Source organism: Candoia aspera, chromosome 5 (genome assembly GCF_035149785.1).
Source record: "Candoia aspera isolate rCanAsp1 chromosome 5, rCanAsp1.hap2, whole genome shotgun sequence".
Lineage (NCBI taxonomy): Eukaryota > Metazoa > Chordata > Lepidosauria > Squamata > Boidae > Candoia > Candoia aspera.
The window spans coordinates 85,134,666-85,388,963 of NC_086157.1; the positions used below are offsets into that span (position 1 = coordinate 85,134,666).

Consider the following 254,298-nt stretch of genomic DNA (forward strand, 5'->3'; position numbering starts at 1 on the left):
CTATTGGAAAACATTCTAGCTTATCTTGCAGAAAAGATGTTTGAACCCTTTGATCATTTTAGTTGCCCTTAATTGCATTTGGTTGAACATACCATAATGGCTTGGTTCACAGCCATCTAAGCTGTGAATCATGGTTTACAAATCGCAGGGGCTATACTTCATACCAAGCTAAAACCACCATTATCATTTCGTGCAACATGCAAATACAGGTAGTATGCTAACTGGTAAGTCAGACGCTGTAATGAAGGTCTGCTGACAAAACAGCCTGCTTTGAGCATCCTTAAATATTTTCCGGTGACAGTGCCCCCAAACCAAAAGAATGGAGACTTTATACCATTGTGCCTATACACTGTTCACATTTCAAAGTAAAAACTGAGCCCAAACCTCATAATATCCTGGGCAAACTGAACCAAAGCAGGATGTTGTTTTTCCCCTGGGTGTCATGCATTCTCCATTGCCATCTCCTGAAAGACAGCAGCATCTACTGTCCTCGTGGTCTCGGGCTACTGTCTGCCTACCCACCAACAATGAACAGCAGCTCCTCCCTCCTGACCATAAAAGCAAACGGCATGCTACCGGCAGCTGATCAGAGCACTTTCTTCCTTTTCCACTGATCTCTTCTCTCTGGATCTTGCATGCTCAAGGTAAGAAATCTCTGGCTCTCTCTTTCAATCTCTCTCAGATCCTTCAATTACATGCCAAGGGTGGCACAGCACCAGTCCTGAACTGCTGCTACTTTTTGAGGTACTATTCAGTTGACGGGTCTTTTCCAATGGCAAGTAGCAAGCTGTTATTTTAACAATGAAAGAGGATTGCTTAAATTACTGGAAAATATGTAACATCTGTGGCTACAAAAGGCTGTTTTTCCTTTCAGTAGTAATGAAAAAAGGGGAAAAAAACTGAAATTGTTATTTAACATTTTAAATAGTTTAACAAGAGCAAGAAGAAGAAAAAAGAGTAAAAGCCATGAAATATATGTACCATAAAGGAGACTAAACTTTTTTTTTCCCCTTAACATCAGAAAAGGCCTTACTGATTGTCTTGTGAATACTTCACTGTAACATTTGGAAAGAACAACTTTCTGCATTTTATTGTTTTACAGGAGAGCAGGCTTGGTCTGCTGGCTCACCCAAAGCACACTAATCAGATAGAGGTTTGACAGTGGGAGAAAGTTTGTTGAACTGAGCATCCTGAGCATGTGTTCTAAAAGCAGTATATGGCTTTTGAAAATCGAGAATGTTGTACATGTTACCCCTGGGATCTTCCCCTCTCTTTCTTGAGTCTTATATTGTAGAATAAGGTACTAACCACAATACTGTTGTTTATAAATGACAGCCTCAATATTAAGAGTGCTGGCATAAAATCAGAGACATTAAAAGCAGAAGATATTGGAAGACGTTTTTAAAATATACAACTCTGCCTTCTATTTACAAGAATGCATCCAATGGCATTTTTCTGCCAATGCTTTCAATCAATTTCTCCCATGGCATTTAACCACAAAGTCCACTTTTTAAAGGAAGGCAAATCCTAATCCAGGAATGCCTGCATAATGTTCTGAAATACAAGCAACCAGGAATTAATTTAGTACAATAAGTCACTGTTAACTGTGGTGCTGCATTGCTTGATATATATCGTTTTGCACTAAGACAAATCTATGTCATTCATTTCTGTGAAATGCTTTGTTCTTAACAACAAACATTAAATGTTTATTAACAGTTATTAACATAAATGTTGCATTTATACATTGAATTATATTTATTAATATTCAATATGTGTAAATGCAACAACATAGCCTTACACTAAGTGGGATGCCACAAACTTATTATTACTTTAACCAGTGTTTGATAACGTAAACATTTTTTAACAGTAAGTATCTGAAATTATATCTCAATAGTAGCAGGAAAGAGGTCAAACCAGAAGTTACATAAATGTCTGATGTCTCTGAAATTGCTATTAAAGTAGGGAACATTTTGCAAAGCCTTGTGCTTTTTTAAGAAAGTTGGATGAAGAAAATCTGATCCCTTTGTTAAAAACCAAATGCTGCATGTAATTTTTGGATGAGGAAAGCCTTGTATGTTTTGCACTCAACCAGCATTTTAGAAGTCCTTTGCTAATATCATTTATCAAATTTTAGTTATTAATACCACCCACTCATCCATCTACAATACTTAAGAAGCTGTAATTTAAGGAATGTACTGTCTGAGGAATTCAGATTAAAATAAGATTCTAGTGTGAAATTCCATTTATCATGCAAGTTTTTCTTAACCAAATACTTCTGAAAATGTAAGTCAACTATTATTCCAGATGAAACACTTCACAAAATGTACTTAGAATAACTGCATGTGTCAAAATGAAAGGCTGCTGTTAAATAAATTAGGAATTAAATAATAATAATAATAATAATAATAATAATAATTTCAGCTATTCAGCATAGTACTAACAGTCCTGCAGATTATTCTTCCATCCCTTAAAACAGATCACAAATTCCATCAAGTGATAATACTAATTAGAGAAAAGTACAATTGAGCTATAAAAATGGTACAATATCTCAGTATTTAGGAGACCCGTTAGCAAAGTCAGCTGCAGTTCTGAAACTCTTTCCTGTTTATCTACAATAAATAGTAATCAACCAAATGTGCAAAAATAGCGCATCCAGCTACAACAAAACCAAAGAACAGTGGTGCATATGGCTTTAGTAATTTCTAAGAATATTGGGCTGTCCTAAAAGCTAAGTTTTGTCTTGATAGAATATTCTTCTACTTGTACAAACCATGGCTCTTAGCTTTTTCCACAGATGCTGCTAACTTTCACCCTTCCTATATATTGCATTCTTTTCTGCTCTGGAGGTGCTTTAACTTGGAAAAAGGACTTAACGGGTAGATGGAATGGATCAGAGATGAGCACCTTGGTTTGTTCAAGAGGAAGGACGTTCTCTTATTCTGTTGTCCTACGCTCCTAAACTGAAACAAAATGTTAGTGCCTCATATTTCAGACATCCGCCTAAAGGCAGTCTCTGTTCAAATCCTGTCTTATCTCTCATGTTCTCCAGATATGATAATAGGATATATTGATAGTTCTCTATTTTTTGTAAGAATTCATTAGAGAAAAGTTAGTATTTTATTTTATTTCAGTGTGCCTTATGAACTGTTAGCTGAAATTGGAAGGATGATGCCAACGGCCAAATTAATAGCAAAATTGCAGATTTCTTACTTGTTATGTGCCCTCTTGTGTTCTAGCATAAGGTTCTGAATAAGAATGGGAATGCTACTTCCAGATGGAAAGCCAAGTATCAGAAAAGTAATAAATGAAGTGTGCGGTAGTTTAAAAAGGACATGGTTGTTAATTTTTCTCAGTGGTTATTCCAATCTTTGATTCATGTTAATATAAATTAACTACTGTAAGCAAAAATTATTTCAGCTTCATTGATAAAAAATGATTCGGCTTGCCCAGGGCTTCATTCATATATAACACTATCTAAGCTATCTAAAATGAGAGCCAGTTTGGTGTAGTGGTTAAGGCATCAGGCTAGAAACTGGGAGACTGTAAATTCTAATCCCACCTTAGACACAAAGTCAGATGTGTGACCTTGGGCCAGTCATTTTGTCTCAGCCCTAGGAAGGAGGCAATGGCAAACCACTTCTGAAAAACCTTGCCAAGAAAACTGCAGGGACTTGTCCAGGCAGTCTCTGAGAATTGGACACAATTGAACAGATAAAAAAACAACTATGATTTAGCAACACATTGAGTGATGGGCTCATTGGCTTTTGTTCTCCTTTGGAATAGCCTCAAGAGGATCAGATGCTTCCATGGCTGTTTTTTTAAATGACTTCAGTTTATTTTTCTGTCCGAATCTAGAAAAAGATTGTGAATCTATCTATGCGTTATTGAAGCAAACTGGTGTATGAAGTTGGCTTGTTTTCTTAAACCATAATTAAGGTTAGCCACAACTGAGGGTTCAAATGAAATGATAAATTCTGGTTGGTTAACAGAATTAAATGCTTCTGGATCTCCTTGCAGCAATAGCAGATAAGAAGGTATCTGGGTTCGACGTGAGCATGGAATTATAATTTGTTATATCATACTGAATCAAGCTACATACCTTTATTATCTAGACATGAATGTACTCTGGTCATATTTTTCACCAATGGAGGATTAACTTGGGGGTCCTCCTGGACTCATGACTCCTGCTCGAAGAGCAGGTGGCAGTCGTGGCCAGGAGGGCCTTTGCACAACTCCGTGTTGTGCGCCGGTTACGCCCTTTCCTGGACCGGGAGGCCCTTCGAACAGTCACTCATGCCCTGGTCATTTCCCATATAGACTACTGTAATGCGCTCTACATGGGACTACCTTTGAAGAGTATCTGGAAGCTTCAGCTGGTTCAGAATGCAGCCGCGCAGACAGTCTTGGGCATTCCAAGGTTTGCACACATAACACCTTTGTTGCGTGAGCTGCACTGGGTCCCAGTTTGCTTCCAGGTCCAATTCAAGGTGTTGGTTATTACCTTTAAAGCCCTACATGGCATGGGGCCAGGATATCTGAGGGACTGTCTCATCCCTATTACATCGACCTGCCCCACCCGGTCATGCAGGGAGGGCATGTTACGGACCCCGTCTATAAAAGAATTTCATCTAGCGGGGTCTCGGAAGTGTGCCTTCTCTGCTGTAGCTCTGCCCTTTGGAACATCCTCCCTGCAGAGGTGAGACAGGCCTGCTCACTCCTGGACTTCCGAAAAAGACTGAAGACCTGTTTTTTTCAGCAGGCTTGGAATGGGAGGGGGAATAGTTATACCTGGGGATGGCTAGCACCCTAAGTGATCTGAGGGGCCTGTTACACTCACGGACTGATTAAAATCTTTTGCCATTTCGATTTTATTATATTTTTATTTTATTGTATTGTTGTATTGAAATGGTTTTAACTGCATTTTATTGTAAACCACCCAGAGTCCCCCATGAGGTGGAGATGGGTGGTGAATAAATGTATAAATAAATTTATAAAAGTAAAAGTAAATAAAAAAATTAATGAGTAAGACTTGCAAGGGGCGGGGTTCTGAATGATTGTAGTAAGGAATATTCCCCTAGGTAAGATGGATGATTTATTGCTTTTAGTCAGGTTTGCTTTCCTAAATTAATTTCTTCTTCAGGGACACTTGTCTGAAGAATTCTTTGATTGTGGCTTTACTTTCTTAACCTGGCAGTTGTCCAACAGGAGGGCTTTAGAATGAAGTTAACTTACCAGCAGGTCCTTCTTATTTAGGTAATTGGCAGTTTAACAGGCAAGATCAAAATCTTCTTTGGCCAAATACTACTGTTACAGCAACAATTCCCTTCTCAACAATTTCTGTTCCTTATCCAAGCCTGCATTCTTTTCAAGCCCACAGTTCACCCTTATAATGCTTTTATAAATCAATTGACTAGAGTACATGTGTGCTTTTTAAATCAACTGATTCCTTGGCTGTATCACACCATAGTCTTCCATGTCATCTGTTCACATGGCTTCATCAATCTTACTGTGAGTTTCATAGTTCAATTAAAATTTGAACTGGATTCTTCCCAGTCCCAATATTTTAACTGTTAGATTATAGTTTACTATAGCATTGGGCAATTAATTTTTTTAGTTACAATTATGCAATGTTGTACAAAAGTAATTCATTAAATTCAGTAATTCATTAAAGGTTGTTGCTTGCCTATAATGCATGTTTATTAATATCATTTTCCTGAAAGCATTAGGTGAAGACAGAATGTTGCTTAACACTGCCTAAATTCTGTTCACCTACAAGAGGAATCTGATATTTTGGATTCTATATTTTACATATAGAAGAGTTTTACCAGATACCCTCCATATATTTTGGTCTTCAACTCCCAGAATTCTTAGCCAGCCATTTAAGGGGTATTTCCATGACATCTGGGATAAATCACCAGTGAATTAGAAATTTTTTAAAGGATAGGAAGACATTTTAGATGTGACTTCCCACTGATTTTTCAGTGGTATATTAAACTGAAAAGAAAAAGGCAATGTTCTCCAACCCATCAGAAATCTCAGTCATATATATATTTAGTGACACTATTGCATTATATCACGACAGCTAAGAATAGTAAGGAATTTCATGCCCGGGCCTGACTTATATCATTCTTTTTTTTTTAATTGTAACTTGAAAACCACTTGTCATCTTTAAATCCTTAATGGCTTTACAGTTGTTCCAACAGCTATATACAACTTCTTGTGCTGGTGAGACTTTTGATGCTGCAGAAAAATTCCACCTAGAAATTCAATAAATTTCCAGAATCTGAGATTGTGTGGTTTGTCTCTGGATTTGTGGATGGAATATGTGCATGGCAGAATTAAAACATAATACAAAGTTATAATGAATTTTTGGGGATATGCAAATTCATCCCAAGAAAGAGACCTTTTATTTTGTTTTGGGTAGTTTTTTTTTTCAAAGATGCCACAATTTGAAACTATGATTTGTTGTTTTTAAGTCTGACTTGGGATCTAATTTATCCATGGGTTAGTCCAAGTTTTATGCTTTCTCCATTCCTTTTAATACTGGCAGATGAAGTGGAAAAACAAACTAGGAATTGGGTAAATAAGTCATGATTACGTTGCTTCTCTGCAAGATTGACTGGCTTATTCTCTTTTTTTGGCTGAGCATTATCTATGAATGCAGTCTGTGTGTGTTAACGGAACATACCATTCTATAATATCAGTAAACAGTCATTTCATTTTCAGGACGGTTGGAATCACTTTCAACATTAATTTTTAATATATACTGCTTTGACTTGACATCCCCAACCCATCCGTCAAAAACAGTTCCAGTGACCTCAGCTGACACATATGTATGAAGTTCTTCACATGTTTGTGTCTGTGAAGTACAATATACCACTGCCATTCACCAATGAGCGGAGGGCTCTAGAAAGAATAATACTGGAGTACAGGCCTCTGCCTAAACTTGGTCCACGTGGAGTTGGCCTGATTCATCACTATTAGATCTCCAGAACAACAAAATGGGCATTGTGAGTAATTACTTCATCTTAAGACCTTCCTTTCCTAGCTAATGATAAATAGCTAGGAAAGGAATGATCATGATAAATATGATGGAAGCAAGTTCAATAAGGTAGGAGAAGGAATCAGTGAACCTGTATTCTGAGGCACAAAGGGCATAAAGCAAGAAGTGGTCTTGAAAATTCATATTCCTATCAATTTATTTTTAAATAGGATTTTCTCACTTTAGAGAATGGTAAACATTCACACACTGGACACAAAAATGTATGTATTCTTGCAAATAGCCTGGGGCACCCCTCCTTCGGTACCCCCTCCTTCAGATTTCTCAAAATCTTTTGAGATTCTGCATAAAATCTCATGAGATTTCAAACAAAATGGCCTATATCTCTTGAGATGTTGGCATTCTTTGTGAGTTCTTGAAGAAAGTTTATTTATTTATTTAATTTTTATCCCACCTTTATTATTTTTATAAATAACTCAAGGTGGTGAACATACCTAATACTCCCTCCTCCTATTTTCCCCACAAAGCAACCCTGTTAAGAGTTAAGATGAAGTGTGTGAGGGAGTGACTGAGTGAGTGACTAAGTGATTTCACAACCTGGGAGAAAAAGTCATGTCCTAAATACTTTCTGAATTGTTTTTTTGGAAGTTGTTTGCCATTGCCTGCTTCCTAGGGCTGACAAAGAGTGACTGGCCCAAGGTCCCCCAGCTGGCTTTGCGCCTAAGGCAGGACTAGAACTCACAGTCTCCTGGTTTCTAGTCTGATGCCTTAACCACTACATCAAACTGGTTCTCAATATGGAATATGAAGACAGAAACGTTCCATCCAAGAATAACTGGATAAATATGAGCTACTTTGGCTCGGATACAGTATTTATTAATTCATTCCTTAGATAACTATTCGGTCTTTCCTCTAGGAGCACCCCCTCTTCTATTTCCCCACCCACGTAACCTACCTGTAACAGACTGGCTGAAAGAAAGTGACTATCTGAAAGTTTAGACCCAAGAGTGTAATGTTTGCTCATTTTGGGGCTATAGATGCAGAAAATATACACACATGTATAAACAACACAGATATCAAATCCTGTTTTCCTCTTATACTTTCCTCACTGCGATCTTCAGCAAAGTGGCTAGGAGGGAGGACAAAATAATATAGCTTTCCCTCAAGTTAAGTAAGAGGAAGGAGAAAATCTAGTCATTTGCCATATGGTGATCACTTTCAGAATCACTGCTTTTCTACCACTAACCAGCAGTGGGAAAATTATAATCTGCTTCCTGGTGACCAGCTGATCATTCTGATCTGTTGGCTGGTGGGAATGTGGCTACATATTTTGCAGCTGAAGGCCACTTTTAGCATTTGCTATGGCTTTAAATGCCTGGTTTCATGTGACCAGGGACACATCACCATGTGTATCAGGCATGATTATTTCCTTAGTCTTCCCAGCCTAAATGCTTATAGGAAACTTGTGGGCATTGATTTAAGTTAAAAAGTGGAAATAGTTATTGGAACATCGCTCATTTTTCTGCCTCTGAACCTTGCCATTGTTGGCAGATTTGAAGCCTCAGACCAGGTGCCTGAAAATAGCTACTTCTTTTAGGGGTTCTCCATGTATGATGTGTCCATTACCTACTTCCTCCCCCCAACATTATGCAAATATCCATGCAATAATAATGATTATGCATCATATAAATTCATTTTTAAAGTTTATATTTAAGGTGTCTGCAATATGAATAGAAATGCATAGTGGCTGGAACACATGTGCAATGTTCAGCTGGCTTTCTTTTACAATCCAATCCATCCTGACTTTCATAAATTGCCAGAACAAAATATGTCTTAGTGTCATAGCTTAAAAGGAGAAAAACTCTGTTGCTGCTCATTTCTAAAGAACTGAACGGATTTGCGTGTGATTCATCTTGAAGGGCGAAGGTGACTTTGTTCACAGGATTGATACAGGGTCCGCTTTAGCAAACAAATGAACTATTATCAATCCACAGGGAAATGCAGGTCCATGTTTTCCCATCTTAAGATACCATTTTATAATCTGCTTTGTTTACACACACCACATCGCATCAACTACTGCTGAGTAATAGTAGGCATTAAGAGATAATACTCTTTTTGCCATGTTTGGTATTAATGAATTGCTCATGTTAGTTGTGTTTGAACTTGGTGCAGTTGTATTCCAGACAACAATTAAAATCAACAAATGTAGGATTTTATATCTTGTTTGATAGCTGAAAACAAATAACAGAAAATAGACATTGCTGGGTGGTATACAAATTGAACTATCTATATCTCACAATATCATTTCTTTGTGGGTTTCTTAGTTTCTTGAGAATTGGAGTATGCAAACTGGACCAGGGACATAGTGCAGCCTGAGAAAACTTTTTATCTAGAGCCTTTCCAGGAGTACCTGCCAAAGTGATGATTAACGTGATAGAAAGGGAAATAAACAAAGGCAAGGGATTTAATTTTAATCCAAATTAAATCACATGTAGATTCTATCATGACTCTGCATACTTTTTCAACTGTGCCACTGAAAAGCTTCATGCAATTTTTGGCTCAAAAACATGCATTCCTGATTTAGAAATTTGGGGGCCTGCCTCTGGTTTGATTTGTACTCAGGGCAAATTACAACAGTGTAATGACATAGACAATTCCATATACCCTTATGGATGGAGGTGCTAAGGAATATGCTTCCTTTTGCCAGAGTGCGCTAAAATTACAGAACTAATGTTCATGGTGGTGAGAGAAGAGAAGCAAGGTATCTGCAACCATTCCTTATCTGGCCAATGGAGAGCTCTATGTTGCTCTCACGTGTGCTCGAACAGATTTTTATTTTTACTTCGCCAACATGTAAAAAATCTACCTAAAAACCAAAATAAATGTGTTCCCTAATTCTCTGGATTTGTAGGTCGACTGTTATTCTCATAACTATTCTTCTGGGGATTGCTTTTGCACTGTGTGTGTGTGTGTGTGTGTGTGAGTGTGTATGTCAGAGAAGCCAACTGGTAGGCATTCAGAAGCCTTATATTTCTCTTATTATTTAAGCCTAGTTTGGTAGCCAATCTTAAACCTTAGTTTAACTAAGAATTCCCTTCTCCATTTGAAAGCTTTGATGATGTGCTGATAATGGTGTGTCTTGAAATAATTATTAGCTGAAGATGTTCCCAAAGCATATGATCTTTAGGGCTGTTTTAAGCCAATGAGTCAATTTTTTTTTTTTGCAGCAAGTCAAAACAAAATGTCTTTCAAATAAATGTCTAAACAGAACAACACATTTTATACATGCTTGAAAATGCTTCAATGGGATGTTTTATCTCCATTATTTCTGAAATGTTAGGGTTTGATACTGAAGGGAAACACCCACAAACTCTTAGATCAATTCTTTTCAGCTGAATTCATTTATTAGAATGGAAAATATATTTCTTACCCGCACATACAAGGCAAGTGTTGGCCACAAAGCATTTAATAGATGAACAGTTATGATTCGTAGCTGCCAATTCTTCAGTAGAAGATGAATTCCTGTGAGGTTTGAGCCTGCTTCTGACTCCGAAAACAAAACTTATTCGGAGTCAGAAGGGGAAAACGAAACCTATCAGCAAGGTCTTGAAGGATCTAAACCAGGAAGTGACTCAGCAGAGTGGGAGAAATCGCAGGAGAGGATTGAACAAACTCTGGAGGGAAATTTGAAGCCTCCAATCAGTGCTCGAGAGAGGAGAGCAAAGAAGTGCGCAAAAGAAAAAGAAGCGTGATTGGCTGGTAAGGGAAAATGGCGCAAAAGGGAGCAAATAAAAAGGCAGGGACGCCAAGAGCAAGCTGCCGGAGACATCCACTCCTTTGAGCTCACAGCACCTGCAGGAGAATCCTTACCAGCGTCGGAAGCCTTGCCTGTAGCCAGCGTGGAACCAGCGCCAGTGCCTTCTGCCTTTGCGGAACAGCCTCCTGCTCAGGTCACTCCAGTAGAGCCTCTCTCCACCGTTCCTGTTGAGCACAGTCTCGCGTTCAGCTCCAAGCCTCGTTGCTTTGCTTCAATGTGATCTGGGTGTGCCTCCAGCTCTCAGCCTTGCCTGAACGCTCCAGTCCAGTCCAGCCTTGCCTCCAGATCCCAGTCTTGTCTAAGTGCTCCAGCCCAGTCTAGCCTTGTCTCCAGGTTCAAGCCTTGTCTCAACACTCCAGTCCAGTCCAGCTTTGTCTCCAGAACCGAGCCTTGCCCAGACACTCCAGTCCAGTCCAGCCTCATCTCCAGATCCAAGTCTTGCCCAGATACTCCAGCCCAGCCTTGTCTAGCTTCTGTATGCCAGCCTGATCCAGCCTGCGTGCTAGGACACCAATCCGAGTGTCCAGCCTCTCCTTTGCCATGCACCCTAGCTCCTTCCAGCCTTGAAGCTTCAATCAGAGAATTGGCCAAGTTCTGCCTTGCTGCCTTTCCTCAGTCTGACTCTGCAGTGTTGCCTGGGTGTCCTTTGCCACCTGGGTGGACTTGATTGAATTACATGCCCTAATCTATTGCAAGAACTTGCTACTGTAAATAGTTTATTCAATAAAGAATTTTATTAGTAACCCTGCCTGGCCACCTCATAGTCTGAACAGGACAGTTCCCAGCTGGTATTCAAAGCAATGGAATTCTCCTAAAATTTGGTGAAAGCCAAATACTATCTTTTATATATATATATTTTATTAAAGATTTTTTAAAAGGGAAGATAAAAACTAATACAAACTAATATAAAGTAAGAAAAAGAAAATAAAGAAATCAAAGAGAAAGCTAAAAGTGCATAAAAGGAAAAAAAGTAAAAGACAAATAGAAAAGAGGGGGGAAAAGATACAAAGAAGTAGTTTCCAATCTTCTTTACAGCAGTTATAAGTACAATTTACCTCTTGCTCTATGATTACAACATAATTCTCTTCTTTCTATAATCTATCCTGTCTAATCATCAAAACCATAAATCATAAGTTCATTTTTTTTCCGTTTTGTGCAAAACGTCTATAAGGGGTTTCCAGGCAGCAATAAACATAGATATTTTCTTTTATCTGATCAAAGAAGTCAATTTAGGCATCTCGGCAAATTCCATCATCTTCATCAACCATTCCTCCATTGTGGGTAGTGCCAAATCTTTCCATCGTTGTGCATACGATAATCTTGCTGCAGGTATCATGTATAAAAACAAAGTTCCATGACTTCTTTCCAACTGTTTGTCCATCACTCCCAAAAGAAAAACCTATGGTCTCAATTGTATATTAATTTTTAAAATCCTTTGAATCAGTGTGTGTATTTGAATCCAAAATTTTCTAGCTTTTTTACACGTCCAACAAACATGACAAAATGTCTTTTCTTGTTCACATTTCCAACATAAATTTCAAGTGCCTTTATACATTCTAGACAAATTTTATGGTGACATACAGTATACCAATGGTACATCATTTTATAAAAATCCTCTTAAGATTATAACATAGTGTAAATTTCAGTCCTTTCAACCACATATTTTCCCATTGTTACATCTGAATATTGTAACCAGATTTTTAGCCCACTTTATCATATATTCTTTCACTTCTTCTGTTTCAAATTTCAATACAAGTTTATACATTTTAGTTCATCATTTGTACATAATTCCTTTTCCAAGTCAGTCTTAGAATAGTCAATACCATAAATTATTTTGTCTGCTTTGAATCTTTCTGATAACTGTAAACAGGAAAACCATTGACAGCTATATCCCTCTGCCACCAGTTCTTCTCCTGATTTTATTTTACATTGCCCTTGACAAAATTCTAGTATCTCATGATAAGTTAGCCATTTGTGTTTGCATATTATTTCTCATCTAGAAGATGCTTCTTGTGCTGACAGCCACAGAGGGTTTGACAGCACAGCCTGGGTTTGAATCTATTCCATATTCTCAATATGGCACATCTAACATAATGATTTTTAAAATCCACATTAATTTTACTTTATTGTATCATAACTATCCATGCCACCCAAATCTCAGGTTGTGTCCTTCTAACTCCAAGAGCCTTCTGTTTCTCAGCAGCACCCACTCTTTCATCCAAACCAAACAGGAAGCTGCAAAATACAATTTCAAATCAGATAAGCTCAATCCGTCCTCTTTGCTTTGCTTCTTGTATCACCTTATATTTAACTCGTGTTTTTTTCTCCTGCCACCCAAATTTAGATATATCCTTCTGCCACTGTTTAAATGGTGTGTCAATTGCCAAAACAGGTATTGTCTGAAACAAAAATATCATTCCAGGCAAAAGATTCATTTATATCACAGAAATTCTTCACAGCAATGACAATTGTAATTTCTCCCATCTTAACATGTCTTTTTCAACTTCATTCCATGTCTTAACATAGTTATTTCAAAATAATATACAGTTCATATCTGTTGTAGTAATACCCAGATATTGTACCTTCTTCTCAATCTTAAAACTTGTTTTATTCATCAATTCTATTTGATCTATTTTCATATTTTTAGTTAACATCTTCTTCTGTTTATTGATCCTGAAACCTGCTAATGCATCAAATTCTTTTAATTTGCCCATTAATGGTTCAATTACCTTTAAAGGAGATTCTAAAACCAACACAAAGTCATCTGCAAAAACTCTTAATTTATAAATTTATTTTTAAATCTTTACTTCCACAATCCTCTCATCTTGTCTTATAACTCCATTCAGTATTTCAAGAACCATAATAAACAAGAGAGGAGATGTGGGTATCCCTGTCTTGTTCCTTTTTGTACTCACAGGGTTTTGTCAGATCTCCATTAACAATTATTTGTGCTTTCTGTGAAGTTTAAATTGATCTTATCCATTTTATAAAGTTATCTCTAAAATTCCTATCTTTGGAAACCTTGAACAAGAAAGCCCAATTCAAGTTGTCAAAGGCCTTCTCCACATCTAAAAAAACCAATGCAGCTTGTTTTTCATTATGTTGCTCCAAGTATTCCAAAATGTCCAACACATTTCTAACATTGTCCTGTAACTGTCTTTTAGATAAAAACCCACATTGATCCTCATGAATAAATTCATGCAAAATTATTTTCAGTCTATCAGAATCATTGTGAACAAAAAAGCCAAATACTATCAAGGAGGAAGAGTTTTTAAATTTTTATTTTACAACAATCCCTCAGCATCCATCATCTGAGGAAACTACTGTACCTCACTCTGCCTAATGGCAACTCTAGCCTTGGTTTTTATATGCCAAGTGTTTCCTGACATGTTTTTTGTGGAATATACCAGTTAGTTGGTCCATTTAAAGGTTTCACTTCATTCATTGTGATTCATGTCTTTTTGAAAACAAGAGAATTCACAACAATTTATTCTTTTTAAGCAAGAATTCTGTGCTTATTATACATGTGTTAGTAGCTTGTGTTTTGTAGTGGACCTTTGTTTTTCCAGACCTGTTTAAGTCATATGAACCCTGAACTTTTAAATAGTTTAACTTCTGTGGTTTCTATCAAAGAACTGGGTGTATATTTTCAGCAATATAGGAATAATCTATTACAGGTTGCTTGTCCCATCAGTCCCAGGTATAACCTGAAAGTCAAATGACAACTAATTCAACCTAATCCTCCTCTTTGTCTTTCACTATTTCTGAAGATCTGGACCAATGAAATGTTAGATTTCATTATCAAATTAGATTCTGTCCTAAATAAATAAACACACACACAGAGACACACACCCACACAAACACCTAATATATATAACAACATGATAGCTTGTTATATATATTAACTTTGGATATTTGCCCTAATTTTTGTGCATATGTCCTAATTTTTGTGCATAATTGCTTGGTTCAAATGAAGATCATTAATTCAGAAAGTCTTGTGATGCTACTGAAATTCCTTGCTAGACAGTTAAACTGCAGAGCCAAACCATTGCTCTGAAAATTAATATGGGGTAAAAAAAAGAAGGAGAATGGTTAGGTCATAGTTATCTTTAACTGAAAGTGAGTGAGGTTGTTACTGTTTGGAGACATAGCAATTCAGCTGCATTGAAGCCATGGCATGAAAAATTCTTTAAATCTCCTACAAGATTATTTAGTTATATTTCCCAACAACAAGCAATGGAGAATGATGTTAAATGACTCTCCATTGTTTGTTCTGTCACCAACAGAAATGAGTTCTTCTGTTGGTGACATGTTTTCCAGTCATGTCTCCATTATTGTCTGGGTGGCCAAAAGCTTGTAATCCCAACCAACTAAGTAGTTGTTGACTGTTCTTTTTATGCCTTTGTGAATCATTCTTTACAAGGTCTTGCCTACAACAGTACAGAGGTAATCAAACAACTTCTCCTTTGACAGAGGATTTCTGGAGTTCAGAAGCATTCAGCTAACTTGTCAGGCCCTGCCTACCTTGTAACCAAAGCAACCTTCTGTTAATAGTACAGTATTCATACCACTGAGCTTGTTCACCACCTCCAGGAAGCCAGTATAAAATGATTTATTATATCACTTGCTACAAATTTGTTTCTACTATGCCGTTTGTTAACATTTTCAACCCATTTTTTGTTGTTGTTTATTTGTTCAGTCACTTCTGACTCTTCATGACTTCATGGACCAGCCCATGCCAGAGCTTCCTGTCCATTGTCGCCACCCCCAGCTCCCCCAGGGACAAGTCCGTCACCTCTATAATATCATCCATCCATCCATCTTGCCCTTGGTTGGCCCCTCTTCCTTTTGCCTTCCACTTTCCCCAGCATCAGCATGTTCTCCAGGGTGTCCTGTCTTCTCATTGTGTGGCCAAAGTATTTCAGTTTTGCCTTTAATATCATTCCCTCAAGTGAGCAGTCTGGCTTTATTTCCTGGAGGATGGACTGGTTTGATCTTCTTGCAGTCCAAGGCACTCTCAGAATTTTCCTCCAACACCACAGTTCCAAAGCATCGATCTTCCTTCTCTCAGCGTTCCTTATGGTCCAGCTCTCACAGCCATATGTTACTATGGGAACACCATTGCTTTAACTATATGGACCTTTGTTGTCAGTGTGATGTCTCTGCTTTAACTATTTTATCAAGATTTGTCATTGCTCTTCTCCCAAGGATTAAATGTCTTCTGATTTCCTGACTGCAGTCAGCATCTGCAGTAATCTTTGCACCTAGAAATACAAAGTCTTTCACTGCTTCTACATTTCAACCCATATATATATGAAAAAATTCCCTTCTCACCGCTATGGGTGGTATGTTTCTTCCTCAACCTCAGGTCCTCTACCAGAGGCCTGGTAGTTTGAGGGTTCTGCACAGTATCTTAGCTGTTCCTGGCACTGCACTCTTCTGGACAGAGTTCCAATGCTGTTCCTGGGATCTGTTGAAGCCACTCTCCCAGCTTGGGAGTCACAGCCCCAAGTGCCCCTACCACCACTGGGACCACTTTGGCCTTCACTTTCCACATCCTCTCTAATTCCTCCTTCAGTATCATGTCTTATTCCTTGGACCTTATATTCTGATGCCTCTGTTGGCAGCTTTAGTACATTGCATAGACGATTGTAACAAATAGCATATACTGACTCCCTGAACAACTGATCTACAGTTCAGGATTATAAGTAAAGAACCAGCAGACACATGAAGTGGTACAATCCTTTCTCCAACAGAGAATCTGTTGTACCAGTTCTCTGCTTCTGTTTAGGAGTTAAAAACATACTGAATGAGGAGATGATGATGTTGATGATGATGATGTTGTTGTTGATGATGATGATGATGATGATGATATCAGATTATGATATCAAATTATGATGAAAGAGATTTTTTTGGACCATATTTATAGATGTACAGTTCATTCAACATAGAGACAGGCAGAGGGATGCCTATCAGCAAATACATCTCTTAGTGTTGACCAGCATCTGTGTCCCAAACTTTTTATTGTTTAAAAATCATTTTTAAAAGGGAATTAGCTTCTGCAAAACAAGAAGAGTTATCTTTATTCTACATTACATAGCCCTATGTAGGCTATGTAATGTAGTTTAGTTTAGAAAACAAAAATCGTCACTGTACCCCATTATTTATTTGAATGTTTGCTAACTTGTATGGATAAAAAAGCATCATGGGCATGGGAGACAAAGATGGCACTGATACATTAATTAATTTAATTAATAATAATTCCTTCAAACAGATAAAATCACAATACCTGAGTCATTGTAGCCACTATAATTTTTGAGGACCACTGAGCACTTGGGTTAATAGAACCATTTTTAATTCTTTATGTATATTAAATAATGTTGCCAGCTAGATTTGAATTTACAGGCCAGATACATAAAAAGTGAAACACAAAAGAAGAAAATTAGAATTAATAAGAAGAGTGGATTAATGAAAATCCAGTAAATTTACAGGGATGGAGAGATTCCTTCTGCAACTACTGTGGTGAGCCAAAAGGGTAGGGTGAAAATTGCATGCAATCAAAGGGGTTGTTTTCATTGGGCGAGCTTTATAGCCCTTCAACCTCTCCCCCCTCCCCCCTCCCCGAGTTGTGTAGTTTAGGCAGACAGGGAAGTTTACATATTAATGAGGATTAAGCTAAGACAAAAGAGGGAAATAATTACCTAATTGGGATTAGAGCAGGAAGTTTGTTACCTCAAAACTTACAAGAATAAATAGGAAGAACTAGCTTGTCTAAGCAGCCTTTCTTCCAGGTGTTAATTTAAAAATGTGGGTCAATCACAGGATAACCAGTAATTAATGGTGTTCATTCATCAAATTCAACTTCCATCTAGTATCTCTGAGTTATCTGAATTCCTTTCCTTTGTCTTGATAGCATAATGGAATCCTAATCTCCTTGATTTACTGAGTCGCTGAAAAGTTTTTCCTATTAAAAATAATAAAAATGTTTAGCTAGTTTTAGCTCAGATTCCTTCTTGGTTAGTTTTTATTGATTAAGCTTAAGATGACATACTTTGGCCTTTACTCCCATCAGTTATCTCAGTCTAAGTGTTTTCAATCATATTCTACTGAAACAAAAAACTCTTTCACTGCCACAAATTTGATTCAAAACTTTTGTTCTTCTGTTCTCATAATCTTGAATTTATGTCAGCACTCCAGTTCCATATGATGTTATGTTCAGATAGAAGGAAGGAACCTGGCTTTTTGCCTCAGCTGCAGAATAAGCAAAAGGTATTCAGTGGTCAGTGTTTTGGATGGAACTCAGGAGAGTGTCACTGAAATAAATAAGCCAATGTTGGTCTTAAATCTCACATGCCACAGAAGACCTGGATAGATTCTGGAAGTAGATCTATCTCAATGTATTTAAAAATGTATATCAAGGTTAGACGTCAGAAAAATGACAAAGCAATGAAAGCAGCTCATATTGCCAGTTCTTTTAATGAAAGGATGGGAAACATATGGCCTTCCAGATGTTGCTAAATTGCTATTCAGCACCACCACCCCCAGCCAGCATGGCCAATGGGAAGATATGCTAGGAAGTATAGTTCAGCAACATCTGGAGAACCATCAAATCCCCACCCGTGCTTTAACTTCACTGCATTGCCTCGGTGGCATATCTTCACATCTTGGCAAAAGATGGATCCAAAATTAGGCTTATTTGTTTCCTAAATCTTCATCCTTGCTAAGGAATTTAAAGCTTTAATGTTAAGTATCAATTTGCCAAGCTTGCCTTGGACACCCTGGACCACAAATCTTTCAGTCCACCCACATCTATTATTTAGAGGAGTTTCAAGTAGAAGAACTTATATTGAAAATGTTATAAGCAACATTAACAGTGGCTGTTTGAGACGGGTTTTTGGCTACATTTATTTCTACTCTACTTTAGAACAGTTAAACAGCCAACCCTGTTCACTGGCATCCAATTCTTATAAAGCATATTCTTTAAAAGAGGAAAGAAGTAACTCATTGCTCATTTCCACTTGGCCAAGGGGTAAAATTTATCATTGTAGCATTCTCATTGTTTGTTGCAGAAAATGTTAATTTGAACTTTTAGGAATAAGTCTTTCACATTTTAGCTGTTCCAGAAATACTATTACTTGTCATTGTTGGAAATAAAAGCCCAAGCAATATTTTAACGTAAGTTTTCCAAAACAGCTCAGGCCAAAGCTAATTCTTTGATTTTTCATAAGTAATAAATTGTATCTGTAGCTTCAAAGAGGCCCCGGCGTCAATCCCAAAAAGAAATACTCAGGCTATCAAAGTACTTTAAGTTCTTTGTTAAATGTTCCAGCTTTGCCCAGCCTTGCTGAAAAATATACAAGAAAGTTTCCTCCACCCTCAAAGCAGGCTGTGGATTCCCTGAGGACATACAAGCCATAGTCAGAGGAGGTGTGAACTTTCCCAGGCCATTCCTAGGGTGAACTTTAATCAGGACACGTGGCGTATTGCCAGGCCAGCATTGCTGTACCCAATGCCAACGTGAAGGCGGGAGGGAGAAGTTCTCCACTGCTTATGCTGTCAGCATAACTGCTGGGAGGAGGCTCATTATTTGTAAAAAGTCAACAGATACACTTTGGCAAGGATAGAAAATCTACAGCTCCTGAGCCCCCCGTTTTACAGCCTTCAAGCACTCTTTCCCATTTCTGTTTTTCCCATACCTTGGGGTAGAAAACAGAGTGAAAACTGGACTGTAGGCCTATCACATTTCTTTTTTAAAAAGATCCCCCCCAACCCAGCCTTGCCTGCATATGTGGTATATCCTCACCCACTTTACAATCTGAGCCCCTCAAAAACTGCAGCTCTTGCTCACCAAAAGCTTGGTCATCTGCAGAAATATAACACTGCTGTTTTCTCATGACAAGGATTAGTTGAGTTTCAGATAGGATCAAAATGTTTTGATCCTATCTGAAACTCCAACCAATCCTTGTCATGAGAATTTAAGTGTAAGATTATTTAGACTAGAATGGGAAGATATATTTATATTAGATGGTTGATAGCTACAATTAGATTGGGGGGGGGGGGTTTCCAAAGGTAGTGGTGCAAATTGAATAAGGCTATATCTCACCAGGATTTTCTCCTTTTTATTTATTTGTTTAAAGGCTACATCATCATACTAAGATTTTCTCCTTTTTAAATGCATTCTTGGAGGCTGGGGGAGTAGTACTTTCTTTGTTCTAGAGCTTATATGTGTAACATTAGAGCTTTGCTTATACTACAGTTTTCCTATGTTGTAATATCTCTCACATGAAACATGCATCTGCATAACTAACCTGTCTTCCCCTCCCTTCTCCCCAGCTCATCCCAGTTTAAACCCTACATCAGTTTAGTCACTCCATGCATCTGATGAAGTGGGCTGCAGCTCATGGCAGCTTATGTCTTTTTAATAAAATGTGTTACTTGGAAAAAGGTGGTACTGTGGGTATAATGTAAACCAGTGTGTTGAGCTGGGTTTGATTTCATTGAAATCTCAATTCAAGGTTGGTCCCTGAAATGTTTGTGTATCTAGGTAAAACCCTGTGTCTTCAAAAAGCAAAACACACACACACAATGTTGAGACAGATGGGCCCAAGCATTTATATGGTTGCAGACAGTAATTGCCCATGGTCACCAGCCGGCTTGTCTTCTACACTCATATAGATAAACATTTGTATAACTAAAGTATATAAATGGGAAGCTTTCATACCTCCCCCACTTAGACCCCATTGCCATACCTTTAAAAAAGTGATTAGTGGGTACAGCTAAAGTTTATTTGGAATAGGGCTACTAGATCTGGCCTGCAGAATTCCAGATGTCCAGCAGATGAGAGCAGAGAGATATAGAGAATTCTATATCATTGCTTGCTTCTATCTAGTGGTCATCTGGATTTTTGCAGCACAGACCTGATTGTCCTATTAGAAAGTATATTGGGAAGCTAGAAAGAATGGCAGGGAGCAAGCTCAATAGTTTGCCTTCTGGGAAATAAAAGTTTTCTGATGTGTGCCTCTACTACCAGAGAGAACTTTGTTCATGAAAGGAACTGGTCCTAAAAGACTTGGCTGAGAAGTATGAAAAACTACAGGCTTCACAAACACAAATGTAATCAGTTAAATCTTAGTGTCTTAAGACTAAGCCTATGCTTCTCCCCCGGAAATAAGTGGAAAAGCTAGGCATGGGCAAAAAGAAAACTGCCAAATAAGTGCAGATTTCTGAGTCAGCCAAGGAAAAGCTCTGGTGCATGTAGGTAAGCCAAACATGATGACTAAAAGCATTGTGTTATTTCAAGTTGCTTCTGTCTGTTCCTTTTTGTAGTCAGTATCCTAGCAATAGACCAGGCTTCCCCAAGCACATCTGGTGTCTTCCAGATGTGCTGGATAGCTATGATGTCTGGGAATTCTGGGATATAGAGTTGAACACATCTGGAAGGCACCAAGCTGAGAAAGGCTTTAATAAAATATAAATTTTGTACTACAAGGAATTGGTCTGTTTGGATGGTCTAAAACCATGATTCATGCTTTGCCAATTTTTTCATCCCCTCTAAAATTCAGGTGCTTTCATTTATGTGGACTTTAAAAACAGGTAGGGAACTATTCATAGATTGGCTTTCTTCATGATTCCTTTTGAGGGTGAGGATAGTGCTTCTAGTTCTCAGTCTAAAAAGAATTTGTGACAGGATGCATTGCTGGCCTGCATACTTACTTAGTTTACAAAAGACAGACTAATATTTGAAGGAATGCCCAGTTTATATTCACTTTAAAGTTAAGAACTATGAAAACACAGAGCAAGGCCTTCAAGCTGTCCATTAGTCATCAACATCAATTGGACAGTAAATTGAGTAGGTGTGCAGGTCCCCAGATTGTAATTTTCAAACTGTTCAAATGTACATTTCTATTTAAATTTTCATAATTTGTACTGTATGAAATTTTTATATAAGCCAGTGCCTTCTTTTATCTTCTTTTATAATTTGTATTCCTCCCTCCCTCTGTCCCTCCCTCCCTTCTGCTATCCATAAACAAAACTTCTTAGCTGCATGGTATGTCTTATTTTGTGTTCTTATTGGCTGGAATAATTCAGAGAAGGAGAGTAGCTGAGAGACACATTTCTGAAGCAACAGCAGAAATGAAACCATCTTCAGCAAATCACAGCAGCACTCTTTACCTCTGGTGACAAAGGTTTTGGGATAGCATTTCAAGCTGTCCCATTCATATCCTTTTGATTCAGAAAATATACAGTATACATATAGATCTTTCATATAACCTTACTAATGCATTTTTTTTCTGCAGGAAGACCAGGATTTGAATCATTGCTCACGTAATAATTTCATCATTTCCAACCTAATAGTTTGCAGTGTGGGATTGCATGAAATGAAGGGATTGTTAGAAGGAATTCTTACCAGGGTTTGTCCCAAGCCGGGAATGAAAAGACGCAGACAGTTGCTGGAACAGAGGTTGAAAGTTTATTTTCTCAAGAGCATGTACAGAGTACAAAGTATGCTGGTTGTAAGGTGGCCACATGTGTATCTTCTCACCAGCCCTTATATAGGGATGTGGCCCTTGATGGAAGAGGAGGTGAGAAGTGTTGCTTGATTCTCACCTATTTGTTAGTTTCAGGGATCTCTCTCTCTCGGGTCTTCTGAATGAGCCTTAAAGAACAAAAGCATTCTGTCCCCTGCTATCTCTGCCAGATCGTGGGTTCTGTCTGACAGGTTTTAGATTCTTTGATTGTTTGATATTCTAAAAGGAGGCCCTCATGCTAAGATGTTTGTTGTCTTTCTACCTTTCCTGTGCTGATCAGTTTATGGAAGCAGGAAGCATCTCTCAGCACAGGTTTCAAGGAGAAGGAGAAACGGGGGGGTGGGGGTGGGGAAGGGGGCTGTCTTAAATTATTCTAGCAGGATCAAGAATTGAGTACAGAACACCAAACTTCTGTGTAAAAAATCAGGTTAAACATATGGTTAAAAAAGTAGCAGACAGGGTAAAAGGCAATGACACTTTATTTTAAATTCCAGAATTGGGAGACATTCCAGCCTCTCCCTTGCTACACCTTCATTCTTCACAGCATTTTGATACCCTTTTTGTTTAGTTTTTTAAACTTCTTGTATAGGTAAGCCTTGAAGACAATGGGACAACACATACAAGGAAAGGAAATCATGAACACAATGGCAGAAGGAGCATCTTGGAGGGCTTTGGTGGTCGGGAGGTGGAGCTATAATCAGGGACAGGGCTAAATAAGAGGATTCACAGTACAGGCCTTACTGAGTCATAGGCACCTAGCAACAGTCCTGAGGAGTGTAAACAGGAAGAATTTCAAACAATGTATGTTTGCAGTCAGGTCAATCTCAATAGCTCTATTTGAAAGACATGATCTCTTCAGCAGTGAGGGGAAAGATCAAGTAATTCTAAGGATGCAGTGGAAAAACAGTGGAAGAACAGGGAGGGAAATTCAAGAATAGGGGAACAAGAAGGAAGAAAATACTGTATGCAGGCAGACTTCTCCTTTTCTAAAATCAAAGACGGTGATAGATAAAACAAGAAGAAATGAGAAGAGACTTTTTTTTTCTTACAGCTACAATAGCAGGAATAAAATGAAACAAAATGTAACAGAGTAAGAAGATACATAAATATAAAATTAACATAACACATATAATAAATAAATAGGCCATATCTATGAAGGGCCTTCTAATATTATTGCTTAAACAACATGAAAAAAATAATTATTAGCATGCTGAGATTTTCTTTATTTATCCCAGTTTTAGGATAAGATATGATGTGAAGCACAGGCATTTAAATTAGGATAGTCATTGCAGGTAGTATAATCTGTTTCAACAATGACTACATCTAAGATTCCCAAATACCATAACAAATTCTGGAAACAGCAAATCAACATATTAAAAAGTTAAATATTCATGTCCAGTGCAGACATAGATGTAAGTTGTCTGTCTATCTATTAGGGCCGAGTTAAGTAAAAAATGCTGAAACTGACAGATGATAAGAAAGACATTGGCATTCCTATTAAACTCTATTTTTCATACAATTTCATTTCCCAAATATTTTATGGTAGCTTGTAAATGAATGTAGCCACTTTCATGGAAGACAGCCATTGAGCACAATGAAATTACTTGTTTGTGCAATAAGTCTTTATGTTACTGTTATTGAAAAGCAAAAGTAAAGAAAGATTTTTTCTTTATGTTTAGTTGTCTGCTTTCTAGAAGAATTTTGCTAGGTGGAGCCACAGATGCATTCCTGGATGCTGTAACTGGAATCAAATCAAAGCCAGCTTTTTTATGGTCATAGACCAGCATAGATGCTGTGACTGAGTGGATAAATCAGTGTCAGTGAACATCCTTGTTGGATGATGAGGTCACTGGTGGTACACGTTGCACCAATCACCTTTCCTGCTCCATTGTTCTTCCTAAGCTAAAAGATGGGATGCAGTTGCAGTTAGCTGGCTCCAGCGGTAAGCAAAATGTGAAACTAGATGGACCGGAAGGATCCAACAGAAATATTATGCTTCTGCAATATTGATGGTTGGTTCTAGGATAGGAGCAGCAAAGATAAATGGAATTTGCTAGTACATCTCAGGATAATTTGCTTGAGATCAGCATAAGTATTCTTACGTCTAGCTATTTAACAATTACAATAAGACTTTTGCTATGGATTTTTTATATTCAGTTCTGGTACCAGAACATTTTGGGGAATGAGTTTAAGTATTAAATTAAGTTGGGGATGAGTTTTAGTATTAGCCAGATATTTCTTGAGCTTTGACTATTTCTATTTGATTTCTAATCTATCTGAATAGGCAGTATTAGCCATGAAAAGTTTTGTCACTTGACGATGTAGTTTTATTAGTGTATCCAGTTGCCACTTAGATACACTTTATGGAATGCAACTGAGCTTCTTATACAGACTCAAAGCACTGTCATTCTTGACTCATTAAAAAAGAAAGATAAGCTTTGCAGTATTTCCTATTCCTTTTTTATTAGTCTATGACTAATAAAGTCATTTATTAGTCATTTATAGACACAAAGTATCTTGGATGCGTAATTTCTGCATGGTGAAGAAACACACACCCGTGTATCTCTGTAATAACAGCTATTACAACATTTCAAAGTACTTTAGAGTGGCTGAATTTATTGTACTTCCTTTTCTGTATGGATGTATAGCATGGCTTTTTAATTCCTTAAAAACTGCGAAGAGCATCAATGCTGCATGTAAATCAATATAGGAGTAATGTTGCTACAGTTGCAATATCTCTTACAGAAGTGTCATGCAACAAATGGGACATTATTTGGGTATCTGCATGTATGTGTGTTCCTAGGAATGGGGCGCCATACATAGAAACTTCTACAGACCACCACTAGCCGTTGACACAACAGGCTATAAAAACTTCAGTTTTCAGTAGATGCAACACTTCCAAACTCAAGAAAGCTGAATTCGCCCCTTCAGCAAAGTCATAATGTGGTTTGTTTGGCTTTGATATATCAAGCCATCAATGATAGTTTGTAAACCATATTGTTTGAATTTATCTTATGTTGGTTAGCTTTAAAACCATGATTAAGAAAACTGTAGCATAATGCAGTCTGAGAGCTCAGTCACAGATATTCATCAACATACACACTGGGAGCTGAGGCTCAAATTTCAAAATGGTGAGATTCCCCTGAAATTATTTTCTGACCTTAATCTCCAAAGCGGTATTTTCAGTTCTAGTCTCTATAGTTGGATTATAATGCTGAACCTGCCTGCATATTGTATGTAGCGAAGTATCTAGGCCACTTTAGCTTGTTCACTGCCTGGCTGCTCAGTCATACCAAAACTGTTAAATTTACCAATGCACAAATCATTTAAAAAGTGATGCAATTACATCTGAGTAAATGTGTTTACAAATCAGTTCCCAGAGTAAGATGGAGATTGGCTGGCTATATTACCCTACAAATTCAGCTGGACCTTGTCTTATCACAGCTTTGGACAGCTAAGTTTATTCTGCGGTTTTGCAATGAAAAATTAAACTCAAGTCAGAAACACAGCTGCCTTGCCAGAATAATTGTGCATGTATCTAGAAATTGGAGAGAGTTTCTTCACTCCTTCATCAGGATGCATTAACATGAAAGCAGTTGAGTTATTTCAATGAATGCTAAGCATTCCCATGTTCTGCAGCAAGCATTCCCATTTTCCAGCATTTTTAAAAAACGTTATTTCATGCTAGATGGGTGGTTTTCCCACATTCTACCTTGGGAACACTTTCCTTTGAATTGTGTCAGCATAGCACTTCCATGCATCACAAACAATATTTTCAAGGCATCTGCTCAAGTCACTGCTGAGCACTGTTTGGCATTGTCCAAACAATTGTGTCTCATTTTTATATAAATGGAAAAACGTGTGCTCCTAGAGCAGAGGTTCACTAAATCTGAGGCCTTAGGGCTGCGTGTTGCCCCTAAAAAACTTGTTTGTGTCCTCAGTTGTTATCATACTGTACTTTTTAATAAAAGAAAGGGAAATTATCAAATGTATGACTGGGCTATATTTTTAATTTAAATTTAAATGTAAATGAAATTGCATTTGTTATAATTGGAGCTCCACTTCTTTTAATGTTCCAAGTGTGGGTCTTGTTAATATGTTTTCTAGTACAGATTAAGGTTACTATGGTAACTAATCATTTTGGCTGGGTGAAGAGGTTGAATTTAATTGTCCCCTTTTCACATGTTAATGGTTGCATTGCCTAAGGCAGGAACTTGCCTGAACTTGTTTTAGTTTCAGTTTCCCTTCTGTGTAGGCATGTAGAGAGTTAAGCAGCTCTCACTGAGAGCCTGTAAATATGTTTGCTTTCTGTAAATAAAGTTATTTTTATAGAAATGCCTGGTGTGTGACTTTTCTGATCTCTCCTGGGCCAAAGGCTTTCCTAGCAATCTGCTAACAGGTCTTGGAATATTAAATGGTTCACATGTGGCACATGACTGATAAAAACTGTGCAATCTTATCCTAGAACATATGTACCGTCCTGTGACTGGAAAGTTTGGTTGTAGTGGCTGGGCTGCTTCTACCATGAGGCAGAGAGAAATAAATATGTCAGACAACAGATGCTATGGATAGGCAATAGCAATGAAGAGGCAGCCATCTGTGACAAGTGGCTTGTCTTATGTTCCTTAATTTAGCTTATAGCTCTATACCATCGCTATAATAGCCATATAATATGATGTAAGATTCAATATCTTCAGCAAAGGATCGTTACCTTGCCATGGTGCTGGAGCTTGAGCACCTCAATGATGCCATGAGCTAAACCGTGAAGGGCCACCCAAGACGGGAAGGCCATGACAGAGAGGTCAGACTAAATGCGATCCCTGGGGAAGGTAATGGCAACCCACCCCAGTATTCTGCCGGGAAAACTAAATGGATCAGTACAACCAGAGATATGTCGGTATACCATTGGAAGATGAGACCCCCAGGTCGGAAGATGGTCAAAGTGCTACTGGGGAGGAACAGAGGATGAGTTCAACTAGCCCCAGATGTGATGACGCAGCTAGCTCAAAGCCGAAAGGACAGCTAGCGGCCGACGGTGCTGGTGGTGAACGGTGAATCCGATGTTCTAAGGATCAACACACCATTGGGACCTGGAATGTAAGATCTATGAGCCAGGGCAAATTGGATGTGGTTATTGGTGAGATATCAAGATTAAAGATAGACATTTTGGGCATCAGTGAACTGAAATGGTCTGGAATGGGCCACTTCACATCAAATGACCACCAGATCTACTACTGTGGACAAGAGGACCACAGAAGAAATGGAGTAGCCTTCCTAATTAATAGTAAAGTGGCTAAAGCAGTGCTTGGATACAATCAAAAAATGATAGAATGATCTCAATTCGAATTCAGGGCAAGCCATCTAACATCACAGTGATCCAAATATACGCCCCAACCACAGATGCTGAAGAAGCTGAAGTAGAGCAGTTCTATGAGGATCTGCAGCACCTACTGGACAACACGCCTAAAAGAGATGTTATTTTCATCACAGGAGACTGGAATGCTAAGGTGGGCAGTCAAATGACACCTGGAATTACAGGTAAGCATGGCCTGGGAGAACAAAACGAAGCAGGACATAGGCTGATAGAATTTTGCCAAGACAACTTACTCTGCATAACAAATACTCTCTTCCAACAACCTAAGAGATGGCTTTATACATGGACTTCCCCAGATGGACAACACCGAAATCAGATTGACTACATCCTTTGCAGCCAAAGGTGGTGGACATCTGTACAGTCAGTAAAAACAAGGCCTGGAGCTGACTGTAGTTCAGATCACGAACTTCTTCTTGCACAATTTAGGATCAGACTAAAGAGATTAGGGAACACCCACAGATCAGCTAGATATGAGCTCACTAATATTCCTAAGGAATATGCAGTGGAGGTGAAGAATAGATTTAAGGGACTGGACTTAGTAGATAGGGTCCTGGAAGAACTCTGGACAGAAGTTCGCAACATTGTTCAGGAGGCGGCAACAAAATACATCCCAAAGAAAGAGAAAACCAAGAGAAGCTCTGGCGTGGGCTGGTCCATGAAGTCACGAAGAGTTGGAAGCGACTAAAGAAATAAACAACAACAATGAGAACCATTACACTGGGTGGGCTTAGGAATTTTAAAAATGCTTTTTGTCACTGAACACATCTCTACTGTCATCATCAGATTACATTTTTCATAAAATTAGAACCTGGCTTAAACCCAAAATGTAATTTATTGCTTAAGTGTTGCTACCGGACTTAAAGAAGTGGTCATGCTGTCTTCTTTTACTGAAGACAAAACATGTGTTATTAGGAATAAGCACAGCCAGCATACTATTAGGAACAAAGGAAATTCCACAAAAGAACAGAGGAGTTATACATTTTGTCTGATATCCTGGATCTGGCCGAAACCTGAATTTAATGCTTTTACAAATTCTCTCCTTACTTGCTTTATCTTCCATCCAGCTTGGGTTCAAATCAAATTGCTTAAAGTCTCTACTTTGTAAGATTTATGTTCATAGGAACTTTCCTGAAATTGATGGAAAAATGTTGTCATCTTCATAAAATGAGGAGGAAATATATCAAGTATGCACATTTCTTTTCAGAATAGAGTATGATGAATTGCTAATTTAGATTTTTGTTTTTCAAATCTGGTTTGCTTTCTGGCATTTGGATCTGATTGCGGGATAACTTGGGTCATATCAGTAAATACATAAATGTCTTTCCCTGTTATTTAGCTGTCTTATTTAGTTTTACATTTAGTTTGTTAAGTAGATGTTAGAAATTTCCAGCAACAGCTAGACAGTTATTTCAAACTTAGTGATCTAAATCACCATTAGATACATGGTCTTACTACACAACTATGTGTAGGGATAATATCTAAAAAAAAAAACAGATGCCCAAACTGCACATTAGGCCCAATGTGTTACCAAGTTCTCACGTAACAGTAAGATGTCAACCTTAAGATTTGATTTCAGTAGGATTTTTTGAATATAGGCCATATTCAAATATTACACGAATGTACTAATAACTAGCTGACGGAATAAGCATAAGCAATGAGAATAAAAGTGGGCAGAGCCACATCTTTTTTCACGTTCCCACCACCATCTTCTCTTTTTCCCCTTTCTTCCTCATCAAGTATGTTGTCAGGGGAGAGAGAGCTGTTTTTTCTGGAATTTGGCCAAGGATTATGGATTGTGTTCCTGGTATATAGTCTACTTCGATGTTCTGGATAATGAATTTTCACTTTCCTCTATAAGCATGATGATAGAGTAGTCAAAAGAGATGCAGAAAAATGTGGATTGAAAAATATAGTTCATTGATCACCCCAAATACTGGAATGACTTTTAAAGTCTAATATATTTATGAATAAAATATTTTTTATTCATGTGAGATTTTTTAAGCATTTAACATTGTATTTTAATCAGACTTAAAGCATTATAAAAGAAACAGTGTACAAGTTCCTCAACATCAATCCTCAGGAAATAGATCTAACTTTACTATGGTCATGTACGGTCAAGATGATGCAGTGGGGTCTTGGTTGGAAATACAATTGCTAAGAAAAGCTAGACCTGGAATTTCTGTATGTTGCATATCCATTAATGGTGCACAGTCTCTGTCAGAAAGACAAATATGAAAGTGTTTGTGCTACCACTTTCCTACCATGCTGTGACAAAACATTGTTCCCAATAATTTTATGATTCAAATTTTAGGCATCCAAAGTCTCATGCACAAAATTCCACTCATAGAAAAGGGCAAAGAGCACTTCCTGACAACAAGGGTTTCTGTTTGCAAACCCTTCCAAATACATCTTAAAGCCCAGGAACCAGGCTCATGCTCATGCTCATTGGGCATATCCACACTGCATTCTTCAGTTACTCTTGTCCTAGGTTCATGCCATCTTGTCTTTAAGCCTGTTTAGAGAATCCTGTCTGGATTAGGACACTTTGGCAACAATTTGCAAGATATTCAGTCCGGGCAGCAGACTACTATGTTCTCCCATTGGATACTTCCTTTGCTCCCTCCAATTTACTGTGAATGGATCTTACTTGTGGCAGAAGAGAGAGAGAGAGAGAGACAGAGAGAGAGGAGCACACAAAGTTGAACACATATACACAAAGTTAAAGCTACAAAAAGTACTTATATGCAGGTGCAACAACTTTTGTTGTTTATTCGTTTAGTCGCTTCCGACTCTTCGTGACTTCATGGACCAGCCCACGCCAGAGCTTCCTGTCGGTCGTCAACACCCCCAGCTCCCCCAGGGACGAGTCCGTCACCTCTAGAATATCATCCATCCATCTTGCCCTTGGTCGGCCCCTCTTCCTTTTGCCTTCCACTCTCCCTAGCATCAGCATCTTCTCCAGGGTGTTCTGTCTTCTCATTATGTGGCCAAAGTATTTCAGTTTGGCCTTTAATATCATTCCCTCAAGTGAGCAGTCTGGCTTTATTTCCTGGAGGATGGACTGGTTGGATCTTCTTGCAGTCCAAGGCACTCTCAGAATTTCCTCCAACACCACAGTTCAAAAGCATCGATCTTCCTTCGCTCAGCCTTCCTTATGGTCCAGCTCTCGCAGCCATATGTTACTACAGGGAACACCATTGCTTTAACTATGTGGGCCTTTGTTGTCAGTGTGATGTCTCTGCTCTTAACTATTTTATCGAGATTTGTCATTGCTCTTCTCCCCAGGATTAAGCGTCAACAACTAATTTAAAATAAAAAATCTTTTCTTACTGTCTTGTTGATCCCTAATAACTTCTAGAGCTATCATTACCATGAATGTTATAATAGCATAATTGTTATAACACTTGGTTTGTAAAGAGAAGGTTGATAGTTTTAAATCTGGCAAAACCTTTTTTTTAAAGTTACTATTACTGAAGGAAGGAAGTGTTGAAAGTGTTAGCCTGTCATTCATTACATTGTTGAAAGACTTAAATGTGCCCCAACCATGCTGAATCTGGACTTCTTTGAAAGTCAGTATGCTGTACTGTAGCAGAAGGCCAAGGGACCGGTAAGTCAGACTCTTCACCAAGACAGTGTAAACCACCCTCCTAGTGGCTTTAGAAGAATGTTTTTCAGCAGTGTAAACCATCCTCCTTTAGGAGAATGCTTTCGTGCATCACAGCAACAAAACTGAATGCAAAGACATTTGTAAGACTCCAACTATGGTGTTATATGACCATGATACCTTGTTAGACCAAAACCATAATTTGGAAGAGCCTAACTTTAAACAATTCCTTCTAGCTTTACCACACTGGAACATTGTCTTTCCCTCCACCATGGGCTCCAGGTGATTGGTACAGAATAGCAAAGGGGTCTGCAGACAACAGGAGACTCACCAAAGATTTTCTTTCACTCACTTCATTTTATGGAATCTTTTACTGGTTCCATTATCCTAGTACCAATAAGACACCTTTAGAACTAATTTATGGCGTAACGTTTTTTTTCTTTGCAGATTAGGCTAAACACATAAACATGTATACCAGGTTTCCCCTCCTTGGTTGCCTCCAGATGTGTAGTCCATGAATTGAAATTCCAGGAATTGTAGTCTAACACATGAAAGGACACCAAGTTGAGAAAAGCTGTTGTGATTAACCCTAGCAGTCTAGTTTTCAAGTTTTCAAGTTTTAGTCTTTTATGGATCAGAGTTTGCATCTCTAAGGAAAATAAGATTTACACCATTCCTACAAATAAGTTTATGTGCTTTTCCTTTTTTTCCCCAACATTAACATCCCATTGACCTCAACCCAGTGTGCCTCAATCTCAGCAACTTTAAACTGTGTGAACTTCAACTTCCAGAATTCCCCAGCCAGCCCTGCTGGCTGAGGAATTCTGGGAGTTGAAGTACATACAGCTTAAAGTTGCTGAGGTTGAGAAACACTGAACCAACCACTTACACAGACTTATGCTCCAAGTTTCTCATAACCAATTTATTGTTTGATGACAAGTAGTAGTTTAGCTTTGAATTTTAAGTTTTTGGAAATATAAGCATGAAAAAGTGTTTCAAGGAGAAGATTGAGCATTTTGGATGTATTCATTTTGCTTATACAAAAAGAAAAGATTCATATACAGGTATTTGTTAAGGCTCGGTATGGTTTGTAATAAACTGCCATAAATTTAAATATATTTAAATTATATTCTTCCAGCACTCATTCATATTGTGGAATATTTTTCCAGAATGTTGGACTTTGTAAAACAAGAACAGTCCTGTAATAGCACAACTGTAATGACTGTATTACTCAATCTGCCATCAAATTTGATTCATACGTACTTATAGTAGAAATCTCTTTAATGGAGTGAAAAACAGTGAAAAAGCTGCAAATGAAAGTTCCTGCATTTTCCCCAAGTAAAACAGCCCAATAAATTCAACCCCCCTCCCCTTCTCAGGCATGCAGCCCCCTTCTTAGTGCCAGTCAGTTCAGCTCCATTCAGATGTCTCCAACGGCTCAGCAGCTTGATCTTGGATACCAGAGACAGTCCAAACAAGATGCTTTCACACTCCTGGCATGTTTCCCCTCCCAATTCTGCTGACTCGCAAGTCCCAAAGTCCCAACACGTGTTCACTCCATTCATGCATGCAAGTCCAATCAGATGTTCTGGGAACGTTTGATCAGGGAGCACGACAACAACAATTAAATAGGCGTGACTCTGCTTCATTGATTTTTTTTTTAAATGTACTACCTTACTCATTTATGGATTCTAACCAAGCTATTGGAGATTGCAAATTGATGAGGCTGCTAGGAATTCTATTAGGGATCTCATCTGAAAGAGATGACAAAAAATAGAAAAAAAGAGTGCTGCTGAGGAAATAGTGAATATAGCCTGACACAGGAATGAACAAAGGGAAGATCTGGATTCTATTAGAAGATCACTGGGTGATTGGCAGTAGATTGTGAAGAATTTCTGGCTCCCAACTGCTTAACAATATCAGCAAGAAAGTAATTCTCCCTTCAGCATAAATTAAACTGCAGAAATGAAAAGCATTAGATAAGAAGAAATAGGGTTTCATGTGAAGTAGGAATTGCTCAGTTCCTAGTTTTCAACATCCTGCCTTAAGTTTTGTTAGATTTTTTTTTCAAAGAACAAAATATGCATATCATAAAAAATAAAACTGGTTATAAATATTACATTTACACAACTACATACATGAAAGCATTGAGGTTCCCAAAGTTGCTAGACAGCAATTGTAATTGTAATAAATTTGGTGACTCTTCTGGAAATATCTGGAGACCTATCAACTGAGAGCAAGACAACTGAGAATGAATTAGGTGAGGCGTGACTAGGTTAGTTGCCTTGGTGTATTGAAGGGGTAGCAGAAAAGCCTCCAACACAGGCAGAGTTTTTCCTGTTCGGGAATGTTATTAAATTTGCCTTCTAACAAAGAGGATGGCAAAATGTTATAGTGAATAAAAGTAATCACTGTTCCATGAAACAGATAAGGAATATTTGCTAAGTACTTTGCATGGGACAATGACCTCCCATGCTCATTACATGCATGAATGGTGCCTTACTTAAGTTGTCCTGGCCCTTTGTTTCCATTTGGACCAAGTTCTCTCAAGGCCAGATTACGTCTTAGTGGGCTAATGGCACATCATACTGTATATCTGTAGATCAAAAGTTTAGATTTCAGGAAGGACTTACAGAGAATGCTGACAATTTTCTTGCTCTCGCAGTCAAGCTAGCAGGTGGCTTTTTTCTGGTTAATAAAGCCTTTTATTTTATTTTCGTACATCATCTTTTGGCATCCAACCATGCCCTCTGCACTGATTAGTTATTATTCCTTGGTGTTCATCCTCTTCTGGTCTTCAGCTTCCTTGGACTCTGTTCATCAGCTTTGGTTAGCAGTTCAAACACTGTCCAGTCCAAGTCAGGATGACCAGTTGTCACATTTCTTTCCCAAAACCATCAATGCATACTCAATAGCCATTTCTGTCTGCTCCATTTTAGTTATCAGCCATTTTCTCCAAAATTTCAGTTCCAGTACTTTTATTTCCTTTATTTTCTTAAAGAAAGAAAAATGGTTTGAGGGACAGCCTGGAAATTTGTATCGTAGACAAAGCAACTCAAGAAAATATAAATTGCTCAAAAGGTCTCTTCCTTCTCCTCTGAAAAAAGACTAGAATGGAAGAGCCAATAAAGAGCATTTATCTGCCACCACTGCTGCAAATAAGAATCTTAATGTAAGTATATAATTGAATTAAGACCACACATTGCAGGTTTTTGTTGTTATGCCATTGTTTATGCAACCACAGTGAGTGTGGGGGCAGGACAAATACAGAGGAACAGCTGTGAAAGTTACCATTATCTCCAATTCCAGTTTTGAGGAATTCTGCTTATTAAAACCCAAAGACAAGGAAGAGAAATGCAGTGAAAGCAAACATGCAGAATAATTCAAAAATGGAATTGGGATGCAGGCTACTTATCTATGTACACCAAGATTTGGCATAACATCTGCAGAGGTGTTTTTAAGAAAGCTTGACTTGTATGCACTTTTTCATAACTTAATTGTACTTCCATTATTCCTGGAAGTTTTTCCTGAATGTTGTACATACCATCATTTGAAGAATGAGGAGATGAATTGCTCTGAAGTTGAACTTGGCACTCACATGCTTTCTGTTCCTCATATTTCTTGTTAGGTTCTATGATCTTATCACAATACTACATTGCAATTTTTTTTGTAGTTCTGAATACTATTTTGTGTAGGCAGTTAAAAAAAAAAGGACACCATACATCCTGACTTTCTCCAATTTGGTTTGAAATCAAGTGTTTAAAGAACAATTGAAAACATATTTTTGCAACTGTGCAGAAACAGACAGGCAGGGAAGCCAGGGAAATATTTTCAGAGCTGCATTCTTTGTGAAATTTCAAAAAAAAAAAAAAAGAAGAAGTAATATCACACCCAAACTTTAAAAAACAAACATTAATTCTTCCCAACTAATATAAAGTAAAGAACTGAACGGCACAAATGACTTGCCCCTTCCCTGCTGGCTTTCAGTAAACTACAGAAAATGAAATGTTCTTAACTTAAACATAACACCATTTTGTTCTTATTGTTATTGTTGTGTGTTGCTTTTCTGTCTTCGTTGGGGGTTTTGTGATGTCATTATTTGTTTTGATCATGTTATGAATGTTTTAATTATTGTTATATTGTATACCCTGCAAGCCACCATGAGTTATTAGAAGAGGGAGGCAGGCAGGCAGGCAGGCAGGCAGGCAGGCAGTCTAGGGAAGTTATACAAAGGATTCTGTCTGAATAAGTTATGCCTGCAATCAAGTGGGTCTTGCAGTGTGTAGCACCTTCTATCACTGGAAATTGGATTCCGTTACAGACAACTATTTTATTTTTTAAAGAATACCATCAGATTTTCATCCAGACTTGGGATGGCCTGCAGTAACTGTGAACTCTTATTTTATGTATTTATTATTTAAATTTATATCACCGCCCATCTCCCCCAACAGGGGACTCTGGGTGGTTTACAATAAAAACAATAATAAAAACATATAAACCTAACTTACAATCTAAAAACATAAATAAGATAATAAGTATAAAATCCAAGACGGGATGGAATCACAATCAATAGGGGGTGCTATGGCGCCACCCACCCCCAGGTGGAGCTGTTACCCTCCCCATCCCAAGCAAGGCGGCAGAACCAGGTCTTCAATTTCTTCCGGAAGGACAGGAGTGAGGAAACTCATCTCAACTCCAGGGGCAAGATATTCCAAAGGGTGGGCACCACTGCCAAGAAGGCCGACCTCCTGGACCCTGCTAGATGAAATTCCTTTGCCGATGGGGTCCGTAGCATGCCCTCTCTTCCTGACCAGGTGGGGCAGGTTGATTTTATGGGGATGAGATGGTCCCTCAGGTAGCCTGGCCCCATGCCATGTAGAGCTTTAAAGGTGATAACCAACACCTTGAATTGGACCCGGAAGCAAACTGGTACCCAATGCAGCTCACATAACAGTGGTGTCACGTGTGCCAATTATTCCTCTAAGGTCCCCTCTGTTGTGCTACTTTTAAGTACCAGGAGGGAGGGAGGGAGGCAGGCAGGCAGGCAGGCAAAATCCTATGTCAGTCCTGACTATAAATGTTATATAGTTTCACCAGGAGACTTGGCATAATCAAATGAACAGAATGAAAGAGAGAAACTGACTCTGGAAGAGCAACCTGTGAATCATTTGAATTTTTCCTGGAAAACTTGGTTTAAACTTATAATAACATTTTACTGTCATTTAATTTTTTATTTTTCATTTTTGTCAACATTTCTGGAAAGGTGAGTGGAATGTAGGTATATGAAGGAAAGAACTGAAAAATATCATTCGCCCTATAATATTCTCAACTCCAAATATTCAGTGCCAGAACTGGCAGTTCAGACTTTACAAGATATGCTTAGAAATCCACTTTTCCTCCTTTTTCATATATATATTTGGTGCCTGAAAATTCATTGTCATCTTTTATCAGCCTCTTTAAAACCTTATGGACAAGAAGTCAGTTGAACATTTGATAGAGATAGAGTTGATATGCTCAAGATTCATAAAATACATTCAAAAGTCCCCAAGTTTCCAATAGATTCCACTGGAAAAATCTGTATGTGTTGTATTTTAAATTTTAATGGTATATAATTCCGTGTTTTCTTCAGTATTCTTACTTCCTTCAGTTTAGCTTCACATCAGTCTCAGATTAAACAGAGATCTGGGACTGAGACTGGGCCAAGGAGCTTTATGGCTGAAAAGGATTTGAACTGATGTTCCTTCGTCTGAGCCTAACACTCTATCCAATATATCACTGTTCCCTAACTCTGTTCTACCAAAAAATACTGTACTGAGGTGTGAATTTTGCACATTTTCTTCCAATACTTGCTTCTTGAGATTGGGAACAGAAGTTCTGGAATATGTACTATTGTAGTAAGCCATTCCAAAATGTTCAGCAGCACAGTAACAGCATAGCTAGCCAATAGGGTGTTACTGTTTTTGCAAAAAAAAAAAAAAAATGGAAATATTTATGCTCAGTGGCATACAAGAAACACACTGCCATGATACTGATCTTCATTATGAATGTTTTTTATTAGAGAGATGGAGAAATCCAGAACTATATTACTGTTAAAATACTATGTGGGTAATATACTGTACCTCACAAAGTTCCCATTAAAATGAAAACATTTCCCATTTGCATAGATCAAGATTAGAACCTGATTAGGATGCAGTTGCTGTATTCCAAACTGAGTTAAAATAATTGCAAGGAACTGCTGCTGGGTTGATTATTTGCTGAATTGAGAGGCGCTATTTTTAATTAGGTACCCAAGAAAAAGAGGATAATTATATATACATAGTTTTGTTCCAGTAGAGACAAAAGTTTGAGGAAATCCTGGCTGGAATCCTGCCATTCATTCACTGTATTCTATATTTAACAAAAAGTACATGTGAAAATAGAACCAACTCTATTAAGAGTGTCTAGAGACAGATTCTTATAGTCCAAAAGGACAAGTAACACTCTTTACGGATATTGCATGGTTGTAGAAAGTATGCATCTCTGAGCCATCTGTCCTCACCACGAAGAACGGAAAAGAAGTAAGGAATTATTCAGAGTATCAGTCTTCCAATCAGGAAAAAGCAGATAAAAGACAAAGGGAGGAGCAAAGAAGTCCATTGCTTGCTGATTTTACTCCTAATAATCTTAGCAGTTAATATGATAAAAGGTACAAAGGATCCATGGTTCTGAAACTGTACCCTCAATATCCAATTCCTACGTTACAGTATAACTTGAATGATCAGAAGTCATGATGTTTGGATGCAGCCACTAAATTTTACCCTGTGTATCAATTTCATCTTTTTCCTCTATGCATTAAAACTATGAATATGGATGGTTTGTCACCTTTAGAAAATCTGGGTTTTGTACATTTATATTTTTTTAAAAAGTAGATTTCACTCACAGCCAAAAAATGCAAGACATCCTAGAGTACTTCCAAGCTGTATTGTTGCAATTAGCTTTCATCTTCTGTTTCTTTTCTTTAAAATTCACCCATATAGAATGTCTGTTTGGTCTTGCTGTCTTGTGGTTCATGTTTCTGATTTGGCATGGAAATACACAGCAAAAAGATTTGGAAGCATCCTGGGAAAGTGTTAAATTATTCCTATGGGCTATATAGGCTTATTTGTACTTCGGAAGTTGGGCAGCTCAACTGCGTCTAGGTCTGCCCAAGTCCTTTTTCTCGCAGACAGATAATTCCACAAGAAGGAATTTTACATGCAAGTGTAGTTCACTGTGTTTAAACATTTCTAAAGTGGGGAGGGCACTGGCCCACTCTAAACTGAAATTAGAACACAAGCCTTATAGTTTGCTCTACCAAAAAATTACACTGGTGTTATATCCAGGCTCATTTCCCAAAATCTAAACTATACAGAGACCCTAATGGCATTTATTAATAATCTCACTACTCAGAAGTGTATAACACAGCATGTGAACACAAAAAAATAATTTCCTTTAGTTTTTCTCTTTCTTCTTTCTTCAAAGACCAATCTCTGCAGGACCAGATGTTTAGTTTTATTTTGTTTAGAAATCCAGAACATCATGATGGCTTTTCCTTTGTTTGCTTAAAAACTGATAATTATGCTAAAAAAAGAGTCTTCCCATAGTCAATGGAGCAGAGTTATACAGTAAGTTATCTACATAATTATATATTAGCATATGCCAATTTTTTTCAAACCTGTTGCTTTCAGATAAGTTGGGCTATAACTCTAGAAATGTATTTCTAAAACAGTATTTCCCCAAACCATTAAAGTTGTTCCTTCAGCTGATCCTAAGATCCAAGAGAACATTTTTGTAGGTTTTGGGTGCATTGAGTTTCACCAACCTAACAAATGCCGTTGTTTCAGGGAATAGTGGTAGAGTTTTTCTCAGACATTATTTTGAAATAATTAGAGGAAAATAGCACTAGATTTTTGAATGAAACTTCACAGAAAATAGGAGATTTTAACAGAAAGGTCATTGAAGATTCTGTGTGTCATATATGTCTGGAATGTTGATCTTTAATATTCAGTTCAATCAACACCAACTGATTAACTATGTTGTCATACACAAATTCATACATCTCATAATTGATAATAGACCAATAAAGAGTATTGTTAAAATATAGTTTATTTCAAGAAGGAAGGGAGGGAGGGAGGGAGGGAGGGAGGGAGGAAGGGCAGGCTGTCATGAGTACTGATGGTGAGCAGGAAGGGGCCTCTATCCAGGGGGGAAAACGCATGCGTAGTACTGAGGAGTTGAGCAGCCATTCAAAGAGACACAGATCAGATCCGCCTTAACCTTTGGGGTTTATCTGTCTGGGTTTTTCCCACGCTTCTTCAGTTCGTTAGGATTTTCTGTCTAATGTAGCAGTAATAAAGCACTAGAGACCTATTCCTTGTCTCAGCGTGGTTCCTGACTGTTAGGACATCGGCAAGCATAATGAGAAGTTTAAGAATTACTGTTCTAGAAATTCCCAGTCAGCAAAGCCTTATCTGGAAGGCACCAGGATGGAAGTATGGGATATTGGTTTGTCTTTGCTCTTAGATGCATCTAAGCTGAATCTGTTACTTGACCAACATTCTTTTTTGGGGGAAGGGTTGTTCTTGTTCAGAATTCCTTATGGAGTTAATTGTAACTTACTTCAAAGTGCATATATCAGCAGTTCAAAGTCTTTGAGCTTGGAACCTACAACATTTTTAAAAAATAAAACTATCACACTGGATACCATACTCTAAGTTGTTTGAAGCTGGATGTCTATCCATCACTAGAAATGATTATTTTTTCTAGGCCATCAAATCTTAGTCCCTCTCAGTGCCAGAATCCAAAGCATTCCCACTAGATACTAGCCTCTGCTTGAACACATCTAGGGAAGGGGAGCTGACCCACTCCCTAGTATTTAGTTCTTCTATTGGGATATTTTTCCTAAAATTCAGCCAGGCCATTAGTCTCTGCCTTGGTTTTTTTTTTTTTTTATCGTATGGCATAGCAGTTCGGTGTTCATGCTGCTTTTTCTTGCTGAGAAATCCTTGTGAGGGTCTTCTGCCTTGTACTTTGAGATGATAGATAGATAGATAGATAGATAGATAGATAGATAGATAGATAGATAGATAGATAGATAGATAGATAGGTAACAGATATCAGCCCTTCAGCTACTTGAAAAATGTTACAAGACACACAAAACACCCATTTCCCTTCATCTCTCTTCATGGGACTTACAGAGATATGTATTTACTGAGCACTCCAATTATTAAATGCTTTTATTGGAGATAAAATAAAACCAAAGCAGTAATAACATTTTTATCAAGCATGCTGGATAGAAATTATGGGAGTTGCAGTCCAGTACATCTGGAAAGCATCAGATTTAAGAAAGCTAGGGCAGAGTTTCCAACTGGGGAAATTCAAATTGTCACTCAGCCATGAACCTTCCTAGCTGATTGTCAACTAGTCACCATCCTTCAGCTATCCTTCAGTTTAGCCTATCTCCCAAGGTGGTTGGGATGATGAAACAGGGAGAATGGAGAATAATGCCCAAAGCTCCCTTGGGGTGGGGGGAGGTAATATGTTAAATGAACTCACCACTCTTGGAGTTGGTGCAAATTACAGCTATATTAAGAACATTAAACTCAAACTTTGGCATCATTCTAGGCAGAAGGAAAATAGATTCCTTCTCATCTTCCTTTCCCTTTCCTAGCTCCATGCACAAGGCAGTGAAAAGAGGTCTCCCTGTTCCCACAGCTGCCCTCCCCACCTCCTCCCCTTTTTATGGAATTTGTTTTTAGACAGAGCCATGACAAATTCCTAGTCATTTTCTTCTCAGAAATCTGTCCAGGAGAAATTGTTAGTGAGGTCAGATTTGCTCATGACCTGTGTGGCTGAAAGATGGAAAAGGCACATGAGATCATCTCACCTCCCTGCCAGAGAGACATTGTTCCTTGCAGTACGTTTTCTAGTGCTCAATTTTATAAGTCCTAAGGAATGGGAGAGATTCTCACTTCCTTTGGTAGACCATTCCACAGCCTAACCCCAGCCAGGGACTTTCCCTGGCATTTGGTCTAATATTTCATTTGGATCACCCTTTAGTACATCCACTGATAAATGACATCCTCTTCTTTCCATTCAAATGTACTTTATTAAATAGTATTACAGCCATACATATAAATGACCACAAATGGATCTACCAATACCTCAGTCTGTCAGTTAAATCCTAGGTGGCCATGAAAAAATAAGCAAAAAATTCTAATTTCAACATTACATTGTAAACATGGCTGAAGGAATCTCATTTTTTGTGTATGTGCGTAGGTCCTTTTTCTATCATCATTGAACATTTCCATCAATGGCAATTGAATACAAAACCAGCATGTATAAATAATAACAATGATACTTATCTTCAGTCATTGTGGGGGAGATGGGCAGTGATAAAAATACGATAAATAAAATAAAAATAAAAATAAAATAAATTGTCTTATAGCACTTTAGAATTGATACAGTTCCCAAATTCTCTCAGGAATTCCTCTACCTTAATCTCAGGAAGGTGCACAAGCTGAGAGTATAACTTGAGTCATAATTCATTCAGTGCAAAAAGTGTGTTATGTAATATTAAACAGATGACTGGCTATTAGAGCTAACCTAAATCACATGCAAATTGTGTGTTGACTTCTTCCAGCTTCTGATTTTATTTACTTATTTATTTTATTTTATTTTATCTAATTTTTATCACCGCCCATCTCCCCCCACAAGGAGGGACTCTGTGCGGTTTTGTTGTTTATTCGTTTAGTCGCTTCCGACTCTTCGTGACTTCATGGACCAGCCCACGCCAGAGCTTCCTGTCAGTCATCAACACCCCCAGCTCCCCCAGGGATGAGTCCATCACCTCTAGAATATCATCCATCCACCTTGCCCTTGGTCGGCCCCTCTTCCTTTTGCCCTCCACTCTCCCTAGCATCAGCATCTTCTCCAGGGTGTCCTGTCTTCTCATTATGTGGCCAAAGTATTTCAGTTTTGCCTTTAATATCGTTCCCTCAAGTGAGCAGTTTGGCTTTATTTCCTGGAGTATGGACTGGTTTGATCTTCTTGCAGTCCAAGGCACTCTCAGAATTTTCCTCCAACACCACAGTTCAAAAGCATCTATCTTCCTTCTCTCAGCCTTCCTTATGGTCCAGCTCTCACAGCCACATGTTACTATGGGGAACACCATTGCTTTAACTATGCGGACCTTTGTTGTCAGTGTGATGTCTCTGCTCTTAACTATTTTATCGAGATTTGTCATTGCTCTTCTCCCAAGGATTAAGCGTCTTCTGATTTCCTGACTGCAGTCAGCATCTGCAGTAATCTTTGCACCTAGAAATACGAAGTCTTTCACTGCTTCTACATTTTCTCCCTCTATTTGCCAGTTATCAATCAAGCTGGTTGCCATAATCTTGGTTTTTTTGAGGTTTAGTTGCAAGCCAGCTTTTGCACTTTCTTCTTTCACCTTCATCATAAGGCTCCTCAGTTCCTCTTCACTTTCAGCCATCAAAGTGGTATCATCTGCATATCTGAGATTGTTAATGTTTCCTCCAGCGATTTTAACTCCAGCCTTGGATTACTCAAGCCCAGCATGTCGCATGATGTGTTCTGTGTACAAGTTGAATAGGTAGGGTGAGAGTATACAGCCCTGCCGTACTCCTTTCCCAATCTTAAACCAGTCCGTTGTTCCGTGGTCTGTTCTTACTGTTGCTAATTGGTCGTTATACAGATCCTTCAGGAGGCAGACAAGATGACTTGGTATCCCCATACCACTAAGAACTTGCCACAATTTGTTATGGTCCACACAGTCAAAGGCTTTAGAATAGTCAATAAAACAGAAATAGATGTATTTCTGAAACTCCCTGCCTTTTTCCATTATCCAGCCGATATTGGCAATTTGGTCTCTAGTTCCTCTGCCTTTTCTAAACCCAGCTTGTACATCTGGCAATTCTCACTCCATGAGTTGCTGAAGTCTACCTTGCAGGATCTTGAGCATTACCTTACTGGCATGTGAAATGAGTGCCACTGTTCGATAGTTTGAACATTCTTTAGTGTTCCCCTTTTTTGGTATGGGGATATAAGTTGATTTTTTCCAATCTGATGGCCATTCTTGTGTTTTCCAAATTTGCTGGCATATAGCATGCATTACCTTGACAGCATCATCTCACGAGATTTTGAACAGTTCAGCTGGGATGCCGTCGTCTCCTGCTGCCTTGTTATTAGCAATGCTTCTTAAGGCCCATTCAACCTCACTCTTCAGGATGTCTGGCTTTAGCTCACTGACCATACCGTCAAAGCTATCCCCGATATTTTTATCCTTCCTATACAGGTCTTCCGTATATTCTTGCCACCTTTTCTTGATCTCTTCTTCTTCTGTTAGGTCCTTGCCATCTTTGTTTTTGATCATACCCATTTTGGCCTGGAATTTACCTCCAATGTTTCTAATTTTCTGGAAGAGGTCTCTTGTCCTTCCTATTCTATTGTCTTCTTCCACTTCCACGCATTGCTTGTTTAAAAATAATTCCTTATCTCTTCTGGCTAACCTCTGGAATTTTGCATTTAATTGGGCATATCTCCCCCTATCACTGTTGCCTTTTGCTTTCCTTCTTTCTTGGGCTACTTCTAGTGTCTCAGCAGACAGCCATTTTGCCTTCTTGGTTTTCTCTTTCTTTGGGATGTATTTTGTTGCCGCCTCTTGAACAATGTTGCGGACTTCTGTCCATAGTTCTTCTGGGACCCTATCTACTAAGTCCAGTCCCTTAAATCTGTTCTTCAGCTCCACTGCATATTCCTTAGGAATATTAGTGAGCTCATATCTAGCTGATCTGTGGGTCTTCCCTAATCTCTTTAGTCTGATCCTAAATTGTGCAAGAAGAAGTTCGTGATCTGAACTACAGTCAGCTCCAGGTCTTGTTTTTACCGATTGTATAGATGTCCGCCACCTTTGCAAAGGATGTAGTCAATCTGGTTTCGGTGTTGTCCATCTGGGGAAGTCCGTGTATAAAGCCGTCTCTTAGGTTGCTGGAAAAGAGTGTTTGTTATGCACATTGAGTTGTCTTGGCAAAATTCTATCAGCCTATGTGCTGCTTCGTTTTGTTCGCCCAGGCCATGCTTACCTGTAATTCCAGGTGTCATTTGACTGCCCACCTTAGCATTCCAGTCTCCCATGATGAAAATAGCATCTCTTTTAGGCATGTTGTCCAGTAGGTGCTGCAGATCCTCATAGAACTTCAGCTTCTTCAGCATCTGTGGTTGGGGCGTATATTTGGATCACTGTGATGTTAGATGGCTTGCCCTGAATTCGAACTAAGATCATTCTATCGTTTTTTGGATTGTATCCAAGCACTGCTTTAGCCACTTTACTATTAATTAGGAAGGCTACTCCATTTCTTCTGTGGTCCTCTTGTCCACAGTAGTAGATCTGGTGGTCATTTGATGTGAAGTGGCCCATTCCAGTCCATTTCAGTTCACTGATGCCCAAAATGTCTATCTTTAATCTTGACATCTCACCAATAACCACATCCAATTTGCCCTGGCTCATAGATCTTACATTCCAGGTCCCAATGGTGTGTTGATCCTTAGAACATCAGATTCGCTGTTCACCACCAGCATCGTCGACCATCTTCCGACCTAGGGGTCTCATCTTCCAATGGTATATCGACATATCTCTGGTTGTACTGATCCATTTAGTTTTCATGGCAAGAATACTGGGGTAGGTTGCCATTACCTTCCCCAGGGATCGCATTTAGTCTGACCTCTCCGTCGTGACCTTCCCATCTTGGGTGGCCCTTCACGGTTTAGCTCAAGGCATCATTGAGGTGCTCAAGCTCCAGCATCATGACAAGGTAACGATCCTTTGCTGAAGCTGGGCGGTTTACAACAAAACAAAATTTAAAATTCAATGTCCATATAAATATAAATATATAAATATGAATACAAATAGACAGTTAAATATAATATGTAATAAAATCCTGATGGCTAAGGTTTTATCTCAGTCCATGAATGTAACAGGCCCTTCTAGGGTGCTAGCCATCCCCACAAATGACTGTTGCCCTTCCCACTCCATGCCTGATGACAAAACCAGGTTTTATAAACCCAGAGTGGCCCAACTTGCACATGGAGCAAGAATTCTAATCCTTCCCTTTAATCCCTTTAGCAGAACCTCTATAAATGATAGTTCAGGAGGGAGAAAGTCCTTCCTCACCACTATAACACATGAGATACTTGTGATTTCTAGATTGCCATATTGGTTAATGTGATGGCCATTGTGGCAAATTAGAATAACACCTAAAGTAAATTTCAGTCATTCAGTAGTCCATATGGGCATCTCCCATATGGACTACTGCAATGTGCTACACTTGAAAAGTATCCAGAAGCTGCAGCTGGTGCAAAATACAGCAGCGTGGACAGTTATGGGCGCCTCTAGGGCTGTGCATGTAACACCTCTGCTGCGTGAGCTGCATTGAGTGCCAGTGTGCTTCCAGATCCAATTCAAGGTGTTGGTTATAATCTCTAAAGCCCTTCATGGCATAGGCCCAGGTTACTTGAGGAACCATCTCATCCCAATTACATTGACCTGTCCCACCTGGTCTGACCGGAAGGACATGTTGTGGGCCCTGTTGGTTAAAGAACTCCAACTGGTGGGGTCAAGGAGGAGAGCCTTTTCTTTCATTGCCCCCACCCTGTGGAACACCTTGCCCCCTGAGGTGAGGGCCCTCACTCTTCCAGCCTTCAGGAAGAGCATGAAGACCTGGCTTTGCCAACTAGATCCAAGAGTGATAGGCAGCCCTGGGGGTGGTTGGTGGCTTAAGACATTCTCTCTGCCTTTTAGATTCCCTCTTTTATCTTCTATTTTTTGTACTTTTTCTATTTTTATAATGGTTTTATAATTTTTATTGTAAGCTGCCCAGAGTCACTTTTATAGTGAGATGGGCAGTGTATAAATTTAATAATAAATAAATAAAATAAAAAATAAAACTTAAGAATAGTATGCAATAGCATGTGTGTGTGTATGAAAAATATATCAAACGTTGGCTGAAATAGAAATAATTCCATGGTGAATTACACCAACCAACCCTATAACTTATTTTGCTTCCACTTAATCCCATTTGTCAAAACAGCCTAGTGTAACTAGTGTTCAGCACTTAGGGGCCTTTCCCCACTGCTGTGCTATCTACCTGTCCTACAGCTGGCAGAAAACTATATTGGAGGGAAATTGACTGTCCCTATTCCCATCCTCAATCTGCCTCAGTTGCCTCTGTTTCAGATCACTGCAGCCACCTCCAAAGTGACAAAGCCTAACAGATTTTACACATCTTGAGGTGTTGAATGGTGATGGAATAAAAGGGGTAAATGCCTACTTTAACATAGACAGACATAATGACAACTTATGCCTATTTCACTCAAAGATTAGGGATAAAATGAAGACAAAAAAAGAAAAAAGATGTCAAGATGTTGTTTATGCTGTGATTAGATGCAAATGAGGACATGGTCTAAATCTATTGAACTATAATTCCCATAACTTTTAGCTAGTATAACATAGCTGTTTTCCACACTGGCTGGGAATTATGGAAGTTGCATTCCAGCACATCTGGAGGAGAAAACTAGATGGGGAAGTCAGTCTTCATGCTAGCAGACATTCTCATCTATACTTGTCATGAAGTGGGATACATCTGAATGTTTATGCCATAATAAAGTTATTCATTATTACGATACCACACAGCTGTTTATTATTTCTTCTTATATTTGCCATTAATTCATTTGCTATAATATGATTTTTATGCAACTTTACTGGATGTGCTTTAATTTTTATGAATGTTTTAAAATGAATCATGAATTGTAGTGGATTCCATTTATTCCTGCCATCTATGACATAATGGAGCCTGCTTTAACACACTGAGTTAAAACAAATCCTGACAGCTTAACTACTATGCTGTATCTTACAAAGTAATGCTTTCAAAAACAGTCTTCTTATGGTGATTGACTCTCGATTTTTCAATAACAGGATCTCTTGTCACCTTGTGAAAAATCTCCATCCCTCCCTCTTCAGAAGTCACCAGGAATACTCAGTAAAAATGTAATGATTTTTCAACATAATGTTGATCTTCATTATTATTACTTACAAATGTTATAGCCAAAAAAGTACATTTGTTCTCAGGAATCTGTTTGTATTTGTTTCCTATGAGATATATACAGTACTGTGCAGATCAGTTTTTCAATTGGGAAAGAACCTTAATGGAAACATTACATTTCCACATATGATGATGATGATGATGATGATGATGATGATGATGATGATGATGATTTGCCCCATATAAAATGAATAAGCAATATTGAAATCTCATGGTTTTGAGCAAGACTACCAATATCACATGAAATCTTATCGTTCTCATATGACATCTCACAATATTTTGACATTCTTGTACAAAATGTAATGAAGTGTCAGCATTTGGTAAAGTGTGAAGGCTCCTTCCTGGGAATCTGATGGGCATTCTGGGGTTCAAAGTACAGTGTTGCTAACTCTGTCAAAACAGCAGCTTTGGAAAAATGTGAAGAAAGAGTCATATTGACAGATACCCCATTATTATGTCTGTCTGCAGTGTGGAAGGTTATTAAAATTAAGAAGGGGGTTGTCTCATCTTAGAATTTTCAAACAGTTGCATATTGTGAACTTCAGTCAGACAGTCAGATTACCCATTAACAGTATTCCTCTCCCCTGTCTGCATTTTTCTCCTTCTCAATCAACTTTTCTCACAATTTTAACAAGATGTTTGTTCTCATTGTCAACTAACATTTAGCTATGACATGTTAGGCAGCAAAAACCTACAGATACTTTTTTGTTTTTAATCTATGACATATTTTTTTCCCAAATAGAGCACTTGTCATCATTACATAGATGAAAAAAAAATATCAGCAAAGGAATTTGAGAACTGTTTCCATATAACTGTATCAATCTTACTATATTTAATCCCAAGGATTAAGGAATGATCATGATTAGAAGGCTGGCTGAGAGATGGATGATTTGATTGTCAAAACTTTTACCACTGAACCAGATGGTTATTTAGGCTGGATTCAAACACTGCACTAAACCATAGTATTATTTGTTTGGTTTTCCCTTAGTACATCGTATGAACCCAGCTACTGAAGTCTGTAAATGACTTTTAAGACTTAGCACAAAGTTTGAGTCCAGCCAGTTGTGGTTTATTCAAGAAAAATTGGTTAAACAGTCCATGGCTTGATATTATGTATTAATTCTTGCAGAACTTCATTTCCAGCTAAATGAATTACCATTCTTAATGAGAGATGATAGATAGATAGATAGATAGATAGATAGATAGATAGATAGACAGACAGACAGACAGACAGACAGACAGACAGACAGACAGACAGACAGATAAAACAATGCAATATGATGGTGGCATTAATTCAATTATTTATATTATTTTACAATCTGATTCTATGTAGACTTCCTGAAAGAGAAGTCCCTTCTAATTAAATAGGGTTATTCCCAAGTAATTGTGAATTGTTTTATAATAGGAACAATAGTTAGGCAGAATGAAGTGAGAAGAAATTCCACTGAATTCTATGGAAAATATTTTTGACTCAACACAAATTGAACTGTATAATAGGCACACATACCAGAGATTATATTGTATGGAATTTATAACACATATTTCTGAGCAAACATAAGAAACATTTTGTGATTGCTGGGAATTACTGTTTTAGTGCTATTGTTGTCTCTTGCCAATTTACAACTTTGTGCACTTTCCCTGAGTTCAAAATAGGTTAGTATATATGTTTCAAGATTACAAAAAAGGCTCTTTCTTGCAGTAAAGAAAACCAGAGGTTTTACAGCTTTTAGCCCACCAAAGTTTATACCATTCAAACAGGTTTAAGATGTTACAAGGCTTTTTATTGTTTTGTATTTGTTGTTGTAAGCCACCTCAGGAATTACTGAAATTTAAGGGCAAATTGAAATGGATTAACACTTGATGGCCACAGACAGAGAAAAGTTTAATTATAGTTTTTTGTAATTACAATTACAATTTTATAATTAGGTGATAACTTGGCATTTGTTATATAATCCAGATCATGATATCTACAGAGGCCAACAGAAGTCTGTTTCTTGTTAGACTTTTCCTTCATTCTCCTAAGACATTTAGCTAACATCCTGATGAACTACATTGTTCTTCTGATGTTTTTCTCTCAACAAGATTCTCCTGTCTGTGGGTGGGTGTGTATCCCTCTGTTCCAATGTTTAGACTATGAGTGCCATTGCACCTCTAGCCAAAATAGCAACATTCACACATAAGAAGTCCTGTGATGGGGTAGTATACAAATCCTGTAATAAGTAAATATAATAAAGATGTCAGCAGGCTGGACATAAATGTTACAGAAGATCAAAAGAAAAGAACAAACAAGTCTCCACAGAATGCAACATAGCCCCATAAAAACTGAGCATGTTCAGTGACCCTGGAACGCTATCTGTAGCAGGGAAAGTATAAATGACAGGAGATAGCATGGCCAGAATCCTGAACACCAACCCTGTACACTACAACATTTTGTTCCAGATCCTACTCATGTTTTCTAATTGTTTGCAATAGTAAAATGTAGTTTCCTGGTCTGTTTCTAATCAGCATCACTGAAGGTAGAGGGTAAAATAATCTAATTATCTTGAAAAGGCATATTGCAGAATCAGATTGCAAAGGAGTTCAATCCTCATTCTAGCCAGAGCAAAGCCACATGGGCAGCCAGATGGCTTGTAACATATGTATCCAATTCCAGACCAATGCCAAGAACCACATGGTAGCATATTCTAAAGGAGTGCAATCCACCTTGAGTGTGGGAGGCTTGCGTTTAGCATTCCTTTTCATGCCATAACCTCGCCAAGGCAAGCTGTCTCTTTGCAAAATACTTCCTCTCAGCTATCAATCAGCTGCTTTTGCATTCCAGTTACTCAGTCTCTATTTCCCAGAAGCAAGTCATCAGCAAATGCTTCTCCCAGAATGATGGTGGAAACACTGCTGTCAGTACCGACCAGCTGTTTACTGCCAGAATCACTAAGGTTACCAGGGCCTTATTACATATATTATAAAGTTTAATTAATGGTAAGAGATTAAATCTGTATAATATGCATTTATATCTATTTGTAATATATGTTTAATCACTGAGAAAGAAGACATATTCAGAAAGGTACATTTTCCACTAATCAAAGGAAATTTTTGAGCCAAACTGCACACTCACAAGCTGTCACTTTAGTGGGCCCATGACAACTGCAGCATCCACTACCAATGTTTCCAAGCAAAGCTTGTTGTCACTGTGCAGTCATCTGGTTTTAATATTGATATTTTATATGACATTTAGAAGTTGGTTTGTTGTTGCATTCCACCCCTCATTTAAAAATCGTACTGGTCATACATAGTGCTTTCTTCTCCTATTTTTTTCCACAACAACAGCCCGGTGAAGTAGGTTGAGCTGAGCCAGGCCCCAAATCATTCAGTGAACTTCTGTGGCTGAGGATGGACAGGAACCTGGTTTTCCCCAATCCTAGTCAAACCTTAACCACTGTGCTGCACTGATTCAACATTGTCTTTAGATTGTAACCTGCTGCTATATTTATTTTCTTTTAGATACTGACACACAGACACCATCTCCACAAAAATCCATTAAGGAGGAAAAGGCAGCATAGCTGCACTGTGCCTGATGGAGGTAGGAGCTATCCTCTGGAAACATTCTGTGCCCCAGAAACAGGAGCATCCCTAGGCTATTGTCAAAAAAGTCAAGATGCTGGTCACGATGCTGTTAGGCACATCAAAAACAGGCAGAACTTGGACCTCACTTTCACAGCCATCATCTTGACTTATTTTTATTATATCCTCAGGACATCCCTGCCTAGAAGTATTTGTTTCAGCAATGAAGATTTATCATATATGTGATCTGTAATATATGTGTGCATACCAAGATTCCTCCCCACTTCCACTTTCATTGAAGTCCTAAATTGCTTTTTAACTCGCACTCATATTATTTCACTAAATCTTATCTTAATATCAGGCTTCATTAATAGTCAGTCCAGCAATGCAACTTGAACCTGGAATATCTATCTAATCTATCCATCCATCCTCCCTCCAAGGCTCAACAACTTCACTAAGCTGAAAAAAAAATGTAGAAGAAAGGAGGAGAGAACTAATGCATGAATCCCTGTGCATCACTATGTACACACCTGCTCAGAAGTACACACACTAGTTATTGTCTATCGGTGACTATACAAGCCTGATCCTGCAATCAGTAAGCTTCTGTGGCTGAGAATGGACTAGAACCAGGGTTTCCATTGCTAATTCAGCCCCATAACCACTAGACTGTAGAGGTTCTCTTAAGGGTACTTCAGTACAATGGACTGGGTCTTGCTACAGACTACTTTAGTGAATATAGATGGGCAGTGTAACATCCTCACCTCTATCCTCCAAGAGACAGGAATGTTTGAGGATCTGAGACTGCTACCACCATGCTTTACTTTGTCTAATGACAAGGCCAGTTCTAACCATGTGCCCTGTTAGGGAGGAAAAATGCTCCACCTGATCACAGTTACAGAATGCTGATGGTGGCCTTGTTCACTCAATGATCTCCTGCTATTGAAGCTCAGGGACCGCAACAGTGGAATATGATCAGGAGCTCCCCTTGCTTAAATCTTGCCCCTGCCATGTCCCAGCATCTATGCCAGAGGTAACTGCTTCCCTCTGCCTAAGACCAGCTCTGGTAGGTAGGACCAGCTCTGAAAATGCAGTGTGCTGGGGGATTTTACTTCCCCAAAGATGCTGGATGCTGAAGCCAGTCCTACCTATACAAGACTCATCTGCTTTTGAAAAGTGGCTATGACACAAGGTGTAAACCAGCCATTTCTTTGCTACATTCCATTCTTATGGTGTATTTATTAAGTTAGCTTTAACAAGCCAGGCCAGTTCTTTCATTCTACCTACAGTATGGACAGAATATTACTGAGCTTTACAAGGAAGTCGTAAGAATTTAAAGAGATTAAGAGGGGAAGTTGATTTCTGAATGCCCAGGAATTCTAAATATGGCTATTCTACAAGGGAGTGTATTTTCTGATTAAGGACTGGATTGCAACAAAGCTCTGCTGTTTGTGTTTTGAAGAAAGGTATGCAGCATATTGTAACAAATTTGTCCCTCAAGGTCTGGAAGCCTGAGATATGGAGAAGCGTAACAAGTGGCAAGTCAATTGCAGAAAACTGTTGGCGAGTACATTTCGTAATCTACTGTTAATGTAAAAATTCAATTTTTTAAAAACAATAAACACATAATTCAGTCTTATGCCAATATCATTATACAATTTCAAAGATTTAGTGCTCCCACTGAATTTTTATAGCCTGGGGATTATGAGTAAAATCCAGACAGATTCTGTTTCTGATTTGGAGCTGATCATAAAAATGAAGTAACTATTCAAATGAGTCACATTTTGGAGAAAGACATGCATACAAAATCTACAAAAGTTACATTAAGTCGTGGTGCTTTTTTAAAAATCAAAATCCTATTAGAAACAAGCAGTCTGGTTCCTTTCAAACATGCTCTACATTTTAATCCAAGGACTATATATCCAGTACTATTTGTTTTTCTCTGTGCCAGCCTTTGGGTACCAAAATGACACAGAGAATCCTCAAGATTTATAGAAATATATTAAAATATATATTTCAGAAAAAAATTCCAATAATGTTCCACACAAGGCAGAGCATTCTTAATGGCTACAGAATGTTACCGGGGGATGAGGGGGTGGGGAGGATTGAAAAATTGGAATAAAAAGTCAGAAAATGACCTGGCGGGCTGGCTGGCACTCTGCACAGCAGCTCTGTGTCTACAGATAAACTTTTTCTGCGGGCCCTGCTTGTTCTGTTAATTTCTTATGACTAAAAATCTGAGCTTGTATTTCATGGGCCCTGGAATGCCAACAAATGTTACCAGCTGTAAAACTGACTAGACTGCTGCATCATACCTGGCCGCAAATAAATCTGGCCTAAAGGAATGCACAGCAGCCTATTAATCTTGTCTCTAGCCACTTCCATGGTGTTAGGATTAGGATACAAAGCCATAAACAACTACGGTTTCTCAAGGAAGACCTCCAGGTTACATCAATCCCAAGCAAGAGTGCTTGGCCAGAGAGCTCCTGGTTTTAGTAGCTGTGCAAAGTTGTGCCTTGTCCCAGGGGGACAAAATGACCTCCCATTCTGATGGGTCTTTTTAAAAAACTAGCTTTTTATATATACTGGCTTTTCCCACTTCTTTGTCCCACCAACATTTCTTTTCTATGATTGTTCTAAATCTGTTTCTATTCGGGGATATTTAAGGCACTTCAAGAGTAAGAATAAGTAAGGTGCCATAGAATCTCTCACTCTGCTCCTTACAGGACCTGATCCCAGGTGAGCACAACAAACAAGAATGAGGCTTTTGTTGTAAGGTTGAGCCTGGACCTACCTTAATGCAGGCTTCAGAATTTGCCCTGCCCTGACAGAGAAGGACCTATAATCTAATAATAGAATGCATTTATCACTAAATGGTGCAAAGCCATGGATAATTATGACTGAAAGCTGCCTTTTTTGGAGTTAGCCTATCTAACTATTGTCTACTGTGCTGACAATTTCCAAGGGATTTCCACATTGATTTCAAGAAGCATTTTCCCCAGCACTCCCAAGAAATCCAAAATTGAATCTAGGACCTTCAGTATGCAAAATAATGGCATACCACAGAACTATGGATTTCCCCAGCCACTGCAATTGAAGTACTGTCACTGAGGAAACATTACTCTGGACATGTGGCTAAGCAGTGCCGTTGTTCTAAGGAAGAGTGCGCATGCTTTTGTAAAGGGGGTGGGGGCTAAAAATAATTATTTTAATGCTGAGCATCCAGAAGTCTTTTCTGCAAAAAAACACATTAGGCAAAATGATACAGTGATGGAAAAGCAAACTTTTTTCTGATTATTCTGTAATCAGTTGGGCAGAACAGAAGGCGTGTTTGGTGAGATGAGAAACTGGGCAAAATGAAAGTGTCAGAATCAGCCTCCCCTAGGAATGCCTCATGGGAGGCTTCACATCAAACCACATTCCTTCCGGTATATTTAAGTAAGATACTTAAACACAAGCATAATAATTCCCCCAGTTCGTGTCCTGGTGCATGGTTTAAATATGAACAACTGAAAAGCTAAAGAGGTATTTGCCTGAATGGAAATGAAATGCATTGATATCTCACTTTTCTTCTATTGAGCCCAAAATAGAACATAAAACATTGGGAGGAAAAGCATGTCTCACATCCAGGCATCATTATTTTACAGGATTCATTACTCCATAATATGGTGATGGCTATTATTTTTGTTTTAAAGAAAGATTAGACTCATGGAATATCAAACTATCATTTATCTTTATGTTTTTATTACGGTTCAGAGCAGATGTGTCTGAATTCTGGATGTGGAGAACAATTGTCCTGTGGCCATCAGGATACTTAACTAGACTGTTTAGTCTAAACTATTACAGTATGTCTTATTAAAAATATCATGGTCAAAGCTAACTTCTCATTCTACTTCTTTGAATGCTAGTAGAACTAGACGGAGTTCAACACCGGGTTAAGTTGGAGGTCTTCTATTCTTCCCTGCAGTGGCAGTTTCATGGAGGGGAGGATCCAGAAATGTCTGCAACTGTCACTGACCAAATTATCCAAGAGGTCTTGTGAACCAGTATTTACTACAAATGACCAAAGGTAAAAGGTCTCTTGAAAGATGGAATGGAGAACACGTCTCTTTAAAGTGTGACCACATCCAAGAATAAATGAAGCTAATTAGTATGTTTCCTCACGCAGGTGTCATACCAGTCAGTATACCTATTATTTCCATCAGTATGATCAGTAATTCCTCACTGTCACACCAGAAATGCCAATTATCCCCCAAAGGAAGAGATGTTGGTACTCCATCTCTCAGTTACTGTTTCTCATAATATTCTGGCAGGTTCCGTAGATTTTATTTAATTCTTGATGCTTAATTTGCACATCACATTTCTATAAGGATGCTCAAGTTTATATGCCTCCCAGAGTCTCTGGGAGTCGGGCAGCATATAAATTTAATAAATAAATAAGTTGTAAATGAGAATTAGAATGTAAAATAATTTTTAAAAACAATACAGAGTTTCAGCTTAAAAGGCAAGCAGCTCTTAATTGCTTTAGCCAGTTTAGTCTTGACTCCTTTTTTCAGTGCTAGGTCTGAAATCAGTGCTATTGAAATCAATGCTATTCACTGCTAAATGAATATTTTCCAGATACTCAGTTTAAGATAACCTTGTTATGGCTCAGCCCAAACTCTTCAGTTTTAAGATCCTGCCCTGAAAATACAAGGCAGATAGCACTTGGCTTTCTGCAATTATCGTGTGCTTATCTGAACTCTGTCCTCAAACATTGATACCTGCGTGGCTCGTTGTGTGAGACATAGAAGGATGGAGCAGTAGTCAACCTATGTATTATCGTTCTAATTTGAAGAAGTCCTTCAGTATTTCTCAGCCTTACCTAAAGATGCTGGGGACTTGGCTTAGGCTTTTATATTGCCAAAAAGGTGTTTTCTATTGCTGTATAGGTGGACGAGTGTTATAGATAAATTTCTTGGAGGACAAAAAAAGATGAGATGCATTTCCAGTCTCTGCTGTTTTCCATCTCTTCCTAAAATTATAAAATTGGAAAGGCTATTTCATCATCTTTTGTTCAATGGAAGAATCCAAATTAAATCACTCAAACATATAGCTGTCCAATCACTGCCTGAACAGATTCTGGGAAGGGGAGCCCACTTCCTTTCTGGGTAACTGGATCCACTATCAAACTGCCCTTACTATTGGGAAGGTTTATTTTCTAACGTTAACTCAGAATCCTCCTCCATGTGACTTAATTCCATTATTCTGCACCCTGCATTAACCAGCACTCCAGAACCATAGAGAACAGGCCTTGACCATCTTTTGTCTGACACCCATTCAGTTATTTGAAAAGGGCCGTTATATTCAACCTCAGTTTTCTCAGGCTAAAAGTCCATGCTCAGCTCCTTCAGTCTCTGTTTATAAGCTAGTTTCTCATCTATCTGCATTACCGTCCTTTAAAGTTGTTCCATTTATCTGAATTCTTCTTGAAGTACTATTTCCAGAATTAGGCACAGCACTCAAAGTATAGTCTGACCCAGACAGAATAAAGCGGGTCGATGACTTCCCGTTATTTGGAAACTATACTTCTTTTGATGCAAGCTAAAACTACATTTGCCTTTTTTGCAACCATGTCACATTGATGACTCATATTAAATCTTCCATCAACTACTATTTCAAGATCTTTTTTCACAAGCAATATTGTTAAGCCAGGTATTCAGTAGCATGAAAAAAGTATGGAAATATACCTATTAAAATTAATTTATAGAATCCATTGCCATGCAGTTAATGTGGTGCTGGATATTGAAGTATGTAATTCATGGAATGTGATGCTCTTGTTTGAGTGCAATGTCAAGATTCAAAGATGATAGGTTTCTGTATACTAGAGGCAGGCATGAAGCATGCATAATCCTACTATATACCAGTTATTAGAGAACAACAGTGAGAGAAGGCAACTCAGAGGGATCTTGTTGGTTACTGTGGAAATCAACATTATAATTAGATCTGATCTAGAAGGATTCTTCTTATAAAGTTCCAAAGTTAATCTAATATAAAGTTAAGAATGTTATTGTTACTGACAAGCAAATAAATTAAGAATCACAAGATGTTAATTTAAATCCATTAAACTGAAACCTAGACTGAATTGTGTGTATTTAATTCATGGTCAAGTTACGATAACTCTTTTCAGACATTTGAACTGGTTAGACTGAATACTGATGTGCAAAACTTACACCTCTTTGATTATTTGGGGTTCAAAATATGTACAAAGGTCCTATGAGATTTCAACATAATCTGCCACACAATTGTGTGATTATTGTGTCATACCTCAAGAACAAGTCATCCAGCATCCTTCAGATTCTGTTGAAACAACTGCAAGAATCATTTCCAGAGTTTTTTTTTTAAGTTGATTTGCACAGACTTAAGAACTGAACTCCATCCAGAATAATTCTATTTCCCTATGGGAGCAGCAGTTCAATGCTCTGATTAGTCTCCATTTGTTCTTGAGCTTTACATTTACAAAAGCAGCAAAGGCATTGGGGTTAAGTGTCCCAGTAGCCAGTAAGAGAGCTGCCTTTTACAAAATGAATCCATAGCTCAGTGGGAGGAGTCATTTGAGGACATCCTGCTTGCTCCATTCTCATCTGAAATTCTTTAGGATAGCTTTAGGAAATGAGAAAGCAATATTAGTTGTAAGGGTGTGTACTCAACTAAAGCAGCACATTCTTTGAAGGGCTGCTGTTACATTGCAAAAATCTGGAAGCAGTCAGATAATCACCACCTCGTACTGCCAGAGCCTGGTGGGAGAGGAAATAGCATACCCTTCAGGATGTTGTCCATACTGTAGCTCCGTATTTCACATACACATTTCCCTTCAAAATTGTGTGAAATTTTATACTGACGTACATACCACATTCATAACTTCCTGAAGGCCAGGTGCTGCCATGAACATTTCTGGACATGACCTTTTCACATGTATGTATTAAACAGCTATGTGTGAGAGAGCGTATCACATCCCTTTAATATTTATTTGCTGAAAATCACCCTTGAACCAAAGCTTTAGATTAAAGCTTTGTGTGAATAGAAGGCCATGTTCCAAGTTGCCAATACTGGAAATTTATACCTTCCTTTTTTGCCTGTTAGTCCTGTGCATTAAGTACACCTCTAGGGCATTGTATAGAGTTCTAGCCATCACATTTTTGAAAAAAAGGATAATGTACAGCATGAAAACATGAAGAAAAAAACAAGCAAAATTATTTTGGGGGAAAGAGCAGCTTCCTGTAAGGAAAGGCTAAAGCCAGTGGGGGGTTTAGCTTTGAATGAAAGCTAGTGATAGAGGCATATAAAATTATGCATGGTATAAAAATAATCAAAATATTAGATCAGGTTTATCCATTGAGATGAAAGGGAGAGATCTGAGACTAGTAAAAGGATGCCTTTCTTTACACAATGCCTAGTTTAACTATGGATTTTGTTACCATCTAAATGGTGATTTCTGCAAGCTTGGATGATTTTAAAAAGCAGCTAGATAAATTCATAGGGAACAGGGCACCTAATAGCTATTAGTGTCAATAGTACTCTAAATCATGGGCGTGATCTGTCCGGGCTTTCATGATGTTCCATATATCTTCTGGGCAAAGGAAAACTTTAGGCAAAGAGAACTGCTGCTGTGACATATTTGTGTTAACTTGGATGTGCCTATTACATTATTCCTTAATCTATTATTCTTCCATTTTGAAAAATCTCAGCTTTTATCTAAATGCTGAATGACCTTGCAGAATATTGTATCATTTTGTTCCAGACTGCAGTTACCCAGAATTTCTAAGGAAATGACTGCTACACCCTTGCCCCATTTTCTAAAACTGTAAGAATTTCCAGACATGGCACTACATCTTCTCTGGATGCAAGAATCTCTTTGTGGTGTTTGCTTTATTTACAGCCATGCATAGAGAAGATCATGAGCTCCTCTTAGCAACCTGGTTGTTAAATGTAAGAAGCTTGTTTTCAAAACATGTACATCAGAAATCAAAAGCATAAGATCCCTTCTTCAAAGCAGTGCCCAGGTGGTAGCTAGATTGTTAACTGTCTGGTGTTCTATTCCAAAGTCAGTCTTCTCATTCCCTTGGCACCTCTGATCTGATCTGTAGCACATTTTGTTTCTCAATGTTCTTTGGAAATAGGAATTTATATCTAGCCTTCTGCTATCTAGTGTTTACTTTGGTTGATAGTCTTTAAGGATTTTTTTAATGTGGCTTTTAAAAATGATCTTAGTATTGCCTTATTTTATTAGGCTGAAGCCTCTTTGAGTTGCTAACAACATACTGAAAATAATAACCAAACCCTATACTGTATATTAAAAACAGAACAGGCATATTAGGATAAAATTGCTGCTTATATACACTGTGAAAAATAAAAACTGGCCATATTCTCTCCATAACCTCCACAGATGGAATGGAAAATACTGGAACAAGGCTTTCCAAATCTGTCTTCATAAAGAAACAGCTGACCTACAATTTATTATAAGGATCATTTCTAACTCTTTAATATTACTATTAATATACTCACCTGTTGGTTTACACATGATTTTGAAAAGTACAGGTTAAGCCACTTCATATAATGGCATGAGATAAATGAATTTTTCTCCTATCCTTAAGTGAATAATGCTGTTGACATTATTTTTCTTCTTTTGAGGGGCAGAGAGTCAATTCTTCAGCAGTTGCTATCATTTGCTTCTTGCAAAGTCTGTATAAAGCTGGGGCTGTAAAAAGATCTCTTTGCAAATGGGGAGCTATTTCCCCACAGAAATTGCTTGTCTTCTTCTGAATGCAGTGAGCAAGCCAAACTTTAACTGAGACATTTCCATATTGTCCTGTTACCTGCCTTGCCAGACAATATTTGAACAATTAACCTGAGAAAGAAGCAGTCCCTTACAATGCATAAATCATATTTAGGCAGTCTATTTAGGAGTCAAAATGGTTGGAGCAGCCACAGAAAAAGCTTGCCTCTATGCTGTTATGCTCCAGACCATCTAGGGCAGTGTTTCTCAACCCTGACAACTTGAAGATGTGTGGACTTCAGTTCCCAGAATTCCCCAGCCAGCATGAAGTTGAGAAACAGTGTTCTAGGAAATGGAAATATCCAATAAACCTTCCCATATAGCAGACACAGAGGGTGGTCCTATAAAAACCAATGATCTGAGCATGAAAGATGTATGGAGGATAACTAGCACTTGGAATTATATCCAGAAACCTACTGATAGCCAATACAGGTCCTGCAAGATGGTCATAATTCTGTTAAACCAAGACTGGACCATCAGAATCAGGCAGCCACATTTTGGTCGAGTTGCAATGCAGTTTAAGGCTACCATCCAAGGTGACTTTCTTTTATACAGTCTTCTTCCCCATCCACAACTAAGTCTAAGATATATGCCTGCATCTGTTCCTATTCCTTCATTATACCTCTTGCTTTGCCTATGCTTCTCTCCCCAAAAGTTGGGATGGAAGATATTTGAAACAAAAATTTAAACTTCCCTCTCTGCTTTTTTGTTGTAAGTGCCATATATGGTGAGGTTTTATCTCACAAATAAGTAACTTCAGTGATCCTAAAAAACTGAAACTTGAAATTGCCTATGTAGACCTTTGTTCTAGGACTAATTTCCAGTGTCAGAGGTTAGGTGCCCATTGTTCAGTTATTTATTATATTTTTATAACCTGCCTTTATTTTTCCATCGTGGAAAGTATGCATTTAGCCAAAGAGCTAAACATGCTGAAGGGACAACCATGTTTTGTTCACAGCTCTTTTTCTTTAGCTAGGGTGTTTCCAAAGTTTTCCACAAGGCATCAGAGGGTAAGTATTCAAATGGAAGCCAAGTGTTAAAATGGTATTGAATTTATTTTCTGTAAAGCTCTTCCAAGTGCAAAGGGAGCCAGCTAAGTAAGTCTATATTGACATGTAGGGAAAAAAATGCAACTTCAGTGTGAAGGTCGGATAGGAACAAGTGGTCTCAGAGATGCTTTGTGACTAAAATGAATGTCAGATTCCAAAGTCTAAAGAACAGGAAAACCGAAATGAGCCTTGAGGTCACTCATTTAAAAGATTTCCAAGTCACCTATTTAATAGAACTCTTCTTTGGCTCTGGATTTTTTGAAGAGTTCCACTAGAAATAGGCACCTGGGGAACATTCTGATGAGAAGCCTTCTTTCCTTGACAGCTTTGGATGGTGGCCTAAAGAAGCAAGGAGGGCCGAAAGGGGGACACTTTCTCTCAATTCCAGATCACCATCAGAAGCAAAAATTTATTACCTCTACAGAATCTTTTATTATTTTTTCTGGTTGTTAAATGAAAGAAGCTTGTTTTCAAAACATGTTTTGGGTTTCTAAACATTAACTGCTGTAGGATAAACTCACTGCATGTGTCCTGGGGGAGGTTGCATCATTTAATTTTCAAAAGGGTTATAACATTGCTACAGATGGGTATTCCAGACCATATACATGGGAATCCAAATGGAGAGGGAGGTACACTCATATTCTTGGTATCACATTCTTCTGTTGTTAAACACAGTGAGGATTCAGAGATCTTTTAGCTTGACAAATGTTAGATGGGTCAGAGAAAGCCTTTCCACATCATCGCTATAGTGGTTTGTTGTATCACCCTTAATTTAGCACTGTAATATATATTTCCCTTTAACATAGGTAAAAGAGAAAATACACATTTCAGGTTTGCTGAGGAATAATAAATACCACACAAAGAATACTATATAAGCAAAATTATAGGAAAAAAACTAAAACAAAGCAGGTATAAATAGAAGTGTATCTTCCCAGGCCTGCACTCCAAGTCTTGGGGGCATTACTTGCCATAACTGACCATAGCATTCTATGAAATCATTTACCATAAGGGAGGGAGGGAGGGAGGGAGGAGTATTTGCTTACTATGTATGCAAACAGTTCAGGAACAAGAACCACATGTTAGGAATATAGCTAATACTTATGAGATTCAGAGCTGGCTTTTGCCAGGAGTCTAAGGCAATGGGACTCCGAATAGCATCAGTGGTTGTGTCTGGTTGCCACTTTAGTATCTTACATGCACCAATAGCACTGTGAGAAGTTAAAATGGCAGTTAGAAAGGGAAAATGGGTCAGGCAACAATAGCAGGCCTCACCTGGATAGCAAATGTTGATACCTGCTCAGATGTACATACAATGAAATTTAAGCTAATGAGAAGTCTGTTCTGCTACATGAAGCACGAAGAACTGAATGGGGCAAAGCCCAGTTGGTTATTCAACAAGATATGTTAAAATGCTCCTGTTTTTTTCTTTCTTGCTTCCAAAAGAAAGCTGGTTATTTTTAAAAACTCCCAGGGTTGTTGTCATGCACATCTGCAAAACTATTGTCAGTTCCAGGTTCCCAATATGGTCTGGATCCAAGCTGGATGAGCTTTCTTAGCAAAAGAGCTAAGCCTTGCCAAACCAACTGAGGTGACCTCACGTCCATGGGATTTCATAAAGCAATAAATGGCACAGTATTAAAACTGGGGGGGGGGGGCTCCTTTAGGACACAGTTTATAAATAATAGAGGATAGTGAGAACAAATGAAGAAGAATTTCAAAATACAGTGTGAATCATAGCTGAAGTCTACAAGAGGTAATCTACAGCCTTTCTTAATGACTTTTCCCCTAATGCATGGAGTGCGATACGGAGATACGTTATTTTTGTGTTTTGATGACTTATTGCAGTTTTAATTAAAAAAAAAATCCCAAAGGACATGGAAGTGCAATGGATTTTAGTTATTGAGGTGTACTGGTCAGTGACCGTAATAAAATCAATTGAATTGAATAGTTATTGAGGTAAATTCTAGAAATGTAATCATTTTTCACACGCTATTCATATAGTCAAATTACATTAGAACTCCAGTGGCTGCACTAAGAGGAAAGGCTGTCTCAGAATGTTTCTTTATGGCTATGGAGCACTTTGTGCTGGCTGGGGAATTCTGGGAGCTGAAGTCCACACATCTTAAAGTTGCTGAGGTTGAGAAACACTGCTCTATAGGATGGTTATGCTGGTCTTTAACATGTAATCTAAAGGCACACTGTACAGTGTATATCTCTAATGTATAATTAGGATACCTCTATACTTTTGTGCTAGAGTTCCATAGGGTTTAGGAGATTAGGAGAGATCCTTTTATAAATAGCAGGAACAGGAGAGCAATTCCTACCCTTATTGTCATAGTTGTCATAGCATTGCACAACCCAAGAACAGAGCCACTACAGAACTGAGAAGACATATGCCAAAGAAGTATGAGAAATATGAAAATGCAAAAAATAAGCAATTGAACTAAAAAAATTGCAATTGAAAACAAATAGCATTTTGAATCTATTTTTAATTGCAATGTCTGGTTTGTACTCATGTTGTAGAATCATAGAGTTAGAAGATCCCTTGTAGATCATTAAGTTGGGTCTAATTAGCCAGTTCAGTGCAACCTAGCCTCTGCTTGAATCCAACAACTGAAATGGAAGCACAACCATGCTTGATAACTGACACACTGTTGGACTGAAATTACTATTAGGGAGGATTTTTTGAAAAATATTCAACCATAAAATTTTGAAATTTTACAAAATGATTTGTGGACTGGGGAGTCAAAAAAATACTCTGGAAGAATGGAGTGGCAAATTATTTCCTGATCAGGAAGGCTACATGGAAGTGTCCATGAAATCTCAAGGAGTTGAGCTCAACTCAAAATATACTTTATTTTTATATATACTGTCATTGTAACAGTGGCATTGGCAATGCCATCATAACGGGTGTCAGGGAGTCCATGACACTTCTAGGTGACATTTGTAGAACCCACAGAACCCATATTTTTTAATTTTAAAAAATGACAAACATTTTGTAATTGCAAACTACCTAAGTTTTCAGTATTCAGTATTCCAGATTTCAACATATAAAATCTTGGAGTGAGAGTGTTGAAATTTCACAGATGTTGGCAGTTGTTAAAACCATGCTGTGCAAAATCATGTGATAATACCCAATTGCCTTATAAGGTGGTTGGTCTAACTTGAAAAAAAGACCCTTCCAAGCTACTACAATTAAAGTAACATTCTTTGCAAGGCAAAGGGGCTCTGTCACATTAAATGTCAGGACTACCTATGAGAATCCAAGAATTTGTATGTCATAGAGATAATGAGGACACTTTTATCAAGATCCCTAGATATGGTATCTGCTCTTTCTCTGAACTGCAATTCCTAGAACTCTCTGAGGAAAAAAAGAATTGGCTATAAAACCAGTCTACATCTATATTATGATTAAGTCATTAAATGGTAATTAACCATGCAGTTTAGTTCCACTTGATTTTAACTGATATAATTCCTTTATTAAGTATCTTTCTAAATGCCCCTTATATAGCCAACAAGCATTTAAGTCATTTGAGTAGGTTGTTCAATCCTTTTCTGACTCACTCATAATGAAATTCTTGGAAGTTTTATCAGTGACTTTAGTGGAAAACAGAGGTAGCCCAGTGTATGTTCATATTTCAACAAGTCAATTTATTTTTATTTCTCTTTTCTCATCTTCAAGGTTTGTATTAAGACTATATAGAACAAATGCCACATTTTTCTCCTCATTACTGTATCCTAACATTCAAGAAAAGATTGTACAGCGACAAACGTATAGCTATAGAAAAACAAGATTAAGCAAAGTGTGTTAGGCCCACAGAGATTTTTAACTAAAATCCATTACAATTGCATTTGTTGTATATTTCCATTGCATGCATGCTAAAGTATTTTGTTTTATATGAATATAAATTAGGGCTGTCAGCAGAAAACAGAAAATGATTATAATAAGCAAAAAAATAATAAAAAGATTTATCAGTTAACATTTATTTTTAATTAGGTGTATCTTCTGTTGTTTATATGTAGATATATGTAGAAAATCCTTGCATATTTCAAATAGTAGGTAAAAATAACTTACTGGTGTCCAAGTAAATATTCATCTGAAAGTCCCTCGTTTGGCCCCAAAATTTCCCATTGCCGTTGGTAAACTTTGTAGATATTAATAGTAACTGATCAAAAACTACTTTAAATAACAGTTAGGAAGATTGTGTCTGTGCAGTGCTTTGTATATTTATGTTGCAATTATAAATTTTATATATATAAACGGTATAGATATAGATAGATGTAGACGTAGATGTAGATGTAGATGTAGATACACACACACTCTCTCTCTATTATTGATCATTACCCTAACATTCTCCAAATTTCATTTAGTGACAGGCCCAGCCCAAGAACAACAACAAGTCAGTGCGTTCAAACTCCAGTTCTTTATTGCTCTCACCATACAGAATCTTGCCAGACTAAAGCTGCCCTAACTAACCTAAGGGGAAATAACCAGGGAGAGTCTAGGGTGGGGCCACCCTGAACTTCTTTCCCACCAATGTTGTCCAGACTGTGAGTCCTCTTATCTCCTTGGAATGCGCTCCTTGGAATGCGCTCTTTTCAACTATTTGAATGCTTGTTTGTATGACTTAGTTTTTAATTCCGTGATCATCCTCATTGCTCTTCACTAAACCTGCTCTGGTTTGTCTGAACATCTTACTTCTAAAATATGATGCTCACAACTGAACATAATACTCAAGACGGTCTGACCAGTAAAGAATAAAATTGAATGCTTTAGAAATGATATTTCTGTTAGTACAACCTAAAATGTTATTTGCCTTTTCTTTACCCATATCACACAGACAGTCCACTTTCAGCTTCTTCCAAAATCTTTTTCATGAGTACTGTTATCAAGACAGATATTTTCCCATACTATACCTGTGTACTTGTTTTTTTGTTTGTTGGTTGGTTTCCTATATAAAGAACTTTGCATTTGTTTTTGTGTACCTCTGTTAGCTTCTTCTACTATTTCCCTAGTCATTTCCCATTTAGACTACTGCAATGCGCTCTACATGGGGCTACCCTTGAAGAGTATCCAGAAGCTGCAGCTGGTTCAGAATGCAGCCACATGAGCAGTCTTCAGTGCCCCAAGGATGGCACATGTAACACCTTTGCTGTGGGAGCTGCATTGGATGCCAGTTCGCTTCCAGGTCCAATTCAAGGTGTGGGACCATCTCACCCCCATTACAACAACCCATCCTGCCCAGTCAGGCAGAGAGGGCATGTTATGGACCCTGTCCATGAGAGATTGTCGATTGGTGAGGCCCAGGAAGGGAGCCTTCTCTGCCATGGCCCCTGCCCTATGGAACACCCTTCCCCTAGCGGTGACGCAGGCCCCCACTCTCCCAGCTTTCTGGAAAGAGGTAAAAACCTGGCTCTGCCATCTTGCTTGGGGTGGGAGGCAGGTAATCTACAGTATCCTGAGGGTGGTTAGCTCCCTAAAGGGGCCCCCGTGAATTCATGAATTTAAATTAAGAACTTTTAATATCTCCATCTTGGATTTTATCTTTTACATTTATATTTATATCTAAGAAGTACTGTTTTTATTGTATTTTAATCTGTATTTATTTTTAGTTTTATTGTAAACCACCAAGAGTCACTCTTTGAGTGAGGTGGGCGGTGACGAAATCTGAAATATAACTAACTAACTAAATAAATATCTCCACTTTTTTTCTCATTGAATTTGTTAGTAAATGTGCTTATAGTGTTTTTATTTTTAGGAGTGCCATCTTAGCTCCCTTCCCATTAGCTTGTCTTGCAATAAATCCCATTTATCATTGCTCTAAGGTTAGTAAACTCTTTTATACAGTACCCTTAAAATCATTTTCTCCTAATGTTCTTTCTCCTTCAACAATATCTTCCCCATTGATTAATATCAAGTTGTTTTCCTTCTGACAGTTCAAGAATTTCCTTGAAGGACTAGGCTTGGCTGATCTTGTCTCCCAACAGATGTCTGGTAATTAACATTCCCTGTTCCTACTGCTTTTATCATGCGGTTGCCCAATTTTTCTCTATGACCTCCTGAAGCCAAGTCAAAATGATGGTTCTCCTCATTTCTGATACTGTAATTCGCCAAACAAATCTGGCTAGTGCGAAACTAGACTTGCAACAAAACTTTCTGTTTTCATTTTAAGTAGATAAACATTTTTGCTCTATTCTGTAGAATTTCACTTTAAAAACCATGAGAACTTGGGGTGGGGGGAGGATTATATTCCACAGTCACATTTTTCTTTCTTGAGACACAACTGTGTTTGGATTCTGGGCTAATTAGTATAATACAGGAGAACTCAGATCTGTATAAAATTGTGTATGCTGTTTTCTATGTTATGAGGCAATGTAAATTGAAATACAGCTCAGAAGAATGGAGAAAACTACTTTCAGGTGGTCTGTATATGTATGGTTGACTAATTAATTTCAGATTACTTATTCTTAAACCAAACATGGATTCAATAGACTTTCCAGCAGACTATCCTCTGAAGTAAGACACATATAAATGTTAGAGGCAAGTCCAAGTGTCGGATTTTTTTTTCCAGCATCACTTTACATCTAATGTATTAAAAGCTACATTTACTACTGTATGATTCATAGTACATAATCTAAAACATTAGAATGTTCTGTTCTAATGTTTCAAACATTCTTTAGGTGATTTACTGTGAGTTCTAGCAAGCAAATTCAAATTAAGCAGTCCAGCAACTACTACTGTTGGTTATTTTTTAATTCCCTCCCCCCACCCCCAGAAAAACAGAAATACTTGTGTTTAAATAAAGTAGCTACTGTAATAGATTTGCTGAAATGTTAAGAGCATTACAGGCTCCAGAGGTAGCTCTGGGAAGTAAAATATCACAGAATAATGACAAAAATTCAAGAGTTGGACATAGGAACCATAATCTGTCATGATGATGTGATAAAAGGAAGAACAAAATAATTTTATTAAAATGTCTGTCTGAAGTACACGCATTAAACTGCATTCAGAATTAGTGTAGCACAGCCAGTTTCCACATGCTCATAGCCCCAAACATCCTTTTTGTGGGTCTGATTATTTTCCTCTTAGAGTTTATTAAAGGGCAGAAGGCTATAGCAAACAATTCTACCTTTTTTTTTTTGACACCAGACTGCAGTATTTACACAGTAATACTAAAACTCTTTAGGTTGGGAGATGGCTAACATCTATCTGCTTATTGACCTCATCTTGGACAGCCAGTCCCTAGACACAAAGATGAGTTCAAGGACTGTGCAGATGCAGAGCACATTTGCTTAGGCATAGCAGTGAAATGTCATTAAAATACGAAGTGAAGATGTGGACTAACTCCATTTCCTACATTATTTTATTTTCCTCGTAAACAACTTGTGTCCAGTTTGTGATGTCTCTGTGAAAGGTGAAAGGTCCCCTGTGCAAGCACCGAGTCATGTCTGTCCCTATGGGGATGTCTGACCCTTTGGAAGGATCTTTGGGGAATGTGATGTCTCTAGGTGGCAAATAAAATTGTTTTGCATAGTGTATCTATTTGGGACTGCCAATTGGCCATCCCTGATCTAGACCAGGGTAGAGGATATCAAAAGCTCTACCTGTGTGGTTTAGTAGCTAACCTATCAGGGAGAATCAGTTTCAAGTCTCCACTCAGGAACTATTGTTTAATGCAGGTTTCTCAACCTTGGCAAGTTTAAGATGGGTAAACTTCAACTCCCAGAATTCCCCAGCCAGCAGAGCATTCTGTTTCCTTCTGTATTTGAAAAGGTGTTTGAATGGACATAGTCCAGGATAGTTTATTAGGAATGGATATTGTTTCCGATCATGATATTTCTGTATTGATCCCTGGAATCCTTAGCACTTGGAAGATGTTAAAGGTATCTTAGTAGAGAGGCATAAGCATCTGAAGGAGGAACAAAGATGGTAAGGGAAAAACAGTATATTGTGACCCAAACTCCACCCCTTATAGACTTGTGTGTGACATTGTGACACAAGTAGAAAAGGACTGAGCTTGCATTATAATGTTACAATGCACCTTTTGGTGTCACTGTGGTTAGAAATAGATATCTGTACAGATAGGTTGGAAGTTAAATAGATGTATGAACCTACCCATCCATCATTCTTCAATACACTGTGCCCAACTCAAGAACACAATAGTGTGAAATCAGATTGCATTCTAGAAATGGGTGAGTATTCAAACATGTAGTAAGATACTGCTCTGATTCTTTATCCAAATCCATACAGAGTACAGTGGGCTGAAAAACATGTGGTGATTTGCCATTCATGGCTTTCAGTAGTAAGAAGTGATCTTTGGCAGCATGTTACTGGTAAACATTATATGTAACTTAATGCATATTCCCATGAATTTATGAATATGTGCGGTCCAATGGCTGCAATATCAACTCAAGTGCCAAAGTGTAATAGGAACTTGTCCACAGCAGGCATGTGCTTCCCTCCTTCTCTGTTTCAAACTGCCGTAATTCTTGGCTGCTTAATCATTTATATAACTAATATGCTATATGGAAAGGGTCTCAGCACAAGGGTGGGATTCATTCCCAGGCCACTATAGGTCAGTGCTTTAAAGTTCAACTACGTTAGTTTCCTGTTCCTTACCTGTAGCCAACTTTACGGATACATTTTGGTATGAATTGTATTCCTCTATCCTTGAAGATTACAGTTCCTTGAAGCAAAGCATCCAGTTGTTGGATATGGTTTACCTTTCTCCAAAGATTCTAATTCAGAGCAAGGCTTACACACATCCAAATACCAGGAACTCCCCTTAATTGATCATCTCAAGAATACAATACTTCCTGTAACTTTGGATGCTCTAAGGTTGAAAGAAATTGTGCAGCTATTCTCTCTTTTCATCCTTAGCAGGGTTCTTTTTTTACTTTGCTTTATTTATAGGTAAAAGATAACATGCAAAATAGAGGCAAATCAAATACAACATCACTGTAATATTCTATGAATAAAGTGGAACCATTAAAGAATAAAATCATGGCTGGAATCACCCCAAATGTAGCTTCTGTTATCCTACTTACTTGCCAAAAACAAATGCTGTTGTAAAGATTTTTGGCAATGTATGTTGCTAGTTAAAAGGGTATTCAGGTATTCTTGAACTTAAATTCTTAACATAAAGTTAAAGAACAGTTATCAGATGGAATGTTACATATGAGATTATGTAAAAATAATTCTAGAATTCATTATTTTCTCCACTGGATTTTCAGGATAGAAAAAATCACATTCCACTATTAATAAGCATATCATGTAGTAGATAACATTATCCACATAGAATGGATAGGATGTCAGGAGAAAAGCCTGGCTTCTTACAATGTTGGAATGCTTTAGTTTAAAATGAAAAGGCAAATTGAAGAGTGTACTATAGCATGTAATAGTATGCATATTCCTAGAAGCTATGATTTTGTTTTTAATCTGTAAAATACGATTTGTCAAGGCAGCATCTTGGATTAAAATCTGAGGAATTAAAATATGGACCCTCCTCCTTTGCCAGGCTTCAAAATGAACAAAGATTGCTCTGGCCATTTCAGAGTATCAGTGTCTTCTGGGTGTGGATAATGAGAATGCTTTTTGGCAAACTTAGCTGCTGCCTTATATTTTAAAGTTTAACTATAAGATTTTTTTTTTAGAATGACAGACTTTTAACTTTTAGAAATTCAAAACTGAGTGAAAAATAAAGGAAGAGATTGGTATATGCATGTGGTGTATGTGTGTATTTATATGCATATGTATGTAAATATATAGTACAACACATTAATGGAAACTAATGTTCTGTAAATTCATGCTTTAAGATTCTACAACACAAATGATACAAAAGTGCATAAGTAGGACATAAAATCTCAATCTTTCTCTCTCTCTCTCTCTCTCAGCCCATGCTATGTAATGTAAAATCTTCCTCAAGTCAAGCTCCATTACATGTGATTACATTGATACATCCATGTTGTTTTCTAGCAGGGGCATTTGCCAGCAGTTGTGGGGAGGGTAAACAGGTAAAGATGGCACATGCAAGTAACGAGAGAGGCTTTGATCACATGGCTTTGGCCACCATCTTGATTTTTTTTACCTCCCCTGTGGTGGTTTCCCCTTCAGATGTGAACTAAATCCAACCCTGTCTAGTGCTTGAAGATCAACCATGGTTGGCTAGGTGCTGTCTTTACGAACAGTTTATACAATGATAACACATGAGATTGAAATGTGGAACTACAGGCAATAGCTATCACTATGCAACTATTAGTTTTCAGAATGGATGCTGTTCTAGGTTTCAGTTATTTGCTAGAATTCCCCAGAATTGGATCTTTCCATGCACCCATTCAGTCATGTTGGCTCCTAATATCATGACAACTTGTAACGTAGTGTGTGTTTAAATGCTGAATGCTGAATAAACAATATACAAAAATAAGGTGTGAAAGCTTGAGGCTAACATTACCACTTGTTAGCTCCAGTTATTAAAATGCAAAATTCTTGGTTGCATATGGCAGGAATTGGTTCCACATAAAATCATTGGAGCAAGTAATACTTGGTAAGCAATCAGATACACTTATTCTGCATCTTAGTAATTAGGCTTGGTGAGTAGAACTGAGCTTCATGAACTGAATTAAAAGATTATTTAAATTAATAGCCAACTATTGCAGAAAACTATCAATTTGAAACAGTAAGAATTGCTATTCCAGAATACTGTAAGTAATTGGTTTCTGGGTACAATTCAAGATGCTGGCTATCACCTTTAAAGCTCTACGTGGCACAGGGCCAGCTTATTTGCCAGACCGCCTCTCCCTGAGGGCATCTCCTGGTCCCACCAATTCAGATAGGGTGGGAGTGGCCCAGGGCCCTTCCTTTAAATGTTGCCATATGGTGGGAACTCAGAGACAGCCTTTTCTGTGGCTGCCCCAGCCCTGTGGAACAGCCTCCACCATGAGATTCAGAGGGTCCCCACCCTATTAACTTCCAGAGGGCTGTGAAGACCTGGCCCTTCATCCCAGGCATTGGGTTAGGATGGAAGTGAACCCAGCAAATGCAAACATAAACGTAGAGTCAGAGGGATGTTGTGGTGCTCTGCTGGGATATATGATTTTGTTGTAGGGCTTTGTGGGTTATATTTATTTTGGTTTTATGGAAGCCACCTAGGATTATCATGCATAAGATGTAAGATAGATAGACAGACAGACAGACAGATAAATGCATTCAAAAGAAAGCACAAGAAAAATGGGCAGGATGCCCCAGTGGCATGAGCTACCTGCACAAATAACATTGCAGAATTGTTCCCCTCTCTAGAAAAATTCTAAATGATTAAAGTGATCCAAATCATTACAATAACCCAAACCAGTGCAACAGATGGGTGCTATTATTACCAGCTTGTAATATCTGCAGATCTTAAGCAGTGATTTAAACACTGGCATTCAAATTTTTGCTGTCTAGAAGCTCAGTTTTCATGGAATTATCCATCAAAAATGGGATTGTCCTGCTAACTCTTTATAGCCTGAATGATTTCCAAAATTGTCTGTCAGTGTTCCCATCCCAAGCAAACACTGTTTTCTATCTGTACAAGTTAAATTTAGACAAAGAACCTATTGTATTCTGTTGTGTTAGAAATGGCTCTCTTAATGACAAATATTTGGGAAATCCTTAAACACTTCACTTGCAGACATTTGCTAGCATTCTTTATTTGCCAGATCATTTTATTAATTGTGGATATGACCCAACAGAATCTGAACAGTTTACTAAGCTGTTATGAATGTCACTTTATCTACAAGCTACATAATTGCAGACAGTCCATCTGTTGTTTGTGTCAATTTATTGTGGAATAACTGATGAACGCAGTGTTCTCAGACAGCAATCCTATACTTAATTTGCTAGTATTGTCTCACTGCATGCGGTGGGACATAGTTCTGAGTACTGGCCTACAAAGAACATCCTATTCATACTTGCAGAAATCACTGTGTGTTCATGCTCCTGAAACTGAGAAAGAAAAATTAAATAACAAGAGTGAATATGCCCCTTCTCTTTTATATTTCTATTAGACACTGGCCTATTTCAGAATAATCTCATAAATGCATCTAAAGCTGAATTCAAGAGTAAATTATACCATTTATTGATAGAGATTTCAGCAGTTGAGTTTTTTTTTTAAATCCTAAGGGAAAAATCCCTAGGAAGCAAAAAGCTTATTTTGAATATCTCATATCGTAATAAAGACTGAAGGCATTGCCACACCACTGCTGATTCCACAGTGAAATCCTCACAAATTCCTCACAAAGTAATCTGAAAGCAGCCTATAATCTTCTCTTCTGCTGACCTCAACACAGAGACCCTATTAAGAACATCATGAGTCAGTGTTCCCTCCATCTGACCAATAAGAGAATGTTCTGTCTCACCATGTTTCATTCTTTCAATCAGTGACCTATCCCCAGGCTACCATTAGTCCTGGAGTAACGAAAATCCCCTCAATCCTATTTCGCATAAAAGAAATTTTTGAAAATTGCTAGTAACCTCTGCCCCTGGGAGTGTCTTCAGGAGAAGGTGTAAAATAAATCAAAATAGTAGGCATGATTACATGCGAAAAAAGTTTGGGGCTTCAATCAACACACATAAAAAGGGGTGGGACTTCAATCACATAGTTGTTACTTTCTTTACCCCCTCCCACCATGGTTTCAGTAGAAATTGTATGCATCTCTCTGGCCATTTGCCAAAAGAGAGAGAGAGAGAGAGAGAGAGCTGATGCTAGGAGTAGCCTCCTAAATGCAAGGGACAATTCTGCCTAATTTAAAAGGTGTTTGCAGGCTGTTTAGGTGAAATGATAGCATGTTGGCAATTTTGCATGTGGGCACTTTACTCAATAGCTATAATCATGGTTGCATGATGATATAGTGGCTAGAGGCAGGGAGAAGAGATACTTTCTAAAAAATGCTACAGACTGGCACCAGGAACAGGGTGATATTTTATGGAGGAAGAAGCAGCAATTGCCTTAATCTAGGATCTGGGAAGTGGTGTGAAGGAATTGTCCCTACTGGCATTGAAAAGCCACCACAGTTTAAAAGGGGGAAAGCCAGCTTTGCTCAGACTTCGAATAAGTTAGTACAAAGCCAAAAGTAAATAATCTCAGCTCCTAAAACAAGCCTTCACTGGAAGATCAGACAGGTCATGAGCTGATTTCAAAATCATACAAAGCTTCCTTGTAGAATTACTTTGACCATGCTGAATGGATTGCAAATTACTTCAACTCACATCCCACTGAAACCAACGTGAAAAGTTCAACATGACATACTACTTTCAGTGGGAATCAAGTTTACCAACTTAGTTAACCCAGCCAATTGCTTTTCTAATAAGGAAGCCAGGAGATGCAAGAACATCCCTGTATTTGTTACTCTGTGGTGTTCCTTCATACATAAAAGCCATCATTTGTTTGATGTATTCAATCCTTCAAGTAAGAAGCCAATCTCATGAATCTCACTGGGACTCACTTCTGAGGAGAAATGTTTAAAATCTGTTTATATTATTTGTACACAGTATAATTGGCTTGTGGATGAAGACTGGTTTATCTAGCTGTCTCACCAGCTGCAAAGTGGACAATGACATTAAATCATTATGTTGGAGATTTTTTTAAGCCAACAGACTCAAAATAATGTAGCATTTGTATCTCTGGCTAGGACTGCACAGTGTGATAAACTGTAGTGTAATCTGTTTGGGTTTGGCTTAGAACTTGGGTGTAACAGCTCAGTGTTTTATAAACCATGGGTTATAGCTTAGCACAGTTTTTGACCATAGCCAGTTCTAATTTATTCGATCAACTAATTGTGAAATCAACCAGTATTTCAGCTAATGCAATTTAGGATGTACCAAAGAGAATATTTGTAGCTTAGGGTTGAACTGTGGAGTCCTTGGTGCTCTCTGAGCCTTTCATTGCCAGACTAGGCAACATCTTCAGTGCATCTTTCACACTGAAAATGTTGCCTAGTCTGGCAATGAAACGTCTGCAAGAAAACAAGGCTCAGAGAACACCAAGGGCTCCACAATTTAGGATGTCTCTGTCAAGATTTTTGTTGCTGCTTTATTGTAGGAAAAAAAAACCTAAGAATTTGGAAATGAATGAAATATATGATTTATAATTTTAAATAAGTCTAAATTACTGCCTTAAATACTGTATCTAGGAAAATAGTGGAAACAAGGTGAAGTAAAGAATTAACAAAATAAAATGCTTTGTTCTCTCTGACTGAAGCTAGGACTTTTATATAAGTTATGTGAAATATTAGGCAGGATTCTAATTGTTTAAGTATCAGATGAAATATTTTGCTGGATTAAGAAAACCTCACACACACGTATAACAGTAGCCAATAGATCAGATCTGTGCCTAATTTAAAAGGTCTTTGCAGACTGTTTAGGTGTAATGCATGGTTGTAAGCACTCATACAGTTCTTTCATGAAGTGGTCATATATATTTTGTGGTCAATCCATTGGTTTAAGTTACTTTGAATATTTTTTAAAAAGCTTTGTATTATATTTAGGTCTGAAACAGGCAAAGTTCCATTGGATCTTTATGCTCTGATCTTTCGGTGGGATTCAGAGGGATGCCTCAAAATTTTGTTTTCAGTTTTTTAAACAGAAAATTACCAAAATTAACAGAATAAACAGAATTCTTCAAAAATGGAATGGAAAGAATTTAAAGAGACAGAGAATATGGAAAAAAGATTCAGCCATCTCTGTTCAGCTGGAAATTGTATACTCTAAAGTCTTCTCCATCTAAATTTCATAAGATCTTTGTGTAAATCCTTCAGCACATGTTTCAAACCATTAAAGCAGTCATATATTTTTCTAGGTTTGTACACCTGGTTTAATGTTGGCATGCAGAAAGAGCCAGGAGCCATCTTCAAATGAGCTATACCAGCCTGAAAAAAGATGCATTTGCTTTAATTGTTCAAAAAAACATGCTTCTAACATGCTCCCATGTGTTCTGAAGCACCATTGTAAATAATGTACAACATTATTTTCTATTAATGTTTCATTTTTATATCATCAAAACTTGCCTGCATTTTGTATTTTTAAAGCTTTTGTGCATATTAAAATGTTATTTTGTGTTTGTTTAATGCAAAATACAGCAATTTTTAAAAATGGAGACCATCACAGCATGGACAACATTTGGAAAGCAAATTTCATTTGTTTGTGAAAGTTGCATCCAAAACTAGTCAGAGTTTAAAACAGATAATGGAAGAGATTTGTGTAATGAAAAAAAGGAATAATACCAACTAAGCAGAATGTGTGTGTGTGTTTGTGTGTAATTATGATTATATTAGAAACTAAATACAGGGAAAGTGGCATAGAAAGGTTTCATCATGTTAAGTAGATTTATGAATAGACCCAGTGTAGTAACTGGCAGCTCAGAGGATGAGGAAGAGAAATAGAGATCATAACATCTTTGGGAGATGACGGAGTGAGTGACTGAAAAGATGAGAAATCAACTTACCTGAATGCAATTCCAGCTACAACTGGAAAGCCTGGCCTCACCCACTTGGGTTTGGTCTCCCAGGCCTCTGGTAGAGGACCCAAGTTTGTGGAAGACACATACCACCCATAGGGGTGAGAAGGGAATTTTTAATTTTTTTTATATGGCATGCATACAAAACCATGTTTATTAGGAAGAGTGCTATTCAAAAACATATTTTTCATTTTAAAAAGCCAAATCAAATCAAGTTTATTACAGCCCTAAGGCCAGATACTTTTAAAATGCCAAAAAAGGTTGTATTCCTTTTCATCCATCAGCGTCTGCAGGCAGGGGGTCAAAAGAGGCAAGATGGAAGTTGCAGTAATGTAAATGAAGCCCTATCCTTTTGTATGTGCTTGTGATGTCAATACTGGTTAAAAGGGGGCAGGGCTTTGACTGCACTGCAACAACTGCCATACTGCTATTTTGACACACATACCCATCCACCTGGACGCTGTTGGATGTAAAGGAATAATAAACAATTATATATGACACTGGCATAGGCCACATTTAATTTAATTGTACATTTGTACATTCATAAGAGAACCTAAATATACTATTCAAACTGCAATAGGGGAAATAATTACAACAGTGCACACATCATTTCACACTTATTTGCACAGTTGTAACTACCTTTCTGACAGTTGTCTACTACACTAATTTGAACTATTCTTTAGCTGAGTGAGTCTTTCCTCTGATCATTAAATTGACCTTCAAATATGTTGTGCTCAGAACAGCCACATATTTTTTCTAGGCATGAAACAAAACACAGGCATTTCAAGAGTTTTGATTCAAGATCAGATCCAGCCTCACTGATTTGGAATAGTTGGGCTGTTACTTTGTGGCTTCTGCTTGGGGTGCTTATTTTGCCATCCTGGCCAGTACAGCAGCAGAAGCAGTCAAGTGGGTGGTTGCTCTTGGTTGAGACTAGATGGGATGATGTGAGAATGGAATATTAAATACATGGGTGGTGAGGAGAAGACTGCTTGCAACTGCGGGCCTGCCAGCCTAACCAATAAGTTACTGCTCTTTTTAAAACATTATTTAAAGTAGGAAAATTGAAGTTCATCTGGGTGGTGGGTTGCAGTTGGAATTCCTCTGTGGTTCTTTTATTTTGCAGACAGATAGCCTTGCCTATAAAAGCAAGCAGGTAAATTATGCTAATGATGTTAAAATTGTGGACACAAAGGCTAATCAGGTTGCTAGTGCTGGTGAGAGTTTAAGTGTGGAGAATTACCAGCACAATGTTGAGCTTTTAGAAAAGCACAAAATCTTTATGTTGGATTGTTGAGCTTTGGAAGTATTTTTTTTTCAGGACTTACCACATAGTGTTCATTTCAGTATGCTGTTATCTGATCTTTGTATTTCTTAATAGTTTTTGTTATTTTTTTTCACTTTATATCAGTATTTCAAATAAATAAATAAATAAAATGATTTTAGCAATTTCTGATTGGACATTCTATTGTTTTAAAATTGATCATAATTTTGATTTCTAACTTTCGATTTCTTTTTTTTTAGGTGGTGGAGATAAAAATACCTTTCCTTGCTTATCAGAACCTAACAGAAGAATCCAGACTTCTGAAATCCTAGTGCACTGATCCACATCTCTATCCATTTCCCCAAAGTCCTAAAGTAAGTACAGTATATCCACACTTTAAAATATAAAGCATAAATGTGATTGATTTGAAACTTATGAAGAAATGTACGATGATTTGTACAACTTTCAAATGGGTGATGGTTGACCTGGCAGCAGAACCTAAATGGACCTAGGGAAATTTAACAGACCCAAAGAAATTTGAATGAAACAGGAGTTAATTGCCTCAAAAGGCTTTTATAATCTTCACTCCATTCTCAGAAATATAAAACATGAGAATTAATTCTGCTGTAATTAGATCTCATCAGGAGTTCTGCCCTGGGAATCAGTATTTATGTAAAACTAAATTTACCCAGATAAGAGTAACAAAGGCAAGATGCATGCAGATCTCATTAAGTAATGAAAGATTGAACAAATTGAATACTATTTATCTTGTTACCATGGAGAAGTGAGAATTAATATCAATATGATAAACAGCTTCAAAGTAGCTAAAAATGTTCACATTGCATATAAAGTAAATTGGCAGACTTGAATCAATAGGCTCAAATTATGAGAGAAATTTTGACTAACCTTTGGAAGAAGCTTGGAGTAATGTATGTTGTTAATAGCTGACTTGATTGCTTCAGAAAACAGTATTTTTTCTTTTCTTAGAGTTCTTAAGCAAAGGGTGGATGGCTACCCACCATGGATGGTATAGCATATGATTTAGGCATTAATAAAGAGTTGGACTAAATGACTTTTGACATCTCTTTCAATTTAATGGTTGCATTATTCCATCAGACTAATCAGGACTTCAGGACTTCATCATTAACTCAAAAATTGTTTAAATCTTTTTAAAAAGTTTCTTACACTTATAATTATAAATGGGTGGAAGTGGTATGGCTTTTGCTGAAATGTGTCTATTCATTTACAGTACTAATATCCCTCTTACCTACTTAAGTGTACAGTCTCTTCAGAAAAGCTGCTCCTGATAGCTCAGACCTCTCCAGATCCCAATGGGATATAGCATTGAGAATTGTGGTAAATCAAGACAACTGGCAAAATGAAGGCCCTGATTTGCAAGAGGGGAACTACTTTTAGCCAAGGCAAGGGAAGACAACATGTGAAACAGGGCTGCATACTCTCAAATACAAAACTATCTAATTGATTCAGTCTAGCAAACCAATTGTTATTCTTTTTTCTAATAACTTCATCTGGTCAGACAAGGAGCATGCCCAGATCAACTGCACTTCCAGTGGTCAGCTGCCTGGGTACTTCTGGGCAGCCATCACCCCACACAGAGGAAGTAATAGGTCTTGGCAAGCCCAGGGTGCCTGAAAAGTCCATGGCAGCCAGTACTGCTTTTCTCCTCCTCATTGAAGGTGCAATTGGGCAATTCTGTAGTCTTTGTTACAATGGGCCACAGAGGCTGCTCCCTCTGTTTCTTCTACAGCTTTTTTTAATCCGGCATTCCACAGTCCTCCAGATGCTGTTGCCACCAGCAACTTGGGTCACAGCTGTGCTGTGCCCCTGGATTGCCCAGCCATGTGACTGTAGAGAACCCAGAGGCTATTGCTGTTGCCACTAATACTTGCATTCTGGAAACCACAGCTTTTCCTATCACTCACTTTGGCTACTAGTTTTGCCTAATTTAGTTAATACTGATGCCCAAACCATTTTTGTTACAAAGACACAGCTTATGCCTATTAAACTGTTGCATTTCTGTTGTGAAAATTGGTAGCATAGATTTCCTGCCATTTTGGATGACATACAAACTACAGAAAAACATACCCTAAAATAGGCCTAAAATCTATCTATGTGGTAATTAGGAGTAGAAAACAACTTGATGGCTCATCATCATCATCATCATCATCAAAATAGGCCTAATACATTTAAAAAGCAAAGACACACCCCTGCCCCAGCCCTCACCAGACTTGAAAAAAATATTAATCGTTGCTGTATTGAATGAATGAGCACTGAAAAGCAAGGATGGCTTGCAATGATAGATAAGTATGCAGAGATACAGTCAATAGTGTTGGTGTAACTTTATTTTCTTTTATTTACTATTTGTTACTTGTTTTCTACATATTGCAAAACATTGCTTATTCCAAAAGGGAATAGTGGGATGGATATGTATGTATATATGGGCACAATATTTAGGGGAAAGGGGGAGAAAACAAGGTTCATTAAGCTTCTAAACTATATTGAAAATAATGGATAAGTAGCACTGCATGGATAGGAGCACTTAATTTACCAAAGTTTATTGTTGTTCTATTTTTTCTTTTGTATTTTTTGACATAATAAACTGACAATTTTATAGCTCACTGGCTATTTTGGGAAAGCCACTTCAGTGGGATTTAGAGTTACAGGACATTGCAGGAGGCAGAAGAGAAAGTTATACTGTATAAATATATACAGTATATATGGAACTTATATATTATGGTATACTGTAATATGCTATACTGTATATATTTCCATAACATATATTATGGAAATATATACAGTAAATACAGAACTTATTTCTGTGAAGTTGATTTTTGCTCTCTATCATCTGCAGTCATATGATTAATAAAGTAAAGCTGCCTTTGTTTTCAAATGTAGCTGCAGTATAATAAAATTGCTTCTGATTTAATTGAATGTTGTAAAAATATGGCAATACTTTCATTTTTACAAACACTGTTTAGCTAAATGAGCAAACAAACCATATATGATGCAAGTTTCCTTTTTAAAAAATCAGTTCATGGATTATAGTTTATTTCATGAGCCATGAATTTTGAGATTTAATGAATCATGCTTTTTCTGTAGAACAGAAGAAGCAGTATCATCTTAACAAAACTATAATTACTTTTTTTACTTTTAATTGGAATGTTTTAAACAAGTAGACATTAGCTCATAGTGTCCGTAGTCTTTGTAAACCTATGACTATTGTCTGGTCCTAAGTGAGACTTTTGGAAGAAACATTTATTTTGCTAAGAAAACACTTTTTGTATTCTGTATCAGAAAAAGAGGGAAGAACATGTTGGACAAGAAGCACAGATCATTTTCTTTTCAGATCCATTTCCTGCTTAATTTTATGAAGTCAGGCCTAAATTTAAGTAAATTCAATGTACCTTCCTCCGTTCCCATAGAGAGGAAGGTCCACTATCATTTGTCACCTTTCTGCTGTTCCAAAAATATGCCTCCCACTTCACTATAATCAACAAGACAGGTCTTAGATAATTAAGGCTTTGGTGTTTTATTAGAGATCTCTAAGTTTAATATGAACATGTATTTATAGAAATGTAAATGTGTGTCCTGGTTGAAGAAATGGGAATAAAATACATTGTTTTAATGGGCTGCAAAACCAATTGAACTCCACAATAATTTGGGATATTTTCTTGTGATGAGATTGGTTGAGGGTATTCTATAAACAGACTGACCGTTGGGGTCCAACAGTTACGGGAGTTTGCTAAATTATGAGCATTTGTTTGACTTCATCCAAGGGCATTTCCACATTGCCATAGCTTCCGCTTCCCAATTCCTGAAAAGCTATTTACTTCATTTTTTAGTTTATGCCCACCATAGTTGAGCAGACTCCTGGCAGTTTATAACCTATCTATAAACAACACAATAAAAAGTCCACAGGATACTAAATAAAGAGAAAAAAATCACAAGAGAACACAATAAAACAGCCATAATAAAAGATCAAACAAAATGAAAATAAGCAATCAGCAGTTAATATATAACCAATTACAGAACCAATAAAATAAATGGCAATACGTCACACCCAAAACACTTTCCAGAATAATTCTGTTTTTAATAAATGAGGAAAGTCAAAAACATGGAAACTGATCAAACTTCCAGGAAGAGGCTATTCCAGAGTACAAATGCAGCAACAGAAAAGCATCATCTGAGGGTCAATTAGCAGGTTCTCACAGAACATATGAACCAGGCAGATCAAAACTGGTTAAAGAAGATAGTCCTTCCAAGGCCTAGAATAAGGCACAGGTGCTCATGTTGATCTGTACCAGCCAATAACTTCTCCATAATAGACCGATTGATGCTTCCAGTTGGTCTTCAAAAGCAGCTGCACATAGAGCTCATGGCAATAGCTCAGATGAGTGGTGATGAGGGCAAGATTTTTGCCCTCCAGAAAGCATTGCAAGTGGTGCACCAACCAAAGCTGAACAAAGCCCCCTTGGTCCCAGCTTCAAGCAGTAGCCATGGGTTCAAGAGGACCTCCAAGTCACAGACCTGCTCTTTCAAGTGCAGCATTACTCCATCAAGAGACAGCACCAGAGATTTCATGAATAAACAGCAATTCCATCTTGCTCGAATTCAACTTTAGCCTGTTCTGCTCTTTTCAGGTCCTCACAGCCTCCAGATGCTGGATCAAGACATTGACAATATCTCTTGTGCAGCCCGGGGTAGTGATATATACTGTAATTGGGTATCATCAGCATTATTGATGATATTGAACCCTGAACTGGTAGATCACCTCATTTAGTAATTTCAAGTAGATGTTAAAACAGGGCAGAAAGAACCATCTCCTATGGCACTCCATAAGAGAGCAATCTCTCTTCCCCCACTAATAAACAGCCACTGAGAGAATGAAAAGGATAGCGGGATGAACTTTCCCTATTCAAGTTCTGACAAAGATCATCCCCAAGAGCAACATTCCTGTCTTTGTCCCATGCCAAGGCCTGAACCCTGACTGAAAAGGGTCCTAATAATCGACTTCCCCTAGGGTGTTCTAGAGCTATACCATGGCCACAGTTTTGACAACCTTCCCAACCACAGGAAGTTAGAGATAGGGTGATGGTGGTCCCACACAGAGGGACCCAAGGGAGTGCCTTTTCAGGAAAACACATTCCATGGCCTTCTTCAAGGCAGGTGCAAAGGCCTTTTATGTCCAGATCACTACACATCTGTCCTGAGACAAAAATGATGTCCATTTTGTGGCTGCCTCTATGTGTGGGGCCTGAGATTATTGTGGAGCCCATGAACTCACCCTAAAAAACATAGAATTTGAAGCTGCCCAACAGCAGCTCAAGACCAGATCAAACAGCTCAGGAACACACTCTGCTAGACATCAGGGCAGCCAGTACACTAGCAGATGCCCAGCTTGTCCTTATGGCCCAACTGTACAAATAGGGATTCGTATTCTGTTCTCTCAGGAGTACAGTCCCTGGTTGGAGGTAAGGTATCTTTAAAGATCAATGCCACCCCTTTCCCCAGCCCTGGCACAAAGACTGTTGAAGGAGCTGAATCTCAGGAAGGCAAATCTCAGAGTGGGTGATATTCCTGGCCTCACCCAACCAGGTTTCAGTGATATATGACAGGCCCTTATGGTTATCCACTATTTAACCTTGAGACCATTACATCTTCTCATGTGCCATGGGCAACTCACCCTGACACACAGTACCAGACTATGAATGAACAGGGTCTTATTGCACAAAGGTTGCCACCAATCCTCCCATTAGGACCCAGGTATGAAGCCACTGCAGACTGATTCAGTGAAATAGCAAGTGTGTGACTCATTTTGTCTTGGATCATCTTCAAATCTACCAGTTTACAACAGTGAGAACAAGGAGTGAAAGTCACTACCCCGTCCTATTTGCTGAGATCCTAGAGTAATAAAAATCTGCTGATCTGGCATGTATCATGGAGACTTGATTGGGTGAGGCCAAAGAAATAGAACTGCTTGTACTCCCCCATCAAAAACCGTTTTTTCATGTTGTGGCATTTGTCTAGTCATATGCAAAAAAAAGAGAAAAAAACTGCAGCAGTCTAGATCAGGGACAGGGCAGTTTTCACAGAGGATAAAAAAGAAGTCAAAATGGCAGCCACACAGTTGACGCCACACCCTGTAAGGATTGCCTACCCTAATAGACTCAGACTCACAAGCAGGAACTTAATGATATCTGATTTATTAAAGAATAGTATGCAAATACAGAGAAAGCTGAGAATGAGCAAAAGTGCGCCAAATACAAACTAAAAACCCTCGGCTCAAACGTAATCCCTCCCCTCGCCCTGCCGTTGCAAACTCCCCCCCCACCCACCAGGTGCTGGTAACCGTTTCTGCTGATGTCCTGGGAAAGGGACCTTGAACACACGAAATAACCCAAACACATTCCAAACCAGCTGCTAACATATAGCAATCCCACGAGATGGAATCCTCCTCCCCTCCCAGATGAAACACGCATCAGCCAAATGACATGCAAAACGTTACGATGTACCAGCAACATTGGAATGGTGAACATGACATACCACCCCCGCAAAACACTAAGGAGCAGGTTTCATAGGATAAGCTAGATGAAAGCGTCTAACTAAAACAAGAGAGTGAACATCACGGGCAGACACCCACTCAGGGTGGGGAAAGTGTTTCCATCGAATGAGGTACTGAAGGGTGCCATGAGGTCTGCAAGAATCAAGGACCTCCTTCACCTCAAAATGTTGCTGTCCATCAATCATGATCGGAGCAGGAGGTGGGGGTTGCGGATGCCAATGATCGGAGTGGTTGAGAGGCTTGAGCAAGCTGCAATGGAAAACAGGATGTAAACGCTTTAGATTGGGTGGCAAATCGAGTTTAAACGTGACAGGGTTCACAACTCCCACAATGGGAAAAGGACCAACAAACTTAGGAGCCAACTTCTTTGAGGACTGAGGGGATTTAATGAACTTGGTGGAAAGGTAGACCTTATCACCAACTTTAAAAGCAGGCTCGTCACTTATCAGCATGCAGTTTATAGGCAGATTGGGCATCAGCCAACGCCTGTTGAATTACCGGCCATGAATCAGCCAGGTGAGCAGCCCGATCAGAAGCGGAGGAGGGCTGCGTGGAAGGCTGAGGCAAGTCAGGAATGGGAACAAAGTCCTGGCCAAACACAGTACGGAAAGGGGTGTGCCCCGTGCTCTGATGTACAGCATTATTATAAGCCACCTCAGCAAAAGGCAGCAGATCAACCCAATTGTCCTGCTGATAGTTGACAAATGCCCGCAAAAATTGCTCCAGGGTCAAATTAAGAGCCTCCGTAGATCCGTCAGTCTCCAGATGCGACGCAGTGGACAATGCCTGCTTGGTGCCCACCAGCTTCAAAAATGGCCTCCAAAATTGGGAAATAAACTGTGTTCCATGGTCCGTGATCAAGCGGGAGGGGCTCCCGTGAATCCGGTAGATGTGGACTAGAAAAAGGCAGGCCAATTGCTGCACAGACGGAATGAAAGCACATGGAATAAAATGGGCTTGCTTAGAAAAGTAGTCCTTCACCACCCAAATCACAGTCTTTCTCTGACTAGGAGACCTCCTCCCAAAGACGGGAAGGGCTGGCCACCGGCTGAAGTAGCCCTTGCGGTTTGCCCCCCTTCCGTTTAGACATGGCACAGACAAGACAAGAAGCAACATAACTTTTTACATCACGCCTCAATGTGGGCCACCAGAATTGGCAGCGCACGAGGTGTAAGGTTTTGACAAACCCAAAATGACCAGCCACTTTATCATCATGAGACCTAATCAAAATTTCCCTTCGCAAACTGTCAGGGACATAGAGGCGGTTTTGCTTCCAAGCTAAGCCTCTGTCAAATGTAACATTGTCTCTATTCGCTTGCAACCAAGTATCAGATTTCACCTCTAGCAGAAACTTGTTGCAATTGAGAGGGAATTGGCGTCCTTCCCCCAGCCGGTGAAACTGAAGCTGGGGGCAGCTGCGCATGGGTTTGACTGCGTGTGACAGCTTGCAAACCCAATTGGGGTTCTGTCCACAGTGTACCCACAATGTCAGGTGCCTGGACCGAATCCTGGGGCAGGCGGGAAAGCGCATCAGCCAGGAAGTTTTTCTTGCCCGGAATGAATTTCAACTTAAAGTCAAAGCGACTGAAAAATTGAGCCCAGCGGATCTGCTTAGGACTGAGCTTACGGGGCGTGCTGAGCGCTTCCAAATTTTTATGGTCAGTCCAAACCTCAAAAGGACATTTAGCCCCCTCTAAGAGGTGGCGCCATGCCTCCAAAGCAGCCTTGATTGCAAAAGCTTCTTTGTCCCAAACATGCCACCGCCTTTCCATCTTGGAAAATTTCCGGGACAGATACGCACACAGCTTCAGGCGGTTGTCAGCATCCGCTTGCAGCAAGAGCGCTCCAATTGAGAAATTGGAAGCATCCACTTGAACCACAAAGGGTTTAGTGGGATCAGGGTGTTGAAGAATGGGTTCAGCAGTGAACAGGCTTTTGAGTTTGTCGAAAGCCAACTGGCAGTCAGGTGTCCAATTGAGCAATGCCCCCGGGTTCTTTACCTTGCGTGTGTCCCCCAACTCCTTCGTACATAACAAGTCAGTGAGCGGCAACGCAATTTCAGCAAACCCCTGGATGAATTGGCGGTAATAGTTGGAAAACCCAAGAAAACTTTGGAGCTGCCTGCAGGTGCGCGGGCGCTCCCACCCCAAAATAGCTTGAATCTTCACAGGATCCATCTCAATGCCTTTGTCAGAGATCCTGTACCCCAGGTAGTCAAGCTGAGTCTGATGAAATTCACACTTAGAAAGCTTAGCATAGAGCTCAGCCTTTCTCAGTTTGCTAAGCACCTGTTTCACCAAGCGCTCATGTTCCTCTTCCGTTTCAGCATAAATTAAAACATCATCCAAATAGACCAGTACACCCCTGAACAAATGTTCATGTAACACTTCATTGATCAATTGCATGAACACCCCTGGTGCCCCCGCCAACCCAAAAGGCAAAACTTTATACTGAAAAGAACCCAGTGGACAATTGAAAGCAGTCTTCCATTCATCTCCCTCCCGTATGCGGATGCGGAAATAGGCTTCCCACAAATCCAGCTTAGAGAAGATGTGCTAACATGTCTTTTATTAACGGCAGAGGATATTTGTTTAATATCGAGACCGCATTTAATCCGTGGTAATCTGTACAAAGTCTCAATGTCCCATCCTTCTTCGCTCGAAACAAGACAGGGGCGCCCACTGGCGAATTTGCTGGTTCAATAAAAGCCCTGGCCAAGTTTTTGTCCACAAACTCCCTCAATGCCGCCAGTTCCTTTTGAGTCATGGCATAAATTTTTGGTTTGGGCAGTTGAGCATCGGGGACCAACTCTATCGCACAGTCAGTTTTTCGATGGGGTGGGAGTTGGTCCGCTTCTTTCTCACCAAACACATCCGCAAAGCCTTGATATTGCTCCGGCAAGCCCTCCAGTGGTGTGACAACGAAATGCGGGGTTGCTGCTGCCGCCCTCCCCACTGCAGCCTCCGGAGCATCGTCCTCCCCAGGGGCTTGATAGAAACCATCCCCAAAAGTCAAAGTCCTGTGTACCCAATTTATATAGGGGTTTTGTTGGACCAACCAAGGAATCCCCAGAATGACTAAGGGATGCCCCACAGGCACCACCACAAACGGCAGCCCCTCACGGTGGCTGCCCATTTGCAATGCCACCATGCCCGTGTAATGGGTGACTGGTTTCCCCCCCCCCCCCCGCTGTAGAACCATCCAGCTGGATGAAAATCATGGGACGTTGCAGTGGAAAGCTGGGTAACTCCAAAGCAGCCACCACGTCAGGGTGCATCAAGCAATGCGAACACCCCAAATCGATCAATGCTCAAACTTCAACGGTTCTTGTGCGGGAGCCTAACTTCACTTTCACGTTCAGTGTGGGATAGTTGGCACTCACCGAAACATGTTTGCACCCATCCTCCACCACCTGCCCACAGGCGCTCCTTAGAGCAGGTGGCTGGTGTTTCCCGCCGGCTGGTGTAGATCAGGCTCCCCCTTGCCCCCAAAGTAAGGAACCTCCTCCACTTCAGTTTCAGCCATGGCTGCCTTCATTTTCCTGGGTAAAGAGGGAGATTTCCCCATCAGCTTCCCCGAATGATCATCAGTCTTTCCCTTTGGGCACGCCGCCACTCGGTGACCTTCCTTTCCACATCGGAGGCACTGCCCTTTCACATAGCGGCACTCCCTCTCCTCCTCCCAGGCACGTTGACCGGACTTTCCAGTAGGCGCAGCAGGGCGGGAACCCTTGCTGAGCCTGGAATATCTCATCACCTTCCTGTGAGCAAAGGTTTCATGGGCATGCTCAGCCTTCCCTGCCAACTGTATCCATTCATACAGGGTATCTGGGTCGTCCCTACCGAGCGACCACCTCAGGACCTCCGTGTCCAGATCATCCTTAAAAAGTTCTATTAAGGTAGATTGGGACCAATCCTCAACCTTCCCAGCCAGAGCCTTAAATTCCAGAGCATAGTCTGCCACCGATCGTGGCCCCTGGCTAAGCTCCCTCAGCGCCCGTTTTGCCCTTTCTTTAGCTAACGGGTCTTCAAAGTGTAGCTTCAATGCCCACAGGAATTCTTCGAACTGCTCCAGCTCAGGGGCATCCAATTGACATAACTGCACATACCAATCGGCAGCCCGCCCCTTGAGCTTAGTGGCAATGGCATTAATCTTGGCTCTTTCTGAACGAAAATACGGTTCCCATTCATCCATATAACTCCTTGCATTGGTAAGGAAGAACGATAGCTTAGTTGGATCTCCATCAAATTTAACGGTAAAGTCCTTAACCCCCACTCCGGGCAGTCCCTTCGCCACAGCTGGGTGGTTGGACTTTCTTTTAGCTCCCAGGGATCTCCGCTCTCGAGGAGGGGACCTTGAAATTCTCACCCTCGGCGCCCTTGCCTCCTCTCTGTGCTGGGTCCTACTCCTTTCCTACAAAGAAGGTGGGGGCGAAGAAGGAGACGAATGCTTATTACTAGACTCCTCTCTCCTCCTCTCCCAGGGACCCCAGTCCATTGACATTTCCTGAAACATAAATTCTAGTGACTCCAATTTGGCCTCCACCAGTCTACGGTCAGGAGTTTGGGAATTCTCCTTTCTCTCCTGCCTGACCACAGTTGGGGAACTCAGGTACCGCTGTTTCCAAGATGTTTTGGATGTCCCTGGTAGGGGTCCCTGTGTTTCATCCCAGGTGACCAGTTCGCCTGGCGACTCGCCGGTCGGTTCAGGGGCTCTTTTACCTCCAACCTCCTCTTCTCCCAGGCTGGAGCTCGACACCTCCCAAATTTCTGAGAGTTCCCGAGTAGGAACCCTCTCTGTTCTTATCACCGTGGAGTCAGGTTCCCCCTCACTCGATTCCTCACTTTCCGTGGTTTGGGGATTTGGTTTGCTCATTGCTAGCACTTCTCTCTCACAAAATAAATCTGGAAAGGGGCTAACGGAAAATTTTTTGAGATTCTCAGCTTTATGAAAGGATTGCCTACCCTAATAGACTCAGACTCACAAGCAGGAACTTAATGATATCTGATTTATTAAAGAATAGTATGCAAATACAGAGAAAGCTGAGAATGAGCAAAAGCGCGCCAAATACAAACTAAAAACCCTCGGCTCAAACGTAATCCCTCCCCTCGCCCTGCCATTGCAAACTCCCCCCACCCCCCAGGTGCTGGTAACCATTTCTGCTGATGTCCTGGGAAAGGAACCTTGAACACACAAGATAACCCAAACACATTCCAATCCAGCTGCTAACATATAACAATCCCACGAGATGGAATCCTCCTCCCCTCCCAGACTAAACACGCATCAGCCAAATGACATGCAAAACGTTACGATGTAACGGTAACATTGGAACGGTGAACATGACACACCCTCTTTTTAAAGTGCTTCACATGTGCAACACATACAAGGAGCAGAGATTCAGTTGTGTGGTGGCAATTGCCATCTTGACTAGTCTGACTCTCATCTACCCACCGATGCACCTGAAGGGAGGCCTAGAAAGCCATTAAGCTGCCTTTTCCTTTAAAGATGGTGCTAGGGCAGCTGAAGCCCAGAAGTAATGGTGAGAAAAGAATTACTGCCAATGGGGACATGGATGGTCCAGAAGCTCCACAGGACCATGGCATTTCAAAGAAAAGGCTAGATTGACTTTGGTTTCAGATATACTGAAGTTGAGCCGGAAATAAATCAGCTTAGTGGCATCAAAAGGTGCAAGAGCTGTTTTCAAACTAGTGCAGAATCATTATGTGAAATCTAAGTGTAAAATGTTATTCTTCTCTCCCTCCCTTTCTCTCTCTCCAGTTTTAAAAAAGACAGCTGAATGCATTATTGTATATCTAATGCTGTTTGGATGAAGAGACAGCCACATGACTATGGTAGAAACTTACTGTGTAAATTGATAATTTACACAACTGCAATGAAGTGACTGGTATAATTGACATTGCAAACCACTGTAAAAGAAGAAAAAATTTCAACTTTATACTACAGCAGGCTGGCTGCCATAGAAAAAAATCCACAGGAAACCTTCTGGGGCCTGTTAGGATTTAATAGGGATAAGCTTTGAATCCTCTGAATCAAAATTCCTTCTTCCATAGACACATCTCTGGAATGAGAGAAACGTATCTATTGAAATCAGCCTGCCTTAAGAAATTGAGAACATGGTGTTGATATGAATTTATCCCAAACCCAAAGCTGCTAATGTAAGTTCCATCTTCTAATCTTCCAAAGTTCTGTTAGCGTTTCGGCTTAATATTCTCTGCCAAGTCCATTTGTATCCAATCAAAATTCTGATCTTCAACCAAAAGCAACACTGGATTTGTCTCTGCCAAAAGCAGGAGACTGCTTTTTTGGATTTCCTGCCTCTAAATCCCACCCACTTCCCTCAGAAGCAGACATTGCTATGTTGTGTTTGATAAATAATTACAAGGGATGCGTTAAATCACCCATCTCCAATCTAGCACCTTCCAGATGTGTTGGACAGAAAATCTTATCATTTGTCAAATGATGGCTTAAGAATTATGGGAGCCGAACTCCAACCTGGCCTTGAGGACATAAGGTTGGGAAAGGCAGCAGTGGAAGCTGACAGGCAACGGAAAAGAAGATAGGTAACTTTAATTAGAAAATAAAACTCTCTGAAAGTATTTGCTGTGGCAAAATTGGGACTATTTAACAGTTCTTAAAAGCCTCTTTAAAAAAAACAAACCCTATCATGTGAAAATATTAGTCTAAGTGAAGGATTTAGATTTTCTACTAAAGCAATGAAGTATTTTAAGAATGTGCTTGTATGAGTCTCCATTTCTCCTGTCTGTCCTGGATTCCTTTGCTGCAATCCAGGATAGAACTGGCCCTACTTTACCATTATTAAATGGCTATAAAAAGTTCTTTGTGGGAAAATTGATGTTTTAGAAATTATTGAAACTAGAGGAAAAAGAAATACATTCAAATATGCCACAAATAAAGGACTATGTAATGAGCACTCCTGTTTCAACCACAAAGTGAGGGGAAATATATAAGGGAAACTCAAGGGTACCTGCTCAGCAGTGCTCAGGTTGGTTTTAATTATGGCATAATAAAGACAAGAATTTGTGTGTTTATTTTCAACTGTTAGAGTTTTGTTATGATCTCTGATGCATAGGGGCCATAGCTCGGTGATGGTATATGGTTTGCATGGAGAGGTTCCTGAGTTTAGTGCCCTGTATCTAATAGTTCAAAAGAACAAGTCATAGAAAAGAGTTTTGCATATGAGTGGACAACAATGAATTTCCAAACCAGCTTCATGAAATTACTGCATGCATGTATGTATGTATGTATGTAACAACTTGTATGCCATCTCAGTCATGAAGGTAACTTTAGGTAGGAGTACCCTTGAAGTTGGTTTAGAAACCTCAGTTAATCTCAAGGGATCAGAGGATCAGAGTGAATGTAATCCTGCATGAGACCCTTACAGAACAGTCAACTGTAAATGGCTGATGTCCACAAATCTTCCTCTGTTGTCTGGATTTCCACTTGAGTAAAATCTTATGATGTAGGGCAGAGGATTGTTCCAGGCTGACATTCTTCAGATTTGAATTTGAAAAAATAAGTTTGAAACTTTTAGTCTGTAGGGTGATCTTTGAATGTATGTCAAATTTCCTTTTAGGCTTAATTTATTTCTTAGGCCTAAGTTTCTGTTTGACCCAAGAGTCAAGAGGAATTTAAATTAAGCCTAATCACCTCTTGTAACGTGAAGGAGAAACTTTAGACTAAAAAGGCAGTAATAGTGCAGTGCCTGCCTAGACGGGTGGTAGACACAAATTCCGCTTTCCCTCTGTTACAAACAGAAATGTTCTCCCTTGAGCTTTCACATGAACTTAGAAGTGACAGTTTCAAGAAAAGAGCTCAAAGTTTACTTAAGCAGTTTCTCTCATTCCTCACTTTGTTTGAGAAATGTTGCTAAAGAAGTAATGGCCAAGAAGAGGTCCTGGCTTAGAGCCTGAGTAATGATGCCTAAGTATGCATCATGGGTAGTAAGCAAAGTTCACAGTTTGCAGTGAAAGGTCATCAGGAATTCATGCATTCTTAGCATCCTCCTTCAATCAAGAGGAATGCAGCAGACTTAGTGCCTGATATTTTGAGGTTATTCTATTCCAAAACTCATACAGAATAGAAAGGATAAAGCAGAGGATGCAAGTATTAAAAGTCTTCTTTATATGGTCTGTATCATGGCAGCCAGTCATACAATTATACAGAAACAAACCCGGAGGGACCATTTGCTTTTATGACAGCATCCACTTTATTTAGTCATTTGAAGGGCACTTTGAACGGTTAAAACATGCTTTCCTTCTTTCTTCTTTCTAGCAATCCTTAAAGAGATTGAAACTAACAAATACATTTAGCTTATAGGCATAGTGACATTGCTGCTGTGATTTAGATGAGTTTAAAATGTAAATGTATATATTTTCAGAGAAGGTTTATCAGACTGGATTTCCCAAATGAGGGAATGCAGCTGGGGGAGCAAACTAAAGGGAGACACAAGCCCTTCAATCTGAAAGTGAATTGCTGGACTTTCCTAGGGCTACCAGAACTGGGCTGCAAAAATCTAGACTATTACACAGCAACAAAAAGTTACAGAAATTGTAACTCTCTGCTGCCATCTAGTGGTTCTTTGGATTTTTGTAGTCCTGATTTGGTAGCCCTCGTCTCTCCGGTAAGTGTCGCTGAGAGCATAGGAATGTGTTCTTAATATGTTTAGAAAATATACTGGGGAAAGGTGTTTCTCTTTGTATACTACTTGAGTCCCTGCTACTATGCATGGCAATACCTCCATTGATGCTCACTGGCATTAACAAAACCTACCCAGGTTTAATTTCATTTATTTTTAGATTTTTTTTATTTGAAGGAAAATGGAATGCTGGCAAGCTGCAATCAGAGGACCAGCCTTAAGCATAATGTCTACTTCCAACAATGCCTCTGGATCTCCATTTTGGAAAATGAAATGGTGGGAAGCTGCAGCCTTGTTGGAATTATGTCTAACTGCCAGGAAAAAGAGCTGAAAATGTAGACAGCTTCCTAGGAAGCTGGAGAAGTTGAGCAGTATTACTACTTTTTCATTTGATAAAAGCGGTATTTTGTGATTGGCCATATCTGCCATGATAACCATTTGTGAGAATGCTAATAATACTCTCAAAATTCCAAATTTGCCCCTAGGTGCAAAAAAGTTAGGGACCCCAGGCTTCTATAAGGACCAGTGCAGATGTGAAACATGCAGGGACTTAACAGTTCACCTGGGGCTTAAGACAAGAGTCTGGAGCAATTTTTTCCTCTTGCACTGTCCTTTGGGCAGCCCAGTTTGTGCTCATTGAAGGTACCGTAAGTCTGAATTGATTCAGTATAGGAGGGCTGTTACTTTCAATTTATTTTAAGTAGCACAATTGTTTAACTGCAAGGTCATAAAAATGTCTCGAGATGTTTCTAAAACAGTATACTGGGATGTGATCAGCTGTAAACTTGACATCTGTTTGGAGCATTAACAAAGCTAATCCCCATGCCAAAAAGATGAGGTCATGACGGCACTGCTCGATAGTCATTGCTTTAAAAAATTGTCCTGTGAATTTGCCTTTAGGGTCCTTCCTGCATTACACAATGCTTAAAAGAAAAGAATTCTTTTTTTAAAAAAAGAGAGAACATTCTCTGTATAGAATTCACATTATGTTTCCAGTGTAGCAACTTTGTAGTTTCTAATGTAACCAGGGGAGAATTAAACAGTTATTTATTTGACTTACCCAACTTAGGGTTCTCCAGATGTTTTGGGCTTCAACTCCCAGAATTCTCAGCCACCATGGGAATTGGATCAAGACATCTGGAGGGCACTAGGCTGAGCAAGGCTTCTCTAGGACAATATTGTAGAGGTCATTTCAAGCAGGACTTCTATGTGAAATTAAGTGGACCAGGGCTGCCATCTAGTGATCAGATTTCTGAAATTCAATAAGTAGAAAGCCTGCCAGCAGAATACTCCACCTATTTGTAGTTTCATAACAAATAAACCATCCCGTACCTAACCCAACCTGTATTCCTGTTCTCTTCCTTTTCCCCAAGAAAGACCATTCCTTTCCGTTAAAATCTATAATGTTACTGGAATTGTTACAGCAGTCCGTGCAGATGGTCTATTTCCACCTCCTCACATCTATGTTCGGCATCAGTACTTCATTTCAATTGGAAACTAGGACACTGACATCTACACAGTTCTGTCCCCATTGCCTCTAGAAATTTAATGTGTGTTCATGGACCTTTCAACATCCTAGTGCTTGCGTATGCATTGTTTAGAATGGATTTTTCTTCACACTCTCTCCCATTTATACTACTTGGAAATGCTTCTGCAGTTCAAGCTTAAATAAAATAGTCATATCTAGGCTTCTGTGAAGGGCCACCCAAGACAGGAAGGTCATGACAGAGAGGTCAAACTAAACGCAATCCCTGGGGAAGGTAACAGCAACCCACCCCAGTATTCTTGCCCTGAAAACTAAATGGATCAGTACAACCAGAGATATGTCAGTATACCATCGGAAGATGAGACTCCCAGGTCGGAAGATGGTCAAAATGCTACTGGGGAGGAACAGAGGATGAGTTCAACTAGCCCCAGATGTGATGATGCAGCTAGCTCAAAGCCAAAAGCTAGCAGCTGATGGTGCTGGTGGTGAACGGCGAATCCGATGTTCTCAGGATCAACACACCATTGGGACCTGGAATGCAAGATCTATGAGCCAGGGCAAATTGGATGTGGTTATTGGTGAGATGTCAAGATTAAGGATAGACATTTTGGGCATCAGTGAACTGAAATGGACTGGAATGGGCCACTGCACATCAGATGACCACCAGATCTACTACTGTGGACAAGAGGACCACAGAAGAAATGGAGTAGCCTTCCTAATTAATAGTAAAGTGGCTAAAGAAGTGCTTGGATACAATCCAAAAAACGATAGAATGATCTCAATTCAAATTCAGGGTAAGCCATTTAACATCACAGTGATCCAAATATACACCCCAACCACAGATGCTGAAGAAGCTGAAGTAGTTCAGTTCTATGAGGATCTGCAGAACCTACTGGACAACATGCCAAAAAGAGATGTTATTTTCATTACAGGAGACTGGAATGCTAAGGTGGGTAGTCAAATGACACCTGGAATTACAGGTAAGCATGGCCTGGAAGAACAAAATGAAGCGGGACATGAAGCATTGCTAATAACAAGGCAGCAGGAGATGACAGTATCCCAGCTGAACTGTTTAAAATCTTGCAAGATGATGCTGTCAGGGTGATGCATGCCATATGCCAACAGATTTGGAAAACACAAGAATGGCCATCAGACTGGAAAAAATCAACTTATATCTCCATACCAAAAAATGGAAACACTAAAGAATGCTCAAACTATCAAACAGTGGCATTCATTTCACATGCCAGTAAGGTAATGCTCAAGATCCTGCAAGGTGGACTTCAGCAATTCATGGAGCGAGAATTGCTAGATGTACAAGCTGGTTTTAGAAAAGGCAGAGGAACTCGGGACCAAATTGCCAATATCCTCTGGATAATGGAAAAAGCCAGGGAGTTTCAGAAAAACATCTATTTCTGTTTATTGTCTATTCTAAAGACTTTGACTGTATGGACCATAACAAATTGTGGCAAGTTCTTAGTGGTATGGGGATACCAAGTCATCTTGTCTGTCTCCTGAGGAATCTGTTTAACAACCAAGTAGCAATGGTAAGAACAGACCACAGAAAAATGGACTGGTTTAAGATTGGGAAAGGAGTACAGCAGCATTGTATACTCTCACCCTACCTATTCAACTTGTATGCAGAACACATCATGCAAGGCAGTGACAGACTTTGTATTTCTAGGCGCAAAGATTACTGCAGATGCTGACTGCAGTCAGGAAATCAGAAGACGTTTAATTCTTGGGAGGAGAGCAATAACAAATCTCAATAAAATAGTTAAGAGCAGAGACATCACACTGACAACAAAGGTCAGCATAGTTAAAGCAATGGTATTCCCAGTAGTAACATATGGCTCCAAGAGCTGGACCATAAGGAAGGCTGAGAGAAGGAAGATAGATGCTTTGGAACTGTGGTGTTGGAGGAAAATTCTGAGAGTGCCTTGGACTGCAAGAAGATCAAACCAGTCCATACTCCAGGAAATAAAGCCAGACTGCTCACTTGAGGGAATGATATTAAAGACAAAACTGAAGTACTTGGCCACATAATGAGAAGACAGGATACTCTGGAGAAGATGCTGACCTTGGCCAATCAAGGACAAGATGGATGGAGGACATTCTAGAGGTGTTGGATTCAACCTTGGGGAGCTGGGGGTGGTATCAACCGGCAGTAAGCTCTGGCGTGGCTGATCCATGAAGTCACGAAGAGTTGGAAGCGACTGAATGAATAAACAACAAAAAAAGCTCCAGAATTTCAGATTACCATTAAAAAGCAGGAGCAAATAAGAGTCTTTACTACCTCTATCTCTTTACTACCTCTGTCTCTTTACTACCATCTAATGGTTATCAGCATTTTGGCAGTATGGTTATGGCACCTCCAGGCTTCCAGATTTGCAGCCACTTAGAAAGCCGGCTATATGGAGGATTGTGCCATTGTCCCATGACATGATGATTGCAGCCATTCAGAAGTATTTCTGCATGCAGACTTACTGCTTATAACCCCATGGTTTTAGAAGTGCTCTATCCAGGGGGTTCATTGATATTTTGTAAACAACCTTCCCTCAGTACCACCCATCCTTGAGCAAACTTTCAGAAAATATTTTTTTCTTTGGAAAGCTGCTAGACAAATGTAGTCAAATACATGTAGACAAGTTGCTCTTTTGTGGAAGGGGATGAAGGGACTTTTGCCAATCAACAATATGTGCAACCTCAGAAGCCCTAGAAGTAGGAGTTATGGACAGGGCAAAGAGCACTCAGCTACTCTTCAGCTGGGAAGCCACACAGTTTTGATTGTGGTCAAGTGCATACAACTATTAACAGCCTGACTCAATCCACTTCATAATGGAAGCCTCATTATTGAATGTTATGTCCATGTTTGTAGATACTTTTTTTTTTTTACTTCCCTAGCTAGAGCTAAGAGAGAATAACTGATCCAAAGTCACCCAGCCAAGTTTCTGTGCATAAGGGAGGGCTAGATTTAGATTTAGATTTTCAGGGCAATTTTAAACAACATAAAACAATAATATGACATGGGGACCAATAAACAGGCAAACCATTTAAGTGTCTGTGAAAAAATGTTTCAACTTTAAGCAAGAATGGTTCCCATACATGCAATACATCACACAGAATGGTAAATATAATCACTTATAGCTTGGCTTCTATGGAGGCCTAAATGTCAACAATATTGTAAATTAGCAGATGTATAAAAAGGGGGAAGTTAGAAATTGAATAGTTCTTTTTTTATTTTTTGCTATTTTAATTCTTGCTAAAATTGTTTTTTAATTGCTCATCTTTTTTCCCTTTTATTAACTTGTTTGTGTATGTGTCTGTGTGTGTATCAACAATACAATGGAGATTTTAACACCAAGGAATCAGCTCAGGACCAAAACCTTTATTATACAACAAATACTTTGATGAATACTTTTTTTTTCTAATATTATACTCAACTCTGGATGAAAAAGTCAAGTAATTTTTATGCTTGTAAAACATAACATCCTAAATTATCACTAACATTGATAGAATACTTCTTTCTCCTTTTTCTCTTTCCAATATTCTGTTACCTAAACAATAGAATGTCAATCATTTTCAAATACTATATATCATTGTATTGATACAATGTAACAATAATTATAATGATGTATTTACAACAACATAATAAAAAATAAAAAATGTTTTAACTCACCATAGGGAAAGAAATTGAAATAATCAATGAAATAATTGATGATATGTCATAATTAACTGTTCAGGATTGATTCAAGATTTGCTATTGGCAAATTATATCTGCATCTGCCTGCTGCATCGTGGGACACCGTCTGTCCCTTTTATTCTAGGTTGTGATGAAAAACTGGCAACCCTTCCACTATTTAGAAGTTTCAAATGTAAAAGAAACCTATTCATTCATTCATTCATTCAGAAAAAACTGTGTGATTTGCCACACTGGAATCAATCAAGAATCTATCTAGTACAGAATTCATGGAATCTATTAATGCCCTATTCAATCAAGATAGTTCTTGGTTCAAAAAAAATTGCATTTAAAAATGTGTATATTTAGAAAAGTTTTGTACATAAAAGATGAACATTTGGAAAATTGTTTTTAAAACAAATTAAAAGATAGCAAATAAAACTGAGTTTGAACTAAGCACATTAAAGCAGAGTGGAAGAGATTAAAATGTTGCAGCAGCAACGAATTGGAATAGTATGGGGGGAAAAAAACCTTCATAAGGTAAACCCCAGGGCTAAAAGCACAGCAGAGTATACAATTTTAAAGCCTGGCAAAAGAAAAAAAAAATCTTTGTCCTCAAATGACATCAAAGTAAGAATCAGGTGTACTTCTAAAAGGAGTTTTACTGAAGTGGAACATACATGAGGCATATGCAAAAATTTATATATGAAGTAGTATGGTTTTACAGAATACGTATGTGAAGTGCACCCAGGGAATTGACTAGCCTGACAGTCTGAGGCAGCCTTTCTCAACCTTTTCACCCTGGAGGAGTTCTTGAAATACTTTTCAGGCGTCGAGAAACCCCTGCACATTCAGATTCATATATAGGCCAGAAGTTACAAAATTATTATGTTTGTTTCATGTGTAGCCCTGTATATATGCATTAACAGTGTTCTTGAACTAAAAATAAAGAATGAAACTTAACCTCTTTAATGTGAAGTTGCCCAAATTTGAAATAATTTTTTTAATGAATCATGATCTCCCAGGGAACCCCTACTGACCTCCCGTGGAACCCTAGGGTTCCACGGGAATCCTGGTTGAGAAACCCTGGTCTGGGGTGTCAGCTGTTCAAGAGATCGAAAAAGGGCCTGTGAGCCCTTGTCAGATGCCTCAAAGGGCATTCCAAAAAGCTGCCTTATGCATTAAACAAAGACTGAGGCTTTTTTAATATACCGTGGCTGGGTTCACACATTATGTTATGCTATGGCTTAGTTAACCATGGTTTGTAAAACAAACCACAGGTAGATTCATAAACAGGTCTAAGGTTTAGAGGCTAAGGAACAAATAAAAGGCATTCAGCTTGTAACCTTTTTGACTATGGCTTAAGAAAAGTGTGTTGGGGCCATGCTCCAAAAAGTAAAATGTACACTGCCTAGGGAACAAATGTTTTCCGCATTATGGCTTAGCACACTTTGTTCATTGGGTCTCCATGTGATCATTAGCTCACCACTAGCTGTTTTGTGAATGACTATTTCTGTTCTATGCCAGGACAGGAGCATTGCCAAAGGTAGCAACAGCCTTTTGTTTTCCAGTTTAGGGGGAGCCACTATTTTCTTAGTCTTTGAATGCTCAGTGGCACCAATTATACTTGCCACTAACAAATAAATTCAGTCTGCAAACCCCATCTTAAGACTGAATATGAATTTTAGACCTCACAGTAGTTAACACTCGACCCAATTTTGAGATTTTCTTGCTTCTTCCTCATCCCCTGATTTTTTTTGTAACAAACTTCATGATTTTAAAAAACAAAAACAAAAAACAGAGCATCTTTTTCGGTCACATTGGTGTTCCCAATAGAGGGAATATCGAGCTTTGGATGTTTTGTTTTTTCTGATGGTTCATAATGGCTATGCCAATAGGTAATCAGTAGTAAATATCTACTCCATCTATATCTCATTTTCCTCCTTATAAATAATCATGTCTTGGGTTAATCATATACTGTACCTGACAAAATAGACTGCATCTTGCAAGAAGACTGTCTGTTGTTTAAAAAGACTAGCTTGAAAAAGGCAATATGTTACAGAACATAATCAGATGGCTTATTTTAGTAATTCAGTACAGTATTTATTTATTTTTAAAATGTGCAAAACTTTAAACCTGATCTGAAATCCATAAAGTGAACAAATAATGGTGTTATTTTCAACATTATTTTCATAAAATTTTCAAGGCGGCTCTTGGAATAAACAAGTCAAAAATGGTTTTCCCTTAAGCCAAACCCTTTATTTTTCATTTATATAGCTTGCAAGGCTGGGCTTTGAAAAACCTGGCCCAATAAACAGTACTTCGTCTGAAGTTATTCCCTCCCAAAAATGTGTTTTATGAGAGTTGTTATCCCTTTGAGCTGAGAGAACCTGAAAAGCACGTTTTTGTCATAAGATAGACTAGCTTTTGCTTGGACTGTGGTTTTATTTCCAGGATCTTTGACTCCAGTGGTCCCTATTGTCTGGATGGGGTTGGGGAACAGTAAAAAACCAGTCAAAGGAAAAAGACATGTTGGTTGAACAGAAAATAATGTATATCATGATCAATCTAGCACACAGAACCATCAAACCTCCTCAACAATCCTTTTGTAAACCTTTCCTTTTAGGGAAGGTTTGGCAGGACGGGTTGCTGGTTCGACATTTCTTCCATACAGATGGAACAGTTTCCCCATTTATTTTAGTCATTCTTTCTCTTTTCTCTCCTGTTTAGAACATTCTTGCTAGATTAAACTAAACGCCCTCTCATTTGGCTTTCTTTTTGACAATGGCTTGTGCCCAGTATCCTCCGGTGGGCCCCCTCCTTTCTTGATGAGCTCTGGAGAGGCAACTGGACTGATAGTAGCAATAGACAGATGAGCAAAGTAGGGCTGTTATTGGTTAGATAAGAGGGGATTCAACCTGTTTTGTATGAAGTTGCACTTCTTGCAGGAAGGAGTGATCCTGGATCCACCACTAGCATTAAAGGCTTAAGTGGCTAATAGTGCGATGCACCATTACCAGCTTCAGCCCTTTATGCAGAAGGATAATCAAGCCACGCAGATCCATGCCCAGATGAGCTCTCTCTTACAATGCATCAGTGGACAGTCCATGGTCTCTTTGCATCTGTAGCCCTCAGGTGCTCCTAAGATCATGCCATGGCAGTTCAGTGGCAAATTGCTAAACTTTCCACCATTTTTTTTCTTTTGCAAAAAATCTAAAAGTAAAAAGCCTGTCATAGCTTAATGCGTTTATCAACTCCCATCCTCTAGAATGATCATCATCATCATATAATATCAGATTCCCTGTAGATTTTGGCTGCCCTATAAAAAGAATTATAAATGTGGTCACCCACCCAACCCCCTGCAGAAAAGGTTATCCTTGTATTAATTTGTTGTGTCTGGGACTGTCTCTGAGGTGGCTCCCCAAACCTCAGTGCGGAAGTAGCAGCAAGAGATCTAACTGCAGTGAGGCAGTTATGAATACATGACAACAGTGCTGGGTTACTTACACGGATTTTCTGTTCCCAATTTGCTTCCCTGAATTTCCATCTGCGTTTTTAACCCCTGTGTCTGATGGTTGCGTTAACCTTGTCAACTGCATTTACTTTACAGTGTGACATTGGTGTGTGTTTACCCAACTTTCAGTGTTTTGTTACGATATTGTTGTATGATTATCATGGATTCACCTATGTGCCACTTTCAATTATGCAGCATTACATAAATATAAAAAATGCATTTAATATTCTACCCTGTTCCAAAATGATGACAAGTCAGGGACAATGTGAGAAATTGAAACGGCAGTTGGACTCAGCAAGCTGGTAGGGGTTGGTGATCTGAGCTGAGAATAAGTAAGTAAATGAAATCCAGGATAGGTCAGATGTCAGCAGTTAATCTTTTCCAGGATGCAAAGGGTATTGCATGATGTGGTTTTAGATCTTCCCAGGAAACAACCTGAACACACAAAACCACACCTCATTGCCGAGTGCTTTTCATCACTCCGGGTCCCAGCTTCCTCCTGCTGTGATGGTGACGTTTTGTGCAAAGTGGCCAGTGGCCAATGCCATTATTGACTGAGTAGCAGGGGGCTCAGTTAACTTCCTGAGTGGTTTTGAAGTCATGTCTGGTAATGCCTAAGGGCTGTACCAGTTGACTGAGGATGCTGACTCTAGCCCTGTAGTTAGCTATGTCAATAAATCTGGCTATAGATGTCATTGTTATATGACTCCGCACAATTTAGATGTACATTTATCACATACCCTGGGTTAGGATTTAGAGAAAATTAATTCTTACATGGATCCCTAAGATTCTGAAATAACACAGACTTTTTTCTTTCTCTGTGAATTAGATTTCAGTGGTAGAATTTCATAATAGGTAGCTCCTGTTATTTGACACCAAAATTAGTTTTAGATCTATTAAATGACAGTTTTCCCTATTTGCACCTTATATTTCTTTTGGGCTGGAGGCAGGCCTATCAAAGTAATACACTGGTTTTTATATGCTATGAAAACATGTTGGAAAATATTTATCCTTATCTGTTCTCCCAAGAACATGCTGTGTTACAGAAATCTTACACCAGATTTCCCCAGTTTTATGTCACCAGGTCTGTTAGAAGTCAAGATCTAAGCTAGCTAGGGATCATGGAAATAGTTCACCTCATTTATAAAATGCCATATTGGAGAAAAGTCCATTAGTGTTCGCAGACCACATAAACCCAAACCTCAAAGGCTTCACACATCATGCTAAGGCACACGTTTGTTGATTTTGGGTTTGGGCAACATACTAACTCAGCCAGAGAGTCTCCTGACTCTTCAGTGAAATACTTAGCCTTTATGATATATTAAAATAATTGACTGATTTATGCATAAATAATTACCTCTACCCCCATCCCATGTATGTATGTTCTTTATAAACAATACTATCTGTTCCTTAAAATTCTAAATTAGATAGTATTTAGAAATAGGGCATAATAGCATGTAAAGAGCATTCACCATTTAAGCCACCTCTGTCCTGTAGTCATGCCAATTTGACTCTAAGTTCCAAAAAAATCCTGCTTGGTCTGAAATGCTCTGCTAACAGCTTGCAACACATTCAATCCAAACTGCAGACTACCACATTCTCCCACTGGACAATTTCTCTGCTCTGCTGTGCCTTCCTACCTTTCTCTTCCAATCTCTTTCCTTCCAGTGGTTGGGTCTTCTTGAAGATGATAGACAGACAGACAGACAGACAGACGTGTGTGTGTGTTGCTGTAAACATACACATATATAAATAAGATATATAAAAGCTAAGTTAAATACTGTATATACATATATACATACACACACAAACACATTCATACATACACATACAAAGTTAAAGCATCAAAATGCACATATATTCAGGCCAAACAAGTAGCTTTAACAAAAAATCTTTCTTATTTCTGTATTTATTTCTAATGTTTTCCAAATCTGTACTTATTATGAGTTCTCTAATAGCTTAACTGATCTAACTCCTGTCTTCTAAAAAGAAATTTGCTGGTGTGAAATATGGCATAAATGCTTTAAACAAAATGCTGGGTTTTTTTTCCCTGAACTTCCTACTTTTCTCTTTGCTTTTTTACCCCAAGGACAGTGGTGCACCATTTCACCATTTTTCCAATCGGTTGAAAGCAAGGGATGAAAACCCTTCTACCGTGGGTGTCTAGAAAAAGAGTAAGACAGTGCACTACTGGACTTTTTTGTTTTTCATCACCAAAGGATTTTGTAGCCAGCAAGCCGTACATTATGAAGAGCTAAGGGTATTCAAATCCATAAAAATCAGTGCAGGGGTTTTCAGGCTGTGCTATTTTTTAAGTGCTTATAATTTTGTTCTTTTGTGAAATAATATGTAATTTGTAACATAAAGTTCCCTCAAGTTAAGTTTGACTCCTAGCAATTACATGGACTAGTGGTTTGCCATCGCTTTTCTGCCAGATTCATTAATTCATTATTTTTTTTCTTACATAATCTACAACCCTGAGATTTTCTGGTGATATCCTATTCAACCCTGCTTAGCTTTTCAGGATCAGTCATTATCAGCTAGATGATGCTATGCTGCTGCAATTTTTTTTTTTTTTTTGCTTTTATTAACTGAATACAAAACAAAAAGAAAAAAGCCCCACTGCCATGGTGAAATGTTTTGTTATGTCAATATTGCATATTTCAGACATATCATGGCATGAAGGGGGACAGACATGAAATTACGTTGGTATGATGTTTCTTCCTGGAATGCAGGTCACTGTTGGAATTTGATGTGGAAGCAAATTAGATGGGAGTAGCAGGAATTAACATATTGGTCTTTTCCATCTACTCCTGAAGAATGAGATGGTCTGAGGATTGGATGGCATGGTTTTCTGTGGCACAGTAAAGTTAAGGGTAATGTAGATTTTAAAAAACACTATGTCAGAAGTCCCATATTGAGAATAGGGAATAGATATAAACCCAGCCTGAAAATGCCTTTATGGGCCTCAGCACAAGAAGCATTTCATAGGAAAGAAACAGCAGAAAAAGAGAAATGGTTAACCTTTCAAGAGTTGTTAGAACAAGAACATGGAGAATATGAGATGAAATCAAGAGAACAATTGGCTGCAGAGGGACTTAGTTTTTAATGGTTTTGGTATGCACAGCTAAGAGAAAGATTCGAAGTACTAGATAACAGGACGTTTGGAATTGAAAAACAAAAGACAGAATTTGAAGTTGAATTATGTATAAATGATGAACATGTAAGTGCCAAAATGTATAAACTCTTGCTGCAATATGAAATGGAGGACGAACAAGTGAAAGAGTATATGATAAAATTGGCTAAGAATGTTGGACATAACATATTGTTAGAACAGTTGGAAAACATGTGGTTGAAAGGATTGAAATTGACATTATGTTATAACTTAAAAGAGAATTTCTGTAAAATGATGTACCATTGGTACATGACTCCAGAAAAATTAGTCAGAATATGTAAAGGTACTTCAAATTTATGTTGGAAATGTGGGCAACATGAAGCATCATTTTATCATGCCTAGTGAACTTGCAAAAAAGGCCAGAAAGTCTTGGGTTCAAATATATAAAGTGATACAAATAATTTTAAAGACTTAGATTCAACTGAACCAGAAGTTTTCTTGTTGGGATTGATGGACAGACAACTAGAAAAGAGCCACAGAAGACTATTTTTATATATGATCACTACTGCAAGACTACTGTATGCACAAATAATGGAAGGACTCTGATATACCCACAATGGAGGAATGTTGAAGATGATGAAACTAGCAGAGATGGTAAAATTAAGTTGTTTGCTTAGAAAAAGATCAAGTATTACATTTATTCATGAGTGGAAACCCCTTATGGACTTTTTGCTGAAAAAAGAAAAAAATAAACTTGTGATTTATGGTTTGACGATTAGAAAGGATAGGTTATGGAAGAAGGAAATTATGATGTAACCTTGGAGAGGCTAAAATATAAATGCATTTATAACCACTGTCAAACTGATTAGAAGCCATTTCTTTTCATTTCTTTTCTTTTTTTGTATTTGTATTTGTATTTTCTTTCTTATTCACTATTCTTCTTTATTTTCTTTGTTTCTTTTCTAAACTTTGTAGTGCTTTTATCTTATTAAAATTTTCTTTGATTAAAAAAAAACAGAATGAGATGCCAAAAGCAGTGGGCAATATTCTCAGAGTCTGGACTGAACTATGCCTAGAGTAGGTAGTGGACTAGTCACTTGAATAAGAGAAATACCTATCACAAAATAATGTAGGATGAGTGGTATGCAACAGTGAAGCACAGTTTGTAAAGCTATTAGTTAAATTATGAATCTCTCTAACCCCCCCTCCCCCAAAATTTATCTAGTCTCTAAGAAAGCAGTAAACTGACCAGTGATCTCCTAATAACAAGAATCTTTCTGAGATAGACTTGTTGCTTACAAAAATTCAGTATTTCCTCTTCCATTCCTCAACATGCATATTTAAATCTGGTCTCTTACTGTGTGAATGCCAGATGCTTCCATTTGTATGGGCCCTGAAGCTCTAGATCAGGGTTTCTCAACCAGGGTTCCATGGAACCCTAGGGTTCCTCAAGAGGTCACTAGGGGTTCCCTGGGAAATCACAATTTATTTAAAAAATTATTTCAAATTCAGACAACTTCACATTAAAGAGATAAGTTTCATTCTTTATTTTTAGTTTAAGAACACTGTTAATGCATATATACAGACCTACACATGAAACGAATCTAATAATTTTGTGACTTCTGTCCTGTATTTGAGCCTGAATGTACAGGGGTTCCTCAAGGCCTGAAAAATATTTCAAGGGTTCCTCCAGGGTCAAAAGGTTGAGAAAGGCTGCTCTAGAGGTTCATTGAGGCCTAGAATGAGACTAGAGTATAATTGGAAAATTCAGTTCAAAGCAGCCTACTCTACCTCAGGATCTAGAGTTGGGCTGAATCCAGTGCAAACCTCTGACACCACCCAAAATGCAATAAACTTAGTAATTTTGGTTAAATTATAATATGGGTTAAAATATGGTTTATTCTACTCATGTTATTTTGGCAAAGTAAAGATGCAATTATTAAACCACTCAAAATATATGAAAAACATCTGTGCCTGATTACATTTCAACTTTATTTTCAATTACAAAACAGTAAGACAGCTTGAAAGGAAAACTCAGTTTTGTGTGTGTCACTGGAATTCTTGAAGCCCCATTATCTTCTCATCAGGACAGCAAGAGAAATTCCAAATAAAGGAATCTCAATTATTTATGGTTTGACAACAGTGTTGGTACTTGGCTAATAATGCCCTTTACAAAGCCAAACAGAAATGGTCTGTTCTTCAAGTATGGAGCAGTCTGGTTGCTATTTGCAACTGTACATCTCAATGAATTATGTGAACAAAAGTTTGCTTTCACATTTTCACTCCTACATACTATCCTATGAAGTGTGATCAGCTGCTTATTAAAATATATTCAGACTATTGAAGACCAGCTGAAGACATGTTGATGCCTGAGGCAAAGGACAAAATTGCATCGCTTTTCATTCCACATGCAAGAGTCTATTGTCCATTGAATTAAGAGTTGTCTGATAAATCCAAGTTTTATTAACTTACTCATTTATTATATCTATTTATATAGTGGCCCATCTCATGAATGTCTTTATAGGTGGTAAACAGCATTTTGAATTGCACCCTGAATCTATGGTGTACTTACCAGTGCAGCTCACAGTGCAGTGGTGTAACATAGGCATACTGAGGTGCACCCACAATTACTTGTAGTACCATATTCCACACCAGCTGTAGCTTCCAAGTGGTCTTTGGGCAGCCCCCTGTAAAGCACATTGCAGTAATTCATTTGGGAGATGATCAAGGCATGAGTGATGAATAATGCCTCCCAATCCAATAAAGGGCTCAACTGGTACACAAGACACAAAAGCCCTCCTGGACACAGCTATCACCTGTTCCTCAAATAATATCCAGGAAGTCCAGGAAGACCCCCAAATTGTGCACCAGTTCTGTCTGGGTCACTGAGGCCACAAAGAGAATTAAAGATGGAAAATTTCTAGACCCAGGAAGCTTTAAAACCCAAAGCTTCATGGTCTTGCTAGGGTTGAGTTGAAGCCTGTTTTTCCCCATCCAGACCCAGAGTCCCTGTATAGTTGGGTATCAGTAGTGTATTGATGATACCAAACCCTACGCTGGCAGGTGACCTCATCCAGAGGCTCCATATAGATTCCCAGAGTGGGGAAAGACCAGAACTCTGAGGGACCTCACAAAGAAGCGGATTTGGATCAGATCTCTCCCATCCTGTCAACACTGACTGGACCTGGAGGAAAGAGGAAAACCACCACAATAACATGTCCCCCAATCCCAACCCTCTGACATAGTCCAGAAGGATTCCATGATCTATGGCATCAAAAGCCATTGAGAAATCAAGTAGAGTGAAGATGTGGACACACCACCCCCATCCCTCCTCCACCAGAGGTCATCCACAAGTGTGATCAATGCCATTCAGTCCCATATCCAGGCCTGAAACCTAACTGAAAGGAGTGTATATGGTTTCTTAAGGACATCAGACTACCACCTGTTTAAGTACTGGTGGGACCACCTTTTCTCTCAAGGATGAATTCACTACCACCTGGACCCAATCATACATTGTCTCCCAGTAGGCCTTGGCCAGCCAGGAGGAACATGGGTCTAATATACAGGTTGGCTGAGCCCCAAGGACCCTCTCCATTTCTTTGGTACAAACAGGATCAAAGTAATCCCAAATAACAAAATCAACCTATGATTCCAGGACTGCATAGAACCTGCCATAGGACCTTCCAAGGCAAATCTGAGCTATTTTGTCTGACAGATGCCTAGAATATTCCTCACAATGGCCCTGCAGGTATGACTCACATTCCGACCTACCAAGGAGGGACAAGTCACCCTGCATAGGTCCCCTGGTCAACTCTATGTAATAAAGGTGGAAAAATCCATACACATGAGGTAGTCCTCAATAAAGGCTCTAACCCATTTCCATCACCCATTCATTCCTAATTCTCTCTCTTCATGATTTACTAAAGAGCTTCTACTTATCTCTCACCAAGGTCATTAGCCATCTGTGTCCAACTCTCACAGGAAGAACATGTCAAGCTACTCATATATATTTTGGGGGAGATTGGCGGTAATTAAATCTGAATAATAAATAAATAAATAAAAATAACGGTTCCTTCAATTCATCCTCCTCCTGCTCCTTCTCCTCCTTCTTGTCCTCCTCCTTCTTCTGAAGCCATTTACCATGAAGTCATTCTGATGCTTGCCTCTTCCCTAACAGTCAGCTTGCACTCTTAATTGTCCCATGTCCCTAGCTAATTCCCATCACCCCCACCTTTAACTCTTCACAAAGACAAATGTGTATGAGTAGCTTGACATGCTCTTCACGTAAGGGTTGGACACAGACAGCTAATGACCTTGGTGAGAGATAAGTAGAAGTTCTTTAGTAATTCATGAGGAGAGAGAATTAGGAATGAATGGGTGATGAATGAAGGTAGCTTAAATACAAAAATGAGTGACCTGTACAGTGAGGTACATTGAGTTGCCTTGTTCATTCAGAGAGAACAAAACAAGATCAAATTACAAAGCAAATGTATGAAGAAACAGTGAATAGGATGAGAGGAAGAGGAAAACCAAGAAAGTTATGGTTGGAGGTAGCTGATGAAATCCTGGAAGAGAGCAAGGTGAGAATTTTAAAGAACAAAATGCAATGCATGAATCAGAGTACAATGTGGGGAAAGCCAGTATAGTTCACATAGTTATAAAGTTCTGGGGTGAAAGGTGTCAGAGATGTTCTTGGATTTTCTTTTCTCTATTTTCTTTTGCTTACTGTTTCTTCATTCCCCACCCCCACCCCACAATTAATACAATGTTTCTTACCCTAAAAGTCAATAGTGTGATGGGTATGCATGAATGAGAAAGACGCAAAAAGATATATGTTTAAAATAGTTTAACACAGTTTTTAGAATGAACCTCTTTAAAAAAAATTATAAAGTCCTATCTCTTTCTTCCACTTCCATCCTAAAATCAAATCCAGACAGTAATTTGCATTGGTTTCAAGTTTTTGCAAAACAAAGAAAGATTTAATTAAAACCAATAAATTAAAAATGATGAAAACAAAGCCACAGAGAGATCGGAGATAATAACCATTGTATTTGTAAATACGTAAATTCAAAGAAAAATACAAACATTTAAAATATACATATTAAATACTTATTTACAGAATGGTATTTGTACAAACAAAAGTAATATCTTAGACTGGTAATACAACCAATAAATGGTTACCAGATTTGAGTAAATGTATCTTTTATTGTTAAGAATTTCAGAGCTCCTTATTGGGTTAGTTTTTCAGTCAGAACAATTTCCCACACATTTTATTACCACTTATCTAACAAAGATATATTTTAATTTTCCAGTGTTTTACAGTAATAAACCTGCCAGTTGACAATAAAATAGAATAACTTTCTTACTGTAATGATTGCCTATTCTATTGTACATCAGACTCATAAGCAAGGTTTCAAAGATATCTGATTTATTGAAGAATAGTATGCAGGATCACAAAGAAAGCTGAGAATGATGAAAGCGCGGCAAATTCAAACTAAAAACCCTCGGTGCAAACGAAATCCCTCCCCCCGTAGAATCTTCTCAAGTTCACAATCCCAGGTGCTCCTAACGGTTTCTGATGGTCTGCGGGAAAAGTCCTTGAACAGAGAACATAACCCAAACACATTCCATTCCCCTGATTCCACCTACAGAGCTTGGTACAAGGTCTCACAGCAGCTCCCTCCCAAACATAAACGAGTGTCAGCGCCATGGCATGGGAAACGTTACGATGTATAAACTACATTGAAACAGTGAACATGACACTTACGTGAATTGATTTATGCCTTAGGAAATATGGACAAGAAACCAAAAGCAGGATTCATGGTAAAAAAAAGTGTTGAGTGATTCAAACTTTCTTGCAGATGGCATTATCACCATCATTGTTATTTAGAAAGTTAAATTATTATTATTACCATCATTATTACTATTCTTTAGAAAGTGGGGAAAAGACTTTTAAGTATTTTGGAGTTACATGACAGTAGTCTGCATGCAAGTTCAATATGTTCATAATTGAAAGTATGTTTTTATATTACACTGTATTTTAAAGTTGTGAGCCACTGTGAGTGATACATTTAAAGCATTAGAAGTGTGAGATATACATTATATAGAAGTAAAAAATAATTGGATCAATATTATCCCCATATTGCAAATGGGGCTGGAGGATTGAAACTGAGAAATGCAGACTTGCCTGACTAGACTACTGATCAATTCATAATGCTGTAAAATTGAAACTGGGGACATCCTGCTTCATAGCTTTATTTCTTTGCATGGCATTCTGACATCTGTGCTTCTGCTAATACTAAAATTGCTAATATATTTTAATATTTATGTCATGCAGAATAGAAACAAGATCAATTAGTTCCATAACATTTGGACTGGTGTTACTAGAAAAGGCTGGGATTGAAAGACAGGTTAGGGCAATGTTTCTCAACCTTGGCAACTTTAAGGTGTGTGAACTTCAACTCCCAGAATTCCCCAGCCAGCAAGTCCATCTTAACGTTGCCAAGGTTGAGAAATACTGGGTTAGGGACTGGAAGTATGAAATGACAGTAGGAAACAGAAAGCAAAATACTTAAGGTACTCAGAGATAGGGGTGGGTGACCACCTGAGCTTTGCTCAGGGGCAACAGGTATGGTTTGAAAAGGATGCAAGAGCCACCTTGGTGAGACCCCACTGCTTTGGCAGAATCATCTCCGGCATCTTTTCTGGATGACTTTGAAGCTTAACACCAAATCAAGAGGTCCTAGCAAAAGGTATCCCATAAAGCTGGAGCTAGCCCTGTCTCACCTATCTGAGGGTGCCCAGTTTTTCCATACATCTCCCTCTTGGTATCAGGTAAGATAAAGCATGAGAACACATTAGAGCATCTTTCTATCATCTAATGCTCTCCATATGTGTTAGACTTCAATTCCCTTTATCCCCAGCAAGCTTAGCCTACAGCCTTGCTGTCCGGGGTATTGTTCTGCTATGCATATGGGGGAATCAAACTGAGGGAAGAATGCCTTAGAACAAAGTGAAGAAGAGAGAGAGACATTTTTCAAAAACCTATTCTGTGTTGTCTTCTGCCAAGTGGATCATCACATTTCATTTGCTATTTGAATAGACATAGGTTATTTCAGAACTGGAAGGAGCTTATAGACAATACAGGATTCTGCCTTTGCAATGGAAAAAAAAAAAGAAACCCTTCTTCCAATGAAAATGGTCTGACTGCAGGAGACGTTTTCAAGAGAAATACTGTAAAAACATTTTTCATGGTTTGAACATCGCCCTTGGATTGGGATCTTTGGTTTCTAGGGTGCTATAAAATTAATACAAAGCAAAGAAAATAAGAGATGCAATTGTTTTACATTCCCCCTTGAAAAGGATAATCAAAGTACAGTGAGCTGAAATACTGTACATGGCAGAGACTCAGGCTCAGGATACAAACTTTAAGACGGCTTTACTTTTTGAAGATGGATGGGCCATAAAGCAGCGTGGAGCAAAGGGCTAAGAAAACACATTGTGCATTGCATCAAAGTGAGCAGATGAAAGACCAACAACATGTTTTGCTAGTTTTTAGAAAGCACTGGGAAAGAAAGTATTTTATGGCAAAGTATCAGACCATAAAACCATGGGATTACAGCAGAGAGTCATAAACAAGAGTAATATGAAATGGTTCTAATCTAGCCTCATACTTTAGTATTTAAAGTTTCCTTTCTGTGATAAATTTTGAATACAGGAAATGATCCTTGATAGAATACAAAATGGAAAATGAAAATTCTCCCCAATGTATTTCCAACAGTGGTGAGATGTTTTAGGGGCAGCACAAATAGATTTTTTATATGTAATGCATGAGCTCTGGAAACTTCAGATCTTTCATAAATAAAAGAGAATTTAGTTTCCCTGGTTTTTTGAAAGCACAGTGACATTGACACTGAAGGAAAGAAAACAGTAAGCGATAAGAGAGATTTGTGCAAAGGGAAAAACAAAGTAGAGGTTTTATATAGGTTTTCCTATAAAAGTTAATGTGTGTTAGGACATGCTTTGAAGCTATTTATAGTGCGGTCTACTCTGGGGCTAACCAAATAGGCCGGATGATTTGGGTAAGTATCATGCAGCTAGTTTAGTTACAGAGCACTTGCACTGTGAATCTGCCTTTGCTCCTTGGGTACATTTATTTCACAATTACTATTGATCTGAATATGTTTTAATATGCAAAACCACCCATTACTTGCTAATAAAATATTGAGCATGGAAATAAAATGTACAAACTGCCCCCATTGTCTTTACTGTAGTCTACTTGGTTTGGAAAGAGTTTCAGGTTAGGCACAGATTTTTAAAGGTCTCTGCATGCTTTGGATTGAAAGCAAACATGTGCTTCAGTGCGTCTAATGCGGCAAATGTGGCACCTGCCTGCAACTGTTTAAATCAAGCACATTTTCCCAAGATCATAAGGTAACCATGTGAGCCTGGGAAAAGCTTCTGTTTCTGCTTTCAGGTTGCAGATGGATGCTGTCTTCTTGCCCGACACACTCCAAAATGCTGGTCAGCCCTATTACATTTTTTAAATATATGCTTTTCATGGGCAATCTACTATCATGCTAAAATTGTACTACAGCCACCTGGGTAACAGAAAAATAATTTGTTTAAAAAGGATAATAGCTGAGGATTTAAATATCAAATGCATAATGTGAGATACTATGCTCTTTTCATGAGATATTCTGATTAAACTGTCATTTACCCACATTCCTGGCCACCTGTGCTTGGTAACTCAGGTCTCATTTCAGCTGACTTTAAACTGTTGTCATCTGACGGCTAAAACCAAGGAATGAAAGCTGGGTGTAATGATGGATTTGCACAGTATGTGCTTCTCAGCTATTTTAATACCATATATATGGGCCTCCAAATCCCAAGTTGTTTATTCTTAACTTTCATTCTTATAGGAAAATATGTGCCAAAAATGAATGTAAATTCCTGAGGTTTTAGTGCCTTGCCCATTGTATTTCATTGAAGAATATTATTTGTTTGAAGTAAAACTATTCTGTTTGAAGCTTAGTTATATGGTAAATGGCTGTCACAACTGCAAAACAATATTTCACATAATCAGGTATTGAAATTTGAATGCTGGAGAAAATGTGATTTTCTTGGAAAGGAAGTTTACCTTGAGGGAAGATATTGGGATGTTTGGCAGTTGATAACAATTTCACTTATACACATATTGTTTTTAGAAATGAATATTCTCTGAATAATGAGATTCCAGAATCTTAAGACAAGCACCCCATCTAGTGTACAATTACCAATATTGCATCTTAGTTTCTAGTTTCTGCTGCTTTGGATTGTGAGACGAAGATTCATACTCATTTGTGTGAAGGGCTGGGGGTGGTATATTATCTGTATATTTCACAGGCAGGCCAGTTCAAGTTCAGGGCAAACTATTGTTCCTGCAGAGTTTCACTGACCCTCCTGGCTAGTGCTTGAACAAGATCTCTTTGTGCTTATCTGAGTTCCTGCAGGCAAAATGGGTACTTCTTTAGAAGGTTCTTGGAGACCTAGAATGGATTCACATGCCATGCTTAGTGATTACTTTAAACTATGATATGTTTTCTAATTACAGTTAGCTGGGTTCATACATTGCACTAAGCTATAAACCATAGTTTACAACCATAAAGCCTTGATTAATACAGCATGTTAATGCAAAACTAAGCCAACCACAATGATTTAATACCTTGTGTGAAGCCAGCCTTTCACATAAAAATTGTGATTATAATTTAAAAATAATTCCATGTACACTTTCTCTGAACATTTTTAAAGAAAAAGGGCAAGAGAGTTACACACTAGGAGAGATTAGAAATACAAATACATGAAGCTTCAAAGGAGATTTTCTCAAATATTCCTAATTAAAAACCTGCTCACCAGGAAGGGTGGTTCTACATATAGAAAGCTGTTCATGAATAAGCATATTATGTTATCGCCAAATGGTTAGGGAATAGTCTGAAAGAGCCTCATTGTTTAAAACACACACAATTATGTACTACTAAATAATTTAAATTTACTGGGGATTTAGACAGATTTAGGGGTGAATACAACTAATGGACTTCAGCAAAGGATCGTTACCTTGTCGTGGTGCTGGAGCTTGAGCACCTCAATGATGCCATGAGCTAAACCGCAAAGGGCCACCCAAGACGGGAAGGACATGACAGAGAGGTGAGACTAAATGCGATCCCTGGGGAAGGTAATGGCAACCCACCCCAGTATTCTTGCCATGAAAACTAAATGGATCAGTACAACCAGAGATATGTCGGTATACCATTGGAAGATGAGACCCCCAGGTCGGAAGATGGTCAAAATGCTACTGGGGAGGAACAGAGGATGAGCTCAACTAGCCCCAGACGTGATGACGCAGCTAGCTCAAAGCCGAAAGGACGGCTAGCGGCCGACGGTGCTGGTGGTGAATGGCGAATCCGATGTTCTAAGGATCAACACACCATTGGAATCTGGAATGTAAGATCTATGAGCCAGGGAAAATTGGATGTGGTTATTGGTGAGATGTCAAGGTTAAAGATAGACATTCTGGGCGTCAGTGAACTGAAATGGACTGGAATGGGCCACTTCACATCAAATGACCACCAGATCTACTACTGTGGACAAGAGGACCACAGAAGAAATGGAGTAGCCTTCATAATTAATAGTAAAGTGGCTAAAGCAGTGCTTGGATACAATCCAAAAAACTATAGAATGATCTCAATTCAAATTCAGGGCAAGCCATCTAACATCACAGTGATCCAAATATACGCCCCAACCACAGATGCTGAAGAAGCTGAAGTAGTTCAGTTCTATGAGGATCTGCAGCACCTACTGGACAACACGCCTAAAAGAGATGTTATTTTCATCACAGGAGACTGGAATGCTAAGTTGGGCAGTCAAATGACGCCTGGAATTACAGGTAAGCATGGCCTGGGTGAACAAAACGAAGCAGGACATAGGCTGATAGAATGTTGCCAAGACACCTCACTCTGCATAACAAACACTCTCTTCCAACAACCTAAGAGACGGCTTTATACATGGACTTCACCAGATGGACAACACCGACATCAGATTGACTACAGCCTTTGCAGCCAAAGGTGGCAGACATCTATGCAGTCGGTAAAAACAAGACCTGGAGCTGACTGTAGTTCAGATCATGAACTTCTTATTGCACAATTTAGGATCAGACTCAAGAGATTAGGGAAGACTCACAGATCAGCTAGATATGAGCTCACTAATATTCCTAAGGAATATGCAGTGGAGGTGAAGAACAGATTTAAGGGACTGGACTTAGTAGATAGGGTCCCAGAAGAACTATGGACAGAAGTCCGCAACATTGTTCAGGAGGCGGCAACAAAATACATCCCAAAGAAAGAGAAAACCAAGAAGGCAAAATAGCTGTCTGCTGAGACACTAGAAGTAGCCCAAGAAAGAAGGAAAGCAAAAGGCAACAGTGATAGGGGGAGATATGCCCAATTAAATGCAAAATTCCGGAGGTTAGCCAGAAGAGATAAGGAATTATTTTTAAACAAGCAATGCACGGAAGTGGAAGAAGACAATAGAATAGGAAGGACAAGAAACCTCTTCCAGAAAATTAGAAACATCGGAGGTAAATTCCTGGCAAAAATGGGTATGATCAAAAACAAAGATGGCAAGGACCTAACAGAAGAAGAAGAGATCAAGAAAAGGTGGCAAGAATATATGGAAGACCTGTATAGGAAGGATAACAATATCAGGGATAGCTTTGACAGTGTGGTCAGTGAGCTAGAGCCAGACATCCTGAAGAGTGAGGTTGAATGGGCCTTAAGAAGCATTGCTAATAACAAGGCAGCAGGAGATGACGGCATCCCAGTTGAACTGTTCAAAATCTTGCAAGATGATGTTGTCAAGGTAATGCATGCTATATGCCAGCAAATTTGGAAAACACAAGAATGGCCATCAGATTGGAAAAAATCAACTTATATCCCCATACCAAAAAAGGGAAACACGAATGTTCAAACTATCGAACAGTGGCACTCATTTCACATGCCAGTAAGGTAATGCTCAAGATCCTGCAAGGTAGACTTCAGCAACTCATGGAGCGAGAATTGCCAGATGTACAAGCTGGGTTTAGAAAAGGCAGAGGAACTAGGGACCAAATTGCCAATATCCTCTGGATAATGGAAAAAGCCAGGGAGTTTCAGAAAAACATCTATTTCTGTTTTATTGACTATTCTAAAGCCTTTGACTGTGTGGACCATAACAAATTGTGGCAAGTTCTTAGTGGTATGGGGATACCAAGTCATCTTGTCTGCCTCCTGAGGAATCTGTATAACAACCAAGTAGCAACGGTAAGAACAGACCACGGAACAATGGACTGGTTTAAGATTGGGAAAGGAGTACGGCAGGGCTGTATATTCTCACCCTACCTATTCAACCTGTACGCAGAACACATCATGCGACATGCTGGGCTTGAGGAATCCAAGGCTGGAGTTAAAATCACTGGAAGAAACATTAACAATCTCAGATATGCAGATGATACCACTTTGATGGCTGAAAGCCAAGAGGAACTGAGGAGCCTTATGATGAAGGTGAAAGAAGAAAGTGCAAAAGCTGGCTTGCAGCTAAACCTCACCAAGATTATGGTAACCAGCTTGATTGATAACTGGCAAATAGAGGGAAAAAATGTAGAAGCAGTGAAAGACTTCGTATTTCTAGGTGCGAAGATTACTGCAGATGCTGACTGCAGTCAGGAAATCAGAAGACGTTTAATCCTTGGGAGAAGAGCAATGACAAATCTCGATAAAATAGTTAAGAGCAGAGACATCACACTGACAACAAAGGTCCGCATAGTTAAAGCAATGGTGTTCCCGGTAGTAACATATGGCTGCGAGAGCTGGACCATAAGGAAGGCTGAGAGAAGGAAGATTGATGCTTTGGAACTGTGGTGTTGGAGGAAAATTCTGAGAGTGCCTTGGACTGCAAGAAGATCAAACCAGTCCATCCTCCAGGAAATAAAGCCAGACTGCTCACTTGAGGGAATGATATTAAAGGCCAAACTGAAATACTTTGGCCACGTAATGAGAAGTCAGGACACCCTGGAGAAGATGCTGATGCTAGGGAGAGTGGAGGGCAAAAGGAAGAGGGGCCGACCAAGGGCAAGATGGATGGATGATATTCTAGAGGTGATGGACTCGTCCCTGGGGGAGCTGGGGGTGTTGATGACCGACAGGAAGCTCTGGCGTGGGCTGGTCCATGAAGTCACAAAGAGTCAGAAGCGACTAAACGAATAAACAACACAACTAATGGAATCTTTTTTTTTGCTGAAACACTGCAGCGGAAAAGGATGGGAAGCAAAAGGGTCCTAAAGTGTCTTTGAAGAGTAAGTGAACATTGAAAAGTGTTAAGCAAATACTTAAATTTATGACTGTTATAGAAGGATGGTTTGCAAATCTCTGAATCTTTTCCAAATAGCAGGAATTTGACAGTTTTATTAGGAAAAAAATAAGTCATTGCTGTCTTCTGATTTTGATTAGTTTCAGATAGGAAACTGTGGAATAGAATGAGCATATTATGAGATTCATTCCTGGCATAATCTTTCTTTGGTGGTTTGGCATGTTGGTTTCTTTTTTACTGGAGCCATTGCCAAGTACCATTAAGATCTTATCGATTGTCAGCTTCTGTTATTCGAACAAACTTTTTCACAGCCACATGCTTATTAGATAGGGATGCTTACTTAGGAGCAGACCAGATGTTCAAACATTGTACAGAAAACCATGATGCTGAGAATGTAATAGGCTCCCTCTCTGCATTGTTTTCCCCCATAAACTCTTTCAGAAAACAAAAAGGCGGTACAAAAACATCCACAACCATGTTTGCAGTGGAAACAAAAGTCATATTAATGGGGCTGAGGATGAGTGATATTTATTACATGGGCTGCTTCATGTTTTTTTGTAATAAGGAAGCCCTGTCTGATGATGTGCTAATATTTGCATTCAGATATCATGGTGACACAGTGTCCCTGCTGCAGTGGCATCAAGGTAGTACAGACAAAAATCAGAATAAACTCAGGATATTGTTGGGAAATAAGCCAGGTATTGATCATGAGAAGTTCCATTAAAAAGCTCATCAAAGTCCAGAGACAGTAGCTGTCAAGTAACCCTTGTACTACTCATATGTATAAGACCTGGAGAAAACTGATACATAGGCTATTGGTTGTATAAACTATTTGCAAGAACTAAACAGCTACTCCTAGACGCTTGGTTTAATAAGAAAGGAGCAACCTGTAGGATTACACAGGATGCCACTGAACGTCATGAAACATGGACGGAATCTTTTTATTTCTTATAGGCCAAGGGTACATGAAGGGTAAGAACAGCTCTTTTTCAAAACTATTTAAACAAAATATTCATAAAATAGTTCATGACAATACTATACCCCTTTCTGAGACCATAAAATGAAATATACAGTATATTTCTATAGCATAATGGCAAATATTTGTAGAACCGACTAGATTTCATCAGCTAATAATTATCTTACCATCTCTTCTTTGAAATTTTGGTCCTCTGAGTATCAAAAGAGCATTCCTAATTTGCAAAAATCAATACAGGAATTAGGTGATCAGCTTTAGTCATATCATGAGTAATTCTTTAAAAAAAAAAACCAGCAACATCAGGACTTTAAAGGTATTCAGGCATCTTTCCTACATACACTGCTTGAGCCTAACAGATTTTGTGCTAGAGTTCTAATGCCACATTTAGGCCCCAGCCATGGGCATTCTTGGATAAATAGGGAGAACTCATCCTCGCAAGATGGTCTGTGCCTGTGATCTGGATGATGCTTTTTCTCTTCCCCTGACTCAAATGTGGCCTCTCAGTCATGTAGGGCACCAGACAGGGAATGGCAGCTTCTGAAAGCCCTGGACTCCTCAGGAATACCTTAAGGTTCCTTGAAACTGGTGTTCTCCTGGGATAGCTAAGTGTTGAGAAGAGGCTCCCAATGAAGAATTCTTTAGCACAGAGATGACACAGGGATCCTTAAACAGGGATTCTTCCTGCTATATGCCTAGGCCCCTAAAAGACCCAACAAGGGCAGGCTGCCATTTCTAATTTGTCAGTACATTCATACTTCCTTTTAATTTTATCTTATTTTGTACTTTCTTTTAATGTTTTGTTATATTGCTATGCAAACTTTTCTATGGAGTATCTGTATTTTATAATTTCTATGTATTCGTCCTTTCTTTCTTTTCAAAATAAATACATTTTTTAAAAAATCTTGAAAACTCCCCCTCCCCATTTTTTTTCACCAAAATATCTTCCAAAGCATTGTTGGGAACACAAATTATATTTCCACTGAGAACCACCATTTAAATGTTCTACAGTGTAGTAGAACAATTTGTCCAAAGCAGTATTAGAAATGTAACATAGTGGTTGATATTTGTCTATATGATCCCAAAGCTAAAATCTCATCAGGACTGTAGTTACTGATCATCAGGACTGTAGTTATCAGTACCCATAAGACCTGTAACCAGCCTTGTTTGCTTTGATGGTGAATAACTAAAAGGAGTATTACCAAAAGGAAATGACTTCTTATCAGTGGTTTTTCTTTGGGATAATTTTCATTGTCCAAGATTAGGCTTCCCCTGTTTATTCTTGCTTTTTTTTCTATTCAGAACTATTTATTTGTTGTTGCAGATTATGGCTATGTTGCTAGCACCTACATGGCTAATTATTTACCTTGGGCTACTGAGATCTATCCAAGCTGGTGCTTATTATGGGATCAAGCAGATGCCTCCTCAAGTGCCACAGTACCAACCCCTTGGGCAACAAGTACCTCACATGCCATTGGGTAAAGATGGAGTGCCAATGCAGCACATGGGAAAGGAAGGGCCACACCTACCATATGGAAAAGAATATATACCTCAGTATATAAAAGAAATTCCACTGATCCCCATGCTTGGCAAGGAGAGGATTTCAAAGAAAGAGAAAGGTAATATGGACAAGATGTGAGTTAGGTTGGGCTTACTGACAGTGACTGGACCAAAGTCACCTGGTGAGCTTCCATGCTGAGGGCAGACTTGAAACTTAGTCTCCCTTGCCCTAGCCCAGAACCCTAATTACTGCACTGTAGAGATTGGGAAGGGAAGGCAATTTTCATTTATTGACTATAACTTTGCCTAAATATGTATATTGCAAAATTCAAAAATCTACGTTTGTGAAGAATACTTTGCTGAGTTTGGTTGATTTTTGGGGGTGGGGTGGAGGAGGCAAGACTGTTTGTGTATTTATTCTGAGTCAGCTATAACCTTAAGTTGGCGAGAGAGTTGATGACAACCCCAGAAGCTTAAGCCTTTTTTTTCCTTCAGCTCCCAAACTATTTCTAGTTGTGTCACCAAAAATGGTCAGTTTCCTCACCCCTCCCTAAATGCTAAGTTCACCCTGCCCTGTCCCCAGAATGTTCCCACACCTGCCTTAAGCAGAGTGAGATGGCTGCCTCAGATGGTAGATTCTGGTGTGTAATCCTGGGACAGGCCATTGGCAAGCAAAGCTGTATGTGTGTCCCATAGCCTCAGCAGCTTGTCGCCTTTAGTGCAGTAGAAGAAAGTACCACTTTACCCAGAGCTGAAGTACAGTTTTAGTGAAATACAGAGAGAGGAATGGGAGTGCATCCTGTCCACCCTCATTTTCATATCTATATCTTCCAAATTTGGAGAAGTCACAAAGCGATCCTTTCCAACTAGTCATTTTTCTTTAATTCTCTAGATTTTGCTACAGAAAAGCAAATAAAAATATCAACCTGAATATGGGTATAATTCATTAGGAAAGAAGGAAAAAAACCGCATTTGGGGTCTGCAGCATTGACCATGAAATTGATAATGCTTTCTGAATAATGAATCTATCCTCCCTTTGGACATCAACTATGCTATAAAAATATCCAGCCAATAGATTGATACATCAATTCTGTTTGAAGCATATTGGTGACTTCTAGAGCAGTTGAGATAATAGTTAATATTCCTTTGTTTCTCTTTCTCTCTTATAAAGCAGAAATGCCATTAGCCAGCTTGAGAGGTGAACAGGGTCCTCCTGGGGAGCCTGGACCAAGAGGGCCTCCAGGACCTCCAGGGCTGCCAGGACATGGAGTACCAGGAGCTAAAGGAAAACCAGGACCACAAGGATACCCAGGAATTGGAAAACCAGGCATGCCTGGAATGCCAGGAAAGCCAGGAGCAGTGGGGGCTCCAGGATCAAGAGGGGAAATGGGGCCAAAGGGGGAGATTGGACCTATGGGCATTCCAGGACCCCAAGGACCACCAGGACCTCATGGACTGCCTGGAATAGGAAAACCAGGTGACAGAGGACTACCAGGACAACCAGGAGCAAAGGGTGAGCCAGGAATGAAAGGGCAACCTGGGATACAAGGCGCCCCAGGCCCCAAAGGAGATAAAGGTGTTGGGATTCCAGGATTACCAGGGCTAAAAGGGCCACCTGGTTTACCTGGTCCCCCAGGTCCTGTTGGACTTCCTGGTATAGGCAAACCAGGTATGATAGGGTTTCCAGGCCCTCAGGGAGCTGTTGGAAAGCCAGGACCTCCAGGGGAACCAGGGCCTCAGGGGTTAGCTGGGGCTCCTGGAATTCAAGGTCCTCCTGGTCTTCCAGGTATAGGGAAGCCAGGACAAAATGGAATCCCAGGACCATCAGGCATTCCAGGTGGGAAAGGTGAACAAGGCTTGCCAGGTTTACCAGGACCACCTGGTCCTCCTGGGATTGGGAAGCCAGGTTTCCCTGGTCTTAAAGGTGATCGAGGTATGGGTGGTGCTCCAGGCCCACTGGGGCCAAAGGGTGAAAAAGGTCACATGGGCCCACCTGGCATGGGTGGGCCTCCAGGGGAACCAGGCCAACCAGGCCAACCTGGATTAATGGGCCCCTCAGGTATGATGGGATTCCCAGGTCCAAAAGGAGAAGTTGGAGCTGTTGGGCCTCCAGGACCTATTGGTCCCAAAGGTGACCTTGGTTTGCAGGGTTTCCCAGGGAAACCTGGTTTCCCAGGAGACGTAGGCCCTCCAGGTGTGAGAGGCTTGCCTGGTCCAATTGGACCAAAAGGAGAAGCTGGGCACAAAGGTTTACCAGGTTTGCCTGGTGCTTATGGGCTGATGGGCCCCAAAGGAGAACCTGGAAACCCAGGAGCTCAAGGCCATCAGGGCCCTGCTGGAATCCCAGGTCTTGCAGGACCAAGTGGCCCAATCGGACCTCCTGGACTACCTGGAGCTAAAGGTGAACGGGGTTTGCCAGGCCCACCAGGTTTTCCAGGAATGGGGAAACCTGGCATTGCAGGGATGCCAGGACCCCCTGGAAAACCTGGATCTCTTGGTGCTCCTGGCCAGCCAGGCCTTCAGGGACCTCCAGGACCACCTGGCCCCCCTGGCCCTCCAGGAATAATGCAACCTACACCACCAGATATGGGACAGTATTTGCCTGAAGTGGGGCCAGGCCTTGATGGAATAAAGTCTCCATATGGCTATATGGGGAAGAAAAGCAAAAATGGTGCTGGTGCTGCTGCTGCCGCCGCTGCCGCCACTACCTATGAGATGCCAGCTTTCACAGCTGAGCTCACCACTCCTTTTCCACGGGTGAGGGTTCCTGTGATGTTTGACAAGCTCCTTTATAACGGCAGGCAGAATTATAATCCACAGACTGGTGTCTTTACCTGTGAAATCCCCGGGATCTACTACTTCGCTTACCACATCCACTGCAAAGGGGGAAATGTCTGGGTGGCGTTATTTAAAAACAATGAGCCTTTGATGTACACTTACGACGAATACAAGAAAGGCTTCCTGGACCAAGCTTCCGGAAGTGCTGTTGTCCAGCTCACACACGGTGACAGAGTTTACATCCAGATGCCATCTGAACAGGCAGCCGGACTTTACGCTGGGCAATACGTTCACTCGTCTTTCTCCGGATATTTATTGTATCCAATGTAAACGACACACTCAGACAAAATGAAAGCTCTTTTTCTGTGTTTCCAAATCTATACTATTGAAAGGTGCATTTATTGGGGGTTTTTTGGACCAACATGTACAATATTAAAATAAAATTACCAATTCAAACATTATGTACAGCTTGTTGTAAAGAAAAACTGTTCATAAGCCCAGGGTTAATTGGCTTGCTGCTGTACAATGAATCTTTTCAACGTTTGTCTGCTTTTTTGTATTAAAAGAAATGTCATGTCAGGGTCCACATAAGATGCTTACTGAACACTTGCTTCTAGGGCGAAACTTTCATCTAAAGTGGAAGGTGATAGACAAAGAAACAGAAGAAACAGAAGTTTATTCTAAAATAGTACTATAAAGTTTTTTTTTAAACTGCACTGACTTAAAGAAGACTCAACAATCTTATGCCAAGTTCTCTTAGCCAAAGTTTCTATTTTTATGTGAAGTTTTTTTATCTGCTCATATTGACAACAATAGTAAAAAAGGACAAATCTCAGTGTTAGAAAGCTATTTAATTAATACCAAATTGACTGAAATCCATGACACCAGGTTTTTTTCCCCAGCAAGCAATAGGCCATATTTATAGTTGCAAGAATATTTTTAAGTATCCAGATTGGTTTGTGGAATATTGTACATCAATGACTTAGAGGTAAAAGGGATTGTATACAAACCAAGTAAAGTTAGTACAACACAGATAAACAGTTGGTGGATAGTCACTTTTGCCTTCCAGATTGACTTATGGATCACAGAAAATAAATATAGAAAATGGCAAAGTGCACCTGAAGTCAGGTAAGGTTGTGATATCTGACACACAAACACCCAATGAATGATCCCTTTTCATTTGGGAACCACTCCTGCAGGTTTTGGTCATGAAATGATAGGGTATAGAACAAAGCACTGGTTGTTTGATATGTTCAAAATGGAAGCTGCTTATTCATTGTTCATTTTCCTATGTCGTTTTAACAAATACTGGAAGAGATGGCTAGCAATGGCTGAGAATAGCACAATTCCTTTAGTTTTGCATATGGTGTGATGCATATGGGTTGCATGAAGGCAATGCCATATAATGAAATAACTGTCTTCAATCAAAACATTGTTTATGTTTTTTTCCTAAATGCCTATGTTGGCCTTTAAATGCATGCAGATTAGAGATTCTTATGTATGTGGGAGCAGCAAAATATTGTGGCTATTATTATTTCATCCTGAAGAAGGTCAATCTATCTGGTTGCTAAGAATTAATATCAAATTAATGGAACATTAATAATAATAATAATAATAATAATAATAATAATTTAACTATTTTCAGCCTGCCATTGAAGATAAGTCTTCAAAGAGCAGCTGACTGAATAAAATCCTATATAAGAATAAAACAGCAAAAAAATGAGAATCAACAAATAATCAGCAATTGTAACAACCAGCACTCACAGTTTTAAAGTCTAAATGTCTGAAACCCAAACCAGTCCATTAAGAAATGTACATGAAAGGGTAAAGAGAATACCTCACTCTCCTAAATTCCTAAAAACTTGCAATCATGGATCCTGCATAGCAACCCATCCCAGAAACATACAACTACTGGTGAAAGGCTTTCTCTCTTGTTCTTGTCAATTTAACAGTCCTCAGAGGTTAGCACATGAGAAGGACTTCCATAACTGTTTCCAAGTATTAGTAAGTCCCTGTAGAAAATACTCCTACCATTTCCAGATGAGCTTCTCAGTTAACTCCAATTCTAGAAGAAGGACATAAATGTACCTGATTAGGTCATGCTGAAATCCTGTGGCTCTACTGAACAGTATTTGTATGTATAAGAACTGGAACTGGGATCATCTTGTTGATCAAGAAATTACCATGTGGATTGGTTGTTTAACACGAAAGAACTGCAGGGGACTAAATTCATCCTTGCTTTCTTCTGCTTAACAGAAATGTTGTGACAAGAACTCTATCCAAAGTTCAGCAGTATGTGTAGTACCAGCTGTTTGATCAACAGAGGAACTGCATCTTCAGGGTTGCCCAGATCTCATGCCTTCAGTATTCAAGAAGTACAGGGACCCCTGGGGAGACAACTATAGTTGAGTAGGAATGTCTAATCTCCACTCAGGATTTGACCAAACTAATCTCTCCTCTTTGCTCTAGTTACTTGAAAAGTTATAGGCAAGGAAAACCTTGAAAAGAGAAAAGGAAAATCCCTTTCTGCCATACCTAACAAAACTAACCTTTACCAATGGCAGCCTTGTAACTAAAGCTAGCCCTGCATGAATGCAATACCCATTTGCACACATTGTTCCTCATTCAGATGGGTGGTGTGAGTAGAAGCATCTGTGGTGCAGAGATCAGTTCTAGCTGTATTGGAGTTGAGTTGTTAATGGACTTAGCTACACTAGACCCTTGGACAGTTTATGATTTCTCCTTGACAGGGGTGTTAATTTAATAGGAATAGTAATGTATAAGTTATTTAACATCCATGTGCTTTTTCGGTGTTGTACTGTATATCACATTTTACATCTGTTTTAAACAATCTAACTAGACTAATCCTTATTGTTCGTACATCTTAAATGAAACTTCCATACTTAATTGAAAGAAGACTCTCCCTAACACAGTGGATATATATAGTGGAACTTCCATTATTTAAATCTTGAATTTAATGTATTACAGCACGAACTATTTGAGAACAATGGGCAGTTTAAAGAACCTTAGGTCAGATTGCTAGGATAAAGAAATGAAAGAGATGAAAATAATAATTTTGTATTTAAGTTTTTGTACTGATTGCAAACGATCTTATTAAATAACTTTTTACAATGTTTCAGTATTTTAATTTATTTCAATATTCCAGAGATGCAATATCTGGCTAAAATCTTTAGGGGAAAAAAATAAAATGTCACAACATAGGTCAAGTCTTTGAAATGTGTTACTTGTGGTTTTTCTGTATATTATCCCCTGCACTTACTGGCTGCACTGCTTTGTTGTCACAAAGCTCATTTTGATTGCTCTCCCTGTATACAAATTGCAATCATGTAGGGAAGATTAGGGCTGCATTTATTGACCACAACAACTCTGCCTGGCCCCACACAGTGGAGTGCAAGTTCTGAAGAAAACAATTTACTCAATACATACATTCTTAACAGTACTTTAGGTGCCTAAAATCCCATGCAGGGAGTTTATGCATGTAGAAAAGATGGTCAGCAGGGAATGCAACTGGGAAAAAGGAGGAAGCAGCAGATAATGCTCAGTTTAGAACACACAAACAGGGCAAAAATATTAGTGAATATTTCAACAATTAACAAGGAAAAGATGCCAATTGTTATTGCATCTGCTGTGATAGAAATAGCAAATCAGTTATGCTGGAAAGTGTAGAAAAAGGCACATGTTTCTTCCCATGAAGCACCCATTCAGCAGCATTATTGGCCAACTAGATATGCAAAAAGGGTCCGTTCAAAGGGTTGAAGTGTTCCTACAACACAGTGCATTACTGGATTTGTTAAGGGTTATATCTAGTTATACCTGGCTTAATAAACCAAGTTAAATGACCCGTTTTTGATGTTCCTACAAGTCATTAACCCTTTCATCAAATAGTAAAATGTGTGGTGGGAATAGATCCATAGACTTAGATAGGGATGAATTGAGGACAAATTAATCACACTACCACGCTACTGAAATCAATGGGACGTAGATTAGTCATGACTAATCTTCAATCTTTTTTCAGTGGTAACTATTGCAACTAACTTGCAGTGTATTAAACATGTGAACAATATACAATAATCTGAGAGCAAGACCACACTGTTTTGTTCACTGGATATCTACACCTATCAGGAAGCTTATCCTGCATAGGCTTCATAAGAATGTAAGAATTGTTTTAGATTGGCCCCAAAGCCCAGCATTCTTCAAGCATTCAGGTCAATGTATGAAAAACTGACATTGAGCAAAGAAGGCAGTTAGACTTGTATTCCTCCCAATTGCCATCAATTCAACTGGCAGGTCTGGAATTCTGGCATTTGCTTCATCTGATTGCTTTTCTCCACCCAGGGTTCCTGTTAGTGTGACTAGTTGTATTTACACTGATGCCAACATACAACCTTCCTTCCAATCTGCTAGCTGAACATGTGGAAGTAGGGAGGAGTAAGTTGGCAGAGTCCGTTTTTGTAGGATGCATCTTCCTGAAGAAGGCTTCCATCTAGTTCTGCATTCATCTTTCATCTTAGCCAAAGAAATATTCTTGAGAACTGCCCAAGAAAGTGTCCCTTACAACCTATTGTTCCCGTACTTCAGCAATTGGTATTGGGAGCTATGCTGCCTCCAATAAAGGCATAACAACACATACAGTTATATGAGTTGATAACCTTTTCATCTAAGGTGATCACTACTACTTGTGGTAGTGAATTCTATAGTTTAATTACATATGGGATAAAGAACATTTTATCTGTTCTAAATCTCCCAGTACTGTATATAGTTTCATGGGTCCACTCTTACTTCTCAGAGGGAAAATACATCTTTCAAGCATTTTCACTATCCCACACATCATTTTATACACTTTATTGCTTTGTTTCTCAAACTTAAAAATCTCTGATGTTATTGCATTGAGTGGTTAATAATTTTGATTGACTTTTCCTGCGTTTTTCCAACTCTACAATGCAATCTGTACTCACAATTCCAAGTGTGGTTGCACCTGCTGTTGAATAAAGGTGTACTATCAAAAGCATTATTTTTTATTCCTTTCTTAATGGCCTCTAGTATAAGAATTTTTTTCATAGCAGTTACCCTTCTGTCAGCAGACATCTGTCTATGAGCAGAGCTGGAAATATTCTTGATCCTGGGGATAAAGCCCTACTCCCTGGTTATCATGTAAAACCACCTTCTTGGTCCTAAAGATAAGTCTGCATCCATCCTGTATTGTCAAACATGCCCCTTGTCTTTAAGTCATCTACCTGGAATAACTCTTATATGCAATTTTCAGAAAGGGTCAAGATGGGAACAACACTAGGTTTCAAAATTGCTTTGGCTTTCAGCACATAAATAGGAAGATGTTGTCAAACCTGTGCTGCCAAAATGAGAAAACATGTATGATACTGTATATGGCAAAGATCAGATACTTGAAGATTGTTGACATCTTTTTAGAGGCCTAGATGGGAAAATGACTCATGAGCCTTATTTTCAATGTTATATCTATATAATTATGCATCTTGGAATGGTGACTGAAAGGAAGACATTGGAAGTTCTTCTTAAAGCAAGTAGCATCAGCTTAATACAAGTAGATGAGGCTTTGCATACCGGTCCCTTATTTCATAGCCTGCCTGCATCATCCTTTGCTCTCCCAAATCTCCCCAATTGGCATGCATGAGTGCAGCTCTTTGAATAAGCTGAGCTCATATTTTACCAGGGTCCCAGTCTGTGTGGAGAATTCTACCTGAATTCAAGCAAATGAGAGTACAACTTCCCTTTCAGACTACCAGGCTGGAGGTCAGAGAGATAAGCAGAATGGGAAGGCTAAAGAAATGGAACTCATTTACACTCTAGCCTTTGGGCACACATTCAAGGCATCTAAAAAAAGAGCTACATAATCAACTTAGCAATTTTCTTTTCTAAAAATGTATTCAAACTTTGCATTCCCCCTTACTTCAGTGTTAAACAATCAACTCTGTTAAAACTGCTGCATGTTGAATACCAAAACGTTGTCATTCCCCTTCCCCTGCTTTTAACAGTACTCTGACATACAAAATACAGGCTGGGAAACTTTTTCCATCGTTCTTATTTCCATACCAAAAAAAGCTTTGTAACAAAAGTTTCAGGGAATCAGTTTTCTGTTATTAGGCAAAAGAACAAACCAGTTAAGGGCTAACTATCTTAATAATTGTGATGGAGACATATAAGGTGCAACAGAGGTTCTGAAATTGTGATCCAATCTATGGGCTCAATTTTGAAGGTCCACATAGTAGAAAGATTGCAAAACAACTGAAAATGTCTGTACCATATCTTGCAGTATACTGATGCAATGGAAACTAAGGCCCTCTTGATCTGTGGAAGACAATCTAAAAAGCCACAGCACCTATGATATTCATAAAATGGCATTCACGTAGGCTGTAATGTCTGCTCCCTAAAAATTACCAATTAAAATGATCCTTCCAAGGAGGAAAAAGCTTGAAACTGAATGACCAGCCTTACGTTATTTACTTACTTACTTTTGAGCACACAAAACATTGCTCAAATTGTGCTGAACTGGTACGCTGAGCTCCTCTCAACAGTGGGAGGAGACTTTTAGACCAACCTGTTTTTTCATGTTACAGTATAGTATTTATTATTTTTACATGTAACATAGTAGATCCGGCCTGCAAATGCCAAGATGACCACTAGGTGGCAGGAACACCCTTTTTGAAATAATTATTGTTCAATGAACAGAAATCAATCTTTCGGAGAGGACAAATTCTTCAATTCTTAAAAAGGTAGGCAGAAACAGAAATCTGGTTAGTACACAAAGTAACTTTATTGAAATAGAAGAATCAAATTTTGCTCTGGGCATGGTGATTATTTAATATTCTTGAAGTGAGGAAATGAAAAAGAACGTATTTCATCAGGCATAAATCAGTTGTGAAAAGAAAAATAACTATTTATTACCAAGAGGGGGAAAAATCCAAAGATCTTATTAAAGCTATTTTTCTAACTTAAGATTTACAAAATAGGAGTCAATTTTCATTCTTTTTAAAATTTCTATTTTAAATAGCATGAAATTGCTTTATTTTATTGTGATGAAAATAGCGAGGTATCATTTATTGTTGTATCTTATTAAACATATTTTAAAAATGCTTTTTAAAAAAAATAATAATTTGTGCAAAAACCTGTAATGCTAATTTTAATTTTGTTAATTCAAAACAAAACTGTTTTGATTACTACCAAAACCCACTTTGCTATAATGGCTGTAACCAGAATGAGGATATTTCTTCATAATTACACAAAGAATATCATAATATTATGGGATAGTATGCAATATGTATTCATGTGTGGAATGCTCATTCCTGGTAGCCTATCAATCATATTATTAGCAGTGTAAATGCATTTAAGCTATACTGACCTGCACAGTATTTCAAAAAGGCAATGAACACAAGTATATATTTTAACATATTTATTGTAACAAAAATAAGTCTCTTTCATGTTAAACTACTATTTTACACAAATAATAACAACAAGCTTCAAAAGTTGCCTTCAGATATAAAAACAAAACAGAGTTGAAAGCCATTTAACAGCATAAATGTTATTCCCAACGTATTTTCAGAAAGCAGAAATGGTTACTTTAACTGTTAAGAAAGTTAAGGCGGCTTTGGGGAATACAAACAGCAAATATTTAATGCAACAGAAATTTAATAATTATACTTATTATCTCCAAACTAGAACATCACATTTCAGGATAATCAAAATTAATGTTAGTAAAAAGAAGCCTCATGCTAGTGAGGAGTTCAAGGGTATAAATCTGAACAACTTTTTCCAGTCTCACATATATTCTACTAAATTATCAAATAAATTAAGAAAATGTGAAGCTACTTTCAAAAAGAGTGCAACTAAACCTATATCCTTAGTTCAGTTTTCTGATTGGGCAACGTCAGAAGACTTTAATATGAAAATATCTAGACGATAACAAAAGTTAACCTTTCAAGTAGTACTGCGAGATGATACACAAGATTACAGTTGTATACAGCAATACAGTTAATATAAAATATGGAATGTAGCTGAATCCAAGTGGCACTAGGAAAGAGAGAAGGACCATCTCATGGCCATATCTGAATGTGGGCAGAATTAACTCTTTCACTGTTAAGAAGTGTGTACAAGTGGGAAATGCAGCAAGTCTTGTTTGTGATGCATGATGTACCAGCTGAAATTTCCTTTTCTTAACAATGTTTAGTCTTGTTTTGCATCAATCCTGAGACCAAAGTCCTCTACGTGTAGAATTTACACAGCAGAATGAAAATACAAATAGACCTCAACAAAGCAGGCCTGGTGCAATAGACACTGAGCAGTGCTCTTCTTGAAAGACAAACCCAGTCTATTTAATCAGCTGCCCTAATGATAGCAACCCTTCATTATATACATGTAGCTTTAACGAAGTACAGTATTCATTTGTAAATCTGCAAAGTACCTCTATATCAGGAACAAACATTTATTGTTTTTAACACACTTTCATAGTAATGCCAGGTACAAGTCAGGGTAGAATAAAGATACATTTGGAGTAAGTTTCCATGCATTTCTTTACTTAGTATAAAGAACCTGTTTTGGCCTTAGCCTATCTTGGACAAACATGCTGGAAATCTTATCGATCAATAGGCCAGCAAGGTGACATCCAAATGTGAATGTGCAGCCACCATTATGTTTCCCCCTCCACACACACATTAACACACCTCATTGACTCATTCACACATGTCCATTCTTACATGACAGAGATGCCTCAAAAAAGCCTCCACTGCTACCAATATTTCAAATTAGCCTAATTACTGATTTTCTAAAAGGGATTGGAACACCTCCTCAGCAGCAACTCTATCTCAAAAATATTGTCCAGGCCCCACACAGCAAAGAATCTTTAAAACAGACCACAAAGGAGATACTTGAAAGCCTTGAAAGGAAAAGGAACAGTTATTATGTCCAATCTGGTGCTACTTAAAAATAAAAATTTTCCTGTTGACTGGGACAACAGGTAGGCAAGTGGTTGGAGAGAATCAAAGCCTTTGGAGAGGAGGTTCGGCCTTCTAAAATTGGATTGAGATTCCCTGTGTCTATACTATAGGACCAAAGTTATTCAAATCATTTAAATTATTTATTTTTAATAGGAAAAAAAGGAATCAACCATGTAAAACATAAAACTATATGGTTGTGTGCTGTCAACTAAGTGGCTTTCCAATATTTAGGGCCATAATGTCTGGAATCCCTGAGTCTTGTCCATGCTGATTGGCGTTTATGGGAATTGTAGGTCAATGTATTGAGAACACATCCCACTGTCTACCTCAATATCCCCAGATGTTTCAAAGAAACAAGTCGTCTGTAGTATCTTATTGAGCACAATTAACAAGTTAAGAAATTATGTTTTCTAAAGAAATAAGTATTAAATTAGAGAAGTGAGGGTAAAACTAATGCCAAAGAAACTCAACAATTTAGGAAGATTGTTTTACTAAGAAAAATCTACTGTCATCTTTGATTTAAGAGATTTTGGACCACTTTAATTTGTAAACCAAAGGATATCAAACAATTTTGATGGAAATATCATAGAAGCATAACATTTGCCACTTAAGGTAAGAAAGTCAGATAGGAATTTATTACCCCCTTAGCTTAGATTTTCCCTTAAATACTGATTGTTTCTGAAAAATGAGTATGCCCAGTCCACTCTAGGGATTCCACTTTTACTAGCTCTCTGTTGTGACTTTGACAATAGTCCAACAGCGACCTTAATGTTATAGGCAAAAATTGAGATAGAAGGAAATACAGTATGAGGCAAAAAATGGACTGAAATATTTGGAGTAAACAGTTTTGAAAGCATCCTAAACAAGACTCAAGAGTGACCTTCTACAGTATGCGGTATTTTAAGCAGGGGTGTCCACCAGGGGAGGGTGGGAGGAGGAATAAAACACAGTTTACATTCATGCAATTGCACTGCATATGAAAAAAAGGCTGGGGGAACTTTTATCATATAATTATGGCCACTATCATGACTTTTTTTTATCTTCCCTGCAGATGTCTCTGATTTAAGCATCTATTGCAACATCTTGAACACATATGAATTAATTCAAGACAGTTTTATAATTGCAAGATGCAGGAAACTCAGAGCAGAGTAACTGCTTTAGTTTCACTTTACTGTTCCATCATCTATTATTAACAAAAATACCATTACTCATGAGCCATTTTCTGTATTATATTTATCACTGTTCTGTACTTATCACTGTGTCCCTTTAACCATGCACACATTGCCTTACTGAAATAGTCATTGTTTGCAGTCTCATTTTAAGCAAGATTTTAAAAAAAATGATATGCATTTCCAGCACCCTGTCATGGAGCCCAGGTGTCTCACTATTTTTTTTAGCACTTCATTTTTTTTCACCCATGATTGAAACTGAACTGAACTGAATATAGATAGGACATTCTATATTGTTGTATTAATAACATTTTATCCTGACCTCTAACGTATCTGCAATGTGCCATCATGTGGGAAATGGTAAACAGAAAACTAAGAGGAAATAACAGTTTCTTGTTAAATGTACACTTAGCCAACATTTTTCCATTATTAAATTAACATGCATGTATAACTTGACTGTGATAGTTGCTTCCTGGCAAAATATTAATATTTAAGGCAGAGACATTTTTAGAAGGTATGTGGGATATGGCTTTTTAAAAAATACTTTGGCAATTACTATTAATACTTCAAATATTTTAAAAAATAGTTCCGATAAAAATATCCCTTCAGTCTTACGAAAAGTAGTGATAGTTCTTTAATTTTGTTCTTCTGTGAGACTGATCACAATTTGATGATCTATAAGTTCCTTCAAAAGTCTTTGCTCTGCAACAATGTCATGGTATTCATTCTGCAAAGAACCAAAAGGAAAATACAAAACTCAGAACTAAAGGCATAAAAAGATGTAAATTAAACCCTAAATCAGGACTCCATAGGTTTTTTTTTAACTGGCCTTTGATACCACTGCTCCCACCTTTTAATAAAATGCTTCTGGGTGTTTTTTACAACATGCTTAGTTTTTGTTTTAATCTGATTAGTGAGTGGGGTATGGATGGTCTATGATTAAGCCATAGTTTGTTTCAAATCCCAAACTACAGTTTGAAACCATTTTTTTAATGGTTTACTGGCTGCAACTGTGCTTTAGTGCAGTATATGAACAGGGATGCAGACAGATAAGATCCCTGATTTATTCCTAGTTGGTTTTGGTGCCCTCCCCCCAGCTCTAAATAATCCACAGAACTGCAAGACAAAAACAGCTGAAGAGTCACAATTACCTTGCCTCTCTATGCAACTGAATCCAGCTTGCCTCACATAAATTAAACCATGGCTTAGCAAGTGTAAATGCAATGGCCAGATTCAGCACCTTAATTTGTGCTAACACTATGAAATAACTTGCTCCATAGTTTAATTTATGATAGATGGTTCTATCTCCTAAGCCTCCTTAGGCCTCTCCCAAAGCTGATCTGGGATATGAGATGCGGCCTTGCGGATTATTTCAAGGAAGGAGCGGATATCTAACATCACATCTCCTGCCTTGCAAAAATGCTTTCTGCTACTACAAGCTGCCATTTGATACAACCCAGTGAAAAGGAAATACACTGCAGACATAGAAAAGCTGGTAAGGAAAATAGCGTATTACCTTAATCATCAAAGACATGGTGTCATTACCAAAATAGTGCAAAGAGCTGCCTTGGTCCTGCAGGTTATACTTGAAGCCTGTCACATGAACTTCAGAACATACATCAAAAGCAAATGCAATGGCAATTAACCCTGTTGTAGGATGTTTGGGTTTCTAAAAAAAAAAAAAGGCATATTTGATTTGTGAACAGATTCACACATGCGAAAACCATGTTTGTATTTGGAAGAAGTATGGCAGTCTGTCCGTCTGCCTGTCTATCTGGTGTTGGTTACAGTACACCAAGGACTGGCAATCCTTTGATAGATGGAAATCATATTTCTTGAATTTTGGAGGCTGAGGCCAAAATAGGTAAGGTAACAATACTAAATAGATGGAGGCACATTATGCAGTGGGTTGACTGATTACCTATTTGGGGAGCTGGGGAGGGAGATTAGGTCTTTGCTTTTAATACACTTCAGTCTCTGACACCTACACAACATTTTTCATACAGTTATTTCAAAATGGCAGAAGACTTCAATTTGGTAACTGTGGGCGGGCCTCTGGAGGCTGCAAAAAAGGAGGAGCAAAGTGCTGCAGATCCTCCTCCCCTGTAGTACACAGGAGTAAATGCAGAGTTGTGCCTAAAACAGCTGCTTGTGTGGATGCCTCAGTGAGGTGCCATTGTTGGGTATTTCCCACTTTGGTGATGCCAATTGTTAGGCAGCATAGCTGGGATGCCTCTCAGAGAGGCTGCCTGGGTGCTGAGACCTTTCCCAACCCACCATCTCCTTCAAGTACCCCCAAAGGTTCTCCTGTGTGCTTTGTTGAGATCACTGCTGTCTGGCCTCTTTTGCACACCTGCCTGCCTGGTTATTGTTGCTGCAGTTTCCACTGCTCTTGCGCACCATGAAGGAGTTTGCTTGCTGATCTGTGGAGCGCTGCTGCTATTCTAGGTCCCCACAGTGTGTAACAAACTTTGCGGGATGCTCAGGCATTGCTATACTTCAGCAGCCTGGATACTCAGTGGCCTTTTCCTTTCGTTTCCCTGACCCCTCCGCTGGCTGTGGGCCTCATTCAGCCAGCTTCCCCAGCTTAATCTAATGAGATATGATAGTGAAGAAAAAGAGGGCTGAGGAGGAATGGAAAAAGAGGCACATTTTGGACTTCTGGTGGGGACATGGCGGACTAAGCAACTGTGCCCACAGGCTTAGTGGGCAGAACTGACAACGCGGCAATTTTTTTCAGCCTCAGGCAGGTTTTCCTGCAGCCCAGGAGTGTTCTCTGGATAAAGGAAAACACCCGGAATCACCCCATCTGTCCTCTGGATGGCTGCTTGCAGCCAGAAGATAGCAAACAGCGTTTCATGTTTGACTGGTAAGAGTTAGCAGGGAATTCTTTTTTAAGTTTTGGAATTCGTTTTCCTTCCAAATATAGAGGAGGACTGAGAGTAAACAATTGTCTTCCTATTATTATTTTGATATTAAATCTGAAGATATTAGCATTTTCCTACATGTTGAATCCGCTGATTTAAACCTTCAGCTTTCTGTTTCTACTTTCCGTTGGGAACTGTCTGCTTATCTCACTTTCACTTTGTGTAAACAGACTTCGGAACTTTTCCGTATCTTCGACTTTTGCTGGTTAAGCTCCTAAGAGGTGCCATAATCTATTGCATGAGACATGGAGGAATTTAAAAAGATTTTTTCTGACTTCCATTTTAAACAGATCTTTTCTAACTCCTATCAAGTCTTTATATAAGACATTTAGGACATTGTGGAAAATATGAGCTCTAAAATGGGTCATCTGGTTGGGGATGTAGTGGATGAAACTGAGGAATTCAACAGTGACAGAAATGTTCCTTCTAAGAATGAGATTGGGATTTCTGTTGAGATGCTGGTTGAAGAATGGATAGAGTTGGAGAAATTTAATGGAGAGAGGGATCTGCAAGCAATTAAATAAAACTGTCTTTCTGGTGAAATGCCATGAAAAAGAAGGGGGCATTGTGTATGGGAGATTTTCTGAAGAGAAGTTGGAATTTTTGAGGGGGGCAGTTGGGCTGTTTGATTTTTTCAAGAGAAAAGTTCTATGCACATTGTGAGGATACGTAAATGCTTTGGTTTATTTTGAAGTGGGATAAGGGTTAAAGAATGTTTCTAGATCACTTTTAGGGTTTGACTGATGTTATTTGTTTTTAAGGATATGGGTTAAGATTATTAGGGTATAAAAATGTTTATTTGGATGGTTTTAAAAATTTGATTTAAGGTCATTGTTTTGAATTGCCTTTCTTTTTGGGTTTATCAAGATTATTAAAACCGTTGTATTATTTAGTATAATGGCAGACAATTTATGTGCTTTTTAGTTTGATTTTTATTATAGTAGACAGAAATGTATAGAGTAGTAGTAGGAAGGCAATAAATAAGTGTTATTTGGGGGGGAAGTTGTTTAGGAGGTTTCTATGAATTTTTTTTTCTTTAATATAAGGAGAGGGAATATCTGTACTTAGTGATTTTTATAACATGCTAAAGGGGAATGATTTATAGAAATAATGTGATTTTGGTTTAATATAGAGTAAGAGATTATGGAAATTTTTTGCATATCCTTGCTGTTAAAAGTTGGAAGTCATTATCTTTCTGTAATGTTGAAAAAGGTGTTCTCTTGTGTTTTCACCTTTTTAGTTTTTGTTTTTTTGTAGTTTGTTTTTTTGTAGCTTTTATCTTTGTCTTAAAACTTAATAAAATTATTTTAACATAAAAAATATATATATTCAAATCTCAAATCAGCAGATTATGAAGCCAAGCCCAGTTATTTTTCATTCGCTCAGGACCTTTCCAGGGAAGAATCATATCGTATCATACCTCACCTGGGCCGCAAAAATTGGATGACCACTAGATCTTACCAAAGGATTTGGTTGAATAATCCAGGTTGTCTGGATTTTTTGCAGAATTTTCTTTAATATGTGAGAAAAATGCACTATTTATTATACCAATAGTCCCACTTCTGTGCTCAATTCTGGGACAGTGACACATTGGAACAACTTTAGAAGACGGGTATCAAGATGGAAACCAAATGAGGGTTAACCCATGAGAAATGGTTAAAGGACTTGGGTAGATTAAGCCTACAGAAGAGGCAACTAAGGGCAGATATAGCAATCTTTAGGTATTTCAAGGGTTGTGGCACAAAAAAGGGAATGGGCATTCTCTATTACTTCAGAACTAATATGTAAATTATTAGGACACAGATTCAAGCTAGACTTCAGAAAGAACTTCCTGACTTAGGAGCTATCAACCAGTAGAAGCTTGCCACATGGTAAATCCTACTTTGTTTGGATGTCTTCAAACAGAGGTCAGATGGTCATCTATCAGAAATGCTAGTGGATTCTGCACTAAGCAGGATCTTGAACTAGGTAACCTATTATTCTAAGGATCACAAGCTCACTAATGACTGTGGGAAAGCACTAAGATTATCTGCCTGTTCTAAATGACCTGTAACCATCAGTTATCTTTTTTCTGTCAAGCAGAATAAAGATAACTGAATTTGTTTTAAGAGCTGGTTCAGAAAACTGAGTTCACATAAAGAATATTTTATTGGACAATAAATGGAACTAAAAATGTATGAAGTTGTTACTAAATAAGTATTTGTTAATATCAACCAAATTGATCCCTTTAAAGTTCAGTTCAGTTCTTTTATTCTACAGGAACCTCATTTAAAATGAAAACAATTATGTAAAATACATAAGCCAAATCAACATTTCAAAATACAAATATGCATATACCCTTATATACAACAAACTCCTATTAAAAAGAAAATATTTGAACATTCTTTGTTGCTACATAACATGCTTTCATAAGACTAACAAAAATGGCAGGAAGAACTTAAGTATACATTAACAAACTTTATTCCAATTAATACATTTCAGAAAATTTCTTTCTCAAGAATACTATGAATAATATCTGTTTTTATGTAGGAGGGAAAAATGCATGTTTACTTCTCAGATATAACACATAATTTGACAACACATACTTTAACTACAGCAAAACATTTCATTTTAAACAACAGCAAGGGAAAGCAAGTGATTGCTTTATTCTGACACTTTTCTTTAAACCAGAATTTTTCAAACTGGGTTCTGCAGAACCTAGTCTTCCAGGAGAATTTAGTGGGATTGTGTGGGAGACTATTCACTCAAACACAGCCAATTTTCTATCACTAGAGCTTTTCAGGGATTCTTTTTTTTAAACAGATTTTGCAGCCTGAAAATGTTTGAAACCCCTCTGCTTTAAAGATTAAAAGCTGTGAGTAAGCCAATGAGGTGTAGGAGTCTGAGCATCAACAAGGAATCCAAGGTTAAAATATCCTGAACCAATAACCCACTTTCCTTCAGCTTACCCGATTTCTCAAGGTTAAGAGGAAAGGGGGAAAACAAGATAATGTCTGCTATTCCGAACTTCTGGGAGGAAAAAGCAATACAATATAGAAATATAGTCACTAATGTCATAATTTTGATGTAATAGGAAATCTACAAGAAGCTTGTGATTCAGTATTTCCAATTACAATTTCCTAGCCAGCATTATTTAAATGGTCACAGTAAAATACTTACTTCTCGTTTGGGGAATTTTCTGGGGAAATGAAGCAATTCATATGCTGTTCTTTTAGTAATGAATGGATCAAGGATTCTGATTTGGTCAGGCTTATAAATTATCTTCGCTGGTGGTTTCTTCCAGAAGACATCAGTTCTCTGTGGAACAAAGAGCTTACCTTTAACATGTTAAACCTGTACTTCCATAACACAGAGGCAAATGACTACATGTCTCACTATAAAGGAAGGAAATATCATACTAACTTGTTCTAAAAAAGACGCTGTAGTCATAAAAGTATTTGTTTTCTGCTTCTCATATGTTTGAAAACATACCCCGATTGCATTAAGGAAATGAATGATAAATGAACTTTATAAACGGGATAACAAGTTAGCAAAATGATTTTTCATTAACCATAAGGCAGTGCTGACCAGAAAGGGAATGCTGTATCCTACAAAACTGAGAAAGAATCTCCAGACTTCTCAGAAAAGATGGTGACCTTCCCTAGAAGAGTATCATCTAGGCAATTAAAAGTGTCCTCCTATTTTGGCACAATTATAATTATTACTGGTAGAAATTGTTCAATCCTATTTGATGGACCTATTCCAAAATTCCAGAATGCCCCCATATAATCTAGAATGCTCCAAAGTTAGTTTAACTTAGTGTCTCACTTTAAAGCAACTTTTTGAAAAAGACAGTTCTATTCTTTTGCTTGACGTGAAAAAATATAAATGGCTGTAACTTTCTTGTTTGTCAGAACAGGATGACAGATGAAGCAAGGCATTGGTGTCTGCACGAGGGGATGAGGGCAAGTGACAAAATGTGCATGATAAATCATGACAGAAACCTCATGGCTTACCACCCTTCCTAAATACAGTGGAGAAAGTTGTTGGGGATAAAAATAGAAGTACAAAAAATTATTTCCTTTATATAAAAGTAAGTCAGTCATTAAATCAAGTCAGTTAGTGAGAATTCATGGAGTTTTTAAAATGTCACCACCACGTGTGCCTAAACAGCTTTTGGCAATACATGCCAAGTCTGCATGCCCATCCACTACCAGATTGTGAGGGATAGGGCCTTAATACAGACAGACCTGGTGTTTACCATCAAAAGCCTGAGGCCAAGGCCACTGGCAGCATTCTCATCTGGACCCAGGAATGAGGTGGCCAGGCTAAAAACAGAAACAGCCATCAAATTGGCAGTTTTCCCCTGAATGGGGAAGCCCAGTATCTCCTACAAGCCATTACAATTGGGATATTTCTGCCTCTAAATCCCACTAATTAAACTTAATTAATTGAACCATTAATTAATTAATTAAACCATTAAACTCAGCTGTAGTAACTGCTTCTACACATCAGTTATACAACAGGATGCTTGTGATATGGCACTGCCACTCACAGTGGCATTCCATACAGCCCAATCAATCAACTTCTCCCAATCACTCTTCTACAACCCACCATACCCCATCTAGAAATCCATCTTGGAATGGATACTGGCAGGATGCACCATCTACCAGTGATGCCCCTGCATCTTGTGCTCTCACCACAAGTGGTGGCTCAATTCAGACACTTTTGTCTCTCACAGAAAACTGCTGCTCCCCATCAACTCAAAACCACCCAGGCAATTCCAGTCCTTGAACAACCAGGCCCCCTAGGTCTCTTCTAGCACCAGCCAGGGCACCCCAGCCCAACACTGTGATTCTCCTTTTAAACAGATTTGGGGGCAGGAGGAACCAACCTCACATCTGAACACAGCTTCTCAAAGTCACCTAGGTGAGCAGTCTCCACCACCTGGTCTCATTCTACCCCACCAGACACTAAGAAGAACAGAGCCCTAGCTGCTGTTGGCTCTTCTCTCTTCTTCCTTTGTTCCCATGGCTTTAGTGTGGGCCAAATAAGATCTAAATACATTTCTTCCAATAATACCTTCTAACACCAGGAACATCAAAAGTACCCTAAACACCAGGAATTCAGGGGACCTCATCCATGGGACAAATCCTCTAGAGGCCACCAATCCATTCTGACTTCTCAGGCTCACCCCCTTCTGCTGATTGGGTGAACTCACTAAAATGGGACTTAGCCTCAGGATAGGCCCCCTCAAACTCGAGTCTGATGAATCACCAATCTTCTTCCTTGTTCCTGCTTGCCCTCTAAACCCCCACCATCACTCTGTGAGGCTACTCCTTAAAGAGATATAACACCATTCTGCCAGCTCCAACAAATCCATTCCAGTATCAAAATTATCCTCAGTCCGAATCTTTGGATTTCCAAAAATTTATTTCTAGCAACATTATTTCTAATGTAACTCACAATCTACCACAAAGGGAGTTTATCAATATCTGAAGTAGCCTGCTTCCAATAGAGGCAAGAAAGAGGACTTTTAAGCAGTCTGCTCAAATTTTCTGAAGTCTGTTTATTATTATTAGATTTATATCCTGTCTTTATTTTATTCAACTCAAAGCTGTGTAAATAATATTCCCACTTATTTTTCCCGTAACAACAACTCTGCAAGGTGGGTTGGGTTGGGAGTTAGTGACAGGCCCATAATCCACCCAGCCAGCTGTTTGGCCTAACAGAGGACTAGAACTCATGGTCTCCCAATTTCTAGTCCAGCAACTTACCCACTACACCAAACTGGTTTTTCAAAGTTACTTTGCCTATCAACAAAATCCAGTCATTTTTTTCTTCTTCCCCCCACCTTTTTAAAAATAATACTCTTAAATTGTAAGCGGATTCTTTATAATATTAATTAATTTAGACTACGTGGTTCATCACTATTTGATTTGGAGAAGGGGGAATACCATTACCATTATGAGATTTTTATCCCGCCTTTTTAAAAAAATATTTGGTCAACTCAAGGACACATTATCACTATTATACAGCATACGTTTAACTCAGTGGTTTCCTCTATGCAGACAGTGTGTTTCATTGATGCAGGAAGCTAACTCCAGATGAAAGAAATAACTGAAATGAAAAAATCTGAACTTGCTGGCAAATGTATAGGCATATAGTCACTTTGCATGATTTCTGCTAGTCAAAGGGAAGGTCAAAGATATATTCCATAGTGAAGTACCAAAGAGATCATCCTCACTTAGGACAATTTCCCATGGCTGTACACAGCAGTGTATAACTGTATACTGCATTTAACATAGCTACGTGTTCTTGCAATTTAAGCATAAGAACAAGCCAATCCTGTAATCATGCAATTAACATTCCTAGCCAGTATTCAGCGCAAAGCACTGTGCTGCTGTATGATAAAGAGAAGCAGGAGAAATTCAGACACACACACATCCCACAGAACTTACTGATAAACTGTGGCCACTTAATAAATCTGAAAGCCATTTTAAGTCAGGGGGCTTGAAGACAACAAGAACAGCAGTTGTGTTAGGATCATAGTGAACTGGATCTGAAAACACTGACTCTGGATAGAACAGTCGGAATGTTGTCCTCCTTCCAACATCATCTTCATAGCCTACAACAGGCCCATTATTCATTCTATTGAGGAAAAATATTTTTATTCATGGTTATGAAAAACCCCACTTTTATTTGCTGAAATACAACTTCAAGACAGTGTATTTGGAAGCAGAATTTGCTCTAATATTGGTTATGGCTGCATAGTATGCAGACTTAACCTGGCAATACACAATAGATGCAGTAAGACAACAGATAACATTCGATTTAAGCAATATTAGGTTAGATGCTTTAACTTAGTTGTTGGAATCTTTTGTTGCAATTATTCAGGAGCACCTTCCTTTGGGAGAAATCTGTTGAAGGACACAGGAAAACCCACAATCCCACTCTTATTTCAACATCACCTACTCTCTCTTTCTTTGTCTTCCTGCCAACCAGACTGCTAGAAGAGCGAAAGACTACCTTTGCCAGAAGTCAAAACTGACAACTTGCATAAGGCTTTTGAAATGAAGCAAAAAATTGCATGGAATCAGACTGAAGGATGCATATGACCCGAAGGATACAAGTCACCCATCCTTGATTTAGTTTCTATTTGCTTTCAGAAGAGTCAATGTGCAGATGAAGTTCTTCTGCAGAGGTTTTTCAGAGGTATGTAAACTATTCTGGCTTGCTTACTGGTCCCAAGGCCATTCCCTTTAAAATAGAAAAATATAGATCCAACACCAAATCTATAACCCAAATACATCTTCCTAGGGAAAACATTGCACGAGCTCAGCTATATGGCATCAAATTAAGCAAGTAAATTATTCAGGGAAACTAAACTGTCAGCCCAGTCATAAAACAGCAGAAGGCCAAGGAATGCTGACAGGCTGAAAAAAGATACTAGAAGGTAAACAGAGGTCTAGGAAAGAAGGACAGTATAAGTAACTCCCTTAAAACAAACTATGTTCATGAAATACTGCTTCCTTGTTCTTTCAAAGCCCCTATTGTTTATGTAGTCCTGTCCCATTTTCTCACATCCTATTTGCCTCACTGATCTCTCTAGATATAGGATGTGCTATTTCCAATCAAATGCTTTGCTGTCCAATCAAATATCTTGCTGCTGTACGTATCATATACATATCATATGTATACTCTCATTTACATAAGTCTATAGAGGGACTGTAACCCCTCCTCTCTTTAGGCTTTTCTATTATGCCTCTGGTACTGAAGTCTATCAATAAACCAATCTGGGCTTCAATGTAATTGTACTCTGATCGCCACTTTAAATGTAACCCTGAGAAAAATTCTCCTATGCTATGAAGGAAGAGAATGCTGAAATTTCTACTCTGCTTCGTAAAAGAAAAAAGAGTCATCCTTCTTAAAAATGCAACAAGCACTAATCTAATAATGGAGCAAGCACTAGAGTAATAATATGCAAATGAGCAAACAGTTCAAGAATGGGTATGTATATTCTTCCTAAATATACAGGTAGTCCTCGCTTAATGACTACAACTAGGACCAGCAACTCCACCACTAAGCAACACGGTTATTAAGTGACACATCACATGACTGCGACTTGTGATTTTACTGCCAGCTTCTCCACTGACTCGGCTTGTCAGAAGCCAGCTATGAAGTGTGCAAATGGTAATCATGTGACTGCGGGATGCTGCAATCGCTGTAAATGCCTGCCAGTTGCAAAGCACCCAAATGGTAATCACATGACCACAGGGTCACTGCAATGGTCATAACTGTAAGGACCAGTCGTTAGTTTTTCAGCGCCACTGTAACATCAAACGGTCACTAAACAGGGGAGTCATTAAGCGATGTCTACCTGTAATTTGCTCCTTATCATTTTACCATCACCTTTTTTGTGGAAAAATGGGGACCTCTGCAAACAAATTATTGTACTGCAGATGTAAGGCATTTTATAAAAATGCCTTTAGGGTTAGAGATCTTTCAGCCTAACCTTGTGTGAAGCCCTTAGAAATACATATTATGTTTGAGGCTGGTGCTTTGCTTGCAGTCTTTTAAAAAATTAAAAAATATTAAAAGAACAATAACAAAAGGTGGGGCAAGAAGGAGCAACCTAGGATGTCACCAAACATATATGGATTACATTTAAAAGGAAACATTCTGCTATAGCATAATAAAGCATCAGTTCTTAACCCAGCCATGAATTTATTACACAGCATGACATTACAGGTAGTCCTTGCTTAATGTATAGAACTGGGACCAGCAACTCCATCGCTAAGCAGCATGGTCATTAAGCGAGGCATCAAATGACCGCAACAGGTTTACAACCTCACTTCCACTGAGGTCATTAAGCGAATCACTCAGTCGTTAAGTGAGACATCACATGACTTCAACTTGTGATTTTACTGCTGGCTTCTCCATTGACTCTGCTTGTTGGAAGCTGACTGTGAAGCATACAAATGGCGATCACATGACTGTGGAGATGCTGCGACAGTTGTAAATGCAAGGACCAGTCATAAAGTTACTTTTTCAGAGTCAGCGTAACTTTGGTCACTAAACAGGGCAGTTGTTAAGTGAGGTCTACCTGTATGCATGCCACTATGCCATAACTTCAGTATGCCATTTTCCGCCTCTTTTCCTCATAATTATAGTGGGCCATATAAATACCCACTAATGAAGCTAATGACAGAACACTTGGTTTCACAACCAAAAGTTTGTTTACCTAATTATCACATCATAAGAATCAATTTTCTGACCCAGACTCTTGTTTCGAAGGATTCCTCCATTGCCAACGACGATACATCTTTTACAGGATGGGCTGCTGAATGGTAAGAGTACACCTGATTAAAGCATTACAGGATAAATCTGTCTTTACAAAGAGAAGGGGAAAGTTAAACATAATCCACTTAAAACATTATTAGCATCAGTGTTCAAATCCAGACACCCTGATGATGAGGAAGGAGACAAAGGGATCATCTCTAAATTTTAAGGACAGAAAATCAACCAGTCTGTTGCTGCAGATAAAGTCTATTGGATTTGAAATGGGCTTTTAAGCAGGAGGGAGAGCTCCCCCAAAAAACATCCCTCCTGACAGTTTCTCTCCCACAAGCACAGTTTCTGAAGCTATTTTTCAGTTCATCTACAGCAAAAAGGAAATGGTAAAAAGATAAAGGGCACTTCGTTCGAGCCACACAAGATGTGCAATAACAAGATGATGTGATATCCATTTTATTTCATTTTAGATTTTTGCTTCTCAGTGGATAAAGATGACAAGTAAAAATCTGCTGCTTGTCAAGCTACATTTTCATGTCACTTAATTCAGAGAAAGAGAGGGAGAGAGAAGGAAGATGTATTATATAAGAAAGACCTCCAAAGAAAAGAGGAGTCTATAGCTTCGAAAAGCCCCTACTGGCTTCCTAAGTAGCTTTCAATTATAATCTCATTTAGGTTTCACTGATCACACTATCAACTCAAGAGCTGTCAAAAGTATCAAAACAATTAATTCTTCTGCTCATGAAAGAAATTCCGCAATTAGAACTCTATTAAGAAATACAGAAAGCAGTATTACATCATAAGATGCATCGGTTTTCTCACACACTCTCTAACATCAGATAAAAGATATCATAAATACCCTCACCTGTCATCTTCCTGGAACAGCTCACAGTTTTCCAGTTTTGAAAGTGCTAGTTCAAAATAGAATTCTGTAACACAAACGTTTCATTTAAAAAAAGAACCAGCACTTTATTGTCCCAACAAAATTCAACATAATTGATTTGAGTATAATTTGTTGTTGCTGTTAAGCTAAAGTGCATGCAGAACAGAGCTCTGTGCAAGAATTTTCTTTTGGATTTCTAGAGCTAACAAAAAATAAACCCACTTTAATCCAGGTGCCTGCATGAACATGGCTTGAGAAGGCCTAAGCAACACATTCAACGATCAGGAATGTGATGCTGAGGCAATTCCCTATGTGTCATATAAAAGACCTGTCTAGGAGCAGAATAATCTCTATTTACAAAGATATTTAATTATATTCCTAAATACATAATCACAACTAGACTGAGCTTGTTCTAAACATTTTGTCCCCTTCACAACAAGTTTCATCTGCTGCTCTAATATTTATAGTAAAAACATTTGCTATAGAACTGCAAAAGCTGCCCCAAAGACATGCAAGTTTTCAGCACTGAGGTAACGGTCTTGTTCAGATACATATGACTTTATGCCCAGTATATACAGATAGAGGAAGGCCTTACCCGATATCACAAATGAAGGGAGTACAGGAAATCAGATTCTGGATTTTGTAATTTTACTGCCAAAGCATATCCTTAATTTTATATCATTCTAACTCTAAGCAGCAACTCTTCTGAAAACACTATACCATTTAATAAAAATGAAATGCACATCTTTCTTAATTGAACCTTAACTATATGCTGCTCACTCCAACACTTACCTGCATTCTTTATTCCATAAGGTAGTTCAAACTCATTACTTCCACGGATTGCAGCTATGTCAAAAAAATTAGTTTTGCACAAGAAAGGATAGAAATCATCCAACCTAAAGAGAAGGGAAAAATACCTATTTTTATTTGTGTAGTCATTTTACCCTCTGTTTTTCAGACATCCTATTTCTTACCAATTAAATTGTTCATTTAATATAATTAAACAACCAAAAAGGCAAATAGCAATTGCAATAGATAATTGGCACACATAACATATAAATAAATATACTGAAATAACAATAACAAAATTAAGGTTTTCTGTAAGAACACATACACATTTTTAAAATATTTTTTTATCCTGCCTTTATTATTTTTATAAATAACTCAAGGCAGGGAACATACCTAATACTCCTTCCTCCTCCCATTTTCCCCACAACAACAACCCTGTGAAATGAGTTGGGCTGAAAGAGAGTGACTGGCCCAAAGTCACCCAGCCAGCTTTCATGCCTTAGGCAGGCCTAAAACTCACAAGCTCCTGGTTTCTAGCCTGGAGTCTTAACCACTGGACTAAACTGGCTTTTTTTTAAAGAGCTCTATTTTAAAGAGGTCTATTCCAGAAATATAGGGTGACAGTTGATAAGGCCGTATCTCTGGTATCCACATCCTCTAATGAAACTTCAGAGTAAGATGACAGGGCTCCCTAAGTTGACTGATCTCAGTATAATAAAGCAGTCCCTCACATAGACATTTGAATGTGCATATTTAAAATCCCAGGCCAAAGTTGAAATGTAGTCCTTAAAACAGAAAAAAGAAAGTTGGGGGAAGCCTCCATTGCTAATCAGACAAAAGTCATACCAGTCCATCCTAAGGAAATAGCCTGTATATCAGAGACAAAGACTAACACAAGAGATTTCCATCAGAAATTTACTAAAAACAAGTCAAGATAACTTCAGAAAGGCATTAATTTTATTGTTTAGTTGATTGATTGAGCTGGGGCACCATATGTTGTTACTTCTGTAAAAGAATCTTGGAAAAATTTCCAGTACCCATGGTTCAAAAATCCCAGCATTTCTGGGTAGAACTAAACAGATAGTTGAAAAATCCTACTGAGTCCTGTATGATAGCTTCTCTATGGAGATTCAGGATAACATATTTTCAGTGCCCTCTATCTTCTAATCCTCTCTCCCCAGAAAGAGAGAGTCCAGAAGGACTAATGAAAGGTCTAGGACAGACTTTCTCAATTTTTTGACCCTGGAAATATTTTTTCAGACCTCAGGGAACCCCTGCACATTCAGGCTCAAATATAGGCCAGAAGTTACAAAATTATTATATTTGTTTCATGTAGGCCTGTATATATATATGCATTAACAGTGTTCTTAAACTAAAAATAAAGAATGAAACTTACCTCTTTAATGTCAAGTTGCCTGAATTTGAAATAATTTTTTAAATAAATTGTGATTCCCCCAGGGAACCCCTAGTGACCTCTTGCAGAACCCTAGGGTTCCATGGAACCCTGGTTGAGAAACCCTGGTCTAGGAGAATCAACAGAATCAGCCTTCACGGCGCTGTTCAGGTCAATTGTACAAATTAGGCATTCATTATCTCAGATTTCAAGACAAAGGGACTCATGCATGAAGCAAATGGGATGCCTTACACCTGTAAGCTGCTTGTCCACATCCTCAGGTGTACAATGTGAAATATATCCATAATAATCTAACCAGATGAGCTATTTTATCTCTGACCCTCTGATAACATATATACATCTATACACACTTTTGAATCAGTGTTGACTCATTATGACTGCCTGGACTAGTCTCTGCAGTTATCTTGGCAAGATCAGCAAGAAGGCAATGGCAAGTGGTTTGCCACTGCCTTCTTCCTATGGCTAAGAGAGAGTGACTTGCCCAAGGTCAGCTAGCTGGCTTTGTGCCTAAGGCAGGACTAGAATTCATGGGTTCCTGGTTTCTAGCCTGTACCTTAACCACTACACCAAACTAGCTCTCACAGTTTGGGTACAACTATAAAAAAGCTTTATGTCTATAAACTGAAGATGGACTCTTAGAACATTGTTGTTATATCAATAGTTATTGATATAACTATGTTGTTATATTGTTTGGGAAGTTGGTAACTTCTTGATAAGAAAATAAAAAACTGTTTTAGAGCAGAAACACCCAGTGTACAATGAAATAATTATTTCCCAAACAGTTTCCTAATTGATGCAAAGTAATAGGATACGAAGTCCATGGAGGCTTCAATATATATTAAGTAAATAACTACTACTTAAAGATAAATATATTCATTGAAAATGATGCTAAAATTGTGAACATTTATTTGGTTTTATTCATTAAAAAGTTGCAGTATTATGCCTCATCACAATATACCTTATGTTTGCAACAAGCAAATGTAATAATATATTATGATATGACCATGATAAAATAATATGCACAAAGATTTAGGATTGGGGGTAGAACTCAGAACTCAGACTATATCTGGGCATGTCTGGCTTCTTTAACTATTTAAGGAGTTGACCCAATGTATGCAGTTACCAGTATTGGTGGGTCTTTTTGCAGTGTTAGTCTCTCAGTATTAACACTTTTTTATTTCACAAAATTCAGTTGAAAAATCTTATTTAGAAACATACACTTCATCAGAGTTTTAATATATACCCCCGTACACATACCTAAGGTGACTAAATCAGGCTTCAAAACATCATAATGTTTTTGTCATTGCTTATTTGTCTTTATTAGCCTGCAAGGAACCCACATTTGAAATTACATTTCTAAACAGATGGTTTAGATACACCCTAATCAAGGAACTATTAACTCAGGCAATCAACCAAGCAGCAAACAATAGCCCAATCAACAAACTCCCAAGGAGAGAACCCCCACCAACAGAAGCAGGGCAAGCCACAGTATATAAACTGAGAGCAGGGCCTACTCCCTCTTTGCACTGAAGATGTTGCCTAGTCTGGCAATGAAACGTCTGCAAGAAAACAACAAGGCTCAGAGAGCACCAAGGACTCCACAGTTCAACCCTGAGCTACAAATATTCGCTTCGATCGGTAAACAGATGGTCCGTTCACTTTGAAGAAGAGTAGGCATTTTGTGGAAAAAGACATGTTGTTGTATCACTTATATAACATGGGGTCTCTTTTCCTCTTGAATTAGAATTTCTCCCTTGAAATTGATTCTCTACCACTGATACCATATTCTCTTTCTAGCCTATCAGCATGACTTTTGCTGTTGCTAACAAAACAATGGCAAAATTTGCCTACCAAGTCACCCTTTCCTATTTTTGATTTCACAGTGACTTGGCACATATTTGCACTTTAGGATTTCTTCCCTGCTTAAAAAGAAAAGCCTTTCTCACTTTATATAACCACTCTACAATTATGCACCTTATATTAGATCTGTATCTAATATATTGATTTTCCTATGGAAAATCAAATTCATTTAGAAATGAAACCTCTATAGATATTTCAATACAGTAGTAGCAATACAGACAATGAGATATGACACAACCACTTTAAGTAACATGAAGTAGAAACCCCTATGCCAGGTAATATAACAGAACATGATTTTAAATCAGGCTCAACAGTAAAAGTAGAACATCTGCTTTGTATGCAGAAAGGTTAACATTCAATCTCCCACATCTCCAGGAAAGACAGAAAAGATCTGCTACCTGAAATCCTGAGAGTTCCTACCAGTCAATTTTGATACTAGATGATCAATAGCTTGTCTAGCAGAAAGCTTCCTATGTTATTCATTACAGAAAAGAGCTTCCATTACACTAAATTGAACTTGCACCCATATAAATTCTGTGTGCATGTTGTTTTCCAGTAGCCACTGGCATCTGGGGAGGGGCAAGAGGAGCAGAATGATAAAAGTAAAGTTGTGACACAAATCCCACCCCTTCTGTATAAGCATTATGACACAACACGCATGTATGAAAGGGACAAAGCTCGCTGCATGAAGCTGCAATGATGGGTTCATTCATTCTGATAAAAATAGCAAGTTCCTATGGACAGCCATGCTGGCAGTACATGGCTTTAAAATGCTGCTACTTTTCACAAGTGAAACCAAGCATTCTTTTAGGACAGCATCACTTGAGAAGATTATTAATGCAGAATGCAAGCATGAAGAGTATTCATACATACAGCTCCACAATATAGCTTTTTGCATTTTGGAAGTGCAAAACCAAGTTCCCAGTTACAAAAACAAACTAAAAATACACTCCTACAGGTGAGGAGAGTTTGCTAACATAACATTTGTACTGGTAGAAGTGAGAAATCAAACCTAACAGTAACATATTCAAACCTTATTTCTACTGACAAAAGAGATTCTTGCATCTGTTTCTGCAGAAACTGCACTTAGGATGTTCTCTGTCAATATGAGATTTGTGTAGGTATGGCACAGTTCAGTTGATATTGCTGCATCAACTTTTCTGGATTATAATCTAGACTCTAGAACTTTAAAGTGTTGTGCCTTTGGATTAGTCTTGATTACTGGATAATTGAATCTAAGCTCTCTGACTTGATAATGGTTATTTGTTTACTTATTTATCAAATTTATATAGCCTCCCATCTCACAAAACAAGCAACCCTAGGCAGCGTAGCTCATTATAGTGAGTACCTGATGTCAACCTGGACAATCATTGATAAATATCAAGGGCCCTTTTAGGTTTTGAGCTTGTTCCTTTAGGGGAATGTAACCCTATCACCAACCTAAAGTGTCATCTCCAACACTTTCTTTTCTTACTTACTTCATAAAAGAGGAAATGTTGGTTTTGAAAATGCAAAGTTTTCTGTTCAGAGGGGACAATCTAAAAAAAAGAAAAAGAAAAGAGACTGCATTAAAATAAACTGACAGAAGGTGGTAAAATGACTCCATTTTATTTATATAAGGTCTGTTAGTTAAACCTGCTAACGCTTCTTAGAAATAGGTAATTCCATTGGTAAAATCTAAAGTCATTTGCCAGATACAAACACTACTTGTTTCTCTTAGGTTACCAAGTATGTCTAACAGTGATCCAAGTAGGAAAAAAACCCCATATACTTAGAATTAAAGAATCATCAAGTTGGAAAGGATTTCGGAAGTCATCTATTCCTTGAAATAAGAATAAACCCACTCATAAAGAATAATTTTAAAATCCCAACAGCATCAGATGGGACAAAGGAAAAATACATAAAGCCATGAGTCCACCACTGCATCCTAACATTCACAACATGCCCTCCTCCTGGCCAGATGGGAAAGCCAGGCTTTAAATGCTCTTCTGAAACCAGGGGAAAGAATAGATCCTGGACAGCTTCATCCACTGTCTGCTAAAGCTGCTGCACAACCACTTTCTCTACCACCTTCCCTAAGAAAGGGAGGTTGGATGCTAGATGAAAATTGTCCAGTATGGTGGGATCTAGTGATGACTTCTTGCAGAGGGGGTGAACCAACACCTCTTTAAGAGGCGGAGGAACAACCCCCTCTCTAAAGGAAGAGTTCACCACCACCAGAACACAACTGCATGTCAGGTCCCAGGCAGCCTTAGCTAGCCAGAAGGTTCATGGACCTAAAGGGCAGGCGGTCGAGTTCACAGTCATAAGGACCCTACCCACTTTCTAGGCCTAACAGGTTCAAACAGGGACTTCCCCAAATAACAGGGGAAGACTGTGCCCTAGGCATCTCCACAGGAACTGCATCAAGGCTGGTGTCTAATTGGGAACGAATCCAAGTGATTTTGTCTGATAGATGCCTTGCAAATTCCGCTGCATGGCTGTGTAGGTAAATCTCTGAGTCACCTCTACTCAAGAGGGCTTAGGTTAAACAGGGCCACCAGGGGGCTATTCAGAAACGATAAGGGTGGAGAAGTACTGATGCTTCACTGCCCTTACCACCACAAAGTAGGCCTTAATAGCAGCTCTAACCCTTGTCTGATTGAGTTCATCCTTCATCGACCTCCACCGATGCTCTAGACATCTCCCATTTCATCTCCCTCAACTCTTCCACAACCACGGAGAGTGATGGGATCCACGGGAGGAGAGGTCACATGGGCGTGATCCAATCCAACATCTCAGCCACCCTCTCATTCCAAGTGACAACCAAGGCCTCAGATGGACCGTGCAACAGACCATCAGGAACAACCCCCAGCTCCCTCTGCAACCCATCTGGGACCATCAGTCACTAAGGGTAGACTAACCTAATAGGTCTCACCTCCCTGTGGCAAGGGGTAGAGGCAGAGAATCTCATGGTTACCAGGGCATAACCTGACCATGACAGATGCAATTTTGCACAACTCCATCTTATACATTGGTTGCACCTCAGTACGCTCAGGTAACACTACTACTTTGGGAGCTGTGCCAGCTCTCTAAATGCTTCCAGGTGCAATTCAAGGGGCTGGTTATCACCTATAAAACTCTTCAGGGCACAGGCCTGAGTTATTTGTGGACCTCCTGTTTCTAACTGCCTCTGCTTGTCCTGTAAAAACTGGCAGAACTGGCATGTTCCAGTTCCTTTTATAAAACAATATCATGTGGTGGGACCCAGGAAGCATGCCTTCTCTGTCACAGTGCCTGCCCCATGGAACAACATTCCCTCTGATATTCAGATGGCCCTAACCCCGCTGGCATTCCACAAGGCCCTGAAAACCTGGTTCTTCCTCTGGACATTGGACAGAGTATGGGATAAGCCTGTCTAGAAATAAAGATCATAAATGGAATATGCAATGGCTGGCCTTGGTTACCGTTACTCTGTTTTCCTGCTCTGGACATTTATTGCATTTTGTTTTTAGTTCCTTTTTTTATGCTTCTAAACAATTGTAAACCACCCAGAGTTGCTTTTGTAAGTTGGGTAGCCATATAAATCAAATAACGAATAAAATGTCATTCATCTCTAAAAGGTGCTCCTGTCAAAGCCAGTGACCTACAAGGAGGAGGGGAATCTCTGAACCAGTACTACCTAGGACCTGGTAAACAAATGTAAGAAATTGTGAGACAATGAGGCTGAAGTTGCTGTCTGCATTTGGGAAAAGGAGCTGCAGCAGGGCAGAAATGCTTCTCACCCCCAGTTCACCAAGGCTAAATTCATGGGTTTTTTCCCCAAAGGGCTGTAAAAGTTTACAGCCCCAGAAACTTGAGAGGAGATGGGCTCACTCATTCCCCCACTCAGTTTACTCACAGCATCCACACCAGCATTCAAGCTATCTGACTAATTGAGCCACACGCTGACCCCTAGCCTACAAAAGTATGGGTGTATAGGAGAAAAAGAAGACAACAAGCAGACAAGGAAGTAGGAAGTGACATCTGGAATGTACGACTACTACAGGCAAGCAAGTGAGCTATCAGTCAACTACCAGGACAACAAGCTACGATAAGCAGCCCATTGTGGTGTGATTCCTGCCTAGAGCTTGGCCTGGAGCTTGGTAGCAACAGGAAGAGGAGCAATGACACTGAGGCAGCATCTAATCCCAACAAATGCAAGAACTTTTTGAGGGAGGCAAAGGTTGTATGCCACTTTACAAACTTTAAGACTTTTATTTGTTATAAGGACTAACCATCTAAGACTTATTTACATGGCTACATCAACTTGCAAAGCCTAGGAGGGCAGAGTTAACCCAGAGCAACGGGAAAGGTGCATGCTATAATAAAGTATTTTGTACAGTAATCTTCCATGCTGTGGTGTGTCCAGTCAGTGACAAACAAAGAACCCTCTCAAGAATGCACATGTCTTGGTTAGAACTGTGAAGCTGTATGCTATAAAGAGTATGGGAACATTCTCAAAGGTGGAACTTCAGTGTTGATCTGCACTTGGAAGGGGCTAAACTCCTATGAGTTTTGAAATTTGTCCATTGTTGTGTCATTGAGAAAGGAGCTCCTGTCAGCAGAAGGGACCTAGAGTTATTTTAGCTCCATATCGTTCTTCTTCCTCAAACATTCCTTAACTAGTGTTATGGTTTTTGCATTGATTTATTCAATTAATCATTTTAGCTTTCCTCTCATTTGCATGTTCATTGCCTTCGAGTCCCTGAATCTACTACCCACAATCCACTGTGACAAAACAATGAAGCAATCGGGACAGCTATTATTCTGCATCAAGTTGCATTTCATTTTTGTTCTACCCTTCCAACAGCTTTGCTTGCTAAACATAGCAACTTGCTTTCTAGCTCCTGAATGTCACAGGGACTGCAGAAGTCTTTCACATAATAGTCAGGATAAGGAAAACATGGCGTATCTAGGAAGACACTGACATTACCCCAAGCTTTTGGTGTTCCACAGGTTGCTGTGTAATACAGCATACATCACTCCAGCAACCAGGAAAATCACGAATAAGATCCGTCTCATGGCTGGCATGCCTGAAACACAAGTAAAAATGAGGCTTTTATCTCTAAATGTTAATTGTGGGCATGAGTATAGTAGAAAAGAAATCTCCATTTATACTATTTACCAGTCATTTATTAGATGGTTAAGTCCTTTCTCAGATTTTCAAGCATAAACAAATAATCTCTATCTCTATAGGGATTCCAAATACTATGGGGCTTATTAACTCTCTGATTATGACTATGCTGTGCCATTAATTATACTTACCTAGGAGATTTTGAAGAGCTTAATCAGACACTTTTTTAAAAAGTGTATTTTCCCACATTTTGGGGGGTGGGGAGGGGTGTGACCCTGAACAAACTGTGTATTTTTGACCTGTTGGCTATCAAAGTTTGTAACAATATACTCTTGAAAAACATAGTCCAGTATCTTCTTAGAAACCCCCCCCCCTTGGAATTTGTTTCTAGATTTGCTAAACAGTTATTTTAAATTATTGTCCTTCCCTATCTTCATTGCTTTTGCTGAATGAAATAAACATACCTACAGTACATGCACACACACTATTACAGCATCTTAATAACACAGCTCAGCATATTCTGTTGTTGGGTACAGAATACTATTATATCAAAATGGCTTTCTATCTTGCATAGTTTGCTTGTCCATCACCCTTACAGTCAACCTGTTTCAGATAAACTCACAGAATAAGTCTATCATTTAACATAATTTGAAAGGGGAACTTAATTAAAAGAAGAGTGAATGCTACCTGAAACACAGAAGATCAAGGAAAACAAGGTAATTTCCTTCCTCAAAAGGCCAAAATATACCTACGCAAAGTAACAAAGTTATAACAGGAGGCTTCCTTGACTCAGGCCCTTAGGTTACTGACTAATGAACATCAACAGTTCAACAACAGGATGCCTTAAAAGCATACTATCATATTTCAGATCCACCTGTCCAGGGGCATCTTTTAATACAGATATGCCTTTTCCACATTTCTATTTACTCTACGGATTTAAGCATTCTCTCTTAGAGTTATTTCTTTAAAATGTTAACACTTAGAAAATATCTCAGGATTCAAAGCATCTGGGAGAATCTCAAAAAAGTCAAGATAGCACTGCAATTGTGTGATCAAGATACCACCCCATATGTTGCAGTGTAAAAAAGGGGTGGGCAGCTGCTGTCTTGACTTTTTTTGACCCTCACAAACAGCCCTGTCAGGATCGAATTATAATCACATTCAGCATTTCTATAGCACTCTTGACTATCGAAAGCATTTATATGCATTATTCTAAAGATAAGCAAATCGAATCTAAGAAAAAGGTAAGAATCCTTGCAAAGTAGGTATCATGAGCCAAGTATTTTAAATAATAATTCACATGAAAAGTTCTGGTGAATGATTTACAAAGTCTCACAGTTCTAGCTAGATGGAATAATTGTGTTCAGCTAAAATGTAGGATGATTTTAATAATTTTTTTTAAAAAAATAGCTCAAACTGGTTTGAACGCTCCCTTTGTGCTTTTAAATTTCTGTCATTTATTTATGTGTTGACTCCCAGCAAATCCCTGGACTAGACTCTGCAGTTTTCTTCGCAAGATCATTGGAAGTGGTTTGCCATTGCCTTCTTCCTAGTATTGAGAAAGAGTGACTCAAAGTCACCCAGCTGGTTTTGTGCCTAAGGCAGGGTTAAAACTCACGGTCTCCTGGTTTCTGGCCTGATGCCTTAACCACTACACCAAACTGGCTTTCCTGTTGTTGTTCAATAGTTTTGAAATATATCAACAGTGATAGGGAATCTCAAACTTTCTAACCCTATGCATATAACCCTAAGACTGACCTAGCTTACAGGCATGATCTAACAGACTGGATACAAAAATAAAATAAAGGAAGTGGGGGTGAGGGGAGAGAAGCAAGCATGAGAACCTCTGCTTCTTCTCCTGCTGATGCATGAAAACAAGCAGGTCTGTCTCTTCTTTGCCATAACGATCTTTCCACTAGGCAGAGGATATGGTATCTCAGTTCTCTTTACCTTCCTTATTAATGGCATAACCCAGATGGTGTCTCTCTTCAGCACAAGGGCGTTTGCAGGTGGGGGGACAGTGGTGTCAAAGAAGTCAAATTGGTGGCCACAACTGCCTCAACAAAGACCTGCCCCATTTTTATATGTACTGCTCATGCAACCAATGTAAACGGAAGTGGGGCTCTGAATGTGTGGTCATGGCTATCATCTTCATTTTCCCCCCCACCCTTGCAGATGCCCCTGCTTCAGCAATGCAATGCCAGAACTATTACTGATTATTACTGCAACTTTCAGTGATTGCTGCTATTATTATTGAATTGCATTAAATTATATACATTACTATTCCATTCTGAAAGTGGAAAGGCCCACATACATTCTGAGAAAGCCTGAAAATTCCAAGTGACGTTAACAGCCTATGTGTTTTTGCCTGCCCATTGCAACCTTCCCTTTTCAAAACATTAAATACAGCCATTGGCCACAACCTCTCCCCACCCTCCTCCCCAATCCTAAAGGAAAACAAAGTCCAGAAATAAGGGAGAAGTAGAAATAAAGAATAAAAGACAGAAAGATGGTTTTAAAAAGCCAGTGACGAGCCTCTGATCTGAAAAAGCTGATGACAACTGTTTAACAGGCAGATCACTGATTACAGATACAGATACAATGCTGTGTAAAGTAGAGCTAATATAATGTAATGGTTAGAGCAGATAAAAAGAAGGGAAGATCCTACATATACATGACTTAATGCTCCGGACGGAAATATGGGACTTAAATTGAAATGAAATGAAATGAGCAGTATCATCGTATATATGATGGTGCTTAAAACTTATGTCAAGGAAGCCACAGGGCTAGAACATCTAGAGTATAAGGGCACCTGTCCTGACTAAGCAAGAACCACGCTGAGACAAGGAAGAAGTCTCTAGTGCTTTATTATTGCTATAGTAGATAGAAAATCCTACCAAACTGAAGAAGCGTGGGAAAAACCCAGACAGATAAACCCCCAAAAGTCAAGGCGGGTCTGCTCTGTGTCTCTTTGAATGACAACTCAAAGTCTCTAAACTACGCATGCATTTTTGCCCCTGGATAGTGGCCCCCTCCTGTTCTCCATCAGTATTCATGACACACCTTATACTACAGTATATACATGTAAAATCTTCCATACAAGAGAGATCCTGCTTCATCGTTCATGTGAAAGCATGTGCCCAAAGGGCCCTCTTTCCTATTCTGAGCATTCAGCCAGCAATGAGTATTGATGTCAGGTGTAGCCAAAATCTCCTCTCCTGCACCTTTTGTGCACTGTTAAAAGTGGTCCGTCTCCCTTATTGGTTCTTTGAAGGTCATTCATTCAATCTGAAAACTGAATTATACTGTGCGTGTATACTGTGCAAGATATGTGATAGCAATAATCCACAAAATAAAGATTTCTTCTTTATAAGATTAGTAGTTTTGTTCACACACATAAACACACCTGTTCACAAGCATGCGTACACATCCCAATCAAATGAATCCAGGATATTTTTTTTTCTGTTATGCTTCTGTTTTGTAAAGTTCTTTATCTTGCTAGCACTGAAATGTTTGGTTTTTAGCGACTTAAGATATGCGATAGCAATAATCCATAAAATAAAGCTTCCTTCTTTATAGGAACATTAGTAGTTTTGTTTTACGGATAATCTGCTTTAAAATGATCTCCGCTTTTGTGTCCTATCTTCTTTTCCTGCTGGACTATTTAAACTAACAGTTTTAGTCTACAGTAGTTCAGATGACATGCTCTGAAACATAAACATTAAACAGCCAGTTCTGTTTAAGCAGGAACAAATCAGCAAAATAGACTGTGAACTGATAGCCTCTTACATAAGCAGGAATCAGATTTGGACATATGGTAACTAGTATCGCGTATCACACCAACATGGCCTATATCTTATGTTTTCTTCTTATAGGTTTCTGCTTCTTTGGAGCCTGAAAGTAAATTTAAAAATGAAATGTAAAAGAAAAGGAGCTTCAACATGCCTGCAGGTTTATGTATATGATAGTAAAATAAAAAGATATTTTGAATTCTATAACTATAGGCTTAGTTTATGTAGCCAGTTTTCATCTTCTACACTATTTTTATAGCAAGCAGATTTTTGACATAAAGCTAGTCTACTAGAACAGAATGTACACCCAGCAGTACCAATCATAATTTTTAATCGGAACTATTTTGATCCAACCTTTAGATTTGCACAAGCATAAAGCCATAATTTGATTCAGTTACTATGTATAGTATCTACACAAAATGGACATAACCACTGCATACAACAAATATATTTACCTTCTCCAGCCATGATGAAAATCCGCCATGGAATCATAATAGAAAAGATTGTATTGGGGTGGTGATGGAGTTTGGGAAGAGAAGCTGAATAGTTCAAAAGAAATGGAAAATGCTGTACAGTGGCAATTCCCCATTTCTGCTTTATTACATCATATTTTTTTTAAAAAGATCAGAAAACCAGAACTAGTACAATGTTCAAATTCTGCATTACCCAACCTAGTCGGGTAATGAAATGTCTGCAAGCAAACAACCAAGTTCAGAGAGCACCAAGGACTCCACTGCTGCTGAATGCCAGAAGAATCTTTTGTCACTGACAAGAGTATCCTGAGAGTATATCAGTATACTGCATATACTTCCTTGCTGGTGGGATGAGGATAACCTTATGTTGGCTTGTACAGTAGTCTCTAGATTAGACATCCTAGTGCACACTTATCAGTATGAGCATGCATGGGATAAAACTGGGCTTTGGCTAAGTCAGAGACATATTAAGAAACGCTGTTGAAACTGACTGGTATCGTCCTCACCATTAGCAGGGAATGCTACATGTAGCATATGACAAGACATATGACTAAACCTGGTAATCTAGTCTATACCCACTCTATACTACAAACAAACAAACAAACATCATAACCAAAGTCATGATGGGCAGCTGAGGTCAGTATCTATATCTATAGGCCCATTCTTTGAGCCCAGTATCTATGAGCCTAACCTTTTTGTAAATTAAGAGAAAGGGGAAACACGTAATAAATCTGAATACAGCTGGTCTGAACTTCTGGAGCGGAGTGGAGTTGATGAATGCATGCAGGAAAGTGAACATGTAGCTTTAATTATGAATAAAAAAGCTAATATTTACATCATAAAGTATGAATTGGTGTTATTTGTTACTGTAATATATAAATGTAGTAATCCATAGGTTGGTGATAACTGCATTTTATACCACACTGAAGAGTGATAATGGAAGAACCAGGCATGAGTTCAGGGGAAAACTGTGCAACATTCTGGGTGAATGTGATTCAGGAGAAAAAAATGAATGACAATGATGGTTGTTTGGTGAATAACTGCTTATTAGTCAGTTCATTTCCCTACATAAATAATACAGGCTGTATTCCCAAGGGATGGAAACTTAGTATAGTAGGGCCATTGTTTAAGAAAGGTAGTTGAGTGGATCCTAGAAATGGGTATTTTAACAAAATTTATTCAAAGTTCCTTCCTCAGAAGAATTTGGGCAGAGCAAAATTTTATCTTAGCAGAGAAACAGGCTGGTTTTAGGCAAGGATGTTCAACAATTGATCATTGTTTTATCTTATCTCACCTAATTAAAAAATGCCTTTATGCTGCATTTATTGATTTAAGTGTTTCATTTGATTCCATAAATAGAAATCTTTGGTAAGAGATATTAGTGCTGATCGAAGACTCCTCTATCTTATAAAGACCCTTTATAAAGACAGAAGTTTAATGGTAAGAACAGATGTAAATTACGCATAGACAAGCAAGATCACTACTTTTCAGGGATACGTATTAGCTACAGTTCTTTTTAATTCTGTGTTAAGGATCTTGTGTCCACTGTTAACGGATTTTCATTTCCCTACGTTTTTGGATATAAAAATAAATATTAAGTTGTATGTCAATGATATGATTTTGTTGTCCACATCTCAGGTTAGACAACTGAAAAGGTTTTGTATGTATAATCAAGAGAATGACTTAATAATATGAACTCAAAAGTGGTGGGTTTTGGCAGGAAAAGGAAGTAGTATAAATGGTGTTTAAATTTCCATAAAGTAGAGCAGGATCTTTTCTTTACCTAGGTATAGGCTTTTCATCTGTGGGATCCTGGATCTGTCAGATAAAGAGGAACAAACTGAAAACAAATGCATGTGTTCAAATTTTAAACAGGTTGTTGAATTATAGATATCCCAGTTTACTTAAACCACTTTAAATGGCAAATCTGCTGTCCCTGCTGACCTTTGGTGCTCAAAGATGGGGTTTTATGATTTCTTCATTGTTAACACAGTCTTCAAACAACCACAATGATGCCTGTGTACCTGGACATCACTGGATGGAATGCACAGGAATCAAATTGACTGTATTATCAGTAGAAGGAGATAGAACAGCTCAGTTATAATAATAAAGAGATGACTAGGGGCTGACTGTGGAACAGATCACAAATTGTTCATGTACAAGTTCCAAGTTAAACTAAAATGGAAGAAGAAAGCCAACCAGTTTCCAAAATATGATCTTGAGCATATACACATTTTCAAGAAGAACATCAGGAATCACTCTGAAGGCCTCAATCTCATTGACTGGGAACCCAAAGAACTATAGAGTGAAATCAAAGAAGTTAAAGAGGAATGTAAAAAGAGACTGCCAAAGGAGAAGAAACGAAAGAAAGCAAACTGAGTGTCAGAACAAGCTGTGGAAATTACCAAGAAGAAAATCCAAGGCCAAGAAAGACAAAGATCGCAGGAAGAAACTAAACAAAGAATTTCAGAGAGCTATTAAAATAGACAAGAAGCAATGTAACAACAACATCCGTAAAGACACTGAAGACTGAAACAGATATAGAAAAACAAAGAATGTCTTCCAAAATATCCCTGAACTCAGAAGGAGTTCCAACCTCTAATTGGTTTGCTAAAGAAAGCCAACTGACAAATAGGTACTGATTCAAAGAAAATCAAACAAATATGGAATGAGTATACTGAAATACTGTACTGTAGAGTTGTCAACATCCAAGATACCTTAAAAGATATTCCCTACTTACAAGAGCCTCTATTACTAGAAAATGAAGCTACATAAATACTCCAAACACTAGGGTTCAGGAGTTGATGAAATATCTACAGAAATATAACAAGTGAAAGAAAAAGAATCACTAAAAGTTCTAACCCTTCAGCAAAGAATCGTTACCTTGTCATGGTGCTGGAGCTTGAGCACCTCAATGATGCCATGAGCTAAACCATGAAGGGCCACCCAAGATGGGAAGGTCATGACAGAGAGGTCAGACTAAACATAATCCCTGGGGAAGGTAACAGCTGCAGTCCATGCAGATGGCCTATTTCCACCGCCTCACACCTATGTTCAGCATCAGTACTTCATTTCAGTTGAAACTAGGACACTGACATCTACAAACTTCTGTCCCCATTGCCTCTAGAAGTTTATTGTGTGTTCATGGACCTTTCAACATCCTAGTGTTTGTGTATGCATTGTTTAGAATGGATTTTTCTTCACACTCTCTCCCATTTATACTACTTGGAAAGGCTTCTGCAGTTCAAGCTTAAATAAAATAGTCATATCTAGGCTCCTGTGAAGGGCCACCCAAGACAGGAAGGTCATGACAGAGAGGTCAGACTAAACACAATCCCTCGGGAAGGAAACAGCAACCCACCCCAGTATTCTTGCCCTGAAAACGAAATGGATCAGTACAACCAGAGATATGTCAGTATACCATCAGAAGATGAGACTCCCAGGTCGGAAGATGGTCAAAATGCTACTGGGGAGGAACAGAGGATGAGTTCAACTAGCCCCAGACGTGATGACGCAGCTAGCTCAAAGCCGAAAGGATGGCTAGCAGCCGACGGTGCTGGTGATGAACGGCGAATCTGATGTTCTAAGGATCAACACACCATTGGGACCTGGAATGTAAGATCTATGAGCCAGGGCAAATTGGATGTGGTTATTGGTGAGATGTCAAGATTAAAGATAGACATTTTGGGCATCAGTGAACTGAAATGGACTGGAACGGGCCACTGCACATCAGATGACCACCAGATCTACTACTCTGGACAAGAAGACCACAGAAGAAATGGAGTAGCCTTCACAATTAATAGTAAAGTGGCTAAAGCAATGCTTGGATACAATCCAAAACACGACAGAATGATCTCAATTCGAATTCACGGCAAGCCATCTAACATCACAGTGATCCAAATATACGCCCCAGCCACAGATGCTGAAGAAGCTGAAGTAGAGCAGTTCTATAAGGATCTGCAGCACCTACTGGAAAACACGCCTAAAAGAGACATTATTTTCATCACAGGAGACTGGAATGCTAAGGTGGGCAGTCAGATGACACCTGGAATTACAGGTAAGCATGGCCTGGGAGAACAAAACGAAGCAGGACATAGGTTGATAGAATTTTGCCAAGACAACTCACTCTGCATAACAAACACTCTCTTCCAACAACCTAAGAGACGGCTTTATACATGGACTTCACCAGATGGACAACACCAACATCAGATTGACATCCTTTGCAGCCAAAGGTGGCGGACATCTATACAGTCGGTAAAAACAAGACCCAGAGCTGACTGTAGTACAGATCACGAACTTCTTAATGCACAATTTAGGATCAGACTAAAGAGATTAGGGAAGACCCACAGATCAGCTAGATATGAGCTCACTAATATTCCTAAGGAATATGCAGTGGAGGTGAAGAATAGATTTAAGGGACTGGACTTAGTAGATAGGATCCCGGAAGAACTATGGACAGAAGTTCGCAACATTGTCCAGGTGGCGGCAAAAAATACATCCCAAAGAAAGAGAAAACCAAGAAGGCAAAATAGCTGTCTGCTGAGACACTAGAAGTAGCCCAAGAAAGAAGGAAAGCAAAAGGCAACAGTAATAGGGAGAGATATGCCCAATTAAATGCAAAATTCCAGAGGTTAGCCAGAAGAGATAAGGAATTATTTTTTAACAAGCAATGCGTGGAAGTGGAAGAAGACAATAGAATAGGAAGGACAAGAGACCTCTTCCAGAAAATTAGAAACATTGGAGGTAAATTCCAGGCAAAAATGGGTATGATCAAAAACAAAGATGGCAAGGACCTAAACAGAAGAAGAAGAGATCAAGAAAAGGTGGCAAGAATATACAGAAGACCTGTATAGGAAGGATAACAGTATCGGGGATAGCTTTGATGGTGTGGTCAGTGAGCTAGAGCCAGACATCCTGAAGAGTGAGGTTGAATGGGCTTTAAGAAGCATTGCTAACAACAAGGCAGCAGGAGACAATGGCATCCCAGCTGAATTGTTCAAAACCTTGCAAGATGATGCTGTCAGGGTGATGCTTGCTGTATTCCAGCAAATGTGGAAAACACAAGAATGGCCATCAGACTGGAAAAAATCAACTTATATTCCCATACCAAAAAAGGGAAACACTAAAGAATGCTCAAAGTATCAAACAGTGGCACTCATTTCACATGCCAGTACGGGAATGCTCAAGATCCTGCAAGGCAGACTTCAGCAATTCATGGAGCGAGAATTGCCAGATGTACAAGCTGGGTTTAGAAAAGGCAGAGGAACTAGGGACCAAATTGCCAATATCTGCTGGATAATGGAAAAAGCCAGGGAGTTTCAGAAAAACATCTATTTCTGTTTTATTGACTATTCTAAAGCCTTTGACTGTGTGGACCATAACAAATTGTGGCAAGTTCTTAGTGGTATGGAGATACCAAGTCATCTTGTCTGCCTCCTGAGGAATCTGTATAACGACCAAGTAGCAACGGTAAGAACAGACCACGGAACAACAGACTGGTTTAACATTGGGAAAGGAGTACGGCAGGGTTGTATACTCTCACCCTACCTATTCAACTTGTATGCAGAACACATCATGAGACATGTTGAGCTTGAGGAATCCAAGGCTGGGGTTAAAATCACTGGAAGAAACATTAACAATCCCAGATATGCAGATGATACCACTTTGATGGCTGAAAGCCAAGAGGAACTGAGGAGCCTTATGATGAAGGTGAAAGAAGAAAGTGCAAAAGCTGGCTTGCAGCTAAACCTCAAAAAAACCAAGATTATGGCAACCAGCTTGATTGATAACTGGCAAATAGAGGGAGAAAACAGTGAAAGACTTCATATTTCTAGGTGCAACGATTACTGCAGATGCTGACTGCAGTCAGGAAATCAGAAGACGTTTAATCCTTGGGAGAAGAGCAATGACAAATCTTGATAAAATAGTCAAAAGCAGAGACATCACACTGACAACAAAAGTCCGCATAGTTAAAGCAATGGTATTCCCAGTAGTAACGTATGGCTGCGAGAGCTGGACCATAAGGAAGGCTGAGCGAGGGAAGATAGATGCTTTGGAACTGTGGTGTTGGAGGAAAATTCTGTGAGTGCCTTGGACTGCAAGAAGATCAAACCAGTCCATCCTCCAGGAAATCAAGCCAGACTGCTCACTTGAGGGAATGATATTAAAGGCAAAACTGAAATACTTTGGCCACATAATGAGAAGACAGGACACCCTGGAGAAGATGCTGATGCTAGGGAGAGTGGAGGGCAAAAGGAAGAGGGGCCGACCAAGGGCAAGGTGGATGGATGATATTCTAGAGGTGACGGACTTGTCCCTGGGGGAGCTGGGGGTGTTGACGACTGACAGGAAGCTCTGGCATGGGCTAGTCCGTGAAGTCACGAAGAGTCGGAAGCGACTGAACGAATAAACAACAAAAAAAGTTCTAACCAAGCTATGCCAGCAAATCTGGAGAACGACATAGTGACCAAACAACTGGAAGAGGTGAATTTACATGCCAATCCCAAAGAAATAAGACTTAACAGAATGTGCTGTCCTAACAGTCAGGAATCACGCTGAGATGAGGAATAGGTCTCTAGCGACATAAGACAGAAAATCCTAACAAACTGAAGAAGCGTGGGAAAACCCAGACAGATAAACCCCAAAAGTTAAGGCGGGTCTGATCTGTGTCTCTTTGAATGGCTGTTTAACTCCTCAGTACTACGCATGCGTTTTCCCCCCTGGATAGGGGCCCCCTGCTGCTCGCCATCAGTATTCATGACATGTGCAAATGATTGTATAATATCCTTAATTTTACATGCTAGCAAAATAATGTTTAGGATTATCAAATACAGATTACAGACATACATGAAAAGGGAGTTGCTAGAAGTTTAAGCTGGTTTAAAAAAGGCCAAGAAACACAAAACATTATAATGCACCATGGATAGCTGAGAAAGCTAAATAATATAAAAATGAAATCAATATGTGCCTCATTGATTATAGAAAGATCTTTAATTGTGTTAATCATGTCAAGCTGTAGAATATGCTTAGAAAAATTAAAAAATCCTAGAATACCTCATTATCCTCATACAAAACCTATCAGGAAGCCCCAGTACATATGCAATATGAAGGAACTGACTGGCTCCAGGTTGGCAAAGGAGCGAGACAAGGCTGTATACTCTCCTCTTATTTATTCAACCTGTATGCAGATTATATATTGAGAGATCATATGTTGAAAAAAGATGAACATGGTTTTAAAATTGGAGCAAGAAACTTAAGTAACCTGAGCTATGCTGATGACACCATGCTGATAGCTGAAAATGCAAACAAACAGCAAGTTCTAGTAATTAAAGTCAAGGAGCAGAGTGAAAAAAAATGGGACTAAAAGATTAAATATGAAGACCAAACTAATGACAACAGATACAGCAATAAGTCTTAGAATTGACAAGGAAAATACTGAAGTGGCAGATAGCTTCTGCCCATTAGGATCAACCATCAACAGTAAAAGAATAAGCAGTCAAGAAATATGCCACAGTAGCATTTGGTAGAGCAGCAATTAAATCTTGGAAAACATATTCAGATGCTGCGGTATGTCCATACCTACAAAGATCAGAAGTGCAAGCAATGGAATTCCCTATGACACACTATGGAAGTGAAAGTTGGAAGCAGGACAGAAAGAGTATTTACAATTTTGAAATTTGATATTGGAGAAGACTCTTCAGAATACTGTGGACTGCTAAAACAAACAATGGATGACTGAACAAATCAACCCAGAGTCCTGGCACAAACAACCAGGCTCAAATTATCCTACTTTGGTCACATTATGTGACCTCTCTCTGGAGAAGGCTCTAATGCTAAAAAAGGTAGAAAGAAATAGAAGAGGATTATCAGCAGCAAAGTCAAATAGCAAATGAGTGCACTGTTAGAAGACCTGAAGGACCAGGTTAGCGACAGATCGTCATGCAGAAAATCTATGTGATCACTAAGAATCAACACTGACTCAATGGCACATAATCAATCAATCAAGGACAACAGTTGCTAAGCAGAATAAAGCAGAATTATGGATTACGTTGAACAAACTAAATGCTGGTGCATGCAGTCTGTTCACTATTATTATGTTCTTTCCATAGAAGCACTGAACGTGCCTTGAGAATTATTTCAAAGTCATTAGAGTCAGTTTTCCTTGCTTGTTGTTCCTCTAAGTAGCCGGTATTGCATGCTATAGTTGTTTCATGGCATACAATGTTGGCTTAGCAAGAAGCATCAATCATATGATATTAATCATATCATCAGGTATTCCAAACAGAACATGCTACACAAATTTTTCTCTTCTGTATGAACATGGCCAATAATGTCCCACACCCACACTGCTCATGTCACATTTATTTTTCAAATTTATATAGCTGCCCATCTTTTATATATGACTCTGGGTGGTTTATAAACAATTAAAACAAATATAAAAACAAAAAAGAACAATACAACAATTTAAAAACAAGAAAATATAAAAGCATATAAAAAACCATTATAAAATACATAAAACTCACAGCCCATAATCCCATTCATCAAAACGATCAGTACAACCACTACAATATTTATACATATTCACCCAACTGTGCAAGCACTGTTAAATTTGAACACAGTACTAAGAAAAAAATTAACTACCTCTTCTCCCAAAGATACACAATACAATCCTCTTTTAATCCTCTTTGTATGTAATTATAAGAGCACAATAAGTATGCGCATATGTGTATAAAATATTAGCATATATAAGTATATAAATAAGTCAAGTTTTGTGTTAATCCCATTATCAGCCAAGATATGGTTAAATCACAATTTGTTAATAAAATTCAGATAGTCCTTGCTTAGTGACCACTCATTCAGCAATTGTTCAAAGTTACAACGGTGCTGAAAGAGGAGACTTACAGCTCGTCCTCGATGTTGCAGCTGTTGCAGCATCCCCACAGTCACGTGATCACGATTTGGGTGCTTAGCAATTGGCTCACAATTACAACGGTCGCTATGTCCCATAGTCATGTGATCGCCATTTGCAACCTTCATTGCAGGCTTCTGACAAGCCAAGTCAATGGAGAAGTCAGCAGGAAGTCGCAAGTTGTGGTCACGTGATGTCACACTTAACGACCGCACACAATTCGCTTAACAATTGCAACTGGAACTGCCGTCAATTGCACTTTACAACTGCATCGTTTAGTGGCGGAGTTCCCAGTCCCAATTACAGTTGTTAACTGAGAACTACCTGTACAAAGAAAGGGATGATCTATTATATTTGTGTGGCCATAAAGGTGGATTTGCACCCTAAAAAGAAACACTATGAAATGTCCTTGGATAAACAATACAACAGAAAAATTAATTTAGTTAGCATGTGCAATATAACATGTTGCATTTAATAGAACATTAGTACAGTCATGTTTCAGAATAGCAGAAAATGAATAGGAAAATTGTGTAATTATTGATGCTCAAACTGCAATAGACTAAAAAAAATGACAACATTCAGCTTGTAATAAAGTCATTTCCAAAAACTGATTAAACTTCTACGAGAAACTGATTTAAAAATTCTAGGGGAAGTTTGCTTATAGAGTTGTTACAAAAGGGTTTTTTCCCCAAAGAGGAAGAACAAAGGAAAAAAATCTAACCTACGAAACTGACAACAGTCTTCAGAAAGCACCATTAAAGACCTGAATAACTTCACTGTTTAGAAATGGAAAGGGAATATACGGTGCTGGCACCTATGACAATGCTAGAGGAGACTTAGAGGATTAAAAGAGGAATAGCTTGTGTGAGAAACTGGCAATAGAAAGAAACACGAGATACAATCAGTATACAAAGGTCCAAATAAAAGGAGAAGGTAACTGAAGTTGAAGCAGAGGGTAAAAGGGGACAGTTTTATGGTTTTTGTTTTAAGTCAGAGGGGATATTAACAGATCGTTGGGGTAAAAGACAGTACAAACATCCTGAAATGGAAGGAAACTTCAGTAAAATAAAGATACTGGAAGGAGTCGAAGGCTTTAGTCAAACAAACAGAAAACAAAGTGCTAATACTTCTCTTTCTGGATCTCAAATAGTGAAAATAAATGCAATATTACCTCTTTTACCAGTTTTCTCGTCTTTGAATGAGCAAACTGGATGCCCAGCTCCACGGGACTGTTGAACTGTGTCCAGGCATAAGCCTTCTCTTGCATCACACCACTCCTTCTCTGTCTAACAGCACATTACCACTCATGTATTTCGTTTTTGTTAACTGTTGCAGCCCATCCACACGCATCAGGCAGAATGTGACCCAGACGTTCTACATACATGACCCACATGCCTCAACCGCTTTTCCCTTCCATTGTACTCATGTGCACCCCCTACCTGGAATACAGCAATAATTGTAAGCAAGCATGCAGGGCTTTTGTACACCTGAGTGTGCATTTCTCTTAGGTTTTATTTACATCTCTGCTATGGAATTCCAGTCAAAATCATACTACCCATTTTCCTGTGTTATATAGCCATGAAAACAAAAACCAATTATCATCATGTCAGTATTCTGGTATTTTCTAATACTGGATGAAACTGGCATTATTTAATAACAAGACTCATAAACTCAGATAAAGTAAAACAGTGGTTTCAACATTATATTCTAAGTAGGTTGACAACAGCTTAAAATACGTGTTGATTGCCAATCTCAAGGCACACTAGAGTTATTTTTTTTCTTTAAATGTGCTCATTTGCAGAACTAAAAACAAAAAGAGGTGTTGAACTAGTTCCTAAAATGCATGTTTGAAATTCCTGAATTCCACTGTTTTGCAAAAACATTTTAAAAAGTAAAAGCAGAAGTATGTGAAATACTCATATACCTGCTTGCAATCACTTGGGTGTTTAGGGGAAGGAATGGAAAAGGAGCTGCAAAGATCTTCACTGAAAGTGAACCAGTCCCCCACTGGGAACAATTTGTTTTGAGATACCCAGATCAACTCTTCCTAACCTGATATTGTCCAGCTGTCTGGAATTTCAACTCCCAAATTAATAATTAATGACATCTGGATACCCCATGAATTTGCTGTAATTAATATTGCTAACACTGAACATCAGAAGGTCCACCTGGAAACAACCTCAGCATCTTTATAAAGAAGGCACCAATATAATATCACAACAGTTTTTATGTTAAGGAAGCAACAGAGTTTGCATTTCCCATGGTTGCTTGTTACAGCACTAAAGTTATAGTTTAACCCTGGACTGGGGAGTCTGATTTATTTATTTAAAATGCTTCTATTCCACCTTTTAAGAATAAAAGTCTTCCCAAAGAGAATCACACCAAAATGTATGAAACAAATAAGAAATATAATAAAACATTTACAATCAAGGTTTGATAGTATTTAAATCTAAAGGAACAACAGAAATACATCAAACACCTGCATGGGAATCAGTAATTGTTTTGAAAACAATTAAAAGATGAGCAACATCTAGTACTTATGCAAGCATGAGCTTAATGACAATAAGTAGCCTTGAGGCCTTATCAAACATCTCTCTCAAGAAAGAGGATTCCAGATCTGAGAACTTTTTCTCCCAACCTAAGTATTAGCGGATTCAGAAACAGAACTTCTGTCATCATCCCAACTCCTGAACAAACTAATATAGGTATAGCCACCTATTTTGAAGGTCAGCACAAGCATTTACTTAGAAATTGGAAGAGAACAGGCAGTGCAGCTGTTACAGGACTGGAATACTATGGTCCGTGTACAATTTCCAGCCAGCTACATTCTACTCTACCAGAAGGTACCAAATTATCCTCAGCTCTAGGCAAAGCATATTACAAAAGCCTTGATCTACCCAGGGCATGTGCAACTGAGACAAAGATTGCCAAACCATAGTCTAAACTGGCAAAAAAATTTAGAAACAGCCACCACTGCCATCTACCTTGACAGACAGCACAAAGCCTAAGAGAAAATCTAAGCTGTGGATTTGGCTTTCAAAGAAAGAGCAATTCTGTCCAGAACTATTCAAATGCTTCCAATTTATTCAGCTTCCCCACTTATCTTCCAGCCTGCCTGTTTCAGTATGTCCATTCGCATTCATTTTAGAACAGCCTTTATTTATTTATCAAATTTCGCCACCACCCATCTAGTGACTCATAAAGAAACATTACCTGTTCCTGAGTCCAGGTGATGGTGCTACACTCTGAAAGGTTTTGGTGATTCTGAAGGGTAAGAATGTAGAGAATAAGTGGTGCACCTCAATTCACCAGCCAACCTTTTATATTGTTAAGGGGAAGGAAGACAAAGACTGGAATTCTCACCACCACCACTTACCAGCTTCAGGTACAAGCTCTGAACATTTTCTAAAACTTTTTACTGCAGCTATTGAGTTAAATTCACTGGCACACAAGCATGCCAAATGGGTGGGCAGAACTCTTCGTGAAACATGATACTTTTTGCAAAGTAATTATTTATTCAGAGCCAGTCATATTGCATACTTTGCTTCCATTTATCTATTTAAATTGGACATCCATGGTTGATGCTCATAGTCAATGATTTCATTGGATTTCTAAATTCTGTTTGGAGCAAAAAAACAATGCTCAGTTTCTTCATCTACAGAATGCAGTAGTAGTTTGTGATTTCAGCAGCAGTAGCAAACCACAGCATCTTACTCTTGGCTCCTAAAAGAAAGTCGGAGCAAGTTTCTGCATGTGTGTACTGGTTTATTATGTGGTGTTGGATGGATGGGTGGAGAGAAAGTCTGAGATTAAATTATCCGGTTTATAGAGGAGGAGGAGGGATCAGGAAACAGTGATATCCAAAAGATCTTAAGAAAAAAGCCAGGAACAGATGTAATGGTTTTTTGTATTTTTGTTTGAGTATGTGTGTTTATTTGCTCAGCAAATAATGCTCATGGGAGAAGGGAAAACATACCCTGATTTAAATTTGAGGCAAAGAAATAGCTTTAAACTGCAAGCATAGAGATATGAAAGCTATTTCACTTATGTAAAAAAATATATGCTTTTCTTCCTTTAAATCAAAAGAAAAGTAACTGTGCCTTGTTTAAACTATTTGTAGCAAACAAAAAAACAAAATCAAGGGCTGCCTTTGTGTGTATGGGTCAAAAATGCTTCCCCCAATATTTTATTTGTCTGAAACAAACCTGTATTCCAGTTTTGTTAGGTAAATACTACTAATGCATTATTTTGCTGTCCTTAGAGCTTCTGGAAGAATGGCTAATAGAAAGAAAACCAAAGGAAGGTAGCTCTGCCCCATCAGCACCAGTGAGTGCTAGCTGCTGCTACTCTTAATGATTACTGCTTTGTGACTACAGTATAACCCAGCCAGCAATACAGCCAACGAAGTTTCAGTATACTCTTAGCACTTCCATCCAACAGGAATACTTCACAAACAGTTTCAGCACAAACTATCAAGCTAGAAGTAGACTTGAACGTGAGCTTCTGGCTTCCTAAGATAGTCAACTGCTTTTAGCTGAAGCACATTATTTCAAATGTCAAAGGCTTTATTTATTGGTAATCCCCAAAATCTATTTCCATACAATTCTGCGTTTGTAAAAATGTAACTCACATGTAAAAAAAGTATTTCAAATATTCCAGGAGAAAATTCCATACTGTGGGATAATTACCTACAGAAAAATTCACATACAGTACTGTATTGCAATGAAGAAAGTCTTACCTATATATTTAACTACAATAAATGCAATTAATTATATTTAAATATTGACTGGTGGGTCTGAGTTCATTGAAATCAATAGTATAAAGATGCCTAGCTTCAGTTTATTGATTTTAATGAACTTAAATATAATTTAATCTATACTGAAGTACGACTGTTATGTAATACATCTACTTCATACATGTTTCTGTACTGTCGGTTTACATGTCCAGATACATGACAACTATAATCCTAAAAATTATGCTAACTAGTTTGGGCATATTTCCAGAAGAAATCTTTTTGTGTTTAAGCCTGTTAAACACAAACTTATATGCTCAAGCTTTTCTGAACAAGTAGGTTTTTGTCTCTTTAATAAAAGCTACAGTTCTTGTGTAGTCATACAAGGCTGTCATAAGTTTTTTTTTTTAAATTAAAAAAACATAAGACATGCAAATGATGTGCTGTTACCCAGTCTTGTATTTTCCTTTAAGAACCCAAATAGTTAAAAAAAAAACCCACACAAGATGACAGTGTGTGTCACTGCCATAATTAACAATATTATTTTGAAGGAATGTTCATTCATTCATAGCAGTTATTGTTCTAATACACCCTCTATCACAACTGATTCTTGCACGGTTTGAGCCTTAAAGCTAATCATCTCTCCTACAACAAGAACATCACTTTAAGAGGCCTGCTACTACTATTGGCTGTGTCCTGTACTTAAGATAAAGTATCAAGCTTGACTTCTGATAACTAAATGGACACATCTCTGTAGTTTTATTGGCAAACGGTGAAAGTGGCTTTCCACAATCTTCCGGTTTTTTCAACTTCCCATTCTAGCCACAGCTGATGGCCTCCCTTCCAAGTACTAGCAAAATCTGATCCAGCTGAATTGTTTTTTGAGATAAAGCAAAGTCAGATAGCTGCTGCCCCTTGCCATATCTCCTGTAGTTACAGCTGTCTTAACTGAGAATAGTGGAATATAGAAAATGAATACAATAATAAAATGTCATGGTTTACTAGTGTAGACCAAGTGAGAACTTAAAAAATGCTCTCAGTGTGCACAATTTGCACAATTTATTACACTGGGAAATGTCCCTTCTATACGTGATAAAAGAATCTTTATGTAAGTTTTAAGATTAAAAAAAACTTTTACCTTTGGAGAACAGCAAAAGGGAGATTACAATGTTGTCTTTGGAAAGCTAAGGGGCTAGAAGGATATGAAAGAATATTTTCTGCAGATTGTTTTAAATTGTATTAAAAATAAGATTTTGAAATTAACTGTCAAAATCCTCCCATGGGAATGTTTTGTTGATTGAAAAATAAACATATGATAAGAAGAGACTTTGAAGGTTGGCTAGAGGGAACTAGAGAGAACTAAAGATTACAATTAAATATTGACCTATTATAATGGAGCAATACTTTTGACTATAATCAAAGCTGTTTGGGAACAATGTACACAGGAATTACTCTGAAGATTATCTGATACTACAAAAATGGAATTAACCTAAGTTATAGAAGAGGAAGAGTTTTTATCAAATACAACAGAGATTGATCTGAATGTGGATCTGAAGATGGACTTAAAAACACCAGGCTACAAGAGTGATGAAAAGCCTTGTGTGGTGCAGAGGGGTAAGTGGCAGTATTGCAACCAAAAACTCTCCCCACGAGTTCAATCCCAGAGGAAGCTGGATTCTCGAGTAGCCAGCCCAGGTCGACTCAGCCTTCCATCCTTCCAAGGTAGGTAAAATGAGCTTGCTGGGGAAGGTGACGACTGGGGAAGGCAATGGCAGTCCACCCTGCTATAGTCTGCCAAGAAAACGTCGCGAAAGTGGCATCCCCCCAAAGGGTCAGGCATGACTCCGTGCTTGCACAGGGGACCTTTCACCTTTCACACAAGAGTGATATGGGAAAGGATGCTAATTTGGACATGCAAACTGAGGCTGATTTGAATGTGGAGTTTAAAGAAGGGAACATACAAATAATAAATCAAGTGACTTGGAAAGCTTTTTTATCTCGGATTTACCAAAAGATTATTTTAAATCAATGAAGCTGTTTTTGAGAGAAGACAGAGAGAAATTACTGGAGTTCTTCTCCCTGAAAGCAGACAAAGAGAAAATGATAAGAAATCAACTTGTGGGACAACTTGACAGGATTAAAGAGCTAGCTTTTTAAAAGTAAACAGAAGGTTACAAAGTGAACTTATTTAATTAGGGTTAAAATATTTACATTGTGGTTTCTGGTAGCTATTAATGGGACTTTTTTGACTAGAACTGAATGATGAGGTTTTAAGGATTTACTTATTGGGGAGAGATTTATTTTTTAGAGAGAGTGACAAATTGGATTATAGTGGATCTTTTTAATTAAGATTAAGATACATACATTACCATTTCTGGTAGCTCCTAATAGATTTTTGCTGATTAGGACTGAAATATGAGTTTTTATAATTTGATTACTGATAAAAGATGAGATATGGGAAGAAGAGAGCTTTTTTTCTTCTTTTTTAGTGAAATACTAGAGAAGGTGTTAAGTTCTTGAAATTGTTTATATTTTCCTGGAAAGAGGGGGAGTTATCTTTTATATATCCGCCTTTTTTTTCTCTTTTCTCTCTTTTCGCTTCTTTTAATTTTCTATATTTCTTTGAGTTTGCATTAGTCTGTTATCTTTGTATTTGTAAAATTTTAATAAAATTATTACTAAAAATAACACACTATCATCTTGTGGGATCCAGGAAGCACGCCTTCTCAGTGGCCGCCCCTATTTTACATAATGACCTCCCTCCCAATGCAGTTAGCCCTGACACTGCTGACCTTCAGAAAGACAGTCAAAACCAGACTTTTGGGTCATTTAGTTCTAAAGCCCTAACTGGTTGATGGTATTATTGCTATTTGGACTATTTTATATTTGGTTGTTTGGTGTATATATTGGAGTTCTGTATTTTTGTGGTTAGGTTTTACTGTTTGTTTGTTTTTTGGTCAGCTGCTCAGAGTCACCCTGGCTGAGCTGGGCAGCCACATAAATGTTTTAAAAAGTAAAGTAAACAAGATACCATGATTTTATTGCATTGTGGCTTGGAATATGGATTTTCAACAATAAATCCCACAACTTTGAAGCTGTCTGAATGGGTTATGATGCAGTAGAGAGGAACTCCATCACCAGGGATCACACCTGCTCCGAAGACCATGACAATGCAGGTGGAAAGTTCCACACATACTACCTCATATGGTAATTTCCTAAACGCGGTGTTCCAGAGTGGGACAGATAATGCCGCCCTGTTCCCTTCAGAGGAGCCTGGATTGAGCCCCTCAGCTCTACTACCTTGGAACTGGCATAGCTAATTCCCCCTCCCCATCATTTCAATGCAGAGGAACACTAAAAACGTAACATCTGCCAAGTGAAAAAGTATGATAAATTCTCAGTCCACTTCCTGACTTGATGTCCAGCATGAACTAGCTAGGCTCTGCAACTGGTAGATGTTCTCAGATTTTGTATTCCCCAACAAGTTTAATTTCTGCTTCAAAACAAACAGACCTGATGTCATGAGTAAGGATGGCGAGCAGGGGGCTCCCATCCAGGCTGTAAAGCGCATGCATAGCACTGAGGAATTAGGTGGCCATTCCAAGAGACACAGATCGGGCCCGCCTTAACCTTTGGGGTTCATAGGTCTGGGTTTTTCCCACGCTTCTTCAGTTTGTTAGGATTTTCCTGTTATGTAGCAGCAATAAAACACTAGAGACCTGTTCCTTGTCTCAGCGTGGTTCCTGGCTGTTAGGACACCTGATATGAGCAACTGCATAAACCACAGGCAAGAGTGATTTACGACTTACACAAAATGCCATCTTTATCTCTTCTACAAATAGAATTTCAGTCTCCGAAAGGGTGGATTTTTGCAAAAGCAAAGGTGTGTGCATGCATGGAGGTGGGAAAAGAATAGTCAGGGAACTCTGAACTGTACAATGTGGTAGGCATACATGTGCTGAATTTTACTGGGTTCAAGTTATTACAGAAAAGCAAAGACCCTACTCCACCTCCCCTTTAAATTCACTGCATAAGCTTACCTAGAGGACTTAGGGGAAGAAAATGTTGAACCCAAAAGGAAAAAGACTGTTGCAGTGAGCAAGTGACTAACTGTATTTATCTGAAAGGAAGACTTCGTTTCCTTCCCCAAGACTATTAATTTCTAAAATGGGAGGGTCGTCTTAGATTCGCTGGGGATTGCGCTGCGCCAAATTTACCAAGGAAAACGGGATTATGGGTTTTTTAACCTTTCGACGGCCGGGATGTTGGTGTTTCGAAAGACTGGCTTTTCTAGACAGTTAACGAAGAGCTCCAAGAAGGGAAGACGCCACACCAAGCTCAGATCTTGTTCCATGCCAAAGCCTCAACCCTTGAGCATTTTACAAGACGCGAAGCGGCTTAGCAGCGTATGCTAATAGGAAAGGACATCCTTCCCAGCTGTATGCATGGCCCATAGGAGACTAGCCGAGCTCCGTAATCACGCCGGCGGTTAAATCTGCCTGCAAGAAGGCGCCGGGGACATCTTCCTTGCCTAAGTGCGACGAAGTTAGAGGCGAGGTAAAGTTCACTGCGTCCCAAAGTCGGCGTTCTGGCACTAGGGAAAGAGTGAAGGTGACCGGTAAGGCCCTCAGTATGACTGCACGCCACCCCGAAGGACCTTGATAAGTTAATGGAACTTACGTCTGAGTAAACAAGAGAAGCAGCGCCCCAAACCCGCGCACGCATCTCACCATGCGCCTAGGTAAGTAGATCCACCACACTCCCCCTCCGTGTCCACCGCGTGCTTTGACCGGCAAACGCAGCGCCGCCTAACAAGCCTCGTTGGCTCCCTGGAAGATAACCCTCTGGTCCCTCCGATTAGGCGAGAGGAGTCTTTCGACGCCGAGGTGATTGGCTGGGTTGGAGCGGTCCCAGGAAAGCTGCAAAGGTTTCCTGAGTCGGTGCGGAAGAAGGCTTTAAAACGCCGGCGGGACGCTCCTCCTTTGGGACGTACCACCTATCCTCGCCGTTTGAGCGTCCAGTGGCTCTTACCGTGCCCTGCGGGCTGGGCCAGCTTCGATGCGCGGGGGCTTTACCTTCTGGTCCTTCCACGTTCCAGTAGCCCTGCTTTCGCCGCAGCGGCGGCGGCGGCCTTGCTGCTTCGCTGTGCCGTCCCTTCTCCCGCCCTGCAATTCAGGCCAGTCTACAGGGAAGGGCATAGGACCTCAGCGGACCGGGAGGCCGGAGGAGGGGGCAGGCAGTTTTCGCTTTGAGGAAGGCGTCTGTGAGCCGAGCCTGGAGCCACATGGCCAGAGAGGCAGCAGGAAACTGCAAGAGCAACCGAGGCTCCGCCTGTCGCCGCTGCCAAGACTTTCCCACTTGTTGAGAAGAGAAGAATCTTTCCAGTCGAGGCGACTCCCCTTGCTCGTTTCATGCAGATTTCCACAGCTGGATCAAAAGAGGGGGAGCACGCCTTCAGTAGGAAACACGAGGACGTTCCCTCTGTGCGATCTAGCCGTACCGTGCTATTGCATCACCCCGTAGGTTCCTAGAGTTGGAGGGACGTGAATAGGCGTCTGGCCCACCGCCCTCCTTTCAGGCAATCCTTATTAAGAGCATCATCAGCATAACGGCGGAGCCCTTATTCTTTGGTTTTTACAGAAACTCATTGCTTTATTTGAATCTTATCGACAATGAGATTTAACTGCCCTCCAAAATTATTTAACAATAATAACTATTCTTATCTCAACAACTCTGGGCAGCTCACAACAACCAAATAAAGAATTACAATAAAGTCAATTAAAGATAAAAGATGGCAATGCGATGAAGCAAGGGTCTCACTCTCCCTTGCCAAAGGCCTGGGTGAAGAGCCAGAGGGGGGCCATCCGGACCTTTGGGGGGAGACCTCATCCCAGAGGGCAGGCACTGCTACAGAGAAGGTGCACTTACGGATAGATGACAAATTCAAGGCAAGCACAAATTCTTGGCCACCTTAGTTTAGGATGGCCAATTCTAAGGAGAAAGCATATTAGTTCCTTAGAAGAGGGGTTCTCAGGCTGTGGAGTGGAGTCACCGGTTTAAACAAAAATCTTAGAAGGCTTACAGAATCAAAGTGGGGGTGTTGTCAAAACTCATTCCTACATTGCCTAAGCAAGTCCACAGCAAGATTCAGGAAACAGGGAGAATTAACTTGATAAATATTTATACCACAAATTGTTTCACTTACTATGACAAGCCATTGTGTGGCTTGCTTGGTTTTGGTTTAACAGTGTATTATGCTAAACCCAGCAATTATGGCTTAATTCTACATAAGAGTCAGGCTTCTGTTAGTCTTCCAAGTACCCATTGACAGGTTTTAAATATTAGCCTTCCCCAACTTCCTTCTCTCATGGGGGACTGGGAAGACAGAATTGTAATCCCCCTCATCTGGTAGGTACCAGACTGGGGATGGCTTGCATTTGTGCTGCGTAAAATTGGCACTCCAGGTTCTTCAGCTTTACAGAATGAAGTAATGAATTCCTTGTCTGAAATTCTAACCACAATGCCACACAGTTTTCTTGCAGTAAACCATAGAGTGACTTGTCCACACCAATGACAAATCCAGGAAGTGAATTAAAGTTAAAATATGAGAAAAAATCATGTAAATGGGACAGTATAAGCTGATCACAGAGAATTTTATTTTATGAATGTTTCTCTGATCTCAGAGAATTTTATGAATGTTGTAATTCATGTATTAGCAATATAAAAATTAAGCAAATGGATTTGGATTTATATTCCTTTTGCTATTTATTTGCTTTATATTTGTATTTATTTGCAGCTGAAGCCTATGATCTCCTGCCTTGAATGGGCTGAGTGCAAAACTACAGGCTTATCCTCATATTCTACCAGCTGTGGCATGAAGACATCTTCCTAACCATTTTTTAATGACATGTCCACATCTCATCTCCAGTCCCGGATTCTCCTGCCTTCCGAATTTCGAAAGGAGCTAAATGAGTGAGAGGAGCTGAGGGAGGCATTGCAGACAAACAATTACAATTGCTCATCTTAGGTAAGAGGAGGAAAAGTGGCACTGCCTTTGGGTCTCCCACCCATCTTGCAGCAGGTACTGGCACTAAAGTGAGGTGGCAATTCCCTCTCTGATTTGCAGAGATTGAGAATAAGGATTCAGCCTCCAGAACCAAATTGCCTGCTGAGTTGGGGTAGGACAACGAAGTATCAAAGAGGTTCAGCTTGTAAAAAAGCTTGCTTATCTCCCCATGTTCATTAGTGAAGGTATGCAGAGTTTAGGATACCCCATCCAAAAGTTTGTCAGAAAACACCAACCTCTGCTGATGTCCCAAATAGTCTAAACACTAAACACTTGGCTATTCTGTCTCTTGCCTTCCCTTCTCTCTCACTTGCATGCCTGCCATCCATTTATTGAATCATCCTTCATCAACCAACTTGAGGACTGCGAAATCAGTAAACAGCAGCAGACATAACTAAAGTCATGTTTAGGGTACATAACAGAATAAGCTATAAGCCATTACAACAGCAGATACTTTGCGCAAAATGAAGTACTGGCAGAAAAGGAAATAAGTATTAAGAAGCACAGGCTATACTAGGATTAGAAACAAGCTTTCTTTGTTCAAATTGCTGCTTACACATTTCCCAGAGAAGCAAGTTAAAAATAACTATGTATGAGCAGGGACAATGGAGTTCTTTTCCTAAATCAACCATTATTTCAGCCTATCTCAACCTTTTGACCATGGAAGGACCCTTGAAATATTTTTCAGGCCTTGGGGAACCCCTTGTAATGTTTGCCTACCCTAATAGACTCAGATTCACAAGCAGGAACTTAATGATATCTGTTTTATTAAAGAATAGTATGCAAATACAGAGAGAGCTGAGAATGAGTAAAAGCGCGCCAAATACAAACTAAAAACCCTCGGCTCAAACGTAATCCCTCCCCTCGCCCTGCCGTTGCAAACTCCCCCCCCCCAGGTGCTGGTAACTCTTTCTGCTGATGTCCTGGGAAAGGAACCTTGAACACACGAGATAACCCAAACACATTCCAAACCAGCTGCTAACATATAGCAATCCCACGAGATGGAATCCTCCTCCCCTCCCAGATGAAACACGCATCAGCCAAATGACATGCAAAACGTTATGATGTAACGGTAACATTGGAATGGTGAACATGACATACTGCCCCCGCAAAAACACTAAGGAGCAGGTTTCATAGGATAAGCTAGATGAAAGCGTCTAACTAAAACAGGAGAGTGAACATCACGGGCAGACACCCACTCAGGGTGGGGAAAGTGTTTCCATCGAATGAGGTACTGAAGGGTGCCATGAGGTCTGCAAGAATCAAGGACCTCCTTCACCTCAAAATGTTGCTGTCCGTCAATCATGATCGGAGCAGGAGGTGGGGGTTGCGGATGCCAATGATCGGAGTGGTTGAGAGGCTTGAGCAAGCTGCAATGGAAAACAGGATGTAAACGCTTTAGATTGGGTGGCAAATCGAGTTTAAACGTGACAGGGTTCACAACTCCCACAATGGGAAAAGGACCAACAAACTTAGGAGCCAACTTCTTTGAGGACTGAGGGGATTTAATGAACTTGGTGGAAAGGTAGACCTTATCACCAACTTTAAAAGCAGGCTCGTCACTTATCAGCATGCAGTTTATAGGCAGATTGGGCATCAGCCAATGCCTGTTGAATTACCGGCCATGAATCAGCCAGGTGAGCAGCCCGATCAGAAGCGGAGGAGGGCTGCGTGGAAGGCTGAGGCAAGTCAGGAATGGGAACAAAGTCCTGGCCAAACACAGTACGGAAAGGGGTGTGCCCCGTGCTCTGATGTACAGCATTATTATAAGCCACCTCAGCAAAAGGCAGCAGATCAACCCAATTGTCCTGCTGATAGTTGACAAATGCCCGCAAAAATTGCTCCAGGGTCAAATTAAGAGCCTCCGTAGATCCGTCAGTCTCCAGATGCGACGCAGTGGACAACGTCTGCTTGGTGCCCACCAGCTTCAAAAATGGCCTCCAAAATTGGGAAATAAACTGTGTTCCACGGTCCGTGATCAAGCGGGAGGGGCTCCCGTGAATCCGGTAGATGTGGACTAGAAAAAGGCAGGCCAATTGCTGCACAGACAGAATGAAAGCACATGGATTAAAATGGGCTTGCTTAGAAAAGTAGTCCTTCACCACCCAAATCACAGTCTTTCTCTGACTAGGAGGCAAATCCACAATGAAATCCATGGAAACCTCCTCCCAAAGACGGGAAGGGCTGGCCACCGGCTGAAGTAGCCCTTGCGGTTTGCCCCCCTTCCGTTTAGACATGGCACAGACAAGACAAGAAGCAACATAACTTTTTACATCACGCCTCAATGTGGGCCACCAGAATTGGCGGCGCACGAGGTGTAAGGTTTTGACAAACCCAAAATGACCAGCCACTTTATCATCATGAGACCTAATCAAAATTTCCCTTCGCAAACTGTCAGGGACATAGAGGCGGTTCTGCTCCAAGTGAAGCCTCTGTCAAATGTAACATTGTCTCTATCCGCTTGCAACCAAGTGTCAGATTTCAGCTCTAGCAGAAACTGTTGTTGCAACTGCGAGGGAATTGGCGTTCTTCCCCCAGCCGGTGAAACCGATGCTGGGGGCAGCTGTGCACGAGTCTGACTGCGTGTGACAGCTTGCAACCCCAGTTGGGGTGCTGTCCACACCGTACCCACAATGTCAGGTGCCTGGACAGGCGGGAAAGCGCATCAGCCAGGAAGTTTTTCTTGCCCGGAATGAACTTCAACTTAAAGTCAAAGCAACTGAAAAATTGAGCCCAGCGGATCTGCTTAGGACTGAGCTTACGGGGCGTGCTGAGCGCTTCCAAATTTTTATGGTCAGTCCAAACCTCAAAAGGACATTTAGCCCCCTCTAAGAGGTGGCGCCAAGCCTCCAAAGCAGCCTTGACTGCAAAAGCTTCTTTTTCCCAAACATGCCATCGCCTTTCCGTCTCGGAAAATTTCTGGGACAGATACGCACAGGGCTTCAGGCGGCCAGCAGCATCCGCTTGCAGCAAGAGTGCTCCAATTGAGAAATCGGAAGCATCCACTTGAACCACAAAAGGTCTAGTGGGATCAGGGTGTGGCAGAATGGGTTCAGCAGTGAACAGGCTTTTGAGTTTGTCGAAAGCCAACTGGCAGTCAGGTGTCCAATTGAGCAATGCCCCCAGGTTCTTCACCTTGCGTGTATCCCCCAACCCCTTCGTACGTAACAAATCAGTCAGAGGCAATGCAATTTCTGCGAACCCCTGGATGAATTGGCAGTAATAGTTGGAAAAACCAAGAAAACTTTGGAGCTGCCTGCAGGTACGCGGGCGCTCCCACCCCAAAATAGCTTGAATCTTCGCAGGATCCATTTCAATGCCCTTGTCAGAGATCCTGTACCCCAGGTAGTCAAGCTGAGTGTGATGAAATTTACACTTAGAAAGTTTAGCATAAAGCTCAGCCTTTCTCAGTTTGCTAAGCACCTGTTTCACCAAGCGCTCATGTTCCTCCTCCGTTTCAGTATAAATTAAAACATCATCCAAATAGACCAGTACACCCTTGAACAAATGTTCATGTAACACTTCATTGATCAATTGCATGAACACCCCTGGTGCCCCCGCCAACCCAAAAGGCAAAACTTTATACTGAAAAGAACCCAGAGGACAATTGAAAGCAGTCTTCCACTCATCCCCCTCCTGTATGCGGATGTGGAAATAGGCTTCCCTCAAATCCAGCTTAGAGAAGATTTTCCCCTTAGCCAGATGTGCTAACATGTCTTTTATTATTGGCAGAGGATATTTGTTTAATATCGAGACCGCATTTAATCCGCGGTAATCTGTACAAAGTCTCAATGTCCCATCCTTCTTCGCTCGAAACAAAACGGGGGCGCCCACTGGCGAATTTGCTGGTTCAATAAAACCCCTGGCCAAGTTTTTGTCCACAAACTCCTGCAACGCCGCCAGTTCCTTTTGCATCATGGCATAGATTTTTGGTTTGGGCAGTTGCGCGTCGGGGACCAACTCTATCGCACAGTCAGTTTTCTGATGAGGTGGAAGTTGGTCCGCTTCCTTCTCACTAAACACATCCGCAAAGCTTTGGTATTGCTCCGGCAAGCCCTCCAGTGGGGTGAGAGCGAAATGCGGGGTTGCTGCCGCCGCCCTCCCCACTGCAGCCTGCAGAGCATCATCCTCCCCAGGGGCTTGATAGAAACCATCCCCAAAAGTCAAAGTCCTGTGCACCCAATTTATATATGGGTTTTGTTGGACAAACCAAGGAATCCCCAGAATAACTAAGGGACCCCCCACAGGCGCCACTACAAATGGCGGCCCCTCACGGTGGCTGCCCATTTGCAACGCCACCATGCCCGTGGAATGAGTGACTAGCTTCCCCCCCCCCCCGCCGTAGAACCATCCAGTTGTGTAAAAATCATGGGACGTTTTAGTGGAAAGCTGGGTAACTCCAAAGCAGCCACCACGTCAGGGTGCATCAAGCAACGCGAACACCCTGAATCGATCAATGCCTAAACTTCAACGGTTCTTGTGAGGGAGCCTAGCTTCACTTTCACTGTCAGTGTGGGATAGTTGCCACTCACCGAAATATGGTCGCGCCCCTCCTCCACCACCTGCCCAGAGGCGCTCTTTAAAACAGGTGGCTGGCGTTTCCCGCCGGCTGGAGTGGATCGGGCTCCCCCTCGTCCCCGAAGTAAGGAATCTCCTCCACTTCCGTTTCAGCCATGGCTGCCTTCATTTTCCTGGGTAAAGAGGGAGATTTCCCTGACGACTTTCCTGGATGATCATCGGTCTTTCCCTTTGGGCATGCCGCCGCTCGGTGACCTTCCTTCCCACATCGGAGGCATTGTCCTTTCGCATAGTGGCGCTCTCTCTCCTCTTCCCAGACACGTTGGCCAATCTTTCCAGTGGGTGCAGCAGTGCGGGAACCTTTGCTGAGCCCAGCATATCTCATCACCTTCCAGTGAGCAAAAGTCTCAGGGGGATGCTCAGCCTTCCCTGCCAGCTGTATCCATTCATACGGGTATCTGGGTCGTCCCTGCCAAGTGACCACCTCAGGACCTCCGTATTCAGACCGTCCTTAAAAAGTTCTATTAATATGGATTGGGACCAATCCTCAACCTTCCCAGCCAGAGCCTTAAATTCCAGAGCGTAGTCTGCCACCGATTGTGGCCCCTGGCACAGCTCCCTCAATGCCCGTTTTGCCCTTTCTTTAGCTAACGGGTCTTCAAAGTGTAGTTTCAATGCCCACAGGAATTCTTCGAACTCCTCCAGCTCAGGGGCATCTGATTGACATAATTGCACATACCAATCGGCAGCTCGCCCCTTGAGCTTAGTGGCAATGGCATTAATCTTGGCTCTTTCTGAGCGGAAACACTGTTCCCATTCGTCCATATAACTCCTTGCATTAATAAGGAAGAACGATAGCTTAGTTGGATCTCCATCAAATTTAACGGTAAAGTCCTTAACCCCCACTCCGGGTGGCCCCTTCGCCACAGCTGGTCGGTCGGGCTTCCTCTTAGCTCCCAGGGAGCTCTGCTCACGAGGAGGGGACCTTGAAATTCTCACCCTCGGCGCTCTTCCTCTCTGTGCCAGGTCCTACTCCTTTCCCCCGGGGAAGGTGGGGGCAAAGAAGGAGTCGAATACCTATTACTGGACTCCTCTCTCCTCCTCTCCCGGGGACCCCAGTCCATGGACATTTTACAGAACATAAATTCTAGTGACTCCAATTTGGCCTCCACCAGTTTTATATGATCAGGGGTTTGGGAATCCTCCTTTCCCTCCTGCCTCACCACGGTTGGGGACATCGGGTATTGCTGCTTCCAAGACGTTTTGGACGTCCCTGGTAGGGATCCCTGTGTTTCATCCCAGGTGAGCAGCTCGCCTGGTGACTCACCAGTCGGTTCAGGGGCTCTTTTACCTCCAACCTCCTCTTCTCCTAGGCTGGAGCTCAACCTCTCTCGAACTTCTGAGGGCTCTCGAGGAGGGACTCTCTCCATTCTTATCACTGTGGAATCGGGTTCCCCCTCGCTCGATTCCTTGCTTTCCGTGGTTTGGGGATTTGGTTTGCTCATCGCTAGCACTCCTCCCTCACAAAATAAATCTGGAAAGGGGCTAACGGAAAAATTTTTTGGATTCTCAGCTTTATGTAAGGATTGCCTACCCTAATAGACTCAGACTCACAAGCAGGAACTTAATGATATCTGATTTATTAAAGAATAGTATGCAAATACAGAGAAAGCTGAGAATGAGTAAAAGCGCGCCAAATACAAACTAAAAACCCTCGGCTCAAACGTAATCCCTCCCCTCGCCCTGCCGTTGCAAACCCCCCCACCAGGTGCTGGTAACCGTTTCTGCTGATGTCCTGGGAAAGAAACCTTGAACACACAAGATAACCCAAACACATTCCAAACCAGCTGCTAACATATAACAATCCCACGAGATGGAATCCTCCTCCCCTCCCAGACGAAACACACATCAGCCAAATGACATGCGAAATGTTACGATGTACCAGCAACATTGGAACGGTGAACATGACACCCCTGCACATTCAGGCTCAAATATAGGCCACGAGTTAACAAAATTATTAGATTTGTTTCATGTGTAGGCCTGTATATATACATTAACAGTGTTCTTAAACTAAAAATAAAGAATGAAACTTACCTCTTTAATGAGAAGTTGCCCAAATTTGAAATAACTTTTTAAACAAACTGTGATCTCCTAGGGAACCCGTAGTGACCTCTCACAGAACGCTGTCTGAGAAACCCTGCATTATTTGTTACTAATAAGGTAAGTAAGAAGGTGATGTATCTGATGAATTTGATAAAGTGCTTGTTTGCCTGCCACTTTTTTTTTTTTTAAGAGAACACCCTTTAGCAAAGATCAATAAAACTTCAAAGCACTCTTTACAGTAGTTGTTGCAAAACAGGTTGTATTGCCTATAACTTGGCATCAGGGAAGAAAGTTTTTCCTATACCAGTGATGGGAAAGGGAGAGGGGTTTGACAAACAACCACAACTGAACAGCTAAGCTCTGTATCCTTTTATCTCTGAAATGCAAACATAACCAGCTTTAGCTCTTTTTGAAATAGAGAAGAGGAGAATTAGGGAGAGGGAGAAGATCAAAACGCTTTCAAAGACCACTGGAATAATCAGCAGAGAACCTGTAGTTTTAAAAGGATGGTAAAGAATATATGAATTGAATTAAGGACTGCTTACCCATAATCATTTGGTATTGATTCTTAGCCTTTGGAAACTGTGAATGGCAAAACTTGTATGTCGCATAGATTATATTGTTGTCACCAGCTTTGCACATAAAACTTGGTTTCCAGTCCTTGAAGCACAACTGATCCTTTCTTGCCTTCCATTGATGTGAAACCAGAAGCCATCTATGCAATATTTCATGCTGCTGTGGGAAGCATTATACATAGATAGGCAATGTATATTAAAAAAATGAAATACAATAGATACCTCCTTAATTTAGAATAAGAATCCTGAAAACAGGTTTCATCATGATCATATCTTTTAAAATAATGATGGAAAGGATTGTAGTTATTACTATAATGGAAGAAGAATGTGGCAATGCAATTTACTCAAAACTAATCAAATTCATTAGGGCTTATTACGAGTAAATAGGTATAAGACTACAATCTGAAAAATGATAAAAGAAACATGGAATACAATAAATGTACGCTATACCTTCTAACTAAGCAGTTAGTTGTCTTGTGGGATTAATTTAAGATTTCTATTACTGAGGAGTTTTAACTTTTTAAAAATCTTTTTTTCTTTGTTTGAAGTTTCAAAACTTCTTTAAGGTGTGTTTCAAAAATCTAGCCAAATAATGATGAGTCTCTGTGGACTGTAATACAAGTATTTTATGCAGCATAGGGCTGCATTTTAAATTTTGACCCTAATACTTACTGCTGTTTTCTCTCTCTAGTCTGTGCTTTTCAGTACATCTGATTCCTTATGTAGAAAGCACAGACTAGAGAAAGAAAATAGCAAGAGATACAAAATGTCTTTTCTACCACTTTCCATAAGATTCTTTCTGCCATGCCAGCACAAGCTCCTGAGTTGGATTGTTATACAAACTACTCATTTAATGTGAAATACCTTGTCAAAAGGCATTTACTTAAATGAATTGAGGTAAAAAATATATTTGAGCCTCAAATAATTAGGGCTCCTATTTTCTAGGAAGAGTTACTGCTCATGTCCTATAAGTTATACAGGGGACATTAGCCAATAGTGGAAATTCATCTTTTCAAATTGAGTAGAATTGCTTGGGGTATCATGTGAACATGCTCATAGTGGCCTGGTTCAGATACAATCTAAGACTAAGTTATAGTTCATCAGATATATAGATATAGATACAGATATGATCAATATATTGTAATATATAAACCACATTGGCTTATTGACATAGTATGCTAAGGCAAAAACAAACAAAACACATTTGGGGTTGAATAATAGGTGGTTATTTTTATTTTTAAAAGTATGCTGCCTATTCTAAGGACCCCTGGAACAACACTGATTTGAGGGCCTTCCCAAATGCAAAAAAGGTGGGGTCCGTTCATACTTGTGTCCCACCAAGAAGACCTGTCTTGTAGTCCAACCCCTCCTAATATTTTGTGGGAGAGGAATTCTCTCCCCCAAAGGAAGAGCAGGCCTTCCTTTGGTGGTCAAAACAGATGAGCAGAATCATGCTCAGCAAAGCAGTCCCTGATGCAACCTGGGCTTACATTGTATAGGGGCTTCATATTATTACTGTAATGGGGTTGCTTTGTTGACAGGTTGGTACTGATTTAGCAGAAGAACACTATCTAGAAACTGCATTACTTGCCAGTAGGTTTCAGATTCAAAATGCTGGTAATAACCTATAAAATCCTTTGTGGCCCAGGTTCTTGCTGTCTACAGGACACATGCCTGTCCTGTGCATTCAGTCCAGGTTGGCATGCTTCTGATTCCTTCCCTGCAAGATGTTAGAGGGAATCATGTTCCAGCTTTATGGAGCACTTTCCCCTCCAAATCAGAATGGTCCCTTCTCTGTTGGTTTTTGGAAAAGAAGTGGAAGCTAACACCCTTCTATTAGGCTTTTGGGATATAAGTTGCGAAGGCTGGTAAAATTAATATTTTACCAGGTGCTGCTTTTTTATGGTTCTTTGCCAGAACTGTGTATTTTTATGTACTATTATTGCAGCAGCATATACCTCCTCTAAAATGAAAAAAATAAAAATCTTGAATCTGGGGTAATACATTTCTGTTCCTTACAGTACTTGTAGTTTTTATTTGGATTCATCACCTATGACATGCTGTTGTAAACAATTTGGGTTTGACTTTATTTCTTAGTTCAGTGTATACATTGAACTCTTGCAGAATTTCATAAGAATAAAAAATTAGGAGCTGGAACCTACTTTTTGCCTTATCTGCATCAGAACAGGAGAAATTCTGGACCTATTAAAAAAACAAGAAACATCATTACATTAATGGCAGCGTGTTAACAATAAAACTCCTGATCCCTATGCTCCCTGCTAATATACGGTTATCTCTCTCTTCTTTCCTGTCTCTCTTTCCTATTCCATATGCTGTTTTTTATTGCCACAGGCAAATAGTAATTACTGGGTAATTGTTAGAAAACTGCAAGCATTCTGCTACACTGTGCAAGTGTGATCTTTGCAAACTAGAAAAAAGGTAAATGATCCATATGGCAGTATAGTCATCTTCAATTTTATATTGCTATTAGGGAGCAACAGTGGAGCAGGACTGCTATCTTTCTGTCCACATTTGTTTATTTTCTAAACACATCTGCTTGGTTGCTGTATAACAGAATGCTGGACTTCATAGCCTCTCTGATCCCACAGGGCTTTTCTTATATTCTTGTGATAGAAACCTTGGTAGCTTAAGATGTGTGGACTTGTGAGTTGAAGTCCACATATCTTAAAGTTGCCATGGTTATAAAACACTGCTCTAACCAATACAAGGAACGTATTGCTTAAAATAGCATACCATTTTCTACAATGACTAAAGAGATGCTTCTAGAGTTTTGGCCCTTTTAACTGGTTTTTAGAAAAATGCTGTCTCTAACCCAAGATTAAAATCACTTCTTCAGCCAATCTTCATAACACTTTAATATGGGGGTATGCTGCGTTTTTGTGGCAGAGGGTGGCACTTAAAAAACTCCAAGCAGTTGGCTTTAGAGTGATACAGTCAGAGATGTCATAACGGGTGGGCCAAAATGTTGGCCTGTGGAAGGGTAAAGAGGCAAAATGCGTATCTTCAAAGCCTTCAAAGACATAGGGCCCATCTTTTACTATTTTGTCTTTTAAATCCCCAACCACCTTTCAGTAGGGAAATTGGCCTCATTTTTGAACTTCAAGAGGCTTGTGAGGCTGAGTCACATAATCCACCTCCTAACCTTCCTATATCCCCCCCAAACACAGAATTTGGGCCCTGCCTGCTTTAGGAATGCCCAGGGGGTCACAAAAGGGCTACTGAGAACCATGCATGCAGTCTGATCCCTTTTTTGAAAAATTCTTGTGTCAGGGTTTTGTTTTGTTTTTTATCCATTCAATCATTTCTGATTCTCAGAGACTGCCTGGACAAGTCCTGGCAGTTTTCTTGGCAAGGTTTTTCAGAAGTGGTTTGCCATTGCCTTCTTCCTAGGGCTGAGAGAAAGTGACTGGCCCAAGGTCAGCCAGCTGGCTTTGTGCCTAAAGAAGGACTAGAATAATGGTCTCCCAGTTTCTAGCCTGATGCCTTAATCACCACCCCAAACTGGCTCTCCTGTGGCAGGATATTCCACACCAAATGGGAAGAATTCCATTTGTTCTATGAACACAATGACAGGGTTCAAACATTTGGCTTTCCAAGCAACAGGATGCAAAAGAAGCAGCGTACAAGTTTCATGTGGCCTGTCAGTATTCCTTTTGCAGATCCTAGAGCACCCCAGGTCTGGTGGGAAAAATGTAGATCCTGTTTTGCATTTGAGATGATTTAAAATGCAGAATGAATACTGTATCTTTTCTTGTAGATACTAAAGACACCTCTGGAAACTCCTAAGCCTCCCTATTATGGGCCATACATTGCTGATTTTTGAATGTAACCTTTGACATGCTGTACAAAGCCTGGCACAGATCCCAAGCTGATGGAAGTTGTGCACTTTGCATTAAGTCAAATTATGGACTTTGGGGTTTGGCTTACTGTAATCTATGAACCAACATGGTATACTTATAGAGAATCCTACCATTATCAGCTCCTTCACTTCTCTCTATTACCCTGCAGGAAGGAGATCAGCACTTCCATTTTTAACTGTTACATTTCATATAGTGTGATTCACTCATACAAGTATTTATTATGCCTATATACCACTAAATCTGAACCAATTCACAGTGGTTTACAACCTGCATAAACATTTTCAAAGTGTACGATTAAAACTTCCCATCAAAGAATAGCTTAAAAGAAAACAATAATACAATCAATAACAAACATTTTCAGCATGGTTTGTTGAATGAGTCAAAATGGCTTGATGTACATATAATGATAACCAAGCAACCTATGTTTTGGATTAGCATCGTGTGTGAATCTGGAAAAATATGTTCACATATGAACAAACTGGTTAACCTTAACTAATAATCCAACAACCAGGATTTACTAATCTTTCTTGTTTCACTTTCATCACCACGTAAGATTAAAGCTTAATACTCATTTGCTAGTAACAGAAAACATCTAGTCTCTTTCTTGCGGCTGAACTGGTAAAGAGAAGGGAGAGTGAGCATGCAGTACTTTAGTTTTACGAGTATACCATGCCAATGTTTCCATAAATATATTTGGGGAGCAATTTGTAGAAATAAAGTAAGAACAACCATTGTAAGCTTCTATAATGGCCCTGAGATCAGAGCACTGTAACAAGCAATACTCCTGTTTGCCCTGTTTTAAAAATCAATAATATGCCTTCATTGAATGAACTTTGGCAAGCATGAGAAGTTCTGTGAACCAGGCTATAAGGCTGCAATATCTAAATTGGTATTATGTTTCTTTTCTTCTCCATTGTGTCTTTTGGAGTTTGAGGCTTCAGTTGCATGACACAACCATGCCCTCACAGTTTCCATTTAACATCTATTTTTCTCCAGTCTTCAGTCAGGGCAAATCCATTTTCCTGCTATCACAGCCTTGCATAATTATACATAAGGTGACACTTTTATTATGATAACGTTGAACTTGTGACATGACCCAACTTTGCATTCTGTGTAAATACATACAGTTTTGCTGAACCACTGAGGAAAAAATAAAAACGTGTCCACCTCCTGTCTCCAAAGTACAAATTAACACTCAGCAGAATAAAGCAATAATTAACAAAAACTCTTCCAACTAGAAGGTCAAGGTAGTGGCTCTTTCTCCTCAGGACAGCCCTATGAAATGGATTACATGGGTAGATGTAGACTGGAGTCACATGAAAATACTTCGCTTAAACATGGCTTTCTGAGTAAGCCACAATTGGCTGGACTCATGCAAAGTGCTAAACCATAAACCATGCATTATGAACCATAACAATTGGAGTCACAAACATGCTAAGCCAAACTAAGCAAACCACAATGCAATCTGTGAATTTAGAAATTTAATTTCAAAGCAGATTTTTTTCTAATGTAGTCTGACATTTCAGCAAATACATAGCACTGGCCCTGAAGTCTGTGAGCAAAAGTTTTAAAAAAACAGAAGCACAGAAATTCAACAGCAGCAATGGCAACAGATGACCATGAGCATGAACCAAACCCTAAAAAGGAGGGAAGTTAAGCTAAAGGCTCCAAATATTGTAACTTTTCCTCATGGAGATTAATAGTCACATTTGACAATCAGCCAGGGAATCCACTGATGTGTAACTTGCTTCACATTTTTCACTAAAGTTAAACCATAATGTGATGTGTGAATTCAGCCATATAATGTTATTGGCCCACAGCATGAAGGTGTGATCCAAATGTACTTTTTAACAATGGACGTTTTGCCACAGTCAAGAGATTTCACAACAGAGGGCAGGAAAAGTACATCCGAGTAAATCATGGGATTTCTACTTTACCTCAAGTACTCTGTGTGCAAGCTTTTTCACAGTAGCATTTAAATATTTGTTTATTTCATTCTTTAACCTGAGATTCCACAAAAAATATTTGAAAAGCCTGACAATTATTTTAAAAAGTTATTAAAATTTAGTCAAAAGAATCTGAGCCAAACAATCAGCAACATAATTTATAACAGCACAAAGCAAAGAAAGTTCTCCCTCTGAGCAAACTATTTGCTCTGATAATATACCCTTGTTAGCTCAATTGGTTAAAATAACAAGTTCCGTATTTCAAAATACATTGAATAGCTCTGTAAATTAAGAAATAAAGAAACATAATACGTATTACAGAACTGTGTATTTTTGTTGAAAACCATAATGCCTGTGCCAAAAAGTCCTGTCAGGTTTCTACTTGTAATTCTAATTCATGATTTAGATTTATTCCTGAACCAAATAACACGCTGTTGTAAGATAAATGATCAGCATGACTTAATGTAAAGATAATTATTATCCTGCCACAATACTACCTCTAGAAGAGAAGTAATAAGCAATGGATAGTTGCAATCTTGAAGGGAAAAAAAAAGTTTTACTGGAGCTGCTACATCTGAGCTGTAAAAATCCCAATGAACTAAATGTTGCTGCCATCTCGTGGTCATCAGAATGTTTGCAACCCAGATACAGCTCTCCCCACAGAGACAAAAACATTTAATCATGTATAATTAATTTGTCTCTGTCATTCTAACAAGCTTAGTATTGACTGGAACTTCCACTGTGTGTGTGGGGCGGCGGGTGATTTCCAGGCTAGAAAGCAGGAGACTGTGAGCTCTAGTCCTGCCTTAGGCATGAAAACCAGCTGGGTGACTTTGGGCAAGTCACTCTCTCTCAGCCCATGACATCAGGCTCAGGCAACAAGCCAGTCAGTCAATTCCTGTCGCAACCAATGGATCAACATTCGGTTGATCCAAAAAAAACGGACCCTGCACCCATGGGAAAAATGCTGGGAAGAAATATGTATTCTAATAAATGTGGCAAATCCTTTGGGGGAATTCTTTTGGTTCATCTTACCCTGAACAATAGATTTGAATCCACTTTGCAAAGACAAATTGACCAAGATCTGATATATTGTGGTTTGTCAAAACCAGCCTTACTTATCCTAGGCCTCAATAAAACCTTATGAAAATTTAAGCAGAAGGTCTGGGACTTAGATATTCAGGCAGATAGCACTAACATTTCCCATCTTTATTACAACAGAATCACCCTATCTCCCTGGACTATTTCCCTATAGTCCCTATTATTTTTCCAGGATCATGCATGTTCCACATAGGAGGCCTTTTTCACTGCCCAAGTTTACATTATCTGTCAGGGTGACAACTGTAAGATATTACAATCTCCAATATGAAAATTGCACCTATATTTGTTCAAACACAGAGATCAAATCTGTATTGCATGTCTTACCATTATGCATAACCCTCTTAAGGTTGGAAAAATCAATGGGAGACTAGTAAGACCAAGAGACAAAAAGGTAATGCCATACAGTTATAAAGATCAAAGGATTGTCAGTTCTGTCTTCTTGAGACTAATATCCATACTTTTAGGAGGACTGCAACTATAATTTATTTATCAACGAGCAAAGGAGAATCATTTAATGCTATCCAGAATAGGTACAAATATTTTATTTAAAATTCTGATATAAAAATTAAAACAGCATTCATTTGCCCTTCATAATTGTGAAGATGCAATAGTAATTAAAAGCAAACAAAGTATGACAAACAAAAAGCAAACAAAATATTAACATAGGTTTTAATTTATTCCAGCCACCACATTTAGGATAGAATATTATTTTGACTGCATGGGTTTAACACATGTATGGTTTCTCCTTCTTCATAAACAGGTATCTAATTTTCTTGCATATGGTATTGTTTGATTTTCTGTTGTTAGAATCTTACAAACGGATGATATCAACCCCAGACTGTAGTAATACATCCTTATTAGCAAACTATTGCTATAGAAAAGAAGTGGAAAAGCTGCTTCCAAGAAAAGTTGTATGATGCCCCCTACTGATTTTCTCTAGAATAACCAGCTGAAAATTTAAGGAATTCAGTTCACCTAGTGTTTGCATAAAACACAATTTATAGAGGGATGCAAAAATGCAATAGATTGACAATCTCACACAAAAAGCTAGAGGTCAGACCTGATGACTGGGGGTTAAACCAAAATGCAGTTTGTTTATTTTTTGGCTTAGCATGTGGGGTAACATGGACATGGTTGGGTAAACATGGGCATGCTCACTAGGTTTATGGGCTGGACATAAATCTGGAATCATATAGGATCTTGACAGATGTAATTTGAAACAGACTAAGAATAGAGGTTGGGTAAAAAAGAACACTGTATCTTCTGCCCTCATTGGTTCTTTGTAGTACTTTAGGAGATGAATAAAAGCAATGGTTTGCTGATAAGACCAGATTCTCGTCTGCAAATGACTTTCTCCAGCCCTCATATTAAAACTTGCTTCATAATGTGGTCTAAATGCTGCGGTAAAGACTGTAGTAGGGACTGTAGTAAGTCCATTGAGCAGAACCTTTTTAGGTGCTTTGCACCATTAATGAAATGCCAAAACCTAGATATCATCATCATCACCATCTGTTGAAAATATTTTTATTTGCCTTGACATCTGACACTGATGCAGGCCACCTAAATATACATGCCATGTATTATATAATTATTTCAAACACATAATGTGAAAAAATATTACCAGCTATTTAGGTAGGGTAACGGAATCATATTTGAAAAGTTAATTCTCAGAATGATCACATGCAATAATAATGTCTTCCATGAAATCTATTCTGCAAACCCTTGTCTGAATTTAGTATCATGTTCCCAAAGAAGTAGAAGATATGGTAGAATTCTTTAGAAGACTTGCGTTATATATGAGCATGTGTGAAAGACAGACCCATGGGGCAGTTTTCCAACATATAATGAGATAAGACCACATTTTAAAGTTGTCTATATAACCTACTGAACAAAATGTATAAAAGCTGGGATGACACCTATTAAGCCATTGTGTGATTTGCTTGGTTTGGCCTTTGATGTGATGTGTGCACTGAACCATGGACATACCTGATGCTTTCTTTGTTTGATATCCAGTAATCTATCCTGCTAATAGAAGCTTTGCCATCCATGGATTGGGCAGGAAATGATTTCTCCAAATCTGTTCTGGATGGCCCCCATCTTTCTGGAATAGATTAGAGAATGTGGAGAATCTTAGGGAGGGAAAAAAGTCTACTTTGCATCAAGCTCAATACCTGGTGACTTTGTTGGCACATCTAGTTAGTTTTCTTGGCAACAGTATGGAAATGGATTGCCATTGCCTTCTTCTGGTTGGTTTGTTGATGTTGTTTTACTTCCCAGTCAACCTTACAGCCCTGGTAGTCTTCCATCTAAATTCCCATTGCAGTAGCAGAAATGGACACATAAAATGTTAGAGCTCATTCCTTGCTATTAAAAGCATATTTTATAATATTTTCTTGTGACATTTTGAAATACTGATCACCTCCATCAAATTGATTAGTTTCTATAGCGCTCTAAGATGATGCAGAGCATGTTGATGACCAATTTTGCCTTTTATTTGGCCTAATATCTGGAATCAGAATTCTGAGCAGAATCTCTAGTAATATAAACAAAAAACCACAACAAAATGCTTGACCGTCATTCCAACATTCCTTTGTGTAAACAAGCCTCATCTATCAGGGACTAGGGGCCAGAAAGTTACTATTTGTACCAATATACTGAGCTGCCAAGTACATTTATCTTGGAATGCTTACTCCTTGATATAATTTTTTATATAGAGCTTAGGCACATGTTTTAATGATAGCATTTCCTAATCATGCAGATCTTTGACATCAAAATGATACCATCTGAATCAAACCTCTTTAATTACTGTAACATAAGGTAAAGGTAAAGATTCCCATTTAGTCGTGCCTAATAACACACTAGGGGGTGGTGCTCATCTCCATTTCCATGGCCGAAGAGCCAGCGTTGTGTAAGGACACTTCTGCATCATATGGCCAGCATGATAATCACAGAAATGCTGTTACCTTCCTGCCAAAGTGGTACCTATTTATCTACTCGCATTTGCATGCTTTCAATTGCTAGGTTGGCAAGAGCTGGTGCGAGTGTGGGAGCTCACTCTGCCACGTGGCACTCAGGTCTCGAACCGCCAAACTTGCAACCTTCTGGTCGACAAGCCTGGCATCTTAACCACTGAGCCACCACACTCTTGCTACTGTAACATACCCCATTTTGAAATAAATAAATACAAATATAAATAAGTGTGCTTGCACCATTCTAATATATTTTTTCTGAACTTTCACAGCAGTTGGATAAATATAGTTGCCACTGAATCATTTAAATATTCTGAGATTTGGGTACTTCAAATTTCCTAGATATGGTTGGGGTTATTTTATTTTATTTTATTTATTTTGCTACAGGACTTATAAGACCGCCTATCTCATATAATGATTCTAGGCAATTCACAACAGATTTAAGGTTTTTTTCAGCTTAGATTTAGAAATAGTTAATTCAGTTTTACTTTTCAATTATTTTCTAAAAGAATAACTAGAAATGGGCAGTCTTGTACATTCTCAGGTTTCAAACCATGGCTCTTCATTGACTTCTGTTCTTTGAGAAATGACTGGCAGGCAGTCATATAGTAATATCACCATCACAGGTACCAGTAACAATTGGAGAGAAGTGTTTCCAGTATTAAAGAGGGACACAACCTAAAGCCCTATGTTCTTCAAAGACCTCTAAAAGTTATTACCGAATTGTACTTTTTAATATGGAAGAAATGAACAATTATTATACCTATGATGGGAGTGTGATTATATACTGTGCCTTCATTTAATTTGAATTAAGTTTAAATGTTAAAGGAAATGAAATTTGGTTTTCAACCAGGCCCTACCCACTGCTTTTTTAAGTGCTGCTCATTTGCAAAAGTTATATAGCACTGGCTTCAGGGTTTAGTGACCGTGGTCTAGAGAACAGATTTCCTGATGTTTTGCTGGCAGTTATGACGGGCCTCTTCAGAGGCAAGGCCATCTGATATACAGACCACAGGTGCATAACGCACCACCTTGTCTCTGAAGAGGCCAGCCACAGTTGCCAACAAAACATCAGGAAATCTGTTCTCTAGACCATGGTCACTAAACCCTGAAGCCCAACACTGTCCAACAGAAACTAACTATGAAAGCCTATACCAGTATATTATGTAGCATTGATCATCAGCCAGGGACTATCTTCTTGCTAAGAAAAGATGTCAACAGTGGAGAAGTAGGAGAACAGGATGAAAGTTTTTAAAAACCTTTGGTCCAGGGTGAAAATGTTTCTAATGTTTGGCAAGAGGGCTATTTCTCATTTCTGCATATTCACTGGGCCTGTGTAAGGACTCCTTGATCAGTTTTTCCTCAAGAAGATAGCATCAACAGAAACTGACAAAGGATACCTTCCAAGTGGGCAACATCACAATGGCCAAGTTCTCTCCACCCACAAGGAAAAGATTAGCATATGGTCACAATGACTAATGTCACTTCTCCACAAAGATAAGATCAGCATATAGGCACCTTGGTCAGTATGTTCAGCAGCAAGTAAAAGTATTTTTATTTACCCAAGCTTTACAAAAAGCTTTTAAATTCATTTTTCAAAATTAAGTGTTTTCTGGAATATTTTCTAAAGTTTTAAGATATCATAGGATCATATATATTTATGTTTATACTATACATAAAGAATATATTACTGGGAGTCTTGCTGAACTGACTCTGTTAATTTCGTTGAATACATGTTGACTTTATTTTTTGTTTGTATTTTAATATTTTACTATTATTGTAAGCCACACAGATAACTTTCTATTGATTAGTGTAAAAGGTAATAATAATGCTTAGTGTGATTTAATAAAACTACACAGGTGGCATTCGTAGATTGCTTATGAAGAATTGTGTACCTTAACTACAGATAAAAATAATTGTAATAGATATGGTTGATAGCTTGATTTGTAAAGCCAAGACAATACGTGAAACTGAACAGAGTCTTTACAAAGCTTATGCAGGGCAAAGTTTGAGCAGCCATTTCCATGCTTTTTCAAGCTTGAGTGAAAATTGTAAGCATCTTAACTTTGACCTGAAATCAAGGTAATTTTTAAAATTAATTATAGTTTCCATTGATGATGATAATATATTAGAACTTTTATTTTAATCAGATCAATCGATTTCAGAATCCTTGAACGTCACCAATACTATTAAGCGTTTTATTCTTTCTGAATGACAATAGTTTAGCCTTACTTTGCAATAGGCCTACATAAGACTGTAGTATAAACTTTCCAAATGACTGTAAAAACATATTAAAATTGGAAATATATAAGCATACCCCCCCCTAGGCAAAGATATCAGTTGCAATGATTTCTTTTTTGCCTCATTACTTTTGGTGCTTAACATTGCCATATTTATTTTGTAAGAGAAAAAGCCCATTGATGAGCAGAGATGTAAACAGTAAATAGCAGTCTCTTATTCTTTCTTCTCCTGTTCCCCCTTCCCTCTCTCATTTCTCTGGGCAGTTTAAAAGGGTGAATTGTGCCCAGACAATTATTTAGAGCAAAAGTTCTTAACCTTTTTCTGCTAGGGACTTCGTTCTCTTTCCCAGCCTCTGCTGCAAGATGCCAAAAAAAAAAGTGCGAGGCACCTGTGGTCATTCACATTTCATTGCCCGCTTCTCTATTGTTGTTTTTCCCTCAAGCGGGATTAAACGCCCTTTTCCAAATACCTGCTTGGTCTCAGGTAACTCTAAAAGTACAATTGCACAACTACAAATAAATTGCATGACGCGGGGGGGGAACAATTAGTAAATACATCGTACTCTTCTATTTGTTGCAACTAGGTCCCGCATGATAAGCTTAAGCACTTTTAATGACGAGTCACATTCCGCTGAATTAAATGGGATTTGACTCCCTCCCCCAGTAGAACGTAAAGCGGGCAGCGGAAACAATCTTTATGCAACGCTGCTCGCCCCCAGGGACTACAATCTTCCTCTTTTCCTACGTGCCACAGTTCCACGCCTCAAGTATGTAAAAACGAAGTCTTTTCTTCCTTCTACGCCCATTTCTCCCCCGGGCTCTGCTGGGAGTTGTAGTCTACATGTAAATGTTAGCGATGGGCGCGATTGCCAGTGAAACTATACTTCCCAAGAGCTATTGCTCCGCATCCCTGGCCAGCAGCCGAAGGGGCGTGCGCAGCGCTCTTCCCTGGCTTGGCGACGACGCAGGGAGCTGCTGAAAGAGTTGGGCGCTCGGTAACATGTCTCTTCTCCGGTGCGGGATTCGCCTCCTGGGCGCCCGGGGTTTCGGGCTCCGGTCTGGGCCACGCTGGTCCAGGATGTTATGTTCGGGCACCCTGGAATCGCCAGCGGGCCGCTCTTCCCGCCGGGGTGATGGTCGGTGGCAGCGATCGGCGTTCGCCTGGACTGCGGGAGCCACGGTGGTTCTGGCCGGACTGGGACTGGCGCGGCGGGCGGAGATGAAGGAGCAGCCTCGGCAGCAGCAGCAGCCGGAAAAGCCGTGGGAAAAGGAGGAGGAGGAGGAGGAGGATCTGGCAAGGCTGTGCGAGAGCTTCATGGCTCCTCCGGTGAGCGGACTGCGCGAGCTGCGGGAGCGGCGCGGAGACATGCGGAGTCGCATGGAGCTGCTCATCATGGAGACGCAGAGCCAGGTGTGCAACGCGCTGGCCCAAATCGACCGCGGCGCTGCTTTCATCGTGGACCGCTGGGAAAGGAAGGAAGGTGACCCGAATTCCGGGGTAGAGCGGGGACGTGTTCCTTCCTCGGGGCCGCGCGCTCACACCTCTGCAGGCTGGAACTAATCCGGAGTAGTCGCCCCTGCCTGCGGGTGTACTCGTGGGGCTGAGTTTGGCTAGATCTGAAAACTGGCCTCCCGCACAAGTCTCACTGAATAGAGCGGGGTTGTTATTTTCCCGTTAGTATGCGCCAGATAGCAATAAACGGCTCGAGGGGCCCATTTATTTAGAAAAATCTTTGCACCACAGACACTTGTTTTTATCCCGTTTTAAAAGCAAGCAAGCAGACTGAAAATGTCCAAGATTCTGCATGACCAAAAGATAGGCATCAAAAGGGCTAAGGACCTGGAGGGTAGTAAAATCTTCCGGGATCTTCAGGAATACAAAATATATATTACCCAGCTGAATGGTGGGAAGGCCTAGCCTACTTTAGCAGATACAGAAAGTTAAGCGAAGTTAAGTTTGAAGACATAATCAAAATGCTCTTATCTGTGGCTATTTCTGTATGAAGTAGTATAAGTTAAATACATAGACTCCTTTAACTGTATTAATACCTATTACAGATATGACATGCTTTGATATATAAAATTATTATTAGCAGTTTTATCTGCCTTCTCACTCTGTGTTGAATTAGAGATGCAAGTAAAGGGTTAAATAGGCACTTTAAGAGAATATGGAGAGGGAAAAAAAAGAGAGTTGACAAAGTTGAGAGTGGTAGACTTTGGGAGGAAAGTAATTATTCTGTATATAAGCCAGGAGTACTGTCTCACGGAAAAGAAATAATGTCTGTCTCAAGATATCAGCTTGTACAGTGTTATTGTTAAATTAAAATGTAATTGCTTATAAACAACTGGTCCTTTGAGTAATAAAGAGACAGAATATAATTTATAACCTATCTTATGCCTCAGATGCTACGTTACTAGGAAAAGAGCTGAGCAGAGTATGTCTGATCTCTATGTTTATCATTCTGGGGTTGTGGCAGTGAGATTTTCAACTATGCTTTATTTTCCCCCTAAAGAAGCAAAGGAAAAAGTTCTGTTGGTTCTGACCAAATAAATCAGGTATTGCCACAGTCAGTGGCAAATGTAATCCATCAGTTTTATCTTTATCAGTTTTAGCTTAAATTGCACACAACTCCTAGTAGCTTTCTAAAATTAGATGCTGGGAGGCCATAATAAAGAGTAACAGAATTTGATCCCTTGATTCTCCTGTAATCCAGTTACTACTCCTGGCAAAAGCCATGCTGCTGAATTGCCTGTACTCAGAAACAGAGGATCCTAGATAGCTATATGAACAAGCCCGTAATTTGAAAATGTTCTAAGATTTGTAAATCACTTGGCAGTTGACGTAATTGCTGGTTTCTTTATTTAACAGGTGGGGGAGGCATCAGCTGTGTACTTCAAGATGGTGAGATCTTTGAGAAGGCTGGTGTCAATGTTTCAGTTGTTTTTGGACATCTTTCTGAAGAAGCAGCTCAGCAGATGAGAAGCAGGGGGAAAACTCTGAAGACCAAAAGCGGTAAGGTTTCAGATACATAAAATCTGCTGAAGAACCTAAGAACAGTTTTGTTGGGTTAAACAAAAAGTGAATCTAATCCATCATCCAGCTTCCCACAGTGGCTAGCCCCAAGTCCAGTATGTAATGTATTCTTTGGATATAAATAGTTCTCTGCATACCAGTATCAAAGTCAACCCCACTGAGCTCAGTGTGATGTTCTTCCGATTGATGAGGACCATAGCTAAAATCTTGACACAAAAATATGAAGTTACCACAGTTCTTTTCTAGACTTTGTATTCTGAATAGTGAGACATACTAACTTCTTTCATGTAAAATCTTAAACAGCAATTACGTCTTTTGTCTAAGAGGTTGCAGATCCAGAGATGCTTCTGGAATGTAAGATGCAGAGTTGAAAGGACATTTAGAAAGCTTACAGTTTTGTTTTGCTTTGCTTTGCAATTGCTTTGATTTTCAAATGCATAATAACAACAACTTGTATATTTATTTATTTATTTATTCATTCATTCAATTTATATTGCTGCCCATTTCAAACTAGTGACTGGTATATGCCGCCTCTCCCAGCGACTCTGGGCTTATGTTTTAACCGTTGACTATGACATCCTTTCTTCATTGCTGTTTAGGAAAATTGCCTTTCTGTGCTATGGGAGTGAGCTCTGTCATTCATCCAAAGAATCCTTACATTCCCACTATACACTTCAATTACAGATACTTTGAAATTGAAGATGCAGATGGTAAGAGCTACACCTTGACCCAGAATTATATAAATTATGCAAGGAAGAAGTTGAGTGTACAAGCCCTCTTCTTTTCTGTGTACTGTGACATTGCATGCATGTTCAAACAGGGCTGCTTACAAATTCCGGAAAGGCTAGTCCTATTGGAAAAAAAAAAATCTTAAGGAAGTGGTTGTTGAGCACAAGACTATATAATGAAGGTCTTACTTTCTTAAGAGATAACTTTTTTGCAGAGAGATAAATTGTGTGTCCAAGAAACAGAACTAGCAACCTGCTTTTTATATGCATGCTGTGCTTGTTTGACTTTGTATGACATTAATCTCTAAACCTGAGGAAGGCTAATATATTAAGATACGTAATGATGCATGTAATGAGTCTCTTAAGTTTATTTATTTTATTTTTATCCCGCCTTTATTATTTTTTATAAATAACTCAAGGTGGCGAACATACCTAATACTCCTTCCTCCTCCTATTTTCCCCACAACAACAACCCTGTGAGGTGAGTTGGGCTGAGAGAGAGTCATCCAGATGGCTTTCATGCCTAAGGCAGACTCCTGGTTTCTAGCCCAGCACCTTAACCACTAGGCCAAACTGGGCTGATATAATTACTGTAAGTCCTTATGATCATAATAGCCCTTTTTCTGCATTATAGATGAGGTGTAACTAAATGGATATGATGATTCTTATACTATAAGAGTAGCTACAAAGAACAACAGAAAGAAATGATGGTTCTTTTCTATTCTTAGGTACTAAACAGTGGTGGTTTGGTGGTGGAACAGACCTTACACCAACTTACTTGAATGAAGAAGATGCTGTTCATTTTCATAAAACTCTGAAGGATGCCTGTGATCAGCATAATCCTGAGTTATATCCTAAGTTTAAGAAATGGTATGTAGGAATTTCATATCAGAATTTTTTTCTGAATGGTTGTCAGAAGAGTTGTCAGAAAATATCTTCTGTTTGTTTCACAAGAGTGTTCTTGCAGGTTCAGTACTGTCGAATCCTTTCAGAACAGCTTTTGAGGATCGGTTTGTACATTACCAACTTATAAAAAAAAGTATCTTATGTACATTAGCATAAATAAATAAATAAATTGGTGTGGAGGTTTTTTTGGCTAGCTCAGGGCCAAAGGAGAAAGGAAGGAGAGGGGAGGGGACTCTGGCACACTTTCTGTTCTTTCACATAATTTTCCTGTACATGTAATGCCTAAGTTCCATCCAGACATACTTCTGTCCTCCATTCAGCTTCCTGCCATACCCTATCAACTTACTTGTACTCATCCACTGTTCTTTAATCCAATTTCTTTCCATGCTTGGTGGGATAAGACTAAAGAGAATTGATTTTGAAGAAACAGAGCAGGGTTTTTTTGTCCAATAACAGTTGGCTTGTTTGCTTTCTATAGTGAGTGGGAAGAAAAACTTTTTCTCTCAGCTTAGCTGGGAAGAAAAAGAAGTCAAGGGACGTAAAAATCTAGTAGCAGAGGAATAATTAACAGGAAGCGGATCAATAATCCATTGGAGGCTTCATTGAAGGCCCAAGTTGAAGTTTGATAGAAAATAATGGTCATTGAGATTTTGAAGTTACTGTTCCTAGTTCTGTGTTGAATCATGGCTCTGTTGAACAGTTTTAAGTTTCATTAAGAAAAGTATTTGGAGTTCAATCTGTCACTTTCTGTAAATGATATTTTAAAATGTGTTCCTCATTATTTGAAGAGCTTTACTTAAATGTCCACTGTACCTAGCAGTTTGCTTTTATTCATGCAACTGGTGAAACTAAACATATGTTCAGCTCTTGAAATTAATAGGCCTCTCTTCTTCCTACCCTAGGAAAGTAGTTACAAGTCTTTCTGCTTTTAAAATAGTTTTAGAATATATAGCAATATTTTCCATGTAGTAATATGTTTTTTTTTTGACAGCAGAGCAGTCACTTGGTTACACTAGGTTGTTTTCTCAGATACTGACTCAGTGTTTTAGACTTCTGTATTTATGTTACCCTTTTAACCAGCACTGTTCATCTTAATAGGTGTGATGAATATTTTTACATCAAGCACCGTGGAGAACGGCGGGGAATAGGAGGCATCTTCTTTGATGACTTGGACTCACCTTCAAAAGAAGAAGTTTTTCAGTTCGTGCAGAGTTGTGCCAAAGCTATTGTGCCTTGTTACATTCCCATTGTGAAGAAACACTCCCGGGATACATTCTCACTAAAAGAAAAGTTATGGCAGCAGATCCGTAGGGGGAGGTGAGTAAGAGAGGCTTTGTCTGTATCAGGATGGAAGAATGGGCCCTCAATTAATATACCCTTTGGGACCACTAATCCAAACATGTTGGCTCTTTCTTTAGCCCAGGTGTCTTGAAATGTGTTGAACATTAAAACCCAGATTCCCTAGCTATTATGGCTTTCAGAAGACTCAGATCTAATAACTGCTGCACGCATGCACCTCATCTTTAATTTCCAAGAATAAATATTACAGAATACTTTGAATTAAGCACTAACACTTTAATGTGATTTTGGAAAGAGTTTGAAAGCTCCTAAAGTTCTTTTAACGCTGTCAAAATATGTGTTGGTTGACCCATTCCACTTAACAGATTATTTTAAAGTTTCTGCTGTTTCCAAACAACTTTATTTCACTATTTTAATTTTGAGTGTTGGAACTATTCACTAATTCCAAGCTTAGTGTCTTCTTTTGATAAAATGGCAATTGTTGGTGTGACCAGTTCTGTAAGATGGAGTAGAAGTCTATTTTTGTGTTGGGCCTTTATTTTTTTAAAATGGGATCATTTTTGTCTTTTGATAAACCACGTGGGATCTAACTGTTGTAGCCCCACCTCCACCCACTGTCATCTCTTATGGCTGGTCTGAAAGATAAGAATGAGGATTTTGAAACGAAGTAACTATCACCCATTGCATTCCCTGAAACCGTTGCTGTATCTTGTCATACTTAGTCTTTCCATAGCTAACCAGAGCTGAGGCAAAAAACAATAAAGCACGAACTAATTTCACAGGTTAAAATTGCACAAATAAAACACAATTATCTTATTGTCCCTATTTCTACCACAACTTTTTCTTTCTTTTTGTCTCCTCCCCAAATTTTAAGTTGCTGATTCTCATCTTTAGGACAGATAACAATTTCTGGCATATATGAAGAAGTTAATTGTGATTTCAGTATCCTCTCCACTGTCCCTTTGATTTCTTTCCTTTTATTTAAGGTAAAAATCTGCCATTTCTAGTTTTTTTAAATACTACAGAAATTGTAATTGTTTAAATCTTATTGAAAATATGCTTGTTTCTGTAAGGCAGTCCTCCCAACTCTGGGCACCCCTTCAGATCTGCGGGCTAGCAAGGGGATTCTGGAACTTGGAGAAGGTTGCTCTAAAAAACTGTGAAATAAAAGTTTCATTATTACATCTCCAGCAGAGTTTTAAACTGAAACTATAGTCTTGGTGGGGTCTGCTTCAGATTGGAAGTGTTGTTCTGGGAGAGAATTTATTTAAGAAATATCCTAGCTCTATGCCTGTTTCTAATTTACTTGTTTGCTTATTAAAGTTATATCCCATATTTTCACCAAACGTATTACTTCCTCCATATGACTGACTGCTGTTGACGATGCATGATGATAAAAAATTATTTTATAATTTTGTATAAGCTACAGAAATACATGCAGTGGGGTAAAGGGAACAATAAGGATATAGAAAATTGTGTTACAGTTCAAGTATCACATTAAGCATTAGATTTAATACTTGTTCCAGTTAAGAAGAGGAGGAGTGAAGACTTTTCAAATCTTAAAGAAATGTGAGCACTGAGTTAAACTAAGGACTTTCTACAGAAGAGACAAGGCATATGGAGAATTCCCCTCCCCCGTTTCCAGAATTGTGAGAAAGGCAAAACATAAGTAATTTACTCAGTAAGATTATGATTGGGTCTGATTTTGGAATGAGGAAGTAATTTTGCAGTATTGCTCATTTGCTAATCCATTAAATAATTTAAATAGAAATTCACCTTCATTATTTTGCAAAAATTATCACAGAATCATAAAATGGAAGGAGTCTTAGGAGTCTTGGAAGTCATCTAGTCCCATTTCCTACCCAGTGCAGAAATCCAGTACTACAATATCTCCAACTGATGACAATCCAGCCTTTGTTTAAATGCCTCCCACAAAGGAGAATCTACAGTCTCTCAAGACAATCTGTTCTGTTGTTGAACATACCTTGCCTTTAGGAAATTTTCCCTGATCTTCAATTAAAATCTACTTCCTTGTAATTTAAACTATTGTTTCTTGTCCTGTTTTCTGAAACAATTGAACAATTGTGCCCTATCTTCTATATGATAGCTCATTTACTTGAAGACAGCAATCATGTCTCTCCAGAGTATTCTGTTTGCAGACTAAATATGCTCAAGGCCTCCACCTATTCCTAACAAGTTTTTTTCTTCCAGGCTCTAATCATTTTGGCTGTCAATAAAACGCTTTGCTTCAAATCAGTTACAATATTTTAGGTGAAGCCTGACCATTGCTGAATAGAGAGGAAAGATGTCTTCTCCTGAGCTTGACACTATACTTCTGTTGAAGCTGCTTGGATTGTATCTGCACTTATTGCAGCTACATGACAGTTAGTTGATGTTCAGTTTGTGATCCACCAAAATACTCCAGATCTTTTTTATCTCATTTTTTTTCTCATTCAAATTGCATGCAATTGTATTTCCAGTATCTTATTTTTCAGAAGTTCTCACTCCTCCTGCATAATTTTTATCCAAAGATTTTTGTCTATGATATCCCACCTAATACTTCTCTGAGCTTGTTGAAACTAGGCCTCTTGAAATATAATGTCCATGTACAACTATGTTCCAATTTCTCTTTTAGTAATATCTGAAACTCTTAAGATGATGTGATCATTTCCTCCCAAAGTTTCCATTACTTGTTCCTCTTTAATGAACACTTTCTGATTAGGATGAGGTCTAGAAAAGCTGACCTCCTTGGCTCTTCTGCAGTCTTCTGGAAAATGAAATAGCAACACTGAGGAGTTTTTGAGACTTTGTAGTCTTGGCCAAGTTGGTTTTCCAACAGATGTTTGGATAATTGAAATCTCTCATTATTAGTAAGTCTCTCTTCCCTGAAAGTTATGAAATACAGGTCAGGAGGATACTATCCAAATCTTCTGCCTAGTTTGATTGTCTATATCATACCCTCACAATAATATATTTGTTGCTTCCCATTCCTTATATTTCTACCTAAATACTCCTGAGTAGGGTCTAATGCTCAAACACCTGTATTCCATGTGCGTACTTCTTTCACATATAATGACACTCTTCCTCCCCTTTTGTCTGGCCTTTTCCTTTTGAATGAGTTATACCCTTCCAATTCTTGCATTCTACTCCTGTGTTTCATCCCACCAGGTTTCAGTAATGCCTACTAAATCATATTTGCCTTCCTGCATTAAGACTTCTGATTCTTCTTGTTGGTTCCCCATAGAGACACTAAAACCCTTACATCACATAGCTTGACCTATTCCTCCTATATTTATATAGTTATGATTGCGAACCTGCACTATCTGCATGCCTCCCCCAGTCTCATTCCTTGACATCACACTGCCTTCTCCCTCATCTACAGAATTCATTTTAAAGACCTCTGAATCAGGTTTGTAAGGTGCCTTCCAAACATATTCTTCCATGTTCTGATGAGATAACACCACTATCTTGCCAGGAGTTCCAATCACTACTAGCTGCCATTTTCTCCTCTTCAGGGCAGAGACAAGAATCTTTCCTTTATGGTAAGGTTTATGGTAGCTGTGCTTCATCCATGGCTCCAGAAAGAACATAACTGGTGAGGTTTGGGAATCTATTTTGTAGTTCCAGAACATAAAAGCTCTTTTGACAGGTTTGGGCCTTTGTGTCACATTCCCTCCTCTTGGCTTTTTCTGTCTTCTGGGAGTCTTCTTGGTGCTGTTACCCTTCTGCAGGATCTTCTTTTGTCTAATTTTGTCTAAATCTCCATCTTTGATGAGTTTGGGGGATGGGGTAGGGGTAGGTAGTTTTGCCTGCAGCCCCTTTGCCTTTTCTCCCCGTAGGGCAATCAGCCTGCTCTCATAGCATTAATAGTTCTTCTTGTCTTGGGGAAGAAAGTTTGCGAGGCAAGCCACTGCAGGGTCACAAGAGCAGTTCCCTCCATTTCCATGTTCTTCCTCTGACATGGAAAAGCTCCTCCCCTGCCAAATCCTGTTTGTTTGTTCACTGGCTCACTTTATATGTCCCCTGGAACTGTCTCAGCTCTATCAGCAGCAAGCAGTGCTCCAATCACACACAGTGATCAATCAGCAGCAAAAATGTGCAATTGGCAGTAGCTCCAGACACCTCTCTACCTCCTATCTCTTCTTCCCTCTTCTTTCTGCTGCCTCTCTTATCCCCTCATTTTGCAAATTAAGTTGCTTTGTACTCCCCATACTTTCAGGAAGATGCTGTTCGAGCCATCATTGCTGTACAAATGCTGAGGTAGGTCTCAGTTATACTTTTTTGTTTGTTAGCCAAGAAAATGAATGAAAAAAAGACTTTCTAAATACTTTTCTCTATGGTGGCAGTTCATTAATATGTGTTTCAGGATTCTGTGTAGCCATGGAAATCTGCTATTGAGCACTCAGTTCAACAGCTCAGGATTTTGTATGTGTGTTTTAATAGTTGTCTCTGGAACTACCCTGAAATTACATGAATAATGCTTTGTGAAATGTTGAAAGCCAGAGTAAAGGCTGAGCAGGATCAGTAATTAAATTGGTTAGCAAAGTCAGAAAAATAATGCCATTTAAGGATATTAAAGCAATGTGTTTTTTGTTTTTTTGTTGTATTCTCTAACAGGTATGTGGAATTCAATCTTGTGTATGACAGAGGCACAAAGTTTGGCCTTGCAACACCAGGGTCAAGGATTGAAAGTATTCTTATGTCTCTGCCACTCACTGCCAGGTAAGTCTATAGCTGCAGGTAGTAAAACAGATTTTTGGGGTAGTTTTTATTAAAAAATAAATGGGTCTTTTTAAAAAGAAATTGAGTTATAATTGCAGTAGGCTTAAAGCCATCCTCTTGATCTGGTTTCATAAACATACAGTCACTTTGGTATGATGAATAGCACTTGATGAGAGATGACTAGAAAGACTAGAGACCAGTGTGTAGATAAGTGAGACTAGATGAGCATTGAGTGATGGGGGAAATACTTGTGTTAATTAATTTCTTTACTTACTTACAATGCTTATATACAGTTAGATTCTGCCCAACTCTAGGCAGCTCAGTCAAAAACTTCAATAAAACCATACGGTAATCAGCATAAAAATCATAAAGCCATATCATAAAATCCATAACAATGACAGGCATATTTCAATGATCAAAAGAACGGAGGCATTAATTCTGCAAATGAACCTGCCTGCTGTTCTCTCTTGCTGGATAGGAGTGAATTGTATATTTATTAGAAAAGAAAGTGGCATATATTGCTACTTGCAATGCAAACTTAGTGGCAAAGCTTTCAAAAGAAAAGAACAGCAGCTATGGTAGAGCTGAACAACTCTTACAGATAACATTAAGTCATAAATCATGGTTGATCCATAATGCCTGAGCTCACATATCATTTTGTCTTGGAACAAGCAATCCACAATATGGCATAGTGTGATGCGTGAACCAAGTCATTCATGTCTTGGTCACTTTGCATTTGAATTCCTGCAATGTGCTGTACGTGGAGCTGCCCTTGAAGACCATCTGGAAGCTGCAACCGGTTCAGAATGCAGTGGCACATGCAGTTTTGGGTGCCCCACAGTTCATCCAAGTAACCTCATTGCTGTGTGAGCCACATTGGCTCCCAGTTGTTTTCCAGGTGCAATTCAAGGTGTTGGTTATCACCTTTAAAGTCCCACAGGGCCAGGCTATTTGCAGGACCGCCTCTCCCTGAGGGTATCTGCCCATCCTACTAGGTTAGATAGGGTGAGCGTATTCCAGGTCCTCCCTTAAGTGTTGCCATCTGATGGGACCTCGAAGATGTGCCTTCTCAATGGCTCCTCCAGCCCTTTGGAACAGCCTCCCACTGGAGATCAGAGGGACCCCTACCCTTTTAGCCTTCTGGAGGGCTGTGAAGACCTGCCTCTTCCCCCAAGCATTGGGCTAGGATGGGGGTTGGGCTGGGAGGCTGTTTGGCTAGTGCCTGGGGGAAGGGTACATTTGTTTTTAGCTATGTTTTTATGGATTGTTGTGAACCTCTTAGAGTCATTGTATGAGATAGGCGGCCATATAAGTTTTGTAACTAAATAAATAAATAAGTCACAGTGTGGCAAGACCAGAGATACAAGGAGATGATAGAATATAACAGGAAACAACTAAAATAGGCATTCTGTTACTGGAAAAACTGAGAAGGAGAGGAAGGGAGACCACCAGGTAGGAGTTTTCCTATTCTGCAAGCCTTATCCAAGCTCACTTTTTTCCTGTGACTGATAGTATCCCCCTCTGCGCTTCCTGTTGGGAATTACATGCATGGGTTCGGTTAATGATGTTGCAAATATCCTCTGTAAGAAGTTCCATGGAATTCTGTATCTGGTTATTGTCAGCTCTGATACTACCACTGAATATTTGACAGCATTAACAGCTGAGTTTTACCTTGTCTGTCTCAGTGTTTGTGCAAACCTCAATTGGTTTTAAGGGCTTGTAGCCAGTAGCTTTCACACACTCGTACAGTATATCAAGTGTAAATGTTGTGCAGTTTCTGAGAGAAGCCACTACTATTGCTGAATAACAGAGGGCAATTAAATATGTTGGGGGCAAGTTGGAGAATATTCAAGAGACATATATGAAAAAGGAACATTCTGGAAATTCTGTATTCCTGTCTTACCTGCATAAGCTATTCTGCCTTGTTTTTCAATCTCAGTTGCACAAGCAGTTTTCATTCTTGGTTTATGTCAAGTACCTTGAAGCAGAATTCCTGAAAAGCAATATAAAAGTCCTTAGATGCGGGGAGGGGGGACAGATTGATCCATGATTTTGCTGGGCTTGCTGCTAGGTTTGTATATACTTGGAAGTTGCAATGCTACTGTCCGCAGAGGTAGTTAAAATTCTGTCTCCTGATAAGTTAGGAGCAGACAGCATATTTGCTTATGAAACACTTTTTTTGTTTAGTAAACAATATTTTCCCATCACAGGAGGTTGGAAGCAATTCCTGAGTAAGCATATAATCCTGAATAAAACTATTTCCTTTCTTGCCTCCTACTATGGACTCAGCCCATTTTCTTTTTTTCACCTGATTCCAATTTCAAGAATCAGTTTGCTCTAGGAATTGTGTGTCCATAATTTAGAGAAGCAAATACAAAGTAAATCTATTCCCCTGCAAAACAGACTTTTATCGGGTAAGCTTTACAATGTTAACAGTGTTAAAGTGCAATAAAGTAAGTGTGAAATGGACAGATCATATTTTTTGCTTTGGATGTTAAAATCTTAACATTGAAAATACTGTATGAGGGGAAAAGAACTAACAGCTGTTTTGCACACACCCACTTTTCAGGTGGGAATATATGCATTCGCCGCCAGAGAATTCCAAGGAAGCAGAAATCCTAGAAGTTTTGCGCCAACCCAAAGACTGGGTGCAGTGATTAGAATGCTGACCATTCTAATCGATAAAGAAAGCGATAAAGAAAGGACTTGCTCTGCTGACCATTCCCAAATCTACCTGTCACTGCATGGCAGTTAATGAATGTTTACCTATTCTCTCACCTCATGCCTTAGGAATAGTATTAGATTTTGTCATATGTAAGTGCTCTCTTAGAACCCACATATTGCTCCTTTGTAGATTCTTGATCATTTGTATTAGTGTAACTGTAAAGGTCTGAGTGAAAATCACGTTAAGGCAAGAGGAGTTGCACTCAGAACGTAATCAGCACAGACTGAAATGAAATGCTGCAAGTTACTGAGGTATAGACTCCATGCCTGTTTCAGGGACTTACACACTCTTACTTACTTTTTGCAATAGGAACAGTTGTTGACAAAAGGCGTTAGCCCAATTTAGCCTTAAGTTGCCTGCAGTGTTTTTGCCTCCTTGCCAAACCACTTTCCAGGACAATGATTCATTGATTTAAGCTAAAATGCTGCTCCATTTGACATAATTTGCTAAATTGCAGAGAAACATCTGCGTTGGCTACTATCAATTGTGGGGAAAAAACCTAATTTACAGAATAAGTGGATAAATTACCTTGGTAGAACAAAACTTTGCCTGTAACTATCCACACCTTGATTGCAGATGAAAAGCAGCATGGCCTTTTATCAGGGACCCAAGTTCCTAGCTTTGCATATGCACAGCACCTGGCACAGTGAGTTTTTAATGAAACAGTTACATTTCTGTAGAACTAATTTTGATAAATGTAGATTCATAGAAGTGTAAACCCATAATGTTTGAATAGTTGAACACACTGGAACTTAAATTCAGGAAAAGAATAAGGTGGTGTTGTATCTCAGGTAAGCCATTTTTTTCTCACATGCTCTCTTGTCTTTTGTGAAACGTGCTTGGGAGAAGATAAAGTTCCTATAAGAGGTGTTCATTGCCACGTTGGTTATAATCAATAATGTATAAAACATCTGTGCATACATGCGCAAACATACACTCTTTGCTGAGACAGTCACAGAGAAATGTTTCCTTCATACACTGTGTACTTGATAGTCCAAATAAAGTTTTCAGTTTTCCAGGATTAAATAACTAATGGAAAGGAATATATCTGAGACAGAAACAAGCTTCTGCAGGAACAAAAATCACCAGTGCTTAATTTTGGCCAACTTTTTATATTGTTGGCAGTAGAGACTTAAATCCCCAGATAATCCTATTCATGCTTTCTTGAAACTAAGCCAATAAAAAAGGGTTTTCAGTAGTAGTGGATGGAAGTGCAAGCTTTTGTAGGTTAACAGTGGTTTAGATCTAGAAAAATGTAAAACTCTCCATTCACAGCTGGACTAACCAGATTACTTCTCAGCAAGCCCTCTGTCTCCTCCCTAGGCTGCTTCTAAGGAGATATGGGCTGCATTAGGATGAAGAAATGAAGGTGCTCCTGTGTCTGAAAGATATCTCTGAATCCAAACCACTGTGCCTAGGTACAACTTGGTGTTTTGTATATTGGCAACAAATAATAAAAGTGAAAAACCACACAACATTTAAGAAAGATTTTGGTGCCTCAACTTAGAAGGAATGACTACATCCATATCACTGCAGTAGGTTCCACATGTTCTGGCTTCTGGAACAACAAGCAATCCATAGCAGTTGTGGCAAACTGCCCTTGAGGTTCAACAAAACACTCTTGAGAATCTCTCTTGGTTTTGTCTACTACATAGATCTTTGGCATTATCAGACAATCTGAAGGGAAAGCCATGAGTATTTCTCAGAAATCTCAGTAACAACTCTAACACTAAGGAAAGTTCATTGAACTATATATTTTTAAACACATCTAATGGAAGGGTATAATTCTATGCTCATTAATGGAAATATGTCTTGTTGAAAATGAGACATTTGTAAAAACGTGTATGGGTCTTTTGTTTTCAGCTTTTATCAGCTTCAGAAAATGTTTCCATAAGGTGAAACCAACTTTTTCATACTACTTATTTCTTGATTAGTTGTGGGCATCTTTAAACTTTCCTCAGTGATAATTGGTTCAGAAAATGGAGAAATCTAGGATCGTAGTACAGATAAGCAGGTATCTCAAGCTGTATTGTAGAGAATACTTTCTCGTGATTGGTATTTTCTAGACTTGGCTGGTGTTCTGAGGACATTCCTTAGTTTGACATCTTTTTCCAGCATCGTGTTCCAAGAGTGCTGCTAATAAACATGCAGGAGTCACTAACTTTATTACTTTTAAAAAACTTAGACCTCAGATTTGCAGCTGTATTTTAAAACATTGTGTATCAGTTTTGAAAAAGAACAAAGATTTTCTTAATTTTTGCTTTTATTTTTCTCCTGGATTTTTGCAAAATTGAAAATGTGTTTTGTACTGTCACAATATGCTGTTGATACGCTCTTTTTGCCATTGGGATCTTTATTTCTTCTCTATTATAAAACCAAAAGTGAATAAAGGACTTGGATCTACATTTATGTGGCATTTATTTTTCTTACAAGCATTGGAGTGCAAACATTTCTGATAAAGCATTTCAGTTTATGTTGAAGAATTTAACTTTTATCATACTAGAGTTCAGCCCACAAAATAATACAGGTAGTCCTCGCTTAACAACCATTCGTTTGGTGATGGTTCGGACTTACAACAGCACTAGAAAAAACTACTTACGACCGGAACTCACATGACTGTTGTGGCATCACCACAACAATGTTGCATAAGAGGGGAAAATGCTAGCCATAATATCAATTTGAGAGGGGAATTGATTCCAGGAGGATAATGTGCTCCCTTTTGTTGGGTGTGTTCAAATAGTGGCTGGAGGCCCTTCTGCTGGAGATGCTTTTGTATGTATTTCTGCATCAAAGAGGCAGCTAGACTTTGTGGCCTGAATGGCTCTTCCAACTCTAATGATTCTGTAACCAATAGGGCACTATAAACACAGCAAATAAGGGCAAAGTTTAAATAGCTGTAGCGTAAACAAAATCTTGGGTTCAGTTACACCTCATACCATTAAGAAAATCAATTACTTGGGATCCAAATGACTGTTAAGCATCCATGGTTTTCGGAGCTCTCCGTCAGGCAGAATTGACAAAACAAAAAATGGATAAGCAGGGATGTCCAAAAATGAGGCCTTGTGGGATAGCCATGAGGTTTGTACCACTGACCTGGTCTGAAGATGTTTTTTTAGGAACTGCATTGTATACAGTGTTAGGCTTCCCCTGGCATTTAGGGGTAAAGAAAATGGTGCTCTCCCAGCTTTGGCAACCCAAAGCCTATTTACCTTGCCTTGTTTCCATTTCTTTCTCATTACTGGCAAACTTTACAGCCTCCCAGGCAAGCAAAAGCCAGGGCCAGGAGACTGGCTTCTATAAAAACCCTGGGTATGATTCTTTTTTGAAAAGCCAGTAACTAATTTGGGGCATCTCCCGGCAGTCAAAGTTGCAAATTACACTAAGGGCCCTGGTTTCTTCGTTCAAGGTAGGAAGTAGGCGGGGATCAGAGACAGCGATTGGTCCAAAGGCATCCAATAAATTCCACGGCAAGGGTGAAATTGAAGCCGAAGCTCCCCGGGACCGACCTAACTGCTGCCCGGGACTTCTTGGGGAGCCACCCATAATCATGCATCGTTTTAGGGCGATACAGTATCTCGAGGTCTGAGAACCCGCTGTTAAGCCATTGCAAGTGTAACGTATTATGAAATTTGCGGCATCGTAAAGCCTGCGCGGCATCAGGAATTCAATTCAGGCGAGGAAGGTGCTTTTTCAAAGTCCCTTAAACTGTTTACAGTGTTGGCTTGAGGTCCTCTCTGTTTTCTTGCTGGTGCTAGTGTTACCTGGAATTTTTGGCTTCATTCGTAGCTTTTTAATAAAAGTGATATTAGCATTTCAGCATGGCATCCCTGCCTTCTTTTTTCAAGTTCAAGAAACCATGTTTTCCTTTTACCCAACACCCTTTCTTTCTTTTACGTGCAAAAACTAGCCCTTTCAGCAGCTAAACAATAGCGTATTCTGAAAGTCCTTGAATACACTTGCAAGTTTTAAGATGATACGAACCCGGCTGGAAAAGGGAGTGACATAACCCATAAATTTGCCACTTGTGGAATGTTATATAGATTCACTGTTTTCTATTGTTCAGTTCTCACATGTAATCAACATCTTTTATTGTTTGATTACTTGCTTTCTGACATATCATGTATACCAAACGTAGGTATCATTTGTCTCTGTACCCTACAAAAGGCTTTGCCCCCCCCCCAACAAAGGCTTTTGCTTTTGCCTGAATTGCTGTGTGAGTCGTGTTCTCAGGTGGGCAGAAAGCCACTTTGCAAAGTTAGTCTCTCTCCCAAATTCAGGGACCAAGTTTTTATCAGCTCCGCTCGGGGCGCCTGAGTTTCTAGGCAACACGAGCACAAGGTCGGCGAAGGACGGGAAGTTTGTACGCACCCCGCTGCAGACAAGAGTGGGGGGACATGCTCAGTATTAAATCCATGTAATCGAAACCAAATGCTCCTCTAGTACATTGCTTACGCTTCCGAGTCAGTAAATCTAGAGCCGAACCTCGGGCTGAGTTCCTATAATCTCCAGCGAGCCGGGCGAGCGCTCAGCTGCCGGAGCCTGTCCCTCGACCACAAGGATTTTGAATCCTGTCCGCTGGTGTTTTAATACTCGAATGTAAAAGGCCGCGTTTAGGAAAATACCTTTCAGAAGCCACGGGCGGTTTTTTTCCTTCTAGACCTTGAAACGTGCAAGGAGGAAGCTGGGCGGCTGCCTCTCCTCCAACGGCCGCGCTCACTCACCCGGCGTCGGGTTGCTCGGGGGTCTGCACGTGGGGAGACGCAGAATCCTGCCGGCTGGTTCGCTCTCGCTTCGCTTCGCTTCGCTTTGCTGGTTAACTCTCTTTTGCTTTGTTTTTGGCAGACTTGCGGTAACAAAGTGAACAGGATGATGTGTCTGTCTCTGAATTGACCTAAAAAAAAAGTTTTCGAGGAAGTATCTCGGAAGGGACAAATATCAAATAGGCTTCAATAAGATTTTTAAAAAAAAGATCCGAGGTGGTTAATTGGTGTTTAGCCCTTCGATTTGCTTCACAGCAGGGAAATCATGTCTGTCTGTCTTCCATCTATCCATCCATCCTCTGTCCTTTTAGCTAGTCTATTATATAGCAAATTTCTCCAGCTTGCCGACGGTTCTTCAGTGGCGCGCCGTGATCGTATAGTGGTTAGTACTCTGCGTTGTGGCCGCAGCAACCTCGGTTCGAATCCGAGTCACGGCATATCCTACTTCATTTTTCTTGGTCTTCTATGTCCCATTTAATAAACATAATAGAACATAGTAATATTAACTTCATTATTTCTCTAATAATGATTCCTTCACCAGCGGGAGCAACAATGCGAATTTTTTCCCTATTAAGTAGACCATTTAGAGGATTTAGAATGCACAATTCAGATGTTGGAGGTTAGAGGACTGATACAGATGGCTGTTTGAAATCTCTGAAAAACTCCATTACATCGCAAGAAAAACTGGATAATGTGAAAACGTTGCAAAAACGTGATTCCATTCGAAGGAAATGGAAAACAGTTGGCCCGTACGGGGATCGAACCCGCGACCTTGGCGTTATTAGCACCACGCTCTAACCAACTGAGCTAACCGGCCGCACGCGAAAGCGACTTCCAAATTTTCCGTCTTTCAGAAAATCAATTCTAAAGTGAGACTGTTTAAATTTGTGAGATAAATGTTTTAAATTCTCCCAAATTATTATTTAATACACATATTTTTCATTAGGAAAGAAAATATTTTAATTAGATAAATATGTTTAACACCAATTAATGTCCCCAAACTAAAATTTTATATACATATTTCCACTGTAAAGGACAATTAAGAGTTTGTACAAGCTGTTTCACAAGCAATTTCTGTGAAAAACAAAAAGTCGAAATAAATATACAGATGTTGACAACATTAACTGATTTTTTATAAGTATTTCAATTCATTCAGTTTTTTTATTAGTAATTTGACTAGTCATTAGTCATTCATGGCCTTCAGTCCTGTTTGAACTGGAAACTGAAAAGAAAATCCATATTGTAAAATGGTATTTGTAATTTGGACAGCTCAAAAGCGAGAGGATTGTTGAAAGTCTGTTTTTCAAAACACAGCTTATGCGATCTATCTGAGTTCATTCATGGGATCTTCAGCCAGTAGTTGAATACTTTAATTGTGAAATGGCTGTCTGGAGGTGTTCCCAGCTCTGCCCTAACTGCAGAAGCGGGAATTGAGATTTGATAACAGTAGCTCCAAACAGTTTCTGTTTATAATGAAACATCTGACCATTTCTGACCATAACTTTGTTAACCATGAATTGCTGGCTGAGTCTGCACATCACATAAGCCATAAACCACAGCACAATATGCAAACTGCAGTGTCTAGGTTTAGATAATACTAGACAACTCATGACTCGTTGGGTAATCATTTTAGAGATATTTCCTTACCAGATTCCGCAGTGCCTTCAACAATTACGGAGTTTCTAATGTATTGGAAAAGTTCTTTAAAATTCAGGGATACATTCAGAGATGTATTGGCCTTTAAAGTAGCCAGTGTTGAACTGTATAGCTCAGTCAAACATCAGGAGTTGACCACAGGAAATGTTTTATGATATTTTGTATTATGTCATAAAATGTTTTATAAAATTTGCCAGATTTCAATTCCATGGGAATCATAGGTCCCAGATTTTGGACGCATTCTGTAAGGTAGCCCATTTGAGGTACCCTGGTTCAAAAACTGTTGCCCTATGATGCACTGTTTCACCTTGTTAAAGGTTACCACAAAAAAACAGGAGAGTTTTAGTAGTATATAAATAGTAAGCCAAACAAAATACATTAGGTGTGCCTTGTGAATTCTGGCTGTGATAAATAGAATATAACATTATACATCAACGATATTCTATTATATATGTATGCACTCCAGCTTTAATATATTTGATAAACCAGTTTGGGAAAATAGATGGATATTCAGTTAACTAGTCCAAGTCAAAACTGATGCCAGTACTGTACATAAAAGAATCCCTTCATTAATTCATTAAGTAATTTTCAGTTTTGTATTTGTAATTAATATTGGGGTTCTTATCCCATATGATAGTTTGCAGATAATCACTTTAACCATTAGTAAAAGTATAAGCAGACTTTTTGGATCTCAACAGATGGCAATCTTCAAGACTTATTCCAATGGTTCTTCAACTGTTTCACTCAATTACCCTTTTTCCCAGTCTCAGATAATGTCATTACCTCCCCGCACCCTGCCAAAAAAGACCCTGGACTCTGTTGTTTTAGACAAGCATCTCTGAAGTGGCAGTCCAAACTGGATTCCTGACTCACATAAAAAACAATTATAAATTGTTCCATTACCCCCAGGATATGCCCAAATTATCCCCTTGGAGTAATTATCCCCAGATTTTCTCCATGACAGTCTTGTTGCCCATAGAACTCAAGTGCTGGAGTTGGCATGGAGCTGGAAAGAACCTAGTCCTTGAATCTGAGAAACTCCCAATACCTTTGCAAAGTGGCTCCCCATCTCCCAATATGAACCACAAGTACTTCAGGCAAAGCAAAAAGTGTTTATTAAGGTGGGTCAAGTCTTTATATAGGGTACAGAAATAAATAAATTACATACATTCGATATATGTGATGCATCAGAAAGCCACAAATCAAACAATAAAAGCCACTGATGTGCAATCAAGACTTAGTTTTGTTAGACATGAGAAAATGTCTTAAAATATGTTGCATCTCCTCCTTTCTCACCTGGTTTGTTTCTTTCCTAATACTTGCAACTTTAATCAAGGACTTCACAATACACTCCTATTGTTTTGTTGCTGAAAAGGTCAGTTTTTGCACATCAAAGGAAATGGCTTTGGCTCAAAGGAAAAACATGGTTTCCTAAACTTCAGAAGGAGGCATGGATGCCATGCTAAAATGCTAATGTCACCTTTATTAAACTATTAATAATGAAGCCCAAAATTCTATGTAACAATCTGACCCTAACCCAGGGCCACAACTAGGGGGGGGGGGCAACCGGGGCATGTGCCCTGGGTGCTGCGCTGGTGGGGCGCCAAAATGGGTGCGGAATCCATGTTTGCCTTGGGTGACACAGACCCTAGTTGCAACCCTGCCCTAACCTAGTCTTCCAACAGTGCACCCATTGCTGCTGTTATCTTGCTGCTGGTCGTCCTCTTCTTCTCTTTCCCTCCACCTTTTCCAGCATTAGAGTCTTCTCCGGAGAGCTAGGCCTTCGCATAATGCAGTATTTCTCAACCTTGGCAACTTTAAGATGTGTGGATTTCAATTTCCAGAATTCCCCAGCCAGAATTCCCTTGCTGGTTGGGGAATTCCGGGAGTTGAAATCTACACATCTCCAAGCTGCCAAGGGTGAGAAGCACTGCTCTAGAAAGGTGGAGATATCCAGGAACAACTGAGACAGGATATCAGGACAAGGCTATCTTTGAAATGATATTAGTTAAAATATTGCAAAAAGTTAGTTTTTACTTTGTGTGTGTGCTTGAGACTACTGTTCTGTGGTTGGTGCTTATGTTCTCTGTATGAGCTCACTACCTCTATTTTTTGCCACTTGGAGCTTCTTTCCAACAGAGTCACCTCAAAATTAGGAGCAGAAAAGCAGTATCTTAACTTGCTCTCTGTGCTTTGAACAACTTCATCTTTTTCATTGCCACCGTTTTCTTTGTGACTCCTTAAAGCCAAAAAGGGATTTTTACATTGTCTTTTTTTTTTTTACTAAGGATGCTGCCACCAACATTAGGTTTGCAGAGAAATCTGAAGTGTTTTAGTTACATTCTGTGCACTGAAAGGGGACACAAGACTTTAGCAAAATCAGCTCATAATTTATTTTTGTGAAGTAAGTTTAATAACTTCAGGAAAGGATTGTTGGCTGAAAGCAAAGAGGAACTGAGGAGCCTTATGATGAAGGTGAAAGAAGAAAGTGCAAAAGCTGGCCTGCAGCTAAACCTCAAAAAACCAAGATTACGGCAACTAGCTTGATTGATAACTGGCACACAGAGGGAGAAAACGTAGAGGCAGTGAAAGACTTTGTATTTCTAGGTGCAACGATTACTGCAGATGCTGACTGCAGTCAGGAAATCAGAAGACGCTTAATCCTTGGGAGAAGAGCAATGACAAATCTCGATAAAATAGTCAAAAGCAGAGACATCACACTGACAACAAAGGTCCACATAGTTAAAGCAATGGTGTTTCCCATAGTAACATATGGCTGCGAGAGCTGGACCATAAGGAAGGCTGAGCGAAGGAAGATCGATGCTTTTGAACTGTGGTGTTGGAGGAAAACTCTGAGAGTGCCTTGGACTGCAAGAAGATCAAACCAGTCCATCCTCCAGGAAATAAAGCCAGACTGCTCACTTGAGGGAATGATATTAAAGGCCAAACTGAAATACTTTGGCCACACAATGAGAAGATAGGACACCCTGGAGAAGATGCTGATGCTAGGGAGAGTGGAAGGCAAAAGGAAGAGGGGCCAACCAAGGGCAAGGTGGATGGATGATATTCTAGAGGTGACGGACCCGTCCCTGGGGGAGCTGGGAGTGTTGACGACCGACAGGAAGCTCTGGCGTGGGCTGGTCCATGAAGTCACGAAGAGTCGGAAGCGAATGAACAAATAAACAACAACAACAAAGTTTAATAAATGTCAAAATGATAAGAAAAAGCAATATTGTAGATATTTTTTATTGAAAAGTGTAAAGATAAAGTCTTGTTTGAGTTCAGTTCGTGATAGCTTTGTGGCTGTGTCCATCTACTGCTTGACATAAGTATGCAAGTGGTTTGCCATTGCCTTGTTCTAGAATAGACTTGCCACTCTAGTCTGCAGGCTAGAATTTTCCTGGGTTCACTTACTGATCTATTGTTCAAAACTGCCTTAAAAAGTGATTTTATTCTTTAGAGGGTATCCTGGACGAATTTCCTCTCAAGTTTGGGCGCCGTGGCTTAGCTGGTTAAAGCGCCTGTCTAGTAAACAGGAGATCCTGGGTTCGAATCCCAGCGGTGCCTATGATCTGTATTTCAAAGTAGCGGCATGTTAGTTTTGAACTCAGCTATTGCTATTCATTTTCCGGCATCAGTTAGAACTTCCTTTTGCATATTAGGGCAAAGTGTTGTTCAGTTCAAAAAGAATGAGATGAAGCCCAGTAAAAGAATCAGATGAAATATCCAAAACGCAATATGAGGCAAAGCGGAAATATATATTTTTGACCCACCACAATTTATTTAATTTCTCCAAGCTGTTGGATTTTCAGCAGATTATTTAAATTGCCATTTTGTCTATTAGTGGAATCTGCAGAAACGACAGCCAGTTTACAGTACAGCGTACTTAAAAACTAAACTAAACTAAAGTAAACTAAACTAAACACTAAACTTCTAGTCTCTTAGCTGCCCCTGCCCTAGGTTTGCTTTCTGGCGCCGCTATCCTTAGCATCCCTTTCGGGGTCGGGTGTAGCACAGATCGTCTGAAGTTACAAAAGGGCACCGGAGCTTCTGTAGAAGACGATTCTTTCCAGAGAATTTTGAGCAACCGCAAGATGAAAGAGGAGAGAGCCTAGCCTAGAAGAAGCCTTCAGAGCGAGCAAGTTTTCCAACAAGCGCATTCACAAGAACCCCTTTGCAAACTTGTGGCTCGTGCAGGTTGTCCTCCGGAAGTTTTGTCGATTTCCAGCGCTTCTGATGGTGGCTCCATCTCTGCCCCTTCCCACGAAGCGATGCCAACCGGCGCGAGGGGGCCTCCGTCCTTTCCCTCAACCCCTCGCCTCTCCTGCACGGAGGCGGCTGCTTTCTTGGAACATAAACCGTGAAGAAATCTGTACAAGAAAGCGAACCTATTTATTTTCCACAAAAACTTTTAGCCTCCAGCTCCTAGAGAGCATGCTTGTGTATGCTTTTAATTAGGTGCTGAAGATCACGTTCCCGTTTTCAAAACAGACGGCTCTTTACAAGAAACGTGCATTAACATGGCAGGAAATAAAAGCAAAGATTGTCAGAAGTGGGATTCGAACCCACGCCTCCAGGGGAGACTGCGACCTGAACGCAGCGCCTTAGACCGCTCGGCCATCCTGACACCCGGAAAAGTCTTTCCTAAATTATTATTAGTAATGAATTACAACAGAAGGTGCATCTTCACATCCAAAGCTTTGTTTTACATTCATAGTCATATACAGTACTTCAAGTCTCATTTAATTCACTAAGGCTATTTATATATATTCAGTTCTCCTGACATGTTTCTACTGTTGCATGGGTTACCATGCACAACACTTTCTCAAATCTCACATTGAATATTCTGTATAGGAGTTAAATTTACCAACCTTTTTATGGCTATTACGTTTAGACAGGCATTTAAATAGTCTTGTCTAGTTGACAGCATTAAAGAAGTTACCAGTGGCTGTCTCTGTATTAGCTTCAAATTCAGAACCAATGCAAAAGTTGCTCTATAGGTTTTTCTAAACTTTTTTCCCCATCAGGATCCCTTCCCACTTTTAAAATTTACAGAGGACCCCAGAAGAGCTTTTGTTTGTATGGATTATATTCATTGTATTAAAAATTAAAATTGACGCATTTGCTGCCACGACAGCTTTTCACGATTCTTCGATGGGATTTTAATAGTGTATTATTTTTGAACATAGGCTGGCCAATAATTTTGATTTTGGGGGCCCCAGAGAGGGTCTTGGGGGACCCCCAGGGGTCCTAGGACCACATTTTAAGATTAAATCTATGTATATGCTATACAGCACTGTTTAAACTCTTTTAACTCTGTTTAGAATATGGCTAACTCATTTTTTTAAATTGATGCATTTCAGAAGTTATCCAAAATAATGCATTTTATAATATATCCGATTATAACATGAAAGCAGCTTTAATTTTGTTTCTTCACCAAAACACAGCATTAAGAAGCTTCGCTGAATAATACATAGTGAAGGACATTCTTCCTAGCATCAGCTTTTCATACTACTGTTTGTTTCTTGGGTTATTCAGCATACGCCCAAACTACTTCTGTGATCTGCTTTTACCTAGTACTGCTAATCCACACACTGGAAAGCCATTCTGCCTTTCCCTCAGCTGATTTTTCTGTGGTTAAGATGAGATTGACAAAACAAAGGGGAAACCAGAGTTACCACTGGAACATATGACAGCTTCTAGACTTATCATTAACTAGTGCAACTGCATGAAAAAGCACTCACTTTTAATCAGAATTGCTAATCTTATTAGCATCTGGATGACCAGTCCTCACCTGGACATTGAAGAATATCTGAGCTGCATTTGCATGCAGGAGTGTCCATCTTTCTGCATTTCTATTCACAATGTGCTTATTTATTTATGGAATTTATAAACCAATCTGAAGACTAAGCAACAGCAAAAGCCAATAGAAAACAGTAAAATAAAAAACAATTATATATAATAAAACTTATTACATTAAAATCACAGTATGATAATTCCAATTCTGGTGCAGTAGCTCCAAATACGTTGTAGCGTATGAATACAGTACACGTTATCAGAAACAGTGCTGTTTTTCTGAATTTTCTTGGCGTTATAGAGTCTAGTTCTGATTTTCAATCATTGAATTATAATTTCAAGCAAGGCTAAAGTTCTGTAAGATAACAGGGAAAGATTTGTACGCCATGTTTCTTATCAAGATTGGCTCAAATGTATTATTCACTTGGAAATCAATTCATGCCAATGGAATCTGATTCTATCTACATGATACAGATAGGGATGGCCAACTTGGAAATGACCACATTGTGTATGTGAAAAAATATTCTTGCAATTCCTCAGCGTCAAGCCTGGAGGGAGTGTTTTTCCAAACTGCATTGTCAGATCAAAAACAAGGCAAGTCCTTCACATGGAAAGGTTATTCATACACAAAGAGCTAAGACAATAGCATAGTATTATTCAGTTGTTTTATTAATATAGAATAGTGAACTTTTCAAAAGCACACTTGTTCTGTGTATTGGGGGAAATAAAAAATAAACAGCTAAATGCCAAACAAAACTCTGAGATCAGCCAGAGTGAGCTTGGTGAAGGAATCTCCTTTTCCTGACAACACTTTCTGCGCTAATTCTTTTTTCTTAGTTTGCAGCTCTGAGATCTTTTCTTCCACAGTCCCTTCACAAACAAACCTAAAACCAAGCAAAATATACGATTAGGTCAATTTTTAAACCATTCTTCCTACAAATTCTGATGCACTGACAGGTTGTTTTCAGCAAAGTGAAAAAGAAATAATTCTTCACTGGTTCCAGCTACCGAACTAGTTAGCAATGAACAATCCTGAGTTGTAATCCTTGCAAATCCTTAAAGACAGTCATCAAACTGAAATAACTTTACCCATGCAATTTTGAGCCCTGTTGTTCAGCACCTGACACAATTCCACATCAAACCCTACAGCAGCCTTTCTCAACCTTTTGATCCCAGAGGAACCTTTGAAATATTTTTCAGGGCTCAGGGAACCCTTGCACATTCAGGCTCAAATATAGGCCAGTAGTTACAAAGTTATTGTATTTGTTTCATGTGCAGGCCTGTGTATATGCATTAATAGTGTTCTTAAACTAAAAATAATGAAATTTACCTCTTTAATGTGAAGTTGCCTGAATTTGAAATATTTTTTAAAATATATCCTGGTCTCCCAGGGAACCCCTAGTGACTTCTCGCAGAACCCTAGGGTCCCACAGAGAACCTGGTTGAGAAACCCTGCCCTACAGCAACAGTGCAAGACATTTTGTGAAGCGCTACCTGTGGATCTTAACATCCTTCTGCTGCCCCACCCGGTAAATGCGGTCACAGGCTTGATCTTCTAGTGTTGGATTCCTGAAATTAAAGGGAAAAATAATGAAGCACTTATTTCTTTATTTATTTGTCAAATTTTATCACTGCCCATCTCCCCCCTAAGGAGGGACTCCGGGCGGTTTACAATAGAAATAAAGCTTAAAATTCAATACAAACTATAAATAATACAATAAATATAAAGATAAGTAGAAGATAAAAATATACAATGCAATAGAATCCAGATGGCAGAAGATTCTACACCAGCCCGTGAATATAAAGGGGCCATTCTAGGGCGCCAGCCATCCCCAAGAACGACTATTCCCCTTCCCACTCCAGGCGGGCTGGCAAAACCAAGTCTTCAGTTTTTCACTTATGACCAAAAAGAAAAAAATATGAAAATATTTCTCACACAAATTAAGTTCAGAATCCAGGACTGCCAATGGCAAGCCAGAGGCTTTCCTTTCAACCACGTTAGAACTATCTTTGCCTTGGAGGAACCAGTAATAGTATCCCCTCTTGTTTTTCCCCTTGCTCAACTTCGTGTTGTGCGCCAGTTACGCCCTTTCCTGGACCGAGAAGCCCTTCGAACTGTTGCTCATGCCCTGGTCATCTCCCATATAGACTACTGTAATGCGCTCTACATGGGACTGCCCTTGAATATCTGGAAGCTACGAGTCCAGCCGTGTGGGCAATTTTAGGTGCCTCAAAGTCGGCACATGTAACACCTTTGCTACACGAGCTGCACTGGGTTCCAGTCTGCTTCCGGGTCCAACTCAAGGTGTTGGTTATCACCTTTAAAGCCCTACATGGCATGGGACCAGGTTACCTGAGGGACCGTCTCGTCCCCATCACATCGACCGTCCCACCCAGTCATGCAGAGAGGGCACGTTAATGGACCCCATCTGTAAAAGAATTCCATCTCGTGGGGTCCAGGAAATGGGCCTTCTCTGCAGTAGCCCCCACCCTCTGGAACAACCTGCCCCTGGAGGTGAGACAGGTCCCCTTGCTCCTGGACTTCCATAAAAAACTAAAAACCTGGTTTTGCTAGCTTGCCTGGAGTGGGAAGGGGAATAGTCATTCCTGGGGATGGCTAGTACCTTAGAATGACCCTTATACTTATGGACTGATACAGATTCTTCAGCCATCTGGATTTTACCACAATATAAATAAACAATTTATTGCTTATTTATATTTATATTTATTATTTTATAATTGCATTGAATTTTAAATTTTGTCTTTTTGTAAACCACCCACAGTCCCTCCTTGGGGGGAAATGGGCGGTGATAAAAGTTGATAAATAAATAAAATAAATCTGTCTCTTCCTCTCCAGTTGTTCTATTGCACACCTAGAATCCTGTTCAATGTGGTGAATATGGAATACAGAAAGGGTAATGGATAAGAGCAGCCACTGGCAGCAGTTGAAAGGTAATTTAAGAGCCAGTTTGGTGTAGTGGTTAAAGTGCTGGCCTAGAAACTTCTAGGCCTGCCTTAGGCATGAAAGCCAGCTGGGTGACTCTGGGCTAGTCACTCTCTCCCAGACCAACCCACCACACAGGGTGTTGTTGTAGGGAAAATAGAAGGCAGTAGTTTTAGGTATGTTCACCACCTTGAGTTGACCAAATATATATATAAAAAAGGTGGGGTAAAAATCTAATAATAATAATTTAGAAGGGAATTGACAAATATAGGGAGTCGTTAGGCTTATTTCATTAAATAGCCATTAGGTATAGTTTTAACATGTTGTTTTGAATGGCAAATGACAAAAAGATTTGGGAACCTCAATTAATTAATTAATGATGCAATTATTTTAACCAAATTTAATTATTATAACTGCAAAAAAATGTTTTTTCTAACATGGAGATAAAAAGCTGCTATATCTTACCAGTGCATGTCTAGAAGGAAGAGATGGTTTCCTCCAACCAGATTAAGGCCAACACCTCCAGCCAGAAGTGAAATCAGCATCACCTACGATAGAAGAAGGAAAGTTGGTTTATTATTTCACAAGCTATTGATATACTATATAGTCAAGGCTTGATTTATACTGCCATCCAGATGTATATTACAACTTGGCTATGATGGCTGAGAATACTGGGAGCTGTAGTCCAACCTTCTGGAGTGCCAGGCTGGGGAAGATATAAAGCAAAGTTCCCACAAAGTTCACTAAGCTAGAAAGGCATTTATTTGTCTGTGCTTTAATAGGATGTGTGAATCAACCCATTATGTCTTAGCATTATGAACAAACTAAGCAATTATGGTGTTTCAACTAAGGTTAAAAGTTGTGGTTTAAGATCAACTGTGCAGGCAGTCAATTAAGTTCTAAATAGTTTGCTTTTCTTATTCACATAACACATTCTGTAGAACTACACTTTTTGAAAATATGCACCATGATATACAAGAATATTGCAGATATCATGAAATGAGGAAATCATTTTCTCATGTCAATTCTTCTACTCTCACCTCATAAAACAGCATTACCCATTTCTCTTTTCTGCCCAATGATTCTAGCTGCACCCCCTGGGAATGGGGCCCACTGAATTCAGTGACATTTTCATATAAGCATGGACAGGATAAGGCTGGCAAAATTCAGAAACTCTTCACTTCAATGCAGATTGTAATTGATTTGGAATAATTGATTTGAGCTATGACAGCTATAAATTTGACTGAAAAGACAAAGACTAGTGACTCAGAATTCAGAATTCTGAACCTAACACTGCATGAAATACAAAGTCCTGCTTATGAATAGAATCAGTGGAAGGCTTTCCTTTTACTTGTAGTTCAGACCACAGATTGAGTTGCAAAATGTAATCTATCGAACTCATTGCAGACAATTCTAGCTGATTCGGAATAGTTAGGGAAAGGCCTTTGAAATCAGTCACACATTCCAACTGCTATTTTGTGCAAAATAAACAAAATAAAAGTATTGTATTGTATTGTATTTGGCAAATACTGATCTGGCTAAAAGTCAGAAGTAGTTATTCCGAAGCAGCAGCACTGAAAAAGAATGATCTTGGAGCTTTCTATTCCTACCTTTGTTCCTTGAGGATTACTGTTGAATTCTTCAACTACATCCATCCTCTGTTTCGGGTTCACTGAACCATCTACTGTGGCATACTTCAGGCCAAGCTTGTCAAGATGTATTGCCACAATTTTTAGCATACTTGTCCACTGAGATACAACAACACTATAAAGACAGAAAAGAACCACCTTGTTCTTGGTTCAAATCTTATGTGTTTCAGCAACAAGTTCACCCACCTCCTTCAATATACATGTAATACTGGGCAATCTAACATATCTGGTGTAACTATTAAGGTATTATATAAATACACAATTCTGTAACACAACGGAAATAGTTATTTTGGTTCCAGGGAAAAAATGGTGAACTGAAGACAGCTCCGCTAAAAGCAGAGCCAATGATTGCAGCAGAATGAAGAGCCGGCAAGTAGGCGGGCTCTTCATAATTCCTCCTCTCTGGACAAGGAGATGACTTGAGATCACCCACAAGTGCTCCAGACAGCTGCGACTCGCATAGGGCCAGGCCTTGCCTTGTCAGCAGCAAGAGGAAGAAGATGGCGAAGGTCAGCTGGGCATGGCAGAGTTGGCGGACGCAAGGCAGCTGGGGATTTGCACTGTGATGCTGGGGTGGCTTGAGGCAGCACTCCTTGGTGGTGGTGCTGGGGCTGAAGTAGAGGAGGAGTGTGCTGTGCAGGGCAGCCAAAACAGCAGAGTTGTGGGGGGAGATAGGGGGTGGGAGGAGTTCAAGAGGAGGTAGTCCCTTACCTTGCCGAGGGTGAGGGCTGGGAGGGACCAAGCTGGAAATGGCTTGGATTGGGGTGGGTCCTCGCCTAATAACCGGTGGGATTCAGTTAATGATGGCAGTGGGGACTGCTGGGATTTCCGTTGCTAAGCAATGTGGTCACGTGACATCCTGCTTTATGACTGCATTGCTTAGTGATGGAAATTCCGCTCCCAATTACTGTTGTAACTCGAAGACTACCTGTACATAGTACTCTGAAATGCAGAATGGATATACTCACCATTTTTGAGAATGATCTTGAATTCCCTTCAGTTCTTCTAAGAGATGAAAAATCTAAAAGGATGAGAGAGGAAAGAGCACATAACAGTGAGCATGCCCAACATTAAGCCTGTTTACTTAGAAGCTCCACTGCATTTAAACCAAAAATTGGAGCTTTACTGATTTAAAGCCTTTTTATTTTGCTCTTACTTGAAAAGGCTATCAATTGGCTTAAATAAAATCAATAGGAAATAAGACAATTCCTCTATTAGGTTTACTAATAAAAGAGGTAACACAGGAGAAAGGAATGGGGAGGGAAATGGAAAACAAGCTGAATCAGTAACCAGTTCTTAAAACTGCATAACTGTAACCACCATTTTGAGCACAAACAGTTCTGGCGAATGGGTTTCTCAGCAGAACTAACACTCTGCTTCCTTTTCTACCTGTAATTCAGTCAACCTTACATTCTCTGTTGTAATTATAGAGAACTCTGGAGCCAGCCTAGCTATAACCATATAACTCAAGTAAAAAAAGATAGCCCTTTAACCCCACCCCCCACAAAACATCCTATTTCGCTGTCTGAAGCAGCTGAAATATGAAAACAGGATGGCAATATATTTGATTTTTACCTATGAATACATAAGACATCATGTTAAAGCATGGCTACACAATCTCACTTTTGGGTTGAAAGCCACATGTGAATGTATCAGGGCCATAAAGAAAAAAGAGTGTGGTCAATGCAGAAAGTAGCATATGCAGAATAGAAGTCATTTTTTCTTAAATTGCAACCATTTATCTGAAATATGCATTTCTTCATTCTACTCCAGTCCGTTTTTTCTCACCTTATACATTCTTAGCATCTCTTTAGTTAACTTTAACATACTTACTAAGGTGCACCTGGGGAAGAGCCAGATGCACACAAATGGCTCAGTAAAATCCAGCCCCTTTGTACTTTGCCATGTTGAGCTGCAAAGTATGCAGGGACTTCAGCTCCTACTCAGCTGAATACAATTTTCTGCATGATCAGGAGCTGATGAGCACTCCCAATTGCACGGAAAGTTCTACTTAGTTAAAGGAACGAAAATAAAATTCCTTGGAGACTGGCTGTTCAAGATGGCAATCAGGAGTCTGAAATGAAGGGGTGAGTGTTGATGGGGAGGTCACAGTCAAAGCTAGTGTGTGAGCCCCATTACTTCTTGCCATAAAGAGATAATTTAAGAACCCACTACAAATGAGTGTGAGGGTCTGTCTGCATGTTGAGAAATATCTATAAAGATTCCTTTTCCCCTCCTTACTTCTGTTAAAAATGACACCAAACTTGGGATTCCCTTGAAAGGACTGCTACTGTCTTCCTACCTTGGTGCTCTGCCTGGTCATTTCAAAAAGATCAGCAGCAAAAGCTGTACCAAAGAGATTCACCACTGGGCATGGATTACTACTATCAGGTTCAGACAGAGTCAAAGCACTGAGGTGTTCCTCCAGAGAGAGAGAGATGCCTTCGCTATTCATGTTAGCCTGGTCAAGAGCCTGAAAGGAAAAGGATATAGCCAGGGATCCACAATTTCTGAACTCAAATAATCTCCATCAGAAGGGATCAACAGTTGTAAGCCTGTCATATAGTTACCACTTTCAGCAAAGAAAGATGGCAGCAGCACTGACGAAGCCTCAGCAAGAGGGACAAGATGTGAATGGTGGTGGAGATGGGAGGGCTATCTTTCACCATATTTCCCGAGGAATCCTGCTGACACACTTTAAACTGCTGTGCTCCTATCAAAAGATGAAACTGCATATGTATCAAAAGCACGACTATTAGACTACAAAGCATAATTTATTTCAGGAGTGTGCAATCTGATTTCTGAAAGCTACAATTACTATTTAAGGGTGGGAGGCAAAATCATCAGTGGATAGGGGAATTAATCAAATGGAGAAGGGCATATCATTTATGTGGAGCCTGGATCCTTGCCCCCCCACCACACTTGGGGGTCGGGAGAAAGAATTCAAAGTTTTGAGGCCTATATTACAATTTCCCATGTTTCTACCTCAGTGGGAAAAATATGTTGCCCGGTTTCTGGCAACTGTGGTTAGAAAGAGCAACATGGCATGAAAAACGGGCTGGGAGCTGCATGGTCTGTGGCATTAGATTGCCAACCCCTAGTTTATTTAAAAAGAAACAGATGTTCCTCTGGAAACACTTCAAGACAAGATAGCTACTGCTATTAGAACACATTACTAACTTTCAATAGGGAAGAGTAGGTCACAAAAACAGCAACAAAAAAGTGGAACACCCTGATCAGATTCTTTTCAACCATTTGTAAACAGTGTACAACAGTAATTGAACACCTTACTCATATTAAATGGGTTGTCTCCAGAATAGCCTGTATATGGAGTTTCCTGGCGCTTGAGAAATGACTGCAATGTTGATCTGGTGGAACATCAAGAAAGCATAATGAAACTTGAAAGCAGGTCTCCTTCCCTGATTTTACACAAACCCAAGACAAACAGATGCACTGATTAAACAAGAGGTGGTTCAGCCAGCTAATTTAGGGCCACCAAGAAATCTCTGGCCAAAAAGCGAGTGCAGTTTATAAAGTGTCTGATCTCAAATCACTACAACCAGCTCAAGACGTACTATGAATATCAACTGAAAGTCCAAATAGTATAAGACTTTTTCTGAGGAACATAACATGTGTAGCATGTTATATTCACATAACATGTGAAAATATTTGAGGTAGTAAGCAGAGATTAACATGTATCATTTAGTAATTTCATATTTTAAGGAAAGAGCAGAGAGTTTGCTGGAGGCCATAATCTTTTAGGAAAAATCTCTCAGGGACCATATGGTGGTGAGAAAGGCCAAAGATAAAAGTGAATGGGACTATTTTTTCTCTTTCCTCAGATGCCCTGTTGTGAATGTAGCCCCTCACGCCAGATTGTCAATACACTTTTCTGAGAGAGAGAGACCTTGACACTTTGTAACATACACAAAGGCAGACAGTCCCAACTTTTTGGGATATAGAAAAATTCTAGTCATTTTAAAACAAGGGAATGAATTTAGGGAGAAGCTGTAAGACAAAACTGATCACTTTCAGACCTAAATCTTAAAGCTTATTTATATAATAATGACATAGTTATATTTTCTTTTCAAAACCCTTTTCTTTGTTCAGGTGAAACTAAATATTCTAAATATCAAATTAAACAACAGAATGTTAATTATACTATGGAAGAAATACAAAATCAAAAAATGCCTTTGTTTTATGAAATCGTAAGACTATAAGGATTAAATTCAAAGAGAAAGCAAATGGCAGCATGATAAAATGATTCAGGATCTAATGTCCTTCATTGCATCTAAAAACTAGTGTCCATCCATCTAAACATCAATCTTTTGCAGGAATGTGTCACCGAGATGGTAACTCTGCCATGCGGAGAACTGAATTCTCTGTGCTTTTAGGTAAACAGATAGGGATACAGAATGCACATCAGAAAGAAAGCAGAGAGCAAGGACAGTCTAGAAATGCTTTTCAAGAGAAAGGAAGGAGCATTGAGAATGTTAACTGTACTTAAGATAAAGCTAATCACTGAAACTAAGTTTACAAATACAGTTATAAATGTATGCCCTTATAGGCATCTCACCTTGATCGTTTGAAAAGCACATCATATACTGACTGTTCATCTTCAGAGAGTTTCAACCTATGCACCTGAACACAACGCTGAGGCAGAGACACCTAAAGGGAAGGAAGAACCAGAACAATTTTAAAGAATCTACCAACATTAGTGCAATGAAGCCACTCAAAATTAACTCAGTAGAAGACTGATTTCCCCTATGAAAGGTCCAGATCACACATTTTTGCATTCCACTCGCAGGCCTAGAGCTGTAGGGATGCTATGTGAATGCAACGCTGGCACATTATATGCTTCTTTGTACTGACAGAACATAAAAATCCCTGAAGCCCAACCAGATAATAATACATCTAATGAGGAACTTTTGCCTAATATTTAAAATCTTAAGCATAGCTTTGTCTCAGCAACAAAACAAGTGTTGTGCATAAATGAGTCAGAAGCCTGTTGCCCTACCAATATTTTTTTCTCAAAATCCTGTCAATAGTCAAGTGTAATAAAAGTTGGAGACTAAAAGTACATAGTACAGAATTCCAAATCTCAGTTTAGAAGAAGCAAACAATTCAAAAGTCTTGTTTTCAAATATATTGCATTTTTAAAATTAAAACTTTCAGAGTAAACAGGACAACCTATGGGGAAGATCTGGTTGATGTCTCAGGCAAAAATGCTGGGGTGTGAGGAATTGAAAGAAGGCATGTGATTTGCTCTCCTCCCTTTTAGCTACTCTGATGCACAGAGCTGATGTTCTGTGACCAGGGTTTAAGTAACATTCATCTGCCAGCTTGGCCAGTTTTTTGTACATAGAATTGGAGATAGGAAAGACACCATTGTTCCTTTGCCTCACAAAGAAAAATAGTTGAGTTTAAAATACTGTTTCTCTAATTAAAAAATGATATAGTCTGTTCTGTCACATTTGGGCCAGACAAAACTGTAACCCTGTGCTATATTAAGGGAAGAAGAATGGTAAAAAAATGGAAAGAAGTTATTACTAAAGGCTTGCCAGATGAATCAAGCTGGTCTTTAGTTCTTCGTAGTAAAAGACACCTGATTAAAATCATCAATCTCTCTCCTCCTTTTCTTGTATTATTATCCACTTGGCTCTTCCATACTTTAAACTCATCAAAAGGAGAACAACGAAGGAACCTAGGGGGGCAAAGGAAGCAAGACAAAGGCAGTAGAGATAAGTGAAACACTGCTGTTAAAGACAACAGATTCAGGACAGATCATTTTATATGTAAAGGTACTAGCAAAATTTAAGCCCAATATATCAACAAAAGACTTGTGTTAGGCTTACATTAAGGTAGCCTTTCCTGTACAATTAGAAATATGAATACATATGAGATAGAAAGAGGAAGAAGACTCCCATTTAAGAAAGAATCACACTTAACTTACAGAGCCTTTGCTTGATCATTAGTGAGATTAACTTACCTAAGCAGAGAGTACATATCCAAGAGGTTGTTCTGAATAGGTGTTCCAGTGACAGCCCATCTGGCAGTAGCTTTCAGTTTACAGGCAGCTTCCGAGGCCTGCACTTTGGGGTTTTTGATATTGTGGGCTTCATCCAGTATAATTCGAGCCCAGTGTATCCAAGCAAGAGGAGAGAAGGGGAATGATTTATCCTAGAGAAGTAAATTTCAGAATTAGTCTGTGATGTTTGCAAAAATGCCAGCACATAATTTGCATTTCAATATATCTAGCAGTGTACATGTAAGACTGTATGTTTTCTCAATATACAGTACATGTTCCAGAGTATCCACTGAGATACCTTTTTGAGCTGAAGGCAGTAGAACGATAAAAGAAGTGTGAAATTCATCAGATCCACAAATTTGTCGCTTTTTAAAATATCAAAAGTATCTTAATCAGAAGCATCAATGAACTGCTTCACTCCTTCAATTAAAAGCCATGAAGTTTACCTGGGGTATGGATTTCAGGTTTTTACAGCATGATTAGAGTTCATATTAAAACACACAAAAATTAATCAATGGTCTTTAAACCAACTTTTACTATTTGCTGTTGCACTATAAAATTAAAGCTATATTGAGAATCATTTAGATACAAATATAGAAAAGCCAGAAAGGTCATAAAGACAATCCACTGTAATTATAAAAAAGTGTAGTGAGTCTGTAACCACTCCAGCACAAATCATTCTGTGTTGAGGTTCACACACACACAAACACACCTCCATCCATCCATCCATCCATCCATCCATCCATCCATCCATCCATCCATCCAAAATACTTTAAGATTTAAATATAGCCTTTATCGCAATAGAACAATTCCTTGTTTCTGTGTTAAAGTCAACTTCGCACATTTCAGTCACCTGTACTAGACGATCTTCAGCAACACCTATTTGTTCTTTTTGTGTAGGAATTTCCTTGGCTAGAATACTGTAAGTAGTGATAACAATCTCATATTGAGAAAGACTGCAAAGAGAAGGAGACATAGTAAAGAACATGATATCTCAGAATTACCTTTCTATTTTCAATTTTAATCTTGATGAAAAATCAGTGTGGCTGCTTTCAAAAGCATACAGTGGAATATCGTGAATGCCTGTGGAGAACACTGTCCTTGGGGGCTCATTAAGCTCCCTGCCTCATCTAATTTGCTCTCAAAATTCCAAGTCACCCAAAGATGTAGGAATCAGAATTCTATTACGGCTAATGGGGCTTATTCCAGAATTTAAATTTGCTGCCTTTAATTAAGCCAAGCCTTTCTTCTAAAGGAACAGAAAGTGACAAGTGGTCAACTGGTTTCTTACGAAATGTATGTTTCCACCCACTCTTCCTTTTCAGAGAAAGACAAATCAGCACAACAGCTGCTTCTAGTTCCACCTCAAAATAACAGGTAGTCCTCGACTTACAACGGCAATTGGGACAGGAATTTCCGTCACTAAGAGATGCAGAATAAAATGCGACCGCATCACGTAGCGATGGCAATCCCTGTAATCCTGGTTGCTGTCATTAACTGAATCCCATGGTCGTTAGGCGAGGCAACTTCCTGCTGGCTTCCCAAAACCAAAGTTAGTGCTGGGATTTTGCTGGGGGTCAGTGCTGGGGATGCTGGGACAGCTGGAACTCTGAGGACCATTGTAACCACCATTCGTTCAGCACCATCATAACTTGGAATGGTCACTGACCGAATGGTTGCAGGTCGAGGTGTACCTGTATTTTCATCAGCTTCATAAGGATGTACCACAACTGCTAACAGCAAGTACACAATTGAGTAGATCAAATACTTTTATATGGCAAATTTAGGATACTCCAGATCAGTTTTCCAAGGAAATTTTGTATGGAATAAGGCAGTATCCTTAGTTATATCCCTCAGTAGCCTTGACAAAAGCTCTGTCTGTAGAATAAGCTGAGATAATCATCACTAGCAAATGAGGGCTGAAGGTGACTGCTGAGATTGTAGGTCTAAGTGAGAGCTGAAATGTAAGTTCGTGCTTCTGCTCTTAAACGGCTCTATAGCCATGCTTTTCTTTCAGTATCCCAACATATCACAGCAACAGCACAGGGCAAGGTACACTGCAGCTTAAAAACGACCTTTGCACTTACATACTAGTATTCTTAATTCGGCTAGGTCCATGGTATAAGCACACTTTCAGTTTGCCATGTTTTACGTGTTTTTCCACTTCCTTTTTCCAGTGATGAATCAGAGATGCAGGGCAGACAATCAGGGTGCCGTATGAACAGGTATCAATAGAATCTGAAAATGCAAAGGTTAATAGGTGAACACAAATGGGATCTAACAAAGTGCTGCAGTGCATAGTATGTCTAGTCAGGGTTCTAGCCATCCATATTTTCCCTCCCTATCATCAGCTTTTGACTTTTCCTAATAGCCAGTATTCCAGTGCCACAGATCACAGCCAATCCTGTTTGTGGAGAGGGGTTGAACTCTTTTCCTTAGGGACTTTTTTTCCCTACAGATGTTTTAGTATTCCACCTGATCTAGAGATCAATCCTGCCAATACCTAAATCATAATGAATAGTTCATAGAGGTATTCATTTTTTTTAAAATTACAATTGTTCCAAGTTTCCTTTCTATCCAATCAACAAGAAATAATCCAATGCTATTACTGTGCAAATGAGTTGACAGCAAAATTATCTTATTATTGTACCTTGTTTTGACATCCAAAGCTCTAATTTCTTCTCTTTCCCTTTTTCTTTTTGTATGCATTTCTGGGCCAGGATGAGAGCAATCATTGTTAAAGTCTTCCCTAAACCCATATCATCCGCTGAAAAGAAAAAACAGCAGAGAACAAAACAAAAATGTGGGATTTATGTGCATAGACACCTTAACTCTCTGATTTATCTTTGACTCTTCTTATCTCCCATATGTATCCTGTTTTCCACCAATAATTCTATATTTTTCCCCTTTTACATAAAATTCATTAAAGAGAAATGGATAGATTAATTGCACAATAAATTTTGTTTGGGAGTACTAAGGAGTCTCCATCTGCAAGTGGCTAAAGCACTGATTGGAGCTGAAACCAAATCCACTTCTGAGAATTAAAATTAAGATCTTATTATAAACAATATCTTCACAGAGAATATGTGGAAATAGGAAAAGTTTAGTCCTTTTAAAAACTGAAGGGCAGAACTCAAGGAGGAACTTGGGGAGGAGTTGTTGAATCAATGCCTAACAGGGGTAGAGTTTTATAGTGCTGTAAAGAGCCTCTGATAAACAACAGGAAATTTCAAGAATCAGGAAAGAGGTAATTAAATAGAGAGAGTATCTATTTTCAGTAAAAAAAAAAACCTAACCAAGTTTTTTTCTGCTCAATTGTTTATTTGTTTTCACTAAGGTACTAAGCCTAACTGTCTTTATTTCTCTGTACAAGATATTAAATCGGGTTGATTGTTGGCTTTCTTCTAATTCTTCTTCAGGCTGGACAAAGGCACTAGCTGTATTTAGGATAGTCTAGTGATCTGAAATGTAAGTTGGGATCTTTACAATCTCTCTTCTAAGATCTGGCCAGAGCTCACTATTTACAACAGACCAGTGCCACCCTGTGGTGCTTGGAGCATTACATTTTCTGTTGCATTTTTTCTTTTTTTAACAAAGCAGTATTTGTTTCCATCAACACTGAATATTTGCATTTTGGATATTTAAAGTTAGAAATTAGGACTTATTGTTTAGGTTGTTTAAAGAATAAAATTTGATTTATCTCCTGTGAGATTTATTTATCTCCCATGGCGGGGGAGAGGTAGAGCTGAATCTTCTCACCACATACTACATAGCCAGGAGGTTATACCACTGAAATCACTCCTTTTTTTTCTTTTGCATTTTGACCTTTTAATTGCCAGGAAGATTGCACAGGTTTGAAAGCCCTCTCTCTCATACACACACCAGGGTTGGAGAGGATGTCAGGTAGGATGCCCCCAAAAGGTAAGTAGTGGGAAGCATCAATTACTAACCACTGTGCAGAACATGGGGCTTTGGTATGAAGACCATGAAAGTCTGAAAGATGAGTTTTGAGACTTCCACCCTTCTACCCTACGCGGACTGCTATTTCACTATACTTTTGTTACCTAGAATTCCTCCACATGGTTTCTGAGTCTCCCTCCACAAAAGCCAACTAAGGGCTTGCTTTTGATGCAGCAGCAGAGCGATCTGAAAAAGCAGTAAAATCTGGAATCAGCTACTATTACAAGATCTAATTTTGTTCTGTACATATAATCTATACAACAATCACATATAAATACAGCATGCATTGGCAATCTGTGGTACTAAGGAACTCTTTTAAGGCCCACAATGGCCTAGTCATGCCAATTTATTTTTACGTACTAATGGCAGATATCTTATTTCATTAAACCAAAATACTAGCTTCTCCTGAAAAGAATTACTAATATGAATAAAATTAAATATGTCCATTTTCTGTTGATTATACAATGGTATCAGAAGTTCACCTCTCTATCAAAGGTCAGGGGAGTATTCTATTGTTGTAAACCCCACTTACAAGACTATTTTTATTTGTTTGTTAAATTGATTTATATTGCTGCCCATCTTGCAGATGCAACTTTGGGTGGCTAACAACACATCAAAAACAATACAAAAACAACATCAACATTCAGGATGCTGGACTGCATTTATATGCTTAAGAACTTTAATTGTTCTACATTACGTTAATGCACGGTGAAGGTGAAAGTCCCCTGTGCAAGCACTGAGTCATGTCTGACCCCTTGGGGGGACGCCACTTTCGCAACGTTTTCCTGGCAGACTATAGCGGGGTGGTTTGCCATCTTCCCCAGCAAGCTGGGTACTCTTTTTACCGACCTTGGAAGGATGGAAGGCTGAGTCGACCTGAGCCGGCTACCCAAGAATCCAGCTTCTGCTGGGATTGAACTCTGGTTGTGGGGAGAGTTTTCGGTTGCAATACTGCCCCCTACCACTCTGCACTGCACGAGGCTCTTACATTAATACATATGTAGGGCTAATTTTAAGTTAAGGAAGTATAATACAGGTAGTCCTTATTTACCAACCACAATTGGGACCAGCAACTTGGTCGTTAAGCCAAGCAACTGCTAAGTGAAACCCCAACTGTGCTTATGATTGTACTTCAACTTTCCTTTGCATTACAGACCTGGTTGTACCATTACTTTTTCATCAGTTATAACTGCAAAATTGCTAAATGAGGCAGTCACTAAATGAGGACTACCTGTAGATATACCTGTTTTTTTTTCTTTTTCCATTATACATACATACATATATATGATTCATAATAAAGTATGTATTGCTCAACATAGCCTAAGTTTATGTGTTAGGGTAATAACAGAAACATAATCAAAATGGCGAATGCAGCCAAGAACTTAAACACCGAATCATGCTGGGTCGCATAGCAATGAGCATGAATCAAATTTGAAAAAGCAAGGATGTCATCTTGCGACTAAATGCAGACTAGTCCGCACTACTCATTCCCCATAACTACATATGGCTGTGAAAGTTGGACGATGAAAAAGTTGGATAGAAGGAAAATTGATTCTTTTGAACTATGGTGTTGGAGGAGGCTCTTGTGCATCCCTTGGACTGCAAAGATAACAATGAAGTGTTGAAACGCATAAAACCAGACATGTCACTAGAAGGAAAAATAACAAAACTTAGACTTAGTTACTTCGGTCATGTCATGAGATCAACATCATTGGAGAAAGACGTTATGCTTGGAATGGTCAGTGGCAAAAGATGATGAGGACACCAAAGAATGCACTGGTGGGATGTAATCAAAGCAGACATAGGCCAAAATATAAAGCAAGTGAAAGAAGCTGTACAAGATCGGAAATCATGGAGAGAGCTGGCTTATGGAATCGCCAAGGGTCGGATACGACTGAATGGATAATTCAATTCGAGCATCTAAATTAAGTTTATGAAATAAATGTCTCATTTGATGTCTCATTTTATTTTGGATCATACCACCTCTACAATTTACTAAAATCCATAAATCTTTAATGCTGGTATAGCACCACTAATACAATTTTATGAGGTTCAACTCCCTTTAACATTAGATGCCTGCACATTTTTTAAACACTCTTATTAGAAATGAAACCAAAGCTTTAGAGGGCTTTAGTGAAACCAGAATATTATAAGCAAACTATTTAAACCCCCTTTTTTCCTTCTTTGTGCAGAAACTGATTCTGCATTTGAAGGCACTTCATGAATGCTCTTTAAGTGGAATTGGTGACATATTGATTGAGAACATTATAGGAAATAAAGCTGCTTAATGTTTTCCTTTTGTTTTCACTTACCTTCAATCCAGGTGGATCTTCATTTATGGTCCTCTCTGTGGGGCAAGATTCAAGAGATTTATGGAGCTGACTAATTGCATCGCTTGTGGCATTTTGTACTGCCTGATGATGATCATCAGTCATTCCGCCTCCATAAAGAGCCTGCCTGTTGGAATCATCTAAAAGTTTCAGAAGTTACACAATTAGCAACTTTAAACTTGTTATGCCATAGCAATTAACATAGGACCAGCCATCGAATCAAGTCAAGAACTTCACAAAAATGATATTTCATGGAAAATTAAGAACAAAAAGCATACTTTGCATTTATACTTTTTCTTCTCTTTCCACTTGTAAACAAGGGAATCAGTTAAATAATGAGTCTTCATTACCTTCATTATTAAGCATATATTCCTGATTCATTTCTGATATCAGTATGGTTGTCCCTTTCTCCACATAACTTTAAAAGTATTATGGCAGAACTGACCAGATCCCAATGGAGGATGGAGTTCAAAAGAACTAAGCACAGGATCCTTCTGGAATAGCTGTGGCTCTTTCCCTGTGGCAAGACCTGGCTGCACCAGGCTGACCTTAGTTAACAGATCAGGCTGTATCTTCTCACGCCTCACATCTGTTCTGCAAAAACTGGCTGAAATATGAAGAAAATAATATTGGTAGTCATTTCTAGGTAGGATAATTTCAGAATGCAAATGGAAAAGAGTGCCTTACTACTCACGTATCAACTATGATTTTATTCTGCAACATGGATCTAGGTGTATTACAGTGAGGCACAACTCAAAATGTTTCTGATTATCTCAATAGCTGTTTGGTTCAAGATAATTTAAGAGTAATCACCTCATCCAGTATCACTATGCCTGCATTCCAAGAAAGACTCTTCCCTATGTGTCCATCTATTGTGGACGTATAGTAGGCGAAAACAAGAGAAAGCTTTCTTTATAAAAATGCCTAAATTATGTTAGGTAAAACTATACCCTCCCTTTCAGAGGCCTGATATATCTATCTGTTTCTGTATCTCTCATCTACTATCTATCTATCTATATCTGAATCAGAGGCGATAGATAGATAGATAGATAGATACAGCTGAATCCGGGATGGATAACTTATTTGAAAGTGGGGGTCACACTTTAAAAATTATTCAGACTCTAAAAGCAAGAGGGGTGTGGCAAGCAACCCAACACTTGTTTTGGAGGATGGATGATTAAGATGCAAAATGGATACCTTAAGCTTTGCAAAAGACAACACACTACTTTGCACCTTAAAGTTTGCCCACCTGCCACCAAAAACAGACCCTTGCCCATTTTGGGTTCTTACTGGGTTCTGTAGACTGCACATGTCCGTTGCATGACACTATTTATTTATTTGCCAATTTTAGAAGCCTGTCCCCCGCCCCCGCAAATTCCATAAAGATTCTGGTTGGCATGCAACATTAAAAACAGTAAGAATAATGAACAAGGAAAAATGATATATATCCAGAAAAGGAAACATTCATAATAACATAAAATCCTATAAGGGCTCACCACTCACCCTAACCCAGGATTTCAAAGACTTTTTAAACAATCAGGATGGGGAGCATACAGATTTCTGTGGGGATGCTGTTCCAAATGGTACATACTATAATAGAGAAAGCCCTCATCTTTTTCTACTTACCAAACCAGTATTCAATTGTGGTTAGTTGAATATAAAAATGACAATACAACATGCTAAATCATAAAGCAAGTTTTACAAATCATAATGGCTGGGATCATCCAATATACTAAACCATAGTTTGGCTTATCATAATGTATACACTTAAGCTAATTTTACCTTGGGAAACTTCACATTCTGGCAAGCCTCTGCTCTATAAAGAATTATCATGTTTTTATTTGAGAATGTGGCTCTTTCTCTTTTATACTGTTTAATGTGACTGCATTGATTTATTTAATTTTATTTATTTATTGCCAGGCAGTGTACTTGAGTAAACCAATACGAACTGTCTCTACAATTAAAAGTATAAAAAGTAATCAGTATAATTCTCATCATAATAATGACATTAAGAATAAATAAAAGAGGTAAGTGCCTCAAATCATGATAGGCACATGAACAAAGGAGGGTTAGGGCCAATCACACCTCCAGGAGTGTATTTCCTAATGTACGGGCTACTAGAAAGCCTAATCTACACTCCCTTATTTTTTTTTGGGGGGGGGGGGGCTGGAACAGACTCTTCTTTGATATTCAGATTGGCAGAGGTGGTCCCTGATATATCCCAGTATCATGCTCTATAAGGCTTTATAGGAGATAACAAGTACTTCAAATAGGACCTGGAAACCTACTGGCAACTAACGCAGCAACCTCAGGAGAGGGGTTATTCTGCAATAACAGATTTTTCTGATCAGTAATCTGTCATGATCCTAGTACAGTTGAAACTGGCATAATAGTGAAACTTGAGCAAATACCCCCCTGCCCCAAGTTCCACCTGCTCATCTAGCAGGAGTCCTGAGCCCAGGAGGTCCCCAAATTGCAGATCAGCTTATTCTGGGGAGGCAAGACCCCATCAAGAGCTACTACTGAGGCTGGTGTTAACAGATGACCCTATGTTTACACACCAGATACAAAGTTCTAAGTACTTAGCTGTGTTTTTACACTAGAAGGGTGAGGTACAAATGCCTGACTAAACAAAACTCTCAGTCTTAATTGAGATAGGCACAGATATTGGATTTTGATTAGCATGTGAAGATATCTGGAATTTGAATAAATTGCTATTAAAGACCGTTAAAAATTGATTATCACTTTTTAACTTGATCCAAGTAGAATATGGAAAAATACATTTGAGAATTACAAAAAATAAGTTCAAGATTTGAAGCAGTTGGTAAATGATACCAATCTACAGTGCCTGGAAATTTCTTAGATAGCAGCACTCCAACTTGCAACATTCCCAGCTAACATAAGACATGGTTGCTGGGAATCCTGTGAGCAAAGTCGTCAATATATCCAGAGTGACCCAGGTTGGAATGATAGCTTAAGACACATGGAACAATGCTATCAATTCTGTATTAAAAAGGCTTACCTTCCTTCACACTTTCTTCTGCTTCCAGGTTACAAGAGCTAAGTGCAGCTTCTAACTCCTGCACTTGCTTTAATAATCGTTCACCCTTATCTGGGAGAGCTTGGACATTCACTGCTTTCAAAGTCCTCTATAGGCAAATTTTAAAAAAAAGTGGGAGAAGAGGAGATATGTTACCAATTGCCTACCAATATGCCCAGTCATTTAATCCATACTTTTTCTCGACAGGTAAAATATTTAAGAATTATACAACAAGAAGTGAAATGTGTTTTATAAACATAGTGGCTAATATGCCCAAACACCCATTCAAGTGCATGTTTCCCTTCCTCTCATAGTCTGTTAATCAAGAAACTGTTCACTGCTGATTTTCAAGAAGGTAAAGTGCTAGCATGCAACGAATATGGGTATTTCAAAAAATTGTGCAAAGTGTACATTTTCTTAATAGAAATATTCAAAGACATATATATTCAACTGGGGACATAGTCAATTATTTTGGCTCGACTGCTCCTTTCATTTATTATTAAAGTCAAAATTTTAGAAATGGGCATCATCTGCATGTCACATTTGGCTTGATACACAAATGAGGCAAAGTTTGAACATAATTTGATGCATCAGAACTGCAGCCCCAGAGCATCTGAAGGTTACCAAAATGGTAGAGGCTGATTTAATGGCTAAAAATACTTTACTGTAATCAGCAATCTATGGCCTTTGGACTAACTTCATGCAATCTCTTGTCTAATTTCAAATACTTTATGTAAGAGGTTAGTACAGAGTTCTGATAAGAGCTACCAGTCTTTTCTGGGCAACCTACTGCTTGGGGAAAAAGACAGCTTCAGAATGAGGAAAAAGGGGTACGTCAGCCATGCTTTTGGCTCTGGCCTCATTACTTGCTTCAGCTCCACCTGCAATTGAGACTTTAGCAGATTATTCCTAAGAGAATGCAAGCTTTAAACCTCATGCCTTCATACTCAAGGGGACTGCCCATGGCCTTTCAAGGGACTGCTGCGAATTGTAATTCAATAACATCTGGAGGGCTATGAATGGCCCAATATGCCTTAGCAGTTTAGTACAAAGGGTAAGAAACTAGTATTTTGATACAGGAAATATTTTGGTTCATTTAAAAATTAATACTTAGATGCAAGTAGAGATTAGACCTGCTTCTGCTTCAGCTGAGCTGCAAGTTTGCTGTGAAGAGCTTTGTAATCCACACTGTCAGCGATCTGCAAAGAGGCCACTTCAGACAAATTCTGAACGTCAGGCAAATTCTTCTGACTGCAATCCTTTCCTTGCTGGGAATCAACTGCCTGCCCAATAGGTGATTTGAATGACACAAATCTTTCTTGTTTATCACTGTCCAAATGTTTCTCTGTACACCTTTGCTCTTTTGGAGCTTTCCCCATCAGTAATAGTATTGGTGTTTTTTCTGTATTGTCTCCAGCATGTTCTACTGACAAACTTCTTGGTTCCTGAAGAGTCACAAACTCTGTGGGTATCAGTGTCTTTTCTTCTGTTTTCCAGTTGCCACTTTTTTTCATTGTTACTATTTTGCTTCTACAAGTTTCTGGTTCTTCTTTTCCAAGTTGCTCTCCATTAATAGGTTTTATGCTTGATGTGTGGCAATTCAAGCTTGACAATGATTGTTTTGGCTTTCCGTTTTTCTGCAAATCACCTTCAATAAATCTCAAAGATGAGTTCTTTTGCATGTGGCTAGATGGAATCTCCAACCTTTTGCTAGAATTACTTTTGTGTCTATCCAATGTTATTTTTTCTATTTCAGTCTGAGGTTCATTCGGTTTTATTTGAGTTTTTGCTTCTTCCCTAGATGAACTTTCAAATCTGTCTCCAAAATCTTTGTTTTTTATGTGCATGGCTGATGAAAATTCTTTCTTGACAGACTGAGCCTGGAAGTTGGGCTGGTGTTCTTCATCAGAGTTCTGGACATCTCTTTTCTGATTTTCTTTTTCTACTGAATTTCTGTCTCCACTGTCATCCATTTGTTCGAAAGAAAATGCCTTGTGACTACTGTTTGAAACTTTAAATGGGTTTCTTTGATTTCTATGATCATGCAGCAATTCCAAAGTGCGCTGAGACTGTGGATTAGCTGGCAGTACAGTGGTATTTGAATCCTATAAAACAGCCATGTGAAATATTAGTCTACATTGAAATTAAAGTATTTGCTCTGTTTCTTTTTACAGATGCAGAAAAGCATACAAATTGAGAAATACTTTAATTTTAATTTATCTTGCAAAGTTTCTAACCATAATAATGATGAAAAAATTATAGCAATCATTGATAATTCAGAAATTACACAGGTATTAACTGTATTACGAATTTTCTGTCCTATGTGGTTCTTCATTATTACTCTTCCTAATTCAGACCACTATAACCAGTCCAGTAATCTCCCATTTTCTTTTTTCCCACAATTACTTTAGGACCTTGGCCCCAATTCCAAAGCAATATAATCTGCTGGATTATATAATCCCACAAATTCTGTTATGAAATTTACACACAAATGTTTGTTAAAACTCTAGTATGACTCTGAAATCTTTAGGAAGTTAAAATAGTATGCAGAACAGTTAAGATGAGAAAAAGAAAATATTGGTTCCTTCCTGAAAAGCAAAATTCACTTGGCATCCTATTTTTCTAGAAATTCCCATAGTTAATCTGGAATAGTTCAGATCATGATAAAGAGAGGAAGATAGAGGAAATAGTAGTAAACCAAGTAACAAGAGCTTAAGACTTCTAACTGCTGTCAAAATGTAATGCTTAAATAGCAATGGTATACCTTCCAGGGGACATTTCCACACATGTTCTTCCCTTCTGCTTTACCTTTATTGCATTGATAAAACAATCTAGTGAAGAAAACAAAACATGGATTGTCAGGCTGGGCATTAATGCTCTGTTGACACTATTCTGTCAAAGCATCAAATGTCCCTCTGAAAATATACCGGTACAGGTCTGTCTTTGGTTGCTTAATCAGAACTTGCAGCTCCACTGTATATTCTTCATGCACCAAGCAATGAGAAGGGGAAAGACTATGGAAAGAAAAGACAATTATTTACATAAATATCTATGTCACAGAAAAAAATAAATTTCTGTGCTATCTCAGTAGCATCAGAGATAGTGAAAAATATTTAAACTTGGCTACCCTCTCAGTATTATAGAGTGGATACAAGAATTAACAGCCTTCTTCTATCCTGTCTTTTGGGAAAAGAACCTGTAATCCAATTACAGTAAAAATGTTTAAAATAAAGGGACTGAAAAGCATAGTAAAAAGTAAGATATACAGCCCAAATTCTATTAAAGGCTCAATTAAATATTTAGAAATGCTTTTAAGCCTCTGCAGAGGCAGGCAACACAGACAACAAACACTTGAACTCCAAAGAAGATATAATTATGGCACAAATATATTTTCCAATACCTTATTGTCACCCCAGCTAAAAATTAATTATGGACTTAACATAAAACTATATTTCAGTTATGAATGGATATAGAGTGCTACATATTTAAAAAGTACTTTTCTGTATTAAAATGGCAGAGGTTTTACTTTCTAGATAAGCAACTGGTGAACAGTAGGTGAGCAATTCATAACTCCCCTAGCTTGTCTTTTTAAAAGTTCAACTTACTCGGTGGGGAGCACAAAGCCACATGGCTGATTTTGGACTCCACACATATAAAGGCTTTTGCCTTTATTTGGGCCATCTCGGTTTCCAGTTTTCAAAAAACAGGGGAACCCTGAATGGGAAGAAAATGAAAGGTATGAAGCTTAATCAGAGGTAGAAAGGTAGCAAGCCGGCCAATTAAAAAAAAAACCCTCACTTCAAGGATTCACAAGACTCATTTATCAATTTTACTCTCACCCTTTCTCTGTGGCTCATAGGATTGGAAATGCTGCTTATATCACCAAGTCCAACCCCTGCTGAAAGCAGCTGTACCTTTTCCCTCCTAATGCCTATCCAGCCTCTGACTGAACAATGAAAGGGAGCATAGCATCACTTTAGTAAACTGATTCTACTATCAAACTGCTTTTATTTACATGTTTTAAAACATTTAACTAGAATCTTCTTCCTATAATTTAACACACACACACATTCTGGGTCTGGTTTTCAGGGATAATTGAAACTAGGGTTGTGGTCTTTTCCTGTATGACAACACCCTTTAGGAGCTTGTTAAGTCCTATCAATAACCCCCCTCCCCAGGAATTCAAATTTTATCCAGCTCTCCATTTATCATCTTGTGAGGAAAGTTAGGCTGAGAGAGATAATAAACAGACAAGGACCACCATGCCTAGTGCTACAGAAAAATATTTCTTTGTGCCCTATAATGAATATAACTGTGGATTCCTGAGACCCTGCTTTTTGTTTTATTTGTGGCAAAAAGGATCCTCAAATTCTGAACTGTATTCTGTGCTATATAAAATCATTCAAGTACATTATTTTAATCCCCTTTTAACAAGAATTCCCTTTATCAATATCACAACTGGTTTCATAAAATGAAATGTTGTTTTTATTACATTAGTGCCCAAAGCAGGGGAAAAAAAAGGATTTCTGAGGTTTTCTGCTTATGGTGCTAAAATTGTCTGACTAGAATAGGCTTTCACTTTCTGTAAAAGGGGAAGGGAGAAGGGGGAAGCCATTTATTGCTCCAAATCAGGAAGCAAATGTTTTAAACCTGCTCATCTTACAATCAGACAGCTAAACTGCCTGCTAGCACTCTGAAGATGCTCCCAGAAATTAAGAACTTTTCAACATCTACACCTGGGGCTATATTATTTATTTAAGAATGGTTTTATTGTATTTTTAACTAGTATTTATTCTTGTTTTTATTGTAAACTGCCCAGAGTCACTCTATGAGTGAGATAGGTAGTGACTAAATAAATGAATTTTTTTTATTTATTCAATTTCTATAGCCACCCATCTCAGCAAGTGATAAATAAAAATATTTATTTTAGGCTTATATATTCATATCTGAAATATAAACAAACCTAAGAGCAGAATACATCTATAAGAAAAGCAGTACAACGCCACTTTTGCTGCACCAAAAACAAAACTAACTGTCTTTGGTTATACACGCAGGAAAACCAGAACTGAGACTTCGGATGACTTGCTATCCTATTGCCTGAAGGTCTGCATCCTGTTCAAGGGTGGGTTAAAGACGAAACATCCTAAAAAGGAGCACAGGGCCTTGAGCTGTGCATCTGCGCCTGGACAGCAGACACGCCTCATAATAGTAGTGTAACTCTAGAACCCAGAGTATTCTTAAACTTGCATATTTACATATGTGTTAACTCATCTTCTTTTTCTCTGGCACTGCATAAACAGTCACCACTAGAAAAACTGACGGGGGAGAGCCTGATCCCCGTCGAATTTAACAAGCCATACTCGACACCCCAACCAAACTTTCCTGTTCAGTCACCCCGTCCACCCTAATATCTATCCTACGACCTCACCGTGAGCGGAGCACAGCACTTTCTCCATAGTTCAATCTCTAAATCTCTCTCGAGATTCCTTTCACAGCACTCGAATCCTAGAGGGAGAAAAGGGGAGGAGTCCTGCCATGCCCGGGACCCGCCTGGCCCACATGGCTTCCGAAGCTGCCTATCCCCTTGATTTTTTCCGCCGGTGGAACCAATCACAGTCCCTCCCTCTCCCCCAAAGGCTGCGCTTTAGTCTCGGAACACCGAGCTAAGTAAAGCGCGTGCGAGTTTTTGCCCAATTACGGAGGAGAGAGGAAAGTTCCGAGTGGAAGAGAGGAGCGCAATTGGTCAAAGAGGCAGCCAATATTTTCATACTTCCCTACGTTACACATTGGCGCGCAAAAGCAAGTTCAGTCAAGTTAGCCTTTAGAGCAGGCGCTTAAAGAGCGAGTGGGTAGCGACTTCTTGGCAAACCAGTGTGGTAGGCATTATTTGGCAGAGCTTGACTCACCAAGAAAGTCAAGTCCTGGATCCAGTCCCTAGTCTAGAAAAGATTTTCCTCCTTGTGGTTTTCTTTAACACAGGCACATATTTACAACAGTCTTCATACTTTACGAAGTTTTAATAATAAAGCCATGTAAACTAACACTTAGGGAGAGAATGCAAAATTAAAACAGCAGACTACTTTAGAATGGCTCCGCTAATTAAATTTGTGCTAATAGAGCACAGGCATCCACAGCAAACTCAGATTACACCCAATTGTACATACTGGATGCAAACTTACAAACTGTCATTGTGCCACCTGATGCAAATCAGTAGTGGTTTTGTGTCAGGTTGCATGATTTCTCACTTTGCAGATGCCTAAGTAATATAGTTCTATGAACATTTCTGATTTGCACCATGATGGCACTCTATGCATCTCCCCATTTCATCAATTTCTTTCTCTGACCAGTATCAAGATCACAGTTAATGGCATAATAATCTTGAAAAATGCAGTGTATTTTATTTCTTGTACAAAGAACGGATTTCCATTGCCACAACTTGACCTGGAATTGTCTGGAGTCTACGATGCCTGTGACTGGGTTTCCATAATACTGTAATATACTTTTATTGGTTTGGTGCCTTTTGAGTCAGTTTTTGACTCTTGATGTCTGCCTGGACAAATCCCTGCAGTTTTCTTGACAAGGTTTTTCAGAAGTGGTTTGGTATTGTCTGCTTCCTAGGACTGAGTGACTGGCCCAAAGTCACCCAGATGGCTTTGTGCCTAAGGTGGGACTAGAACTCACAGTCTGTTTCTAGCCTGATGCCTTAATCACTACACTAAATAATATACTTACCCTTGCTTTATAAATAAGCCACAAATAATATTGCAGTTATAAACTAATTTAAACCAATCGATGGATTCATACAACAAAAATGTGCTATGGTTTAACATAACTTGGACTCCCAGTGACTATTCTGAGGATACACAATGGATGCAACACCATGAATATGTTTGTATCTTTATTATTGAATTTATAGCCCACATTTCTGCTTGTATAAGCACTTAAGGTAGTTTACAATATTCTAAGGTGCCAGTTCATTGGCAAGTGAGGTTAGGACTTTCATAAAATGTTATTCTACAATACATTTATGTTGCTTTGAGTGTCAGCCAAAGCAGCTTTCATTCAGTTTACAGCTAAGGAAAAGTGTTAAAAGTATTACCTTTTCTGTAGAAATGCAGGTAATATGTTTAAATATATTTAACAAAGTTAAGAACTACTCTATATTACAGAATCCATTTTAAACACAGAATTTGCACAATTCCAGTGTTGTAAACATGGTGATGGTAGATAGCTAGAGAAAAGGGTTGTGCAAAATTTAACTTTTTCAATTTTAGGTCTATCACTGTCATGTTCACTGTTTCAATGTGCACTGTACATCGTACCGTTGTACATGGACCTGGAATCTGCTTAATCAGAGTGGCAAATCTATCTTATTCTTGGAATGCTGTTCACCACTAATTCCCAGTTACAATAACTGCACTGAGACAGAGGGTTATATACTTGTTGAGGAATATAAATCTCACCCTTATGAATCCCAAAGAAGGTAACTGCTGAAAGAACGAAGAACTGAGTTCAAGTGATTCCGCACAGAAATGGTCCAAGACCATAGAGCTGAGTTTTCCAATTTGGTGCCCTCTAGAAGTATGGGTCTACAGTATAATTTCTATAGTTGTTACACAGCAAGGACAAACAAAATTGTGGAAGCTGCAATCCAACATTTTGGAGGGCACTAGATTAATGCTATCATTCCTACAGAAAATTTGTATCACGGATTCTCTATATGACATCAGGTCTTACAAAATGTTAATTCTGGCTTCAGACTTCCAGTTTGTTATTATTTATCTTTGGTACATGAAGAACTTGATGCTCAACTTATCCTGAAGTTAACCCACCTGAATATAAAAATTGACATTTGTGCATTAGCTAGATGTGGTGCTCATTTGAATGCATTAAAAGAATCATAAACATGTATACATACACATACAAATATGAAACTTGATTTTCCTCATATACCAGGTAAGGAATTAATCCTAATTACACATACAAATAACTTTTTTTCCTATCTCAATCATTATACCAAGATACTCCAAATGCTTTTCCTAATGCTACCTAAACATTGCATTTCCTCTGCAAGTTGCAAGTGAAATTGCAGCTGACTTTCCACACTATCAAGAATGCTGCAGCTTCATTCATCCCACTATGTTCTGTCAGTTTTTGTGGGAAGAAAACATGTCACCTATTTGACTATTTAAACTCAGCACTTTCGTTGTGACTTCTGCAGGGGATACCACTTTATCACTCTATTCTTTAAAAAAAAGTCATGTTTTTTTAAGTCCATATACATACTGTTATGTGTTTATGCATGTGCTGTGAAATATCACAATAATGAGTGTGTTTTAACATTATAAAGCTAAGGGAGGGAAAAATATATTTTGCAGTCATTGCCTTTTTATAAGCTGGTTAATATAAACTGTACTTCACCCATAAAATATATATCTTAAAAGATTAAAACATTTTCTGGTCACTGTCAGTTTAACAATTGAGAAATAAAAGTTTTTAAATGGTACTTATTGCAGTGTTTATCATGAATATCTCCTGAACAGTATTAGCTGTGGAAACTATAACTTTTCCATTTTTTCCCCCAGCTTTGAATTCTGCAGCCTTAGAAGAGAAACAAGAACATGGAAAATACAAGATGACAATAAAAGGAGAATGTAACTGTGTAGATGATCAGTATAAAATGAGTCAGCAAAATGGGACAATTCACATTAAAAGGCT

The 254,298-nt window shown here is 39.0% G+C and overlaps 4 protein-coding genes, 1 long non-coding RNA gene and 4 other non-coding genes across 11 annotated transcripts; 4 read left to right on the plus strand and 5 right to left on the minus strand.

Annotated features, from left to right (window-relative positions):
• Nucleotides 1–577: 577 nt before the first annotated feature.
• COL8A1 (collagen type VIII alpha 1 chain) lies at nucleotides 578–124,890 on the plus strand. Its single transcript, XM_063305628.1, has 4 exons — nucleotides 578–644; nucleotides 77,888–78,001; nucleotides 120,353–120,647; nucleotides 121,703–124,890. Exons 3-4 carry the CDS (start codon nucleotides 120,356–120,358, stop codon nucleotides 123,634–123,636), a joined length of 2,226 nt encoding a protein of 741 aa, XP_063161698.1. The 5' UTR covers nucleotides 578–644; nucleotides 77,888–78,001; nucleotides 120,353–120,355; the 3' UTR covers nucleotides 123,637–124,890.
• A 5,884-nt stretch (nucleotides 124,891–130,774) lies between these two features.
• On the minus strand, nucleotides 130,775–178,644 carry ST3GAL6 (ST3 beta-galactoside alpha-2,3-sialyltransferase 6). Of its 3 annotated transcripts, none has more exons than XM_063305631.1 (10): nucleotides 178,285–178,644; nucleotides 155,560–155,659; nucleotides 152,084–152,143; nucleotides 147,335–147,438; nucleotides 146,525–146,588; nucleotides 145,610–145,705; nucleotides 142,827–143,016; nucleotides 139,546–139,683; nucleotides 134,976–135,128; nucleotides 130,775–134,186 (listed from the first exon to the last, which is right to left on the minus strand). In XM_063305631.1, exons 2-10 carry the CDS (start codon nucleotides 155,655–155,657, stop codon nucleotides 134,094–134,096), a joined length of 996 nt encoding a protein of 331 aa, XP_063161701.1. In that variant the 5' UTR covers nucleotides 155,658–155,659; nucleotides 178,285–178,644; the 3' UTR covers nucleotides 130,775–134,093. The 3 variants fall into 3 exon arrangements, with proteins under 3 accessions (XP_063161701.1, XP_063161700.1, XP_063161702.1); XM_063305630.1 differs by having other exon boundaries at nucleotides 145,610–145,708; XM_063305632.1 differs by lacking the exons at nucleotides 146,525–146,588; nucleotides 152,084–152,143; nucleotides 155,560–155,659; nucleotides 178,285–178,644 and having other exon boundaries at nucleotides 145,610–145,708; nucleotides 147,335–147,445.
• Nucleotides 178,645–200,998: 22,354 nt separating this feature from the next.
• CPOX (coproporphyrinogen oxidase) lies at nucleotides 200,999–215,822 on the plus strand. The gene is made up of 7 exons (XM_063305626.1): nucleotides 200,999–201,484; nucleotides 202,873–203,016; nucleotides 203,637–203,747; nucleotides 204,494–204,635; nucleotides 205,770–205,988; nucleotides 210,588–210,692; nucleotides 213,262–215,822. The coding sequence occupies exons 1-7, from the start codon at nucleotides 201,004–201,006 to the stop codon at nucleotides 213,347–213,349; spliced, it is 1,290 nt and encodes a 429-aa protein (XP_063161696.1). The 5' UTR covers nucleotides 200,999–201,003; the 3' UTR covers nucleotides 213,350–215,822.
• Nucleotides 215,823–218,542: 2,720 nt separating this feature from the next.
• TRNAH-GUG (transfer RNA histidin (anticodon GUG)) lies at nucleotides 218,543–218,614 on the plus strand. The gene has a single exon. It is a non-coding gene; the product is annotated as a tRNA-His (tRNA).
• A 306-nt stretch (nucleotides 218,615–218,920) lies between these two features.
• TRNAI-AAU (transfer RNA isoleucine (anticodon AAU)) lies at nucleotides 218,921–218,994 on the minus strand. Its single transcript has one exon. It is a non-coding gene; the product is annotated as a tRNA-Ile (tRNA).
• Nucleotides 218,995–223,326: 4,332 nt separating this feature from the next.
• Nucleotides 223,327–223,400, plus strand: TRNAT-AGU (transfer RNA threonine (anticodon AGU)). The gene has a single exon. It is a non-coding gene; the product is annotated as a tRNA-Thr (tRNA).
• Nucleotides 223,401–224,377: 977 nt separating this feature from the next.
• On the minus strand, nucleotides 224,378–224,460 carry TRNAL-CAG (transfer RNA leucine (anticodon CAG)). The gene has a single exon. It is a non-coding gene; the product is annotated as a tRNA-Leu (tRNA).
• Nucleotides 224,461–226,280: 1,820 nt separating this feature from the next.
• TTF2 (transcription termination factor 2) lies at nucleotides 226,281–251,155 on the minus strand. The gene is made up of 23 exons (XM_063305627.1): nucleotides 251,009–251,155; nucleotides 249,186–249,294; nucleotides 248,508–248,594; nucleotides 248,345–248,411; nucleotides 246,714–247,685; nucleotides 245,563–245,689; nucleotides 242,986–243,147; nucleotides 242,523–242,680; nucleotides 240,315–240,396; nucleotides 238,901–239,017; nucleotides 238,338–238,488; nucleotides 237,104–237,206; nucleotides 236,212–236,402; nucleotides 235,773–235,926; nucleotides 234,799–234,890; nucleotides 233,514–233,590; nucleotides 232,793–232,935; nucleotides 232,525–232,695; nucleotides 231,191–231,243; nucleotides 230,184–230,337; nucleotides 229,039–229,121; nucleotides 227,124–227,198; nucleotides 226,281–226,513 (listed from the first exon to the last, which is right to left on the minus strand). The coding sequence occupies exons 1-23, from the start codon at nucleotides 251,034–251,036 to the stop codon at nucleotides 226,369–226,371; spliced, it is 3,501 nt and encodes a 1,166-aa protein (XP_063161697.1). The 5' UTR covers nucleotides 251,037–251,155; the 3' UTR covers nucleotides 226,281–226,368.
• A 1,310-nt stretch (nucleotides 251,156–252,465) lies between these two features.
• Nucleotides 252,466–253,552, minus strand: LOC134498360 (uncharacterized). The gene is made up of 2 exons (XR_010068027.1): nucleotides 252,917–253,552; nucleotides 252,466–252,874 (listed from the first exon to the last, which is right to left on the minus strand). It is a non-coding gene; the product is annotated as an uncharacterized LOC134498360 (long non-coding RNA).
• Nucleotides 253,553–254,298: the final 746 nt, after the last annotated feature.

Coding starts and splice junctions, on each gene's coding strand:
- CPOX (XM_063305626.1), top strand. CDS start 201,004: ATGTCTCTTCTCCGGTGCGGGATTCGCCTCCTGGGCGCCCGGGGTTTC. Junction 203,748..204,493: donor TGAAATTGAAGATGCAGATG/GTAAGAGCTACA, acceptor TTCTATTCTTAG/GTACTAAACAGTGGTGGTTT. Junction 205,989..210,587: donor CAGCAGATCCGTAGGGGGAG/GTGAGTAAGAGA, acceptor ATTCTCTAACAG/GTATGTGGAATTCAATCTTG.
- TTF2 (XM_063305627.1), bottom strand. CDS start 251,036: ATGGAGAAAGTGCTGTGCTCCGCTCACG. Junction 234,891..235,772: donor ATTCATCTGGCAAGCCTTTA/GTAATAACTTCT, acceptor CCTTCCCTTTAG/GTGTCTCTGCCTCAGCGTTG. Junction 231,244..232,524: donor TGACCAGGCAGAGCACCAAG/GTAGGAAGACAG, acceptor TCATCCTTTTAG/ATTTTTCATCTCTTAGAAGA.
- COL8A1 (XM_063305628.1), top strand. CDS start 120,356: ATGGCTATGTTGCTAGCACCTACATGGCTAATTATTTACCTTGGGCTA. Junction 120,648..121,702: donor GATTTCAAAGAAAGAGAAAG/GTAATATGGACA, acceptor CTTATAAAGCAG/AAATGCCATTAGCCAGCTTG.
- ST3GAL6 (XM_063305630.1), bottom strand. CDS start 155,657: ATGCCAGCCATGAGACGGATCTTATTCGTGATTTTCCTGGTTGCTGGA. Junction 135,129..139,545: donor GAAAATTCCCCAAACGAGAA/GTAAGTATTTTA, acceptor TTTTTTTTTTAG/AAACCCAAACATCCTACAAC. Junction 134,187..134,975: donor CCATGTCTTTGATGATTAAG/GTAATACGCTAT, acceptor GGTTCTTTGCAG/AATGAATACCATGACATTGT.